Below are 251539 nucleotides of genomic sequence, written 5' to 3' on the forward strand. Positions count from 1 at the left end.
GGGCTGCAGGAAATGAAGAGGGAGAAAGGTCAAGCACCCGACAGGGAAGGGTCTGTTAACTCAACCTGTGACTCCCGTGTCCTCGACGGTGCAGTTAAAAGGGACCGCAGAGAAAGAATGAACTGTATGGAGAACAAGCCTCGGAGTCGTGCAGTAAAATCAGAAATGTTCTAGTGAGCTCCACCTGGCCCTGCTAGGTTGGCTGCACCAGCCTCTAGAAAGGGCCACAGGCCTTGCTTCCGGCTGACCCCCAGCGCTGGCAGGTGGGGGTCGGGGCCTGGGTTCCTATAGGCCCCTGCTGCCAGGAAGGGTCTGTGCGGTTGCTGGGGGGTGACTTTCTTCAAACATACTGTTATCATTGTCAAGCGGTCAGCAAAATACAAATTTCTGAGTTCCATCTGCAAAGTCTGTGAGAAAAGCACCGTGAATTGTGCAGCTGCCTCCAGGCCTTCAGTCCATCCGTGGACGCCTCGCTGTGTGGGAGACCAGGGAGGGTGCCTGCCTCTGAAGCTGTGCCGCTCTTCTGCCAGGCAGGGTCTGGGCAGGAGTGCTCCCGAGGCCCCCCAACACTCAGGCCTCCTGGAATAACCTTCAGACAACACCCAGCATTTCTCTCCACACCCCCAATTTTTGGCTCTCAAAAATAGGCTGCCTTGTGAGAGGGTCCATGAAATTGAGGAAAAATCCCATTATCGTGGGATCTTTCTAGGCCAAGAAGCATCCTGAGCATAAGCCGCTCCATCCTGGGGAGCTCAGGTGTTGCTCGCCGAGGGGAGCAGCTCACCCAGAATTTCTTTCTTCAACAAAGAAATGAAAAGGAGGCGTTTGGATTTGGTGTTTCTTTGCAGTGGGCATTTTTTTTTCAATTGTGGAAAATGTATATAAACATTAACTTCAGCATCTCAATGTTAAGTGGCCACTTCTGTGGCGTCAAGTCTGTTTATACTGTTGTGTGGTTGCTACCACCCTCCCTCCCCCAAGCTCTTTCTATCTTGCAAAATGACCTCATGAAACACCCCCCCGCATTCCTCCTCCCAACAGTATGCTGCTACTCACCACCCCACTTTGTCTCCACGAATTTGACTACCTCATGTGATCATGCTCTGTTTGTCTTTTCGTGACTGTTTCCCTCATCAGGTCTTCAAGGGACATCCGTGTTGCAGCAGGTGTCAGGACTTCGTAAGTCTGAACAACACGCCACTGCCTGGGTGGCACTCTCCCATGCCGCCATCTCGCCCCTCATCTGTTGATGGGCACTTGGGTGGCCTCTGGTTTCTGGTGGTGGTGAGTGACCCAGCAGGTGTATATCACGGCCGTCAGCTCCCCCTGGGGAGGCCAGTGCCTTCTGGAAGAGGAATGGGCAGCCTCGTGGTGGCCAGGGTGATGATGACCAGGAGACCAGGAGTGAGTCAGGCAGCGCACCCCCCTTCCTCCACTTTCCCCAGGTAACCCCGTTAGTCTCCATCAATGCAGTTCAAGTACATCTCAACTCATCACTTTTCTTCCATGTTCCTGGCCTGCATAAGGCTACATAGGGGCTGGAATCTGTGCATGGCCCCCGAGAGACACAGAGTGGACCCCTGGGCCAGCAGAGGACCAGTGTCACAAGAGCAGACAAAGGTATGTCTGAAGGCCACAGACCAAGAGAGGACAGAGGCCCTGGCAGTGTCTGGAACCTGACGTTTGCCTCCACGGGGACGGCTTCTACCCGTCTTGGCAGAGCCCACCCCCCACTTAACTGCAGCCCAGGTGTCCTATTTTCCTCTGCTAAATGCCACTTTCCCTTCCTGAAATAAAAGGCTCCCAAGCTAGATCTGTTGCCCAGCAGACCAGTGTGTCAGCTCTTTACATGACTTCCTGAGTGAATAAGAATGAAATTCAAGGCTGAGACCCCTCAATTCTCCCAGAATAGCTGCATCGAGTGCTGGGAAGGCTGATGCCCAGGACCTGGAGGGGAGAGGGAAAGGCAGGAGTCAAGCAGGGTCTGGAAACGGAGGCAGCCAGGGTTTGAAATTATTGATTGCACCGCTGGTGGACCTGATGGGGGGTGGGAGGAGCTGCCGCAGACTGGGAGAGGGGGCAGTGGGAGGAGGCTGCTGGCGTCTTCACTGTTAGACTCTTGCTCTTCCATCAAATTCACCCACCGTTTTCACGTTTCCCTTCTCAGTTACTTAAGCCGGGAAATTGGGGGTCACCCTCTACACCTGCTACCTGGAAGCATTCCCTGACACCCCAGCTATGCCCGAGCCCACGGGGGACACTCTCCTTATGCAGTTGTTGTTACAACCTCGAATAACGCCGTGTTGTACAACTGTTTGATCGTGGCCGCGGGTCTCCAGAGGCCTGGGGAGCGGTGGGACCCCACGCCAGGCAGTGCCGGGGACTCTGCACTGGGCGTGGCATCGGGGGTACAGACCCCTCGGGGAGAAAGGGCGTGGCCTCCAGCAGGGCCGAGACTTGGGGTGAACGAGTAGTTCTGCTGGTGGGGCCCGGGGCCCGCGTTCACGTTTTGGTGTAGAAGAGTCCAGCCCGGCGTCCCTTGAGCTCTGGCCGGCCTCGGTCATCAGAGTCGGCCTTCCCGGGCCCGCAGGGGCGGCGGGGCGGACAGGGCCCCCCCGGCACCCCTCGTCTCGCCCGGCTCGCTGGGGCCGAAGTCTGCTCCCCGACTGGGACGCTCGAAGCTAGGCCCCGCCGGCGAGCGTGAGCCCGGGCCCGGCAGCCAACCTCCAGCGCCCGCTGCGCGGCCCGTCGCCCTTGACAACGCGACACAAGGTCACGGAGCTCCCCCCGCCCAACGGTCCCCGCGCGCGCCGGTCGCGCCCCGGAGGCCCCGCCCACCTGCCGGCGCCGGCAGCGGGTCGGACAGCCCCGCGCGCGCCGTGACGTCAGCGCGCCGCGCCCGAGGAAGGCCCCCGGGCCGGCCCCGCCCCCGCGCCTCACGCCTGCGCCCCGCGCGGGAGGAGAGACATGGCGCGCGAGCTGCGGGCGCTGCTGCACTGGGGCCGCCGCCTCCGGCTTCCGCCGCGGGCGCCGGCGCTGGCAGCCGCCCCGGCAGGTGAGGGCGGCCGGACTGCGCGCGGGGGGCCCGAGCCCGTTCCCTCCGCGGCGGGGGCGGCGGGCGGGAACGCGGAGCGCCCTGCGCGCCTGGGGCCACCTGGTCAGCCCCGCGCTGGCCGCCCGGCCCGGCCCCTCGCTCGGGCTCCGGAGGCGGCGCCGCGAGCGGGCGGAGGCCGCGGGCGCGCTGGGAACGCGCTCCGGACGCTGGTGCCGGCGGCGCTCCTCCCGCCGAGGGCTGCACGCGCGGCGGGAGCCGCTCGCCTGGGCTCGACCCGGACCCGAGCGCGCCCGCGGCCCGCGGACTCCGGCCGGCCGCCCGCCGTGGCCCCGGGGCCTGGAAGGAGCGGTCGACGCGCAAACAAGCGCCGATGAGAAAGGAGAGGCCGCGACCCGCCCTCGCAGGGCCCGCGGGTGCGGCCTGCGGGTGTCGCCTCCCGCGGGGGGGCCGCACCGAATAACGGGATTTTTGTTGTCTCTGCGTGGCCCGCGCGACTCCTCAGGCCCCGGCGCGCGGGTCCGCGCTTCCCGCCGGCCGCAGAGTGCCCTGTGCGAGGGGCGCAGCGTCGGCTTAGTAATTAGGTGACGAAGATGATTTCCGGATTTTTTTGTCGTTATCAGGCTCTGCCGTTGGCCGTGCGCGGCTTTTCTTGAGAGTTGATGTTTCAGAGCCGTGATTGTTTGGAGTGTTAGCTGCACCGGACGATAAGCTGCCGGGGTGACTCCCGTTGGGCTGGGACCCTGCCCCCCTCCCGCCCTCTCCAGCGCTGGGTGGTGCATATTTTCCAAGTGGATGGTTTTGCACTTTAATTTACATCTGTAGAGATCCTGGTGAGAGTGAGGCTGTTTTCATCTGTCCCGTGGCTGTTTGTGGATGTGCGGACTTACTCTCCGTGTCTTGTACGCTTTGTTTTTATTACCTGGGTTTTGAAATGAACGAGGATTGAACAACATGCATTAGGATAAGACAAGTAGGTTTATTACTGTGGCTTGCAGCTGACATCTGTTTTTTTTCTGGATTTTTATTTCCCGTCTAACCAGAACATACCATCTGTTAGTTTTGCAGAAAATCTGGGTTGTCTAAGCCCCGGGTACTGTCAAAATATTTATACTTTGTATAAAGGTTTGACGGGGGCATTGCATTCCAGGTCAAAATAATTTTCCTTCAGAAAGTGATGATGTTGCTCCGTTGTCTCAGCCCCCTGTTACAGGTGCGCCGTCACATCAGTTTCATTGTTAGTCATTTTTTCCCTCTTCTAATGGTTATTTTTTCTCTCCTTGTTCTTATTCTAAGATGTTTCTACATTAATGCTTTAATTCATTCTCTGTACCCCTTCGCGTCACTTCCATTGTGAAGATATGTCCATTTTCAGCCCAGGGACTTTTTTTGTGCCATTTTCTCTCTCTTCCTCAATAACCTCCTTTTCCCTGCAGCTTCTCTTACAGTGGTTCGAGCATGCTGACTATGAGAGCCTTCTCTGTGGCAGATGCCTCTGTCACCTGTGAGGCTAATGTAATGGTGAAGTTGTTTGTATGGATTGAATGAGGGGTGGATACGATCAGGAGGATATGTGTCTTCTGCAGTGGGGGTGGGGTGGGATGTGATTGTAAAAGTCACCTATACAGAAAATTCAGAATTCTGTGTCTCTTTCTCTTTTCCTGGGAAAGCATTGCTGAGTGTTAGCATGTGCTTGCCTTCACACCTAGGACCATGACCTCGGGTCACCATCATCCCAGTCCTCCTGCCCATGGGGTGTCTCAGAGTGTAGGGTTGAGTCTGTCTGTGGACGTTATTGTTCATTTATTCTCATTACTTCATTTAGTCAACAACTACTGTGAGTGCCCTCTGCAACTTCAGACCTGATGTGACCCTGCCACTGGGTCAGAGGTCAGTGGGAGCATGTGACTGCCTGATGGGAGGCCTCTGGCGTGTCCAGTGGGCAAAATATGTGGTGGACAGCTTATGTAAGTTCCACAGAAGAGAGAGGATTGGGCCAAGTCTTCAGGTGTGGTGTAGGGGGAATGCCTCTGGATAATTTGGTGTGACAAGAATCTAGGGGTATGTAGAATAAGGGTGAGTGGGCCCAAAAATTATGTCCTTTCTTCTCTCTTAGATAAGAGCTTATGGGTGGGGACCACGTCTTTCTGAAATCAGGACGTCAAGTGCCTGGCCTGGCCCATGTTCGGAGAACTCAATTGCGTGTCATTGTGTGATCTGGAACATGTGAGTTGACGATAAAAAAATGTAAACTGCCCTCAGACCTCTTCACCGGAGCTCTAGCAGGTATCAGAGTAACTGCTTCACACGTGGGCGGATGAAAAGGCTGCCTCCCAGAGAAAACCAGACCCAGAAAATCAACACCAGACTCAGTCCCCAGAAGCACATGTGATGTTGAGGCGACTAGGGCAGCGGGCTGAAAGCCCACAGGGCAAAGAAGCCCCTGACCGTGGCGCTCTGAGCCTGCAGGCCTGACAGTCCATGTTCTCGCTCACTTTCATAGATGTCTTGCCAGAAGAGGCCAGGACAGACTGCTGTGGTTGAGTTGCTGTCTACTCATTTTGTAAACCAGAGGCTTTGCTGGAATTTTCTGTCTTGAAAGGAGAGTTGCAGGTGTGGGAGTCCAGGCACAGAAAGGTCAGAAGAGGGGGTTGCTCTGTTGTGGGGCTTAGCACTGCAGCTTGTATCTTTCAAGGGGAAGCACACTTAGTAGAGGAGGAAGCGGGGCCTCCCGCTTAGTACTGGGGTCCATTTGATTTAGTTTGTTGCCCACCTTTTCACTTTATTTGGTGCTCATGGTGTTAATTTCTGCCCTGAGGTCTCACACTGCAGCCTTCACAGAAATTCAGATACCTTTCTGGTTATTCCCGGCTGTTTTTCAGGGTGGAGGGGAGCACTTGCAGTCTGACTGTGTTGTAACGTGGCCATGTAGGTCTCCATCCTGACCGTAGGCCCGGAACTATAGAACACCTTGGGCAGCACCAGTGTAGCACAGAGGCAAAGGACAGACTTGTGCCTGACAACGAGGTTGCTCCCAGGGGGCCTTGGTAGTGGGACGCTTGCTTGGGCCAGGGGGGCCAATTAATCTGAACTGTCTGCAGAAAGTCAACCCAGGCGTCCTGTGTAGCATAGGCCTCGATACCAGCTGAATAGTTAGTTGGTTGAACAAAAGAAAAATCCCCAAGTTTATGTTCTCTCCTGGGCAGAGGAGAGGGTCCCGCTTGAAGGGAGAGGGAGGAAAGTGGGTTGATGAGAAAACAGTGTAGAAAAGTAAATGTTTTCACCCCCAAATGTTAGCCTCTGTGACTCCACGAAGGCGACCTACTGACTTGAGGCCGGCCCTGGGATTTGCTCTCTCCATCACTGAAACTATTCAGTTCATGCTCAAGTGAAATACTTCAGCTTGGAAGCCAGGGAATATTCTCAGATTGTCCTCAGTGCAGCCACCTAGAGCCTGAAACGCTGTCCTGCTGGGTCATGATGGGGAAACTGGCCTTTTACCAGGAGACTGCTGTTTGCTTGGTCCATAGAAATTCTGTACATGTAGTAAGAGAGATGTCAGCTGTGTGTTTCTGGAGTGCTTGGTTATTTCTGCTAAAATCACAAAGAATCACCTTAAAAGTGAAGCTTGCAGAGCCCGTGGCCATACCGGCTTGTCTTTGCTTCCTGCCTGCTAACCAGGTGGAGACCTGTAGAGCAGGACATTAATGTAGGTGTAGCTGCTTTTGGAAGCGAATGACCCAGTTACCTAGCAACCTCATACAGTCAAGAAGTGTGATTAAATATTTTTTAAAAGTTTGATACAGCCGAAATGAACGCCATATTAAAAAAGAGCAGGAGACCAGTAGCGGTGCTGCTAAGAATAAGATAAAAGGGCCCAAACCCTCCTGCTGGAACTGGAAGTGTCAGGCGTTGCGGGAGAAGCAGGGTGGGCTTGCAGTCCACACGCGCTAGTGATTCTGGCACTTTGCAGGGAATGGAGCACTAGGGCGTTTTCCATGAAGTTAAACCTTTCATTTTAGCCAGAGAGGCTCTTGTGAAAGACTGGCTCACTCGATGGGGCACAGCTGGGTCTTAATGTGCCTATCGATGGGCGGTCTGCAGGGCCACTACCGGGTCCACACGCAAACTGCATTTGAGTGTTTCTGGGTTTCAGCTTTCCTGCTCTGCCTTGAGCCTACCAGGCTTTGTGCCCATCTCTTTGTTTGCAAGTTCAAAGTGACCCAGGGGAACTGAAGCTTGCACCCCCGCCCCTTCATTTTTTGTGTGTGTGAAATATATGGCGTCTGAGGAGGAATGCATATTATGTGTGCCATTTTAAAAAGAAACAACATGCATATCCATTATTCAGCTTAAGAAATAGAAATCGGCAGGTCTCCTGCCCTCCTGTGTCTGTGCAGGCGTCTCTTTCTTAGACCTACCACTTCCAAAGGCGGCTCCCCTGCCCGCTTGTGACCGTGCTTGTCCTTCTCTTCACCACCCTTCTCCCTTTGCAGAGCAGCAGGGGCAACTCTCCTCCCGAGCCTGCCCGTCTGGGACTATGCAGGCCTCTCTCTTAAGCAAACCTCTGTCCCGTTCAGGGGCAGCTCTTTCTGCCCTCTTGTGTGTGCAAGTGTCCTTTATTTGCCTTTCCCTTTTTGCAATAAGCTTGCCCTTTTGGATATAAAAAAGAAATAAAAATTACCAGGAGTCCAACAAAGACGGCAGAAGAGTGGGGATATCAGACTCACCTCCACGGCCCAGTGACAGGCAGTGAAGACAGCAGTCCTGGAGGACGCGTGATGACAGTTTGCAGCACAGGGCGGCCCAGCCCAGGGGTGGGGAGCTGCAGCTTCGCTGGTGCGGAGTGTTACCATGCAGTGAGAGCCAAGAGCCTCTGTTGCTGCCTAAGAGCTCAGCCCACACCAGGGACCTTGGGGGTTTCACTGGTGGGGGTGGGCACGGTCTCCTGCAGGACAGGGGTCTGCCTCTGGGGTGCTAGAGAAGCAGGGAACTCCAGGACAGTGGCCATTCTCGGCTAGTGTCTGTTTCAGGGCTGGGTAAGGTGACTGGCAGCCTGAGCTTGGGATTCCCAGACACGAATCCCTGGAGCCCCAACTGGCAGGCGGGCCAGGGTTCTCACGGCGCTTTCTTCCAGGCTGGACTCATCTCTGCACCTGCTGGTCCCATGCCCATCAGAGGCCAAAGCTGAGGTAACAGCTGAAGGTGTATGGCCCTTAACCAGCCTCCAAAGCCCGGGTCCCAGCTATAGCAGACGCCCATGCCAGGCCCTGAGCTCCAGAAGCCCAGGTGACCCTGCCCTGGCCACGGCCCTCTGGCTTTGCATCCACAGCCACGCGTGTGGCGCGCTGCACCGGGTCCCAGACGCTGGGGTTTGAGACCTTGAAAATGTCCTCTGATGGTACAAAATGATGTTTTGGTTTGTGACTTCAGTCTACTACTAGTAAAATTGAGCATCTTTCCCCATAATTCGTAGCCATCGGTTTCCTTTTCCATGACATGCTTTTGCCCGTTTTCTCCTTCCGGCTGGGCTGGCTTTCTCGCGGGCGTCTGCGCGGGCGCTGCGGGCGTGCGCGTCTCTCTTAGGTGTCCCTTGCCCGCGTGTGGCTGTCCTTTCCGTTTCACGCCGGGCTCGGTGTCTGTTTCTGATTTGATGAATATAAATTCTTAATTTTAGTTCCGTAACGTGTACTGAGTGTTACCTGTGTGTTTGCCCCCGGGCTCCCCTAACCAACCGATTTCGTACATGGAGCTGCGCTGGGCCGCAGGCGTCGCCGGTCTGCACTGGACAGCCGCGCCGGCCGCTGCGCCGGGAGAGATGTCAGGTGTCTGCCTGCCCGGGAGATGTCTGCCAAGCTTGGGTTTACCCTGTGTTCTAGAGATCCCCTGCCTGCTCTGTGCCAGATCCAGGGCCCCTCTGCCAAGCAGGAGCATAGCCTCTTGAACCTTCAGCCCTTCTTCGTGGGCTGGCGCGCTTTCTTGTGCATTCCATTTTCCAGACTAGAAAAGAGTTACAAACTGACTCTGACTGTGAACACGTTTTAAAAAATGGTAAACAGGGCCTCCCCGGTGGCGCAGCGGTTGAGTGCTGGGTTGCGAAGCTGCCCGCGGCCTCTGCAGCGCCGGTTCAATCCCCGGCTGCTCCCCGGCCACCGGAGGGGGGTCCCACATGGCGCGCAGACCTCTCCTGCCGCCCGCTGCTCCCCTCAGCAGTGTCCTTCGGTCCTTCTGCCTGCTCTGCTCCCCGCTCTGGCTCTGGTGAATTCTCTCACCCTCCCGCACTTCTGACTGTACCCAGTGCATGTATAAACAAAACAAACAAACAAACAAACAAACAAACAAATAAATAAAACATGCCTCTATAAAAAAAATAAATAAATAAATAAAAAATAAAAAATGGTAAACATCCAACGTCAGATTGCACATAAACATTTTAATTTCTGGTTTCTTTTGAGAACTCAAACTTCTGAGTCATGGCCGCTGTGCCACCGTGGAGACAAGGTCTTGAATGTAGTAGCCCCCACCCGCCACGGTCTGCTCTCGGGGCGCTGGCAGTGCCCACAACCCCACCTGCCCTTCAGCCCAGCCGGCACCATTTCTTTAGCTGTTACTGTGTGTGTAGTAAATTATACTGGCTGACTGGCCAGTGCGTCGCCAACCTGTATCCCAGAGATAAACCTGATCGGTCGTTTTAGAGACCGTGGATTTGATTTGCTGATGTTTTGCGAAGACCTCATGTCTGTGTTCATGAGAGACTTTGGTCTGTTATTCTGTGTGTATATAATGTCTTTCTCAGGTTTTGATATGTTGACCTCAAACAAAAGCAATCAGTTTCTCCAGCAGCAAAATGGGTTTATTTGGAAACAAACGGCAGAAGAGAAGGCAGGTTGTTGAGTTTGTTCGTGGTGGGACCCACTTGCACATCCCATCTCAAGGCTCACCACCCCCCAAATAACCTGGAAGACCCAAGTTTGCTGGAGAGAAATGACGTCATTTCCGGGGGAGACGTGGGCTTGCAGGTCTTGCTGATCTCCCGGCGCCTGCGAGTGCTCCCCGCCTCGCATGTCCACCGGATGCGTCGCTGCTCATGGTGACAGGGCAGTGCTCTCGCTTCTCCCATTTTCTGAAAACATTTGCATCAGATCGGTTACGTCTTCCCCATGCTTGCCAGAATTCACCAGTAAAAAATCTGGGTCTTGAGTTTCTTTTTTTTTTCAAAGATTTATTTATTTATTTTATACAAAACCGGGGTACAGGCCAGATGCGCGAGAGGTGAGGGGATTCACCAGAGGCAGAGTGGGGAACAGAACAGGCAGACGGACGAAATCCACTGCTGAGGGGAGCCCCGGGTGATGCAGAAGAGGTCTGCTGTGCCGCGTGGGACCCTCGCCGGCCGGCCGGGATTGAACCGGCGCTGCAGAGGCTGCGGACAGCTTCACAGTGCAGCGCTCAACCGCCTGCGCCACCAGGGGAGGCCCTGGGTCTTGAGTTTCATTTGTGGCAATAGTTTTGAAAACAAAGTCAATTTCTTTATTACATATAAAGCAATTCAGAATTTCCGTTTCATCTTCTGTCACTTTGGATGAATTTCATTTTTTGAAGGAATTTGTTTATTTCATCTAAGTTGTCCAATTTCCTGGCATACATTTGTATCTATTTCCTGATCCTTTCAACATCTGTAGAATTTATACCAATAGTGGGAGATTGACTGGGGTGTGTAAATCCAGGAAACTCCAGTGTATCTCTCACAGCTTAACTTCCTCAGCACGTCTGTGTGTCCAGCATGTAACTTCAGATGCCACAGTGAAGCCAGGCCACAGTAAGCTGTGCTGGTGCAGCAGAGAGATGGGTGATTGGAGAGCAGGACTCACCAAGTGGGTTGTGACGCACGTGCCTGCCTGCCCCGGCAGCCCTGTGGGCAGTTGCGTTTTTTAATTCCTGCCAACTAGTCAGAAATGGCCTGACGGGACCCGGACGCCATCTGTTGGCCGAATGTGCTTCTGCTCGAGTCTGATGAAGTTTGTGCTGATTAAGGTTCCTGACAGTACAAGGAACTGCTTCCCCACTGGAAGCTTTGGCACACCTGGAATTGTCGGTGTTCTGCCTTCAAGGAGCCTGCTGCTAAGAGATGTAAACTTAGTCCTGACCCAGTGTTAGTGAGATAAATTATACATTAACAAAGAGTTAAGAGAGAGTAGAAGTGCCACTGGCTGGCACTTGCAGCATGTCCAGGTGAGCAGTCCACAAGCAAGGGCGCTGTCCTCTAGCAGGGAAAGACCTTGTGAGCCGAGGGCCAGAGGCCTGAGGGGATAGGAGCACCCCCACACTGGGCCGAAGAAGGCCAGATGGCAAGAAGGCACATGCTGCCAGTAGAGGGAACAGCCTGCTGGCACAGATGGGGCGAGAGAGAGAGAGAGAGAGAGAGAGAGAGTGCTGTGTGTGTGTTGTGTCAGATTCAGGCTATTGGTGCTTCCCATTTTGTGTGACCCCAAACCACCAAACAGGTTAATAGTACGACTTTGTAACTTAACACTGAGGTTTGTGGTTTTTCCTTTAGGGTGTTGGGGGAAGCATGGTGGCGGATACCATGTAGATAGTGTGTTTGTACTGGGTCAGGCAGATTTATTGCACTATTGTTTAAGGTCGTAGCAATTTCTGTTAACCTGAAATCAAATCTGCCTATAACAATGCAATTGATCGGGCTTCCCCTGGTGGCACAGCGGGTTGAGCGCCGCGCTGTGAAGCTGTCCACAGCCTTTGTCCACAGCACGAGTTCAATCCCGGCTGGCCAGAGAGAATCCCACAGGGCGCAGCAGACCTCTCCTGTCGCGCCCGCTGCTCCCTCAGCAGTGGGTTTTACTAGATCTGCCTGTTCTGTTCCCCGCTCTGTCTCTGGTGAATCCTCTCACCCTCCCACGCATCTGGCCTGTGTACCCCAGTTCTTATAGGCATGAATAAATAAATCTTATTTAAAAAAATAGTGCAATTGATCAGTGTAATCTTGGAATTATGATGGGAAGTCTTGAAAGCCCTGGTTTGAAATATGTATATAAGCCCAATTATGAGGACTTAAATATATTTCCATCTTAAACAACTTATTAAATTCTTTCAGAAATATTAAGCAGAGGGGAGTAAAAAGGAGTAAGAAAAATAAAATGGGAAAATTGTGTTTTGTCTTGGAGTGAAGAAGGCCTTTACAACAAATGACTAATTTCTTTATAAATGCTGTAAGACATCAATAACAAAAAAACATGAAAATTAGAAAAATGATCAGAAGGTATCAGCAGTCCATTAACGAACAAGGAAATAGAAAATATTTCAGAATGTGGATACTCAGGCTTGCTCATAATAGACTGGAAATGAAATTGTCTTACATGCTCAAGAGACAAAAATCCAGAAGTTTCATAACAGCAGGTCTGCAGGGGTCTGCGGCATGACTCTGTGGAGGTCACCTGACAGGTGTGCAGGGGTGTGGCATGATTCTGTGTGGAGGTCACCTGATAGGTGTGCAGGGGTGTGGCGTGATTCTGTGTGGAAGTCACCTGACAGGTGTGCAGGGGTGTGGCATGATTCTGTGTGGAGGTCACCTGACAGGTGTGCAGGGGTGTGGCATGACTGGAGAGCAACCTGACAGCTCTCACCATGGTTTAAACTGGTGTCACCTGGAGCTGGTGGCTCCCCTCCTAGCTGGATGTGAAGACGTGAGCTCGTGCATTGATGAAGTGACTTGTGTGCAGGGACAGTCCTCAGAGACATCCTGGAGCTCTTGGAAATGTCTCATTTTGCAGAGATGTTAGAGAAGCAGTCCACAGTTTCCGCCTTCTGCCCCGCGCTTCCCCTAAGGCTAATGTCTTTGGAAAGGGAAATGACTCTGACACAGCAGTGTTATGTGATCCGGCTCTAGAAGCGAGCCAGCGTCCCGCTGCTGCCCGCCCCTGGCCAGGACCCCGCAGTGCACGCAGGCACGGCCTTGGCTCCCCCAGTCTGTGGCTCTCCGCATCTGCCTGTCCTTCGGGGCCTGCTTACCTCCCTCAGTGCTGGCCTGTGACTCGAGGGAGGTTCCTCGGCGGGGGTCTGCCTGGTGTTTTCCTGTGGCCAGATGGGGGTGGAACACAGCTGAAAGGAGGCCGCGCCCTCGCTCCTGAGGCTTGGGGGTGCTGGCGGTGACAGGCCTGGCTCCTGTGCCTGCAGGAGCAGTTGGGGGCTCTGCGCTTCTCCACTGTGAACCACTGTTCTCTTCGGACTCAGTAAGTATCGTGTGGGGGTGACTTGAGAGGGTGCAGATGTTGTTTCCAGTGGGTGCTGATATGGGTTTGCCGCGTGGGTTTGTGTCCACCGCCCCCCCACCCAGTGTCATTCTGCTCTTGGCTGAGCGTGCGCCGACGGGACGCAGTCCACTGCTGTCGTCGTCGTGGGGTCCTCGATTTCCCCGGGGGCCCTTCCCCTCAGAGCCCGCGTCCCCAGGCGCCACATCTCAGCCCTTCTTCACTTCTACCCCCTGCTGTGCATTCCCTGGGGCCCTGGTTCCCTTCCCTGGAGAACGGCACCCCCAGACTGAGAGCTGGGGGCACCCCAATGTGTCCAGGGCTTGGGGCCCGTGGGGGCAGCCCTGGTGGGGCACTCTCCCTGGGCCAGGTGTGCTCGCGGCCTGTGGTGTCACTGTTGTCGCGTCTGACCTGTGGGGGGACGGAGCCGGGAGGTGCCTGTGTGTTCTCCGCACCTCCTTGGTGCTTATTTCCGCCGTGGGCTGTGTTGATCCGGGCCTCACCGCCTCCTGCCGCGCTGCCACTTCCAGGCCGACTCCGCGGGGCAGGGGTCATTCTGGCCCCCTCACCTCATCCATGCGCCCTCCTGACCCCTGCCCATGTGACCCTTCCGCGCTCGTGAGCTCATGCACGTGCAGGGTGGCGTCAGAATCCCCAAGGTGCTGTGCACGGAGCGGGCGTGCCATGTGTGGGGCCCTGCGGAGGGGTCACGTGCACAACATGCCACTTTCTGAAGGGACTTGGGGCTCCTGTCTGCTTTCAGGGGTGCCTTACTCCTGATGCAGTTGGATGGCATGACTGTTACTGTGGAGTTTGGCCCATGCCCCCACCCCAGGGTCTCTTGCTCACCTGGAGAGTGCCCCGTGTGCCAGAAGGTGCCCTCGGAAATGTCGTGTTCCCACAGATACCCCCCCCCACTCCTACCACCGTTCTCATCTGCTCCCATCACCAGCGGTGTGCCCCCGAAATGGTATTGAAACCCTCATGCCCAGCACCTTTGAATGTGACCTTACTCAGAAATGGGGTTTTGCCTCTGATCGGGCTGAGATGTCCTGAGGGAGCGCCTGGAGATGCACGGGCGCGTGAGCCACCGCCTGCGGTGCTTTGCGTCGGGGCCTGGGGGGCTGAGGCACACCCTCGTGGTCACCAGTCTGTCAGGGTTTGGATCGTGTGCCCCGAGAACATGTCCCAGGTCTCACCCGCTCCCTGCGAGCGTGACCTTGTCTGGAAATAGGTTCCTTGGGACTCAGGCAGGGGCTTTACTTCGAGACGGTCACACAGCAGGGAAGACTCTTGTGCGTGTGCGCCGGGGAGGCACCACAGCTCAGCCCGGCCCTGGGACTTTACGGACAGATGTGCCGTGTGTGAGGTCCTGCTGCCAGGCTGCTCGCGACGTGGCTGCGCTGCCGGCCCGCTCACCTCCGCCGGCCCCTGGGGGACGCCGGGTCTTGGGGACTCCGGCTCAGCTCCGCTGGCCCAGACGGGAGCAGATGAGGACTTCGGCCCCTGCTGCCTCCCTAACGCTCCCCTGCTCTGCTGTCTGTCTTCCCAGGAAGCCCGGGCCCACATCCTTGGAGGGCTGCCATGCCAGCAGCGGGGCCCCGGCGAAACCTGGCCTCCGGCCTCTCCACTGGCCGGCACTTCAGCTCCCAGGCGGCCGAGGACCCGAAGGAGGAGCCCCTGCGCCCCCTCATCAGCAGCACAGAGGCCGTGCAAGGTGCTGGGGGGTCGAGGGTGGGCCCCCCCAGTGCGTTGTTGATGGCACCTTCCGGAGGGTGACCCCCGCACGAGCCACTCGCACAGCTGCTGCTGGCGCTGTCCCACCGGCGGCCCTGAGCACGGCCATTCGGGCCTTCTGCGGGGGCGGCCAGGGGCTGGGCGTGGGGAGGACAGTGGGCCCGGCCGCTTTACTCTCTGAAGACCTGACGGGTGACTGCCCACCAGCCCCTGCTGCGGGCCCAGCGGTGGCTGTTCAGAGAGCGCCAGAGCCTGGGTTTCTCTCCTGTGCTGCTCTTTTGAACAGTGTGAAGCATTCTGCCTCAAGCGTCGTTTCGAACGCTCTTGGCGTGTACTTTTTTAAGGGAAAAGCAAGAGATTTAGTGCTAGGGGGGAAGCTCTCAAGTGGAGCGGGGTGCCGGGCGGTGGCCCAGCTTGCGCGTGTCCTCCCACGCCAGTGGGCCGGAGCTTTCTGGACGGCGTCTGCTTCCTTGCAGGGTCCGCTTCCAAGCACGAGTTCCAGGCTGAGACCAAGAAGCTGCTCGACATCGTTGCCCGTTCCTTGTACTCAGAAAAGGAGGTAGGGAGCGGGCCCTGCGTTCGGGCCGGTGGGACCGTGTTGGTGCTGCCCCGGGGAGCCGGGGCAGGTGCACCCTGTGAGCGCACCCTGCTTGGACAGAGCCATGGCCGCCACCGGGATAGGGCTTGGACCACGATTTGTGTCTCACAGACACGTATATCCGGGTGGTCCTTCGCGCCAGGTTGGCGCTGGAGGGAGTGTCGCTGGTGATTTCAAACCCCGCAGCTGCTGGTCTGGGCAGCTGAGGTCCATCGCAGGGGCGCCTTGGCGTGTGCCCAGCGCGTTCATTCAGCGGCACCAGGTGTCGCCACCTTCGTCAAGTGACCACCCTCGGTGCTGGGGGAGGAAGATCCCTGCCCTCGGGGCGCCTCCTGAGGAGAGTGAGGCTCACCTGGGGGAGACAGGACGCAGAAGAGGTAGAGAAGAACAAATGGGCCGTGACTGTCCCCACGCTGGTTGTCACCAGAAGGCAGGCGGGAATTTGAAAGACAATCTCGGCACCTGGGCAGCGCCTGCGGGAGATGCAGCCAGGTCCCATGCTGGACAGTCCCTCTGCTCAGGTTCACGTGCGAGGTCCAGCATCGCTCCTCTTAGGGGTGGTTGCCCCGCTTCCTCCTCTGCCAGGGCAAGGGGCGGGGCTGATGGAGCACAGGGAGCCCACTGTTCTGTGAAGCCAGCGGGTCGCCTCCCTGGAGACTGGGGGAGACGAGTCGGGGGAGTTGCGTCTCACTCGCGCCCCTCAGCAAGCCAGAGCAGGCAGGTGGGTAGAACCTTAGCTGGACCTCGGGAGGAGCAGAGTGCTCCCTCACTGCCAGGCCTCAGGGAGGGGCCGAGTCCTTGGGTCGTTTGCGACCGGCCCTGCAGACCCCTCCCTGGGCTGAGGCAGCAAGTCCATCCTTTAGACATGGGCGGCCCCCGACTCTCAGCCTGCACCGAGAGGCCCCTGGCGGCTCGCTTCTGCAGCAGGGCCTCTGCTCGCGCCCCCGCAGGTGTTCATACGGGAGCTGATCTCCAACGCCAGCGACGCCTTGGAGAAGCTGCGCCACAAGCTGGTGTCTGCGGGCCAGACGCTGCCGGAGCTGGAGATCCACCTGCAGACCGACTCCGAGAAGGGCACCCTCACCGTGCAGGTGGGCGGCCGCGCCGCGGGCTGACCGCCTTTCTGTTCACTCAAATGTAAACCTCACTTCCCGTAGAAGCTGGGGAACACAGATGAGCAGGAGAGACGAAAATTTTAAATCAAGCCATTATTCAGGGATGGTGTTGGTTAGCATTTTAGTTTGTTTATTTGGGTTTTGATGTCTGTGCTTATGTATAAATGCAAACTTTTTTCCATACCCAAAAGGGTGGGTTTATTATATTTAACAAGGGAAAGGAAAGAGAAGGTGCTCCCGTGGGCACACATGGGTGGAGGTGCCTGCGCAGGCACGGCTGGGGTGGCCGAGAGCTGCTGGACGTGTTTTAAACTCTGTTGTTGTTTTTTTGTTTTAAAGATTTGTTTATTTATTTATACAAGCACTGGGCACAGTCAGAAGCGCGGGAGGGTGAGAGGATTCACCAGAGCCAGAGCTGGGAGCAGAACAGGCAGACTGACGAAATACACTGCTGAGGGGAGCAGCGGGCGCAGCAGGAGAGGTCTGCGCGCCATGTGGGACCCTTGCCCGGTGGCCGGGGATCGAACTGGCACTGCAGAGGCTGCGGGCAGCTTTTAAGTGACCTTTTTTTCTTTTATTTTTCTTAAAGATTTATTTATTTGTACATACAAGAGCTGGGGTACAGGCCAGAGATGGGGGGGTGAGAGGATTCACCAGAGACGGAGTGGGGAGCAGAACAGGCAGATCTACTGAAACACACTGCTGAGGGGAGCAGCGGGCAAGACAGGAGAGGTCTGCCATGCCATGTGGGTAGCTCCCTGGCTGGTGGGGAATCGAACTCGTGCTGCAGAGGCTGTGGACAGCTTCATAGGCTGTGTCTTAACCCCTTGAGCCACCAGGGAAGCCCTAAGTGACTTTTCACATCTCAACCGCACTCTCCCCACACCATCATATGCCGGTGGGTCTCTGACTGCAGCCCACCGTGGGGCTCACTAGTCGTGCTGTAGACCAAGGGATCCTTTCGGTTGCTCTTATGTAGCCTTTTGAAGATTTCAAGTTAAAATGTTAAAGGCAGAAGGGGGGTGGTCAGCAGGTGGCGGCCCTGTGGGACTTTGTGCTCTCAGCTGCTTTGGGACCAGCTTTCAGTGTGGCTGGCGGCGTTGGGAGTGTGCCTCTCTGGGGGAGGGGACGTTCTGCACCTGAACGGCAGCCCTGCCAGCACTCTGTGGTGTCCCTCGTGCACTTGCGCTCCCGGGCCTGCGTGTCTCTGTTGCTGCAGCTGTGGTCAGTGGGCTTTATTGAGGTGTGAGCGACATGTGCTAAATTCACCATGCGCAAGGGTGCAGTTGGTGAGTTTAACCAGCGTGCACACCTGTGCAGCCCATACATCACCATGTTACCACCCCAGGCCCTGCCCCTTTCCAGGCCCTGGAAACCACTGGCCTGCTCTGTCGCTCTGTTTCGTGTTCTCTGGGGCCTGGACAGCGTCGCTCTGCCGAGCCCGCCTGCCCTAGCCTCCCATGGTGCTTTTGAGGCTCTTCCTGGGTTTGCATGTGGCAGGACCTTGTGGCTGTTGTTGTTGTTTTCACATTTTAAAGGACAGGTTGATTAGGGAGACGCTTGCACAGACACAGGTGGGCAGGGGACCAGCCGTGGCTGCAGCCAGAGCCAGCTCCTTCGTGGCCGCAGGGCCGCCACGGGGGCCTGGAGTGGCGACTCCCAGCAGGCCTGGGCTTGTCCCGGCCTGGGGGAGAGGAGCAGGGCTGGCGTGAGCATCTGTACGCCCGGTGTCTGGGAGCCTGTGTTTCGCTTCTCTGGGGTAGGTCCCTGGGCGTGCTGACTCCTAAGGTGAATATCCCCTGACCTCACTGGGAAGGGCCAGGCCCTGCCAGTCGAGGACTGCAGTGCCCTGCTGGCTGACATGGCCAGTCCCAGCCGCAGCCGTGCCGGGGCATCCCACTGTGCTTTTGATTTGTATTTCCTTAGGAGTAATGGAATTAAACTACTTTTTGTGCATTTAGTTGCCATTTATATAACTTCTTTGTGAAGTGGCTGTTCCGATTTTTTTTTAAAAAAAGATTTATTTATTTATGCATACAAGAGCTGGGGCACAGGCCAGAGGTGTGGGGGGTGAGAGGATTCACCAGAGACAGCGTGGGGAGTAGGGCAGACAGATGGACTGAAATCCACTGCTGAGGGGAGCAGCCGGTGAGTCAGGAGAGGTCTGCTGTGCCATGTGGGTAGCTCCCTGGCCGGGGATGGAACTCATGCTACAGTGGCTGCGGACAGCTTCATAGGTTGCATCTTAACCCCTTGCGCCACCACGGAGGCCCTGTTCAGATTTTTTGCTCACTTTAATCAGATTATCTTCTTTGCTGAGTTGTAAGTTCCGTGTGATCCTACGTGCGAGTCCTAGTCAGAGTCACACCTTGCGGGTGCTTCCTCCCAGTCTGTGGCCTGCCTTGTTATTTATTTGCTTCAGAAAAGCAGACTTTCATCAAGTCACTTTTTAATGCTTTTAGCGACTTAATCTAAGAAGTCCTGGCCAATGCCAGAGCCCACCGGGTTTTTCTAGACATGTTCATCTCAGCTCTCCTCCTGCGTGCGGGTGCCCCGTGGCCTGCACGTGTGTCCAGCTGTCATGGCACCGCTCCTTTTGCTCCTCCCCCCCCCCGCCCCCCGCCATGACCTGGCTGCTTTGCCAGAATCAGGCGGCTCTGTCTGCGGCTCTGCTTCTGGGCTCTGTTTCCCGACTTGGGAAGGACACGTCTGCCCTCTCGGGGGCTCCTCGTCGGGGCTGGTGGTGCAGCCAGCATGAGGCTTCCTCAGCACTGCCTGGCGACCCTTCCGGGGCCCGCCTGCCCTGGCTCCTCTGGCATCTGTGCGCCTTGCCTTGCTCCCGGGGGCAGGTGTCTGGATGCGAGCGTCCTTCTGTCCTCAGGATACTGGCATCGGGATGACCCAGGAGGAGCTGGTGTCCAACCTGGGAACGATCGCCAGGTCAGGGTCAAAGGTAAGCCCCCTCTGCCCTCTCCTTGGGTTCTGCTGCCCTCTCCCCCAGGCGTGTCCCAGCATGCCACTCGCATAGGGTTGTGCGGGGGCGGGGAAGTGCTGAGCGCATGCTGTGGACGCGACTCCTTGGCATCCTCGTGGGGGCCTGAGTGCTTTGATGTTATGGGTGACAGGGCTGGAATGAGAGCGGTTGTGTGTCCCTTAGCGACGTTCAGGCCAGGGACAGACCCCACAGGCAGCCGTGGTCCCATGGGCTGGGCATGGCCCGGTATGTCGGCGCCACCGTCCAGGTGTGCGTCACACCGTATGACGTTCAGGGACCTCCCCAGCACACCTTCTCAGCACCCGCCCCGTCGCTTGCTGCTTTGCCTTTAGCTGGGGCTCGCCTGGCCCAGGTTCAGAGGCCAGAGGGGAGCCTGGGAGTCTGTCCTCCTGGCGCTGTGCTCACTCTCAGCAATTGTTGGAGCCGCAGACCTGAGGCTGTGGCTGTGGACGGCGGAGTCCGAGGATGAGCTGGCCCTGGTGTGGCAGCTGGTGGTCCCTGAGGCTGCAGCTGCTGGGTGAGGGGCTGAGGTGGAACTCGAAGCTCACGAGGTGGGACCAGTGTTGACGGTGAAGGTGTCTGAGCCACTTTGCTGTCTCCTGTGGCCACCTGCGCGCTCTCCTCAGAGCCAGGGGCTTTTCTGCTCGGCTTGGGAGGGTCTCTGGTGCCGACATGACGCTTTGTGTCAAGTGGTTGAAAATCATCTCATTGTTACTCCAAACTGATTCCCAGAAATCTCTACTTTAAACAGCCGCCTGATTGGAACCGCCCCCGCCCGTCCTGTGGGATGCTAGCGGGGAGGCCTGGCTGCCTCAGCGGCAGCCACTGCCACATGTCGCTATTTGATGAATTAAATTACTTAAAATTAAATGTGATTTAAAGCTGAACTCCTTGGTCACACTAGCTACGTTTCCGTGGCCCATGGCTGCGCTCGCGAGCTGGACCCTGCGTGTTCCCGTCGTCGCAGAGCGCCCGGCTGGCCGCCTGGGGCACGTGTCCCCGTGACGGTGCCTCTCCAGAGGCACAGACTCTTTCCCACCAAGCGCAGAGTCAGGGAGACACAGAAGTCTCCTCCCTTCACCCACCGAGTCCAGGGGCCACCAGCCAGGAGGGCCCCGTGCGTGGGCGACCCGCGCGGCTGGGGGCTCGCTCCGTCGCCACACTGCTCCGAGTGCGGCCCGTGTGAGCAGGGTGCCTTGTGAGAGGGCGTCTCCTAGGGGGGTGCCCTCCCTCCCTCTGACTAGCCTTCGCCCCCGCAGGCCTTTCTGGACGCGCTGCAGAGCCAGGCCGAGGCCAGCAGCAAGATCATCGGTCAGTTCGGAGTGGGCTTCTACTCGGCCTTCATGGTGGCTGACAGGGTCGAGGTCTATTCCCGCTCGGCGGAGCCCGGCAGCCCCGGTTACCAGTGGCTTTCAGACGGGTGAGTGAGGGCAGCCCTGCCATGCGCTGGTACCCCTACAGCCTGTGTGCAGAGTGGGACTCAGTGGAGCCTGCCCATTAGCATGCCAGCGCCCAGCTGCTCGGAATGTGCCCGCAAGCGCTTCTTACACAAAGCCTGAGCCTCACCTGAGACCAGTTGCTCTTCCTGCCTCTGAGGCCCAGGAGCTGGCATTTCTGTCCTCGTGCTCTGGGAGCTGCGCGGCCGGGCAGCTCTTGATGGCCATCCTCTGGCTTCCAAGCCTTGCCCCCTTAGACCTGGCTCTGGCTGGTCCTCCCCGAGAGCCCCGCAGCTGGGCTGTGCAGCTGTGCCTTGCTGGCCGCACTGCCGGGAGTGAGGACAGCTGCCCGGCGGCTTCTTGGGGACCTTCATTTCCGCGTGAGCCCAGCAGCTGTCCCAGCAGCGTGTGGCGCAAGAGGCCCGGCGGGGCTCAGCTCGTGCCCTGGTTGGAGCTGAGGCTTTTGCCGCACTCTGTGACGGCGGTGCTCCCAGCACACCCCGGCTGGCACCCTTCTGTGCCCGTGAAACAGTTTTCCCTGTTCGCATGAGGAGGTTGCAGGTTAAGATGTGCGTGGGGTTATTAGCACAGGTGAGGGGCCGTGCACCCCACCTGCCGCCTCTGGCACCTGGAGCAGCACCCAGGCCGCTTCAGGCAGACAGGCCCGAGAGCTCCTCCAGGGAGGCCCTGTGCCCCACATCCCGGCTGGTCCTCGTGGGGCTTTCTTTGGTCCTGGGGCTCTCGGTGCCAAGTGGCGGCTCTGGCTTCTTTCCTGATGCTGTTTTGGGCTCAGCTTGTGAAAATCCACAGAAGAGAGTCCTGATGGTCATGTGGGACTCGCGTGAGCGGAACCTGCTTTCCTTTCTGTGTCTCAGCTCTGGGGTGTTTGAAATTGCCGAAGCCTCCGGAGTGAGAACCGGCACCAAGATCATCATCCACCTCAAGTCAGACAACAGAGAGTTTGCCAGCGAGGCCCGGGTTCGAGGTGAGGGCCCTGGGGGGCTGGGAGGGCGGGCGCCCTAGGCTGCTCGGCCGGCTCCCTGCTGCCTCCAGTGTGAGCCCAGGGGAGCAGGTTTGCCGGCAGGATCTGGTTCTGTTCTCTCCGCCCGCTGTGAGCAGCACCCCACGGCCCGTCGTCACCCTGCCGTGTGCGCGGATGCCGCCGCTGGTGCCGGGCCCTGGAGAGCAGGGCTCCTCCGCGCCTGCCGGGTGCTCCCCCCACCCCGTGGATGCCCCCGGAGGCCTGGCGGTGCGGATCACGTGGCCTGGGCCGTGAGGCGCCTGGCCCAGCTGAGCCCCTATGTGCCATCAGGAGGGCCCTCCTTGGCCCTGCAGCACTCCTGTCTCCAGGAGTGTTTCTTGTCTTCTCCAGATGTGGTGACCAAGTACAGTAACTTCGTCAGCTTCCCCCTGTACCTGAACGGCAGGCGCGTTAACACCTTGCAGGTGAGCCTCTGCGCTGCCTGGGGGCTGGCGGGCAGAGATCCCAGGACAAGGGGCTGGTGTGGAGAGGCCCAGGACAAGGGGCTGGGTGGCTCCCCACCCCCGTCCTTCCCAGGAGGTAGGTCTGTGTTCATCCCAAGGGCTTAATCACCCACACCCTGGTCCCTGGCCACGACTCGGCCCCGCAGCCTCAGGAGGGCAGCTGGGAGCCTGGTGGGCCTGCTCACCCTCCAGGCTGTGTGGATGCTGGACCCCAAGGACGTGGGTGCCGAGCTGCACGAGGCGTTCTACCGCTACGTGGCCCAGGCCTCCGACCGGCCCCGCTACACCCTGCATTACCAGACTGACGCCCCGCTCAGCATCCGCAGCATCTTCTATGTGCCGGAGATGGTGAGCGGCCAGGCTCTGGCGGGCGGTGGCAGCGCGGGCACCCCACAGGCAGCGTCAGAGTGAGGGAAGCCCGCGCTCGTGTGGTGAGCGGTGTTTTAAAGCTTCCCCCCCGCTCTCAGGGCCGGTGACACAGACATGCTGGGCACCTCCCAGGGCCAGGGAGGGGTCTCCTGGCATCTCCCTCCTTCCCTGGGGGGTCATGCAACAAGGGAGAGCCCTGGTCTACGGACAGGTGCCCCCTGATTGACCTGCGACAGGCCCCTGAAGGCCCTACACCCGTCCGGATCTGCTTGGAAAGCTCGGTTCTCTGTGCTCAGCCACTGCTGTTCCCAAAGAAGCTGCCCGGCCCTGCGGGAGCCACTGTGGGGCCTCCCTGCTGTAGGCCGCGGGATGCCTGCCCCACAGCTCCCGCCCCTGGCGGGGAGGAATTGGTTCTCAGAAATGATCAGCGTTTCCCTTGCAGCTCGCCTTACAGCTGCTGCTTCCTTGAGCCTGACCCTGCGCTTTCCTCCCCCAGAAACCGTCCATGTTTGACGTGAGCCGGGAGCTGGGCTCCAGCGTCTCCCTGTACAGCCGCAAGGTCCTCATCCAAACCAAGGCCGCTGACATCCTGCCCAAGTGGCTGCGGTTCATCCGAGGTGCAATGCGCGGGCTCCGGGCGGGCAGTAGGGCCCAGGCCTAGGCCCAGAGGCTCCTGTGGGGCCTGGTGGGCTGGCTGCCTCCCCTGCAGGCTGTGCACTCGCTCTCTGCTCGCTGCTGTGTAGGCGTTAGGCCAGCACCTGGGGGGCCGGACTTGTGGGGAGCAGCTCAGCTCCCCAGGAGGTGCCCGCGTCCATGTTGATGGGGCAGAAGGGTGCAGTTTGTGTTTTTAATACTTATTTATGCATACAAGGTCTAGGCCCTACGTGCAGGGGTCGGGGGGGGACTCACCAGAGACAGTGGGGAGCAGAACAGGCGGATCCACTGAGACATACTCCTGAGGGGAGCAGCGGGGAGACAGGAGAGGTCTGCTGCGCCCTGTGGGTGGCTCCCTGGCCGGGGATCAAACTTGTGCTGCAGTGGCTACCGACAGCTTGACAGTGCTGAGACTTAACCCCTGTGCCACCCGGGAGACCCCGGAAGGGTGCAGTTTAGATTGAGTTCCATGAATGTTTAAAAAGATTGCAAGTTTGTGTTGATACGTGAGTTGCTTTAATTTGAGTGAGATTCAGAGTTGGCGGAGCTCAGCGCTCCAGCCTCTGCCAGCTCGCACGCAAAGGGCAGGCGTTCCCGATACCTGTGATTTTGAACGTAAGGCCCAGGAGGTGGCTTTCAGGATGGGAGTTGACGCCGGGCTCCTGGGAACTGTTCCGGCCACAGGCCCGCCCGCCGGCCTCGCTCTCACCTCGTCCCGGGCTGTGCCTCAATGCCGGCGCCCATCGGGACTGGGGTTTGGGGGCTCCTTCCAGCTCCCTGGGTCTCTCCCGCTTCCCTCTAACCCACACACGGCCTGACCTCCCACCGGACCTTGGGGAGGACGCGGGCGCTGGCGGGCCATGGCCGGTGCTGATGCGCGTGCCCGCAGGTGTGGTGGACAGCGAGGACGTGCCCCTGAACCTGAGCCGGGAGCTCCTGCAGGAGAGCGCGCTCATCAGGTGAGGCGGGCCGCGCTGGGGCATGACCCCCTGAGCCCTTGCGGGCACGACAGCCCCACTCCCAGGTACCTTAGTGCTCGTTCCCCCAACAAGCACCTTCTGAGCTCAGCACGGCTGCTTGAGTCAGCAAGGTGGTGAGGGTGCCCCACTGCCATGGCCGCGCCCCGAGGCCCGCTCTGTGCCCGAGTCTGAGTCCATCTGGCCGCCCCTCTCGTGGGCCTCCTTCCTGCTCCTTCACCGTCTTCCTGAGCTGGACATCCTGAGGGTCTCGGGTGGGGGTCGTCCGTGCCCACCCAGCGGGCTGCGAGCGTGCTGGACCCCATGGCTGGGCTGCAGCGTCCTCAGGCCGGTGGGCCTCCCTGTGGTACCGGCGCCTCCCCTGTGTGAGTGCCCCGGACGGCGCGCTGCAGCCACCGGGAGTCGCAGGGAACCCCATGCCTTGATTTGGGGCATGGCCTTGATGTGCTGTTGACCTTGGGGCCAGGGCCTGACAGCCATTTATCAACGGACTTGAGCGAGTCCCCGACCCCGCGGGCCATGTGAGTTGCTGTCCCCGTTGAGGTGCCCACGTGCTGCCCAGGGGGCGGCAGAGCCCTCGGGTGACTCACATCGCAGCCGCCTTGCTCCTGGCACAGACCCAGGCGCTCTGTCCTTGGCCCCCGTCTGCTCCTCTCATCCCTGCCCCCCGGCCTCTGCCGCCTCTGGATGGAGGCTGGTGTGTGGAGTCACGAGGGCCCGGTTGCCCTCAGAGGGCACAGGCTTGCCGTGTGCACCTACACTCACCCTGCACAGCCAGCCTCGCTGCCCGCCGGCGCCCTTTCTCCCCACAACATGTAGACCCTGACCAGCCCCCCACCCCAGGTTGCCATCACCACCGCTTCCCCTCATGTTGGTGCCCTCCCCCCCACATGGGCCGCCTGCTTCCCAGCCTGGACACCCTTCTCTGGGGACCCACTTGCTGGCCCCTCCAGCCCCGCGGGGATGCCCCCCTCAGGCGCCACGTCCCACCCGACAGGTGCAGGGCCGCCCCGTCCCTGTCCGCGCTGCGGGTGAAGGAGACGTTCGGGAGGGAGCGAAGAGGGGGCACGCACAGGAACTTGACCGTCACTGCTCCCTTGCCTGGGGTTATTAGGAAGTGCAGGGTGACCTCACTCTTGAACCTCAAGAAGGAGGTGGCGTTACCCCGGGCCCACTGAAGCTGCTCGCGCGTGATGCCCACTCGGCGCCGGGTGGACACCCTGGGCCCCATGGCCGCCGCGTGCTGGTGGCAGCGGAGTTGCTGGCAGGCCCAGCACGCACACCTGCCCTTGTCAGGGTTCCCTCTCACAGACGCCCCCTCCTGCGAAGGCCCTAGGGGATGGGCGCTCATGGGCGTGGCGCCTTCTGGCATTTGAGCTTTCCCTGTGGAGACTAGGCTTGTCCGCGATTGGTTTGGCGCTCCAGGGACACCCTGGTCCACGGGGCTCGGGGGCGGCTCAGGGTCATTCCCTGAGGGGGAGCCTGGTGCTGGGTGGACACTCTTCCTCGGTGTGGCCATGCGCCCGCCCAGGGGCCTGTGGGCCTCCTGACGCATCTGCGGGGTCGCCTTTTCTCCCTGCTTCGTTCTCAGCTTGGCCAAAACATTATCTTTTCTTCTCCTTTATAATCCGTGGGGCTGCAGTTTTCACACCCCCTGACGGTTGCGTAGCAGCCCAGGCGTGTGTGGTGAACGTGCCCCTGTCTGCAGGAAGCTCCGGGACGTTCTGCAGCAGAGGCTCATCAAATTCTTCGTTGACCAGAGTAAGAAAGACCCTGAAAAATATGCCAAGTTTTTTGAAGATTACGGCTTGTTCATGCGGGAGGGCATCGTGACCACAGCAGAGCAGGCGGTCAAGGTAGGGTCTGCGGTCCAGGCCCCTCTCTGGACTGCCTGGGGTCCGGGCCTCTCGGGGGGAAGCTGGTGGAGGCCAGAAACCTGAGCTCGGGCCTCCTGGGCCGGGCACCCCGCCCCTACCCCAGCCAAGTCAGCAAATGCAGCCGCTGGATCTCTCTGTGGGCCCAGCAGGCCCAGCACCCGGGGGGTGGGGTGTCCTCACCCTTCGTTCCAGGGGCCCCACCCTCGTCTGAGGGGCATCCCGGTGGCTGGCCTGCGCAGGGTGGGTAGAGCAGGTTCGTCGTGATGGGCAGTCACGGGCCCGAGCTCGTCTACCAGACGGGACGGTTAACTTCTCACCAACATTTTTGGTCGTTCTTAAATTGACGTACAATCCACATACCGCAAAACTCATCCTTTTGGGGGAACAGCTGCACAGCGCTGAGGACACATTGCGCGGCCATCCCCCCGTCCAGGTCCAGGACGCTGTCACCCAGAAACGTAGCCCTTGTGCGTTGGGTGGTCGCCCCCAGCGCTGGGGCTGCGTCTTTCGTTCCAGAAGAGCAGAAGGAAGGAGGTGACAGGGCCTGGGGCCCAGGGGTCTCCCGGCCGCGGGGGCGGTAGCTACAGGCATCAGGGCTGCTGTGTGGGCTCCCTGCCCCCCTCAACCCCCCTGCCATCAGCAGCCCCGCCCTGAGCAGGCCTCATTCCCACAACCCAGTTCTGGCTCCCGGCACCTCCCGGCCGCCCCGCGTGCTGGGGCGTCTACAGGCTTGGGGGCCCTGGGCTCACTGCACGCGATCGCGTTTGTTAACGAGGCCCGTGACCCGTGCGGTAGGCACAAGCGGAACCTCTACCTGCAGAGGGGGTCTCAGGCCCCCCGCACCCTGTCTCTGCCTCCCTTTGGACCCCGCCCTGCCCATGGCCCTGCTGCCGCGGTGCATGGTCGTCAGAGTGTCTTGGGTCACACGGCCCCCCGCCCCGGCGGCTGCTGTTCCCTTTCCGTTCTTGCGGCTCCCACCCGAGGTGGAGGCGGCTCCTGCAGCCGGGTTTGCAATGTGGACAGCGGGAGGTGGGGCCAGCCTCTCCCTTGGGCCCTTGTCAAGTGTGTGCCCGGCCCTCCTGGCTGGGGAAGGCTGGGAGCATGGATGGCATGCCCATGCCCAGTGCCTGCAGCAGGCAGGGGCTGGGCTCTGTGTGGGGCTTCTGAGACACAGCAGGAGCCCACCCAGCCCCACGCCAGGCCTCCAGGGAGCTGCCTCTGCCGACAGGGGCCACCACCAGTGGAACACGGCCGCTGGAGCCTTCCCTCCCTCCGGCCAGAGCTTCCGCCCTGCTGGCAGGGGCTCCAGAGTGTGACCCGCCCTTTGCCCACAGGAGGACATTGCCAAGCTGCTGCGATACGAGTCCTCAGCGCTGCCTGCTGGGCAGTTGACCAGCCTGCAGGACTACGCCAGCCGCATGCAGCCCGGCACGCGCAACATCTACTACCTGTGCGTCCCCACCCGCCACCTGGCGGAGCACTCGCCCTACTACGAGGCCATGAAGCGGAAGAACATGGAGGTGAGTGAGCAGGCGCAGCCAGAGCACCTGCGGGGACCCTGAGCTCCGCTCGGGGTGAGGCCACAGAGCCCAGGGCCCGTGTGAGTTGGCGGCCAGTCTGCCCTCTGGTTTGTGCATCTGTGGGAGGCGCCAGGGTCCCGGGCCGCGCCCCTGCTTGCTCCACTAGGGCCCGGAGCTCCCTCCGGAACCCGTGCACAGGTGCGTGCCAAGGCGCCTCGGGCCGCGGCCCCGGCCTCAGGCCGCATGCTCGGCCCCCAGGTGCTCTTCTGCTACGAGCAGTTCGACGAGCTGACTTTGCTGCACCTGCGTGAGTTTGACAAGAAGAAGCTGATCTCGGTGGAGACGGACATCGTGGTTGATCACTACAAGGAGGAGAAGCTTGAGGAAGCGACCCCAGGTCGGCTTCCTCTCCTCCCAGCTCGGGCAGGGGGTGGCCTGGGGGTGCAGGTGAGGCATGGGTGGCCCCAGGGCTGGCATTTCTGGCTTCAGGCTCTTGGATCCTGTAATGGGGGTTTCTGTGTGGTTTTCCCATTTGGATCTGTGCTGCCATCTGGACAAAGCTGTTGGGGAGCCCCTTAGTGGCCGGGGAGCACGCGTCCCTGTTTAGATCCCAGATCTCTGGTGCTTGTTGAGCCTCTAAATGGACCCCGGGTCCTCAGAGATTCAGGAGTTGCCCTGAGTCCTAAACATTTCTGCAGGCCTCGGGCAACCAAGTGTCTTTTCTGAGGTCCAGTTTCATCTGCTTAATTGTGCCAGAGCCAGGGTGGGTGTAGGGAGCTTGCTGGCAGCCTGGCACTGGGTGTCACCCCGGTGGAGCCGCAGGGCAGGAGTGCGGAGTGCCTGAGCGCGCCCCTTGTGCTGTCCTGTAGCTGGTGAGAGCCTGTCCGAGAAGGAGGCGGAAGACCTTTTGGCCTGGATGAGAAATGCGCTGGGGTCACGGGTCACCAACGTGAAGGTGAGGCGCTCCGGGACAGGGTCCATGCAGAGCCAGCTGGGGCGCGTCCCCATCTAGGGTGCCCTCCCAGCCGCCCCTGAAGCCGTGGCGTGAGGTGGAGACCAGCGTGTGCGGCGAGCTGCCGGCCGGCGGCCGTGTCCTCCCCTTCGTGGAGCAGGTGGGAGCCAGGCATGCGGGCAGCAGCGGCCGGTGGGCGGCTCAAAGCAGGGAGGGGCCCCAGAGCCCTCCCGGCCCCCGGAACAAGGGGGCTCCACACCTCGCCTCGGGGAGCTACAGTCCAGTTCAACTTGGGTTCTTAGTGTGGGGGTCTGGGTGGGCTCCAGAGAGCTCAGAGCCGCGAGGTCGAGGAGAACAGAGCTCTCGGGGAGGGGCGGGGGGTGGCTCAGGGACGTGCCCGGGAGGCAGGCGTGCAGCACGGGTGGCCACGAGGGGGGCCAGCAGCTCCAGGCCTAAGGAGCTGCGGGGTTGGGTGGAGTCTCCAGGCGGAGCCTGCCATGGGCGTCACCCTGTTGGGTGTGTACCCCGTGGAAGCGCGAGTAGGTGGGATCACTTCCCCTCCTATGAGCTGCCTCCCGTCAGACCAGGAGCGGGGCTGGAGCCGGATTGGACTCGTCCCAGGGCTGCCCGCTGGCACCCGGCGGTGAAGCCCCACGTCCTGTGTCAGGGCGCGTGCGGGGAAGCTTGTCGTCACGGGCCCTGCACCCCTGGGTGGCGGCCCCAGGAAGCTGTGGGGTCTGCCTGTCTGACCTCTGTCCTGTTGTGGTCGTCATTGAGGCCAGAGGGCCCCTGGGGCGTGGGAGAGGCCTGTGCCTTGGACAGCCCCGCCCTGCGGCCTGGGGGTTTTACGGGTGCAGTAGAGTTGGGCAGTCTCGGAGGGGCCAGGCCCACGGGTGGGGGTGGCAGAGGAGGCCTGTCCTGGGGCTGCTGCTTCTTGGCGGCGGGCATGGCCAGGAGGAGGGGCCTCGCTGGGCCCTGGGGCTGCGTCCCTCTGCCCTGAGAAGTGCCATGCCTGGTCAGGGTGCTGCGGCAGGACCCCAGCTCAGGCCCCTCACCTCCTTCCCCGACCTGGCTGTAGGTGACCCTGCGGCTGGACACGCACCCCGCGATGATCACCGTGCTGGAGATGGGGGCGGCGCGGCACTTCCTGCGCATGCAGCAGCTGGCCAAGACCCAGGAGGAGCGCGCGCAGCTGCTGCAGCCCACGCTGGAGGTCAACCCCCGGTGAGCACCTGCTCGTGCCTTAACCCGGGCTGCGCTCCCCTCCCCGCAGGGTCCCTTCCCACCAGGGTGCCCCCTCCCCACCAGGGCGCCCCCCTCCCTGCTGTCTGAAGCCACCGCAGCACACAGGGAGCTACCCCCAGGGCGCAGCAGGCCTCTCCCGTCGCCCCGCTGCTCCCCTCAGCAGTGGGTTTCAGTGGATCCCCCTGTTCTGTTCCCCACTCTGTCTCTGGTGGGTCCTCTCACCCCCCGCATCTCTGGCCTGTACCCCAGCTCTTGCACGTGTTCCTGGAAAGGCCTCATCGAACAGCTGGGGACTGGGCGGCGGCAGCCCGTGGCCTGCTTCAAGCTCGCCTCACCCGTTAGTGACGTTTCCGACGTCAGAACTGACGGGCGCGCGGGTTTTCGGGGCACTTAGCCGCAGTGCCCGTGAGTGGTCTCTCACACGCCCGTCTAGTTGTCTTGTGTTGCCTCTTCACGTTTTCCCGGGACGCGGGAGGCCCGTGCTGACTTCTTTCTGGTGGTTTCTGCCCGGCAGGCACACGCTGATCAGGAAGCTCAGCCAGCTCCGGGAGCGGGAGCCCGAGCTGGCCCAGCTGCTCGCGGACCAGGTGAGCCTCCTGCAGACGCCCCCTCCTTCCCGCCCGCGCTTCTGCGAGCTGGCACCTGCCCGCCCCGCCCCACCCCACCCCAGCTGAGCTCCCGCCCCCCGCCTTTCAGATCTACGAGAACGCCATGATCGCCGCGGGGCTCGTGGACGACCCGAGGCCCATGGTGGGCCGCCTCAACACCCTGCTGGCCAAGGCCCTGGAGCGGCACTGATGTCCGGCCCGGCCGCGCCAGAGTCGGGGGAGGCAGCGGGCACCGCCAGCTCCTCTGCCTTGGGGCTGAGGCGGCCTGAGCCCCCCGGGGGAAGGAAGGACTGGAGGCCACAGGTGCAAACACCATTTTGAGCTTTATTTACTAAAAGGTATTTCTTAATTTAAGTGTCGGGTTCTCTGTGTAGACTGAGGCCGTAGGTGCTCCCCGCAAACCCCATGCTTGCATGGAAGGCCGCCTCCACCTGGACGTGACCCCACGAGCCGCCGCCGGTCCTTTGTGCGGGTCACTTCAAGGTCACCTCCACCGGGTAGTGGTCACTGATGGCCAGGGCCTGCGGGGAGATGCGTGGCAAGCACAGCCCCGGTCTCACGGTTGTCTGGGTCGGGGTTTGCACCCAAACACCCGGCTGTGTCACATCTCCGTGGGGCGAGACCAGGCGGCTCCCGGGGCCGTGGACAGATGTCCAGTTAAAGGAAACGGCGCTCCCAGAGCGCAGGCCTCGCTGTGCTTCTGGCCCCGGCCCCGCCGGCCCCGCCGACACCTACCAGCTGGCTGCTGAGTCTGTACGCGGCCTGGAAGTCAAAGGGGCCGGCCGAGTCGGGGACGACGGCACGTTGCAGCTGAGTTCCGGCCACCACGATCCTGCAGCGCCGGACAGTGAGGAGGGCCCGGGTCCGCCACCCCGCCCAGGCACCCCGCCTTTCCCGGGCAGCTCCGAGTGAGAACCCCACAGGCGCCTGTTTCCATCTGGCTCGCCGCAGCCCCTGGGTGGACGCTGGCCTCATCGCTGGTCTGGGGGACCCAACTGCGCACCCCTCTGGGGGACGTGTCCGGCTGAGCTGCTCAGAGGAGCAGAACTGACCATGTCACCCCGCAAGGGGCTGTCCCCAGAACCTGCTCCCCCACGCCGCTTCCCGCGCGGGCGGGCCGGAGCTCGGGAGCGGGCGTCCTGCGCACCTGTCGTACGGGCAGCGCGTGGTCGTGACCGTGGTGTCAGCGCTGTCGGGGATCAGCCACTGGAAGGCGGGGCTCGCGCGCAGGCGGATGGACGGCCACTGGGCGGGGCTCACGTAGGCGCAGCCGGCGTTGAAGTCGCCCATGAATAGGATGTTCTGCCGAGAGGCGCCAGCCCGTTGGCCCGGGGACAGAACCCGGCGGCCAGAGCCCACCTCCCGCAGGCCTCACCTCCAGGCCCCACTTCTTGCGGATGTCCAGGTAGACGTCATAGAGGGCGTCGATCTCGGGCACCGCGTCCATGGGCGCCGCGTGCAGGGGGGCGATGGCAAAGTCCGTGACCCCTGCAGAGGCACCGGCTGCTGAGCAGGGCCGGACCGGCCACCGCGTGACAGCTGTCCCCAGGGGCTTCGGGGCGGGGCGGGGGTCACGGCAGCACTCGATGGGGGCTTGCGCCGCGCCCCGGGCCCACGGCACTCACGGGTCCGCGGGGAGGAGAACCTGACGACGGCCGGCTCCCGGCTGAAGGTGTCGTTCCCGCAGGGCTCGCAGCCGTCGTCGTACAGGTAGCTGGCGCGCACCGACACGCGCTCGGGCCTGCGGGCGCCGGCTGCGCTTAGGGGCTGCTCCTCTCCCCGCCTGCCCCCGCCCAGGCCGCGGCCCCTCTCAGGCCCTGCTCTGCGGCCTCGCCGCTTGCCCCCCACCTGGGGGAGCGGGCCAGGGTCTCGGCGTGGGCGGCACCCCCACGGGCCGTACCTGAACACGAAGACGTAGCGCTCCTTGTAGGTGCCGCGTCCTAGCGGCTCGCTGGCCACGTAGTGGAAGGAGTCGGGGGCGTCCCTGGACAGAGGAGGAGAAGCCCAGTCAGGGCGCCCCGGCCGCCCGCGGAGGGACTCCTGCCCCCCTCCCCGCCGTGCCGCCCCAGGCTGGCATGTCACGCACTGGTTGAGTCCGTCCAGCAGCTTCCCCACGGCCTGTAGGTGGCTGTCCCTGACCTCCTGGATGACGGCGATGTCGTAGCGACTCAGGATCTGGGGGGCAAGGCCACGGCGGTGCTGGGCGGGGCCCACGGGGACTGGGACCATGCCAGGGTGACACGGCTCTGTCCCGCGACTGACGAGGAGGCTAAGACCAGGGGCTGCACCCCGGACCTGGCAGTCTGTGCCCCTGCCAGGTGTCCAGGCCCGCCGCACACCCCAGGGTTCCTCTGCCCCGTGGACAGGCTGCAGGACTCACCCGCACGATGTAGGTGGCCAGGGTGGCGTTGGACATCTTGGTCTCCCCGAAAGTCCGAATGTTGAAGGCGGCTATTTTCAGGGACAGAGCCACATGCAGCAGGCCAGCCAGGGCGAGCAGAGCCCCCGTCAGCTTGGCACCCCTCATCCTGAGGCAGGGGGGACACCCTCCTGTGAGTCTGGAGTAGCTGGGAGAGTGGCTGCCCTCCCCTGGGGCCCTACTGGGGGAGCCCGAGGCAGACAGTCCTGTCTCTGGGCTCTGCCCCAAGTGCAGGCCCGCGGTGCCCAGGGGAGGCCCTGGGTCTTCTCACCCCACCCACCAGATGCACCCCTGTAAGGGCCTCTTGCAGGAAGGCTGGCTGCCCTCCGCCCCGGTGCCAGGCACCAACCAGGTCAAGACTGGCCGGGGCTCTTCCGAGAGTGTCCAAAGCCACCAAGACAGACCCCCTGCCCCTCCTCGGTGGCCCTTGGGACCAGCACACTCACCTCACACGCGACCCCCACACAGACCCGTTGTCTTCGGTGCCACTTCTCTCCTGTTGTGCTGCGGAGAGTCCCTGAGGGAGATGAACCAGGAAGCCGAAGGGAGAGGCCGCTGCAGCCCGAGCCCGCGCACGGGAATGCCACCCGCCTGGGGTTTTAAAGGTTTGGGCACCTGTGACCCGGGGAGGCACCCGGTGACTCAGCACAGTGGCTCTCCCCGTGGGGCTGCGCCAGGTGGGGCGGGCGCGTCTGCTCCAGCCACGGGTCACTGCTGCTGCGAAGGCGCACCTGACGGCTCTGGCACCCGGTTTTGAAACGCCTGATAAGGCCCGCGGCTCCCGGGCCCCTCGCACGTGCTGCGCTCCCAGGGCTGGGGAGCAGGTGCGCTGGAGGACGGAGAATGACCTTGAGCCAGAGCCAGACGTCCCTTTTGCAGATGGCGCCATTGGTGACCACTGACCAGGCCCAACCTGCCTCCTAGCCCACCCCGTGAGGGCTGCCGGCGACCGGGCTGCAGCAGGGGTTTCCGGGCACACACTCGATGCGGCCCCTGCAGGGCTGGGGTGCCAGGAAGGGGTGGGGGCTGCAGCCACCTCAGTTGCTACCATGGCCCGGTGGGGGCCGTCTTGAGGCAGAGGAGAGGCTGTGCCTTCCCAGAGCGGGTGACCTTGAGTGACCAGGTCCTGAGGGCACAGGTAGCAGCGACACGACGGGGTGGTTTAAAACAAAAAGCCGTTTCTGGGCCTCCCCGGTGGCGCAGCGGTTGAGCGCTGGGTTGCGAAGCTGCCCGCGGCCTCTGCGGCGCCGGTTCGATCCCCGGCTGCTCCCCGGCCACCGGAGGAGGGTCCCGCATGGCGCGCAGACCTCTCCTGCCGCCCGCTGCTCCCCTCAGCAGTGTACTTCGGTCCTTCTGCCTGCTCTGCTCCCCGCTCTGGCTCTGGTGAGTTCTCTCACCCTCCCGCGCTTCTGACTGCCCAGTGCTTGAATAAATAGATAAATAATCTTAAAAAATAAAAGCCGTTTCCCTGGGCCCAACACAGGTGCTGCGGGCTGGTTCCCTCTGGAGGCCCCGGGGGTCCTTTCTGCCTCCACAGCCTCAGGGGGACCCCAGCTCCTCAACCTGCAGCCACATGGCCTAGTCTTCTCTGTCCACTCCCGGGCCCCCTCTCAGAAACACGAGAGACTGGGCTTCAGGTCCGCCCGGATCGCCCAGGCATCTCCCCCTCCCCGGTGGGGGCGGCCAGCAGGGCCCAAGGTCGGGTGCGGAAAGGGCCTCAGACGCTGCCCGCGGTCACGAAGCGGGAGGACGCGGGGGATTAAGACAAGCGAAGCAGCAGCCGCGCCCGCGGGTAATGAGGACGCGCTGACGGACGCACGTTGGCTCCAGGCTCGGCGGCTGCGCCCGGAGGGGGCGTCACGGGCCACGTCCTCACGCTGCCAGGAGCCCCCCGCACCCCCCCACAGGGTTCGGCTAACCCTTCTGTGCTCAACCCTGAGGCCGGGCCAGCGCCGGCCGGCCGGGGCAGACCCAGTCCCCGCACCCCAGGCCGTTTTCTTCCCCGGACACGCCTGACAGGCCCTCCCGGGGCAGCGTGGCCGCGAGCTGAGGAAGGCGGCGGGACCTGGGGCCGCCCACCCCAAGTGGCACGGCCAGCGGTCACAGCCTGGTGCCTGGTCACCGGCTCTCAGCACCAGGCGCGCCCCCTGCCAGCACCCACCTCCCTCGCCAGGCGGCGCTGCCCTGCTCTGGGGAGCCCCCAGCGCAGCCCCAGCTACAGCCCGCTTGTGCAGAGAGCCAGGGAAGAGCGCCCAGGGGTCCGGGATCTGGGGCCCAGGCCTGGTCCTGGCATCCCCTACGCGTCCTCCACCGTTCGAAACCTCGACGTCCTGCTCTGTAAAAGGGATGAAACTAGCGCCGCCTCTTGGGTGTGTCCTCTGGGCCCAGGTCAGGGCACCGTGCGCGTGAACTCGCTCGTGTTCACTATGAGGAACCCCGCACCCCGCGACGGACATTCTCCCGCGCCAGCAGGGGGCGAACGGCAGCTTCGGGGGTAGGTGGGAGGGAGGGGTGCGCTGAGCAGCCGCCCTGGCCTCGGCGGCGCCCGTGGGTGGGAGGCCCAGCGGCGTTTTGCCCGCATGCGCATCACGGGCCAGACTCCCCGGGCCACGCTGCCCGGGGGGCTCCCACGACCCTGGTGAGGCACCTGAGGCCTCCGGCCTCCGGCTCGCCAGCGACTTCTCCGGTCCGTCCTTGGCAGTGAATGTGCTGGGCGCCGGCTTTCCGGGGGCTCCCCCTGCGGCCTTCCCTGGCTGACCTCGCCTGACAGCGCCCGTGTCTCAGCCCCCCTGAACCTGTTTCTGTCCCCCGTGCCCCGCCTCCCCGTGTGCCTCCTGGCTGGGCACAAGGCCCCGGGAGGGCTGCGGTCTGGCCCACCGAGGGGGGACGCCTGGGGGCCGGCCGGCCATGGGCTTGCCCGCGGTCTGCTCATCCGCCCGGGGCTCTCCCCACTCCGGGGCGTCCCCGGTGGCCTCAGCGGACGGCCTGGGATTTCTCAAGGTCATTCCTGCTTCACAAGCCGTGAGCCCTGTCCTGGCACCGGATACCCCAAGTCCTCTGCGTTTCAGCCACTTTCCGTGTCCCTTGCCCTGGGTGGCTCATCAGCCAATGCTGAGTGGCCGCGCCACCCGCGGCCTCCTTCCTCTCGGGGTCTTGGCCATCAGGCCCCGTTCCCTCAGCCCCGGGCCCCGCAAGATTGTCTGGAGCTTCTCTGCCTCTGGGCAGCTGCCCCCGCCCGGCTGCTCTGTCCCCTGCCCGGCCAGCGCGGGAAGTACCGCCCTCCGGGTGGCGGCTCCTGTGTGGTCCCCCCCGGGCCCCAGCAGATCCGGGCCTGCTGCCAGCTCTCCACAGCCAGAAGCAGGCTGTGCCGCTCTCTGGACCGGGGCGCTGGGGGGGCTGGAGGAGGGCGGTGACGAGCCGGGCTGGCCCAACAAGCACGGCCGTGTGGACATCCCCGTCCTGCGCAGCGGGGTGGGCAGAGGACACTCCCCGCCGCCCAGGCAAGAGTCCTGAGTGTAAAGGCCTCCGTCCTGGTCTGAACCCGGGCTCGCCTGATCGGCGCGGCCCGAACGTGCAGGGGCCGGGCGTGGGCATTCTCCGTTCAGCAGCGCGCCCTGCCGCGCCTCAGGGAGCCGGCACCTGTGCCCGGCGCGGGCCTGTCCCGCCCCCCGCGAGAGCGCCTTGGCCCGTGGGCCGCCATGCCGGGGCCGCCTGCTTCCTGGGGCCCTGCCCCTGGCACGGCTGGATGGTGCCGCTTCTGACCGGAACTGCGGGTGACGGCAGCGCTTCCGCCCGCTGCCCCAGGGCTCTCTCTAGGCGCCAAGGTCCCTCCCACGCTGACCCCCACGGGCGCGCCCCACGGGCCTCTGCTGCTCGGCTGGGGAGAGCCAGGCTCTCACCCTGCCTCACCAGCTTAGAAATCGCACCGCCCACCCGGCGGGGCTGGCATCCGGGACTCCCCGCCCCCGCCCGGGAAGCACAGCGGCTCTCGGGGGACGGCACCCCCCTCAGCACGGACGTGCAGTGGGACTCACCTGCTGCCGGTCACCTTCACCAGCTGCAGCCATTGACAGGGTTTCGGGGAGCAGCCGGGCCGCCCTGGGGGCCCCCCTGGCCCCTGACCAAGCCACGGTCACCCGAGCTGGGTGACCTTGTTGGCGCAGCCTCCGGTCCGGCACCTGCTGGGGTCACGGCGGCCACGGAGACGGGGCGAGCGCGTGGGCGATCGGCTGCTGTCCCGGGGGCTCCGGGAGGTGCTGGGCCTCGCAGGCGCGTCTGCCCACCGAGGGCACAGCCGCTGGAAGCTGCTGGGGGCCATCCTGCTGCTCCGTGGATGCCGTGGCTGGCGAGTGAATGAAGAAAAAGGGGGTGTTACCAGCGGAGCCAGAGGTTCCGTTTCGCCCGCTCTGCACTGTCAGGACCCCAGCGGGCTGTTTCCCTTGTTCGCGCACTGGTGTGAGGCAGCATAACGGGGGTCCCCAAACAAGGGGGCCCCGAGATGCGCTGGCCGGCAGCCACAGGACAACAGTGCAGGAAGCGATCCCTGAGGAAAGGGGGGTGAAGAGTCCCGGGACCCCACCGGCCACGGCAGCTTCCAGGATGAGGTGCGGGGCGGGAGACCACAGGCGCCAGCACTTCGAGGCGAGGGCGCGAGGGGGGCAGAGGCCCCGTGGCAGAGCGCGGAGGGGCTGCGCAGAGCCCCGGCCCGCCAAGGGTCCCACGGGCCGGGCAGAGTTGGATGCGCCCGTGGGGGGGACGCGGGGGGAGGCCGGTCAAGGACGCCTGGAAGGGTGCGGGGGGACCACCCCGGGGCCCCCACGGGCCGCCGTGAGACGGCCGAGCTCCCGGGCGCCGGCAGGACCCAGCAGGCGTGGGGCTAAGTCGGCCGCAGGCGCGCACAGCTCCGGCCCGGAAGGCTCTTCGGGAGCAGCCCGCGCCCAGGACCTGCGCCGCCTCCAGGCCGAGGGGGCCGGTGGGGGCCAGCGCGGAACCCAGCGGCCGGCGACGTGCCCCGCGTCCAGTCAGAGGACGGGCAGCTCTGGGAGCGGGTCCAGCCGGGAGTTAACTAAGCGTGAACAAGGGGGACGCTGCGCAGCCCGTCAGGGCCTGCAAGGCAGGTTCGGAGCGGGACGGTCAACAGCCCCGGATGGGGACGCGCCCTGGGCTGTCCCGGGACAGGGGTGGGGCCGAAATGAAAAAAGAAAACAAAACTGCACCTCTCCATCGTGAGGAAACCTCCAGGGGAAAAGATGAAGGGAGCAGGGGAGACAAAGTCAAGGATGACGAAACCGGGGCGCAGACGCGTGTGGCGAGGCCGACACCCCGCCGGAACGTCTCGCCAGGCGAACAGCGCTCGCGCCCAAGAGGCGGCCCGAAGCCTGGCGCCCCGCACGGCCGTGTCTGGGCTGCACGCGCCGCCCGCGCCCGAGGGGCAGACGCTGCAGAGACCCCAGAGAGGGCGGCCCGGGCGGAACCCGCCGCTCACGGCAGCCGCGACTAGCCTGGAAAGAGCCTGCGGGGAGGGGCCGTCAATGCTCTTTAAAAAGTGAAAAAGAAAAGAAGGGACGGTCCGTGCCGGAGAGGTGGAAACAGAAGAATCAAAGCGACACGCTGGAATGAAAAAACAATTGTAACAGAAATTAAAAGTGTTTTTGATGGTCTGCTGCGCCCTGGCGGGGACCAGCCCAGGCCTCAGGGGCCCGATCGCCCTGCGCCGAGTGAGCCGTAACCCCTGCGCCGCCAGGGGCCCCGCCTTGGTTCGTTCTTTCTGTCTAACATTTATTTTCTGTCTTCCCTGGTCTTAACGCTATGATGACTCTTCCCCGGTCTCTCAGCACGGCCACCGGACTCAAAACCAGCTCGCGGCGGGCCTCCCCGGGGGCGCAGCGGTTGAGCGCTGGGTGGCGAAGCTGCCCGCGGCCTCTGCAGCGCCGGTTCGATCCCCGGCTGCTCCCCGGCCCCCGGAGGAGGGTCCCACATGGCGCGCAGACCTCTCCTGCCGCCCGCTGCTCCCCTCAGCAGTGGGTTTCAGTGGATCTGCCTGCTCTGCTCCCCGCTCTGGTGAATCCTCTCACCCCCCACGCTTCTGGCCTGTACCCCAGGTCTTGTATGCATAAATAAATTACTAAAAAAAACAACCCAGCTCTCCACGAAGAACACAGCTGGCTGACAAACACCTGCCCTCTGCCCACCCTCCTGCGGCCCCGCCCCGTTCTCAAGCTCCAAAGGACGCCTGGAGACCGAGGCAGCCAGGGGCCCACGCCACTAACAGGTCAGGGGGGCGCCTCTGGCCTCAGCGCTGCAGTGAGCCCGACACCAACCACCCGAGGAATCCTCTAGAGGGCTCGTTTGTTCTGGCTGCCGTTTACTGGAGCAACGGCCTAGAACGGAGCTTCGGCTGGGGGCAGGGCCCCCCGAAGCCCTCACTGCTGGGCCACGGGACACCCTGGGACTCGCTGCGCGCTCGGGCTCCCTCGCTTCCCCTAATACCCGCAGCAGGGCAGGAGCCCCCTGGCCCTCTCGGCCCCCTGCTGCCGGGCACTGCCGGCGCGGGCCGTCTTACGGGGACGCCTGGCCGACCGTGGCGCCAGCTGCGGGGCGCACCAAGGACGCGGGGAACGCTGCTCCCGGGGCCTCCCGGAGAAACGTACCCGAGAACAAGCCGGAGGGACGGCGACGTGGGACTGACCGGTGAAATGGCCACGTCTCAAACCAAGTCCACAGGAGAGTGGAAAGCAAGCGATGACAGCCTGCAGCAGCCGCGGGACCCGACATGCACACACCAGACACTTAAAAAAAGCAAAAGCTGGGAAATAGCAAATAGTACATTTTAATGTGTCTGTAAACGAGTGTGTAAACACACTCGTTGGTACCAGGCTGGCCACTGTTTCCAGTCTTCGCAATGAGCAGAGCCAGGAAGTATATACATTTAAAGGTAAAATGCCCCGTAAGTCTATACTATTTCTATTTAATTTCAAAGCTGTGGGGTTTTTACTTAGCACCTCTATTTCTTAGTCCATAAACATCCTGATTTTCAGGGACACAAGGAGGATGGAATTAAAATAGTCCAGAATTACTCGTTTGTTTCATCACATCACACACGTTACTGATACATATACGTCATGTATTTCCATATTTACATTTCTGTGTATTTAGGGTTTCATCCCACGGTACAGTCTCCGACATGTGTAATCACTGTGTGGGTGGCTATGCACACGCACAAACTCGTATTAAGGAATTTGTAAGCTTTTCTCCTGTTGATCCACTGTGGACTTCCAGTGAGTCCTGGACCTGGGGCGCGACGGTGAAGGAAATCAGACATGGGGTGCTGCACCTCCCCCTGCAGTGACCGTCAGGGCTAATGGCTGTTGCCATGGTCCCTGAGGTCCGGCGTGGGCCAGGAACCATGCGCGCAGGGGGAGAACAGCAAACTCCCTAAGATGCAGAGAAGCCGAATGCCTGCCAAGAGATGACGACCACCAGAAGCCGCCACAAAGATGATTAAAAGAAATGCTGACCACCTGGAACCTTATCTCGCTTTCTCAAGGCCCACAAACTTTATTTTGCTATAACTGTCTTTCTAAAATCTTTCCTTTTTCTGGTCATTGATTGCTAATTAAAAAACATACGTGATTTAATAATTAGGCTAATACAAATGAAACATTACTAAACACTGTGTTATAATAGTTGGTTTAATAATATTTCTATTATGTGCTTGACTTTAGTACCTTTGATATTAACTGCACTATAATATAAATTCACCCATGACAATTAGTTATGAGTAAACATAAGTAGGTAGTAGTAGTAGTAGTTAGTACAAGAATATAGAAAGAGTTAATAGCCTGTCTCCTTAGGAATGCAGCTAGGTCCAGATGTATTTTGGACATAAATCACTGCCCTGTCAATGATAAGCTAAACCATTGAGCAAACTAATTTCTTTGATGTTCACTAATCCTATGCCTTTAGAAAAAACATATATATACTGACCACTGACCCAAATAAAGGGCACTCAGATTTACACTCTCTCTGGAAGTGTGTCTGTTTGTCATTTCTTCAGCCGAATCCCTGACCACCCTGCGCAGTCTCTCAACCCTGAGACGGCCTCATCGCTCACTGCTGCGCTGGTCCGCGGCATGGGGGACTGTCATGTCGGCATGCAGTGAATCTTTACTTTCTTAGTGCTCTTTTCTACACTACTTTAAGTGCAGCAAGTGTAACATCAAAGCAGGCCATATGTATGACGGATTATTCTGCTTTCTTACTATTATCTCTCTACTGCAGGCAGTAGGGTGCCAGGTGGTTAATTCTCACGCACATCATCTCATCGCCCCCTAGCTACAACATGGGAATTTCGCTCATTATTTCTTATTATTCTAAGACTGTGGCGCTGTAGAGGCCTGACTCCACGCAGGTCACATTCCAGGCACTCAACACCAGGTCCGGTCACTCAGAGGTTTTCCTCCAAGACGCATGTGTTTTCACGCGCCTTTGCGACTCAGGTTAAGGCCCTTCTGCGCTGCGCGGGGTCTCTCCCAACAATCCATCTTATGCCAATTGTCAAGTCCACATAAAAAGAACCCTAGGGGCCTTCCCGGTGGCGCAGCAGGTTGAGCGCAGCGCTGTAAAGCTGTTTGCAGCCTCTGCAGTGCAGGTTCGATCCCAGGCCGGCCAGGAGATTCCCACATGGTGCACAGACCTCTCCTGTTTCCCCACTGCTCCCCTCAGCAGTGTATTTCGTCAGTCTGCCTGTTCTGTTCCCCACTCTGTCTCTGGTGAAGCCTCTCACCCTCCCGCACCTCTGGTGGTGTTTATTAATTCCCCACTCATAGCTTTTTGGGTTGTTTATACTTTCTGGTAATTGTGAGTAGGGGTACAAGCTTTTGTTTGAACAATTTTCTTCTCAATTTGCTTCGGCATTTATCTAGAAGAATGCTGGGCCATATGTTAATTTTATTTGCTTATTTGAACTTAAATGTAATCTATTGTCACATTTTTCTTAAAAATAGTGCCATTACTCCAAATAAACCAAAGTAAAAACAAAGAATTCGAGGTATCCCATTTATCCTTGTGTTGGGTGGCTGAAAAGCAGCAATCAGGATGACAGGTGATGGATCCAAAGTCAATGCTAAATTTGTTAAGATTTCTCCATTTGTAAATCATCCTTAAAGAAAATAATACATGCAGTCACACCCTCCCCGCAGTGGTCCAGCAGAGCAACCGTACTACCTGGATTCATGTTTTCACCAGTAAGAAACTGGGAGTGTTTGGAATGAGCAAGGATGGGCTCTGCTTGCTCTGCAGCCCCCAGCATGAAACGTTTCACTCCTTCAGGTCAAGTTTGTCTTTACTTGATGTTCATGTAACTCTGACGTCCTTCTTGTAAGATGCTTTCGTGAAGCTGATTTCCTGCAAGTGATGGTTCATGACATTATGATCAACACCAGTGATTACTGTGCTTCCGGTATTTTCTCTCTTGGCTGCTCAGCAGAAGCACTTCCACCAACTGGCGTGTCATCAGTGCTGCCCTCTGTCCCACTGACCGTTTTCCTCCCCAGCTTGAGAAAACCCACCCAGAGCAGCCAGATGTCAGAGAACAGCTCATCATGGTTGCTGTCCGGGCAGGTAAATCATGATGGCAGCTGGCGAGGACTGTGGTGGCGGGTGGCAGGAGAGGTCTGCGCGCCATGAGGGACCCTCCTCCAGTGGCCGGGGAGCAGCCGGGGATCCAACCGGCGCCGCAGAGGCCGAGGGCAGCTTCGCAACCCAGCGCTCAACCGCTGCGCCACCGGGGAGGCCCGGAAAAGGTTAATTCTATGTTGAGCCTATTGAGGAACTGCCAAGCTGCTTCCACACCAGCTGCACGAGCATGCACCGTGCTCTCTAGCAAAAGTACGAGGGTTCCAATTTCTCCACATTCTGGCAACACTTGCTGTTTTCTGTTTGTTTTAGGTTATCCTGGTGGGTGTGTCTAGTGGTTTTGATTTTTAGGTCTCTGGTGGCTTCGTAATGTTGAGCCTCTTCGTGTTCCTGGAGTTCACGTCCTTTGCCTACTCTCTAACTGGGCTGTCTTCTTGCCGCTGAGTTTATCCCATGAGACCCCGTCGTAAGTCAAGGAAGGCCTGGAATTTGTTCTCCTTACCTCTGAACTGCTAAAACGGTCAAATTCCAAATGCTTACTTATCTTCGATAGGTATGTTTTCTTTTAAATAGAGAAGAGGGTGATGTTTACGTTTAAGAATAAATGTCTTTAGCACAAACACAAAGTACAGTGACCGTGTGGGCAGCTCCCTGCAAGCTCTGAATGCTGCACGCGCCCTGGGGCGCGGACGTGGCGCCCACCCCCTGCGAGGCGTTCTGGCCCCCGGGACGGCGCTTGGCGGAGGTGCGGCAGAAAGCACAGGCAGTCGGAAGGCGTCGCGAGGCGCTGCCGTGGTCTCCTCCCAGCTCTGGGAGGCCACGCCGGTCCCCTGTGCCTTCCATTCCGCGCAGCCGCTGCTCCCCGGGCGCAGCAGAGGGCGCCGGGCCTGCTCTTCCTCACGGCGGGGCTGAGAGAACCTAAATCGTCCCTAGAGCGTCCCGCCATTGGCTTTTCTCCTCGTGGTACAGTTCTCTGAGGACATTTGGCTCGTGGGTTTTCGGAGTACGAGGCGCCCATGTTTAACGTTGGGATGTGTTCACGTTTAGAGAATGATGCTCTCACGGGTGTGCAGGATTTCTTTCAGCTCCGTGCGTATCACCCAGGACCTGCCTTGGGAATTGCTTTCACTCATAATAAGGGCGTGCTCGGCGTGTGTGGTTGTGTCTAACGAGCACTCATGAGCTGAGGTCTGAGTATCTTTATCAGGAAAGTGAAGCGTGTGGAGTGTGTGATTACCGAGATTTTTTTTACACGTTAGTGTAGTTAAGTGACTGATAAGCGTTCAAGTTGCTTATGTCATAGTGGTATCGACTGTTGCGTTATTACGCATCCTGGTCTGCGCTGGAAAGAAAGGCTTTGGGTGGTCGCCAGCGTCTCCAAGATCATTTTAAACATCCATGCTTCCATCTGCTGTTTTATCATGTGGCCAAAGTTGGGGAACATCAGAAAGCAAGGGAGTCTCGGGGATCAACTGTAGGGCACAGACTTCTGCCACGTGGCAAATGCCCATCAGGTCAAGCTCTTGGAGTGCTTTGGCCAGCAGGAGAGCGCTTGGAGGAGGTCCTGTGGATGGACAGACGGACTGAACTCCAAATGACCCAGGAGAAGCGAGTTTGCGGTCATTTCTCATCTAGGAAGCCATGGGAAACGGGCTTCCAGCGCTCACCGTTGTCGGGCCAGGCGCAGAAGACTCTGGCGTCTGTGGTCCTGGACCCTGTCCCGGAAGGGGCTTCCCCAGCCCCGCTGATGACAGGGCTCTCCTGGGCGGAGGTCGCTCAGGCCACCAGGGGCACACGGCTCTCTAGCACAACCTCGAAACTACACACACACAACAGAGCCACAGAAATAATCAGTTTTCCCGCAAGTTCTGGGTCGTTCCCTCCCACGTTGTGCGCGGGAAGGTCTTCAGCCCCGAGCCACCCCACTTCCTACCGCGCTTTCTGTCGTCACCGATCCGGCTGCCGATCACAGTCTCTCAGACCCCAAGAGCCCTGATGACCGGGGACGTGCACGGACACCCCGAAAGCGAGGTGGGCTGTGGGCGGCGAGTGTGTCGCGGCACCGCCCCCCACCCTGCCCCCACAGAGACTGACCAGGGGCAAACGTGGCCGTGAAGTTTTGACGACTCAGGTTGTAAGGGACGTGAGATTTCTTCTTGGCAGTCTTTCTATTTTGAGAAGCTCCTACCACACTTACATGGTAAACCACGATTGAAAAACCAGACCGAAGCAGCACACACACGCCAGGCTGCCGCGGGAGCCACGCGCTGCGCAGGGAGAGACGGGACGGCGGCGCCGGTGCTCTTCCCACACGCTCGCTGCCGCCAGCAGCAGGCCCGCCCTGCTCTCCTGAACCTCCTCTCCAGGAACCCCCCACCTGGCTGCCGTGGACCTGGGGCGGCAGGTTGTGGGGAGCACACCCCCAACAGACAGTCCCCTGCGGGAACCTCGTGAAACACATGCTAACCCCTTTTCGCCCACGGTGCGCAGAGGCCCAGGAGCATTTGGTTGTCTTGGAATAACTCTTTACAATACCTCAAGTTACTTGATGGCTTGTTCATGTCGCGAGATCAGGGGCTGGCAAACCACGGCCCACGGGCTAACTCTGGCCTGTTTTCGTACAGCCTATGAACTAAGAATGGCTTTTACATTCTCTAATATTTAGGGGAAAAAAAGAAAATAACATTTCATGACACGGGAAAAATGACATGAAATTAAAATGTTAGTCTCTGAAAACAAGCGGGGCCGGGTGGGGGCACAGCCAGACACAGACCCTGCTCTGGGCCCCACTCATGAAGCCAAGAAAAAGGCCTTTTCAACCCTGTGTGAAGCACCACAGAGATGTAATGAGACTCAAATGAACGGAGTCAAAGTGGGAAGCTGTGTGGGGTCGAGCTTTCTGCTGCTGGCCAGGGGGTGCGCCGAGCAAGTCGCTGGCTCCCGTGGCCCAAACACCCACACGCTCAGGCTGGTGCTCGGCCGGCAATACCTCAGGCCAGGCCCACGGACACCTGCGGGCCCCGTGCTGCCTAACGTGGCGGCCGCCCCTCACACGCGGTGCTTACATCGAAGTGAATTAACCTTCACAAAACACAAAACTCCATTTCTCATCACGCTTGTCACATTTCAAGTGCTCAAGAGCCACATGGCACCGGGGGCTACTGTAACGGAGATACACCTTCCATCACTGCAGAAGTTCTAGCACCACCCTGGAAATCACATCTATGTCCTAACGGAGCTGCTTTTCAGGGCAACACCTAGTAGTTCCCGTCTCGTGCCCCACGCTGACGTGTGACAGGTGGGGCCTGGCAACCGCGGGAACATGGAGTACAGGGTGAGGGAGGCCGCCACCGCCTTGCCCCCACAGCCTGTGCCAAGCCAGGAGCCTGCCAGCTGCACCCACGAACACCCTTGAGGAGTGGTGACGACCACCGTTGTCTTCAGGCCTCGGCCCTGGCTCCCGCCGGCTGGTGGACACGCAGGCGGTGGCACAGAGCAGCTTTATGACATAGTCGGGGCGGAGTGCTGAGCTAAGGGGCATGTTGTTTCGTTTCTGTTCCAGAACATATAAACCAGAAAGGACTGATGGACGAGCTAAGGCGCGACTGATCAGAACAGGGGGCAGACATTTCCTCAAAAATCAACAAAGTGCGCCAGTCACTTCAAGGAGAGTTGATTGCGGCAAAGATCAAATACGCACTTTCACAAAAATCAAAATTTCAGGAAACCTCTAGCTACCACACGAGCGTGACAGCTTCTCAAAATTTCTAAGACTGTCTGGAAGGGACATGATGGCGCTGTTAGTCAGTGTGAGTGTAAAACCTCGTACAGTGAAGTCTGCCAGCCTTTGGAAGAGCCGTGCAATTCAGCGAGCCAGACTCCCAGGTGACCAAAGGACGGTGCTACATAGAAATACCACCAGGTCGCTCAGTGCCAGACAGACACACGGATTCTAATTTCGCACCGCAGCTGGACGGGAAGACACTTGCACTTGCTGAGTTTTGGTGCGGTGTCCGGGAAGAGAACACCCATCGTCTGAAAAGGCTCTTCCCTGTAGCAGCTACTGTCCGCGGGAGGCCGCGTCCTGCCCTCCCGTGGCGCGCGGAGGCTGAGGCGGACAGGAGACGCCCGGTGTGCGCATCCACTCACCCATTTGCAAAATTAGTCCCTACCTTTACGAATTACCTTTGCTCTGGACAAGGTCATTTTCATAAAAATGTGTTTTTGATGGGCTCCATGTAAAGGATTTGTTACTTTTCAATGAATTATTTTGAGAATTTCTAACAGAGAAAATCCCAACAGATAAACGACACCCGTGGAAACCTCGGGAGGGTCCATTTTCAGGCGTGTGCAGGGGCCCAGGGGAAGCGAGTAGCGCTCCAGGGCTTCGGGGAGCACCCGGCGGCGAAGCGCCCCACGCCGGCCGCAGCACCCCCCGTCATCTGCCCTGAACGCGTCACCTGCAGCCCGAGCCTCCAGAGCCCCTCACATTTCTAAGGGTGCCTTGACGATTTCCTTACTTTGGACGTAACTCAAACACATCCCGCCCGACTTCCACTGGGAAGCTCACCCCGCATACCTCAACACTCACCCCCGTCCTGCGCACCGGGTCACTGGGGCTCGCCCCCACCCCGGCACTCCGCGTCCTGCTCCGATCAGAGGAACGGGTGCAGGCCGGGGACAGCGCCCGAGCACCCCGCCCAGCTCGTCGCCTGCTCCGGAGGCAGCAGGTGCTCCTGCCCCCCGCCCCGCGGTCGGAGGCGCTTCGGAGGACGCCCCCGTCCCGGGCCGGATCTGGCTTCTCCTTCCCACCACAGACTCCACAGGTTCTCAGGCTGGGGTCTAGCTCGCTGCCGTCATTTCTGACGAGGCACCACTCGGGGAACGGCGGGAGAGGCAGATGAAGGGGGGAGGGACCGTCTGCTTCGGGGCGGCGTCAGCACCTGACAGAGAAGCAGCGCGACGCGGCACGTCCAAGGGGAGACAACTTACTTTTCTTCCGGGGCTGGGAGGGAGACGTGGACTGGGAGGCCGCGCCGCCGGAGCTGCTCTCCTCCTCCTCCTTGGCTTCCGCCTTGACCTCCGGCTTCTTCTCGTCCACCTGCATCGCTTCTGGCTTCGGCTCTGCGGGGTCCGTTTCTTCTTTGGCTGGAGCAGATCCTTGCAAGTCCTCTTCCATCATCTTCAGAAAAGCAAAACCACGGAGAAGGAGGTGTGAACAGCACAGACCTTCACTCCACCGCAGGCGGACCGGGGCCTTCGGGGGCGGCACGGGACCGCGCAGGTCCTTCCTGGCGGGAGCCGCGCGGCTCCCGCCTCGCCCCTCCCGCAGCGGGACGGGGACGCTTGGTGGCACCTGAGTGACACCTGGTGTCACCTGAGTCCCTCGAACACAGACCCGAGGCGAGCGTCGTCCCAATTTAACCTGCTCTTACACCAATGTATGTCGCACTAGACGGGACTCAGACACCAAGCTGCTCAGACTGTCAGGCAGGTGAGGCCGACGCAGTGAGGGGAGTGGGGGGACAAGGAGCAGCGGGGACCGGCCAGCTGCGGAGCCCGGTTCCCATGTGAGGCTTCATGAGGGCGCTCCCACCCAGCTTGCCCCCGTGTGACTTCTTCACGACTGCCCGTCCCCCTAAGCTGCATCCGCCAGCTACCGTCTTGGCGGAGGCGAGGCAATGCCAGGGCGGCCCTCAGGGCGCAGCTCATGGGCAGTGACTTCACGATAGACACTGTCTACAGAAAGCGCTCGCGTAAGAGACAGAGGCTCACCGGCGTGCCAGGAGGCTGGGCGTGCACAGGCGTCGGCTGCTGCTGGGATGACTGAGGGGTGGCGACGGAGGGGGGCGGCACTGGGGTCTGAGGCTGCGGGGTCACCTGGGCCTGAGCTGCTGCCTGGACTGTCGGGGTGCTCTGGGTTTGGCTGGCACTGGGCACTGAGCCGGGAGTCGGGGTGGGAGTCTGCCCGGAAGACGACACGGGAGTCGACGGCTGGGTGGGAGCGGCGGGCTGGGGGGGCGTCATCCCCGGCGCGGCGGGGTGCTGCAGAGACGGCATGCCGGCGGCCGTGGAGGCAGGAGGCGGCGTCGGGTGCAGCGGCGACTGTGTCACGGGAGGGCAAGGCAGCTGGCTGGCCGGGGGCCCCAGCATGTTCAGAGGGTTGGGAAGAGCAGCACCAGGCACCTGCCCCTGACAGAAGAGAAGAGAGTTCGGCAACGTTATTCCCATGTGTGAAAATGTGGCGGCAGATTTGCAGACCTGAAGGTACGAAAATCGAGTCAAGACTTCTCCATGAGACCTGCTGGCTCAGAGAAATGTCCCATGTGTGAAAAATCATGGAATTGGGCACTCAGGGTAAGATGCACTTTCCAGTAAGTCATCACTGCGAATGTTCTCATTCTCTGATTTATAGAACTGTCAAGCCTCAGGCTTGGAAGAGACATGTAAGATCACCGGCCTCGCGCTCCGGGACACACGCCCACAGCTCAGCGCTCTGGAAGGTTCCCTCGTTTACAAAGCACAAGCTGCCGGAGGACCGCGTGGGCCAGCACAGCGTTGTTCCTTGCAGGCGCACCCTTGAGTCTCCTTGTGGGTCTTTTAAAAATCATGGATCAGAGCAGGGTGGTTAACTACAGCTCAGGGCCGGACCCAGCCAGCTGCCTGCACCTATCCTGTGGGCACAGCCACGCCCCTCTGTCATGCACAGGTGACATGTCCACGGCTGCTTGTGCACCTCAACAGAGTCCCAAGTTAGAACAGACTTGATGGGCCAGAGTCCACAATGTTTGCAGGACAAGTCTGCAGATCTCTGTTCCAAAGCAATAAAATACCAATATTAAGACTAAGTAGTTAATGAATAAAAAATAATGTGGCCAATGGCTTCTGTTCACACCACTTCATTCTGAAAGATTAAACACAGAGTATGTCTTTGGGGGAAGAGCTGGCCGCTACAGACACGCACACGGGTGGCAGCAGCATCTCACATCCTGCAGTCTACAAAGGGGGCGGCCCTCAACCCGAGGAGACTTCTCGGCGCTTGATAGGTAATTAAGAACAAGGCAGCGAGAAGAGAGCCCCTTGGATGATTCAGCCAGCCTGACTCTGCCTGGGCAGACAGATGGGCAGCAGCACAAGCTGACCTTCCCTCAGGCCTCTGAAAGACCCACAGTCTCTCAGGGTGGCATGTGAGATTCGGAGTTGAACACGCAGACGTTAATACTGAGAAAGTGACACATAAAACCTGGCAATCAAAACCCCAAAGTACACAAGGCAGAAATCTGCAATCCACTTTCGCATGAAGTTCACGTCAGGGTAAGAGCACGTCCAAGCCAGGTAAACACGACAGGACAAAAGGGGAAAAATTCGAGGACGCCGACACATGGAAATGAGGTGCGAGCTCCTCGGGAGCAGAGGGGCGGCGCCGACACAGGCGGCCACGCCAAGCGCCAACTGTACCTGCGCCACGCTGGTCTGGGTCGTCGGCTGCCCCAGGCCCACGCTGTTCACGCTCATGGCCCCGCCGGGGGAGGGGAACTGGCCCTGCGGCAGGAACTGGCTCTGCGCGGGTGCCGGGGCCAGCATGCTGCCCGTGTGCGCGCCCATCATGTTGGGAGGCTGGGGCATGCGGGGCGGAGAGATGGCCATCTAGAAGGCAAGTGTCATCGAGAGTTCAGAAGACAAGGGTCGGGGTGTCAAGACGCCCTAGGAGACACGGGGCCCAACCATCCCAGAACTCGGGCACTCGGGCAAGTCGACCCTCCCTCGAGGGGTGAGAGCCGCCGCTCCCAGAGCCCCCGGCTCCCGGGCACTCGAAGCGCCTTCTCAGGCAAGTCTCTAATGAGGCGGTTCAAACCGCCATCGGAACAGAAATCACCAGCACACTATCATGCAAAGTTCCCAATGTGTCCTGCAGGAGTTCTTGACGGCGCTGAGGAAGCAGTCTCTAGACTCCAGAGTCAGCTCTAGAAGCCCACAGGAGGGACAAGCCCGCTCAGGCCCACAGTGGAGGCTGCCTCCCCCCTCCGCAGGACGCCCATCTCTCGCCCGGTCACGAGGTCCTGGGACATTACCATGCCAGGAGAAAGAACGGTCAAAAGATTCCCTCTGGGGCAGTGATGACGCGAGAGAAAACAGAAATCCGGCAGAAGCCAAACGCAGAGGAGCCGGCGCTGCAGGATCCCAGGCCGCGGAGAATCCCACCACTTGGGGAACCCCTCTCGCTCGCGCCCGGCTGAGGCGAGTCGAAGCACTTACCCCTGGAACGGAGCCCATGCTGTTCATCTGGACAGAGTGGTTCATGGGGGACGCCGCGCGCGGTCCCATAGGAGCCTGTGGCAGCTGCACGCTCCCCAAGGACATCGGGTTAAATGAATTCATCCCTGTGAAGGAACCCACAATGGGGCGTCAGGAGGACCCGCAGGAAAACGGTATCCCGGCTCACCAAGGACACGCGAAGCAATGCAAGATGGAAGACACGCGACAGGTGAGAAGAAACCACCCGCTGATCGGGACAGACGGGTGACAGGCCTCTGCCACCTGGAAGAGGGTGGTGGGGCAGGGCCGGCAGCGCGAGAGACGCGGTTGCGGAGCCCGGCGGCCACCCACACGGCACAGGTGGGCTGAGCGGGGCAGCTCAGGAGAGCGCGATGACGGGCCAAGGGGCAGTGGGAGGGCTCATGCCTGTCCCGCCACATGCCCTCCTGCCCCGCAGCCCAGGGCGCCTGTCTGTGCCAGCTCCCGAGGCCTCCAGAGCCTGTGCCCTGCAGGGAGCCTGTGGGCTGAGCTTTGCTGCTCAGATCTGGGGTAAGACGCCGACCAGGGTCTTCATTTTCCAAGTCTGTGAAGGGTTTAAAAAGAGCCCACGGGCAGCAGTGTCCCACCTCAGCCGCCTCCCTACAGGCTGGAAGGCCCACACCTTCCCTGGGTGCCCACTGGCCGCCGGAGCGTCACACAGGGGAGAGACTTGCCAGCTGCCGAGCATCTCAGGCCAGTGCCGCCTCCCTCACGACTGCCCACATGCAAACCGAGTTCCTCAGATGCCGGGTGACGCAGGGCTGAGGACTGTCATGGGCTCTGATGGTCTTTGAGGGCATCGCCCTCACGCGAGTGGGACCTAAGAGGGTCTCAAAGACCATCTGCCTCCCCCAGCACTACCTTCCATGACCACCGAGAACCACTACCGTCAACATGCGAGTGCAACAGGCCCAGGAGAACTTTCCGGGAAACCTGCAAATAAAACTTTCCCTGTCCTGAAGAATTCAAGAATTAAACAAAGCCAGATGTGTCGTCAGAGAGGCGCACCTCTTCGCCTCCTGCTCAACAGCTGTCGTGTCAGATTTCAAAGCCACAGAAGCTTCCACGTCACCCCAAACAGAACTCAGCCACGCCCCTCAATTTCTCGGACTCTGACTTCTTCCTCGGCCAAGCCACCCGGACAAGCCCCCGGAGCGTCCTCCAAGGCAGCCACCCCCACGTCGCCTCCAGCGCACAGGAGGACGGCAACGGCACTCACGGCCTCCTCTCCCTCCCGAACCGGCCCCCGCACAGCAGCAAGCCCTATTCCAGAATCTTCCGAATAAGCCATCACATTGTTTCACGACCTGTAGAAATGTCCTCATGTTCAAGCTTCAGTCTGAGAGGAACTGGAAAAGTCCCGAAACACCGTTTACTGCCAAGCTAAAATGTCTGCTTCCACCAGGCAGCCGCACAGACTCCACCGGGGACAACCCTCCACCATGGTCCAGACCAGTGCGGGAAGCCTGGCCTGGCGGGGAGCCCCGCACTGGCCCTCCCCGGCGCCACCGCCTGCTCACCCCGGCCTGAACTTTGGAGCTCACCTGTCCCACAGGCCTTCCCAAACACCTGCCCCACCCAGGGCACCCAGGGAGGCTCTGCCTAAGGGTCCTGTCCCCTCAGGACAGGAAACAAGAGGGCCAGGTCCAACTTCTGATCCTGGGGAGTGCTCCTCTCATGCTCAAGCTTCTGCACGCAACAGACACCCACTCCGCCTCGGAGCTGCAGCCTGCCTGCCAGCGCAGGAAGGGGAGACGCTGTGCACACACGTGGGGAGGGGTGCTGAGCATCAAGCTCAGACGGGAGTCATGGCAGTAAATACCTTGAGACACCTGCATGCGGTTCACCGGCAGGGGCATGGGTCCATCTAAAATGGCAGAAAAAAATGTGGTTATTTAAAGTGACCCCTGACCCAGCAGTGGGAATCTTAGCCTGAAGGCTGGCAGAAGACAAGGAGGCCTTTACTTGGAGGTCTCACGGGCTGTGGCTGTGGCACCCCAGGGGGCTGGGCACCAGGCGCTGGTAGGGCCGGCTGGCTGCCCAAGATGCCCTGCTTGTGTAGACGCGACCTCCGCTTTTCTTCTAGTTCTTTTTGTATCTTGTAGATTTTCTCTGCGAGTAAGTGATAGTACTCATCCTGGAAAAGACAAAATCCATATGAAATTGTGAAAACTATACAAAAAGAAAGTTTACATGTTCTAACAAACTAATAAGCTTTCCTCATGGAGAACACTGACATGGTGAAGTGCTCAACACGTCCGATACATCACAGGCCCAGAATCTTGTGGAACGCCTAGTGGAATCACGGAGTTTCTGAGTTGGCGCCACGCAGCACGTGACATTTCACTGCATATCGGAACCTCTCCCTGTTCACTGACGCTGGCGCTGACCCAGCAGGGGCGGCAGGAACCGCGTCCACTAAGGCATGCCCGTGACTGAGTCATGGTGCCGCCCGCCTGCCTGCAGCAGCATTCTCCATGCGAGCTGGGTCAGCTCTCAGGTCTGCTCTGAGGGTCTCCCTCTAGGGGACACTGCCAACCCGACGGGCAGAGCCCCCTCTGCAGATAAGCTGGATGGACGCAGCTGCGTCCTCTGCAGGTGTGTGTGTGGGGGCTGCAGGCTCGCGGCGACCTACCCTGCTGTTGGCAGACTCGTACATGTCCCCCTCCACCTTCTTGGCGTAGGCTACCAGGTTCTCCATGCGGCGATCCTTCAGGGCTGCGGGGTCAGGCGTGGGGAAGATGGCTTGCACGCTGGAAGGAAAACAACTCCATTAACTGACTTTCAATGCACACCTTGTCATTTCACACGTGACAGAGAAAGAGAAGAAACCAATTGCCTTCTAAGGGGTAACTCAGTGTCGTGAGAAACCCCCGACTCTGCCTGCCTACCGTGCACACAGTGAAGCCGCTCTCCGGAGACAACACTGACCTGCTGGTCTCCCAGAATATTTTGGTGTTAATAAATACATGCCAAGTCAATTCAAGCATGACGTTTTTCAAATTCCTAACTTTTAAACTATACCAAAAGATGAGTGGGAATAATGAAGGGGAAAAAGAAACATCCAGTGGAATCGATTAAATTTACCGTCAGCTCAATGTCAGTGGCTGTGAGCTGAGCGGCTGTACAGGGGCATGGCAGACCCTCTGCGCCTGGGCCCAGACTCCTCCGATTCTCAGGATCTCCCCAACTGTAACCTTGAGTTGTAAGAAAACGCGCGGGGGCCCTGGCCCCTGAGCCATGGGCCATGCAGCTCAGGGCTGAGTCACAAATGCTCTGATGATCCCTGCAAGGCCAAGGAGTCTCTGGCCTGCAGCAGTGGCTACCACCCCCTAAACCACACGGGTCTCCCTTCAGCTGCTACGGCACTACCACCTACAGGACCCCTCAGGAGTGAGTCAGGCAGACCCGTGACAGCACCGCCAGCACAAGTGCCTGCGTCCCGCATGGGTGGCGGCGCTGCACGTACAGTTTGTGCACGAGGTGGCTCCGCAGGTCCTGAGTGACGTGTTCGTGCCAGCCCTTGCGGACGCCAGTGCTGGAAGGAGGTGCCGCTGTGGGTATAGTGCTGAGGGCGCCGATGTTTCCGGAGCTGGAGCCGTCACTCGTCAGCGGGCTATGGGAGAGACCAGGACGCGCCCTCTGTCCACTGAGGGACTCGAGTGCGAATGCACCTGTGTGATCTACGGTCTGCCCCACGTTTACAGGTAAAAACATTTCCCCCACCACCCCGCTCAGACTATTCTCATCTGCCACATGTTAGGCACCACAGGGTTTTGTGGTTACCAGCCCCGGCCCGTGCAGCTGGCATGCAGAAAGGAGCAGGCTGAGAAATGCGCTTACTTTGTAGCCCCGAGGGAAGTTGGAAGAGCTGATTGTGAAATCAAGTTTGGTGGCTGCTGATCGGTTATTATTCCTCCTGCTGGAATGTTCATTGGGTTATTTCCTTTAAGACAGAAAGAAAGAAGTCAACCAACTCCTGAATGAGAAAATATGCTTCAAAGTTTCAGCAGCAGGTAAGCTGCCAGCGCAGGGGCCCCGAGGAGCTACCGCGAGATGGATCACAAGCGCTCCGGAGTCCTGGCTCTGGCAATGGCCACTCGTACAGCCCAGCTGCAGACCCCTGGCCGCTGTCCTTCTAACCCAAAGGAGGCACTTTTAATACAGCTACTGAGTATTTAAGTACACTCTATGACTGTGGGTATAATTAGAAGTAACCCTTCTACAGTTTCAGATTTTTAATGCTGGTTTCATCACCATCATGCCATGAGCCATTGTGTGGCTTTTTATTTTTCCGTATTAGAAAATAAAATCATAGAAATTAAGTGCAGAAAAGATCAAGGTGCCTACGGTATTCATTTTAAAGTAAGAAAAAGCTGAGACTCAGAGAGGTTAACAGTCTCATCCCAAGTCACACCATCAACAGGCATGGGGTCAGGTCAGAGGTCAGGTCGTAGGACTGCAACCCCGGCTCCTGGCCGGTAGACCTTAGGTGTTCATTATGGCAGCTGTTACCCAAGAAAGCAACAAATGAAGTGAGTTTAACAGGTCATTTGAAAAGGTAAAACACTTATCCTATTAGAAAAGGGACGTAATTAGCACAACATCCTTTTCTTGGTTTGATGGACACCACTGCTTGCTTAAGCCTAAGCTTCAAAAGACTGGGTCAATGAAAAAAAATTTTTTTTAAATATTTATTTATTTATGCATTCAAAAACCGGGGTGCAGGCCAGAGGTGGGGGGTGAGAGGATTCACCAGAGACAGAGTGGGGAGCAGAACAGGCAGATGTACTGAGACTCACTGCTGAGGGGAGCGCGGGGAGACAGGAGAGGTCTGCCTTGCCCTGTGGGTCAGCTCCCTGGCCGGGGATAAAGCTCGTGCTGCAGTGGCTATGGACAGCTTGATAGCGCTGTCGTTAACCCCTGCGCCACCAGGGAGGCCCAATTTAAAGAAAAATTTTGAAAAAACAGTATGTGCACACGGCAAGGGAATCGTGGCTCCACATGAACAGATGCGCCAACATTGGCAAATAATGGACTGAAGTGACACCGAGAAGCAGTGGGAAGACTGGCAGACCACCCACAAGTGCTCCTCAAGTAAACAGCCTGGTGAGGGTCTAGACCAGAGGCACAAACAGGGCTCTGAACTGTGAGCTTCAGCTTGAGCCATATGAACTCCCTCAAGACAGCTATCCAGAAGCAGCACAAGGAGCAACAGACATTGATTCATCTCAAATGTCACTCTTCCCCCAGGCCTGGAACTTTTCCCCTGCATCAGACACTCCTGCCTTTTCAACCACTTACAAGGTACCATAACACGTCTGCCATAACACGTGCGACATAGCAACTTGAATGTAGAGTAAAAACAACGGCTGAAAGCAGCCTTGGGTTTCAGGAAGACACGTCATTCCCATGGCTGCATCTGGGGCCATGGAGTTCTCCAGAGTTCCTTCACCTACCCGAGGGGTTGAGAGTCCTCATCTGCTGGTGAGTTTGAGGCTGTGCTGGTTGCTGGCCGGGAACCTGAGGCTGCGGCTGCGTCTGCGGCTGGTTCAGGTAGGGGAGTCCGAGGGCAGTGGAGGCCCGCTGCATGGAGCTGGGGTCTATGGGGTTTGGGTTACTTAAAGAAGTGGCGTTCTGTTGGCCTGTGCCTACAGAACCAATTGTGTTCTGAATTCCACTAGCAGGAGACCCCAGGATAGCTACAACAACAGACAGACAAAAAAGAAAAAAAAAAAAAGGTCAGTAACAGCAAGAAGCCCAGGAGTGACTCACAACCCAGCAAGAAGCAGGTGGAATTGCACCGACAGGGGGAGAGACAGGCGGGCGAGACCCTGGGGCTGGCCAGGAGCTGCGCCCGAGGACCTGACTCCAGCCCGTCCCGTGCAGCCGTGTGGAGAAGCTGGAGACGCTCAAGCTTCCGTCTTAGAAGGCAACAGAGCACACAACAGAAAGGACTGAAACTCTGCAGGGACCCGCGGTCAGAAGTCAGCTCCGGGGGCGGCAGCACACGACCAGGGGAGGGTTTGGCTCTTCGGGGGTCCCCAGCCACCCTGAGGTGACCTGGGGGCATCCTTCCCACCACCGCCTCCCAGGGCCTCGGGCTCCCGGCACAGGCAGAAGGTTCCGAGTGGGTCGCGGTACTCCCGAGTCAACCCTCGACCCCCGCCCCGCCCGCCACACACACAGCCCACCCGGCTCCCGCGTCCCTCCCGGGGCGGCCACCGAGGCGCCCGCTCCGAGGCACGCGCGGCCGCCGCTCCAGCCCTCCCGCCCAGGCCGCGTCGGCTCCACAGCCGCCCCCGAGCCCGCAAACACTCCGTCCGTGGGGGAACCGGGTCAGAACCTACCCTCGGGCCACGGCGGCGGCAGCACTTCTCGCCGCGCCTCGGAGCCGAGCAGACGCCGCCCGCGGCCCCTTCCGGAAACGCCCTGCCCGCGCGGGGCAGGATGGGAAGCCGCGAGTTTCCGGGGCCGCCCTGCGCCTGCGCGAGTTTCCCGGACCGCCCTGCGCTTGCGCGAGCTTCCGGGGCGCAGGCGCAGGCGCGGGGCTCTCCGTTGAGACGCTGCCGCGGCGGCGCCTGAGGTAGGAGGGGCCGGGCCGGGCCGCGCTGTGGGGCGGGAGTCGGCGCCGGGAGGGGCCGTCCGGCCGCCCCCGACCTCCCCGCCCGCCTGCGGGAGCAGCGCCTTCCTCGCGCGCCTCCCGCCCGGCGTCGGCGGCGCCGGGGCCGCCGGGGAGCGAGGCCGAGGTCGGGGAGCCGCGGGGCGCGGCGGGGTCGGCGCTGCCGTCCGGCTCCGCGGGCGTCGGGCCCCGGCGGCCCCCGGCGCGCGGGGCACCCGCCGTTCACGCCTTGTCCGCCGCGCGCCCGCCGGCAGGTAGGGAGCCCGGCCGGACCCGGGGACCCCGTCCCGGAGACCCGCCCCCGGGGTCCGTCCCCGCCGCTGCAGGGCGCGGTCTGGGGCAGGTGCGTGCGCGGCGGCGCGGACCCCGCGTCCCGGAGCTGCCCCGGCCCCCACTGGGGCCCCTTCCGTCGGCTGAGCCTGCCCTGGGGGGCCCTCCCTGACCTCTGCCCTCCCACCACCCACTTCTCGCCCCGAAGGCACCAGGCTCTCCGCAGTCACCAGCTCAGCAGGTCATCGCCCGGTTCACACGCGCGGCCGCACCTTCGGGCCAGAGGAACGCGCCGCGGAGCAGCAGCATCTGGGCCGCCTCGGCGTCGAGCCCCGCGGGGCACAGGTAACCAGCGAGAGAGTCCACGCTCGGGACCACACTGGGGTTGGGCCGCTGGAAAGCCTCGGTCGGGTCCTTCCTCATTCTCGTTCTGGAAAGAAGGGACGATCCTGCCAAACAGCATCGCAGTGAGGGTGAAACGCGTTAGACCCGGGGAGCACTTGGGCCGGCGCCTGAGTGAACTTTGCTGCCATTGAGTCAGCTTTGATGTTTGAACCCCACCAGCTGCCCAAGTAAACCATCGTGCCCCGGGGCAGGTCTCTGGTCACCTGCGTTTGGAGAGCTGGGGTGAGAAGATGGAGAAAAATGATCTTTTTTTGATCTGAATAAACTGGCTGTGGGGACGCAGGACGACCTGTCTCCCCACTGCTTGTCCCTCTTGAGTGCTCAGGCCTATATTCTCTGCATCACCCACTGTCTGCTGAGGGAGCCGCTTGGGCCAGCACAGGCCCAAGGCAGAGTTTTTCTGGATTGACATCTCATGTGTATGGCGACTGCCCTTCATGGGACGCATGCCTCAGATTTCAGTAAAAACAACACTTCCAACACTTCTGCCTAGAGAAGAACGTGCTTTGACAGGTTTCAAGATCCCTCTCCCCTGTTTTGTGATGTCCTGTGGGCCCAGAGTCTGGCTGTGCCTGAGGAATCGACAGGGGTGTTGTCATTCCAGACACCTTTCCACATGCTCTGTAGCTCCCGGGGGAAAAACAGCACGAAAGGACAGCATCTGTCCAGCTGCACTGAGATGCTTTTGGTTCTTCGCAGATGTGACCCCAAAGGACCCAGCGCACTTCTCACCGTGGCGATCTGAAGGGTCACCTAAGCAGCAGCACATGTCCATTGTATCTGAGGCGCCAGTGGACAACAAAACCTTTCGAACTTGAACTTTAACAGAAGAAAGCTTTAAGCGGGCTGTTTCACACAGGCTCCATTTGAGCAAAGGCATTTTAAATCATTAAGGGGAGAAAAACAGCACTTTTTGCTCAGTAGTGCGAACCCTCCAGGCAGTCTCCGTGGGAAGAAAAGGGAACACTAGTGAATCTGCGCGTGTGAGCCTGGTGGGGCTCCTCTGTGCACACCCCCAGCGCCACCCTCCCCCCCAAACACTTCCCAGGATGGATGAGTCTGATGAGGATTTTAAAGAACTCTGTGCCAGCTTTTTCCAAAGGGTGAAAAAGAATGGCCCCAAAGACGGGTCTGGGGAAAGGAAGAGACCGAGGGCCCCAGACAGCACGCAGACACGCAGCAGACCGCAGGGTACCAAACTGACCACCGCCAAGAGCAGCGCCCCCGCAGGCCCCAGAGCCACGAAAGCCCGACCTGGCAGCCGGGCCCCAAGGGCTAGACAGTCAGGGCCCACCAGGTGCCAGGAGCAGGGCCCAGTGCCCCCTGACGACGGAGAGGGAGGGGCGCTCGCTCCTGCTGCACCCCCAGAGAGCACAAGGAGCACGCAGACAGGTAACCGGACCAGGAACACTGCTGGGGCTTTCCAGAGAGGGAACCGGAGAGGAGCGGGGCTTGTTTAAACCGGAGTCGGAAAACTCCGAGAGCCAGCTCACAGATGTTTTTGACGCTGCCGGCCAGTGGCTGCTGTTGCAGCTGCTTGGCTCCCAGGCGACACGCAAACCCATGGGCCGAGTTCCCACGGAACTCCGTTCCCACAGCAGGCGCCGCCGGGGCCAGGGTTTGCCGACTCCTGTTTTAAACGATCGTCAGGAAAGTTTGCCACGTGATCACGCCTGTCCCCTCAGAGTTTCCTGTCAGTGTGGCCGGGACATGGTGCACGTGCCCCTGCATGGGAAGACGGCTGCTGCTGCTCTCCCTTTCTCGCGTTCATTCTGCAGTTTGGGGTCAGCTGCAACCCGGGGGTTCAGTCGAGCTACTGAAGAGGTAGTCCCTGTGGCGGCGGGGCTTAGGCCCCAGGAGAATTTTCAGGTCTCACCTTCCTCCTGCAAAACCACCTTTTACTCTCTTTTTGCTTGTTTGTGTAAAGCCCCACTGCCCGGAGCACTGGAGCATGCGCGGGGTGGGCCTTCTCCACGCAGAACCGAAACCGCTTGCAGGTGCAGCGCCAGGCCGTCTCTCGGCGCACCTGAGCTCGGTTTCTAGTTCTTTCTCTCCTTCACTTCCTGATCTCAAATAACGTTTTTCACTCGCGTGGCCAGCCGGCCCTCTGGCTGGAGCAGTGGCGGCAGCCTGCGCTGAATGGGGGCTGCACGTGATCTCCCCAGAAACCGGCCCCACACTTGCCTGCAAAACTGACAAAAGACTTCAGAAGTTACGGGCTCCCCATGGGAGGCCTTCTGGGGCCACCCAAGTGATAGGAGCACCCTGGATCTAGGATCTAGGAAGACTCGTCATTAGTATTTCTTGAATACCCACTTTGCAGATGCAGTCGCGTCTGTAAACCCATCCCGCTGCGGTGCACGGGTCACTGGTTTCGGTGCATTCATGGTTGTGCAGCTGCCGCCACAAGGTGCCCCAGTTTTAGGACCTTGTCATGACCCCACACATGCTCACCCACTGCCCGCCCCTCCCGGCTGAGGGACTTAGGGCCCACGTTCCCGTTCCCATTCCCGCGGGCAGCGGGGCTCCAGCTAGCGGCCAGGGCCGGTCACACTGGAGAGTTAGCCGAGGCTGGTTGCCAGATGGCCGTGGGAGCCCTGGCCCGGTGGGAGCCAGCCGTCTCTCCCGCCGGAGGAGATGTCTGCAACCGTTCTTCTCCTCGCCAGACGGTGCTCCCGGCAGCGGCCCCCCGGCCCTGCCTTCCTGTCTGGCGGCCACAGAGCCGAGTCCCAGCGAGCGGACAGCGGAGCTGGTCCTGCGGCGGATGCAGCGCTTCAAGAGAGCCGACCCCGACCGGCTGACGCACGCCCCCCCGGAGGCCGTGCTCCAAGAGATGGTTTCAGAGGGGCCTCAAGAGGGAACGCCGGCCGGGCAGGGTACGAGGGTGCCCTATCTTCCCAGCAGAGAGGCGGGGGCAAGCGGGAGCGGTGCTTCGGCCTCCCCGCCGCCCTGGCCCTGCCTGGCAGGACCTTCCCGCCGCCTGAGTCGTGTCAGAGAGCCGGGGCCCCTGGGTCCTCCCTCACTGAGCTTCTCTGCCTGGGCACCTCTTTCTCTTTCTGGATTTTCATTTTATTACGAAGCTGTTCCCAGACAGCAGAGTAAAAATCCCAGCGAGCCCCACCCTTAGCCTCGCTCCGGCAGTGGCCCGCCCTTGACCGTGTTTTCCATCTCACGAAACACGTGTTTCTGCTGCCATCGTGGCCCCTCACCCCTAATCCCGCCACACAAGCCCGAAGCAGTAGGCATCGTCACCTCTGAAAAAACACACTAAAGGAGAAGCAGCGGGGCAGGGGGCACCCCAGCACAGGCATGTGGCCCTGCTTATGCAGCATCGCCCCGGGGGCCGAGGGCTCCAGGCCTGCCCAGGGCCCACCACGCCTGCAGCACTGGAGGGCACTGGGAGCCTTTGGCCATGCCCGAGCCCAGGGCCTGCCTGTATGCGGCCCAGTTGCTTCCATACATGCTCACGCCACGCCAGCAGTGCCCGGGAGAGACAGCTCGCTCCTGTGGTTGAAAAAAGAGGCACCAGAATGAGGTGCGATGCTTTCCTGCCACGGGGAGAGAGTGACAGGCTGTTGGTGACGTTCTCGGGACATTCCTGTGAGGGATCTGCTCCAGCACGACCAGATGGGCCAGGGCGTGGCGGCGGCACAGCACAGCTGCCCAGGGAGCCACCTCGAGACAGGAGTCATCCCTCCCGTGGTCAAGGCCGAGTCCACCGAGGCGGGGGCTGCGTTCTGACCTGGGCCTTCTCGGAAGGCCGTGAGGGGCTGGCCACGGGGAGGTGGGGCTTAGGAGAGAAGCCTGGACCTGGAGGACTGGGGGCCTGTCCCAGGTGCTACAGCAGAGACAGCCATAGTGAGGGCGCTCGGGGCCTTGCCCGGCGGCTTTTACACTGCAGGAAGCCGGCTGCCCTGGCATCCCGAGTCCAGACTTGCACTGAAGTGTGGATGCGTGTCTAGGGTCTGGCCCTGAGGGGGTGCGCCCTCACGGTCTCCCGCCTCTCCATAGGGACTGGGCCCAGGCTCCCTGTCACAGAGAGCGATGTTGCCGTGGCCTGGGCCCTGCAGCAGGAGCTTGGGCAGGAGCATGCGGCTGCGCGGGGCGACAGCCTGGAGGAGAAGGGGCTGTTCTTCTGCCAGATCTGTCACAAGAACCTCTCGGCCATGAACGTGATTCGGAGGGAGCAGCACGTGAACCGGTAGGCACGGGTGGGGGCCCGTGCTCCCGGGGCTGCAGGGCTCATGCTGCAGAGCCGGGCCATGCGACGTGACATACAGCGCGCCCTTTCAGAGCTGTGCTCCGTCGCTGCAGCCCCCGGAGAGGTCGCGCCATGGGCACTCGCTTCCATGCCCCCGTGGCCCCAGCCCCTGGCGGCCTCCGGCCTACCCTGCCTCTGGCTCGCCTGCTCTGGATGTTTCCCGCAGTGGGACCACACCCCGGGCCTGTGGGGCCCTCTTCAGCCTCCTCCTCAGGGCTCATCCATGTTGTTCGGGGTCAGAGCTGCTGTGTGGCTGGTTTCTGCCTCTTTGTATGGATGGACCACATTCTGCTCATCTGTCTTCTGCCAGTGGACACCAGACCGTCTCCCACCTTCGGGTGTCCTCTGTGTCTTCAGTCCTCTGGGCCTGCACCGAGGCCTGGAATTGCTGGGTCGCGAGGTGCTTTGTGTTTTCCAGACCCCTGAACTCAGTGCCTGGAGGCAGCATCTGTGGCACGGGGCTGACACCGGGGCTGTCGGGGCTCTGGACCCACAGCGCTTACCTCTTCTGCCAGGTGCCTGGATGAGGTGGAAAAGGCGACGAGGCCTTCGGCACCACAGATCCCCGAGTGCCCCATCTGTGGCAAACCGTTTCTCACCACCAAGAGCAGAACCAGCCACTTGAAACAGTGTGCAGCGAGGATGGAAGTCGGCCCCCAGCTCCTGCTCCAGGCTGTGCGGCTGCAGATGGCACAGCCTGAGGGGGCCCCCAGCTTGCCCGCTCCAGTGCCCAGGTGAGAGGGAAGCCCCTCAGGGAAGCACTCTGGGGAGTCTATTTCTTTTAATATACCTTTTTTGTGTGTAGAAGAACTGGGGTGTAGGTCAGCGGTGTGGGGGGGCGGTGAGAGGACTCACCAGAGACAGAGTAGGGAGCAGAACAGGCAGAGCTACTGGAATCCACTGCTGACAGGAGAGGTCTGCTGTGCCCTGTGGGTCAGCGCCCTGGCCGGGGAATGAACTCAGGCCTTGGCAGTGATAGCCTGAGACTGAACCCCTAGGCCACCAGAGAGGCCCCGATTTTTCTTTCCTAAGGCCTGCTGTAGTGTTGGGGAGTGACAGCCCTCTGATTCTGGAAGCGAGACGTCTGAGAGGAAATCAGGGGCATCCCGAGGGACGGCAGAGGGGACAGGTTTTGCCTCTTGAAGGCTCTGAAGTGGCCCACGCAGTGTGTCTTCAGAAAGATCAGGGTGGACTCGAGTTCCTGCGTCCACTCTCTGAGCAGCTTGGTGCTTCCAGGCGGGACAGCGCGGTGCCCCCACGTCCAGCCGCTCACGTGCAGTGACTCGCCGGCTCGGTGTTGCTCAGACAGAGCCACGGACTTTCTTTTTGTGTGTGTGAATTGAATGCTTGAGAGTTAGAGCAGGGGCCCTGCTGATGGCTGGAAACGAGTCCTGCGTGTGCGCGTCACAGGTGCGGCAGGCCTGGCGCTCCCCTCCACGCCAGCCTCTTATAGGCCACGCGGGCCCTGGGCTCCTGTAGCTCTGGAACTTCTCTCCTTTGGTGACAGAGCAAGGGCCCTGACCTGCCTGTGGGCCCAGAGATGCGGCCTGCAGCAGCCCCACCCCCACTGCAGCCCCTCGCCCTCCGGGAGGCAGTCGTGATACAGGCCCCAGGAGGCTGGAGCTGACCACCTGCCGGCAAGCCTGGTCTGGCACAAGCCTGGTCTTGGCTTTGGTGAACATCAGGCGCCCTCAGGGAGGCGAGCCCGGGCTGCTGCTCCCTCGCCTCCCCCGTGGTCCCAGGCACTCAGTCCTCTGTGGCCGGAAAGTCCTTGACGTGAATCTCCAAAGCAGAAAGGTTGCTGCCAGCTGGCCTGGGAGCAGCTGCCTGTGTGGGTGGCCTTTCCCTCAGCTGGGCAGGGGCACCTCCTGCCTCAGGAAGACCGGGGCTGCCCGAGGGGCGTAGGAAGCCCCACGTATCTCCCTGCCCTCTCGCCCCCACCAAGGAGGGCCCAGCCTCCCAGGCCCCGCAGGGACCAGCTCAGAGGAGGACGCGCGCCCGCCAGCCCCCACTGATCTCTCCCTTGGGCCGCCTTTAAGCTTCAGCAGTCTCAGCGGAGGCCTGAAGCGGAAGGGGGCCGCCAGCAGGAAGGAGCCTCAGAAGAGGTGGAGGGTCAGCGGGCCCGAGGCGCCGTCCGAGGACCTGCTGGTGGCCATGGCCCTGTCGCGCTCGGAGCTGGAGGCCAGGCCGGTGGCGCTCAGACCAGGCAGTGCTGCTGCTGAGAGGCTGCGACCGGGAGCAGGTGCGTGAGGCTCCCGCAGGGGCAGGCAGCACGGCGGCGGCACATCCCTGACTGGTGCTTTGCTCCCTAGAAAAGAAGAGTCGCAAGAAGAAAGCTGCGTCCCCACCCCGGCTGCTGGTGCAGGACGCGGAGATCACGGGCAGGCAGATCGAGGACCGCGTGGCCCAGCTCCTGGCCGAGGAAGCTGAGTTGGCCAGCACGCCCCCCCTCCCCGCGGGCGGGCGGCTGAAGGAAGAGCTGGAGAGGGCCAGCTGGTGTCTGCGTCCACCTGCAGGAAAGCAGCACTCCCTGTGGGAGGGCAGTGCCCTGACCCAGGCCTGGGCTCTGGACTCCTTCTACACGGCCAGTCTGGTACCGCCCCTGGTGCTCCAGCGGCCCACCAAGGTGCGTCCCCGCTGCACCCGAAGGTGGGCTGGAGAGGGAACTCAGCTCTGGCACCAACAACTGGGGCGGGGGACAGGAGGGCTGAGGAGGGGCTGAGCCCCAGGGTGTCGGCCACAGGTAGGTATTTCTCTGCAGCAACCAGAGGGCTGTCCCGGGAAGGGCAGGGAGGGCCACGTGAGCCCAAACGTATCCTGTTCTCGAGCATCTATTTAGAATGTGGACTCCCAGGCCCAGCCAGGGGTCCGGGAAGCAGACGCACCCCGTGCTGGAGGCCCTGAAGTCGGCACTCATCCGAGTGAGACCGTGGGGAGAGCGGCCTGGGACCTTTCTGTGGCTGGGGTGCCCTGCTCCTCCTGGGGCAGGGGCAGACGCCTGTTGACGGCCCTGGACAGAAGCCCGCAGGGCACCGGGGCTGCTCAGTGGACACACCGCCCCACTCTGACTTCCCCAGGTGCTCACACAGGAACCCGCAGGGCCACCTGAGCAGCCAGGGCTGGGCTCCGGAACATCACCTGCCCCCCACAGCACCTGCCCCGCATGGCCCGGCCCCCCGACGCTGTCACCCTCTGCCAGCCAGAGGGAGCACCAGGCCCTGCAGGACCTCGTGGACCTGGCGGGGGAGGGGCTGAGCGCCAGCCCGCAGCCCTGCAGCGGGGACCCCACTGGCTCGGAGGGGGCCGCAGGTGAGACACTGAAGGGGCCCCTGGGTCAGCCCGCCCCAGACACCCGCTCCTGGGCCGGGACTAGGGCCAGGACAGAACAGTCCTTGCAGTACCCTGATAGCCTCTCAGATCCAGGCCTCTGAGGTTGCAGGGCGCCTCCAGGAGGCGGGGGGAAGGCTCTGGGGCTCTCTTCTCTTAAAGGTGGCGCAGGATGGCAAGTCTGTCAGCTCCCTTCAGCTTGAGCCGCGGCGGAGCAGCTGACCCGGTGCTGGGCACTGTGGGCCAGTTTTGTCTGTTTTACTGCCCATGCCCCTCTTGGAAGGGGGTAAGACAGGCTTATGGGCAGTTGGCTCACGGAGGGCGTCGGGAAAGTGCATCCTCCAGGGGCCTGGGCGCTGACCAGCCGACACTGGCAAGTGCACCTCCCCACAGCCAACCTCGTGGGGGCGTTCCTTTAACCCGCGCACCCTTCTCTCAGGGATGGACTCATTGCCCGGCTGCCTTCCACTGACGGGCTTTGTCCTGCCGGCCGAGGAGACACAGCTGGAGGGCGGCAGCCAGGCGACGGTAAGCACTGCTGACCTTGTACCTTGCCTGGCCCTGCCGCCCCACCTTGTCCTGAGCGCTGTGGTCAGGGTGTCCGCGGGCCCTGGGGGGCCTGAGCCCGTGAGAGCCCCCAGCCGCCTGTCCCGCTTGGGGCTCTGCCGCGAGGCTTTAGTCCAACCTGTTATCACTGAGCGCTGGGCAGCTGGGTAGCCAGGCCCTGGACCCTGGGCTGGACTCTGGGGTCAGCACCGCACACACGTCTGCTGTGGTGCCCATTTCTCCAGTTCTGCTCTCTTGCTGGGACTGACCGTGGCCCCTTGTGCAGGTCCCGGTGGCCCCAGCCGACAGCTCACGAGGGAGGCGGCCACCACCAGGGTTAGAGCTGGTCTTTCTGGGAGGGGGTGTCCTAGCAGAGCATCTGCGACAGCAACCACTGCGCCGGGGTCTACTGGGGCCCAGCCCCCCATGGCAGGCCGGCAACCCCCCTTTGGCCCCCATGTGCGGGCACCGGCTTGGCCACACTGCCTCGTCTTGACCCGGCCCTCGGCCTCGCTGAATCCCGCTCAGGCTGGGGCTTCGGCGAGGCGAGGGCTGAGAAGGAAGCTGGTGTTTGCGTGGTGGCTCCCGTGGCCCCACGTAGGCACCTGGCGGGAGGAGCGCAGCCCCCGACCTGCTCAGCCGCTCCGCACTCTGCTCTCTCCTCAGCGCTCCCTGAGTTTGCTGGTGGCTGACCTGGGCGCCATGGTCAACAACCCACAGCTGAGCGACGTCCAGTTCCAGACGGACAGCGGGGAGCTGCTCCACGCCCACAAGTTTGTGTTGTACGCCCGGTGCCCGCTCCTCACGCAGCATGTACGTGCTCGCAGCCCCCCCGCCCCCCGAACCCCCGCCCCCCGCGCCCAGCCGGCCCCGCACCTCATGCCCTTCACCCGTCAGGGCTCTGCAGAGCCTGTTCTCCTGCCCCTGCCACCCCACTCTGGAACCCCCTCTCTACCCCCACACCCCAGCCTTTCTCCTCTGCTGCCTCAAAGGCGCCGCTCACATGGAGACGGCTGAGGGCAGGCAGCGTGCAGAGCCGGCCTAGGGTTGGGAAGCGCTGGGCTTCTCATTCCTGTGAGTGAACATGCCTTCCCCACAGAACCGCTTCCTCTTCCCCACTTGCATAACCATAAAGGCGCCCCGTCCACCCTTGAGGCTGAGCCACTGGCCTCGGCAGTTCTCCAGCTCGTGTCTGCCCTGGCTGACACGACACGAGTGGCCCCGGGAACGCGGTCCGCCTCCTCGGACAGGCTTGCCATGGGGACGACCTGGGCTGGGGCTCTCTACCCTGCTCTGGCTGTGAAAGCAGAAGCTTCGGCCCAGCCTGTGGACGGCGAGCCCCGCACGGCCTGGCCTACAGCCCGGGCAGGAGGCGCATGGTGCTTGCGCTCACCAGGCCTGGCGTCTGCCCCAGGGCACCACTGTCCTGACCGTCAGCTTGGGTTTCCCTCTACTCTCAGGTGAGCAGCAACAGCTTCTCTGCTGTGGAGGACGGCGACATGCCCACCCAGCGTGTGCTGCTGAGCGACGTGAGCACGGAGGCTGCCCGCGCCTTCCTGCACTACCTCTACACCGCCGACACCCACCTCCCTCCCCAGCTGGCCCCCGACCTGGCTTCCCTGGCCCACAGGTCTGGCTTGTTCTTACCGTTTACTTCACGGCCTTTGACACTGACAGGGATTAGCAGTCGATGGCTCACGGGAGGATCGGGCTCAGGCCCTCCTGCATCTCTTCATCCGGGTTTTGACCGGTGATGACCTGGAACCGGGCCCAGCTGGTCCTGTCCAGAATTGCAGTTGGAGTCTGGCTAGAGCAGCCAGTGCTGCTGAAGTGGCGCTGCAGGCCGGGTCCTAGCTCCCAGAGTCTGGTGGGAGAGTGATCTTTCGTCCCCCAGACACTGCCTGCCTTGATTATTATGCCACGAAAGTTGGACGGCGGCAGCTCTTTTCTAAGTCCCGAAAGCGGAAGTGGACCAAGTGCTTGGTCTGACTCCCTGAGTGTACCTGTGGGCGGGCCCACTCCAGGAGAGGGCCAGGTAGTTCAGCCCGACAGGCTTGAGGGCCTCGGGTGAGACGTGGTGCGTCCAGGCTCGTCACCCACTGGGCTGCAGGCTGTTAGCCTGGGGACCTCGAGCAGGTGGCGGCAGCCCATGTCAGCCTGGACCGACCGACAGCTGTGGGCTCTGGGTGTGCCCATCACAAGGCTTTGAGCATCTTCAAGGCAGCACCCCAATTCCTGTAGCCTCAGCTCCACTGTGCACCCCCGGGTTGGAGTGTAACCTGCCCTGAGGTCGCAGGAACCCCTGGCCCTAGAACCGAGGGGCCCAGGTGTGCGGGGTGAGAGCTCAGCCCGGCATCCCGGGGAGCGGGTGTTCTGCCCTGGGGCTCTGCTCCCCGCCCCCGCTGGGGGGGCCAGTGCCCCGGCAGGCTGGCGGTGACGTGGCGTTTCCCGCTGCAGGTTCGGAGTCGGGGAGCTGGCGCGCCTGTGCGAGCGGGCGGCTGCCGCGCCGGACACGGAGGACGGCCAGCAGGAGGGGCGGGGAGACGAGGCCTGCGAGAGCCGGGCGGAGAACTTCCACGCGCTCCTGAGGGCCATGTGGGTCGGTGAGGAGGAGGAGGAGGCGGCGGCGGCTCTGTTGAAACCCGAGAACTGCGAAGAAGACAGAGAAAAGGTGAATGAAGCAGAAATGGAGGAAATTTATGAATTCGCAGCCACTCAGCGGAAGCGGCTCCCGCGGGGCGGCACCCCCGGGGCCGAGGAGGAGAGCGGGCAGCCGGAGGACGGCCCAGGAGGCGTCCGGGCCACGCATACAGCCCTAACTGCGGGGAGCTGCGTGAGACAGTCCTCGGGCCTGCTGCTCCGGGGCCAGTGTTCCGACGGGGAGGAGGGAGAAGAGACCCCCTCGGGAGCTCCGCACCCGTCCAGCCCCGCTGGTCCCCCTCAGGGCTGCCGGGCGCACAGGGAAGGAGGCGCCTTTCCGGTCTCGGTCGACGCTGATGACGACGAACAGCCCTTTTTGCTGACTCAAGGAGGATGCCCCCAAGCACCCCGAATCTCCAGTGCAGGAGAGGAGGGGAGCGGCACAGGGGAGGACAGGGGCTTGGGGAGTTCCCCTGCCCTGTCCTGCCCCCACCTGTCATCACAGGCCCCTCCTCAAGGCAGGAGCCCCCACCGGGCACAGCCTCACCCTCACCTCGAGGCTGACTCGGCCCCACCGGTACCCCAGTCACCGCGCGGAGCTGCCAGGCTGACCCCCCAGGACTCGCCATCACAGCGGAAGAGGAGCAGGCACAGCCTCTCGTCACCTGGCGACCCAAGCTGCCAGAAGGGCCAGCAGCGGGCTTCCCTGTGGGGGCGCAGAAATAAAGGGGTCCTGATTTCCCCCCAGAAATCTCTGTCCATCGACCTGACCCAGCCCCAACCTGACCACAGCAGCGGCAGCTCCCAGAGCCCCCCGGCCCACGGGAGCAGGGAGGACGAGGTCATCCTCTTGTTAGATTCGGACGAAGAGCTGGAGCTACAGCAAACCCAAGTCAAGTCTGTTTTTCATGAGCCCCCCGAAGAAAGGAAAGTTCTGGAAGTTAGTGCCAAATCCTGTGAGCTGTTTCCCATCATCGACGTGGACACGGACCAGGAAGCTTCCCAGAGCCCGCCCCTGAGAGAGGCCTCGCCGCGGCAGCCGGACCCAGGCTCTGCTGGGGAGCAGGGGCCCCCCCGGCTGCTCTGCCGCCCCGCGAGCAGCCCCGACGAGGACAGCAGCTCAGATGCCTCGTGGCTGGTGCCCGCCACCCCGCTGGCCCTCAGGAACCGCGGCTCTTCCTCGCAGGCCCAGGCCCTGGGCCTCGGGTGCAGGCTGTCGGCCGGTCAGGTGAACCAGCTCAGGCCCACAGGCTCGTCAGAACAGAGTGGCGGCCCCGAGGCCGCGACGTCAGCCTCGTGCCTCTCCCCCTCGACTCCTGGGAGCCCCGACGGCGGGAGGCAAGTCTGCGGGAGCCCTGGCAGCCCCCCGCCCCGGTGCCGCAGGCGCTTCCCTCCACTGGCCCCGCAGCCGGTTGCGGGCGGCCTCCCCGACACCCCCCGCAGCACCAGCCGCGCTCACCACCCGGGCCCAGCCCCGCACGTCGGGCCCCGGCCGGGGAGGTGGTGGAGGTCGAGGACAGCGGAGATGAGCGGGAGGTGGCCTCCCAGCGGGCCGGCGGCAGCCCCCTGCTGCCCGGCGACGCCCCGGCGCCCGAGGAGGCCTGCTGCTGGCACGCCGAGCCCCTCTCCCCGATCCCCATCGACCACCTGAACCTGGAGCGCACGGCGCCCCTGAGCGCCAGCAGCCCCATCCCGGGCGGCGCTGCTCCCGGCCACAGGCGGTCCTGGGTGAAGTCCCCCGGGGCCAGCTCCCCGGGGCGCGGCACGCCGAGCTTTCTGAGCTCCGCCCTGTGGGACGACTGGGACGGAGACGAGGGGCCGCCGGGGCCCCGCGCCCAGAGCCCGCCGACGCGCGCCGAGGGAGCACAACAGCCCGGAGCGCCGGGGACGCCGGGTGAGTAGCGGGCGGGCTCGTCCTCCGCACGGTCACGCCGAGGGGCCCGGGGTGGGGGGGCCGACGCCTTCCCTTCGCGGTGCTGCTCCTCCCCGGCTGTCGGGCGTGTTCCCGCACAAGGGCGGTGGGACTGCTGGGCCGAGGGGTGACTGGTCAGCATTTTGAGGGGCTGCGGGACAGTCTTCCCAAGTGGCTGCGCCCTCTGGCATCCCCGCTGGCGGATGTCCTCATCCTCCCCCGTGACTGACTGGTCTCTGCTTTTTTTTTTTTACTTTTCCCTTTGTCCCGAGTGGACCCCACCGCGCCCGCAGGCTCCGCGGCTCACCCTGTGACTCGCGGTCTCTCTGCATCCATCAGAACACGCTCTTGGCCAGTGTTCCCCAAACCCACACGTAACCAATAATCCTGAGTGCCTCCCGCCTCTGTCACCCCCTCCGCCTGCCGGTCGGGGCCTTGGGTGTGTCGGCGGCCCCGGTGGGCGTGGCGCATCTCCATGGTCCCCAGTGGCGCTGTGGAGAAGTGACCACTCCAACCCCGGCCATTCCCCGCCGAGTCGCAGACCGCACGGATGTCCAAGCCCAAGGGGTGTCCATGTTGCATGTCGGCGGCTGTCACTGTGTCAAACCACTTTTTTTTTTTTCCTGAAGATTTATCTATGCATATAAGAGCTGGGGTACAGGCCAGAGGTGCAGGGGGTGAGAGGATTCACCAGAGACAGAGTGGGGAGCAGAGCAGGCAGATGGACTGAAATACACCGCGGAGGGGAGCAGTGGGCGAGACAGGAGAGGTCTGCTGCGCCATGTGGGTAGCCCCCCAGCTGGGGCTGGGACTCGTGCTGCAGAGGCCGCGGACAGCTTCACAGTGCTGTGCTTAACCCCTTGCGCCGCCTGGGAGGCCGTGTCAAGCCACTTTTAAGCTTATTTGCCAAACATTTGGCTGTGGGACAGCCTGTCCAGTGCACAGTGTCCGTGCTGCACAAGGCTGAGCCCCCGCCATGCACCCCAAGCTGCTTTCTGGTGGCCCACCCCACAGTCAGACGCAGTGGCCGTCACCGCTGCCGGGGACCCGCGTGGTGGCCGGGCTCACTCTGAGCCTCTCCAGGACAGTGACGGGGCCCTGGGTGGCCACTCCGAGTCCCCATGCTCACATGTGTGCTGCTTCTGTTCTGCCCAGGAGGAGCTGGTCAGAAGAACTTGCCCCCCAAAGTACCCATAACCCCGATGCCAAGGTATTCCCTCATGGAGACCCCGGTGCTGAAGAAAGAGCTGGACAGGTTGGTGGTGCCGCGAGCACGGGCCCCTGGGTCGCTCCCTCCTGCACGGACCCCAGCCCAGCAGGCTGGCCGCTTGTGGGTCCACCCTGGGCTGCGGGGGTGGGAGCTGCTGGGGGCATGAGGTGTGGGCTGGTCCTCCCAGGGACCCCGGCAGCCACAGGACCAGACCCCTCAGGTCACCCACCAGGCGGCTTAACCGCCGGCGGGGGAGACCGGCTTTTTAAAGGCCCATGAGACTCTCACGTCCCCGAATGTGGGGCCCTCACCTGGCCCCAGGAAGCTGCCAGCGCCACCATCCTCAGGACGCGGCTCCCGAGTTGCCCAGCTGGCCTGCAGGCCAGACGCGGCCTCTGGGCGCACACCGGAGCCAGTGCTTGGACTTCAGGCGCGCAGAGCCGCAGAGGACACTGGCGGCGGCTGTTGCTCTCTGCTGAGGCCCACCTCTCCCCCATTCAGGTTTGGGGTCCGCCCTCTGCCCAAACGCCAGATGGTTCTGAAGCTGAAGGAGATATTCCAGTACACGCACCAGACGCTGGAGTCCGACTCTGAGGGTGAGAGCCCGGCCCCGCCAGAGGCTGCACCGCGGCGCCGAGAGCAGCAGCCTGGGGGCAGTGCCCCCGCCCCAAGCACCACGCAGGCCGCAGAGGCGCCTCGGGGCCCTGACCGGGACACCGAGCTCCCAGCCTCCCAGGGGTCCACGGCCCCCTCTGCGGACGGCAGCGACAGCTCCTTCAGCTCCCAGAGGTAACGGGGAAGGCGGGCGCGGCCCTAGCCCTCTGCCCGGGCTGCAGGGGTGGGGTAGGCGGCGCCCTGGGCCCCAGCTGCAGGGCACCTGCGCGGTGGGGCTGCCTCTCTGGGCGCCCTCGGGTGGGGGCGGGGCAGGGCCGGGCAGTCCTGGCAGTTTGCCGGCGGGAGGGGAGGGGGTAGGACGGGGTCTCGCTCCCAATGCCGGGGCTCCTGCCTCCCGGGGTCCCCGCCCGGCCTCGGGGCGCCCGGTGGGGCGGGGCGGGCCGGCCCTGATGCCGTCGGTCTGGTGCCTTCCAGCTCCGCCTCCGGCGAGGTCGGCCGGGCCCTGGAGTGCGCGGGAGACGAGGCGGGCGAGGAGGGCGCCGGCGCGGCGCGGGCCTTGGCCACGGAGGCGGCGCTGGGCCGCTACATCCGCGCGCGGCCGGCGCTGTACCGCCGCGTGCTGCGCTACGAGCCGCTCGAGCTGGCGGAGCTGCGCGCCGGGCTGCGGCGCCAGGGCGTGCGCGTGGCGGCCGGGCGGCTGCTGGACCTGCTGGACGCGCAGGGCATCACCTTCACCACGGCCGCCGCCCGCAGGGCGCAGCTGTCCCGGCGGCGGAGAAGGCGGCCGGGGCGCGGGGGGAAGGCGGCCGGCGCCTCCCCGCCCCCGTGAGGAGCCCGCGCGCCCCGCGGACACCACCGCGCCCTCCGCAGCGGCCTCCAGGCTGCGGTGGTCGGCGTCCCCGGGGGCGGGCGGGGCCTCTGGTCATCTCCCGCGCGGACACCCCCCCCACACCCCCCAATAAAGACAGAAGGTGCAAGCCCGGGCTGCCCCAGCGCTCTCGGTCCTGCGCGCCCACCGGCGTCCCTCACCCCTGCCCCCGCCCCCGCCCCCCTGGAGAGCCCTGTGGGCGCCCCTGCCCCGCCCTCAGCGGGGGCCCAGCCGGGCTGCATGGGGGAGGGGGGCTTCCTGCCCCTGCGGGGTGTGAGTCAGAGCTGGGCGCCCCACGGGGGCACCGCTTCCTGTGCACGGTTTGCAGGCCGGGCCTGAGGCAGCAGCCTGGGGAGCCAGGACCTGGCGCCCTAAGGCGCGGAGCGCCCTAGCGCAGAGCCGGGTCAAGCCAGCCCTCCCGGGTGCCGCCTGGGCGGGCTGGTGCACCCCAGGTGGGTCTGCTGCTTAGGGGGTGCCAGTGTCTCCACGAAGGGCAGGGCCCCTCTCCTCGGACACTGCTTTAAGGCAGGTGGAGGCGACTTGGGGTCCTGGCGGGGACTGTGCAGCCCTGCAGGCCCCCACGACTCTAGGGGTCACCTGCGCGCCGATGGGCGTGGGGGAGGGGTGGCAGTAGGTGAACCACCACAGCAGGGGAAGCTCTGGTGGCCGAGGACTTTCGCCGGGTCACGTCCACACAGTACACGCCTCGGGGCCAGCAGTGGTCAGCAGGGAGCCTGGCCAGGGGATGGGCCGGGAGCCTGACCTGCGGGCGAGGCAAGGGAGGGGGTGCAGTCAGAAGCCACCACAACTAGAGAGCTGGTGGCGTCTGAGAGCAGAACCTTGGCCTCCCCACAGCCACCAAGCCAGTCTCGGGGACTAGCCATCGGGTCTAGCGGGTCGCAGAGAAATCGCTCGCTGCCAACTGCATCCCCCTGGAGGGCGCAGCGCGGGGACGTCCTCCCTGCAAAAGGCACGCTCTGGCCCCGCCCTGGCCCCCAGTTGGGGAGGTTGCACACCCCCCAGGCCAGCTTCTGCGAGGCGACCAGACCCCAGGGCCTGTCCCCCTCCCTGTGGCCCGACTACGGCCTGGGCACAGTCACTCAGCGGGAGCAGGGGCAGCGCAGCCCCAGGACGGCCCATCCCAACGGGTGGGGGCCTCAAGCTGTCGCTACGACGAAGCACCAGGGTCCCGGGAAGCCCCCGACTGAATGAGCACGGAAGGCTCCCCGGACACGCCCCTGGGGCCTCCAGGGAAAGGCCTGCCCAGCTCGCGAGGAGCCAGTGGACGGGGCCCCTGGAGCAGCGGTGGCTGGGGCACGTCGGGTGGCTGGCTCTGGGGTGTTCCCAAGACCCCCACCGAGGAGGCTGTGGCGTGCTCCGGCGGCCAGGAGGGAGGAGCAGGCGGCCTCTGGCCTCTGGCAGGACGCACACCCGCCAGGCCCCTGCGGTTTCCAGCATCCTGTGGGTGGCCGGGCTCCAGACGCCTCACTGCACCTCCAGCCAGGCTGCACGCCGCCTCCTGAAGCCTCGGCGGCTTCTCGGGCTGCCACCCGTGTCCCCCAGCGCCCAGCACGCTCTGGGGCCGGGAGGGCGCGGGAGGGGGGGCGGGCTTCTCACCTGCCCTTGCACGGCCGCGCACGCAGCCCCCCACCCGTGCACGGGCGCTGCCCTCTGAGCCCAGGACGCTCCTGCTCCATCGCCGCCGGCTCCCACTTGCTGAGGCGAATCAAGACCCCAAGGCCCTGTCCCGTGTCGCCTGCTTCTCCCAGCGCCCCCGCGTCAGCTGCTGCCTCCCATCACCGGAGCGCGGCTGCTCGTCCCGGCCCCCCACCCTTCCCTCGTGCAGAGTGCCGGGGCCACCTCGGGGCCGTGGGAGCTGCCATCTGCTGTGCGTCCCCTCAGGGCGCAAGTGGCCGCCCCGCGGCCCCGGCTCAGAAGACATTGTGGGGTAGAAGGTGCCAGGCGGGTGCCGGAGAGAAGGCAGGCTGTGCGGGGACTGAAGAGGAGATGGGGCCGCAGCGCCCACGTCCTGCTGCTGGCGGAGGCCAACGCCCCCAAGGTCAGCTTCCGTCCAGCTGTGTCGGGGCAAACAGCTGACCCTCCAGGTGCCCCCAGAAGCAAACAGCTGCTTGGTGGCTGTTCGGCCTGTGGCCGGGCTGGCCCGTTGCCTGAGTGTCGGTCTGCGGGGCGCTGGCCCAGCTGAAACCCCGGCCGCAGCTCTGCCTCTGACTCATGGAGCCGCGGGCCGCTCACTGACTGTCTGCGAGACTGTTGGCTTTTGAAAAGAGACAGGAAGGAGGCTGAGGAGGAGTCTGTACAGGAAGAGGTGAGACGCCCCAGCTGCCGCGAGAGAGGTGGGCTCGGGGCCCCGGAGCGGCAGCTGCAGCCCTCCTGCCCGTGCAGCCTGCGCCTCCGAGTCCAAGCTCCGCTGCCCAGCTGCCCAGGGCGCATCCCGAGGGCGGGGGCCCAGCGAGCCAGCCTCAGGCACCCCCAGACCCTTGAGGCTGTCTCTGCCCGCTGAGCCGGGCTAGTCCAGGAGCACCTGGATGCGGCCCCCGCGGCCCCCAGTGTCGGCACCCCCGGGGCGGTGAGGCCCAGGAGGTAAGTCGAGTCCAGGTGGCTTCAGAGCAGGGCATGGGCGGGAGGGCACACAGCTGGCAGGAAGGACCGTGGCTTTGAGCCGGGGTTGGGGGTGAGGGGCCAGGGTGACTCTAGGATGGTGTTCAGGAGGTGTTGGTTCAGGGCAGGAATAAACCTGCACTGTGGGTGCCCCGATGGCCGTGGGGCAGAGCCAGCCCCGGGGGGGTGGGGAGCGTTGGCTGGAGGAGCAGGAAGTGGCCGGGGGGGGTGGGAGGCAGGCAGTGATGCTAAGCAGCACCGCCAAGGAGATGCCGGTAGCCAGCAGACCTGGGCGCAGCCCTGGCACCCCCTCTGACCCGCCAAGGGCCCAGGAGGCAGCGCAGGAGGTGCGGCCCAGCACCCCCAGTGCCCAGGGCCTTTTCCTGCCCCCTCCGTGGAAAGCAGCGCGTCCTGAGGCCTCCGAAGGTGCCGCTGAGCAGAGCTGGGGCTGCTGGCTGGGGTCCTCATCCCCTCCTGGTTTCCCGAGCTCAGGGCTCTGGGGCGCCAAGGGCACGCGTCCTCCCTCCCGGGGAGGTGGTTGGACTCCAGGGGCCGGGGCCCCTCGCAGGCCAGGTCCCGAGCACAGGGGATGGAAGCCCAGCTGTCCAGCGGGTGCCCACGCCAGGGAGCACAGGCCCTGGGTGCACTCTGCCCACCTGCTAAGCCCCAGAGCTCTCCAGAGACGTGGCCCCGGCCCCCCAACTTCCGACAGGCCTGGCCTGTCCACAACAGCCCAGATCTGCTGCAGACAGGCCAGCCACTGGGCCTTCAGACCCCGGGGCCGCCGAGACCCATGGCTGCGTCTCCCCTCTCTAAGCTGGTGGCCCGCGGCAGCTCTACCCTGCAGGGCTGCAGTCTGCGCGGAGCAGGGCCCCTCGTAAAGCGGGCGGGCAGCCGCCCCCCTGGGGAGACCCTCCCTCAGCCTCAGCCTAGGTGTGGGAAGTCGTGGGGAGTTTCTGGGCCACCTGCAGGGGTCTCCCTGTCCTGTGGGGACCCGGCTCCCAAGACCAGGGCAGGGAGGGGCTCTGCTCCAAGCAGGACCGCAGCAGGGATGGAATTCCAGATACAAGTCGGAGCCCTTGTTCCATCTCAGACAAAAATGAAAACATGTTTCGCTGCAAGTGCATCCGACTCTCACGCAGGACAAGGCTAGCCTGAGTCCTCTGGGGTGTCCCCCCCGCCAGGTCTGAGGTCAGCCAGCAAGGGCGGGTGTCTGGTCAGGAGGGTGGTTGCGCTGAGAGGCTGGTGGGACCAGAGAGCAGGTGGCGCCCCGCAGGGACCCCTACTCCCGCCCCCACTCAGCCCTGCCCCTGCCTCAGGCCTCATCCTCCCCGGCTCTCTCCTGCCGCCTTCCCAGCCCTTCTGCGGCCCAGAGGTTCACAGCTCTGGCCTATTGGAACCTGGGGGGGGTGGGGGGCGGGGGGCAGTGTCACAGCAGATGCTCGCCGGGGCCCCCGGACCTGCTGCCCCCAGAGCAGCTCCCTTGGACTACCCGTGCAGGGGGCCGGGCGACCGGCACCGGCTCCGGGTTAGTACCAGAGGCAGGAGAGCAGGGGCTCAGCAGAAACACCCCGGGGCCGCCGCGGGGCGCGCTCCCTCTGCCCGGAGACCCTGTGGCCCAGGCGTGCCCTGGCAGGTGCGGCCTGGACAGCCGGGGCGGGGCGGGGGCAGTCGTGGTCCCGGGCTCCAGCTCACGGCGAGGGCCGGCGCGGGGCTGCAGGGCGGGGTTACTGAGTGTGCGCAGTGTCCACGTGAAGGGGGGGCAGCCGCACACCCCAGCTCACTCTCAGTCACAGCCATGAGGTCGGCGCACCTCGAGGACGTCGTGTGCGGGGAGAAGCAGCTCCAGACACCGCCCCGCCGGTGTCCCGCACACCCGCGAGGTCGGCGGCGGCCCCAGGCCCCAGGCCCGGCGGCGGGGCTGCGTTTGGTTCCCACGCGGGTGTCGTTAGGACACTAGAGCCGCGAGACCTCGGAGCAAGCACGTGTCGTGCAGCAGCGTGAGCTCGGGGTCTGGACACACACGCACCTGTGTGGCCACACTGGAAGCTTCCAGCTGCCCGGCGCAGCCCACGGCCCGCCCAGGAGAACGGCCAAGGGAGCCGCTCTCTTGACTGCTCCTGTCTCACACTGGTTTCACCTGACGCCAAGCCCCTGGGCAGGATCTGGGAGCTTTCCCCCCACGCACACGGCTGTGGGGCTCGCGGTACGGTGAGGGCGCCAGGGCTGAGCTGTCTGAACGCACCCCCAGGAACACCCTTTCTACTGTCCCTCCAGACCAGGCTGCTGCACTCAGCCCGGGGGGCCCCCGCTTGCGGGCATCGTCCAGAGAAGCACCCCCCACCCCCCCAGCATGCTGGTCTGGTCTTTCACCGCTAGTGCCTGCCGGGTCCCGCTGAGTCTTAACCTAGCCCGAGGTCACGAGGGTGTCTCTATTTTTCCTAAAAAGATGGTCTCTTCCTGCTGAGTTGACCTGCGCTGTCAGGTGACCATGTGTGATGGTGGGCTCGGCCACTGCAGGCCGGCGCCCTGGGCCCACGGTGCGCCTGGCGCGTAAGCCTGCCAGCTGTGCTGCTTGTCAGATTATCCCGGCTCTCCCGGGGTCCTCTGCATTTCCATGTATCTTAGAATGTTTGCCAATTTCTGCCCACACCCCTGGCCCCCCAAGAGACCCACTGAGATTTTGACTGGGATGTCACTCAACATATAGATCAATTTGGGAAGAAGTGACACCGTAATAACATCGAGACTTCCAGTCCCTCCTTAGATCATTACACTCAGTAATCTTTTATTTGTCTGGCTTTATTTTCTCAGTAATCTTTCATACTTTTCAATAGCGAGGTCCCACAAAGGTTTTCCTAGACTTAGTCCTAGATGTTTGATCTTCAGTGATATTTAAATGTTTCAATTTAGATTTGAGTGTTGTTAGCAAGTAGAAATGTAACTGATTTTATTTTGGCGTGGTGTTGACCCTGTGTCCAGAAGGCTTGCTCAGTTCACATGACAGCTCTAAGGGTTTGGTTATTCTCTGGCTTGCCAGTGTACACGATCGCATGGAGTATGCAGAGTGACAGTTTTCCAAACTTTATGCTTTTCTTCCATATGCCTTTGCTACAAGGCATTATCTAAATGCCTTAATGAACATGTGTTACTTTCATAAGCAGTGTATCATCTGGGGTGTGTGTGTGGGAGTGAGGAATATATGTTTGTTAGTAAAATGGAAGAAACTGAAATTCACAAGTAAAAAACAATTAGTCAATCCCACCATCACGCATTTTCAGTTTCCCTATATCCAAACCAAATTGACATCTTATAATTCTTTTCACCTTGATTTTTTTCCCGCATTAAAATACCATGCACGGGGCCTCCCTAGTGGCACAAGGGGTTAAGACACAACCTATGAAGTCCGCAGCCACTGCAGCACGAGTTCAATGCCTGGCCAGGGAGCTACCCACAGGGCGCAGCAGACCTCTCCTGTCTCCCCGCTGCTCCCCTCAGCAGTGGATTTCAGTAGATCCGCCTGTTCTGCTCCCCACTTTGTCACTGGTGAGTCCTCTCACCCCCTGCACCTCTGGTCTGTACCCCAGTTCTTCAATGCACAAGTAAATAAATCTTTTTTAAAAAATACTATGCAAAACCCCCAAGAGATTCAACATAGTGCTGGAAGTTCGAGCCAAAGCAATTAGGTAAAAAATGTCTGACGTCTTGATTGTGGTGATTGCTATATACGTATAATTTGTCCACTCATCTGTATACTGGAAATGGGTGCATTTTATTGCGTATAAGTTATACCTCTAAAAAAGTGATTTAAAAAAAACTCCTATGACATTAAAAGACCAAAAAAAATACATTCTGGGAAATTTTTCTAGTTAGACTTTGTTTATATGGCCAAATAGTTTCCTACTGTTTCAGTGGGCCATGCTTTATTTTACCAACCCCCTTTGGATAGAAATTTAGTTTTTCCTCTTCAGTTTCTCACAGTTACAAATACTGTTTCAGTGACCATCTTACAGTCCCGTCTTTGCGCAATTATTTGTCTAATTATTTCTTTAGGAAAAAGTTCCAGAATTGCAACTTCAGGGCCAAAAGACACTCAATGGTGGGGCCTCCCTGGTGGCGCAAGGGGTTAAGTCTCAGCACTATAGAGCAATCCGTAGCCACTGTAGCACCAGTTCAATCCCCAGCCAGGGAGCTGACCCACACGGCGCAGCAGACCTCTCCTGTCTCCCCGCTGCTCCCCTCAGCAGTGGATTTTGGTAGATCTGTCTGTTCTGTTCCCCACTCTGTCTCTGGTGAATCCTCTCACCCCCCCACCCCAACACCACTGGCCTACACCCCAGCTCTTGTATGCATAAATAAAAATAAACCTTAAAGGGCCTCCCCGGTGGCGCAGCGGTTGAGTGCTGGGCTGTGAAGCTGCCCACAGCCTCTGCAGCGCCAGTTCAATCCCTGGCCACGGGCAAGGGTCCCACATGGCGCGCAGACCCCTTCTGCCGCCTGCGGCTCCCCTCAGCAGTGTACTTCGTCAGTCTGTCCGCTCTGCTCTCCACTCTGGTTCTGGTGAATTCTCTCACCCTCCGCACTTCTGACTGTACCCAGTGCTTGTATAAATAAATCTTTAAAAAGTAAAATAAAATAAACCTTAAAAAAAAAAGGACACTCAACGGCAATAGATATTAGCAACTTATAGTCCAGGATATTTGTGCTAATTTACACTCCCACCAACATACATTAAAACAACAATTAGGGCCTCCCCCGTGGCGCAGCGGTTGAGCGCTGGGTTGCGAAGCTGCCCGCAGCCTCTGCAGCGCCGGTTTGATCCCCGGCTGCTCCCCGGCCACCGGAGGAGGGTCCCGCATGGCGCGCAGACCTCTCCTGCCGCCCGCTGCTCCCCTCAGCAGTGTCCTTCGGTCCTTCTGCCTGTTCTGCTCCCCGCTCTGGCGGATTCTCTCACCCTCCCGCGCCTCTGACTGTGCCCAGTGCTTGCATAAACAAATAAACAAACAAACAAATAAAACATGCCTCTATTAAAAATAAATAAATAAATCTTTAAAAAAGAAAAAAGACGACGATTAGACATTTTCATCAATGCTGCCTGTAATATCTACACTCTGCCAATGAGGCTGCTGAAAATGATAGTCTTTTACTGACCAATAGAGAAATTGAGCATCTTCTCAATATCTTTATACTTTTATAAATTATTGCTGACCCTGTTTCTTTCTGTATCTATCATCAATCTGTGTCTATTATGTTTGGTTATTTGTTTCTCATTGATTTATGAGTGCTTTTTACATTAAGGATATTTATGCTCTTACATGTATGTTGCCAATGTTGGCATTAGACCTAAGCCTTCCTTATTCTTTTATTTCATATATTTCTGGCATTTATTCTTTTTTAGAAATAGTAAATTAAGGCAGATCTGTTAGCCTTCCTGTTTATAACTCCTTGATTTTGTCTTGCTTTAAAAGCCTTTCTTACTCAAAAATAGTTTAAAATAGTCCTTCATATCTTTTCATTGTGCTGTATGGCCTTACACTCGTTTAACTCTTTAATCCATCAGAAATGAAGTTTGTGTTCAATATGAAGCCACGTCAAAATTTTTTCATAGGCTGGCCCCAACCCTGTTCCCAGTGATTTTTTTTTTTAAATAGAGGCATGTTTTTATTTATTTATTTATTTATTTATTTTTGTTTATACAAGCACTGGGTACAGTCAGAAGCGCGGGAGGGTGAGAGGATTCACCAGAGCCAGAGCGGGGAGCAGAGCAGGCAGAAGGACCGAAGGACACTGCTGAGGGGAGCAGCGGGCGGCAGGAGAGGTCTGCGCGCCATGCGGGACCCTTGCCCGTGGCTGGGGAGCGGCCGGGGATCGAACCGGCGCTGCAGAGGCTGCGGGCAGCTTCGCAACCCAGCGCTCAACCGCTGCGCCACCGGGGAGGCCCCTGTTCCCAGTGATTCGAGATGGTATTTTTGTCACATTCCAGACCCCTTCACGTGTGAATAACCTAAACATGCACTTGTTCTAGGACTCAACATTCTGTGCTGTTGACCTGCCTCTCTGCTGCGCCGTCCACCTGTTGTAGATAACTTAGTGTGAATGCGGCCTGCATTCCAGAGTGCAAGGGAGGTGTGACACTAGAAAATCTATTGCTGCAGTCACAGATCAAAGCACCGACGTCGCCCACATCATTCATGCCCCTCCAGTGGGCAAATCCAAACGTGAACAAATCCAAACTCCTGCACAGTGACCAGATCCCCAGGCCCCCCGTCCGTGTCTCCACCCCTATCGGCGAGCCTGCTCACCCACCCTCACCCACCCTGGTCCAGCAGCCCTGCCCTTCGTCTGCTACTCCAGCGTGCAGGGCATTTGCACCTGCTATTCCCTCTGCCTCAAATGCTCTTCCCCCAACTCTGCACACCGAGCTCTTTTGCTCGTTCTCACTTCACAGTCCGCTCCCCTGCAGCTTTATGGATACCAAGCTCCGCCCCCTCCCGCCCCCGCCCCATCACTCAGCTCAGCTCATTCACACTGGGGGGATGTAGCCAGTGACCCCTCCCGAGTGAATAGCACTGAGACCTGAAAACCATGGGCTGGAAGGCCCGGGTCTGACAGCGGCAACAGGAGTGACCTCTGTCCGTCTCCTCTCCTAGGCTGGCGGAGGAGAGCTGGCTGCTCCCTGCCCCCTGAGATCCTGGGGCCCTGCAGGAGGACATGCACCCCGGCAGGTGAGGGGAAGGGCGCTGGGGTCCTCAGCTGCTCACCTTAGCTGAGGGAGGGACATGCGGGGTGGGGCTGGCAGGAGGGGTTGGAGGTGAGGCCTTGGCAATGGAGCCATGAAGTCTGGGATGCAGCGGGTGGGACTCGGTGGGGCTGCGCCTCTGTCGGTGTCGCTGTCCCCGCAGAAAGCGAGGCAGTCTAGGGGACGGGAGCCCTGTGCCTGCTGGAGACCCCAGGGAGCCCCTTGGAATGAGACTGCCTCTCCTGCAGACCCCGCCCTCCCGCCCTCTCTTTCTCTCTCACCTAAACAGGCTTCAGCCCTTAGAGCAGCTTAGATGTACGGAAAACGGCGCGGAAAGTGCAGGCTTCCCCCCCACACGCACATCGCCCGCTGCGGCCTCCCCCTCGCTGGTGACGGCCTCGCCCTTATCCAGAGCCGGGCGCTTCCCCGGGGTGCCCGCGGGTCGGACACACGCGTGCAGATGCGAGGCCACCACTGTCCACACAGACAGGGCCCTGCCCGGACCCTCCACACTCCCTCCCCCCCAAGCCTAGAGCTGCACAGCAGCAGCGGGCGGCGTCCTCTGTCCCCGGGCGCAGGCTGCCCTGCTCGGAACCCACCGCCATTTGCAGGTCACAGAGGAGGCCACCGCGGCGCAGAGAGCTCGGGGGCCTGTCCGGTGTCCCTCGGCCAGCACGTGGCAGGGCTTGGGTTCCAGTGGGGGCCCCGGTTCTGATCCGCTAGATCTCCCCACTTCCTGGGGGGCAGACCGTGGCCCCGAGGCTGGGAAGGAGACGCCAGCCCCAGAGGCTGGCTGATGGCCCGCCCCCCCACAGCTCCCGGCGGCCCCACCGACCCCATGAGGAATGAGGAAGCAGGAGGTGCGGACGGGCGGGGAGGCTGGCCAGGGCCCCGGCGCCGGCTCCCCAGCCGAGCAGGTGAAAGCTCTCGTGGACCGGCTGGCAGGGAAGGGCAGTCAGGGCCCCCGGCCCTGCTGACGCCCCCCAGGACGCCGGACCCCCCGCGGGGAACTCTCGGCAATGGTAGGCAGAGGAGGGTCTGCCTGGGCCCGGCCCCCTCCGGTCCCCTATCTTCCCAGCCCCGCCTCCGGTCTCTGTCCCCACAGACTCCAGGACGCAGAGGCACCGGGAGGTCCTGCTGAGCAGGGTGGGCGGCGGCCAGGAGCTGGGCGGCCCCTCGGCCAGGCTGAGCAGCCTCCTGCTGGTGGAGGGGCTGACGGACCTGCAGCTGAGGGAGCATGACTTCACGCAGGTGGAGGCCGCCCGCGGGGACTGGCCCTCCACCAGGACCATCGCCCTGGACAGGCTCTTCCTGCCCCTGACACGGGTGTCCATCCCGCCCCGCATCTCCATCACCATCGGGGTGGCCGGCGTGGGCAAGACCAGCCTGGTGAGGCACTTCGTGTGCCTCTGGGCCCGGGGGCAGGTCGGCCAGCACTTCTCGCTGGTGCTGCCTTTGACCTTCCGGGACCTCAACACCCATGAGCGGTTGTCGGCTGACAGGCTGGTCCGCTCTGCCTTCCCGCACGTGGGGGAGTCCAGCCTGGCTGCAGCTGCCCCGGCCAGAGTCCTCCTGGTCCTGGACGGCTTGGACGAGTGCAAGACCCCCCTGGACTTCGCCAACACGGTGCCCTGCACCGACCCCAAGAAGGAGATGCAGGTGGACCAGCTGATCACCAACATCATCCGGGGCAACCTCTTCCCGGAGGTGTCCATCTGGGTCACCTCCCGCCCCAGCGCAGCCAGCCAGATCCCGGGGGGCCTCGTGGACCGGCTGACGGAGATCCGGGGCTTCAAAATGGAGGAGGTCAAGGCGTGTCTGGAACAGATGTTCCCTGGGGACCCGGCGCTCTCGGACTGGGCCCTGGGCCAGGTGCAGGCCAACCGGAGCCTGTACCTCATGTGCACCGTCCCGGCCTTCTGCCGGCTGGCGGGGTCAGTGCTGGGCCACTGGCATTGCAAGGGACTCGGGCCCCAGGACGCAGAGCTGTGGCCGCCAAGGACCCTGTGTGAGCTCTACGCCTGGCACTTCAGGATGGCGCTGGGCGCCGAGGGGCAGGACAGGGGCCGGCCCAGCCCTCGCATCGAGCAGGTGGCTCACGGCGGCCGCAAGCTGGTGGGCACGCTGGGCCGGCTGGCCTTCCATGGGCTGGTCAGGAGGAAGTACGTGTTCTACGAGCCAGACCTGAAGGCATTCAGCGTGGACCTCGCGCTGCTGCAGAGCGCGCTGAGCAGCCGGCTCCTGCAGCGGGAGGACACGCTGGGCCCCTCGGCGGCCTACTGCTTCTCCCATCTGTCCCTGCAGGAGTTCACGGCGGCCGCCTACTACTGCAGCGCATCCAGGAGGGCCATCTTCGACCTCTTCCCCGAGGGCGGTGTGTCCTGGCCCCGGCTGGGCTTCCTCACGCACTTCAGGAATGCGGCCCAGCGGGCCATGCAGGCCGAGGATGGGCGGCTGGACGTCTTCCTGCGCTTCCTGTCTGGCCTCCTGTCCCCGCGGGTCAATGCCCTGCTGGCGGGCCCCCTGCTGGCCCCGGGCGAGCACTGGGGCCAGCGGGAACAGGTGGCCGAGCTCCTGCAGGGCTGCCTGCGGTCCGATGTGGCCGTGTGCGCCCGGGCGGTCAACGTGCTGCACTGCCTGCACGAGCTGCAGCACACAGAGCTGGCCCGCAGCGTGGAGGGCGCCCTGGAGAGCGGGGACCTGGCCGGGGTGACCACTGCCCCGCACCGCGCTGCCCTGGCCTACCTGCTACAGGTGTCGGACGCCTGCACCCGTGAGGCAGACCTGTCCCTGCGCCTCAGCCAGGGCGTCCTCCAGAGCCTGCTGCCCCAGCTGCTGTACTGCCGGAGCCTGAGGTGCGTGCATGTGCAAGACGAGTGTGGGTGCATGTGTGTGCAGGGGACAGGTGTGCACGCAGGGCACGTGTGTGTGTGCAGGATGAGTGTGTGTGTGCAGGGCATGGGCGTGTGCAGGTGCAGGGTATGTGTGTACAGGGTGTATGCGCGTGTGCAGGACATGCGTGTGCGGGGGCATGTATTTGTGCACAGAGTATGTGCGTGCGGCATGTGTGTGTGTGCAGGATGACTGTGTGTGTGTGGGGCGTGTGCGTGCGGGGTGTGTGCGTGTGCAGGGCATGTGTTCCTCTCCCCGCGGGTCTCTCCCTGACCAGTGTCTAGGACTCGGCCCAGCCACTCAGCCAGGTGCTGGAGGTACCGGGAGGGCCATCCTCCCTCTGAAACCTATGGGGGAACCCTTCCTAGCCCTCAGTTTGAGGTGCTGCCAGCACCCCCGGATCGAGGGCATTCATCCCAGGGTGTCCATGGCCACTGGGCCGCATGCTCGGGCCCCTCGAAGGACCATCACCCAGGCACAGCCTGCCTACTCCAGTCACAGCTCCTGGTAACTGCTGCCCGATAAGGGAGCGCCTCGGGCAATGGGGTTAGAATTCCAGCCCGTCCTCTTGGGGGTCACGATTCAGCACAGAACTCCCGCGAGCTGGGCTGGTGCTGATGGGAGTGGCACCCACGCCCCCCGGCCCCCACCCCGACCAGCTCTGACCTTGTTGAGGGGGTGGGAGGCAGGATGGCAAACGGGGCCTGGCAGCTGTGCCCACTCGTGGTTGGGCATGAGTGGCCGGAGGACAGACCTGGGGCTCCAGCCTTGCTGGGGCTGGGCTCTGTGTGGACAGCGCATGGGGATGGAGGCGGGGGACCCAGCCTGGGGCCGCTGCCCCCTCGCGGGCCTTCGCCAGGGGCCTCACTCGCTGCCTTCCGAGCAGGCTGGACACCAACCAGTTCCAGGACCCGGTGATGGAGCTGCTGGGCAGCGTGCTGAGCGGGAAGGACTGTCGGATCCAAAGGATCAGGTAGCCCCGACCGGGAGTGCCCTCTGCTGCCCCCCCCCCCCGCCTCCTCTCCACCCAGCTGGCCAGGGCCGCTGGTGAGGGTGGGATGTTGTCAGAGGGAGACGGCCCGTACGCCCTCCGGAGGAAACACGCGGACACCACCACTCGGGGTGGCTGTGGCGTCCCCCCTCGGCATGTGACGACAGTCAACTCTCGTGTATGGGGCAGGAGCCCAGACAGAGCGCAGAGGTCCTTCTGAATGCAGGGCCCCCTTCACGGGAAGAGACATGGGCTCTTCCCATCCCTGTGGTTGGCCCCCAGGGCCACATCCCTGCTGGACAGGCCCAGGGCGTCCTCTGAAATCCCGCGGGACTCAGGGAATCTTACTTACAAGAACAATAAGAGCCCCACAGGGGAAGGTTCTAGAAAGCCAGAGCTTCCCCTAACTTGAAGGTGGTCAAGTTAGTATAGAAGGTGATCAGGTGAGTCTTCGCGCTTTCAGCAGCAGCAGAACCCATTACAGCGACAGACCAGGCGAGCTGCTGGGAGCCACGGGGTTGAAAGCAGAGGAGGTGGGGCTCCAGCGACCCTCTGGTGGCTCCGAGGCCCGTCTGGGGAACCCCAGGGACCCCTGAAATGGGTGGGCCTGGGAAGAACTTCATCAGCCAGCACTTCTGGGGGGGTGCGTGAAGCAGCCGCGTAGCCCTGCGCGCAGCTGGAGCCGGGTCTCAGGGCACCTCCAAGGCTGCCTCGCCTTCCCTCTCTGCGAGAGCAGGGCGCGGGGCTCTGGGGTGCTGAGTCGCCTCCAGCAGGGGAGACCCACCTTCCTGTGCTCAGAACCCGTGCCAGCCAGGAGTGGGGGTGCTCAGGCCCTGGACCTGGGCTGCTGTGTGTGTGCACCCTCCCAGGGCGGGTGCTCCACAGCCTAGCTAGGATGGCGAACCCCCCCCCCCACTGTGGACTCAGGCCCCCACCCCCACCAAGGCCAGACCTGGCCCGGTGCAGAGGTCCTGGGGGCCTGGTGCTGGGCTCAGGGCTCAGCTCCGCCCAGCCCAGGCTGGGTGCTGGGGCCCAGGCGGGTGGGCCTGGCGTTGAGGACGACAGACCATGACTCCCCCCACCCCGCAGCCTGGCTGAGAACCAGATCAGCAACAAAGGCGCCAAAGCTCTGGCCAGATCTCTCCTGGTCAACAGAAGCCTGACCGCTCTGGAGTAAGTGGGAGCAGGGTGCCCCAGACCACCGGGCCCCAGGGTGGGGCAGGCCTGGAGCAGCGGGCGCAGACCAGTGGGGCACCAGGGTTGGGGGGCGGGGGTCATCACCTCCTCGCTGCGCAGCCCAAGCCCCCTCGTGCCTCAGACCCGCTTTCTCCCCGCTTTTGGGCCTTTGGGAAACTCCTTCCTCCTTCCTCCAAGGAAGGCTCTCTGGCCAGCTCCACCAAACGCGAAACCCCGAACCCCCAGAGTCCTGTCCTTTGAGGGGCACAGATTTAAAGGCCCCAGCCTGGCGGGGCCGGTGAGAGGATGGCGCTCTCTTCCAGCCTCCGCAGCAACAGCATCGGGCCGCAGGGGGCCAAGGCGCTGGCGGATGCCCTGAAGATTAACCGCACCCTGACTTCTCTGAGGTAGGAGCCCCAGCCTGTCCCGGGGTCCGCTCAAGACGGCGGCGCCTCCCCGTGTGGAGCCGCCTCGGGGCGTGCTTGTCGCCACTGAGCGGGAGACCCCCGAGTTCTGAACGTGCTGTCCGCGTGTCCCCCGAGGAGCGAGGAGCCTGGGCGCACTGGAAAGTGCACCTTCTGGAAGGTTCCTGCGGGCGGGCCGCGCCCTCCCTGGCCGGCGCCCTTGGACTTGAAAGTTCTCCCGGAGCCCAAAGTCACCTCGAGCACCGGCCAGAACCATTTACATGTGCTTGAAAGTCACGTTTTTAAAGTGCGCGACTCGGCAGCACCGGAGCAGCCCCCGTGGGAGCGGCCACCGCCTCCCTCTGGCTCGGACGCCCTGGCCGGCCCTGACCCGCCCCCGGGCCCACACCGCACCCTGACCCGCACCCTGACCCGCACCCTGACCCGCACCCTGACCCTCACCTTGACCCTCACCCTGACCCGCACCGCACCCTGACCCGCACCCGCACCCGCACCCCGCCCTCCCCGGCGGCCGCGCCTGGACTTACCCCGTCTGGCCCCTGGGTCGGTTGCACCGTCCGGCGGCCCCAGGGCAGCAGGGCTGTGTCCGTGAGGCAGAGGGCGCTGCTTCTGCTTCTTGGGCGGTCCCGCGGCGGGGGCGCCCCGGGGCGACGCGCTCCTTCTCAGCGCAGCCTCCAGAGCGCGCGACGGGGCGGGGGCGCTGACCGGGGCGGGGGCGCTGACCGGGGCGGGGGCGCTGACCAGGGCGGGGGCGCCGACCAGGCCGCGGCCGGGGCTGCAGCGAGCTCGCGTGCGCGGCGGGGCCGGGCTGGGCCGAGTCCGGCGCTCGCGGGCCCAGCGGGCCCTGGACGCCAGAGCAGGCCGCGGGGAGGACGCGGCAGGCCCGGGCCTTGCTGGAGCCGCGGGCACCGGCCGCTCGGGACAACGCTGTCCAGGAGGGACCGGGCGGCAGGTCTCGAGGGTCACCCCGGCCCCCTGGGGGCGCGGCCGCCTGCTCCCTGCCTCTTTCAAGGCAAAGGGAAAATAAAACTTGCCGCCGCTTTACCACAAGCGAGAGGGAGCCGCAGGGCCGGGCCCTCAGCAGCCGCGGTTCTGTCGCGGGGGGCGGACTTGGGCCCCACAGGAGAAGCGCGGCCGCCTGTCCCTCTAGGAGGAGCGCAGCCCCGGGAGCGCCTCCCTCCCTCAGGCCTGGTGTGGAGGACGGCGCTGGGGGGAGCGGAATCTAAGTGGAGGGGCCGTCGGGAGGTTCAGGCTGGTCTGGGTGGAGGCACCCGGCGGAGAGGGGCCCTGGCGAGGGCCTGGCGGGGCTGGCATGTGAGGCCCCGTTTGGAGGCCGCTGGACACTGTGTGCTGGTTACGGTTTCCAGCCCGCAGCGAGGGAGGGCCCGGGAGCCTGACTCCGCTCTCGGCCTCGGGATGTCTGTCCGTTGGCATCGCCTTGGCAACTGTCTCCAGACCTTTCCAGAAGCCACGCCCCCAGGCTGGCCCCTGCAGAAGGCACTGACCCTCACCTTGACCAGGTGTCCTTTACTTGGGGGTGGCCGTGGCCAGCTCTGCTGAGGACCTCTCCCCTCCCACAGCCTGCAGAAGAACAGCATCGGGCCCCCGGGGACCCAGAGGATGGCGGACGCCCTGAAGCAGAACAGGAATCTGAAGGAGCTCATGTGAGAAACGCACGGGCCAGGCCGGCTTGCTCTGTGGGCGGCACAGCGATATCTTAATAAATATATGTGATGGGTGGGTGGGTGGGTGACGGAGGGACAGGTCGATGGGGGTGGCTGCCTGAATGGATAGTTGAAGGTGGGTGCAGGCTTTGGACTTGGAAAGCACTGGCCCAAGAAAATGGAAATCCCAGATTCCCAGGATTGGGTGAACCCCAAATGTCTGGGGTTCATATTACTGCCTCCCAGCATTTCCTGAACCCCTTCTCATAAGGTATAACTACCTTTCACTGAAGAGTTTCCCCAGGCCCTGACCCCACCTTGAGCTCTCACGGGCAGCGGGGTGGGCTCTGGCAGAGGCTACTGTCCAGATAGCCTCGGGCAGGAAGCATGTGAGGAGCGCCCTCACGTCCCTCACGCCCCTGGGACAACAGGGAGAGCACCCTGGACCCCTATGTCCAGGTGCTGCTCGGCTGGCCACAACCCGTGCCCCCCTCCTGCAGGCTCTCCAGCAACAGCATCGGCGATGGAGGTGCCAAGGCCCTGGCTGAAGCCCTGAAGGTGAACCAGGGCCTGGAGAGCCTGGAGTGAGTTCCCCCTTCTGCCTTCGGTGGCTGGGGCAAGGGTGGTCCCCCCAGACGGGGACTCACTGGGTCCGTCCCAGTCAAGGCACTGCTGCAGATGGCGACTCGGGTCTTGCACCACCTCCCCGTTTCCTGGGACAGTAGGGCGGTGTTGGTTCTGGAGTGTTCCGAGCCACAACGGCACGAGCTTCCCTACAGACCTGGCGCAGGCAGCTAAAGAAGGGTGGGCTGCGGGGGCCTGGGCAGGGGCACAGCACCCCCATGCCACGTCCCTGCCGGCACCCAGGTCGGAGCAGGATCTCAACCCTGGGGCTGGGGGCTGGGCCTTGGGGCCCTGACCTGTAGGGTTTGGGAGGTATGGGGTGGCACTCACCCCCGAAGCCCCCATCCCGGGTTGAACCCAGGCCTGCCGTCCTGGCCGGGCCCCGGGCAGCCACACTGGGTTCCTCTCCCCTTGCAGCCTGCAAAGCAACTCCATCAGCGACTCGGGGGTGGCGGCGCTGATGGGGGCCCTCTGTGCCAACCGGACCCTCCTCAGCCTCAAGTGAGTCCCTGCCTCCCTGCCAGGCACAGGGGGCCTGTGGGGTGGGGGAGGAGAGGCGGGCCCTGCAGGCCTGGCGGGGGACATCTGTGGTCAGTCCTGGAGCCCAGCACCCCCGTTCTTCCTGCTGCTGCCTCCCCGCACCGCGGCCTGCCTCCGCTCCCACGCCTCCCAGGCCCAGGCCTCACCCCCTGCCTCCTGACCTGTCCTGTCCCGTGGACTGTCCCGTCTGGCCTCTCCTGCCTGGCCAGCAGCTCGGGTCTTCTCCCCTCAGCCTCCGAGAAAACTCCATCAGCCCCGAGGGAGCCCAGGCTCTGGCTCGCGCGCTCTGCGCCAACAGCACCCTGAGGAACCTGGAGTACGTGCCCGCCCGCCCGGAGCCCGCCCAGGGCCCTGGCCACCCCCTAGGCCGGCTGACCTGGACAGGGGAGGGGTGGCCAGAAGACCCCCCACCTGCCCCGACACAACTGCAGGCCACAGGCGCGGGGTCGGGGTGTGTCCGGGCAGTGCTGCTGGCGGGACCCGTGCGGAGCCTCCCGGAGCCCCCCTCCCGGGCGGTCGGCTCCAGCACAGGGCCCCGTGTGCAGGCCAGACCCAGTGCGACAAGCCTGCGCGAGGCCCCCACGGGCCTGGGGGCAGAGGCTCCCCGCCAGCTCCCGCTCACGCGCCTTCCCCTCCTCGCAGCCTGACAGCCAACCTCCTCCGCGACCAGGGCACCCAGGCCCTGGCGGTGGCGGTGAGAGAGAACCGCGCCCTCACGTCCCTCCAGTGAGTCCACCGCGGGCCGCAGGGCCCGGCCCAGCCGGCTGACCCAGGAGACCCCGTTTGGCTTTGGGGGTTTCCCCGGTTGGCTGTGCACCGCCCGGTGCTCTCCTTCCTGAGGCTGACCCGGGGGGCCATGGTGGGAGGTGGGTGCCGTGTGTCACCTGCTGCAAGCAGGAGCCACTTGGGGTCTGATCGGGAGCCCCCGAACTTGCTGGGCTCGGCTGGGGCCACAGGGTCACGCCGGCCTGTGTCTGCCCGCCCAGCCTGCAGTGGAACTTCATCCAGGCCGGCGCTGCCCAGGCCCTGGGCCAAGCACTACAGCTCAACAGGAGCCTGACCAGCCTTGAGTAAGTGGGGCCCTCAGCGGCCAGGGGCAGGAAGGTCTGACGCCCCAGTGCCACTGCTCCGGGCGGCTGCTCCAGGCCCCGGGCGGCTGCTCCAGGCCCCGGGCAGTGTCTGTCCTTTGCTTCCTCGCTTTATTGCGCTGCAGTTCCCCATTCAAGGCACCCGGTTCACTGGTTTCTAGTTGAGAGCTGTGCAGCCATCTCTGTAAACGTGCAGTGTTTCCGGCACCCCAAAAGAAACCCCTCCCCACTAGCCATTACTCCTCAGTCCCCACCACTGCAGATTTACCTGTTCCAGATGTTTCGTGTCAATGGAATCCCACGACACATGTTGGGGGATGAACATCTCTCAGTTAGTGTGACGTCGGCCAGGTTCACCCAGGCAGCAGGTGTCAGGCCCTGCCTTCCCTTTTCGTGGCTGAATAATATTCCACGGCACACAGGGGCCACATTTTGTTCATCGGGTTTTCTGCCGATGGCTTTTGGGTGGTTCCCACTTCTTGGCTGTTGGGAATAAGCCGCTGTGGACACTTGTGCACGAGCCTCTGGGGACACAGGCTTTTGCTTCTCTCGCGTGTCCAGGCCACTGGGAACGAATCCTGGATCCCGTTGTAGTTCCAGTGACCCTTTTAGCCCTGGCTGCTTCTCCCTCAGCCTCCGGGACCCCACCTCTGGTTGGTGCTTCTGTCTGACTCTGAGATTCTGTGCCCCGGGTTCTGTCAGGACCCCTTTTTCTTGAAGGACGGCTCTCTGCTAGAGGCTCTGCTCGCCTCAGGCTCCAGTTTCCTACAAAGTCTCATGACCCCACCTTGAGACCCCAGACCTCTCCCCCGAGGCTCCTGCCAGAACTACGTCCCCAAGTCAGCTTCTCGGTCCCCATCTCCTGAACAGAAACATCGCCCCGCTCGCTCCGCTCTGCCCTTCGTGCCCAAAGCTATCGGTTCTCCTCCTGATGTCCCTCCACCCCCAACCCCGGGAGCCTGTCCCTGCATCCTGTGGGCCTGTCCAGGCCACAGCTCTGGTGCCCCGCGCAGGAGGGTGCTCACAGGAAGTAAAATGCCGGCGGGCGAGAATGTTCTTCATTTTCTAGTTGGCTTTGAAAAGTGTCCTCTTTTCTGCCCCAGGCCCTTCAGGCTTTCCGCAGGCTGACTGGGAGGCCGAGGGCAGGCTGCGCCCAGGGCGACCCTGGGGGTGTATCCTGCAGGATGGGGGGCGCCGAGTGACATCTGCAAGGCTCCACCTGGGTGGGCCGCGCGGGAGGGCTGCCCCGGGCCGGGCCGGCGCCCAGGCCTCCTGCTGTGTCCAGTTTACAGGAGAACTCCATCGGCGACGAAGGTGCCTCCGCGGTGGCCCGAGCGCTGAAGGTCAACACCGCGCTCACCGCCCTCTAGTAAGTGCCGAGCTGCGGCCATGCGGGAGCCCCCGCGCCCCTGCCCCTCGGGCACCTCCGCCTCCCGCTTGAGGGCGGTGTTTGCACTTCCAAATATCCGCCATCGGGTCGTCAAGCATGTATAGACAGTAAGAGTTAGGGCCCGAGGGGTGCCCGCCCCCAACGCGGCAGGACGCCAGCCCCGCCTCCTGCATCCACGGTGTCCAGTGGCCGCCCCGGGCATCCGACTGGACAGACCGCGGCCCACAGTCCAGGCTGCCGCCCGCGGCCGGGTGGGGGCAGCGAAGGCCTGTGGCGGGGGCCGGGCGGGCAGGCGGCCAGCTGTGCCCACGCGCGTCTCCTCTCAGTCTGCAGGTGGCTTCCATCGGTGCCCCGGGGGCCCAGGCGCTGGGGGAGGCGCTGGCTGTGAACAGAACCCTGCAGGTGCTAGAGTGAGTGCCCGGCCTCTGCCCCGCGGCCGCGCAGCTGCCTCCAGCACCCCCGTCCCGCTGCGCCCCTCCCCTGGGGGTCCTCTGGTCCTTGAGCGCCTGCTCTCCAGCCGGCCGTGCTCGCGCTGCCCCCGGCCCGAGGCGCCATGTAGGGGCCCCCAGGTGGCCCCGGCCACTGATCTCGGTTTGTGAGGAGATGCCGTGGCGCCGCGCAGGCGCCCGGCTGAGGGAGGGCTGCTGCTCCCGGCCCTGACCAGCCTTCCGGGCGGGGGAGGCGGGGGAGGTCGGCTTGGACGGGCCGAGCCCCTCCTTGGGTGTCCTTCCCCGGAGCCGAGTGGCGCGCCTGGGAGTGAGGAGAAGCTGCCCCTCGCGGTGCCAAACCTGGGCGGCCTCTGCCCGATGGCCGCGTCCCCTGGGGACGTGTCCTTGTCACCCGTCGACGGCCCCTGGGCCTCAGGCGTCCTGTCTTCCTGCAGTCTGCGAGGAAACGCCATCGGGGTGGCGGGAGCCAAAGCCCTGGCCGGCGCCCTGAAGGTCAACTCCAGTCTCCGGAGACTCAAGTGAGTGTCCGCCGACCCGCCGCGCAGAGCAGCCCCCCGCGGGCGCCCTGGAGGCCTCTGGAGCCGCTTCCTTCCAGGAGAAAGGCCAGCCCGGCCTCCGCGGGCCCTGCCGCGGCTGGGTTTGCCGGCGCCCCTCAGGCGAGCTCCGCGGTTGGCGCCTGTGTTGGGTCCTTCACGGCGCCCGCAGGGGCAGCCTGGCCGCCTGCAGACACCCCCGGGCCCAGGCGCCCAGGAAACAGGGTGCTGCTGCGGGCCCCGCTGGGCTCACAGGGCGTGTCCCTCTCTGCCCAGCCTCCAGGAGAACGCCCTGGGCATGGACGGCGCCATATGCGTGGCCACCGCACTGTCTGGAAACCACGGGCTCCAGCACATCAAGTGAGTGGGACCCTCAGCCTCCCCCGGCCCCCCCGGCTGAGCCCCCTCGGGCCGCCTGCCACCCTGTTCCCAGAGCCTGTGGCGGCTCTGCAGGGCACCTGGTATAAGAGGGCACCTGCGGGCGCCCTGAGGGAGGGCCCGGGGCCCGGGGGCTCACCCAAGCCTCCAACCAGGCCGTTCCGGCCCTTCCGCGCTCTCGCCAGCCTGTCCTGACGCTTCTCTCCTAGTCTCCAGGGAAATCACATTGGGGAGTCTGGTGCCAGGATGATCTCAGAAGCCATCAAGGCCAACGCCCCCACGTGCACGGTGGAAATGTGAGCGTCCCGGGAAGCTGCTGAACAGAAAGACCGTTTTCCAGGCTGCTTCCTGCGGCCCGGGGCTCCCAGGACAGCAGCTGTGCTGGCCTCCGGCGAGGAGGGTCAAGGTGCTACCGAAGGCGCCAGAAGGCGGCCACCGGCTCCCCTCCGGGCCAGCGTCGGCAGAGGCGGCATGGGTGCTCTGCCACAGGAGCTATTTATACCCCGAGGTCTTCACAGGCACCAACGATTTACTGTCATTGCTGCCTTTTTCCACGCACCCAGCAAGACGCGCCCCCACGCCGTGAAATGGGCCGCTGCGGCCCCGCCCAGGGAGGGGTCGGCTGCGCTCTCCTCTGAGGAGGAGCAGGCCCGAGGATGCTTAGACACGTACAGGGAAATTATGGGATGTGGGGGAAGAAAAACGAAGGCTTTCATTACAGGATATTGGGGATAGAAACAAAAAGATTCTCGACGGGTTCTGCCGCCTTTCACCCGTGACAACGCCTCTCAAAGGCACCGTCGTGTCGGCACGTCACTGGGCGCCCGGCACACGGGTTCTCAGCCGTGCGTCAGCCATGTTTCCTGGACTAGGTCCCTATGAAGGCAGGCGCCCTCAAGGGCCCGCGCTGAAAGAAAAGGATTCCAAATGGATGTTGTGGCTCTCGTCAGCCAGTAACCCAGGAAAGCACTTAGGAGGACAGTGCGAGATCGTCACCTTGAAGTCTGAAGAGGAAGCACTCTTGCAGAAGTTTCTTTGAGAAAAGCAAGCACCTCGGTGGATGCCAGAACCACAGTGAAAGCCGTGGGAAGGCAGGAGGGCCACGCGCCAGCCAGTCTCAAAGCATCTTCCCAAGAGGGAGCGTTCTGTAAGTGCTGCCTTCTTAAAAGTGATTCACGGACGGTAGGGCATCGCAGGCCGCCTCGGGGGTGGCCATGGACCGAGACTGACGTCTGGAAGGGGCCGTCTGAAAAATCCAGCCTGAGGGGAACTGAACAAGCAAAACAGAAGCAACCTCGCCTGTCTGCATGACGACAACGCCGCGAAAATACAAGACTGGGGACTGTTTTTAGTGAAAGGCAAGGTCTTGCGTCGTAGGCCAAGGGAGGGAAAGCGCTAAAGAGAACTTTTTTTTCCAGTCAGGCACATCTGAACACGGGCCTTGTGTAGTATTTATTGGATTGCTGGTTTTCTGAGATTTTTTCTGGGTCTAGAATTCTAAACTGAGAGTGTTTCCTTTTAGTACTTTAATGATCTTGCATGTCTTCTGGTTTGCACTGCTTCTGGCTGGGTGGAGAGCTCGGCAGAACAAGAGCCGTGGTAGCCGAATGCTAGAGAACGCTGTGCCTGCAGGGGCCTAGGGCTGGCGAGACCTCAGGGGCCAAAGACCCGGAGAAACCCAGTGTGCTCCCCGGGCACCCCGAGAGCAAACCGCGCCAGAGTGGGAAGAGCCCCTTCTCCGAAGTCCGCCAGGCTCCCTACTGACAACACCTAACGGGTGTTCTGGGCGGGGGAGGGAGGGATCTTCCCGGCGAGCAGCTGCACTCTCGCCGAGCTCGGCAAAAATGTGAATGTGGAACCGAGGCAATAAACTGATAACCTTCACGGTGGGATTTTTTTTTTTTTTGGTCTTTTTTTCATTTTGGACAGTTTCTATGCAGTATCTTCAGGGTCAGTAGAGTTTTCCTTGTGTGGTGTCTAATCTGCTGAGTTCCACCCAGCGAGTACCCCCCGCCCCACTTTCTTTTAAATCTAAAATCTAAGTTTTGGCTGAGGCTTCTTTATATCTTCTACCTCCTGAATGCTCACACTTCTCTACCATGTGAATATAAGGAATGTCATTGTAACTGTTTGAAGAATGTCCTTTTCTACTAATTCTGTAATTTCTCATCTTGCAGTCATTTCTGGGCCCTTCTTGATTTTTTCTCATTATGCCTGATAATGTTTCACTGGACACCAGACACTGGGAATTTTTTTTTTTTTAAAGATTTATTTATTTATTTATACGAGCACTCGGTACAGTCAGAAGCGTGGGAGGGTGAGAGGATTCACCAGAGCCAGAGTGGGGAGCAGAACAGGCAGACTGACGAAGAAGTGCACTGCTGAGGGGAGCAGCGGGCGGCAGGAGAGGTCTGCGCGCCATGTGGGACCCTCACCCGGCGGCTGGGGATTGAACCGGCGCTGCAGAGGCTGCGGGCAGCTTCGCAGCTCAGCGCTCAACCGCTGCACCACCAGGGGAGGCCCCAGACTCTGGGAATTTTATCTTTTGGGTGCTTTTTTTATACTCCTTAAGATAGTCTTCATCCTTATTCTGGAACACAACTACTTGGTAACACTTTGTTCCTTCACCAAAGGACCAGTCACCCTTGAGCCTCGGTACTGACTGTACCCAAGCCATAAGACCATTTGGGGATTCATCTAACAGATGCTCCAGAAAAACCAGGTGCAAGCAGTCAGGAGCTGAACCTCAGCCTTATTACCCCATTCAGCACCATCAACCCGAACGGTGACCTGGCGTGTGTGTCCACAGCACGAACTTAAGCAGAATGGCTCCTAAGGCGTCTCTGCTTCAAGGTCCCCCGCCCCCACCCAGAAACGCAAACCCTTCTGTGAGCGAGCTCCCTTCAGCTAAAACTTCATGCCCACGTGTTTTGCAACCATCCTAGACTGGGTAGGTTCACTGTTGGTTCTCAGGGATGGAAAGATAATTTCGGAGCCTTTGGTGAATTTTTACAGGCCCTTAATGCTGCCCAGGACAGACCAGCTTTCTCCCTAACATTTCCCTGGAGGTCTCCTCTCTCCCCACCTCCAAGTGATGCTGCCCTTTCAGCCCCGCCCTCCAGGCCCAGGTGTCCACACTTACATACACATACGCTCCGGATTCTTGGGCTCAGGTGTCCGCAATTACAGGTGCGTGCGTGCAAGGCCACAGGTGCCAGTCATAGAGGCTAATGGCTGGAGGGCTGTAAACAGCCTAGTTACTAACTCACGCTACACCAAGTTTTCCTTTAAAAAGAAAAAAAGAAAATCCCGGGCCCCTCCCAAACATCTGCTGGCCACACTTTTCTCCAGGGCTCTGCCCTCTCCCTCGGCCAGGTCCCCATAGAGTTTACTGGTTCGCTTCCAACCCAACCTCTCACCCCACCCCTTGCTACCTGCCTTTTTTTTTTTTTCATTTTTAAAAATTTTATGTATTTTTTACATCATGCTTCATTTTTGCACAATGCCTGCCTTTTCACCTTGGTTCTAGTCTCCACACAATCCCCACCCCCCTTATTCTGATCCTCCCCCCTCCTCCTCCCTGTACTGTGTCTCTGGTTTATAGTTGCCTGTTGATTTTGATTTTTACTTTATTAGTCTTTTTCCTATCTGCACAATGGAATATTACAATCAAAAAAGATAAACGTGTAATTTGCAGCAACAGGGATGGGGCTGGAGGGATCATGCTCAGCGAATTAAGCCAGAAAGAAAAAGAAAAATACCGGAGGGTCTCCCTCATAGCTACCTGACTTCTGGCCGGGTCTCCGGAGGCTCCTCCTCGCGGGGGGCCGGGCCCGCTGCTCGGCTGCTCTGGAGCGCGCCCCGCTGGCCTCCACCACACTCGCCACCCTCTGATGGCCACCCGCGGTACCACTCCTCCGGCCCGCTTTGGAAAAGCAAACGTTTCCTAATTATGAAGCAAAATACGTCCACGTTAGAAAAATCAGAAAATACTTCCCCAGTCCCTGGCGCTTCCTCCCGTGGCCCGGGACCTGTCCGCGCCGTCGGCTCTCAGCCCGCTCGGCCCCACGCCAGGCTCAAACCTACGTCTCCAGGCCTTACCCTTCTCCTGTCTGTTATTCATCTTTTAAAAAATTTGTTTCCATTAAAACTCAGTTTTAAAACTGAAAGAATTACTAGGTTTACAGAAAACAGCGCTCTCCGTCCTGTCCTTCCCCTTCCCCAACACCCCGTTCCCCAAATGACAAGTTCTGCTTCTTGCCTTATCATGTTAGAGGTGATCTACTGTCTGTGTCCCCTAGTCCTTTATTTTGGGAAATCATTCAGCACTTGCAGGTGCATCCAGCTCCAGCTCTCACTTCGGAAAGGCAGTGCCTGCTGGGTCCACGTCCGTGTGATGCTTTTGCTCTCGGACGTCTTCCTGGAGCCTCTTTTTTCCCGGTGCCCCGCAATTCCAGGCTGCCGTGCCGGGTGTGGGTCTTTTTCATATTTTTCATTCTTCATCTGGGCACTTGATGAGACTCCTCAACCTTTCAGTTCTGATGTTGCAGAAATAAATTTTACTTTTTACCCAGGCAGAGGAAGAACAAGCGGTACTTAGGAATGGTGAGGTCAGGAAAAGCTTTATTATTCTTGCATGAGGTCCCAGACCTGGGTAGCCCCCAAAGGTCTGAGCACCTGTTTAAAAACAAAGAGTTTTTTTTTATACATAACTATCCTTCCATTGATAACATCATTTTGCAGCAAGGTTTCTAAACAAGGGGCTGGGAAAAAGCAAAAAGGCGCAGACATCCGGGGATGGCCTAGACGAGATAGACCAACTTGGCTGAATGCTGACCTCGTAACTCTGTCAGCCTTGAGGAAAGATTTGTTAAGTGCGCGAACTTGTTAACTACAATTGCACTGGATTATTAAGTGCTTCAGGCCTGAGACCCTTTAGAAGGGAGCTGGAAAGATTTATTTGCTTAGCGGTTCCCGTTCACTGGGAAATCTTGTATTTTTTTTTTTTTAAGATTTATTTATGCATAGAAGAACTGGGGTGCAGGCCAGAGGTGTGTGTGGGGGGAGAGGATTCACCAGAAAGTGTGGGGCGCAGAACAGGCAGATTGACTGAAATCCACTGCTGAGGGGAGTAGCAGGGAGACAGGAGAGGTCACCTCCCTGGGCAGGGATAGGACTCGTGCTGCAGTAGCTGCAGATTGTCACTGCTGACACTTAACCCCTTCCACCACCAGGGAGGCCCCAAAATCTTGTATTTTGTGTTAGTCTTCCTACTTCTGCTTCCTTTGTTCTTATTCCTCAAAATGTAACTGTTTGACCTGCTGGAATTTTTTTTTTAAGATTTATTTTATTATTTTATTATTTTTATGCATACAAGAGCTGGGGTACAGGCCAGAGGTTTGGGGGGGTGAGAGGCTCACGAGACCGAGTGGAGAGCAGAACAGGCAGACTGACTGAGATCCACTGCTGAGGGGAGCAGCGGGGAGACAGGAGAGGTCTGCTGCGCCATGTGGGTAGCTCCCTGGCTGGGGATCAAACTCGTGCTGCAGAGGCTGCAGACAGCTTCATACGTTGCATCTTAACCCCTTGCACCACCAGGGAGGCCCTAGAAAGAATTTATTTATTTATTTATTTATTTATTTAATAGAGGCATATTTATTTGTTTGTTTGTTTGTTTTGTTTATACAAGCACTGGGTACAGTCAGAAGCGCGGGAGGGTGAGAGAATTCACCAGAGCCAGAGCGGGGAGCAGAGCAGACAGAAGGACCGAAGGACACTGCTGAGGGGAGCAGCGGGCGGCAGGAGAGGTCTGCCCGCCATGCGGGATCCTCCTCCGGTGGCCGGGGAGCAGCCGGGGATCGAACCGGCCCCGCAGAGGCCGCGAGCAGCTTCGCAACCCAGCGCTCAACTGCTGCGCCACCGGGGAGGCCCTAAAGAATTTTTTAATTTTCTATTTTTTAACCTTTTTCATTCCTTCCAAACTTTCCAGATAGCACATTTTCAAAAAATACTACTGGTGCTGTGTCACCGATGTGGTATTTTAATAGCTGCGGACATTAGAACTTGGCCAAAGTTCTCTGAATTTTCTTGTTTCTTCCTATTTCCTTGGTTCTGTTCATTTATTGTGCTTTGCTTTTCCAACGGGACAGCTCACAAATGTGCGGCAACCCTTAGCTGTCCACCCGCGTTAGCTGGGCGGGAGGGAAGCTCTGTGGGACTGGGAGACGTGAACGGTGACGGAGGCCCCCACGCCGAGGAGGCCGCGCGTCAGCGACTTTGTCTTCCCAACCCCTCACTAGGGCCTCCCAGTGTCAGCAGAAAAGAATCTTTCACCTCCCGCCTGGGCTGCTTCCCGCCTGCTGGCGCACGTGTGGAGCTGGGCAGTGAGGCCGGGCTGGGCTTCTCACCGCCCGTCGGTGCCCAGTGCGGCTTCCAGAGCTTCTCCAGTGCTGACTCTCCTGCGCCCTAACCCGCGACCCGCCAGAGCGGAGGGGGCCATCTGCTGCCTGGGAGACAAGGGCCAGCCTCAAGTACTCACCTCAGCACCTGTCTTTGGCCCTAAGTCTCACCCCCACTTCCACAGCACCCCGTTTCTGACTGAGCTCTCCCGCCTTTGGTGAGTTCACTCCCCCTAGACGCTCCGATTTCAGCTTTTCTACCCCTGACTCCTCCACCTGCTTTTAATGTTACAAAAAATTGCTGTTTCCCGCCACCCGCTCTGTCTCTCTCCTGCTCTCTGCCCTGTATCTCCTTTGAATTGTTTTTCCTGCGCTCTCCTGCCCACCTGTGACTACGTAGGTGCCTTTCTCTCTCTCCTTTTCCTAACAAACCAGCCCTTTTCAAAGGTTAAAAAAAAAGCCTCCCCCTCGCTTTGCCGTCAGCGGAGCTCGGAGCAGGCCGCAGCGTCCCGGCCAGGAGGCGCCCAGCTTGAACACGGCTTTGGTTTCCAGCCTAGAGGCCTGGCCACGCTCAGGTGAACCAAAGCTGTAACTTCCAAGACGACGCAGCGACGGCGTTGCACGTCTGAGCAGGCCGTGCGCTGCCGACAGCCCCGCTCCCCGTCCACCTCGGCTGCTAGGGCGGCACATCTCCGACCACTGGTGAATTCGCTGAACGCGAAGTGTTTTTCAGGAGTAGGAACCGCAGACATAACATTCCGGAAAAGACAGGAAAGAAACAAACACGCTAGAACTGCCACATGCTCCCCTAAAATCAACACAGAGCCTGGGAACCTGTGAGCTCTTAAGAGTATTCCATAGGGAGAAACAAAATAACTACTTTCACGTACAACTTATTTAATATGAAAATAGGGTATTAAATACAACTATTAAGGGACAAGTACCTTCAGAAGTCTCTGGACTTTGTCACTGTAAAACGCGTGGAAGCGGCCTACGCTGACACGCATGACAACTCCCCCGACCCGCGACCCCCCCCCCAGCCAGCCCAGCAGGGAGCCCTCTGTCGAGGGGACAGTCCTGTCCATCGGCTCCTGCCCTGCTTCGCCCCCCCCAGGGGGGGTCAGCCTTCTGAAAGGAAACGGGCAGTTGCCACCGGCAGCCCCGCTGCGCTCCCCTGACTTTGCTAACTCGCTTTGTATCTGGAGTTAACAAAGCACAGCAGCTGCCTGGCGTGAGCACGCAGAGGCAAGAAAATAACCCCAGGAAGGGAAACACAGGCCAGAGTGACAGGCCGAGGGCAGGACGCGTTCCGGCTGGGCGAGCGCTCATGGCCACGCGCCGGGCCGGCCTGCGGCCGCCGGGCAGGGAAGGGCCCGCAGCTGCCGCACCTCCTCCTCCCGTGCCCGTCCCGCTGCGGCGAGCCCCTGGGACACACGCACTTCCCAAGTCCTAGAAAATAAATAAGGCAAATAAAAATCCTTGGGGTTTGCTCTGGCCCTTGTTTGAGCCCCGGAGGAGGACGGGCGGGTGGGCGAGGACGTGCAGTGCGCTGCGGGCTCAGCGGCCAGGACGGCGCCCCTGCCTGCTCAGGGCTCAGAAGTCGTTGTCGCTCTCGTCCAGCGGCTCTGGCTCCCGCGCCCTCCGGCCGGGCTTGGGTGTGAGCACGAGGCTCTCGTCTTCCAGGTCGTCCTCGTCATCCTCGTCCTCCATGTCGACCTCACTGTCCTCGGAGTCCTCCTGCGGGAGGAGACAGCGGATACCACCGGGGGCCCCAGGGCCACTGACCCGCCAGCAGAGACCCTCCTGGTTGGTGTCCGAGCAGGTCGAGGAGTCGTGGCACAGCAGGAGGCGCGTGAGGGGCAGAGTGGGCTGGGCCAGGGGCCCGGCGCGGGCAGGAGTCAGGAGCCTGCAGGCGCGGTGTGATGCCTGGGTGGGCGCCCAGGGCGGGCTTCCCCGCCGAGGGCACAGCACCCTGGACCTGCCCCGAGAGCCAGCGGAAGCCGCCCCGCTCCCCAGGACCCAGCACACCGAGGGCAACAATCAGGGCAGGGCCTGGGGAGCAGGAAGGGGGGCTTTAGCCAAGCGGGACGGAAAGCCGCCCAGGAAACGGGGCAAGGAGCACAACGAAAGCAGCAGCCAGTGGCTGGCGCAGGACGCCCATGCGGCTCCGAATCCTTCGAGTCCTGCGTCCCAGGGAAGCCAGAGCGGGGGTCACGCCCTAGATGAGTCCTAGCACACACGCTGCAATTTCCTTCCTAGCAAAGCAACACAAACCACCCCAAAGCGGCCCTCGTGCTCTCCACAGCTCTGCCCGACCCCGTCCCCTCCTGCGGACTCCTGGGGGAGCTCTGAGCGGGGCCGGCTCCCTGCATGGCCTCTGGGAGCTCGCTCAGCTGCTCCCACCCCGCCTCGCCCTCGTGCTCCCGCTGAGACCCAAACATTCAACTGCGTCCAGCCCGAAGGGTCCCGCTCCGTCCTCCTCTGGCCTGCAGGTTGCGCCAGATACAGGCCCGCAGGACACAGCTCCTTTCTAGAAAGCATCTGCAGGTCTCGGGGTGCCCCCACCTCACTTCAGCACCCCTTCACCTCCCTGATGCGGGGCGGGCTCAGCTCAGGGCCCTGGAACTCCTCTTTCTACTCTCCCCTCACAATTGTAGCAACCCCCATCCCTGTGGCTTGAGGGCCACCCACACGTGGATGGCCCCCCAGAGTCGATCTTCAGCCCAAACCTGCCCCTTGACCCCCAGGCTTTAATTTCAAGTGGCCACTCGACACGGGACAGGGGAGTCCTGCCGCAACTCACACTTAAGACCGTCCAAAGGCAAACGCCTGCTCTCCCAGCTCCCTCCTGGGCCCCAGCTCCGGGAGCGGGAACACCGGCCCACTGCGCCTCCAGAGGTGCCCTTCGTGTCTCGGCCTCCAACATCCAGTCGGCAAGACCTGACGGCTCTCACCTGAGAAACACGCCAAGGCCTCCCACCCCCGCGGCGCCACCTGTGGCCGGGCTGTGCCCTGTGAGCTACACCACTGCCCGCACCTCCAGCAGCCGCCCCGCCGGGTCGGCCCGGCGCCAGGGGGGCTCAGGAGTCCGGGGGCCTCAGGAGTCCATGGCAGCACCTTGCACTTGGGAGGAAATGTGGGGCTTCCCACATCACATAAAGCTCTACACGGCCCCTGATGCCACTGTCCACAGTTCCCTCTGCCCAGGAACGCCACTGGCCGGTCCTGCCATGCAAGAGCCACACTCCCCAGGCCTTGGAGGCCCCCCCAGCACCAGAGACCTGCCCTGATCCGCCAGAAGGCAGCGCCCTCTCCCTGCATCGCTGTCGCTCTGCCCTGAGCCTGTGTCTTCTGGCCGCAGCGACCCCTGAGGATCTGCGGGGCTCTGCGCCCTGAGGCGCGGGCGGCTGCTGCGCCCTTCCCAGAGTCCACACCAGCGCCTGGCACTGGACGCTTTGAGCCACCCACCAAGTGCGAGAGCGAGCACAGGGAGGCGGGCCCGGCCCCGGGAAAGGTGCATGTGGCCTCCCTGAAAGAAACCAGAGATGCCAAGCACAGCGTTGCCAGCAGCTCTAAGAAAGCACTTGTTCTGGAAGCAGAAAGCAACACGGGCCAGAACTAGGAGCAGCCAGCGGCGCTCTGCAGGCGGCCGGGCCAGCCGGGCCCAGCCCCGCCCTCTGCCAGCCGCTTGCCCGGCTTCTCCCTCCTGGCACTTTCTGCAGAAGGACTGGGACCAAACGGCCAGCCCCTCTGCACAGGAGCAGGCCGGCTGTCTGCGCAGCTGGCAGGGAGGCTGTGCCCTGCCTCCTCGCAGCGCTGCCAGGGACTGAGTAGCGGAGGGTCCAGAGAGGGGACCCAGCTCCACAAATGGGCCCCAGCCCCGGGCCCTGATTCCCGCTCTGGTTCGTGCAGGGAGCTCCCCACACAGCAAGGCTCACGGCGCTGGCAGCCTGACGCCACAGCCCCTCACCAGCCTTGGAGGCCCCGTCACGGCCCTCCCACGATGCAGCAGGAGAGCGATGGGTGAGCCGCGCCCCTTCCCCTCTGGGCTGCAGCTCAAGGGCCCCACGTCTCCACGGCCACGGCCTTTCTTGCCTCGTGTCTCAGCGCTCGCCCTCCTCCCCGGTGTGGATTCTGGACTATCCCACCACTCCTTGTGGGGCCATTTTTTTTTTTTCAGGATTGTTTTTATTTTTTATTGTGGGGCCATTTTGAGTGACTTCTTGCACGGGAGACATCCGGGACGGGTCTTGGCTAGTGCTGAGAGGCTTGAGACTGTCCTCACCCCACCCCACCCCACCTCACACACACACACAGATGAGGAAAAGGAAAACCAACCTGCTTCTTGGAGCTGGAAGTCTTGCATTTACCTAAGAGAGCTGGTGCTGCTTCCGTCTTTGGAAAGCGAGAATGGAAAGAAGAGTGAGCAGGAAGAAGCAGCAGGAAGCGTGCTCATTCGAAAAGAAAAGAAACGCGGCACCAACAAGCAGACAAGAGAGTCCAACTCCTTGGGAACCAAGCCCAGCCACGCCGCCCGCAGGCCAGCCCGGCAGGGGGGACAGAGCACGGAGGGTGCCGGGCAGGACTCACGTCGTCGTCCGAGTCGCCTCCCTGCATTGTGCCCACGATGCGTTTGCCGGGTCTTCCTGTGGGCAGAGGCAGAAATTATGAAAACCTCGTAAGATAAGGCAGGAAGCAGCATTCAAAATTTGCTCTCCTTCAGGAAGTTCAGAAAGAAGGATCACAGTAAAAAATTTACTTAAGAGGCACCCGACTAGGCAGAACTGTCAACAGACGGCAAAGCGTTTCTGTATCTCCGCTTTGGAAAAAGGAAAAGGACAATAAAGCGTTAGCACAAATTACAGCTGCAAAAATAGATGCACATCCTGTAAGTGTTTTGGGGAAACCCCACTGTGTTCCATGCCAGTGTACCCCAGAACAGACGAGCCAGCAGGCCCCCTTTTATGGGGTGGGGCCGCATGGACTTGAATCCACACCTGAGCTTCAGAAAGAGGAGGGAGGCAGGTCCCGACGGGGCCATCTTTCAACACCCTCATCAGCTAGGCCACTCGCCACTCCACCTTGCAGTGGTACCATCTGGGTGACCCCCGCCAGCGCTCAGCAGGGGCAGAGTGCTGCACCCACAGAAGCCAAGGAGCAGCACCAGGGTTGGGCCTTGGGGAAAGGCAGTGAGGGCAGCTCCAAGAGGAGCTCACTCAGGACCGGCCTGGAGAGGGCCACCAGGAGCCACTCCCGAACCTTCCCAGGTCAGAGAAGAGGCCCTCATGTTGTCTGTGGTCTGCTTACAGTCTTGGGGCGAGGGCCCTCCCACGCCAGTGCCAACCCCTCCTAGGGCCTGGCGTCCCTCTGTGAAGTGGGCATCACCTCTAAACTATGCCAGGAAGCTGTTAAAAAATAAAGCAAGAAAAAAGGCGACCAGAGCATCTAATTTTATGAAAATGAAATGCAGTAAGGGTGGCCGAGCCCAGCACAGGGAAGCAGCTACCGACAGAAGTTCCCGTGACGTGAGGAGATGCCCCACTTAGATCCATGAAGCGGGTAACAGGCCACAGGGTATGAGAGGCGCTCTCGGCGGAGACAGGGCAGTTCAGTGTTGTCTATCAAAACCAAAATCTGGAAGCTCTGGTCTAAGACTTCTGCCTTCAAATCGCCACTCACAGAAACCTAGAGAGACACGCGGCTGCACAGGCGCTGGGCAGGCACGGGCAGGGAGGGGGCGGTGGCCCCGCGGACGCAGCAGAGAACACAACGCTCAAGGGAAAGGGCGGCGTGAGGACACGGACCCGCAGGGCCCAGCTGGGCCGAAACGTGCCTCGGCTGCTCCACGTGTGGGCTTGCCCGTGTGTGAGGGGCACCTCCGCCACTGCCACGACCCCTCTGAGGTGGGCCTGGACAACCCCCGGGGAGCGCCCACACTTTTTGTTGCTTGAAGCTTTCGCAGCGAGAGAACAGGCACTGGAAGAACATCTTCGAACGCACAGGTGCTCCGCGGAGCCCCTTATGCATGAAATCTTGGCTGGAAGGGACATAACTGGACTGAGCAGCTCGGATCCCAAGAGGGCAGGGAGAACAGGGAGGCGGCAGCATTCGGGGCGTGCCAGGCCTCAGGTAAGTTCGGCTGTTCCCAGCCGGCGAGGTGCTCTGGCAGCCAGGACGAGCCGAGGGGTTTCAGAGCTGAATCCTGACAGGCCAGCGGGCAGGATGAGCCCCGGAGCAGGCCGCTCCCAGGGCTGCTGCCCGGGCCCCCCAGGGCGGGGAGGAGCACAGCACCTTGCATGAGCACCTCCATGGCCGTGCGCGGCTTGGCCAACCGTCTCTCCTCCAGCTCGCTGTCAGACTCATCCTCCTGGATGTCGATGTCTGAGTCCTCGGTACCTGGTGGGGACACAGCAGGCGAGTCAAGGGGGTTCCGCCATCGCTTCCCGAACAGCTCTGCCCCCTACCCCCGGGCCTGCACAGGCCAGCCGCCCCCTCAGCCTCTGCTCTGCTGATTCTGAGGCTCCCGGGACGTGCTGAGGTGCTGGGGGCAGGGTCAGCGTGGACGACAGGCTGTGGCTGCTGTTTTTCCAGAAGGTTTCCAGAGCAAGACAAAAGTGGGTCGATACATCCGTGAGAACACACTCCAGTACGTAAAACTGGAAAACGCAAGAGCCATCTATCACTGAGCCACAACTCAGTAATAAAAAGACAAAGAACCTAAAAACGCGTCAAGGACTTGGACCTCGTTCCAAAGAAGACGCACAAAGGGCCGGTGAGCACAGGAGGAGACGCGGCCTCATCAGCTACCAGGAAAATCAACCAAAGCCACAGGAGATGCCACGGACACCTGCTCAGGGATGATCCTTAGACCAGCGCCCAGCAGGAGCACACTGGGCCCGGTGCGGCCCCACCAGCTCCCCCAAGTACACTAGACACAGGTGAGGTCACTTCAATCACGTCTCACCCGACCTTATCTGTCTGAAACGTCATTCCAAAGTCACCAATTTCAAAAACCCTTGAGCACGCCTGCTTCTTTCGCTCACCAAGTCTTCCGAAGCTGCTGGCCGCGTTCCACGAGCAGCACATCCCCCTGGACCAGCCGGGGCTGAGTGCTGACGGGGCCCGCGCCCTCATCACGTGCCCCAGTGCCGGCGCCCCCGGGGGACCGCAGGAGGCAGCGGCTGGCGCTGAGGCATGGTCCCCCGCTCCCCAGCGCCACACCGGGAATCGGGGCTGTCGCTCAAGCGCTCTCTAGGGCTGCCTGCGTCTGCCCGGGCATCAGAGGGCCCGCCAGTTCTAATGCTGCGGCCGAGGCCTGCGGAGGGCACAGTAGCCAGGTCGCCACCAGCAGGCGGAGAGCAGGACCGTGGAAGGTGAACAGCTGCCCCGGACTCTCCCCACGCGCAAGGGAGGAACGCCTCGGCCTGCTCCAGCTCTGGACCCCCGGCGACATCCCATCTCCTCCACTCCCGTGCTCGCCTTCCTCAAGCCCCGTACGCCAAACCCAAAGCCCAACCCCAGCTGACTTTTCCTCCCGCTTAGCAGAGAAACTGGGCTCCACAGATGTGAGCCCCCACGATCCAGCTCATCCAACCTGCCCGCCTCAGTCCTTCCTGCGCGTTCACACCTTTCCGCACTCAGGGAAACGCAGCCCCTGGCTCCCGGCCCCGTCCTGCCTGGACTGGCCTCACCTACTGTGCTCTCCCCCCGGCCCTCCTGATGGGCCTTTCACTAGAGCAGCATCTCCTATACTGACCCCCACTTAAAGCTGCACGTCTTAAACTCCCCTCCCCAGCCCCACCTCTTGCTCTGCTTTCTACCCCGGAGGCCTGGTCCACCTAGTCTGCCTCCTCCCGCAGGCACGAGCGGGAACAGGCCGGAGCCCTGTGCCCTGGGCGCTGAGGGTTCCCTGGCACCCAGCACTGCTCATCCAAGAAACGCCAAGAAACTGCTCATCCAAGAAGGATGTTGCTCTTCTTGGCCTTAACTCATGCCGAAAGGTACGATGAGATTTTCCTGTTCTGGGTGCTTCTCACAGGTGGAGGGTTCCGAACTGCAGAAGGCTTTCTGTACCCCCGACCCCGACGCTCTGGGCAGTGCTCCCCCACATGCAGAAAAGCAAAGAAAGGCAGGGCAGCAGAAGACCCCTAAGATGAAGAGAACTAAAGGTGGTCCTTCCCAGATAGCTTCCTAACCTCTTTGCCCACTCTGTGCAATTAAGTAGTGTCCTTCATTAAACTGGCGTCAGCTAGAAATAATTTTCCTGAAAAAATGCAACCACACATGCTCGGAAGAATCTTTGTCCGGGTGGCACAGGGGTTAAGCACAGCGCTGTGAAGCTGTCCGCCGCCTCGGCCGCACGAGTGCGATCCCCGGCCAGGGAGCTACCCACGGCAGACCTCTCCCGTCTCCCCGCTGCTCCCCTCAGCAGTGGATTTCAGTGGATCTGCCTGTTCTGTTCCCCACTCTGTCTCTGGTGAGTCCTCTCACCCCCCAACACCTCTGGCCTGTACCCTAGCTCTTGTATGCATAAATAAACAAATCTTTAAAACAAACAAAAAAAAGAATCTTTGTCCTTCAGAGGATCCCAAACCTGTGGATCACACAACCCATGCCCGGGCTCAGAATGGAATGGAAAAATAAGGCAAGGCCAGCAAGGGGCCTGACCGGGCTGGCCACTCAGTGCTGCCCTGGGCGGGCCTCCCAAAAAGACAAGCTCCTCGCCTGGGGTCATCGCTCGGGGCTGCTGGTTCTCCTGGCTGACCTGGAGCCACGAAGGGGAGGGGCTGCTTCGGCAGACAGGCCCTTGGGATCTCCCACACTTGCCCCTAGAGGCTCCCAGCAGGCCCTAACCTCCTTGCAGCTTGCTGAGACTCAGGAGAGAGGCCAGAACCAGCACAAAGGCCCTGGATACAGAGAAGGGACAGGCCACGCCTTACCCCCCAGGACACCAGCCTCAAGTGAAGAGGTCGTCAGGAAGACAGAGGGCGGAGAGCGGGATCAAGCCGGCACCTCCCACGCCAACGCCCGGGAGCTGCCGGAGAAGGCGCTGACCCCTCACAGACATGCCTCGGAACCGGGGTTTCAGAGGCTGGTAGCCCCACTTTTCCAGGCTTGCAGAGCAAGTTTGGGTTATTGGGGGGCTATCACTTCATTGCATTCTGAGACTTGCTTTCCTTACATTTGCCCTGAAATAAGGAAGCTGCCCCTGCGGGACCAAGCTTTCCTCACGGTTATCTACATACTTCAGGCCAACGGTAGCGCGTCAGCAGGGACGCGGCTCCAGTCGGTGTGAGAACCAGGCATGCTTTAAATGCCTTGTAACTTAACCAACCTCCAGAGCGCGGGTTGATTAAAATGGCCCGACACAAGGGCGTGAGCGAACCGCCTTCTGAAAATAACTGAAAGACGCGCAGCATCTGCCGAGTGGCTGCTGTGGGGTGCTCACCTCCGCTCTTGAGCAGGCGCTTCTCCTCCTCCTTCAGCTTGTTCTGCATCAGGCGGAGAGTGTTTTCCGCTTCCTGGAACAGCAGAGACAAGATTCAGGCCAGGTGGCTTCTAGGGCGAGCGCTACCATCCTCGGCCAGGAAGGGCAGGCGGAGCCCGGGTTGGGGAAGTGCGGAAGGGCGGGAGCCTGCTCAGAACCAGGGCCACCTGCTCGCACCTCAGGGTGAATCTTTGGTGCCTCTTTGGACCCAGGGATGCCCCCACATGTGGGTATGAAGTGGCCCAAGTTTATTTCCACGGGCCCTTTACTCGTCTTTCCCAGGCTCGCAGTTAAACATCCTGATCTCCAGGCTCTTTTCATCGTCTTCAAAACATGCCTGCCCTGTACCCCGCTCCTCCATGACTGACCCCCATTCCTCCACGGCCTGAACCCTGCTCCTCCACGGTCTGAACCACGCAGCAGCAGCGGCAAATGGGCGAGTGTGCATGTCACTCGCAGCCGGCCCTCCTGGACAGCAAGAGCGCTTCACCAGACTCGCTGCAAGGACAGCGAGTAAGAGGGAGACAGGCCGGGTCTCACCCCAAACACGCTTCAAATGACTGTTCTCACGTTAAACAGAAAAATCCCTAATGACTGTTCTCACGTTAAACAGAAAAATCCCTAAAGAATGCGGACAATTCAAAGTGAGAGGAACTTGGTCCAATTTCCTTTGCTCAGTCCCTTATTCACCAACTCTGCGGGGATCGTTCCCCACGGCCTTGCCCGGGGGCAAGAGGACTCTGTAAGAAGGGTGGGCGGGCCGGGCCACACATATTTCTTACACCAATCGGTATAGCCTCAGTCTTCTTCACAAGCCTCTGATTAGCTACTTTGGGTGATTCAGGTAACCAGGACTTGCAGATATTGAAGTGACTGACCAAGCAGGGCCAGATACATAATTTGTAGGACTCAGCGCAAAAAATACACTGAAAAACTATTAAGAATTTTAAGATGGGGACAGCAGAGCCCGAAGGAAGCAGGGCCCTTCCAACCTCCTGAGCGCCACAGGCCTTGTGTGGCCCCGACATGGTCCCGAGTGTCCAAAACCACCACCTAACAGCAGAGACTGGGCACGGGCTACCGCACCAGCAAAAAAGGATCACATGAGCAACCCTCACACTGACGAGGGAGAAAAGCGATGAAAACATCCACTGACTTCTCCCACGGGTTACTGACACCGACAGGTCGGCAGGCACAGCTGACGTACCAGGGGGGCGGCCTGCACAGCGCGGATGGGCACCCACCTCGAACCGCTCCTGCTCCAGCCGGTGATGGTCTTCCAGCTGCTGTTCCAGGTAAGTCAGATTGCGAAATTTCTCTAAATAAACATCATACTGCTTTTGCAGTTCTTCCTCAATCTTCTCATACTCGTCCATAAATGCCGGCCTAGAACCACCACACAGAATAGAATGTGGAAGACAAATCAATACACAGAATGAGTGTGCCGGGCTAGCTTGGATCCCAAGGAAAGCCTCTCCCAGGCAAAGCGTCTTCACTCTGACAGCTTCTCAGAGCTCACTTCCCTGCTCCTCCCCCCACTCCCAAAATAAACTTAACTTTTTTAAAATCAAAAAGATGTGCTCTTTATAAAAACTTGAAATAATCCTGAAAGTACTAAGAAAGCAGCAAAATGTGCTCATGATCCCATTACTCAGGCACTTCATAGCTGACACACACCTTTCCAGACTTTTCCAGGCATAAATACTTGGAGGAGGGCATTTTCAGACAAGTTTTAATTTTTTATTTAATTTTTTAAAAGATTGATTTATTTATTTATACAAGAACTCAGGTAGGTACAGTCAGAAGCGCGGGAGGGTGAGAGGATTCACCAGAGCCAGAGCGGGGAGCAGAACAGGCAGAAGGACCGAAGTACACTGCTGAGGGGAGCAGCGGGCACAGCAGGAAAGGTCTGCACGCCATGTGGCCCTTGTCGGCGGCCGGGGATCAGGGATCGAACTGGCGCTGCAAAGGCTGCGGGCAACTTCGCAGCCCAGGGCTCAACCGCTGCGCCACCAGGAGAGGCCCAAGACGAGTTTTAAAAACATGACTTTAAAGGTAACTTTGAAGTCTTTTCCTCACTCATGAGCCTCGATCTCAGTGAATTGCTGGAGGCGGCCACCTTGCGTAGTGAGCAAAAGGGCCTTGACCTGAGTCCCTAAGGCATGTGAAAACACATGCGTCTCGGAGGAAAACCTCTGGGTGACAGGACTTGGTGTTGAGAGCCTGGAAGTGAACTGTGTACATCTCCACAGATTGACAACAACAAATAATGAGCGAACTTCCCAGGCTCTGGCTAGGAGGCGATAAGATTATGTGAGTGAGAACTAACCACCTGGTATCCTACTGTCTGAAGTAAATAGATAATAGTAAGAAAATAGACTAATCATTTATACATGTTATCATTATGTGGTATGCTTTGATGTTACACCTGTTACAATTAAAATAGTATATAATGAGCACTAAGACAATAAAGATTTGCTGCATGCTGGACATGACAGTCCCCCATGTCTGATCTTCTTCACCGTCGCGGTTTAGGTTCAGACTCACTAAAAGTCCACAGTGAATCATACCCCAAAAACATCTCTCAGAATCAGCAAGTGCAACACACACTATGTTCCCTGGGCCCAGGCTGCACAGGTGTTCCAGGATTATAGTCAACCCCTCAAAAAAGGGAAGTGTTGGTTGTTAAAAATCAAAGCTAAGTTTTAAACCCATAAAAAATTTAAAAATATGATCATAACTTAAAAACCCTTTTCAACTGGCTTACCGAATTTGCTTTTTTTATTATTCATCTTACAGGGAAAATGCTCTTCTAAAAATATAAACAGGGCCTTCCCAGTGGTGCAGTGGGTTTTACGCAGCGCTGTGAAGCTGTCCACAGCCTCTGCAGTGCCAGTTCAACTCCCGGCTGGGGAGAAACCCACATGGCTTGGCAGACCTCTCCTGCCTCGCCCACTGCTCCCCTCAGCAGTGTCTTCAGTCCATCTGCCTGTTCTGTTTTCCGCTCTGTCTCTGGTGAATCGTCTCACCCGCCCGCACATCTGGCCTGTACCCCGGTTCTTGTATAGATAAATAAATCCTTAAAAATAAATAAATAAAAATATAAACAAACTAAAAGTGAGTTTATGCTCTTTTACCCCAGAGCTAAATACTCTTCTATTAAAAGGACTTGTGGGCCTCCCCTGGTGGCGCAGTGGTTGAGCGCTGGGCTGCGAAGCTGCCCGCAGCCTCTGCAGCGCAGGTTCGATCCCTGGCCGCCGGCGAGGGTCCCACATGGCGCACAGACCTCTCCGGCCGCCCGCTGCTCCCCTCAGCAGTGTATTTCGTCAGTCTGCCTGTTCTGCTCCCCACCCTGGCTCTGGTGAATTCTCTCACCCTCCTGCGCTTCTGACTGTACCCAGCGTTTGTATAAATAAATAAATAAATCTTTAAAAAAAAAAAAAAGGACTTGATGCTCAACAAAAAATGAATTCACAACTCAATTTTGAACGGACAAATCTGTCTGGTGGCCCTGATTTTAGAAGAGAAAGGGGGTGCTCTTGCCTGGCATTCAGCTCAGGGAAGGAGGCTTCGGGGGCTCCCCAGGTCACAAGCTGTAGCTCCCATGCTGCCCATTCGCCTGGCCTGCCTGGCGTCCCCGGCCTGCCCGGCCTCCCTGGCAGCCACACACTCCTCCACGTGCTCACACCTACCTGACGCTCTGCAAGGTCTGCAATCGCTTGCGGTTTCTTTCCAGTTCTAATTTTCTCTTTTCAATTTTGGCTTCCAGATTAGCTTCGTCAGAGGCCACATTGCTGAGCAGGTCTTTAGTCTTCTGAACCTGGGCCTGCGTTTCACAGGACATGACAGTGAGACAGCGCCGCCACTGCGCCGCTCAGAGTGCAGGGTCCTGACCCCCAGGCTCAGCAGCACACAGGGGGCACACCCTCCCAGAGCCATCCCTCATGTAACCAACCAGAAGGAACATCAGTCAGGAGGCCCAATGCAAAGGGTGATTCACTGCCCGGGAAACGAACGAGGGGGGGACGAGCCCTGAGGGCCTGAGAGGCTGCAGCCCACTTGCCAGATGCCAAGGTCAGCCCCGTTTCTGTTCCTCACTCGCTCTGTCTGGTCCAGGCTATTCCCGGATGGAAACTGCAGAGCTGGGGACACACACACGCACGAGCATGGCTCTTATTCAGGAGGGGACAAAAGAAACTGTCGCTGGACTCAGCCCAAATCCACTGCCTGCTGGGACCCAGATGAGGTCCCCTCTTCCTGGCCTCTGCCTCTTGGTGACCAGCCACGCAGAGAAACCACGCGGGGCACAAAGCCGGCGGCAGTGGCTTCCTCAGTCACTGGCTGCGCTGTGAAGCAGCCCCTAGCAGGGAGCCTGGTAACGGCGGACAGTCCAGGCAGGGGTGGAACCGCAGCCCTCCCGCCTTGCCACTGCGCACGCTGGAAGCTGCCTGGGAGGCTGGCCAGGTCGGCCCGTGCCCAGAGCCCCATCTGTGGCTCAGGAAGGCCTGGAGCGTCACCCCTGAGTCGGAACAGGCTCAGTGCCCTATAATGCTGCACTGACCGCTCACCTGCAAGCCTTGGGGACTCACCCACAGGCCCAGACACCCTCCCCCGCGCTCATGCAGCACATGCATGGAAGCCACCACGGCCCTTGATGGCGGCTTTACAGTTTCTTTTTTTTGTCTAAGCTCACGAGCTATTTCCAAGACACTTTCACTAAAACCATTGCAACACTGACGACCACACTGCAGAGGCCTACAGACCCAAAGAGAGGTTGCCCTCACGGGAAGACAAGTGGGTCTCCTTTCTGAGAAACAATTTGAGTTGATGGCAGCTATTTACTATTTCTCTGAATCAAAGTTACATTTAACCTAGTGAAGGGCCTCTCCAGGAGCGCAGCAGGTTGAGCACAGCGCTGTGAAGCTGTCTGCAGCCGCTGCAGCGTGAGTTCAATTCCTGGCAGGCCGGGAGATACCCACATGGCGCAGTAGGCCTCTCCTGTCTCGCCCGCTGCTCCCCTCAGCAGTGTATTTCGGTACCTCTGCCTGTTCTGCTCCCCGCTCCCTCTGGTGAATCTTCTTGCCCCCTGTGACTCTGGCCTATACCCCACTTCTAAAAAAAAAAGGTAAAACAAAAACAAAAACCTAGTGGACTTATCTGACTTCAAGGAATAAAATGATTTTTAAAAGGGTAACAATTCATCAGAGGAGACCAATGTGATAAACACAATTTTCCCTGGATTTCCTGGTGGGGGAGAAGGCCATACTTCATGATCCCTTTGAGGGTCCATGTTACTGCCGTGTGTTCGCCTCGGAATGATCCTGCATCAGACCTTCCGCATGAGGGGGTCCCTGCAGGCGTCCATCAAGGGTTGAGCATGCCCTCTCCTGCTGCTCTGCATAGTGTGCACCCAGGGCACCCAAGGGCACACCCAGGCGTTTGTGACTCGATTCAGCCAGAGCACTGGTCGGCCTGAGACTTGGATGATCTTTTAAAAACGTTTAATTTTGAAATAGTCACAGACTTAGAAACCAGGTGGAGTACGTCACAACACACTTCCTCCTGATCTAGGTGAGGGTAGCTAACCTGATATCTCGTCAACTCTAAACCTCGCAAGAGTAAGATCTTTGCTCTACACAACCACAAACGCTCCTCACAACAGGAAGTTCACATGACTCGCTGCCACCACCGCACCCTCAGCCCCATTCACGGGCCCCACTCGCCCCGGGAGCGCTGAGCAGTGGCCAGGCCACCTGAACATCCCATGACCTGCCTCCTTCCCCTCCACCAGCCTGGGGCGGCTCCCCACAGCCCTTCCCGGACACTCACAGCCTCCTCACAGGTCACTAACCACCCCTCAATTTGCCCCTGTCCACCATGCTTCAGGTCACCACCTTCTCCAGGCCAGCATAGGTAAGCCCGCGTCCTACCAGCTATGTGGGATCGTGGTACCATCGTTACTGGTGGTGTTCACTTTGATCCCTCGGTAAGGCGTGTCTGCCGCGACCCTCCATGTGAAGAAATGTGAAGAAGTACTTTGTGATAAATAAGTACTCTGTGGGGAGCTGCTGTGAAACAACATAAAAGACCTGCCCTTGGGCCTCCCCAGGTGGCACAGGCGGTTGAGCACAGCACTGTGAAGCTGTCCGCAGCCTCTGCAGTGCAGATTCAATCACGGCCAGCTACAGAGATACCCACATGGCGCAGACCGCTCCTGTCTCGCCCGCTGCTCCCCTCAGCAGTGGATTTCATTCAGTCTGCCTGTTCTGTTCCCCACTCTCTCTCTGGTGAATCCTTTCACACACACCCTCCCGCACCTCTGGGCTGTACCCCGGTTCTTGTATGCATGTATAAATAAAATCTTAAAAAAAAAAAAAAAAAAGATCTGCCCTTCATCAGCTTTCCGTGTGTGGTTCAGAATCCATCACTGTGACTTATTTATTTTGGTGCTTAAACTGGCCTTGGTTTGGCCAAGAAAGAGCACTCGAGCCGGCACGTCCTTTGCACGGGCCCCTTTCACTCCACGAGTACTTGCTCACTTCCTGGCGCCACTGCACCCTGCACTCCCCTGCCGCAGCTCTGCAAACAGTTGTCCCTCTCGACCCCCCAAGAGCCCTAGTTCCTCTAGGAACTAGGAACAGTCACGATGGGGGTGCGAGCCTTGCTCAGAGCTAACCACCCATGGACACGCTGTTTGTGTGCAGGGACACATATTGACATACACACAGACATGCACACCCTCACCACACACACGCCTATCAAATGTATTCCTGTGTCGATCTAGACATACTGAAAACCAGGCATTAACCCACACCTCTAATTTCAGGGTTCATTTTAATATTCCCCCTTTTCATAACTCTCTTCTTTCATCAATCTGCTTATATGTAAATAACCGCCCACCCCGGCTGCCCCAGCCACCAACTCTGACTCCCTGGGCTGTGCCATCGAATGATAAGGACAGCATAAAAACCTATCCATCGGAATCCTGTGCAACTCACAGAAAATTCTTGCTTCATAACTGCTCCTAATGTGCACAAGCCGTCCTTGCCTCATGTAATGAATCACCATATGCCAGAGACGATGACACGCGATACAGTTTAGAATCAAGAAAATCGGGTGGCACAGGGGTTACGATGCAGCACAATGAAGCTGTCCGCAGCAACTGCAGCATGAGTTCAATTCCCAGCCAGGGAGCTACCCACAGGGCGCAGCAGACCTCTCCTGTCTCCCCACTGCTCCCCTCAGCAGTGGATTTCAGTCGATCTGCCTGTTCTGCTCCCCACTCTGTCTCTGGTGGATCCTCTCACCCCCTGCATCTCTGGCCTGAACCCCAGCTCTGGTATTTATAAATAAATAAGTCTTTAAAAAAAACAGAATCAAGAAAATCTAGAAGAAATGGTTCAATAAAATGTGAAGAGTCCATAACACAAAGCACTACTTACAAAATTTACCGAAGAACTCAAGAGATCAGTCACAAGAGAAACTGCTCATATTTACCAGCAGCGAGCCACCCGGGCCTCTGGGCCAGCTGTGACGCTTATTTCCCAACCAGCACATCTCTCCCTTGCTGGCCCAGCCTGCTCCACCTTGTAGAGGCGATAAATCAATAGTTGCGAGTTCCAGACACAAAAACATTAAATAAAAGCAAAGTAATCTTGGGCCTCCCCCAGTGGCGCAGCGGTTGAGTGCTGGGCTGGAAGCTGCCCGCAGCCTCTGCAGCAACAGTTCGATCCCCAGGTGAGGGGGTCCCACATGGCGCGCAGACCTCTCCTGCCACGCCCGCTGCTCCCCTCAGCTGTGCACTTCATCAGTCTGCCTGTTCTGTTTCCCACTCTGGCTCTGGTGAATTCTCTCACCCTGCCACGCCCGCTGCTCCCCTCAGCTGTGCACTTCATCAGTCTGCCTGTTCTGTTCCCCACTCTGGCTCTGATGAATTCTCTCACCCTCCTGTGCTTCTGACTGTACCCAGTGCTTGTATAAATAAATAAATCTTAAAAAAAAAAAAAAAGGCAAAGTAATCTTACCAAAATATCTTTTATTGCAATTCTCATCACTTTTTCAGTCTCATTTATTTCCAGAGGTCTGGCAATTGCTTCTGTTCTCAGTTCCTATGGAAAACAATGAAGTCACGTTTTCAAAAGAATAATTCTCAAAACCAACTCCCAGATCTTTATATTGCTGGTGGACAGTTCGCAACAATTTCATGACAGCGTGGATCTCGTTATACACTCTTCTGCCGTCACCTGCTCAAATGCTGATTCTCCACCCCTGCTACCAGCTTGGCCTCTCTCTCAGCTCAAGGCCCTCCTGGTAGCTACAAGGCCCATGTCCCCCTAACACCATGGGCAAAAATGAGCTGACCATCCTTATCTTTTCTCCCACATTAGCTTCTTTCCCTGCATTCTGCTCAAGTGACCCCACACTAAGTGCAATGTAACTTGCTACACTTTCTGCAGCTGATGACAAGCGTCACGGTGCCCTGTCTCTCCCCAAGCATTTCCCATCCATCATCAAGGGGCATTTGTGCCTGTCACAGAAGTACCAGAATCTCCTGTGACATGGGATTTGAACATCAATGCAGTGATGAGGCTCCTGGAGCACTTCTCAAACTCTGTCTTGTGCTTCCTTTATTCCACAATCCACCTCATGTGCCCACTGGCAGAGAACCACCATGGGCAGGATCATGACTTACTCGAGGGCACATGGCTGGTGCCTTGCCGAGGCTGGTGTTGGTCCTCAGTGAATGTTTGCTGAGTGGACAATAGACAAATTTTGGAGAGGGCATCTTCCCTGGATTATGACTGCTCAGAGTTTGAAGTTCTACACTCAGAGGGTCATGGTTTCTGGCAACAGTTCAGCCACTGATGGCTGCACCGACTCATTATGGAATGGTGCTAAAAGTGCCCCCACTGGTGTCATGGTGACACAGCTCCAGTGGCGACGAGCAAGTGAGCAGCTCTCATCCAGGGCCTGCTAGGAATGTGTGTAGACACATGTGTACTACACCTGAGCAGGACTCCCCGAAAGCCTGGAGCTGCCTTGTAAGTCAAGTAGCGAGCAGACACTCATGGTAGTTTTGTCTGGCAAGCATGTTTAACCAAGTGGCAACCACCAGGTCAATATATCAAGAGGAGACGGTGACCAGGCACCCAGCCCCCTTCCCGAGACTCCCATTTCCACTGTGCTCCAGGCACAAAGGCAGGGCAGGAGGGAGACACCATTATACTGCAGCACCAAGGCCAGAGCAGCCACAGCAGACACACCTGATGGCAAGGGAATGAATTAAATGTACTTAAAAACACCAGGCGTGAGCACGTTTGCCTCAGATGTCGTAAATTCTTATAGGGCAGGAAGGGATTAAAGAATAAGAATAATAACTCCACTTCTTAACCTGTGGGCTCCAGACTCTGCTGTACATTAGAATCACTGGATCACTTGAGGAACTTTAAAAACCAGATGGCTGGGCCTCCCTGGTGGCCTAGGGGTTGAGTCTCAGGCTGTCACTGCTTTGGCCTGAGTTCAATCCCCCGCCAGGGAGCTGACCCCCGTGGCGCAGCAGACCTCTCCTGTCTCCCCGCTGCTCCCCTCAACAGTGTATCTCAATAGATCTGCCTGTTCTGCTCCCCACTTTGTTTCTGGTGAATCTGCTCATGCCCCGCACTTCTGGCCTGCGCCCCAGCTCTTCTATGCAAAAATAAATTTAAAAAATCTTAAAGACCATGCCCCCTTACGCCCTCCCAAGGGGATACCACCGGGCAGCAAGATTTGGGAACCATGGGCTTCTGGGAGGCTGCTGAGAACACAGGCTGAGTTCACCCCGCAGGCACCACAACTCCTTTGTGGGCACAAGGAAAGTTTCATCAACACGCCGCCTACTGGCCACTTCTGACCCAGCAGCAGAGGGGTAGCTGCGGACACAGATGCTGCCCAGCTGCCTGGAAGCTGCTTACCCTGAGCTCCACCTCCTTGCCCAGCAGGTCATACAGAGACGCGCCTTTGGAGGTGATTTCAGAAGCGAGCTGCCTGGCTGCTTTCAAATCTGCAATCTGGAAGGGAAATACCAAACCCAGAAACCTCAGTCACAGGTTTTTAATAGGCATCCAGAAACAACCAGTCTGTTCACATGAATTCCCACCTCTGGTCAGGATAGCTGACTACAGAGCACATTTTCCACAAGGCACATCTTTACATCCTGCAGAAGATCCCACGTGCAACTCAAACAAACGCCAGGACTCCTCCGTCTCCCTGAGAAAACCACACTGTCCAGTCAAATATAATATTCCTACAGCCAGGAAGTGTTAGAGGGTGAAAGCAGACACAATGCCCTCGTGGGCCAGGTCCCAACAGGGGAGCTGTTCTATGGGGGGATGGGACCTGGGGAGCTGGATCTGCTTGTACCGTCACTCTCTGTGCTGGTGACTAAAGACTCCACTTTGAACTCTGGGATGTTTACACTCTCCGAGGCTTCAGCCACACCTGGCAGCTCGGTCTTGCTCCTGACATCTGCCCCCCAGAGCAGCTCTCACAGTCACTCTGCTCAGTCACCGACACCTTGTGCTTTCTGACTGGCATCTCTGCCTCCCGCTTCAGTCTGCTCTCAACCCAGCAACCAAAGTAGCCCTTTAACATGAAATTCAAATCGTGCACTTCTCTGCTCACAGATTTCCCCTTTAGAAGAAAAGTCAGGGCCTCCCCTGGTGGCACAGCGGTTGAGCGCTGGGCTGAGAAGCTGCCCACAGCCTCTGTAGTGCCGGTTCGATCCCCGGCCGCCAGCGAGGGTCCCACAGAGCACAGACCTCTCCTGCCGCCCGCTGCTCCCCTCAGCAGTGTATTTCGTCAGTCTGCCTGTTCTGTTCCCAGCTCTGGCTCTGGTGAATCCTCTCACCCTCCCACACTTCTGACTGTACCCAGTGCTTGTATAAATAAATAAACAAATCTTCAAAAAAAAAAAAAGAAGAAAAGTCAGACTTCACCGTGGCTTCCTGGCACCATGTGTTCTCTCTGACCCCTTCCCGTACCACGACCCCCTTCGTCTTCCTCAAACACACAGAACACACCCTTATCAAAAGGCATGTGCCCCATGGGCCTCCCTGGTGGCGCAGTGGGTTGAGCACAGCACTGTGAAGCTGTCCACAGCCTCTGTAGAGCGGTTCAATTCCTGGCCGGCTCGGGAGATTCCCACATGGCGCGGCAGACCTCTCCTGCCTCACTCGCTGCTCCCCTCAGCAGTGTCTTCAGTCCATCTGCCTGTTCTGTTCTCTGCTCTGTCTCTGGTGAATTCTCTCACCCTCCTGTGCCTCTGTGCCCCATTTCTTGTATAAATAAATCTTTTTTTAAAAAAAAAGGCACGTCCCCCTTCAAGGAGAAACCCCTGCAAGGCTTGCTCATTTCCCTCCTTCAGATCTCTGCCGAAAACCCCTCCAATCCCAATGCCAGCCTGTCCCCCTCCTAAAGACACCTCTCGGCCTCCCCAGCCCCTGCTGAGTTGCAGTTCTCCACACGCCTGACCACACCTGACCTGCCATTCCTTCTGCTCATTGTTACTCCCCCAACTGCAGCGTAGGAGCCAGGCCTGCCCACCCTGCGCACGCCTGTGTCCCCAGTGCCTGTGCAGCGCCGGCAGAGTGCGGTTTCAAAAACAGTTGATTTATCGTGACTCCTGCTTTTATCCAAATGCCAATGCATTCAAAACTGACAAACTACCCTCAGTTAACAGAACAAAGAAGGAAACAGTGTTATGACTACCAGACATGTTTCATTCCAAGTTTAAGAAATAAGCTCTAGGGCCTCCCCGGTAGTGCAGCGGTTGAACGCTGGGTTGGTTGAGCGCTGGGTTGCGAAGCTGCCCGCAGCCTCTGCAGCGCCGGTTCAATCCCTGGCCACCAGGCGAGGGTCCCACATGGCGCGCAGACCTCTCCTGCCGCCCGCTGCTCCCCTCAGCAGTGTACTTCGGTCCCTCTGCCTGCTCTGCTCCCCGCTCTGGCTCTGGTGAATTCTCTCACCCTCCCGTGCTTCTGACTGTACCCAGTGCTTGTATAAATAAATAAATAAATCTTTAAAAAAAAAAAAAAAAAAGGAAATACGCTATCACTATGAGGCTCTCACTGGTCCTTACCTTTGAGCCAAGATCAAACTTGAACTTGCTGATGTCTTCCTCTCCTATTTTAGAGCCCTCTAGGCCTTTGGTCTTCATGGCATTATAAAGCACAGAGGTGATCTTCAGTAGTTCTTTCACTGCATATCCATCTGCTTGATAAAGCTTCTTGGTATTGAGTTTTATATGTGCCTTGGTGGCCTATTTTCAGACCAAAAAAAGAGTTTAAAGCCCTTTGCATGTAAAATATAAATGAAATCCCGTGAAGGTAATTTACAAATGTTTCTGCTGACAAGTGGGATATAACCATTAGGTTATATGAAGAATCAAACTCTCATGTGACTCATACATCGTGAGTCAGGGTGCACACTAGTGCAGTGTCAATGGAGAGCAATCTGGGAAGTGATGACAAAATCACAAATGTACCTCTTCTAATCCAGAGAGTCCAATCCTAAGAATTAAAACTATGCATGTACACAACAAAATATGTACAGGTTATTCGTTAGAGCGCTGTTTCAAAGAGCAAGTGACAAACAGCCTAAATGTATACCTGGATAAGTTATACACCTGATGGCATCTGTGCAAGCAACACTACTCAGGCGTAAGAGAGAATGAGGGAATCAACATGTATTTGGTAAATTCTCTAAAATTTACCAATTAAGCGAAAAAAACAATATTCTAAATAGTGGTGTATAACATGCCGCCATTGTGTAAAAGAATATATATCCTATTTGCTTAAAGAAACCCTAGAAGATACTGGAAATAGTGGTTATAGGGAATGGAAGTGAGCAAATGGCAGATACAATAAAAAGTGATTTTACACTGTATCAAGTCATGATTTAAAAAAATCTTTTGACTCACAAAATGTATTTCCTATTTTAAAATAAAATTATTAATAAAGAATTTCAAAAAAAATTTTCTGATAAATGGCTCCACTTCAGTACCAGAAACCTGGTCCGTCTTTCTAACGTAGCTAATTTTATGACTCAAATCACATTTGCCATGAACTAACCATGAACTGGGCAATCGCCTTAATGAAGAAAACTCGGTCCTGTTCACTCTCGACATCAGAAGGGATGTCAGTCTGCGGTTCATACCTGTGCCACAGAGAGAAGACACGTCACTCAAGCGGAAAATCTACCAAAGAGAAAGTGGACTACTGAGAGCTGGAGCTGCGAAAGGAAGCTCTCCCAGCGCCCAGCTAAGGCAGTGACATTAGACACAACCTCAAGCGCAACACAAAACACCAAATGCCTAGTGGAGCTAACCCTCACCCAAGAGTAGGTTTAACTGACTTTGAACATTAAATGTGGGGCTCAGCTTACAAAATTAAATCTATCTCAGACCTTACAGTGTAGTTAAAAGAATCCCAACTACCACTCTGGCCGACAGCCTTTGTCCCAGAGCTGACTAATGAGCTTCGAGAAGTTGCAGTTACTGCTGCCCCATCAGGGATCAGCATTTCGCGTCCTCCGCTTTTCCATACAGCCTGCAATCTAAGAGGGATTTTACATTTAAAAAATATCGTTTAGAGCCTCCCCTCATGGTGCAGGCAGTTGAGCGCAGCGCTGTGAAGCTGTCTGCAGCCTCTACAGCATGGGTTCAATTCCTGGCCGGCTGGCGAGACGCCTACATGGCGTGGCAGATCTCTCCTGTCTCGCCCGCCTTTCTGTTCCCCACTCTGTCTCTGGTGAATCATCTCACCCTCCCGCACATCTGGCCTGTACCTGGGTTCTTGTATGCATGAATAAATAAATCTTTGAAAAAAAATTACAAAAATTAAAAAAATCTTTTTAAAAAGTTGCAGTTACGAAAGATCTCTGCTATGTATTTTTGTGTGTGTTTTAAATGATATTTTAATTAATTTATTTATTTTTAAAGATTTATTTATGCATATAACAGCTGGGGTACAGGCCAGAGGTGTTGGGGGGGGTTGAGAGAATTCACCAGAGACAGAGTGGGGGACAGAACAGGCAGATCAACCAAAGTACACTGCTGAGGAGAGCAGCAGGGAGACAGGAGAGGTCTGCTGCACCATGTGGGTAGCTCCCTGGCCAGGAGATCCAACATGCTGCAGTGGCTGCTGATAGCTTTATAGGTTGTACCTTAACCCCTTGTGCCACCAGGGAGGCCCCATAACTGCAACCTTTAAAACAAAGTTTGTGAATTGGCAAAGCCTGAATCCTAAAAGATTTTACCACAGGGCAATGTAAATTATTTCTCATCAGGGGAGCTCCCTGTCACTCCGGGTGCAGGTGTAGTGGGGAGCCTGCCCCAGTGCCCCAGCTCTGCTGCTTCCCATTGAGAAGCAGGCTTTTATCACTGGCTGGGGTGCTCCCTTCTCCCACTGCTCCTTAAATGCCACCGAGTTTGGAGAGGTGACAGCCGAGTCTGTCAAACTCAAATTTGTTTGAAGTCTTCCTCTTGCGTCACAACAGTATCCTGTTTCTAGGAAGCTAATGAATCAAATCTACTTTTCACCCTCAGGCCTCAATAAAGCACAGCTCTAACCTTTTCACAAGCCAGAGAAGCACTTCAGATACAAGTCCGAAATTCGGTGTGCGGAAATTTTCCATAGAAATGTGTCGAGGGTACCCCAAGGCTCTCATCATCTCGGTAAAATCTGTCCAAGGTAAAAGAGAATTCAGTCAGTTCCTCATTATCAACTTAGTTTTTTTTTTTTTTTTTTTTTTTTTGCTTCTCCTTATTTCCAACCCATGGACGTGGTTTGGGGGACTCCATCAACTCTCTAAGGAGGTTTTCAAAAATTAAAAAAAATAATGATCTGCAACCTAGACAGCATTTAAGTTCATTGGGCATTAGTGGTTGGCCTGGATTCACCAGACAGTAGTTGTCGGTTTTTTGAAATCTGAAGTGATGGAAATAAAGCAGCCGCCGCCCCATCACACGGCACCGGCACCCAACCCTCGTCCTGCTGCAGCGTCACTGTCCAAAGGGGATGAGCTGAGGAAGAGTCTTATCCCAAACCGCACAATTGCTTGACATTTATTAGTGACCAAAATGTTCAGAAATCCACTTCTACATTCTTCCCAAAACAACTCCTCCAGAGGCCCAGCAGAGCGCTGGCCTCACCCAGGGGCGCGTGGGAAGGGAAGCCGTCCGGGGCGCGGAGACGGGGTGCGCCCCGCGCGCGTTCTCACTGGGGAAAAGGAGCACCTCGGAACTGGAAGGAGTGATTTTTAAGGTGAAATTTCAGGGACCAGCACCAGGCTAGAAAACGTGCGTGAAGGGCTTCTTCGGCCCGCGCGGCCTGGGCAGGTGCGCAGGGGCCTCGACAGCCGGATTCGGGACACGAGCGCCCGAAGGCAGGAGCCGCGTCCCGCCACCCCCGCCCGCCCGGCCCGGCCCGCGGGCCCCGCAGCAGGCGGCGCCGCCCCCCCCACCCCCCCCCCGCCCGGGCCTCGCTGCGGCTCTGGAGGACGGGCCTGGAGAGGGCCCGGGGAAGGCGAGGACCCGCGGCAGCAGTGGCGGGCGCTCCCCCCGCCCCCTGACAAGGGTTTTCGGGGTCCCCGCCCGCGGCCTCCTCGGCCTGTGCGCGCGGGCGGCTCCGCGTCCCGGCGGGGGCCTCGGGGGCCGCAGGCGTCGCGAGCCGCGGTCCCCCCGCCCCCCGGCGTCGCGGTCGCCCCCGCGCCCTGGGCCACGCACCCCGCAGGCCGGGCCCGCGACCCCCCCGCCCGCCGGGTCAGGCGGCCCCGCGCCCCCCGCGCGCGAGCGGCCGCCTCGGGGCCCGGGGTGGGGGCGGCGCGGGCCGCCGCGGGCTCGGGCAGGGGAGGGGGCGCCGCGGGCTCGGGGCCGGGCGGCCTTACTGCGGAGGTCGCGGAAAGACATGGCGCTCGGCCCGGGGCCCGCGTCCGCCGCGCTCGCCCCTCGGCGCGCCGGTCTCCACGGCAACCGACGGGCCCGCGAGCCCCGCCCCGACGGCGAGCGGCAGGGGCCAAACAGGCGGCGGCGACGCGGCCGGGCCAGCGCGCATGCGCACCGGGCGGCGGGCGCGGGGGGTGGGGCGCGCGGCCCCGGGGTCACCCCCTGCGCGCGCGGGGCGCGGGCTGACACGGCCGGGGCGCCCACCACGGGCCGGCGCCGCGCCAGGGGCGCCCCTGCTGCTCCTCACGCGCGGCTGGCGCCCCAGGCAGATGCGCAGTGGCGCGCGCCTCCTCCGGGCCCCCGTCCGCCGGCGTCGGGGCGCGAGCGCTCCGCTGGGGCCCGCGGGGCTCCCGCCGCCGCCTCGCCCCGGGCCGGAAACGCTTCCGGGTCCGCGTGCGCCGGCGGTTGTCCTGGCAACCGGGCCGCGTCCGCGGGGGCGACGCGAGCTGAGCCGGGCCGGGCCGGGCCCGGGCGCCGAGGAGGCCGCGAGGCGCCCTGTCGCGCTCTGCCCGTCGCGGATGTCGGCGCAGGCGCTGGCTCCACGGGCGCGGCCCCCCCCGGACCCCGAAATACACCCCGGAGAGGGTGGGCGCCGGGGCAGGGAACGTCCGTGCAGACAGGCTTCCAGGAAATGGCGTTTGGAAATTGGAAATCCTTGCGCCGTAGATGAACCTCCGCCCCCGCTTGACGCGCCGTGGAAAAATTAACCAGAAAACATGCCCCCCACTCCATGGGACGCCCAAGGCCTGCACGTTCTGGGGGAGAAAGCGAGGGACAAGCTCTGTGGCCGGGTGAGCGGGATCTCTTAGCCGTACCACCCCAAGAAGGAGCCTTGCAAAAATGTTTTTTGATAAATTGGACCATCAAAATTTAAAATCGGTGTCTTCGAGACACTTGAGAACATAAGCGCATATACTTAACCCTCAGGCTTCAGAAATAAGAAAACAACCGATAGAAAACTGACAAGGGCCTCCCCTGGGGGCGCAGGCGGCGGAGCGCCGGCTCTGGAGCTGCCTGTAGCCTCTGCAGCGCCGGTTCGATCCCCGCCGCCTGGGCGAGACCCTCTCCTGTCTCCCGCTGCTCCCTCGGCAGTGCTTTCGGTCGGTCTGCCTCTTCTGCTCTGTCTCTGGTGAATCCTCTCACCCTCCCACGCCTCTGGCCTGTACTTGTATAAATGAAATAAAAATCCTAAAAAAAAAAACACACAAAAATGTAAAGATATTTCACAAAAGGCAAATGGCAAAGAATAAGGAAACGGGGCCTCCCTGGTGGCACAAGGGGTCAAGTCTCAGCACTAGCCCCAGCCACGGCCACCTGAGTGCAAGCCCCGGCCAGGGAGCTGCCCACAGGGCGCGGCAGACCTCTGCCGTCTCTCCGCGGCGCCCCTCAGCAGTGGATTTCGGTGGATCTGCCGGGTCTGCTCCCCACTCTGCCTCTGGTGAAGCCGGTCACCTCCTGCACCCCTGACCTACACCCCACTTCCTGTATGCATAAATAAATAAAAATAATTTTTTTAAATAAGGAAATGGAAAGATACTGAAGACATTAGTCATTAGGGAAAAGCAACTGAAACTGCAAACAAGCAGACTCACCTGCTCATGGGCGCTTCCAGTGCAGCTGGTGCAGGTGTTCATGTAGACACCCGTGCGTGGACTTGGGCTTTCTTTTCTCTTCAGTAAATAGCTAGGCATGGCACGTCAGAGCCATAAGCCATATTGAACATTTTTATTATTTTTAAACATTTATTTATTTATGCACACAAGAACTGGGGTGCAGGCCAGAGGTGTGGGGGTGAGAGGACTCACCAGACACAGAGTGGGGAACAGAACAGGCAGATCGACTGAAATCCACTGCTGAGGGGAGCAGCAGGGAGACAGGAGAGGTCTGCTGTGCCATGTGGGTAGCTCCCTGGCTGGCTGGGGATGGAACCCGTGCTGCAGTGGCTGGCGATAGCTTGACGACGCTCTGTCTTTAACCCCTGCGCCACCAGGGAGGCCCCAAACATTTTTTTAAAAAATAAACTTTTAATTTTAGAGTAGTTTTAGATTGGCAAAGAACTTGCAGGTAGTACAGAGTTCCCATGCCCTCACCCCATCTGCTGTTAATATCCTCAACTATGATACATTTGTTGCAATTGATGAACCAACACGGATACATAATTATTAACTAAAAATCAGACTTTATGCAGATTTCCTTAAGTTATACCTAACGTCCTGTTCTGGCCAGGCCCCAGCTAGTCTTTAGCCCCCTCTCCGCGATGCCAGTTCTCAGGATCTCCTTGTGGTGATCTTGACGGCGTTGAATACCGGCCCATTGTGTGTACTAGCTGTTCACTGGGGTCAAATTTACTTTTCAATGTACAACTCAGTAGAATTAAGTACATTCGCAGTGTTGTTCCACACTATAAAACACATTTCAGGGAACATGTTTCCAATGAAGGAGTCACCTCCCATTTCTTCTGTCCCTCAGTCCCTGGCGATCACTAATCTGCTTTCTGTCTCTACAGATTTATTTGTTTTGGACATTGCTTAGAAATGGACTCACATGTGGCCTCTCGTGTCGGGTTTCTTCCACTGAACATAATGTTTTTGAGGTTCGTCCCCACGGCGGCCTGGAGAGCACATCAGTCCTTCTTGTAAATGAGTAGTTCTTCAGATGAACACACCGCAGCTTATCCACTTGTTAGCTGATGGATGCTTGGACATTCCCACTTTTTTACTAAGAATGATGCTCTCGTGAACATTTGTGCACAGGGGCATATTTGAATACCTGTTTTCAATTCCTAGGGGGTGTAGACCCTGAAGAGTGGCATTGCTGGGTGTTAATTCCATGTTTACCTTGCTGAGGAACTGAAAACTGCTTCAAAGTGACTGTACCATTTCACATTCCCACCAGCAGTGTAGGAGAATTCTGATTTCTCCACATCCTAACACCTGTCATTACATACATATATATATATAAATAGGCATACTCGTGGTTGTGAAGTAGCGCCCCTCTGTGGTTTTAGTTTGCATTTCCCTAATGTTAAACTTTTTTTTAATGCTTGTTAATCATTTGTATACCTCTGAATAAATATATGTTCAAGCTCTTCATCCACTTCAGGGGACTCCCTGGTGGCCTAGGCATTAAGTCTCAGCGCTATCACCGCTGCGGCATGCGTTCGATCCCGGGCAGGGAGCTGGCCCACATGGCGCAGCACCGTCTTTTTGTTGTTCAGTTCTTCATACTTGGATACTAACCCTTCTCAGAGATATGACTTGCAAATATTTTCTCCCATTTTTGCAGTCTGTCTTTTCATTTAATAGTGTCTTTTGCAGCACAAAAGTTTTTAATTTTGATGAAGTCAAATGTATCTATTTTTTGCCATTTGTCGTTTGTGGGTTTGATGTCATCGCCAGGAATCCATTGCCAAATTCAAGGTCATGAAGATTTGCTGTCTGCTAAGAGTTTTATAGTTTCGCCTCTTATATTTAGGTCTTTGATGCATTTTTAGTTAATTTTCATACATGGTGTAACATGTTCGGGTCTGATTTCATTCTTTTGTATGCGACTCTCCAGTTGTCCCAGCACCGTTTTGGGGAAAGACTATTTATGAAGAGGAATGCTTAAAGAAAATCAGTTGACCATAGGATATGGGTTAATTTCTGGGCTCACTCTTCTATGTCATTGGCCTAGGTGTCCATCTTATGTCAGCGCCACACCATTTGTTACTGAAGCATTGAATTAAGTTTTGAAATCAGGGAATTTGAGTATTCAAACTCTTTCAAGATGGTTTTCAGCTATCTGGGTTCCCATGTGAACCCAATTCTTCGATCAGTTCTTCAGCCTCTAAGGTCATTGGGATTTCAATGGATTTATAGGTCTTTAGGGAGTATTGCTTTCTCTCTTTTTTTAAGATTTATTTTCACTTATTTATGCATACAAGAACTGGGGCGTAAGCCAGAGGTGTGGGAGGAGAGGATTCATGACAGAGTGGGGAACAGAACAGGCAGATGCATGGAAATCCACTGCTGAGGGGAGCAGCGGGGAGACAGGAGAGGTCTGCTGCGCCATGTGGGTCCATCTCCCTTGGCCAGGGATTGAACTCAGGCCACCGTGGCTGTCAGTAACTTGATAACGCTGAGACTTTAATCCCTGCGCCACCAGGGAGGCCCGGAGTACAGCTTTCTTAACAATCCTTTTCTTCAGTCCATGAACATGGAATATTTTCCACTTACTTTTCTTTCATTTCTCAACAAAGCACTGACCCATGTCTAACCAAGTCTGTACCCCTGAACCCTCATTTCCCACCCCCAGATGAGGACAGAGGGGCATGACCCTCCGGACTGCAAGAGCTGGGTCTGTTTTGTGTGGCATGTCCCAACCCAGAGGGGCCAGGGGCCTCCCTTAGGGTTCCCCCCTGATCCTGCCCTGGGCATCATCCTTCCCCAAACTCAGGGGTCCAAGAAAGCTGGGAGTTTCCCCTGTGACATCATAGAGCCAGTTGCCACGGGAGACCTGCAGACCCATCCCCGAGGCAGGGGAGAGCAGGGTCCTGTGGCACAGGCCTGGCTGCTCTCCCCCACACTGGCCCTCCATGGAAGCCTTGGTCTGTGCATTCTCTCAGCTGCGCATAAGAGAAGGTGCCGGGCTGTGGGGAGGAGGAGCGGCAGGATAGACGCCCTCCTGTCCCGACCTGGCCCGACCTGGGCCCCAAGCCACCGGGGTGGCCTCAGGGAATGCATGCTTGGGGGAGGGGAGTGGCCACTGGTCCAGGCCACGTGCCCCCGACCCCTGTTCAATTTCTATCCTGGCACCGGAATACTTTCTAGGGTAGGGGGCTACAGAGGGTGGCAGGAAGCTCTCCAAGTCCTGAAAGAGAGCTTGGTGCCACGCTCTGGGCTCCTCAGGCCTCCCCGTGGGTTGGGAGAGGGAGGAGGTGTGATGGGGGAGGCGGGACAACCGGACTGAGTCCTTCTGACAGACAGGCGGGCCGGGCAGGCCAGAGTGGGTGGACGGGAGCTGGTGAGCGGTCAGTGTGAGGGCGCTCTCAGGCCTGCCCTGCCCACCCCTCCTGCTCTCCCCTCCGCAGATGCAGTGAGCTGGGCCCGAGGACGCGCCAGCCACCCCGATACGCCACCCAACATCTACGAGGGGGGGCTGGGGGCCCAGCAGCAGCAGTGCCCCAGCGCCCAGGGAAGCAAGCCCAAGAACTTCCGGCTGCGCCACCTCCGGGCCCTGGCCCTCTACCTGCCGGGACACATGCGGCCCGCTGGTCAGTGCGAGAGCCACTGGCTGGGCCGCCTGATGGCCGGGGGCTGCCTCCCCAGTCCTCAGGCCATGGCCTGGCCCCTGGACCTGCCACGGGGGACTCTGGGCCCAGGTAACAGCCACTGCTCCACCCTTCTGGAAGCTCAACTGCCCAGGGGCAGCCTGGGAAATACAGGTGAGGCCGAGGCTGGGGCCAGGAGGAACCCCAGGGTAGGACTGGGACTCGGACGTGCCCAGAGGGTGCTTCTCCTCCCGCAAGACTCCTGGGCCCCGTGCTAGCCCTGCCCTGTTGAGGGACGTCGCCAGCTCTCCCCTTGGCTGACGCTCTTTTCCCATCGGTAAAATGAGGGGTTCGGGTTAGATGAGGGGCCTTCCCATTTGTTCCCCTTTCTCGGGGTTCCCTTTAAGAGCTACCGCTCCTCCCCTCTTTGGAGGACACTGGGTTCTGGGGTCACGGGGGGGGGGGGGGGGGGGCTGTGCTGGCCCTGGCGGGGCCCTCCTGACGCCGCCTCTCTCCTCTCCTCAGCTTCCAGTTCCAGTGTGGACGCAGCCAAGGGTGCCCCTCCCCCGCCCCACACAGCCGAAGGCTTGGGGCTCAGGCCCAAGAGGTCCTGGCGGCCTTCAGAGGAGCCCCCGTGTCCTTTGTGCAAGAGAACCCGCTCGGGGGCCCTGGAGAGGCCATAGGGATCCCCTGCCAGGGCTGTTCTCCCGGCTGGACGGGAGGGGCAGGATGCCAGGGATGCCCTCGAGGGGGGCGGGCCCACAGGAAGGGCTCTGCCAGGCTGTGATCCCAGCTGGAGCCTCCGGCCTGTCGCCGGCACGGAATCTGGGTGGGGGGCGGGAGGCGGTCCCGGGAAGGACAGAGAAACAGCAGCCGGGGTGCCCTTGCAGCCTGCTCCATCCCCAGGCAGCCACTGGAGCCCGGGAGGCCGGGCTGAGCGGAGAGTAGCTCCCGAGAGGCCGAGAGGCCGGGGAGCCGCGGGTCTAACCTCAATAAAAGCCAAGGCCAGCACCTACCTGCCCCGCCTGTGGTCATCGGGCCAACCCCATCAGCCCCTGGGCCTGGGCCGGGCGCTCCCACAATAGTCGAGGCTCCCGGGGGCAGAGGGCAAAGGCAAGGCAGCGGGGCTTGGCAGGCTGCGGGGAGGAGCGCGAGGGTCTGGCCGGGCAGAACCTTAGCAGGGGCCTGTCCTGCACGGAGACTGGGCTGCGCCCACCGCTCCACGGGGACCGAATGGCCTGTCCCAGCAGGGTGGACACAGCCCTCCACCCCGAGCTGGGAGAGACTGCGGGCGCCGGCCGGGCTCGCCTGTGCTCAGGGTGGGGGCTGCTTCTCAGCCCAGCTGGCGCTGGGGGCCTCCCTGTGCTTGGGGGCGCCCTGTGCGCTGTGGCTGTCCAGCAGCACGCCCAGCCCTGCTCACCTGACCGCTGGCATCCTGTCCTGTGAAATTGTCTCCAGTGTCTTCTGGGGGTCAGAAGCATGTGAGACACCCCACACCCCTCAACATCACTGGGCCCAGCCTGCTGGGAATCTGAGGGGAGCCCAGGGTCCACCCCGCCCCCGCTGTCTGGCTGGTGGTGGCAGCCAGGCCAGTCAGGTCTGGTCAGCACCGCAGGGGTGTCAGGGATGCGCTGGACACCCACACAGTGGGTTCCTTTCGGAGGTGGGGGTGCTCCCTCAGGTCCCTCCCCTGCCCCTAGACATTGCATAAGTGCCCAGGCTTCTGCCCCTGGGGGTTTCAGAAGTGTGGGTGGCCTGCGTGCGAACCCCAGGCTCTGCATCTGAGCCCACTACCCTCCAGGAACAGCCCAGGGACAGGCAGGGAGGGATGCGGCCACCGGATGAGCCCCCTAGAGCGAGGGACTGCGGCTCGGGAGGGCTGCCCCAGCACCAGCAGCAGCCCAGGCACTCGGCAGGAGCAGGTCCCAGGGGCCGCAGCTCGGGACATGCAGGCCGTGGTGGCCGCCGCAAGCTGTGTCCTGGTGTCCTGGCCCCTGGCAGCAAACCCTCCTTGACCTGGGGCCAGCTCTGGGTCTTGCTTTATCAATGGCATGTGGTGGGAGTGACACGGGGTCACTTCTGGGCACAAAGGAGGCCTGACAGCTTCCAGCATGCCCAGGAAGAAGGCCCCAACGTCGGGGAAACCAACCCAGCCTGGGGGAGGCCACATGGAGGGAACCAAGGCCCAGGCCAAGCTCCTGGCCACCTGGGAGGCAGGCCCTCCTCGGCGTTGTTGCCACTGCCCTGGCAGATGCGTGGAGAGCAGAGCACAGCCCGGAGGACTAACTGAGCTGACCAGCAACCTTCCTAAGTTCCCGAGCTTTCTGGAAGTGCACCTGGAAGAGGCCAAGAAGCAGAATGGGCCCAAGTGGCTGCACCCCATTTCCAGGTGTCACTCTCAGCCCTGGAAGACTGTCCCAGAAACCTGAGTGGGGGGGCCACTGCTGCCTTCAGGGGTCAACCTTTCTACCCTGGCTGCACAACTGACCAAGGGCCCCAGGAAGTCATCCCCTAAACTCGGCGTTGACCCACTGGCAGGCCAAAGTAGACAAGCGCACCTGGTGGAGTAACCAAGAGCGGAGCTGGGGGGATGGATAGGGGGAGGCTGGGGGGCCAGGCCGGCTCCTGCCAGGCCACAGCCCAGCTCTGCAGCTGCCTCAGGCCCCATGCCCAGAGGCGGCCTGGGTGAGCCCCAGCAGGGGAGCCAGGGCATGGGGCATGCCCCGGGCCCATCACTGACCACCTGCATGCTCCTGGGTAGTTCCTGAGCCCCAGGGTGTCCAGAGACTCCAAGGAGAGGTTGGTGGAAACAACTGGTGCCCTGCCTCTGGCTCCCATGATGGGGTGTCCTGGCTCAGGACCCCCCCAGGCTCCTGTGGGGACGGTGCACTGGCCCTAGGTCCTCACCTGATAATGGCGTCGAGCTGCCCTCTCTAAGCCAGGAGCGCGCCCCAGAGGCCTGTCTGACCCAGGCTGAGCGCTGGCCGGACCCTGGCCCGGCAGCTGCTGAGCCCTTCCTGCCTTCAGGGGCGGCAGCCAGTAGCACCCTCAGCTGCAGGCCCCCTGCCAGGGCCGCACTGGCCACAGAACTCGCGTCACGAGACCACGGGCCCGTTGGCTGGGGGACAGCAGCTCCGGGGCCACCCTCAGCCCAGGGCTGACCCCGCAGGGCAGGGCGCGAGAGCAGGGAGCTGCTGCAAAGACGGAGTGACCAGTTCAGGCTGTTTACTCGTTTGTAATGAGACGCAGCGACCCGGTCAGCGCTGGGCTGACGCCGCCATGGGTGCAGGGGCAAGGTCTGTGAGAGCGGTCGTGAAAGTCCATGGCAGAACTTTCCTGAAGACTCTTCCTTTGCCCGACGGGGCAGAAATAAAAATCACATGATCACCGTTGATTCAGATGAAAAAGGACAGCAGCTGGGCCTCCCGTGAGGCCCCCTGGGGAGCCCTGAGGAGGGGAGGACGGACTCCCCTCCGCTGACGGGTGCGGGGTGATGCTGCAGCGCTGGGCGTGCTGCACCCCTCGGAGGGCAGGGCGGCAACAAGCAGCTCTGGGGGTACGGGGTGGTTGAGAAGCCAGGGGTAGCCACTCACGCTTCTCAGGGCTGCCAGCCTCTGTCTTCACAAGGCACAAGCCTGTTCCCAGGCCCCGCCGCATGCTCGCTTCCTCCTGTCTGCACCCAACCTGGACTCTGGGGGCTGGGTGCACCCCCGGGCCCTGGCCACCCCTGTCCTCAGCCCAGTCCCCTACTGCAGCTCAGCCACATGGAACATTCCACGAGCCCAGGGCAGGACAAGGCTGGCAGCAGGAGACTGCTAAGGATTGGGGGCCACCCATATCGGAGAGGAAGCTCCAGAGCTGTATGCCCCCCAGCCCACCACGTGCCAGCCCCTTCAAAAGGGCCCCCAGGCCTCTGCAGGCTGCTGTCCCCTGCCGATGGCCCTCCCGCTCCAAGGTGCCCGTGCTTCAGGGCCAAGTCTGTCCACAAGGGGGGGGGGCTCCTCCTCCCAGCAGCTCACTCCCACTGTGGAGGAAGGTGCAGGCAGGAACGGGCAGTGGGGGAAGAGCCGGGGCAGGGGGGTGGAGCGGGCGCCCTGTCTTTGATCGGGGGCAGCAGAAGAAACAGCACAGTGGACACCGCCACGCTCCAGCCAGCGGGGACGGGGTGGGACGGCTCGTGCACGGGGAAGCAGGAGCAGGGCTGGGCAGGTGGAGGTTTCCCGAGCGGGGAGGAGGCTGGGAAAGCCTGCAGGAGAGAGCAGAAGGGGGCAAAGGTGAAGACCCCACAGCACACACTGCCCAGCCTAGGAGCCCACCATTGGGCCCAGGGTGCCCTTGAGGCCCTAGCCTGCCACCCCGAGGTCCCAGTGCAAATGAAGGCCACGTGGCAGGTGCCAGCCCAGCCGCCACGCACACCGCTGTCACCTTCGCTGCCGTCACCCACTGCCCGCGGGGTCTATGCACAAGGCGTGGGCCGGGGGCCAAGACCCCATTGTGAAGTCTGAAGCGCCCAGCTCCCTGCCATGATGAGGCCCAGGAGAGGTCTGGACAATGTGTCTGCCAGGAGGTACCAGTGGGGCCCTGTTTAGTGGCGCCACTGCTGGTGCTAGGGTGGGGCCCTGGGCGGCCCGGGGGTCAGGGTAGCAGGGCCTGCCTTTCAGTGTGAGAATGAGTGAAAGGCATTTGGAAGTGGGCAGAACCTCCTGGCCAGGGCGTCCCGCACGCCCTCCGAGCTTCCGTAGCTGGGCCCGGGGGACTCAGCTCTCAGCGCCGCTTTCCCACAGCCCCGCACGGCAGGTGCCTGGCCAGCCTTGCTCCCGCCGCTGGAAGTCCCAGGCCTCCACTTGGCACGTCACCCCCCCACCCCCGGCTCTGTCCCCCCGCCCACCTGCTCCGGCCTACCTGTCGGAGATGGGGCACGCGCAGCCCTGCTCTGCTCTGCTGAGCCCGCGTAGCACCGGGCCTGTGGCTGGGGCAGGCCGATGGGCCGGGCGGGTGGCCGCCAGCTCCTCTGCAGAGGCCAGCTGAGGTCAGAAGGCCAGGAAGGCAGGCCCTGCAGGCCACCAAGGGATGGAGCCTGGTGAAGGCTGCCCCGCTGGCATCACATGGTCCGGCTGTACTCGATGCCACCTTTGGTGGAGATGCTGGACCATGGCAGGAAGCTGCAGAGCAGGCTGTGGGCCTGGCGGTAGAGCCTGTGCGGGATGGAGCAGGGGCTCAGGCTGGCGAGCGTAGAGCCCAGGTGCTGGATGTAGTCTGTGGGCCCCGTTAAGGAAAACGGCCTGGCTGCACTGGCCCCGGTGCCCTGAGACAGTCAGCAGGGCCCACACACGACCCCCGAGGCGGCAGGCTGGTGGGCCTCCGCGGGGACAGAAAGCCTCAACAGCATGTTCACAACCTTCGAGGGCAGCAGCGGAGCGAAGGCACAAGGACACTCGGCCGAGGCCAGCAGGTGGAACCAGTGCTCTGCCCCGAGCCCACGGCCTCCAGGTCCTCCCCACGCCCTGACACGATGGCCTGGCACTTCGGAGCCTGGGCACCCACGGACACCCGTGTTCACACAACACAGAGGCCTGTGGGCTGGGGGCGTCTCCTCCTTCCTGGGTATCTCCTTGTGAAATGCTAGCCCCGCTCATTTAACCACCTCACGCAGACGACGCGCTGTTTGGAAGCCACACGCTCAACCATGAGGACGGCTCCTGGCCTTCCTCCCACAGTCTAGGGCCAGTGGGAGCTAAGGGGGAGGTAACAGGCCCCGGGGTCTCTACAGGAAGGTGCGAACCCAAGTGTTCAAGGACAGCCAGGGGCTCTTTCACCCCCTTGTCTGCGTGGCCCTGCCAGCACGTGCGCCCGAGGGCGGCTGTATCTGCTGAGGGCCCGGCTGGAACAGGAGGTGCACTCAGGGCCTGCAGGGTGGGTGGGTGGTCAGACGATGGGTCCACAGGGTTCAGCCAGGCCCTCAGCCTAGGTGGGGACCCGGCACCAAGCGCAGAGCCTGCTCTCTGGACACGCGCTGCGGCGGCTCTCCACAAACGCCAGCCAGCGCCATCTGGCCAGGACAGACTCGCACCCCGAGGCCGGCTGTGAGAATGACAGGAAGTGGCCCCAGCTCCAGGGGTGCCCGCCGCTGCCGGGAGCCGCGCTGGGGCTCTGCAGCCCGACCTCTGCCCCGAGAAGGGAAGGATATAAGAGGGTCCAGGGGGGGTGGCCCCCGTTGATGTAGAGCACGTAGGTGAAGCCGTCCTTGAGGACGCCGCGGATGGAGTAGTAGTAGGGCAGGTAGTGGTGCTGCCGGAAGTCCCTGTTCTCGTAGAAGCTGATGGCGGAGCTGTTGGTGGTGAGCACGTGCAGGTAGATGGCCTTGCAGTGGTCCTGCGCCGTGCTCGAGATGTGGTCCTTCAGGCTCTCCAGCAAGAGGGAGCCTGCGGGGGGAGGGCGCGGGTCATGCGCAGGCAGCGGGCGCGAGGCGTGCCAGGCAGGTGCCCCGCAGAAATCCCCACGGACCCTCTGCCGCTGCATCCGGCGCCCGTGACACCCGCCCCAAAGCCCCGGAGAGTCCTGCTGCCCACAGGACCGTGCGGCCAGGACCGCGGGCTGCGGGCACCCTCCCGGGCGATGGGCCTGCACAGACTCGCCACCCCTACGACACCGGAGAGTGGACCCCTGAGGCCGGGAAAGCCCGGCAGAGACAGGCCTGGCCACAGGTGAGCTGGGGGTACAAAGAGGGAGGGGGACTTGGAGACACGGCTCCCCAGGGTGGCGGGTGTCCCGTAAATGGTGGAGGGGGTGTTTCTGCAGCTGCGCTCTCTGCAGCTGCTCGAGGACACCGCGTGAGCACGCCTCGGGCCCGATTCTGGAAGGAAAGAACTGAGACATGGAGCGAGAGGATGGGCTGAAGGTCGGCGGGCGGGGCGGGGCCGGCAGGCTTGCTGCAGGAGAAGGGGGGAGCCCGAGCTGGGGCCGCAGGAGGTGCTGGGCGCCCTTCACCTATGCCGTGCTTCCTGAACTCCTTCACCACTCCCAGGCTCAGGATGTAGGCGACCTGGGTGTCCACCGAGAAGCTGGAGGCCAGGATATCTCCATCCTGAAGGGAAGGCGGAAGTGAAGTCAGGCCGACGCCGCGCCCGGTCCCAGCTCGGGCGCCCTCGAGCCTGGATGCCCTGGCCACGGTCCCGGGGCCCCCAGGCAGGAGGGGACCGAGCCAGGAGGGTAACGGAGACTGAGGCTCACCGCTCCCACGGAGACAAGGGGGCCCTTCTGGGGGAAAAAATGACATCGGCCCCCACCAAAAAGTCGCTTTCCTGAGGGGCGCGTGGTGGGCCAGGAAGGCGCAGCGGGCGACCGGGCAGAGAGGACGGCACGCAGCGCGCGGAGCCCGCGGAGTCTGGAGAGGCTCCGCAGAGGGGCCCAGGCCGCCACGGTGTCTCCAGCCAAGGGCCCTCCCCAGCCCTCGCCCGCCCCGTGCGGAGCCTGGCGCAGAGACGGAGGGGGCCCTGCACACGGGCGCACAGGCAACCCGCGGGTGGCGGGCCGCTGCCAGGAGGGCCCGGAAGCGGGGGCTCCCCGACGGCGGCCCCTCGTCGCATGGCACAGCTCACCTCTTTGTGTATCTTGGTCCTACTTTTGATTTCAGCCACTATCATCCCCACGATGGCGCCCCTGTAGGTGGCGGCCAGGGAGAAGAACTTCTTGTTGGAGGTGATGTCCCGATACCATGAGTCTGGGTACCTGAAGAGGAGGACAAGGCAGGTGAAGCAGCCACGGGAAGCGCCATGAAGGTTGCGTCTCAGACAGTGGAGCCACGGTGGGCGCGGGGTTTCTCCCTCCAGGCCCCCACCGCAGCCTTCTTAGAGCAGCGCTCTGTCCAGCGGGGCTGGGGTTTCTGATGAAAAGGTGATTTTACGGCATGGAGATGAGCGGGAAAGCCGAGGGCACTGTCCCTGAGAGGACCTGGCGGCTGAGTCAGGAGGGAGGGCTGTGGGTGGCCCTGGGACACATGGGTGACCCCTCGAATTCTGCAGCTTTGGGATTTGGGAGAAGCAGCGTGGAGAGAGCCGCGTTCTCCAAGTGGCACCTGACTCCACAATGCTGTCCTGGGCAGGGTGGGGACAAGCCCTCGGGTGAGGCTGAGGCCAGAGCCGCCAGCGGCTGCTCACCAAGAACAAGGCCAAGCGCTCTCTGGGGGTTGTGAGGTGAGATCACTCAGCACGAGCCCCAGGGCACAGAGGTGACAGGCCAGTCACCGGGCGGGTGCGGAGGCTCTTGGGTGTGTGGGTTTGCTTCGTAACTCGGGACAGTCAAGCCAGGTTAGCTGGGACGCCTCTCCTGAGACCAAGAGCTAGAGGAGGCGGTGACCCCTCAGTGACGCAGCAGAGGGACTCAGCTCCACTGTGCAGAGGCCAATGATTGCCTCCTGCCAGGTTCCACCAGGCCTGAGCGTGCAAGCCCCCGCCCGGGCCTCCAGGCCTCTAGAAGCCTCGCTGACGCCGGCCAGAGGGACTGCAGCCCAGGCCTGTCTCGGAACCCGAAGCCTCAGGCCCAAGAGGCTGCAAGAAGAGGCAGCACCTGGGGGCTCTCCCCAGCCCAGGGCACTCCATGGGGTCACATGCCTCCTGACTGAGTTCTCTCGCCGCAGGAGCGCCACGTGTGTGTGACAGAGAAGTGGAGGAAACAGACAAAAAAGACACAGGACATCGCTGACGTGAGTGGTCTGGCCCCACGCCGGCCCCTTGCGCTCCCGGGAGCCTGTGCCTCGGGCATGTCGCGGCCGTGGTACACAGCGGGCCCCGGAGGGCTGGTCTCCAGCAGCACGTCCGAAGACGAGGGCTTGCCCAGACACCCCGACGGCCGACTCCAGGCCCACGGTCCTGCCGTCACGGCTCCCCGAGGCCTGCCCGCCCGCACGCCCGCCCCGATCCCCACCACGACGTCACAGCAGCACTGGCTGGACACCCGGGAGGCGATGGCTCCCAGCCACGCCCTTTTGGGGGCTCTTCCAGTCAGGAAGGAGGTGGGTGTGAAGGGCTGGGCAGCCATCGGGGAGCGGGCCGGGCCCGTGGCCCCTGAGGTGCCTGGTGCCCGCCTCCACCCGCGGCCGCGGCCCACTTACTCAATGGGGAACCAGTCTCCACACAGACGCTTCACGGTGTCTATGTCATCGCGGCAGAGGAGGCGCAGGCTGACCTCGCTGAGGGCGCTGGACGGCACCACCTCTGTCATCCACACCTGCAGGGAGAGGTATCAAGGGGGCGGCTGCACCCTCCTGGCCCACTGCCTGCCAGACACGTTCCCCGTGCCCGCTCCTACCTGGGCAGCCGACGAGGCGGGCAAGCCCACCCGCCCCCAGGGGGTCCCGGTCACATGTGGGGGTCGCCGTCCCTCCCACATCCCACAGCAGGCGTCACCACCCCTGCCGCTCAGGGAAGGAAACTGAGGCTCAGGAAGGGCTGGCGGGACCAGTGCTCAGGATGCCCTCAGGGCTCACCGGGGTGTCCCCAGCCCCACGGGGGGCAGCCCCTCTCTGGGGTCTCCTCTCAGCCCCAAGCTCCGTCAGGCTGCAGCCCGTCTCCCTGGCTGCTCTCGTGTCTCCCTCCCGCCCCGGCTCTCCAGGGCATGGGCATGGGCACTGGACCCGGATGGCAGCCCCAGGCCTCACTCCCTCGGGGGCAGCCTCACAGTCCCATGGCCGCAGGGGCCGTTCCTGGGGTCACAGGGCACAGCACTGGCCAGGTGGGTCATTGCTCCCCCCTACCCAGCAGAGGGAGACTCGGGACAGAAAAAAGGAGACTGTGGGAGAGACCAACACACAGTCAGGAGCGGCCCTGTGTTTCAGGGAAGGGCCAGGCTGCAAGTCCGTGCAAGTGGGCGCTGCAGCGGAAGCACCTGGCTCATGCACTCAGCAGAGGCTATCAGACCCCTGGGTCCAGAGTGCTGGGAGTGGGCGCAGGGCCCCCCAAGAAGCTGAGTATCAACAGCAGGGCCAGCTCAGGGCCAAGAAAATGAGGAAAGTCAAGAGGCCCCAGTCCATGGGCCTCCCTGGTGGCACAGCAGGTTGAGCGCAGCGCTGTGAAGCTCTGCCCGTAGCCTCTGCAGCGCGGGTTCGATTCCCGGCCCGCCAGGGAGATACCCACATGGCGCGGCAGACCTCTCCTGTCTCCCCGCTGCTCCCCTCAGCAGTGTGTTTCAGTCATCTGCCTGTTCTGCTCCCCACTCTGTCTCTGGTGAGTCCTTTCACCCTCCCGTGCCGCTGACCTGTACCCCAGTGCTTGTATACAAATAAATCTTGAAAAAAAAAAAAAAAGAAGCCCCTGCCCAAGCCCTGAGCCTGTGGAGCAAGTCAGCGGCGAGCGGGGGCGGTGTCTTCAGGGGGCAAGCAGACGCTTGCATGTGGGGGAGGGCGCCTCCGCGGAGGGTGGCATCTCGGCCATGGGCCATGGTGAAGGCCAGGGCACCTGAGACAGCGCCCCAAGCCTGGGACAGAGCCCCGCGGGCGGGGGAGGCCCCCTGGGCTCACAGCTCTGCACCAGCGTGGTTCTGGCTCAGGGTGACATGATCTTTGTTTCAGATTTTGCTCTTCCGTCTTCCTTTCTCGTCTGACGTCCACGTAAAGCGGGCGGAGGCGGAGGGCCGTTCTCGGGCCGTGCTCCTCCCAAAGGTGCTGGGCTGGCCTCGCTCAGGCACAGCCCCCGGCGGGTCTGGGGGCACATCAGAGCAGGGGTCAGGCCAAGAGTGTGCACACAGGAGGGCAGGGGTGGCAGGTCAAGCAGCAGAACGACAGGCCAGGTTTGGGGGGAGACGAGGAAGACGAGAGCCAAGAGTATGACCGGGGAAGGGGACACGGAACTGGGGCCAGAGATGCCGGGCCAAGGGCAGACCCTCCCGGGCGTGTGGCAGCGCCCTGCTGGCCCGCACAGTCACGCGGGGACCCTGGGCCAGCCGGGTTGGCTGCCCACGGGCTTGGCTGCCCACAGGCTCCTGGCCTGGTGGCTTTGCAGGCAGGGGCGGGGGGGGGGGGGTCCCAGTAGGACACCCAACTGGGGCGCCCTGAAATATGATCCCCGGTTCAGATCCCAGGTTGGTAACCAGAACAAACAACAACAAAAGCCCCTGTAATGAGGGGGGGGCCAAGAGGTAGGAGAGTGTCTGGGGGTGATGTCAACCGAGTTCTTGACCTGCACCCACACCCTGAGCGGGGCTGATGCCTGACCAGGTGCGGGGGCGGGGGGGGGCTCTTCCAGGCAACTGGACGCAGAGTGGGCGAAAGGGAACCCGCTCCTCAGTGCAGAAGGAGAAAGTGCAGGAGGGGCAGCGGCTTCCAGGAACCCCCCCCCTGCCACCAGGGGTTTCGCCTCACTTCTCGGGGTTTGCATTTAAGAGCCTTCAGAATTAAGTCGATGTTAAACATGAAAGTGGGTCAGCTTTGGCACAAATGAGCACTTGATCACAGGCTAGCTTTTACAGCCAAAATGATTTTTAAAAGCTCAACCACCTGCCGGCATTTGCTCCTGGCGCGAGGAGCAGCTGTCTGCCGCGCGCTGCTCATTTCTGTGTGGAAGAGCTGTTTCAAAATGAGCTCAGGAAGAAAGACTTCAGGTGGCGTGTGGAAACGTGAACACATTTCCCTGTGAAAATAACTGAACCGTCTGCTTTTTAATTTGTAACAACCTGGAGATTTTACTGCATCTCTTCAAATTACAGGTAGAATGATGACCCATTTTGCCCCCAAATAAACTCTCCTAGCATCGCCTTGTAAACCTCGTGCCCTGGAATAGCACCGGTGCCCAAAACAAACCCGCCAACAGCGCGCCCAGTGAGGAAGCAGGGGGCACTGCGCCCGGCCGCCAGCACTGGCGAGGTACGTCCAGGGCGCCCGCGAGCCATCACAGGGCGGTCCTGCAGTCACGCGAAATCCAAGCTTTAAAAATATTTGCAAGTATGGCCTCCCCTGGTGGCGCAGCGGTTGCGCGCTGGGCTGCGAGGCTGCCTGCAGCCTCTGCAGTGCCGGTTCGATCCCGGGCCGCCGGCGAGGGTCCCACAAAAAAAATTTTACAAGTTTGGGGCCTCCCCTGGTGGCGCAGGCGGTCGAGCACAGCGCTGCGCAGCTGTCTGCAGCCTCCGCGGTGCCAGTTTGATTCCCGTTCCGCCTGGGAGAGTCCCACATGGCACCACAGACCTCTCCTGTCTCCCCGCTGCTCCCCTCAACAGTGTCCCTCTGCCTGTTCTGTTCCCCGCTCTGTCTCTGGTGGATCCTCTCACCCTCGCACACCTCTGGCCTGTACCCCAGTGCTTGTATAAATAAATAAATCTTAAAAAAAAAAATTTGCAACCTTGAAGACAACCATAAGAAAAAAAAGACTTTAAAGAGACAGTCCCCTTTTCTTGAAGGAGGAAAAGGCGCTTCTAGGCCTTTCTCTTTACTCTGTACACACACTCCTGGTGCAGTCAGAGCCCGCCAGGCCTGTAGTGGGAGACGCGGAGGGCCTGCTGGGCTGCCCTCGAGAATCACTGCTCAGGCCCTCTTGAGTCTCCTACAGAAGAGCTAATCTCTCTAATGGGAATGGGCGAGGGTGCGGGGCACACTCCCGGGTGGGAGCTGAGCTGTGTGTACACCACGACCACCCCAGCCCGGCCCTTTGCACGCATATTTCCCTGAGCAGGTTCCGAGCCAGAGTGCCAAGGGGAGGCGACCTAACTGCGACCTAGAAGCAGAAGCCAGGGCACACCTGGGCACGGGGCCCACAGGGGTGCCGCAGCCCCTGCCTGGGAGAAGCAAGGTCGGCGGGGGCTCCAGCGCTCCCATGGGCACCACGAAACTTTCGAGCACCAACACGGTGCTGCGGGCGCTGCGGTGCTCGCCGTCTTTGGGGATCCGCCCGCTGACTGCGATGAAATCGCTGTCTGTCTGTCTGTCCCGGTGGGTTCCGAGGTGGGTTCAGCGCTTCCACCTTGCGGCGCAGGCCGTTCCTCGGCTGCACAGACAGGCGCCTCAGACTGGGCGTCTGATGGCCACCACGACCCAGAAGCGAACCGCAAGACCGGCCCTGGAACGGCAAAGCGCCGTCCTCTCGTTCTTCCTGCAAAAGCAGAGCCTTCCCTGTCCACGCCGTCCCCTCTGCTGCTTCCTCTCAGCCGGCTCCCTGTCCTGGGCACTTATTTCCCACATCGCTGCCAGGAGGTAAAGTCATTGTGAGGCAACGAGCGCTACTCACCACCAAGGAGTTTAAAAACTCCGCGAGGTCCACACAGGGGGCCCAGGCTGGAGTGTTTGGAGTCTGCAGTTGGGGGATGTGGCTGGGGCTGACCTGTTGCACGCGCTGCCCGACCACCTAAGATCCGCACTGTGGCCACCCAGGGTGACAGTCAGTACCTGCCAACCCCCGCCCTGGGGCAGGAGGGCCATGGAGCACCTGGGCCAACTGCTGGCCTGGACTGCGGAGCACTTCCTCAGCAGGCCCCGCCCCAGCCCGCGGACGCCCTTCCTGCCACGCCTGTCCCTGAGCAAAGGTCTGAGGGTCAGAGGAAGAGAAACCCCCACAGGTGCTCACTGGGCTGTCAGACCTGCAGATCCCGCCGTAGTCAGCAGTGGGGGAGCTGGGTGCCCCAGGAGACACAGAGGGAGAGTCTGGAGGCAGGAGATGCCCCCTTCAGAGAAGACGCTGCCTGGGGGGCAGCTGGCTCTCGGCTGTCCCAGACCAGCGGGGGCTTCGCCCTGGACTCAGCCCCGAAGACTCCCGACTACATCGTGGGGCCTTTGCTCACAATGATGGTCAGCCTCCTTTCAAGTGTCTGTGACCCCCTCAAACCCCCTAACCCGGGCAATGTCCCTCCATCCCGCGTGGGCAAGCGGCGGCGGAGCCAGGTCAAGGCCAGCAGGGGTGTTGTTATGACACACACAAGCGCGCCGCCAAACACACACAGGGACAGTCACTTCCAGCCGCAGCCCAGAGAGGCTGAGAGGACCCGGGACATTTTTAGGAGGGTATTTTCTGTCCGGGCCTGCTGACACTGGCTGCGGCTTCGTTCCTCCGCGGGTTTTACTGTCTTCAGGGATCCCAGGGTCGGGCCAGCTGAGTGGGACCCTCCGCCCTCCCTCCCGCCCTCTGCACCTGAATTCCTGGCAGGTCCCTCCTGGAAGAGGGGCCGGCGCCACATGCCCTGCTGACGTCTGTCCGTCTGCAGAGAGACAGAACTCACATCCCAGCCCCCTCCAGGCGCTTTTAACCTTCAACCCCTTCAACCCCGGCCCCGGGAGCTTAAGGCGAGTCATCCCCGGAGCTTAAAGCGAGTCGCCCCCGAGCTTAAAGCAAGTCGGGACTCTGAGAGCGCAGGACTCTGTTCGGTTCCGGCCTGTGTCAGTCGCGCTGGTGTTCAAGGCTCCCCCACTCCGGCCCGGCTCGCGCCCCGGCACCCCCCGCACCCCAAGCGCTTCCTGGGGCGCCGCGGCGTCGGGGTGCGGGCTCCGGTCAACCGCGAGGCCGGCTGCGACCTCCGGGCTCCGGACGGCCGCGGTGGGGGGGGGGCGCCGCGCCCTCGCCCTTCGGGGCAAAGTGAGTCTCACCGAGCGGGAGCCGGGGCTCCGGCGCCGGGGCCCCGAAGGGCAACGTCCCGCCCCCTGCGGGGTGACTCGGGGCGCTGCTCCCCGCCCGGGCTCCCCGCGGTCCGGGCAGGCCCCCCGCTGCCCCGTCTCCCCGGGGGGCAAGGGCGGGGGCCCGGGAGCTCCCGGCAGCGTCGGGGCGCCCGGCCGGCGCGCGGGCAGGAGGCGGGGCCGGCGCCGGGAGCCCCGCGGGGCTCGGCGCGGGCACCTGCGCGCAACAAGTGCCGGGCGGAGCGCGGGGCCGGGGCGGCGGCAGCGCCCCGGGAGCCGCCGGCCCTCCGCTCGGGGAGCCCCGCCGGGCGGGGCGCCGGACCCCGCGAGCCGACGCGCCCGTCGTCCCGGGCCCGGCCCGGCGAGCCCGGCCGAGGCCGCCCCCCGCCCCCGCGGGCCGGGGTCCCCCGCCGGGCCCGCGCCCGCCCCCCCGCCCCGGCGGGACCTCACCTCGGGCGGGAGCCGGCGGCAGCGGAGGGGGGGGGCGCTCAGCGCATCCTGGGGTCGCCGCGCGCGGGGAGCGGGGCCGCGCGGAGCCCGCAGAGTTATGTAACCCGCAGGGGCCGCAACCGGGACGGAGGCGGCGGCCCGCGGCACTTCCGCCTCCCGCGCCGGGCCGGCGGCGCAGCCGGAAGCCCATTGGCCACGGGCGCCCACGTGGGCGCCGCCTCCCGACGCCGACGGCGCCATCTTCGAAGAGGGCGGGTCTCGCGCGAGGCGGGGACGCCGGTGGGCGGGGCGGGAGCCGGAGCCTCGGTTCGGCCCGCGCCCTGCGCGCGGCTCCGGTTCTGCGCTGACCCTTCCTTTCCTGGTGGGAACGCGGGTCCCGGCCTGGTGTGGGGAGGCAGCACCAGGCCTGTCTCCCCACGAAGCCGTGTCGGGCCGGGGCGGGCGGCCCCCCAGCCGCAGGAGGGGCTCTGGCGCGGGCTCTGGTCAGTGTTGTCGCGAGGGACCCGTGTGCAGCAAAATCTGACGCTCGCCTTAGCGCAGCTGGGTCTTCGCTTTCGAACAGCCCACATCGCCGGAGGGAGGACCAGAACCTGCTCACAGCCAGAGACTAGAATGGTCAGCCCTGGAGGGACTGAATTCGTACCCAGCAGACTCCGCGTTCTCGCAGGATAAAGCACTGTGCACACCCCGTGAAGTAACGCCGTGTCAGAATGTTTTTAAGAAGCACATTCTAGGCCTCCCTGGTGACGCAGGGGTTAAGTCAGCACTAGGAAGCTATCCACAGCCATCCCTGGCCAGGGAGCTGACCCCCAGGCAGGGAGCTACCCACATGGCGCAGCAGGCCTTTCCTGTCTCCCCGCTGCTCCCCTCAGCCGTGGATTTCAGTCAAACTACCTGTTCTGTTCCCCACTCTGTCTCTGGGGAGTCCTGTCACCGCCCCACCCCCATCCCCACCCCACCCTGCACCCCAGACCCCAGCTATTGTATGCATAAATAAATAAACCTCTAAGATAAAATAAAACAGCATATTCTAACATTTTGACAAGATAAAGGTACGTGAAGAGATAGATGCTTTGCAGGTGATGGGTAGAAAGAGATCAAGAGCAGCACAGCCCACAGGCAAGTAGGGCCATCTACTCACTACAGAAGATGAGAGTAGTGGCTGGCGGAACCTTGACATAGGTGAGGCAACCTGCATTTTCTTTTCTACAACAGTTTCTCTAAGTTGCTATTTTTTAAAAGGCTGGAAAATCCTTTGGACAAAAGGAAGATTAGTATAAAACTATTCACCACTCTGTACAGCTACCTGTTTAAGTACCAGTGTTGTGCTACTGCTAGCAAAGATGGGCTTGGTGAACCTCGTTCCTTTGGAACATTGTGAGCACTCCGCACAAATTTATACTTAGTGTCATTATTAAATGATAATTACACTTGTTGCAAAAAATTATATAAGATCGATTAGAAACACCCACACAACACTGCAAGATAAATGAGGGTGGAACAGTGGAGAATGAGGTGGGGGTGTGAAATGCATACTTTGAAGCCCCACATCACTTCCAGGCAGGCTGCAGATTTAACTCTAACCTTTCTGGAATCCACCTTAAAGAGAAGAATTGACAAGATTCAGGGAGGCAATGTGTCAGAAATGGCACACTGGCAAAAGGCCTTTTGTCCTGTACCTTCTTCTCATTTAAATAACCACGGTATGGCCTCCTCAGTGGATCAGCGGGTTGAGTGCCGCAGTGTGAAGCTGTCCGCAGCCTCTGCAATGCGGGTTCAATCCCCGGCCAGGGAGCTGCCCACATGGCGCAGCAGACCTCTCCTGTCTCCCCGCTGCTCCCCTCAGCAGTGTAGATCTGCCTGTTCTGTTCCCCACTGTCTCTGGTGAATCCTCTCACCCCCCACACCTCTGGCCTGTACCCCAGTTCTTGTATGCAAGAACTTTAAAAAAATGAGTCTGGGGGCCTCCCCGGTGGCGCAGTTGTTGAGCGCTGGGTTGCGAAGCTGCCCGCGGCCTCTGAAGCGCCTGTTTGATCCCAGGCTTCTCCCCGGCCACCGGAGGAGGGTCCCACATGGCGCGCAGACCTCTCCTGCCGCCCGCTGCTCCCCTCAGCAGTGTACTTCGGTCCTTCTGCCTGCTCTGCTTCCCTCTCTGGCTCTGGTGAATTCTCTCACCCTCCCGCGCTTCTGACTGTACCCAGTGCTTGTATAAACAAAACAAACAAACAAATAAATAAAATAAATAAAACATGCCTCTATTAAAAAAAATGCTCTATAAAAAAATGAGTCTGATTATTTTTTACATCCCTTTAATAAGAGTATCAAAGATTGCACTCATGACAAGTTTTTCAAGTCATATAAAGCAATCTTCATTTTTAATTCAAATTAAATCCAAGCTGCACTTTTATTCTTTTTTTAATAGTTGGTTTTTAAAAAAGATTTATTATTTTAAAAGATTTATTTATGCATGCAAGAGCAAGGGTACAGGCCAGAGATGCCGGGGGGTGAGGAGATTCACCAGAGACAGAGTGGGGAGCAGAACAGGTGGATCCACTGAAATCCGCTGCTGAGGGGAGCAGCGGGGAGACAGGAGAGGTCTGCTGAGCCCTGTGGGTAGCTCCCTGGCCGCCCTGGGGGAATCAAACTCAAAGCTTCCCAGTGCTGTGCTTAACCCCTTGCACCACCAGGGAGGCCCGAGACTCCTAATTTTCTGTTAAAGCACCAATATACTTCCCCGCCCCCCCCAAACATCTTATAAAGCAACTAAAAAAAATTTTTTTTAATTGAGGTAACACTGGTTTACAACACTGTGCGTGATTTGGGGGAACAGGCTCACGCTCCTCAGATGGATGACCGCACACCAGCCCCACCTGAGCACACTAAGCCACCCGCTCCCTCCCCGCTGGGTCCGCCCCAAACTGGCCGTTTGGACACTATTCCCCAGGGGGCCGGGAGAGGCTTTCTGGGCTCCTCGGAGCTGAGGACAGCGAAGCTGTAAACGGCCGCGCTGACCCGAGCAAGGCGCGGGGGGGGGGGGGGGGGCTCTTCGGTTTTCTACTTTCAACCGCTGCCCCGCGGCGCCCGTGTCGGCAACCGGGAAACGCGCGGCAGCAGGGCGGAGCCAGCAAGCGGCCTCCACCGGCCTGAACGTCGCCCCCCACCCCAAGGTTCGGGGGGTCGCTGAGACTCGGGGGGCTCACTGCTCAAAGCAAGACTGGGCCCCGACCTCCGGGCCTCGGTCCCCGGCGACCCAAATCTCAGGTCCACATCTCGGTTCCGAATTTCTTTCGGGTTCCGGGGTGTCCCCTCTACCACGAAGCACCACGTCCCTGCGGGGGTCACCCTAACGTCCCCCTCCCTCGGGTGGACGCGCACCGAGCTCGCCGGGGAGACCCGGCCAGCAGAACCGGAAACACGTGCCTGGAGAACAGGAAACTACAGCTCCCAGCAAGCTCTGCGGGCCCGCGCCCTCCGTCGGGGGCTCGATTGGTCAACCCACGAGCAGGACGGCCCCCTCGGCGGCCATGGCAGCCAATCACAGGGCAGGGTCGTGCACAGGCACAGAGCGGGCGCGCCCCACCGCCTCGGGGAGCCCCGGCCTGGGCTGCGTGGGGCGTCTCCCGCGGGCGCAAGGTCTCGGCCTCGCTGCTTCCGCCCGGGCGGCGGGGAGTTTCTAAGGTGACGAGTCCCGGCGTGCTAAGAGGGTCCTGGCCGGGGAGTCGGCCTCTCGACGCCGGCCGGGGAGCGCGGCTGCAGGCGCAGATCTTCCCGGTGCTGGGGAGCTGGGGGGGCGGGGGAATAGGGCGCGCGGGGAATGGGCCCCTCCAAGGTCTGTTCGCTTAGCTCCGTCCCGAAGTCCCTGTGGCGACTTGAAGGGGGCAACCCCCCCCCCAGATGGCGTCCCCGCAGGCGACAGCAGGCGCCTGGGTGACACCACCGCCTGCTCCCATTCCCAGTCCTGGTCGCTGCGCCCCGGCCTCCGCCCGGCGCCCCTGAAGAGGAGCTCTCCCTCTGCTCAGATCTCACGTCTGAGCCGAGAACAACCCAGGACTTCTTTAAAATTAGTTTTCATTAAAATGAAGGTTACTACTAGAGTTCTTTTGTTTCTAAGCAGATTTTCGAAGGAGCACTTTTTTTGGTATACTTTTTTTTTCCTGTAACCAAATATAATATTTATATGATTACGTACGTGAATTTCTGGAGCGGTTAGCAAGCATGTGAGAAGCTCCCCAGTGGGGGCTGGCTGCTGTCAGGTGGCCACTAGTGGCCGTGCAGTTCCCACTCTGGGCTCCGACGTGGCTGACCTTCACGCTCAGGCGTGTACAAGGCCTGCGGCCATCTGGCCCTCGCCCTTTCCTGGGGCCTGGACTTGGTGGTGGGAAGGATGCTTTGCTCCTCTCAGACCTCCACATGACCTGCCCTGCCATGAGTAGTAATTACTGTTACGGGAGCATGCTGGATACTTGGTTCATCATCTAACTTAATCTTCAGGAAGAGGAGGATTTATGCCATGAATGTGGAAATTCACCTTTCCAGATGAGATTTCTTTCACAATTAACTTCAGCCTTTACACTCCCTTCTTTCTCTCCCCGCCCCCTCCATTTTGGAAGATTATGCCAAGAGATTACGAAAATACTTTTAAAAAAACAACATAAACATGAATGTAATAAAAGTGCTTTTCTAGGTCTCCCTGGTGGTGCAAGGGGTGAAGTCTCCACACAGAAAGCTATTCGCAGCCACTGCAGCAGCCACTGCAGCATCCCCAGCCAGGGAGCTACCCACATGGCGCAGCAGACCTCGTCTGTCTCCCCGCTGCTCCCCTCAGCAGTGGATTTCAGTCCATCTACCTGTTCTGCTCCCCCTCTGTCTCTGATGAATCCGCTCACCTTCCCACACCTTTGACCTACACACCAGCTCTTGTATGCATAAATAAATCTTCAAAAAAATAAAAGTGCATTAATGTTAGTGATTAGTATACACAAAAATAATTAAAATCTGAATGTCAATTACTGTGAAAGATGCATTTCCAGGTGTTGCGTTATCGTGCACTTGTATTTAAACACATTTGCCAGGGCCTCCCCGGTGGCGCAGAGGTTGAGCGCTGGGTTGCGAAGCTGCCGGCGACCTCTGTGGCGCAGCGGTTCGATCCCCAGCTGCTCCCCGGCCACCGGAGGAGGGTCCCACATGGCGCGCAGACCTCTCCTGCCGCCCGCTGCTCCCCTCAGCAGTGTACTTCGGTCCTTCTGCCTGCTCTGCTCCCCGCTCTGGCTCTGGTGAATTCTCTCACCCTCCCGCGCTTCTGACTGTACCCAGTGCTTGTATAAATGAATAAATAAATCTTAAAAAAAAAAATCTTTGTAGTGAAGAAATCAACTCGAACAAATTTCTGGGATTTCGTTATTGATGCAGTGATGAAAATGCACACTCACCTACCTAACACGATTGCTGGGTTATCAGGGTCACTGTCTTCATTGATGAAAACAGCATTACTCCAGTGGAATTCGGGTGTCAACAGTTTACACTTTGTAATTTAAGAAACTGGAATTTAGGGCCTTCCTGGTGGCTCAAGGGGTTAAGACTCAACCAATGAGGCTATCCGCAGCCTCTGCAGTACCAGTTCAATCCTTGGCCAGGGAGCAACCCACATGGTGCAGCAGACCTCTCCTGTCACCCCGCTGCTCCCCTCAGCAGTGTATTTCAGTGGATCTGCCTGTTCTGCTCCCCACTCTGTCTCTGGTGAATCCTCTCACAGCCTCCACACCTCTGGCCCGTACCCCAGTTTTGTATGCATAAATAAATAAATCTTAAAAAAAAGAAGAAACTGGAATTGTGTTGTTATTCTCAGTGAAGTTGGACTCGATATCTTTTTGTTGCAACAGGTAATAGTCTATTCCTCTCTCCCACTGAAAAGACACAGAAAAGGCCTACCCCTGTAATTCAGGGAGTTAAAAGTAAAGTGACATTTCACAGTAAATGCCTTTTGGAGTCAGACCCCGAGGCTGCGTACTTACAATCGGGCTGCCAGTAAGCTACCAGTTTATGGCAGGTGTGCGCAGCAGGTTAATCTGAAGGGCGTGTTGTTCATTAAACTTCGTATCCCTTTAAGCTTCCAGTAGGAATTGTTTTTGCACCTGTTTACAATGTACTACGTGAGCTTCATGAGAACTGTAAACTGGTCTGTTCTGGTTCTGTAGATTACCAGCCTGTGGGGCGACCATGCCCCCCCCCACCGTCTTCACGGCCCCTCTGGCAGCAGCAGTTTCTGGGAAGCGGGGCCTGAGCTTGAGCCAGCGCAGCACAAGGAAGGAGGGAAACTCCAGGCCAAAACGACAGAGGCCGGTGCCCGGCAGAAAAGGCCGACGGGCGTGCCCTTGGGGCCCGGGCCGGGGCGTGGGGAGCCGCCGCCGCTCGCCAGGGCACCGGCTGCTTCGCCTCCCGCCCGCCGTGGCCCCGGCGGCTCCCGGGCGCGGCTCTCGGCCGCAACCCCCTGACCGCCGCCCGGGCTGCTCCCGCAGGGGGGTCCCGTCCCGGCCGGCGCGGAGAGGCGTGTTTAAACCGGGCTCGGGCGCGGGCCCGTCTAGGGGGAGACGCCACGACATTTCGCTGAACTTCCGACGCCGCGAGGGGCCGCCGCGCCCCCCTCGCCCGCGGGCCTGACGCGCGCGCTCGGCGGCCTCCGTGGGGCGTCTGCGGGCCCGAGGGGAGCTGCCGCTTGGGACGGGCGGGCGGGCCCGGGGAGGGACAGGGTGACTCCGGGCCCGGCGATAAACGGAGGTGAAGCCGCCCGCTCCGGGCGCGGGGAGACGCGGCCGTGCCTCGGGCAGCAGCGCCAGCCGCGGGGCCCCCGTTCCCGCCGCCGCCGCCGCCCCCAGCCCGGCGCGCCCCGGGCCCCGCCCCCAGCGGCGCGGACGCGGAAGTGCCCACGCGAGGCCGCGCCAGAGCGGCCCGTCCGCCGGGAGCCGGAAGCCGCGCGCCCACTTCCGGCGCGGGGCCGGGCGTTCGCCGGGGCCGCTGGAGCCCCTGCCCCCACCGCGACGGGCTGGGGAGCGGCAGCCGGGGCCCCCCGGGCCCCCCGGGCGCGGCTCAGGGGCAGCGAGGGTGTCGGCCGAGCGGGAGCGGGGCGCGGCCGCTGCGGGGGTGATGCCCGCGCTCGCGCGCGGCTGGATTGCGGCGCCGCCGCTCACGCTCCAGGCGCGGGGGCTGGGGCTGGGCTGATGCCCGGAGGCGCTGGGCCAGCAGCCGAGGCCCCGCGCCCCGCGCCGCGCGAGATCCTCACGGCCTGCGCTCAGGTGGCCGCCCGAGGCGAAGGCCGGGCCGGCGTCTCCAGCAGGTCCTGCCCGGGTCCCTGATAGTGTTTCCTTGGCGGTTGCGCGTGCACTTTTGCGTTGGCGATTCGCGAGACGAGCCCTTCTCGACGGGCTTTCCCGGGCACAGAGTCCGGGTTCATCATCCCGGCGGGTGGAGGACGAGCAAACGCATTTCACGAGAGTGACGGACCTTCATGAATAAACCCCCAGCGCAGCCTTCAGCCGCAGGAGAACTGCCCCTACTAAGCAACTGATGCCTCCTGACCCAAGCTGGACACAGAGTTGGCTCGACCCGCATTTCCCTGAGGGCTTCACGGCCGCCTGGCGCTTCGTCACGCTGACAGCTCTGTACGGGCCAGGGAGGCGCTTAACCACCCCTGGGGACTCTGCCATCACAGAGGAGCAGATCTGGAGCAGCTGGAGTGGCCCCTCCTGGCCATCTTGACCAAGAGGCCGCTAGGTTCAGCATCAGGACCAGGGGGTGACAAGAGACAGTGGGCTGGTGCATTTTCAGAGAGCACCCAGGAAACTAGGATGCCGGGTGAGAAGGACCAGAGGGGACCCAGAGAGTGAACACAAGAGAGATGGTAAGCTCATCTCCTTGGGAAAATGTAGCGTGAGCACATTTTACCCCTGGGAAGACGTGTTACCGAGGCTTCCGACAATTCACACCACTGAGCTCAAAGGCTCACCTTTATTTTGACTCAAGGCAGGGCCATATTTTCAAGGTATAGATGGGCAGCTTGGAACTGAAGAGAAAATGCGAGAGCGTGTTGTCTGACCTCATTTTACTGATAAGGACTGGAGTTTAGGCATCACAGAGCTCAGTTACTGGCTGGCTGCAGCCTTAGAAAGGCAACTTGGGTCAGCAGACTCCTAATCTGGCACTTTTTCCACTGTCCCAAGCTGTCTCCCAGGCAAGTCACAGATCTGATAAGGATTTGATTTCATAATATATAAAGGACTCCAAAAGCTCAACCAAAAAAAGACAAATAACCAAAGTTTAAAAGGACAGAGGTTTTGAATGGCCATTTCTCAAAAAAAGACACATAAACAGCCAAGCACAAGAAAGATGCCAGACATCATTAGCCATCACGGAAATGCAAATCGAAACCACAGTAAGACACCACTTCATATCCACTAGATGGCTATGAGCAGACAGATAATAACAGTGTGGACAAGGATGAAGAGAAATTGGAAACTTAACACACTCTAGTGTGGATGTAAAATGGTACAGATGGGCCTCCCCTGGTGGGGCAGGCAGTTGAGCGCAGCACTGTGAAGCTGTCTGCAGCCTCTGCAGTGCTGGTTTGATTCTGGCTGGCTGGCCGGCCAACTGGCCGGCAAAAGTCCCACATGGTGCAGCAGACCTCTCCTATCGCACCCACTGCTCCCCTCAGCAGTGTATTTTGTCAGTCTGCCTGTTCTGTTCCCCGCTCTGTCTCTGGTGAATCCTCTCACCCTCCCGCGCTTCTGGCCTGTACCCCGATTCTTGTATAAATAAATAAATAAAATATTTTTTAAAAATAAAATGATACAGACCCTGTGAAAATAGTCTGGCATTTCCGTAAAAGATTTGACATAGATGGGCCTCCCTGGTGGCACAGGGGGTTGAGCACAGTGCTGTGAAGCTGTCCACAGCCCAATACCCACATGGCACAGCAGATCTCTCTGTCTCGCCCACTGCTCCCCTCAGCAGTGGATTTCAGTCAATCTGCCTATTCTGTTCCCCGCTCTGTCTTTGATGAATCACCCCCACCCCCCGAATCTCTGGCTTGTATCCCAGTTTTTGAATGCATAAATTAAAATCTTTTTATTAAAAATATTTTTTTTAATTTATGCATACAAGAACCAGGGTACAGGTCACACATGCGGGGGTCGGGGGCTGGTGGTGAGAGGATTCACCAGAGACAGAGTGGGGAGCAGAACAGGCAGAAAGACAGAAAACACTGCTGAGGGGAGCAGCGGGCGAGACAGAGGTCTGCGCACCATGTGGGATTCTGGCCAGCCTGCTGGGATTGAACCCCTGCTGCAGAGGCTGCGGACAGCTTCACAGCACTGCGCTCAATTGTCTGCACCACCAAGGGAGACCCATAAATAAATCCTTAAAAAAAAAAAGATGACAGATTAACCATATGATGCAGCAATTCCACCTCTATGTGTACACCCAAGAGAAATGAAAACAAGTTCACACATGAGTTTGTATGCATGTCCACAGCAACATTGTTCACAATTGCCCAAAAGTGGAAACAGCTCAAACACCCATCGATTTACGAATGAATAAATAAAATGTGCTCCATCCATTAGTTAATATTGTCCGGCCCTAAAACGCATATAGCACTCCACAGGCTACAACCTGGATGAATCCTGGTGACTGCTGAGTGACAGGAGGGGAGGTGTGCAGGGACAGGGAAAAACCACGAATGAGAATGGGGCTTGTTTTTAGGCTGCTGACAATGTTCTAGAATTAGGTTGTGGTGATGGTTGCCACAACTCTATGACTAAACTAACGAATCACTGAGCTGTATCCTTTCAGTGGATGAATTTTCTGGTATATCACAACGCACTATAAAAGATGCCATTTTTGTGTTAGAAACAATTGGGGAAATTGCAACACTGTGTTGTGTGTTAATTGCTAGTTTTGTTACTGCTAATTTTGTTGGGGGTGATGATGGTATTATGGGAGGGGGTTCTTATCTCTTGTGGAGAACCCCACCTGTGCGAGGGTGCACCCTTCCCCATTTATCATGGAAACCAGGGACCACAGGAAGATCCCAAGTAGAATCATTCCACCCCTCATGGGTAAGTACAGGGCAAACCCAAGAAATACAGGAACCTTATGGGCAGGCTGCTCCACGGGGACGGGCTGCAGGAGACATTTTCTTCTGTTGGAGGGCTGACTGCAAGTTGACAGGTCTGTTTTTGCTGAGGCCTGCTGGTGGAACAGGCATGGGCAAGGGAGACAGCGTGGGGGTGGGGGCTGGAGCCCTACACCCAAATGTAGCTGGGAGCCCAAGGGCCTTGTTCCAGGCCTTCAGACCCTAACGAGCTCTCCTCCACTCCAACAGAGACTTACCTGCTGAGGAAAACTGGCCTGTTAGGGAAGGTAAGACACATCAATGGTTGAGCTTCGAGAATGACTGATATTTAGAATGCTAGTTTTTTTAAATGATTTTTTTATTTATGCATACAAGAGCTGGGGTGTAGGCCAGATGTGCAGGGGTGAGAGGATTCACGACAGAGTGGGGAGCAGAACAGGCAGATTTACTGAAATCCACGGCTGAGGGGAGCAGCGGGGAGACGGGAGAGGTCTGCTGCGCCATGTGGGTCAGCTCCCTGGCTGGGGATCAAACTCATGCAGCAGTGACTGGCAATAGCTTGGTAGCACTGAGACTTTAATTCCTGTGCCACCAGGGAGACCCTGGTGTGGTAGTTTTATCACGTTTACTCAAGGCCCACAGTTGAACAGGTACCCAAGAACATTAAGATTCAGCAGTTTTTGGTTTTATGATCAGAACAGAGAAAACACACAGGTTCTTCAAAATATACCAAGAAGAAAATAAAGCTCCTATTTAAGGAAGAATCCCCATCCCAACTCTTAGAAATAAGTAGACATCTATGTTTCCTGGATTTTAGGAAAAGTCATCTTTGACTGACAAACTTGATTCAATAGATGGGTATAGGCTTAAATTACAGCCCCCAAGACACCCACTTTTTAATCCCTGCAATCTGAGGATGTTTCTTTATGTGGCAAAAGGGACTTTGCAAGGTGTGATTGAGTTGAAGGCATTGAGATGGGGAGATTATTCTGGATTCTCTGGGTGGGTCCAGCATCATCATGATGGTCCTTTGTATGGAGGACTGGAAAGTCAGTCGGGGGGTTATATGGTGACAGGCTGGAGGGATGCACTCTGAGGATGGAGAGAGGGACCACAAACCAAGGAATACAAGTGGTCGCTAGGAGCTAAAAAAGAAAAAAGAAGGCAAGGCAAGGAAGGAGATTTACCCCTCAGAGTTGCAGAAGGAACCAGCCCTGCTTAATTCTTATTTCAGCCCAGTGAAAGCAATTTTGGACTTCTGGCCTCCAGAGCTAGAAGAGGATGTTTGTGTTAAGCCAATAAGTTTGTGCTCATCTGTTTCAGCACTGATGGGTGTACATATAATTAGGGACGTTATTAAGGGAGAGCAATGACACTGGCCTGGAGCGGAAGGGAGAGCGACGTGGGAACAGAACGAGGAATCAAGAGGCCCTGAGCAGTGAGAAGCAGGTCTAGCATGGAAGACAAACTCTCCCAAGAGCTAACATGGTTGTTGGGAGAGGGACCTGGTTTAGTCTTTAGGGCCACCAAACGACGAAGTCCACTGGGCTGTCATTAAGTATCTGCCCCAAAGACAAGAGGTTGTGCTGCATCCAGCAGGTTGTCACCAGGATCTGATGTAGAGGGATGGCCCTGAGGGATGGCAGGGACTCACATCTATCTGAGTACTGAAGCCTATTTCTCTTGCCTGGGTGTGGGCCCAATCCAAAAGCTAAAATGATGGGGAAAAGTTCTTATTTTGTTTGTTTTTTTTTTAAAGATTTATTTTTATTTATTTATACAAGCACTGGGTACAGTCAGAAGCGCAGGAGGGTGAGAGAATTCACCAGAGCCAGAGCGGGGAGCAGAGCAGGCAGAAGGACCGAAGCACACTGCTGAGGGGAGCAGCGGGCGGCAGGAGAGGTCTGCGCGCCATGTGGGACTCTCCTTCGGTGGCTGGGGAGCAGCCGGGGATCGAACCGGTGCTGCAGAGGCTGCGGGCAGTTTTGCAACCCAGTGCTCAACCGCTGCGCCACCGGGGAGGCCCTAAAAGTTCTTATTTTTTTTTTGTTTGTTTGTTTTTTATTTTTTTTTATTTATAGAGGCATGTTTTATTTATTTATTTGTTTGCTTGTTTGTTCTGTTTACACATGCACTGGGTACAGTCAGAAGCGCGGGAGGGTGAGAGAATTCACCAGAGCCAGAGCAGGGAGCAGAGCAGGCAGAAGGACCGAAGTACACTGCTGAGGGGAGCAGCGGGCGGCAGGAGAGGTCTGCGCACCATGTGGGACCCTCCTCCGGTGGCAGGGGAGCAGCCGGGGATCGAACCGGCGCTGCAGAGGCTGCGGGCAGCTTGGCAACCCAGTGCTCAACCGCTGCGCCACCGGGGAGGCCCGAAAAGTTCTTATTTTGAAAGAGCGTTAGTGTATGGGGTGGTCCCCCGCCTTGGCACTATTCTGGACTAGATAACTGTTGTAGGGCCATCCTTCACACTAAGATGTTAGCTGCAACTTCAAGGCCAAGAGTAACCCTCCTTTCCCCATGTCATAACAACCAGGAACTTTTTCAGACATTGCAGATGGCTTCTGGGGCGTGGGGTGAATTTGCTCTGCATGTGAGTGTCCCTGCTGTGTGGCATGGAACAGGGAGTTGACTCACCAGTGTAGTAAGTCTTCAAGGACTCCCCAGAGAAGTCACTGCACAGTGACCAACCTGTGAATCAGGGATGTGGGGGCAGAAAGCCCTAAGGGCAGTGGGGACTGTGTGCAAAGATGGGGTGAGATGTGATGACGTGTGCTCTGTGTGTGTGTACTTGTCCCTCTGCAGGAAGGAGGACACTGAGATTCTTGGGGGAGGGGTGAGGCCTGCACAGGACCCAGCCCTGAAGTGACTGTCAGCATTAGGAGTATGTTTTAGGACGGGCACTACCTTCATTTTCTTGAGGTAGTGTAGCCATCTACCAGGAGTTCCTCTAAGCCAAGAGATCAGCTGGCTTGCCCAGGGTGACAAAGAACTGCACGCTGGGTTTTCATTTCCACTTTGAGAAAAAGAAGTGGTGGGATTATATAATGTTAGGACTTTTAACATTTATATATATCTGCCACTTTAACAAGCTTCATTGAGGTATGATTTATATATCATAAAATTAATGTTTCAATGATTCTATCAAAAGTGCTTTGATACAAAATGATCTCTCAAATGTGTCTATATGTGCGGTGTGTGTGTGTATGTTAGTAAAAGCATAATCTAATTTACTGGAAATAGTATCCTATACAGACATGTATATTCTTATGTCATGTGTCACAGCCCAGAATTACAGAATATTAGAAGACTATTTGGGGATTTATATTCCAATGAACTTTTGCCTTGAAATTCTGGTGGATCACTCATCTTTATTAAAGAAGTATGCATGTCATGAAGATTGTCTAGCATGATAGCAAATGCATATATAATTATGGATAGAATTTACCCCTTAACATATTTTATAGGCTAAATAAATAAAGCAGCAGAGGGGAGAGAGATTTCATAAGGAGGCACCTGCAGGATCATCCTGCTTCTCCCTCAGCAGTTGCTCGTCACTCTCTAACCAAGACCACAATTCTCTGTGACCCAATGCCCAGACCTGCCATCTTTCCACCCTGTCAGCTTCCGTGACTCCTTGCCTTCTGGGATTCTTTGCCAGTCAAATGTGCAACATCACTCCTCAGAGACCTCTTGCTTTCCTTGTAAGTCACGCAGTCTTTGTGATTTACATGCAAGTAAGGGGGAGGAAAAACACTAACACCTTCCTTCCGAACAGAAAGAATGATACTTGCGCTCAGTCACCATGGTGGAGTCTGTGGTGCTGGTGAAGGTTTGAGCTCTGCCGAAAGCTTTTCCCACACTGGCTGCACTGGTAGGGTTTCTCTCCAGTGTGGATCCTCTGATGCAGTTTCAGGGTTGACTGCCTCCCAAAGCAGTTTCCACATTCTCCACACGTGTAGGGTCTCTCCCCTGTGTGGACTCGTTTGTGTCGTTTCAGCTCTGAATTCCAGGTGAAGCTTTTCCCACAGTCATCACATTTATAGGGTTTCTTTGCTGAGCGGGTGGGCTGGTGACTAAGACGTTGCAAACGGCTGCTCAAGCTTCTTTTACTTCCTTTGCTTTTCTTTAGCTCCCTCAATGGGTGGCTTTTTAGGGAGCTGCTGATGAATTCCATTTCCCTGCAATGTCTCTGGAAGTGAGTAAATGGCTTTTGAGCATTTGGGGGGCTGATATGCCTACGTGACAAGCGGGTTTCATTCCTGTTCACAGCTCTTGGTTCAGGATTCTGCAGACCACTCCCTCTGGATCTGCTGGCTGACAATACACAAGCCTTTGCTCCTTTAGCCCCCTCCTGTTGTGGATTTTCCTTGTTGTCACTTTTCATTCTGGGGGCTTCTATAATTAGAAAGAAATATGTCACTATCTGAACTTTGAAGAAGGAAACTCAGCAAGAGTCATGAAATATATGGCAAAGTTTCTCAAAGTATGGTCTTCCACTGGTTATCTGCATCAGATTCATCTGGGGCACTTGTCAAACAAGGTAGCCTGCCCCCACTGCCCCCCCACTGCTGAGTCAGATTTGGGGGCTGGGTGGGGAATGAGGTCTGGAAATATATACAGCTAACATGTTCCTGGGGTGATTCTGATTTATAGTACAGTTATGAACCAAGTTCTCCAACTCCTCCCTCCTTCCTACTCCAGGGAGAGGTTTGGGAAGGGAAAAACAAGGAAAAGCAAACCCATCAGAGCCTATTATCAACGATGAAGGAAAAGAAGGAAGGGAGCTGAAATTTTAGCATTGCAAATATACCCTTACTTACACAGACACTGAATGACCACCACAGTCTCTTCAAATGATGGTAAATCCAGTGAACGTGGTATTTTCTTTCATTGGCAGCATAAGTGCTTAGAAATTGGAATATGGGCTAGACGTGTGTTCTAATTACAACAAATCTATAATTTCTGACCACCAGGATTAAGAATCAGGATGGAGATGAGCTGGAATGATCTGTGGGTAAGTCAGAGGACCTAATATTGTATTATCCAATAGCAATGTGGAAAATGTGTGTGTGTGTGTGTTTGTGTGTGTGAGATATTCAATAGGGCAGCCACAAGTGATGCTTCAGCACTTGAAATGTAGCTACAGTGACTAAGGAACTGAATATTAAATTTTATTTTATATCAGATTTAAATAAACAGTCCAATCAAAAATGGTTAATTGGGGCCTCCCTGGTGGCACAAGGGGTTAAGACAAAACCTATGAAGCTATCCGCAGCCACTGCAGCACGAGTTTAATCTCCTGCCAGAGAGCTACCCACCTGGTGCAGCAGACCTCTCCTGTCTCCCACTGCTCCCCTCAGCAGTGTATTTCAGTCCGCCTGTTCTGCTCCCCACTCTGTCTCTGGTGAATCCTCTCACACCCCACACTACTGGCCTGTACCCCAGTTCTTATATGCATAAATAAATAAATCTTTTAAAAAATAATGGTTAATTGATTTTCAACATGGTTGTCAGGTAATTCAATGGGGAAAGCATAGTCTTCAATAAATGGTGCTGCAACAACTGGATTTCCACATGCAAAAGACTGTAACAAAAATTATCTCAAACTGGATCAGAGACCTACATGTAAGAGCTAAACTTATCTCTTTGAAAAAAATATAGGTATAAATCTTTTATGACTCAGAATTAGGCTTTTGAGGAAATGGAATTTTAGATCTGTCACCAAGAGTACAAGCAAATAAAGAAAAAAATAAATTGGATTGCATAAGAATTTAAAATGTTTAAAGAGGGCCTCTCTGGTGGCGCAAGGGGTTAAGCACCACACTATGAAGCAATCCACAGCCTCTGCAGCACGAGTTTGATGGCTGGTTGGTCAGAGAGCAACCCACACGGCACACCCACTGCTCCCCTCAGCAGTGTATTTCAGTCAGTCTGCCTGTTCTGCTCCCCGCTTTGTCTCTGGTGAATCCTCTCACCACCCCACATCTCTGGCCTGTACTCCAGGTCTTGAATGCATAAATAAATAAATCTTAAAAAAATGTTTAAAGAATACTATCAAGCAGCAAAGACAACCCACAAGAGAGAAAATATTTGCAAATTTTATATATAGTATCCGAAATATATAAAGAATGCTTAGAACTCAACAATAAAAAAGAGTAACCCAAATTAAAAATGAGTGAAGGAGCTGAACGATACTTCTCCAAGGAAGATACACAATTGACCAATAAGTACATAAAAAGATATTTGACGTCATTAGGATAATAAAAAAAAAGCCTAGGGGTCTCCTTGGTGGCCTTGGGGTTAAATCTCAGCGCTATCACCACTATGACCTGAGTTCAATCCCCAGCCAAAGGGCTAACCCACATTTCTCCTGTCTCGCCCGCTGCTCCCCTCAGCAGTGTATCTCAGTGGATCTGCCTGTTCTGCTCCCCACGCTGTCTCTGGTGAATCCTCTCAGCCCCCCTATCTCTGTCCTACACCCCAGTTCTTCTATGCAAAAATAAATAGAATTTAAAAAACACCTAATAGGATCACTATAATCAAAAAAGACCAACAATAACAAGTATTGACAAGGACGTAAAGAAACTGGAATTCTCATAGACTGATAGTGGGAAAGTAAAACGGTGCAATTAGTTTGGAAAACCAGTTTGGCAGTTACTCAAAAGGTTAAATACAAAGTTACTATATGACCCAGCAATTCTACACTTATATATGTGTACAAATTAAAATATGTGTCCACAGAAAAGCTTGTACACTAATATTCATAACAGCATAATTGACAAGAGCCGAAAAGGGGAAGCAAGCAATACCCATCAACCGATCGATGGATAAACAAAATGTAGTCCATCCACAGAATGCATATTATTCTGCCATAAAAAAATAAAGCACTGACACTACAACATGAGTGAACCCTGAACACATTATGCTAAGTAGAGAAGCCAACCACAGAAAGTGATACATTGTATGATTCCTTTGATAAGAAATAACCAGAAATGGGCAAATCCACAGCAGAAAGCATACAGGAGCTGCAGCAATTGGAGAGGCGAGCCATGGAGAGCACGGCCGGTGGGTACCGGCTCCTTTCTGAGGTCATGAGAATACTCTGCAATTACATGGTGGTGGTGGCGGTTGCACAAATGTGTGACTACATTAAGAACCACTAAACTATACACATAAAAAGGGTAAATTTACAGTATGAATTGTATCTCAAAAAGTAAAATGGAGAATGCAGCTTGGAAGGAAGGCACGGGTGGCTCAGTGATGAGGAACATGGCCGAGCCCTTTCGGGGATCACATAAACAGAAGTGGAGACATGACACACAGCCAGCTGCGTCCGCTGAGGCAGAAGGGAGGGTGCGGCCCACTTCGTGCAGGCCCACGAGGCCACAGGTTCGGGGGCAGGGCCTCAGTTGGAGTCACAAGGCTTTCCTGCAGGACGGACACCCTGGTCTTCTGTTCCTGAGTCCCGAGGATAAGCAAAGTTTCACTAAATGCAGCAAATCTTAAGGAAAGGAGGTTCTTTTACAGCCCTCTCTCTAACCTGCTGACCTACCCTGTCTTCACATCACCAAGACTGACTGAGGTGCCACTGTCATTCAGTCTTACAGCTCGGAAGACTGTAAAGCAGGCCTGCAGCCACGCTGGCATTTTACCAGAGACAGAGAATGCGTGCAAGGGGTCAGCGCACCTGCCGGTCACAAGAGGAGGAAGGGGCGGAAAGCTACACAGCGGGGGCTCTTTCCTCTAATAAGCAGAATGTTCATTAGGGCCCTTTTAAATAGGGGGCCCTTCTGAGTCAGGCAACTCAGTCACAGCTATGCAGGGGGGGTTCAATGATTGCGCTTTGGAGCTGTCTTCGCTATAAGCTCTGACAGGGAGAGGAATAATACTTGACCACTAAAAAAATCCGGGGCACTGGATTATCGAACACAGAAAAAGCAGAAAAAGCAAACATATTTCTTAGGAACAGTGTCACTGAGATCTTTGATCACAAACATTAAAAACATGAACACGCACATGGCCCCCGCCTGTGCAGAACGCGCTCTGAATGGCGGTACAGGGCCGAGGGCAGGTAGAGCAGAGGCAGTGTTTACCTGGCCCAGTCGATTTGGGAGTCGGTTCCTGGAGAAGCGGCGATTTTTCCCAATGATGGGGGCTCAGGGGGTCCTGGGATCTTGCCAGGTAAGGTGCCCCCAGAGCACTCTCCCTGGGCTGTCTCCTAGGCGTCTGCAGTTGAAAGTCTGGCAGCTCCTGTTCGCCGAGCTGAGATCCAGTTTTCTCCAAGAGCACCTTCTGCCCCTGCATGCAGACGGCCACCTGGGAACAGCCCAAGCCCCGGAGCGCACCCTGAGGACCCGCTGCTGACAGCTCGGCCCCGCCACTGCCCTGACCCCCGGGATCCTTGACCGTGGGCCGGGAGGCCGGCTCTGAGAGAGACGCTCCGGGAAGGACGCGAGAGTGGCCAGAACCAGGCCGGCACCTCCCGAGCGGCAGCCCCTAGACCCGGGGCCTTCCTCACGGCCCGGGGTCAGCGGCGGGAGGGCAGCGGGCACGCGGCGCTGCCCGGCGGCCTCCCACGCTGTGCCCACCCCCGCCCTTTCCGCCGCAGGGAACGGCCCGCAGGAAGGGCAGCAGGGGCGGCGCCCCGCGAAGCCGGGCCTGGGCCGGGTGAGGAGGTGGCAGCCGGGCAGCCGCAGGAAGGCTCCGAGAGCCGCGCCCAGCCGGCTCCGACCCGCCTCCATCTCCCAAGGACCCGGTCTGCTCGCGGCCTAGGCCCCCCGCGGCCTCTGCCTGGGGGTGCGGCGGGGCGGGCAATGCGGCCCAAAGGGCCCTCCCTGGACGCGGCCCTCGGAAGTTGCCGCACAGTCAACGTCCTGCCCCGCGGCGCAGGATCCTGAGTGGGGGGAAGCCTGGGGTGCTGGGGGGGGTGACTCCCCCCAGGTTCTCGGGCGCGAGGAGTGGCGAGAACCTGGGTCCTCGCTTCCTCCCCGAGCGCCTGCGGGGGTCTCTGGGCGTCGGCTACACCCCCGAGGGCTGGAGAGCGGCGGGAGGAGGCACCTGCCGCCACCCCGCCCATTTCTGGGCTCTCACGGGGGCGCCAGGGCCCGGCGGCCCGGGTGGGGAGGGGCCCGCCCTTACCCACTGCTTGGGTCTCTTGGGCGCTCTGTGACAGTCCTCCACCAGCGCCACCAGCTCCTGGCTGCTCGCCGGACGCCGCCGCGGGAGGCGCGCCTGGATCTCGGGGGGCAGGATGGCGAGGAACTGCTCCTGCACCAGCAGCTCCAGGATCTGCTCCTTGGTGCGCAGCTCGGGCTGCAGCCACTGGCGGCAGAGCTGGCGGAGCCGGGACAGCGCCTCCTGCGGCCCGGCCACCTCTTGGTAGCAGAACCGCCGGAAGTTCTGGCGGCAGAGCTCGGGGTCCGGGCCGTCTCGGGGCTGGGGGGGCCCCCGCTTCTCCTCGAGCCTGGCTATGATGTGCCTCTCCTGCCGGGAGGAGGCCTGAGGGTCGGCCCGCGAACTCAAAGTTATCTCCATCTTAGCTGCCATGTCGGGGGCCGGGCCGGGTCTCTCTCCCGCAAACTGCTCACGCCGCCGGGACCATGACGCGCGGGGCTCCGGATGCTGGAAACCGGGGCGCTGAGGGGCCGGGGGCGCGGCCGAGCGCGGCCTTCTCACCCGCGACCCGGACCCCGCGCTGGCGAGACGCCGCGGCCCGGGGCGCGGGAGGGGGCGTCGCTCCGCCGCGCTCTCCAAGCGTCCCGCGGGCGGACGAGCCGGCGTCCCCGAGGGAGAGGCCGGGGCCCGACGCACCCGAGCGGCGAGCGCGCGGGGGCAGCGGGGCGCCGGCCCGACGGCGCAGGGCGCCGGGGAAAGTTCGGGCGCCGCTACAGGTAGGCGCGTCCACTCCCCGCGGCGGGGCGACCGCCCTCAGCCCCCCGCCGGGGCCGCGGGGTGGGCCGGGGCGGCCGGGCAGCGGCGGGGGTCGGGGCGCCGACCGGCTCCCTCCCCCGGCTCCGCAGGCCCCGCCGCGGCGGCCTCCGCGGGCGTCCCGCTCGGCCCGGCTCGGCGAAGCTGCGACACTCCTTCGCGCCCCTCAGGCCGGGAGCCGAGGGCGCGCCCCGGCGGGCGCCGGCGACCGCCGCGTCACGACAGCGCGGCGCCCCGCGCCCGCCTGCAGGGGAGTCGCCCCGCTGGGGCCCCCGGACCGGGCATCCAGTGGTCAGGGCGGGGGGCGGGGCGAGGCGCTGGTCGCGGACACGCCCACTGGCTGCGGAGAAATTGCGCTAGGAGGAGGCCCGCCTCCGCCCCGCGACGATTGGCTGGTCGAGGACGTTGTCTCTTGCCTATTGGCTGTTGCGCCTGTCGATGGCCGCGAGCGCGACGCCCAGTCTTTACAATGCACCCTGGGAGTTGTAGTCCAGACAGACTTTGGCGCGTGCGTAGTGAGCAGACTAGCGCTGGGGTTCGCGGCGCCCACTTCCGGCCGGGCGGCTGCGCGAGTGTGGGGCGTCGCGGGCGCGCGGTGAGTGTGGGGCGGGCTCGCGGCTGGGCCCCGCCGGCCCGGGGGCCCCTACGGCTGGGGGCTACTCCGAGCGGAGGGGCCAGTGCGGGGCGCCCCGAGTCCTTCCTGCGCCGGCCCTCCTGAAGGGAGGGGCCGGGTCTGGGGGCCCCCTCCGGGCTCGCCGGGCCCCCGATGTTCTCGCGCGCGCTGCCCGCCCGCGTCCTGCTCTGCGCTTTGGGCCTGAGAACCGCGCGCGGGCTGCGCCTCCTGCGGGAGCCGGGAGCGCGTCGGTCTGTGCTCGGAGAAGGCGGGGGCGCACGCCCTGGACGGCGGGGAGTGGGCGCCGCCTTCCCCCTGGAGGCCCCGCCGCGCACGGGCGCGCACCGAGGGTGCCCCGGGTGGAGGAGGCAGAAGTTCCTGGAGAGAAGGGCGACCTGGATCCAGTTTCTAAAAATGGATGTTTTCACTCCTGTGAACAGATTCACCCCTTTTGTGGAGAAGGGGGCAGCGTGGGACGTCCTGACTCCGGCCCGACAGCCTCCCGAGGTAGCGATGCCCGGGAAAGCGGGAACGTCGCCACCTCTGTGCGGACCGGCCCGGCGCCTTGCCAGCCCCCTCAGCCAGGAGCCAGGTGCCGGGTGCCAGGAGCCAGGTGCCCGGTGCCAGCCCCGCTCAGCCAGGTGCCGGGTGCCAGGTGCCCGGTGCCAGCCCCGCTCAGCCAGGAGCCAGGTGCCAGGAGCCAGGTGCCCGGTGCCGGGTCCGCGGCTCGGAGGGAGGTGCTGCCTGCCGGGAGCAGCCCCACAGCGCCTGTGCGGCACCGGGGGCTCCTCCCGGGGGACACGCCGCTGTCTGAAGGGGGGGGGAAGGAATGGTGGAAAATAAAACAGCACCCAGCGCGTCGTCGCGCAGACCCACGGTGGGGTGCAGGGGGAGGGGAGAGGAGCCCTCGGGAAGGAGGGTCCGGGCTACCCCCCCCCCCAAGGAGCGGGCCGGGCCGACCCCGGCGGGTCTCGTCTCCGCTCGGCTGGGGCCGGAGCTGGGCAGCCCTGGCGGGGTCCGGGGAGTCGTGACCGGACGAGAGGCGGGAGACGGTCGCTGCGTTGTTGATGTTTCAGAGCCTGGGAACGTGCCAGGAGTGAAGGACACGGATCTTCCCGGACGCGCGGCGAGGAGAGACACGCGGCTTGATGCCGGCTTCCTCCCGACCCACCGACCGCACCGCCCTTCGGAGTCGAGCCTCTTCCACCTCCCGAGCCTGCTCGCCGCCCGCTCTCCGGTTCTCTGGCCCCAGGCGGGCACCGCTCCCGCTGGCGCCCGAGGGGATGGAATCAGGCCCCCGGGGCGGCCGTGGCCGTGGCGACCGGAGTGAGCCAGTTTGCTGAAGCGGAGCATGGCGGCGACGAGGAGCCCCCCCGCACGGCCGCCCCCCGGCCGGGGCGCCGCGCAGGGACAGAAGCCGGCCCCCCGCGGCCGCGGCCCCGACTCGGAAGCCTCCCGCCAGCGCTTCCGGCAGTTCTGCTACCGGGAGGTGGGCGGCCCCCACGAGGCGTTCAGCAAGCTCTGGGAGCTCTGCTGCCGGTGGCTGAGACCAAAGACTCACTCGAAAGAGCAAATCCTGGAGCTGCTGGTTTTAGAGCAGTTTCTGACCATCTTGCCAGAGGAGATCCAGGCTTGGGTTAGGGAGCAGCACCCGGAAAATGGCGAGGAAGCCGTGGCGCTGGTTGAAGATGTACAGAGGTCTCCGGGGCGACAGGTGAGGTGTCGGGACCTTGGGGTTTGGGGTGTGAAGTCGGCGAGGAGCGCGGGAGTCCCCGCAGAGGCGCTGGTAGAGACAAGCGGTGTAGCCATCTCGGGTTGGTGCTGTGCCCGGGGCCTGGGAAGACCGTTTGCTGAAGTAACTTACACATCCCTATTTTCAGTGGAGATCTAGGGTCCCTAATTAGAGAAAATACCCAGAAAAGGTCTCCAAAGAAGGCCAGGCAAAGGACAGCTATCCTTCATGCAAGGGGTCCGGAAAGCCGCTCTCTTGCTAGACTGTTCCTTGAAGGGGGGTGGCCATGTGTCCTTGCTGCCTCGTTAACTGGACAGTTTCAGAAATACCCTCCCTGGCGGCGGGACCAGTCTGAAATCTGTCTGTTGTAACCATCTTGTACATTTCCAGTGAAGGGAGGGCGAAAGGCACAGAAGGAAAAATAACCGGAGGCCTCTGGTTGGCGGCTTGGCGCCAGGAGAGCGCCTGAAATTCCCTCCACGCGCCAGGGGAAGCGGGGAGGAGGGATGTGGGTCAGGCAGGCTGTGGTCAGAGCAGGAAGCAGCTGGCCAGCGAGGAGTCTGCATGGCCGGAGCGGAGCCACTTGCATCTCCCGGCGAGGGGCCCACCTGGGCCGTGGCTGCGGAGGAGCGGCGAGGAGAGGAGGTGTCCACAGCGGGTGGAGGTGCTCGGCGCGCTGACAGCGTGGAGAGAGGAGAGCAGTAGGGACACGCTGGGAAGAGAGGAGGTTATAGGGCGCGGCACTGGGACTGCTGAGGGTGCCAGGATGGGCGGGGGGGGGGGGGGGGCGGCGGCCCAAGAATCAAGACCCGTGTGAGGTGAGCTGAATGGGGCGGGGACCCCCGTCTCCTAATATCATCCTGGGCCCCACTCTCCTGGCCAGTGCTGTGGTGGTCTCTTGCTGCTGCCCACTTCGGACCCAAACTCTTAATGCAACAGGCAGGAACATAAGGGCTAGGACGGCGACGAGAAACCTTTCGTGGAAGTGATGGGGAGCCCGAGGGGTGCGGAGGGTCAAGGAGTGTGACCCCATCCCCAGGACCCGTGGCTGGCAGGCACCAGCTTGAGACTTAAAGAGCAAACGCAGTGGATGGAAGTGCCGAGATGCGGGGCCGACAGGGAACAAGACAGGCCTGACCTCCCGCCTGCTGGACCCTCCATCCCTCGGGGACAGGTGGCACAGATCGGTGCTCTGGCAAATGAGCAGGACGAGCTGGCAGGGAGCGGGGGAGACGGGAGGCAGGGCCTCTCAGAGGGGCATTTCTGAGCAGCGCATGGAGGCGGAGCTGGTGCGTCGGGAGCTGAGCGCCCCAAGCTGCGGGTACAGCGCAGCTCCAGAGCCAGTGGTGGGACAGACAGGAGTGTTTAAGAAAGCGGGGTGCTGTGGCTAGAGCTTCGGGGTCAGGGAGAAGGTCTGAGAAAAGGAGGTGGAAGGGAGCCTGTGTTGGGCTGGGGCCTTTCAGGCTGCAGAGAGGAGTGTGGACTCCAGCAGGGCCACAGGGAGTGTCGACGGGGACAGTCGCGATCCTACATTTTAGAGAGGCCTCCTGGGTGCCATGCAGAGAAGCCGGAGGGCCCACAGGGAGGACGCAGGGCAGCCATGAAGAGGCGATGCCAGCAGTCCGGATGGACAGTGCTGGAAGGCGTGGAGGCGGGAGAGGAAGCAGCAAGTGTCTCCGACAGGGAAGGCCAGCGCTGGCGCCCCCAGCTGCAGGCGCGCAGGCCCCGGGAGGCGGTGAGGCCACGTGACTGAAACCACATTCTCTTCATTTGCGTGGTTCCGAGCGTGTCTCTTCTGCCTCCCCATGCCTTGCGCCGTGTTTTAATGCCACTCTCGGGTTGTGATGTCCAGCTTAGGCAGGCGTTTGCAGTGACAGACGGCGGGGTCTGTTCTCAGGTCCCTGACTCTGGAAAGGACTTGAAAGTGCTCATTGAGGAGACAGCCCCTTGGGGAGCAGCCAGAGAATCCACAAGACCCCACCTGAAGCCGGGGCTTCTTCCTGAGGAACTGACTTTGAAGGGGTCACAGAGCTCCCACCGAAGACCCTGGGGACCGCCTGAAGGTAAGCAGAGCCCCCGCCTCAGGGGAGGGTCGGCTGACTCATGAAGTGCAGGCCTGAGCTGGCGCCTTCCCCGTTAGGTGTCTATGAAATATTGCCAAGGAACAAGAGGTCACATTTTCGTTGAGGGTAACAGTGCTTAAAATAGGGTAGAGGGCCTCCCTGGTGGCGCAGTGGTTGAGCGCTGGGTTGCGAAGCTGCCCGCAGCCTCTGCAGCGCCGGTTCGATCCCCGGCTGCTCCCCGGCCGCCGGAGGAGGGTCCCTCATGGCGCGCAGACCTCTCCTGCCGCCCGCTGCTCCCCTCAGCAGTGTACTTCGGTCCTTCTGCCTGCTCTGCTCCCCGCTCTGGCTCTGGTGAATTCTCTCACCCTCCCGCGCTTCTGACTGTACCCAGTGCTTGTATAAACAAAACAAACAAACAAATAAATAAATAATAAAAAACATGCCTCTATTAAATAAATAAAAAAAAAAAAAATAAGGTAGAGACGCTCTGTGCTAGCCCGGTGCTCTTCCACGGCCGTGACCCCTCTCGCTTCGGAGTCAGGTGTGAGCAGAGGTGAGCGTGCTGCCTTCACCTGCACAGCCACTCAGCACGGCCTTGAGGAGTAACCGTCTTGCCCAGCCAGCTGCACCTTTTCCAGAATACTTTTCTCCATTATTGTGATTTTCTTCCGACACTGTTTTAGTTTTTCTCGTCTGACTCATTTTTCAGTGTTAGCCATTTTAGTACCACAGTTACTAATTTCTAGTTTGACAGTCTATTCTTCCTTTCACAGTTTTACACTTTTTCTTTCTCTTTTGAGTTTATCTTTTTTTTTTTTTTAATAGAGGCATGTTTTATTTATTTGTTTGTTTGTTGGTTTTGTTTATACAAGCACTGGGTACAGTCAGAAGCGCGGGAGGGTGAGAGAATTCACCAGAGCCAGAGCGGGGAGCAGAGCAGGCAGAAGGACCGAAGGACACTGCTGAGGGGAGCAGCGGGCGGCAGGAGAGGTCTGCGCGCCATGTGGGACCCTCCTCCGGTGGCCGGGGAGCAGCTGGGGATTGAACCGGCGCCGCCAAGGCCGCTGGCAGCTTCGCAACCCAGCGTTCAACCGCTGCACCACGGGGGAGGCCCAACACTGTGTTCATTTTTATGACTGATACCTCACTGCACAGACAGAGGCTCCATTTCTATGTCTCTCTCCACGAGGCAGTTTGAAGGGATACGTTTCTAGGTGGCCACAAGGCCACTGCAGCCTTTTCTACCTCACTGAAGCCTGCCTTTACAGGTTGCTAAATCATTTTTATTTTTATTTTTTTTTTTTTTAACTTTTTTTTTTTTTATAGAGGCATGTTTTTATTTATTTATTATTTATTTGTTTGTTTGTTTTCGTTTATACATGCACTGGGTACAGTCAGAAGCACGGGAGGGTGAGAGAATTCACCAGAGCCAGAGCGGGGAGCAGAGCAGGCAGAAGGACCGAAGTACACTGCTGAGGGGAGCAGCGGGCGGCAGGAGAGGTCTGCCCGCCATGTGGGACCCTCCTCTGGTGGCCGGGGAGCAGCCGGGGATCAAACCGGCGCCGCAGAGGCCGCGGGCAGCTTCGCAACCCAGCGCTCAACCGCTGCGCCACCGGGGAGGCCCGCTAAATCATTTTTAAAAAGCAGCTCCTCTTTACACACCTCAGACCCTGGAGGAGAACACTGTTTAAGCTGGCAGGCTTCTGCGGGGAGATGGAAAATTGCCGAATAGGTTCATTTGCTTTCATGGTTTATAAGGGAAGTAAATACTCTTATCAATATCTTTGTAGACTTTGCCACTTAGTATTTATTTCCCTGTAATCCTCAGCATCATCTGGGCTGTGATTTCTTCGGCTTCAGGGTCTGTGGACAGAAAGGCAGGACTCACTCTGTCCCGGGCTCCAGGCGCGTCACGGTGCTCCTGTCTCCAGCATCGTACGCTCCCAGGGCTGTACATCCTGAGTGTCCGCTTAGCCTCTCTTATAAGCCATCAAAATGAATCATTTCCTTTATAGAATTCTTGAAGGTGGGGGTCTGGGAAGAAATCATCATCTTGTTCTAAAAAAAAAAAAAAAAGTTACTGTGGAATTTCTAAAGATTTATTTATATATACAAGAACTGGGGTGCAGGTCAGAGGTACGGGGAGGGGGGTGAAAGGACTCACCAGAGACAGAGTGGGGAGTAGAACAGAGGGATCTGTTGAAATCCACTGCTGAGGGGATGTTTGTAATGTACACTTATTTTTTTAGAATGGCAAACAAAACTTTTTTTGTTTTAAAGATTTATTTATCTATGCATACAAGAACTTGGGTACAGGCCAGAGGTGTGGGGGGTGAGAGGATTCACCAGAGACAGAGTGGGGAGCAGAACAGGCAGACTGACTGAAATCCATTGCTGAGGGGAGCAGCAGGCGAGTCAGGAGAGGTCTGCTGCGCCATGTGGGTAGCTTCTTGGCCGAGGATTGAACTTGTACTGTAGTGGCTGTGGATAGCTTCATAAGTTGCATTTTAACCCCCTGCGCCAAGAGGGAGGCTCTCCAAAACTTTTTTTAAGCTATTATGTCAGGAAGAACTCCGTGAAAGGAAGGCCTCACCATTCTGTGTGTGGCCTTCACACCTGAGTGTGTGTCACACCCATCTTGGGGAGTGTTAAAACAGATTCCCAGCCCTCACCAACAGTTTCTGATTCTAGAGGTCTCACAGCCCCCCGGGTGCTGTGACTGGTGGGGCCTCGGAGCCTGCTCTGTGCTGTTGTGTGGAAGCGGCCCTCTAACGGGGCCTGTTTTCTCCCCCAGCCTCGCTGCCTCTGCATGCTCCCAGGAACATTCCCCCGAAGAGGGATCTCCGAGATCAGGAGACAGGGGCTGTGCTCTGGACGGCTGGAGTCCAGGTGAGCCGTGCCCAGGGCCTTCTGACTTGTGAGTTCCCGTTCCACCTTGCACTCTCTCAGCCTCGAGCTCGTTTTTCCCAGAGATGTTAGAAAGATTGTAGGTGTCCGCTGAACTCTCAGGTTGCTTTCTTCTTCTGTCACTCTCATCATCACATGCTCTGCCTGCTCCGGCCTTGGGAGGGCCAACCCCCCACCTTGCTGTCTCCCGATCTGACAACTGTAGCCCCATCTTTGCCCCAACCCCAGGCTGGAGCTGGACAATATTTTCGGTAGCAGCAGGCCCTGGTGTTGTTTCAGGGACCAGCTGTGTGTGAAGACAGAGCCGTATCCCTCTGTCAGGAAGGACAGACGCGCCGTGGTCCTGCACAGAGGGCGCGCCATCGGGGTGTGTCACAGAAGAATAATAGAAGTGCTTCATGGGGTAAGGACCCCCGCTCCCGCTAGGTCTTGAGGGCACGTGTACAGGAGAGAGACTGAAAGAACTCAGGAGAGGCTGTGGGGAGACTGTGAGGCAGAGGGAGCGAAGGAAAGAAACGGGACCATACTGAGAGTAGGCAAGGGAGAAAGGAAACGTATGAGAGGCTCATGACAGAGGATGCACAGCTCGGCGACAGAGCAAGAACGTGGGGACAGGGTGAGGAGGCGGAAGATGAGGCCGGAGGGGAGGCAGAAGAGCCACAGCGTCAGAGGAACAGGGAGAGGGGCGCACATGCTCACATCTGCAGGCGCGACGGGCCCCCAGGCAGAGATGAAAACCGCAGCTGCCCCCCCAGCGGTCTCCTGTCTGGGCTCTTCAGTCAGTGCTGCCCCATCCGGCAGGTAGCTCCTCACTGCAGCCTCCCTGACAGACCAGAGGCTAGGGCCGGGATGTCTGCCTGCTGCCGCTCCACGCGCTGGGTTTCCTTCTCCTAGTCCAGCTGTCGTCTCTGGGCTGTTGCTTGCCAAGTGAGAAGTAGAACTGTGGCAGCAAAACAGGAGAAAGGGCCACTGCAGGCTGCAGAGACAAAGGTGAAAAGGGTGTCAGGAATTTGGCCCGGAGGTTGGGAGTCTTGATCTGTCAGTCCTGTTCCCAAACAGACTTGGTACGACTGTAGACTCTGGTGGTCAAAGGCTGGGAAAGTGCACTTGGAGGCCATTAACCTGGCAATTGATAGGGAGCTGTTCTTGCTCCCGGCTTTGTCAGTCTCTACTGTGTGACCTTCTATGGGTCAAGGAATCTTGGTTTTCAGTATTTAAGGATTATTTCCCTTGCATTTTAATATTTTTTAAAGATTTATTTTATTTATGAATACAAGAGCTGCGGTACAGACCAGAGGTACGGGGGATGAGAGGATTCACCAGAGACAGAGTGGGGAGCAGAACAGGCAGACTGACTGAAATACACTGCTGAGGGGAGCAGCGGGCAAGACAGGAGAGGTCTGCCGCGCCCTGTGGGTATCTCTCTGGGCATTTGAACCCGTGCTGCAGAGGCTGCAGACCACCTGCGCCACCAGGGAGGCCCCTGCATTTTATTTTTAAAGATTTTTTTTTTAATTTATGCATACAAGAACTGGGGTATAGGCAAGAGGTGCGGGTGGGGGGGAGGAGAGGATTCACCAGAAAGACAGAGTGGAATGCAGAACAGCTGGATCTACTGAAATAGATCTAAGGGGAGCAGTGGGGAGACAGGAGAGGTCTGCTGCGCCATATGTAGGTCATCTCCCTGGCCAGGGATCGAACTCAGGCTGCAGTGGCTGGCAATAGCTTGATAGCACCAGACTTTAACCCCTGCACCACCAGGGAGGCCCTCCCTTGCATTTTAAAGCCCAGATTTTTCATTTGCCAACTTCATTCATGGAGTTCTACTTTACTTTGCATTTTTTTTTTTAGTTTTTTTTTTTTAAAGGTTTATTTATTCATACAAGAGCTAGGGCACAGGCCAGAGATGTGGGGCATGAGAGGATTCACCAGAGACAGAGCAGGGGACAGAACAGGCAGATTGACAGAATTAAACTGCTGAGGGGAGCAGCGAGTGAGTGAGGAGAGGTCTGCTGCACTATGTGGGCCACCTCCCTGGCTGGGGATCAAACTTGTGCTGCTGGGAGCACTAGATTGAACCTATTGCTTCATAGGTTGTCTTAACCCCTTGCACCACCAGGAGGCTCCTTACTTTGCATCTTTAGATTGCTAGTTAGGCCTCTGGCGCAGACTGACACCCCACCACCCTCTCCAGTACAGATCTCTTTTTCATTACCCAAGCCTGTGCTGGCCAGATACACATGATGTGCTTTCTTGTTTGAGTTGCCTGGACCCAGGGCAGCGCCTTTGTTGTACTGCTCACAGAGGTCTGGCCATCGAGATCTAAGAATACACCTATAGGCAGATGGATGGATGACAGACCTGGCCTCTGCCTCAGCTTTGTGTCAGAACATCCAAAGAGATTTAAGAGGGGCATGTGGAGTTTAGGGTATAATTTACCAGTGACCAGAGATGTGGAACTCAAGAATATTACAACTGGGAAAAACAGGCTGTTAATTAGCAAAAGATTGAATCTCATGAAGAATTCCAATTAGGCATTTCTTCAGAGTAGTGAAATCTTATCATTTGCCCCTCATTCATTTGTTTTCCTTCTCTGCAGTTCAGTGCACTACTGTGACTTCAGGTTTTGAGATGAAGAATGGGATTAAAAAAGAGAGTCCAAACTGGGATGGTTCAGAAGTAGAAACGAACAAGGCCCTACAGAGGAAGTCTGCTGGAGATGATTTCTGGTGCTCTAAGCCACTGAAAGGCTGGAAGGGCATGCCAGTGTCAAGAGGGCAACGTCAATGTTCTGCAGAGGGGAGTGAGGCAAAGCCCCCATCACAGGAGAGGACAGGTCACCAACAGCTCTGCAGTGGGGAGAAGACCCGCACACATCTTGTGTGTGGGAGAAACTGCTCTCAGCATTCTCCCTCTCCCCACAAGCCAGCTCCTGAACCGGAAAAAGCTTCCAAATGCCATCAATGTGGGAAAAGCTTTAGCCGAGGCTCGTACCTTGTTCGGCATCAGAGAATCCACACAGGAGAGAAGCCTCATGAGTGCAGTGTGTGTGGGAAAGGCTTTAGTGAGCGTTCCAACCTTACTGCCCACCTAAGAACTCACACAGGGGAGAGACCCTACCGGTGTGGGCAGTGTGGGAAAAGCTTCAACCAGAGTTCCAGCCTCATTGTCCACCAGAGGACCCACACAGGGGAAAAGCCTTATCAGTGCACTGTCTGTGGGAAGAGATTCAACAACAGTTCCCAGTTTAGTGCTCACCGGCGAGTCCACACTGGGGAGAGCCCATACAAGTGTGAGCAGTGTGGGAAAAGCTTCAACAACAGCTCCCATTTCAGTGCCCACCAGAAAACCCACACTGGGGAAAAGCCTTACAAGTGCTCTCAGTGTGAAAAAAGCTTCACTAAGAACTCTGCCCTCACCCGCCATCAGGGGGTGCACATAAAAGCAGCACTCACATCACAGGAAGGAGATGTGTAACAAGCATGGAGGAAACTTTACAGATGGATTCCTTAGATCAATACGTGTCTGCTTGTGGGAAGATGTAGTCACTGATTCCAGCTTAGCAGTAGCCTTATTGACAACTGGATCTTAAAAAGCACATCAAAGAATAGCAGTCAGCATAAAAATGCTGAATCCTCTGACTCTTTGTGACTCCAGAGTCCTGTCTCACTGTGAACTTAGTTTTGCTTTGCAAAGGAGGCAGCTATAGGATCCCCAAATACTGCCAGGACACTAGAAAGAAACTAGGAGCCTGAGAACTGTTTTTGAGTCGGGTCAGATCATGGCAACAGTGATCCTCACACAGGGAGAGAGGAAATCTCCATCATGGGTTGTACACCCAGAATCTAGCGACCTGGATCTATTCTAAACCCACAATGACCCCTGGGCACCTCCCTTTGGGAACTGCAGCCTCCAGAGCAGATCACTGCTCTACCCAGTCACCACCAAAAAGGAAACAAAGGAAAGGAAGACTAGATGATGCCAGTAGGTGATGCTAACCCTAAGGACCTTAATCTGAGCGCAAGCACAATGTAGTAGGTTACTCTTTGTAAGATTGCTCACTCTACCTCCCACCGTTTATGGTTTCCTGTTTCTTACAGTAAATGGTTTATAAGTGTTACACTTCTGATGAAAATAAAGGATTCTCCCTTAACTTCCTTGGCCTGTTGTCATTTTCTATTACACACGTTATACTCAATGCAAAAGCCTACAGGGTCTTGAAGAGGATCTACGTGTAGAACCTACTTCAGGTCAGCAGGACATGGCGGGCAGGAAATGGGAAGAGGAAGGACAGAAGTGGGTTGGGAAGGTTTTGGTTTTTTTTTTAAGATTTATTATTTATACAAGAGCTGGGTAGGTATAGGCCAGAGGTGTGGGAGTGTGAGAGAATTTACCAGAGACAATGCAGGGAGCAGAACAGGCAGACGGACCAAAGACACTGCTGAGGGGAGCAGCGGGCGAGGCAGGAGAGTTCTGCCGTGCCATGTGGGTCTCTCCCTGGCTGGCCGGGAATTGAACCAGCAGACAGCCTCACAGTGCAGCGTTCAATCTGTTGCACCACCAGGGAAGCCCAAGGGTTGGGAAGGTTCTGAGCTGTCATTCAGAAAGCAGCTCATGGGGGGAAGGAAAATACAGGGACTAAGGAATGCTTTTATGGAATCTCCATGGACAAAAGGCGGGCACACTGCCCATGGTTCTTGGCCCATGCAGAAAGACATTAGCACTGTCTTAAGTAATGGTGAAAAGCAAATATGCTTCTGCTTGAGCCTACTGGAACAAATTACATTATGAGCAAAGGAGAATGTACATTCTATCTCAAAGCCAAATTTTAAAATTTTAGAGTGGAAGCAAAGGCAAGGTAGCTGTATATTAAATGTCTTCTCAGCTTGAACCTTGCTAAGCCATCCCACATTTCCCTGAAGACATACTCCACGAGCATGGCCTTTAGGATAAGCTATGCAGTCATATTCTTGGTTTTCGCTGCACACAGAGGGGGGTAAATTGCATCTTTGAAGAGCCCTGGCAGAGGCAAAAAGGAGGTGGGCTTGAATATAACCTGTTTGGGAAAGCCCTACCTTCATTAGCGATTCCTGGTGGGTTAAGTAGGAGACAGCCTGGGGGGTGGATCCTGCAGGGCTCTGGATACCAGCTCAGAGAAGTAAGCTCTGTTAAAGGACAGTAGCAAAGGTTAATGGAAGTGCTAAGGAAGTGGAGATGCCCACCGAGGCCCACGAGCAGGCGCCTCAACATTCCTAGGTTGGCTGGGAAGTGGGAGGTAACTATTGAACTCCTTGCATTTTCAGGTTGCCTCTACCCTTTAGCCTGCTAGGCAGAAAAAAGGGATAAAGTACCAGCATTCCCAACCCTTGCCTGTCAGCTACTCCAGAGGATCTGGAATAGACAACTAAGAACTGGAGGAATATTTTATTCATCTAGAAGTATTTGCTTACCAGGGATGGTAGCAGGATCCTGATAGATGCAGAGCAGTGAGCAAGCAGACACCTTCCAGAATCAGCCTCACTGACCCCTTAGAAGTACCAGTGTCAGTCAGGCACCACCATCAATCCTGCCAAATCTGAGTTCCAGTTCTGCAAGGCCTCTTCCAAGTTCTGGTAAACCCAATCTTTCCCTCTGTTTCCCCAGCTCCCAAACAGTAGCTGCTTCCTACAGTTAGGGTCTGTTAGTGGAAAATCTACCTCCCCATTCCCAGTGCAGGCTGACCCCCAACTGCTGGGATGCCCATTAAAAAGCCAGTTTTCCCCACTTTAAGTTAAATACTGAGATTCTCCATACAGTTTATATGCCACCTTCCCTCACTGAAACATTTTAATTAACATAATTGTTCAACTGCCACTATTCCTTTTCCCCAAGGATTCCTAATGACAGGTGGGTCTGACAGGCAGGTCAGACAGCCTCACCACAACCCAGAGACCTGGGCACAGCCTACATTTGCCACCCTTTTCCACCCTGTTGTGGTTCCTCAGCCTGAGATGGCAGTTGGATGGTCACAGCCAAAAATAAGAGTTGGGGCCCTCAAGCCTCTTCACCCCACTTTCCTCTTCCACTTCTGTGCTTCTCCACTGAGGTGACTGCCTTAACAGTTCGGCTTGGGGACAGCCCTCAACTTCTGGGATCCTTCGGCTAGAGTGCCCGTTTCACTACTCACCTCACTGCAGGCCAACCCGCTGCCACTGCTACCAGCTCCAGCCCCTTCCTGCTCATCTGTGGCTTAGTTTTGGGTGGAGATCAAGAGCAGGACTGAGCATGCACACCTTACCTGTGTAGCTCATGGGACTCTAGCAAGGGATCTGGCCACTCCCTGTGGGAGGGTGGCTAGCAAGAAAGATTCTGACTGTGGCACTGCCGTGCTCTGGCGTTGGGAGGAAGGTGTGATCTAGCAGTGGCTCAGTCATTCCCCAGACACCGTGCCTTCAGGTGGCAAGTCTGCCGCTTCTCATACATGTGGAATTTACTGGGAACTGCTGTTAAGTCTTGGTTCCTGGTCCCTTCAATGCATTACAGGGTAAGAGCTGGATTTTGAACGTGGGTCAAACCAACTCCCAAAACCTTTCATTATTTCACACTCACCACTTTCTGGCTAACAATTTCTGTGCATCCTCAGAACAGAGACCTTAGAGCATCAGTCGTGTTAGGGCTTCTTTGGAGGGTGCCAGTACCACTATGATATCACACCCATTACCACCAGGTGTCCCCAGCATGCCATTTTTCCTGGCACTAGATGGCATCATTACACAGTATACCCTAGATAGGGCTTCTAAGCAGCTTTTTATAGCCTAATGGCAGAAAAGACAAAAAGAGACCCATTAAATAGAAAATGAAAGAAAAGGCAACCTCCAGAGATCTTGCTTGTTGCAGAGGAAGGCAACTCCCTATCAAGATACGAACCACCAAGATACCATCCACCAGAATCCCCAGGGGGCTGTCTGACAAGTCAAGACTTTAGACCCCGTTACAGGAGACAATGGCAGGATGCTGCCTGTCCAGCGTAGAATTAGTATACACTGAAGCTCCTTGGCCGAGCACATGGCAGCCTTCATCCATCCATTCACTACCCCTTGCCTCTCAGCTCGGCTTAGCATTACTAGATACCTGGGCTCCAAGTGACTCCACCAGTATTTTCACTCTTTTTCAACAGTCAAGTAAGCTGGTATGTGCAAACTGGATCTCCTATGTGGAGGTTTTCAGCCCCCTGTACTATTTTCTGATTCAGGATTGCCCGGTGACCCTGTCCAGTCTGAACTAGTCCCATAATCCTCAGAAAACTTGTTTTTCAGTATTAACTATGCTCAGACTCTTCCTAGTGGGGCAGTGGCTCACATGAGTGCCCCAAGTCACAGACCTGGCTATCTGTGCGCCTTTACAAGCTACCGTGAAGGGAACACTGGCTGCTATTACAAAAACTAGATCTGGAACTGTGCAGTCTCAGCCCGGCCTCTGCAGCCCAATTCACCAGCTTCCTGCTCCCAATTCAGGTCAAGACAGAAGGGTAAGGTCGTGTTCATGATGTCATAGATTCTAGAAGGTTCTCACTCCTGGATTCTTCCTGCCTTTCCCCTTTCCAGCTGAGATTCTGTATCTCATTTTTTAAATAGATTCCTCTTTAAAGCCCCATGGTCTGAGTATGAGTTCTGGCGCTTGTCTTGGAGAAGACCCTGAAGATCTAGCTCCAACAAAAGACTGCAACTCCTCACGTGACACCAGTGTTGCTGCTTTTCTTGGACAACACCCACTATCGCCTGGAAATAAATTCCATCACAGACACCCTACCACACCTACCACATATCACTATGGGACCAGGGAGAGGAGATACAGGAAAAGAATTCTGGAAACTCAGAGCTAAAAACTTGAATGAGGAGTGTGCCATGTGTGGTTGGAAAGGACAGAGTGAGAACAATGCCACATCAGACAACGGCAGAGAGTACCTCAGAGTCCTGTTTGCCCAGACAATACAGGGAAGTCTCCGACCCCAGGCCCCATAACTGTTAAACCTTGCAGCACTGCTCTTGGCCCCCAGCTGGTGCCACCCTGGCTCTCTCCTGACCAGAAATCCACTTATATTAATCTGTTTTAGGGAGAAGTGTGGTGATTCAGATGCTAAGGGCTCAGCCAAAGTTCCCATAGCTGGCTGGGCTTTGCAATCCCTCCACCTCAGAGTGGTTTCAATATCAAAAGCTTCGCTGACAGAGGACTGGGTGCATACAACCTATAAAGGAGAAAGGTAGCGTTGTATAGAGGACACATGTCTACCTTCCTTCACTCTTGGCCAGTGGTTGGGAAGGGCATTCAACCTTGCTCTCCACCAACCTTCCCTTCTACAAAGGAGAAGGGAAGCCCTCACGGGAAAGCTGGCACACACCAAGCAGATAAACAAGTGCTCCAGCAGCAGCAGCACAATCAAGTTTCTCCCTTGTTCCAGATGCCTGCCCCCAACCCAGGCCATCGACAACCTGATTTCCCTTTCATCACTGCCTTGTTCTCTCCCATTTTTACCCAATTCCTGCTCTGAGGTCACTCACTCCTCAATGCTTTTTTTTGCATGACACTGCCTCACAGAAGCTTGGCTCTCCCTGAGCAGAATGGTCAGGAACTGTTCCAGAATCTTCTTAAATACAACTGGACTAAAACCATCAACTCCAGAGCTAGGCAAAGGCCTGGTGAGGCCCAGCACTTGCTGGTAGCTGGAGCACGAGGAGCTGACAGAAGTCCAACTTGCTAACCTCTGTAATAGGCAGGGTTGTGCCTTCAGTGACCTGAGAGAATGTTAGCAGCGGAAAGGAATTTAGCTCCAACTGAGGCTGATCTGTGGCTCAAAATTCCATTCCTGTAACTGTGAAGAATCACCGCCAACTAGGCCTCTCCAATAACGATTTCACTCTGGGAAGAGGTCAATGTGAGAATTAATTTGTACTTTACTTTTCTCCACCTGGCAAAGAAAGCATACGTATTTTGTCCTCTTCAAATCGCACATGACACCTAATGGAAATGGCACCACCTTTGACTATCAGATGGATCTGGTTTCCAGTCACAACTCAACTCCACATGAATTTGGAGCAAACTATTCAACTTCTGAGTATCTTTTTCTTGTCTGAAGAAAACAATACATATAGAGAAAAAGACTAGGGGGGCCTCCTTGGTGGTGCAGGGGTTAAAGACAGCACTATCAAACTATCAGCAGCCACTGCAGCACGAGTTCGATCCCCGGCCAGGGAGCTGAACCACAGGGCAAGGCAGACCTCTCCTGTCTCCCCGCTGCTCCCCTCAGCAGTGGATCCGCCTATCCTGCTCCCCACTCTGTCTCTCTCTGGTGAATCCTCTCACACACACACCCCCGCACCTCTGTCCTGCACCCCAGTTCTTGTATGCATAAATAAAAAATAAATCTTTAAAAAAAGACAGGGCCTCCCCGGTGGCGCAGAGGTTGAGCATTGGGTTGCGAAGCTGCCCGCAGCCTCTGCAGCACCGGTTTGATCCCTGGCCACTGGCGAGGGTCCCACATGGCGCGCAGACCTCTCCTGCCGCCCGCTTCTCCCCTCAGCAGTGTACTTCATCAGTCTGCCTGTTCTGCTCCCTGCTCTGGCTCTGGTGAATTCTCTCACCCCATGCTTCTAACTGTACCCAGTGCTTGTATAAATAAATAAATAAATCTTTAAAAAAAAAAAAGAAAAAGAAAAGAGACAAGACTAGGAATGCCATTTGCAAAGCATCAAACCTAAGTACATGGCAGCTAGAAGACGGAATGGTCCAAGGTGGAAGTAAGGAAGCCTCCATCTTACAGGGATGTCTGCGTACCCTAGCTCACTGCTTGACATATACTTATAGGCTTAATGTCTGTTAGTCCCTGCGACATAAGGTTCTTGAGGGCAGGGAATTTGTTCTGTTCACTGCTGAATCACTGCATCTTGAATAGTGTCTTGTGCTAAATATTTAGCTGAAAAAACACAAGGACTTTGTTATGGCGGTCATCAGACATGAACAGGTGACAGTACTTAGTCTCCTCTTGTAACCCTTACAATGTCTGAGACTGGAGTGTGGCTGCGCTATCTCCCAAATCTATCTCCCCTTTATTTCTACTACTATGGTCACAGGGCAGGATTTCTGAACCTTAGTATTACTGACTTTGGGGGACATTTATTGGGGGAGGTGGGCTGAGTACCCTGTGCATCTTAGGACATTGAGCTGCATACCTGGCCTCCGTCCATTAGATGTGTGTGGCACCCCCAAGTTGTGACAACAAAATTAACTGGAGACACTGCAAAACATCCTTTGGGGGTGGGGAGAATTGCCCCTGGTTGAAAACCCCTGGTCCAGGGACATAAAGTCTTCCATCTGTCCACCTGGTCCTCCTGCAGAGCAGATCTGGAGTTCTGGACTCTTTCTACAGAACTAACAGGCACTCTGCAAACAGCCTTGAAGACTTCCAATCGCCAAAGAAGCCAGCCAAGATTTCCAAACCGTCACACCGACATTCACGGAGCAGCTTCACCCTCCAGCCAGGTGCCCGCTACCCAGCACACACTCTGCAGTCCCGCGGGGGCAGCAGGTCCCAGTTCGCAAACGGGCTCTGTGCTCGCCACCTTGCTGCCCGTGCCCGCTGAACGTCTCCTTCCTAGGATATGCTCTCCTCAAGGTCTGATTCAGTCTTTCATGCACACTCAACACCAGGGCATGCCCAGCTCCACGGCTCCCAGCCAGGAAGAAAGGGCGCCCGAGAGTGTAGGCGTCGGACATGTAGACACAAAAGCTGCTGTCCTCCAGGAGCACGCTACCAAAGGCCGGAGAGCCTAGAGGCCAAGATGAGTGACAGCACCACTACCACCTTCTTGAAGGTCCTGATGCCTTTAACTTCTCCCGCTACGGAGACAAGAAAGATGCGGGCAAGGTCGACGTCTTCTGTTGGATGTTATTTTTGCATGGAGCAGAACCAGCAGGGTAGCTAAGCTTTACCCCACCTCTTTGGAAAGTACCTCTGGGGAGCTGGGGCTGTCCCGTGTCACGGAGTCAACATTCTTTTGAAGGTGACTAATGTGCTGGAGAGAGGCTTCCCGCCCAGGCGCCTTCTCTTCACAGGACCAGACCTGCTGGGCTGGTGCCCTGACCAAGTCTGGGGCCAGGGAGAGCAGCACTTCAGTTACCAGGAGGCGTAGCAGGCGCCGCGAGCGTCAGGCAGGGCTGAGAAGTTTCACCGACGGTGTGAAAACTCGCGCTGAGCCCGAACCCCGAGCAGCGCTCGCAGGGCTCTGAGGGCCGCACCGGGCTCGAGGCCTCACGCTGATCCTTCAAGGAACTCCCTCAAGTCAACGCATCTCCACACCGCTTAGTGGACACCCCACGGCGGGCGCCGGCAGCGCCGAGCCACCCCCCGGTGTGGGAGCGTGGGGGTCGGAGCGCGCTCGCGGCGGCCCTGGCGCCCTCCCCCGCCGGCACGCGCGCGCGACTGGCCTCAGGGCAAGTCCCCTCGGGGAAGGACCCACGCGGAGCCCGAAGGGCCACGGGGCCGGGACTCCTCGCCCGCTTCCCGAGGCTGCGGCCCTGCGCCCGGCCACGCCAGTCCCCGAGTCCGAGGGAGGAGAGTGGAGCCGCAGCGCTGGGCGCCCGACGCGGCCGCACACGCGCGCGACTGCCCGACTCGCCATCTTCCCCGCCGCGCCCCGCCGCGGGGCACGCCGGGACCGCGGGGCACGCCGGACCGCGAGACGCCAGGCGCATGCGCAGGGGTAAGCCCGCAGGGAGAGGCGCGGCGACCCGCCCTGGAGGACCGCCCCCTCCACCTGGTACCCGCGCTTAATCGACGGCAGCGCTAACCAATGGGGAGTCAGAGTCCTCTGTGCGTCACATCCCGGGGCCCATCACGCTGAGGCCCCGGCCTTGGTCCAAGCGTGCGCGTTGGTCGCTTTTCTCGGGCAAACGCTGTCGGGTGCGTGAGGGCTCCCCGGCGGCGCGCGCGTCTGTGTTACCGCAGCCTCAATGACGGGTAAACGCCGCCCCGACTGTGTGCCGGGCACTGACCTAAAACGTCCGCAGTCACGTCATCACACCAGCCCTATGACGTTATTCTGACGCTTCATCTTCCGATGAGGAGGCCGAGACTGGTCTAGTGAGGGAGCTGTCACCAGACGGGGAGGATGGGGCCTCCGTCCACCCCGCCCTCCCACAAAACGGGGATAAGCTGGACGTGAACCGCCACTGTCCGCTGCCCCCCCCACTGGGAATGGGATAGGGGCCCCCAAATTAGACTGCCCAGGCTCCACAACAGCACCCCCAAGACTGCGCGACTTAAGCAGCAGGATTCAGCTCGCTGTTCCGGAGGCTGAAGGTCCGACGTCACGGCCGCCTGTGGTTTCTGGCGAGCGCCTGGCTTGCAGGTGCCGCCGCCTCCCCGCTGGCCTCCTTTCTGGGTGCTGCGGAGGGCACACTCCCTCTGCCCCTCCGGATGCGCTATATGATGGGGTCCACCGTGGGATGCCCCTTAATCCTAGTACCTCCTAAAGGCCTTGTTCCCAAATACAATCCCACCGGAGGTTAAGGCTGCCACATAGGGATTTGAGGCGAAGGGGGGGGCGTGGGGGGGAGACACAATTCTCTCCAGGGCACCCCTGAAGAATTCGACGTGAAGAATGCAGCGCACGTCTGTGGCGTTCCTGTCAGAGATGTGTGACTGAATCGGACTATGAGGAAACGTGAAACCCAAACTGATGGATGGTCCATAAATTTATGGTCTGACCATCTTTAAAAATGTCGCATCCTGAATGTCAAGAAAAGGCCAAGGAGCCTTTTCAGAGTGACAGAGACTGAACAGACACGAGAACTACACAACTGTGATTCTGAGAGGAGACCTTCTACCAGGGAGACGTTACTGGGGCACCTGGCAAAGGTCGAATGGGGGCTGAGGATTAGATGTTGTCGCGTTCACTGCGTGATTCTAATGACCTTGTCGTGGTCCTCTTTCTTCTAGAACTCTAGAAATAGCGCTTCATAACCTTTATTTTTATTTTTTTAAAGATTTATTTTATACAAGAACTGGAGTACAGGTCAGAGGTACGGAGGGTGAGAGAATTCAGAGACATAGCGGGGAGCAGAACAGGCAGACAGACCAAAGACACTGCTGAGGGGAGTAGCAGGCAAGGCAGGAGAGGTCTGCTGTGACATGTGGGTTTTTCCCTGGCCGGCCAGGAATCGAACCTGCGAGAGGCTGCAGACATCTTCACAGCGTAGCATTCAACCTGCTGTGCCACCAGGGAGGCCTACCTTTTTTTTTTTTTTTTAAGATTTATTTATGCATACAAGCACTGAGGTACAGGCCAGAGATGCGGGGGGTGAGAGGATTCATCAGAGACAGAGCGGGGAGCAGAACAGGCAGGTTGACTGAAATACATTGCTGAGGGGAGCAGCGGGGAGACAGGAGAGGTCTGCTGTGCCCTGTGGGTATCTCCCTGGCCGGGGTTTGAACTCATGCTACAGAGGTTGCGGATAGCTTCACAGTGCTGTGCTTAACCCCTGCGCCACTAGGGAGGCCCACTTCATAACCTTTTATAAGAAGCTCGTCTCATATTGTGTTTTCCCCAAGTTTTGACTCTATTTCATGTCCACATGCAGGATGAAATGAACGTGTTTTGATGGTGTCCTATGTGACCCACATGATGCATCCAGGTGACGATATGGCTGGTTAGCCTTGTTCCCTTCCTAATTCCCTGTGCCTTGCCACTCCGCTAACTCCAAGTTAGACCCCAAATATTCCCATAGCAAGTGTCTGCAGAACTCCAAAGCATTTAAAGAATGACTGTCTATTTTCTTCCAAGTTAATCTGCAACTTAAGTGAATGGGCCAGAGGATGAGATTGTTCACTATCCCGGGTAGTTAAGGTTCTCATGCATTAATCAACTGGTATTTTGGTTTATTTATCGGCTTTAGGAAGCGTGGTGGTTGTGAGTCATCTGCTAAGAATTTCACCTACTCTGAAAATGTGCTAATCAATAAAACAAACTGGGCCTGCAAGACTCTGGATTTTGCCAGATTCACTAAGATAATGGGTCAGTTGGCCAGTCCTGAAGACATGTCAGCACTGCAGTGTAAGGAACTGAGAAAACAGGTTTGGTTCTGATCTGCAGCTGGAAAAACAGATGCTTTTTCGTGCCAGGCCAGTGTAACTAGATGTCTGGGGGCGGGGCGCTATGGAAACATGGAAAGGGGACATTTGTCATTGTCAGCTCAGCATTCACAAGTGACAGGATGATCCCAAAGTGGCAAACGTGAAAATGACTCATTTGACAGATTTAGTTCCTAGTGTGGAAAAGGTGGGCTTGTTAATTAATTTGATTCACTGAGTGTTTATTGAGCATCTACTCTGAGACTTGTGCCTAGGTGCTACGGGAGACACAAAACTGAAGACTCTTGAGAAACTAGCTCTAAAACCTATCAACTTCCTTTGCTCTGGTAATGCAGCTGCCAGTAACTCCCTCATAAGAACCCCGCTCTCCTGTCTGCGGAGAGCACCTGAGCTGTGGCGGGAAGAGCAGAGTCCCTGGGCAGTTCTGATAATGGGTAAAATCATGTATGACATTCTCATTCCAATACCTGAGCTCCTCAAGGGGCAACGTGGTGTGCAGCCAGCAGGCTGCGTTCCAGGAGCTTTAGGACTGAAATTAGGGCTGGAGGCAAAGAACATGCCTCAAGGATGGAAGCTCTTTCTTGGGCTCTTAAACTTGCTTAAGGCATCCCAGAGCATTCCACACTCCACTGACCGACTGTGCCAGCACATCCAAAGGTTGTCAGCAAACCTGCGGCTTTGCTAGCGGCTGTGGGGGTGGGAGTGATGTAAATAAAACTACATCAAAGAAAATGGCTTTTCCTACTTTTTCTCATTAAATATCGGATGAGGCAGAAGGGAAAATGGGAAGCAGACATGCAGGGGAGGGAAAACAGGGCGAGGAGGGATCGATGGGTGGGAAGTGAGGGCAGACAGACTTACACATGGAGAAGGGACAGGGAGGTGGATAAAAGTGATGGACGAGGGGGTTCAAAGATGAGCTGTTTGGGTATTTACTGGGCTTCACGATACCTAATTTTATGGAATTATAGTTTCATTGTACAAGATACTACAAGTGGAGGTGTTTTCTTTAGAACAGCACAGAAATCTCTAGAAATACAAGGTGTAATAAATCACATGTGGACAACAGAGACAGCGAGGCAGGTCTGCACTGCGCCAGCAACCTGAGCCCTCAGCGTCTCCCACCTGCCCTGGGGTCTGCGCGCCACAGCAGACGAAAGGGTGGAGAGCAGCCGAGACAGCGCTAGCCGCGTCCCAGCAGCTTAGGGTTGTGCAGAACACACCTCGTTGTACCGGGTTAGCGCCTCAGGTTTGCCTGGCTGTAGAGAGAAGGAGAAGAAGTGTGTGGAGATGAAGCAGCAATAAATGAAGGGGTTTTTCCTCCTCTCAGCCAACCTCTCTCCCCTTCCCCAGCAGCCTCCTCAGGGCCCCCTTCACCTCCTTATTCCTCAGGGTGTAGATGATGGGGTTCACCATGGGTGTGACCACAGAGTAGAAGAGGGAAATGAATTTGCCCTGGTCCTGGTTGCTGCTCTTGGCCGGCAGCAGGTAGCCGTAGATGGCCGAGCCGTAGAAGAGGAACACCACCAGCAGGTGGGAGAGGCACGTGTTGAAGGCCTTTCTCCGGCCCTCGGCCGAGCCGATCTTCAGCACGGCCCGGGCGATGTAGCAGTAGGAGATGAGAATGACGCTCAGCGGGACGGCGGTGAAGAAGGTGCAGACGCCATTGAGCACCGCCTCGTTGAGGCTGGTGTCTCCGCAGGCCAGCTTGATCATGGCGGGCACCTCGCACAGGAAGTTGTCCACCCTCCGGTGCCCGCACAGCGGGAGCTGCAGAGTGAATGTTGACTGAATCAAAGAGTTGCCCAGCCCCCCCAGCCAGGCGACGGCCGCCAGCAGCCGGCAGAGCCGAGGGTTCATGATGGTGCTGTAGTGCAGGGGCCTGCACACGGCCACGTAGCGGTCGAAGGCCATCACCACGAGCAGGATGCACTCGGTCGCCCCCAGCCAGAGGAAGACATAGAGCTGCGTCACACAGCCGCCGTAGCTGATGGTCTTGTCTGGCCCCCATAAGTTGATGAGCATCTGGGGGACTGAGCTGGTGGTAAAGGCAAGGTCCAGGGAGGACAGGTTGCTGAGGAAGAAGTACATGGGGGTGTGCAGCCGGGCGTCCAGGCGGGAAAGCAGGATGATGGTGGAGTTCCCAACGAGGGTCAGCAAGTATGAGAAGAGAATGACCCCGAAAAAGATCTTCTCCAGCTGGGGGTGGTCAGAGACGCCCATCAGGATGAAGCCCTCCAAGAAGCTGTGGTTGGCCCCTGCCATCGCCGGGTGCCTCTGGTCCCTCGAGGAGTCTGTCCGCGGAAAACTGCTGGAGCAGAGCAAGGGAAGAAGCAGCTGTCGGGTTAGGCCGGTCAGCATCAGGAGGGCCAGTCCTCCGCCCGCAGAGCTGAGCGCCCGTGTCCTTTTTTTTTTTTTTTTGGTGGGACCCTTGCTGGCAGCTGGGGATCGAACTGGCGCTGCAGAGGCTGCGGGCAGCCTCGCAACCCAGGGCTCAACCGCAGAGCCACCAGGGGCGGCCCGCCGGTGTCCTTTTTAGGATCGCAGACTTTCACTGCAACCCCCAGCCCCAGTCACCACGACACTCAGGAGCTTTACGCCACCCCGGGTCACACGCGGGCCAGCTCAGGAAAGAACACGCGACAAGGAGATGAGGTCTCCCCAGGAGATGAGGTCTCCCCAGCTCAGCACAGAGGTCACAAAGGATCCTTAGAACTCGACGTGGAGATTCTCAAAAGACACACGTCCGCAGCCAACAGGCAGACGCACTCAGGGGAGGCAGAAACAGACCCGCTGGATTGGAAAAGCGTCTCAGAAATTCCTATAGAGTTTCCTCCTCGCTCTCCTGGGGGACAACGCCTGAACCAGAAACATGAAGCTTGAAAATAACACAAAGAATCTATTAAAAAAAACCAACTATATTCACTTATAGGAGGAATGTAGGGGAACCAAGTAAGGGACCAGGAGAAAAATATAATAAACAAAAAAGCAAAATTAACAGGCAGGTATAAATCAGAGACCTTCTGCAGGGGAGGGGGAGAGGGGTCAACACGGGGAGGGAGGAGCCCAAGGACTGTGGCGACGGGACGCGGGTAACAGGGGTGGGAATTCCACGGGGACTACGCCTGCGAGGAGAAAGCAGACACTGTACAAAAATGAAGAAAGATGTAAAATATATATATAAATACATTTTAAAACTCTATAAAATCATGAAAAAAAATGGAAAGTGAGTATAGGCTAATTCACCAAAACCAGGAGATACAATTATCTGAGTTAAGAGAAAGTAAATGTTGGGGCCTCCCTGGTGGCGCAGGGGTTGAAGACACAGCGCTGGGAAGCTACCGGCAGCCTCTGCAGCACGAGTTCGATCCCCGGCCAGCCGGGGAGCTACCCACATGGCACAGCAGACCTCTCCTGTCTCCCCGCTGCTCCCCTCAGCAGTGTATTTCAGTCAATCCACCTGTTCTGCTCCCCACTCTGTCTCTGGTGAATCCTCTCACCACCCCACACCTCTGGCCTGTGTGCATCAATAAATAAATCTTGAAAAAAGAAGAGGCAAATGTAGAACAAACAGAACTTTACATAAGCCCCAGTAAACTCAGGCGGAACAGAGTAAAGATAGACATGGGGCTTATCCACCAAGGGGTTAACTCAACCAGTGAGCTTCCATAACCAGCAGGGGAGACCAGGGCAGTTCGAAGAAGGTGATCCCTCATCTTTTGACGCACCACGTCCATCTCCAAACCAAAGAATAATTCTTACGAGCAAGAAAGTAATCCTTGCCAACGTGCCCCTGACTTCCTCCTTCCCGGGAACCAGTCCTAGGAGCTCCTACAGGTCATAAACCAAAGCCCTCCACTTTCCCATTACAATGAAAGAACAAACACAGCGAGAGAGCAGAAATAGCCAGAGGGCCGGCCGTCCTCACCTGGACACTGGGAGTGAGCACTCCGGGCCATGGACCATGCGCACCCCCACAGGCACCCGCTGCCACACCCCAAAACTGGGCCTGGGGTGACACCACTCAGGGGAAGCATACAGGTGTGCTGAGCTGGTGGGGTGCACCAGCAGTGGCCTCTTGGCTGAAGACCCCAAGAGCTGTCCTCCTCATCAGTGAGTAGCAGAGGCCCTGGAGTCTGGCGCTGGCGTCCCCCCCAGGCGGAGGGAACCCCTTCTGATTGCCTGTGTCCTCCCGTCAGCAACTGAGTCCTCCTAACGAGGCAGGGCTGAGGAGGATTTTGGAATTGTTAACTATTTTTGGGGGAGTGCCCACTGCTCAGCCTCTGTGGATAGGTGGGCGGAGGCAGAGGTCCCCGCCCCAGCGGGTGCACTGAGTAGCCCCAGGCAAGGAAGACATGGGACTGGGCCACCCACCCGCCAAGCTGATGGTCTTGTCTGGCCTTAAGAAGAGGCGGTTTCTTGTCCTCTCCCTGCGGACTCGGGGAGCGGAGGGGCTGCCTCTCTGCTCGTGCCCTGAGGTCCCACTGCCCGTCTCCCGCCAGTCTGGTCTCTGCTGACCAGCGTTGGTGGCTGCCTGGGATGCCCGAGTTTCATTCAGCCCCGCCCTCTGCCCAGGAATAACCAGCCAACACAGGAAAGGGGGGGCCGCAGCTGGGGTGCGGAGGCGGAGGCAAGTTGCCCTGCCCTTGGCTGGGCCTGACCCGCTCCCCTGCCAACATGACCGTGACCACAAGTTTAAATCCAGCAACCAAACTCTTCTGCTGGCAGTTTTTCTTCCCTCAGAGGGCGTTTCTCCTGGGTTCCTAGTTCTCTCAGTCTGGGTATGTCAAATTTAAGCACATTTATTTATTTATGCATACAAGAACTGGGGTACAGGCCAGAGGTGTGGGGGTGAGAGGATCCACCAGAGACAGAGTGGGGAGCAGAACAGGCAGATGGACTGAAGACACTGCTGAGGGGAGCAGTGGAGAGACAGGAGAGGTCTGCAGCACCATGTGGGTAGCTCCCTGGCTGGCCGGGATGGAACCCGTGCTGCAGAGGCTGCGAACAGCTTCACAGCGCTGCGCTCAACCGTCTGCGCCACCGAGGAGGCCCCACCACTTGCATTTTAAGAAGATTCTAGGGCTTCCCTGGTGGCACAAGGGGTTAAGATGCAACCTATGAAGCTGTCCACAGCCACCACAGCATGAGTTTGATCCCCGGCCAGGGAGCATCCCACATGGCGCAGCAGACCTCTCCTGTCTCCCGCTGCTCCCCTCAGCAGTGTGTCTCAGTGGATCCGCCTGTTCTGCTCCCCACTCCGTCTCTGGTGAATCCTCTACCACCACCACCACCCTCCCCTCCACACCTCTGGCCTGTACCCCAGCTCTTGTATGCATAAATAAATAATTTTTTAAGCATTTTTAAAAAAGATTTATTTATTTGTACAAGCACTGGTACAGTCAGAAGCGCGGGAGGGTGAGAGAATTCACCAGAGCCAGATCGGGGAGCAGAGCAGGCAGAAGGACCGAAGGACACTGCTGAGGGGAGCAGCGGGCGGCAGGAGAGGTCTGCACGCCATGCGGGACCCTCGCCGGGAACCGGGGATCGAACCGGCGCTGCAGAGGCTGCGGGCAGCTTCGCAACCCAGCGCTCAACCGCTGCGCCCCCGGGGAGGCCCCAATAAATAAATCTTTAAAACAATAAGAGGATCGCAGAGCGAATCCAGGAACGGTGCGAGGCGGGCGGGGGCCCCGGAGACGCGGGGCCCCCTCTGCCCGCCCGCCGAGTGGGTTTGAGAGTTTGGGATACTGAGAAACGCAGCCGGAACGTGGTGTGCCGCCCCACAGGTCAGGTTCGTCGTATTTTCGTGAGAGGAAAGGGGGCGGGGGGGCGGGGGGCGCGGCCCAGCCGCGGGGGGCCGGCGGGCGGCGGGTCGCGCTCCCCGAGAGCCGGCGCGGCCGCGCCCCCCGCCCCGGGTCTGCCCGCTGTCCCCGGGCCTCGGGCTCGCCCGGCCGCTGGGGTTGGGCCAGCGAGCCTGGGGTGGGGGCGACTCTCCTGCTCCCCCCGCTCGGGGTTCGGGCCTCGCGCGGCCGGGCCGGGGAGCCTCGGGACAGGGACCCGCGGCCCGACCTGACGTCCGACCCCGGCGGAGGCGTTTCCCGAAACGTTTTTGTTTTTCAAATCGTCAGGGCTCGGGAGAAGCCCGGCAGGGCCCCGGGGCCGGCTCGCGCCCGGCGCCCCGCGCGACCCCTCAAGGAGCCGCGGGGGACGCGCCCGGCCCGGCCCGGACAGGCCCGGCCCGCGGAAGGCCGGGGAGGGTGGGGGGACGGGGCTCCGCCCCCGCGCTTGGGGTCCCGCTCTCGAGACGGGGCGGGGGGGGTGAGGGGGTGCACTTACAGAGACGCAGCCGAGGCCAGCGAGGCGGGCCCTGCGCCCCCCTGGGGCGTCGCGGGGAACAGAGGGGCCGGGAAGGAGCGCGCGGGCGGCTGGACGGCGGGAGGGGCCCCCGCGAGGCCCGCGCGGACACGCCCCCCCCGCCCGCGCCGGCTGTCCCGGCCGAGCCCCCGCGCCCGAGCTCGTGGGGGGGTCGCGCCCGGCCGGTCTGCGCGCGCCTCTGAGGAGCGGGCGGGACCGGGGCGCAGTGGCGGACCGCGGCGGACACCCCCCCCAGCAGACCCCCCGACGTGCCCCGCGCGGCCGCGGGGGCGGCACGGCGGACCCCGGCCCCGGCGAGCGGAGGGGAGCCCCGGCCCGCCGGTCTGCGCCCAGGGAGCGCCCCCGCCGCAGGCCGCGCCCCGAGGCTCTGGACTCAGGACCCCCGCGGCCGGCCTGACCCCGCGTCCCCGCCGAGCCGCCCCGACAGGCGCGGGCTGGGGCGCAGCCCGGTCGCCGCCAGCCTCCCCCCGGAGGGCACCCCCAATCCGGCTCCCGTGAAAGGCCCCTCGACACCCGCCCTGCGCTGCCCCCGGGCCCCGCGCCCCTCGGCCTCGCCCTGCGCCCGGATCCGCATCCCGAACCCACCTCGGCCGGCGCCGCGGCCCCGCGTCCCCCCGCAGGCTCGGCGGGCGGGCGAGTGCGGACCGCGGGGACGCCGCCTTTAACCTCGGCGGCCCTCGAGGCTCCCCGCGCCCCGGGGCCGCCCGGCCCCCCCCCACGTCCGCCAGGCGGGCCGAGCCCGTCCCCGGGCGCCGCCACGGCCTCCCCGCGGCCCGCGCAGCCCGACCGAGGGGGCCCGACGGCCGCGCCGCCCGCCGCGGGGCCGCCTCCCGGGCCGGGGCGCGAACCCGCGGCCACCAGGGAGGCCCTTCCTGAGAGAGTTTTCTCTTTCACACTGAAGTGTCTGGCTCTCCTTTCACTTCCACGTAGGGAGGTAGAAATAGGGTTACTTTTCATTCACTAGGAGCAGATCCAGGGCCTCCCCGGGGGCGCGGCGGTTGAGCGCTGGGTTGCGAAGCTGCCCGCAGCCTCTGCGGCGCTGGTTCGATCCCCGGCTGCTCCCCGGCCCCCGGAGGAGGGTCCCGCATGGCGCGCAGACCTCTCCTGCCGCCTGCTGCTCCCCTCAGCAGTGTCCTTCGGTCCTTCTGCCTGCTCTGCTCCCCGCTCTGGCTCTGGTGAATTCTCTCACCCTCCCGCGCTTCTCACTGTGCACAGTGCTGGCATAAATAAATAAATCTTAAAAATAAATAAATAAATAAAAGCAGATCCAGAGCTAGACAGGCAGGATCTAGTGTGGCAACTGCTCAGCGCCATTCCTCCGGGTTCCTGGCCCTCCCTGCGCCACCATCCTTCCCAGGTGTCTCACCTGACCGCAGGTGTGGGCTGAGAAAGTGGCAGAGGCTCCGACCGCACGGGAAGTGGAAGACCGTTTGCGTCTCTTGGAAGCTAGTCTAGAAGTGCCACAAAATATCTTCCCCTAACACCTCACTGGCGAGGCCTTGGCCATTTAACTACACCCAGCTGCACAGGAGGCCGGGAGTGCAGCTTTTAGTTGATGACAATTGCTACATCACATCACATCACATCATCTTCTATTAATCAGGCAGCTCTGACAATACATATGTTGTTTTTTACTAAGAAAGAACTGGAGAGTGGATGTCGAGTATCTAAGCAGTAATCCCTGAAAAAAAGATTATTTTTTAACTTTTGTATTACTTGACTAACTGCAATCATAAAATATTCCTTCACAATTAAAAAAATAGTCTAGGAATTTTTTAAAATTTCTTTTACATTTTGATTAAGATAGAATTCACATAACAAATGTTGCAATTTTAATCACTGTACAGTGTACAATCCACTTATTTTTAGTATATTCACAAGATTGTACAAACATCACCAGTGACTATTTCCAGAATATTCTCACCCCCAAAGAAAACCCTGTACCCATTTAAGTAGTTACACGCCATTCTCTTTGCCCCCATCGTCTGGCAACAACTAATCTCCTTTCTGTTTCTCTGCATTTGCCTATTCCAGATACTTCTCATATATGACATCACAGAATCCCAGGCTTTGGGGCCTGACCTCTTTCGTCTAGCATAGTTTTCAGAGTTGCAGTCTGTGTGGGTGCTTCATTCTTTTCCATTGTAGGATATACTACATTTTGTTTCTCCATTCACCAGCTGGTGAACCCTTGGGTTCACACCATTTGGCTATTGCCAAGAGTGCGGCTGCAATATTCATCTACAGATTTCTATTTGAAAACATGATTTCTATTCTTTTAGGCATGTGCTTAAGAGTGGAATTACTGGGGCCTCCCTTATGGCACAAGGGGTTAAGTTTCAGCACTATGAAGCTGTCCACAGCCACTGCAGCATGAGTTCCATCCCCCGCCAGGGAGCTGACCTACCGGACACAGCAGACCCCTCCTGTCTCCCGCTGCTCCCCTCAGCAGTGTATTTCAGTAGATCTGCCTGTTCTGCTCCCCACTCTGTCTGTGGTGAGACGTCTCTCACACACACCCCCCACCCCACACCTCTGGCCTGTACCCCAGTTTTTGGATGCATAAATAAATCTTAAAAAAAAAAACTCATTTTAAAAAAATGAGTGGAATTACTGTCTTATATGGCAAGTCTGTGTTTATTTTTTATTTTTTAAAGATTTTTATTTATTTATTTATACAAGAACCAGGGTATAGGCCAGATTCGTGGGAGGGTGAGAGGATTCACCAGAGACAGAGCAGGGAACAGAACAGGCAGACTGACGAAATACACTGCTGAGGGGAGCAGCGGGTGCGACAGGAGCGGTCTCGCCCTGTGGGACTCTTGCCGGCTGGCCGGGATCGAACCAGCACTGCAGACAGCTTCACAGTGCTGCACTCAACAGCCTGCGCCAGCAGGGAAGCCCTGTGTTTATTTTTTAAAAAGATTTATTTATTGGGCCTCCCCGGGGTGGCGCAGCGGTTGAGCGCTGGGTTGTGAAGCTGCCCACGGCCTCGGCGGCGCCGGTTCGATCCCCGGCTGCTCTCCGGCCACCGGAGGAGGGTCCCACATGGCGCGCAGACCTCTCCTGCCGCCCGCTGCTCCCCTCAGCAGTGTACTTCGGTCCTTCTGCCTGCTCTGCTCCCCGCTCTGGCTCTGGTGAATTCTCTCACCCTCCCGCGCTTCTGACTGTACCCAGTGCATGTATAAACAAAACAAACAAACAAATAAAATAAATAAATAAAACATGTCTCTATTTAAAAAAAAAAAAAAGATTTATTTATTCATGCATCCAAGAACTGGGGTGTAGGCCAGAGGTGAGGGGGGTGAGAGGACTCACCAGAGGCAGAGTGGGGAGCAGAACAGGTGGATCCACTGACACACACTGCTGAGGGGAGCATCCGGGAGACAGGAGAGGTCTCCTGCGCCATGTGGGTCAGCTCCCTGGCCGGGAATGAACTCCTGTTGCAGTGGTGAATTCTCTCACCCGCCCGCACTTCTGAATGTACCCAGTGCTTGTATAAATAAATAAATCTTTAAAAAAAAATTGCTCATTGCTAATATATAGAAAGGCAGATGGTTTTTGTATCTTAATCTTAGATTCTGCAACTTTGGTGAATTTGCTTATTAACTCTAATAATTCATGGATTCTTTAGAATTTTTATATATAAATGATGTCCTATGAGTAATTTTGCAACTTCCTTTCCAATTTACTGTATTTCATTTATTTCTTTTTATTGTCTAACTGCTTTGGCTAGAACTTCCAGAGAAATGTTGAATTCAAGTGATCAAAGTGGGCATGCTCTAATCTTATTCTTTTTTTTTTTTAAATTCAGAGATTTAAAAAAAATTCAAGTAGTGTTGGTTTATAACATTGTATCTCATCTTGTTTTTAATCTTAGAGGGATGGCTTTCGGCATACATCAGTAAGGATGATGTTTACTGTGGGTGTAATAAATGCTTTTTACCATGGTGAGAAAGTTCTTTTATATTACTAGTTTGTTGAGTATTTTTACTTAAAAGGGTGTTGATTTTTGTCAAAGGCATTTCCTATGTCAATTGAGATTATCACGTGCTTTTGGCCTTTCATTCCAATAGTGGTTATATTTTGATTGATTGACCGATTTCCATATGTTGGCCCACGATTGTATTCCTGGGATAAATTTGCTTGGTCATGATACAGAATCCTTTTAATTAGTTGCTAAAATCAGCTTGCTGGTATTTTGTGAGGATTTTTTTGTATCTATATTCCTAAGGCACACTGATCTATAATTTTCTTGTAATGATTTTGTCTGGCTTTGTTAACAGGGTAATGCTGACGCTGTTGACTTTGATTATTATTCTTTAAAAATCTGGTAGAATTCACCAGTGAAACCATTAGATCCTGAGATTTTGCTTCTTGGGAGGTTTTTGATTATTGACTCAATCTTTTTACTTGTTAGAGGTCTGTTTAGGGTTTCTGCCAACTCTTGAGTCAGCCATTATAATTTTGTGTTTCTAAGAACTTCTCCATTCATGTAAGTTACTGATTTGTTGGTATACAGTTGTTTACAGTATTCTCTTATAATCCTTTTTATTTCTGAGAATCAGAAGAAATGTCCTTACTTTAATTTCTGATTTTAGTAATTTGTACCTTTCTCTCTTTCTCAGTTTAGCAAAAGGTTGTCAATATTCTTAGTCTTTTCAAAGAACTGGTTTTGGTCCCACTGAGTCTCTCCACTGTATTTCTATTCTCTATTTCATTTATGTCCATTCTAATGCTTATTATTTCTTTCCTTCTGCTACCACCAGATTTAATTTGCTCTTTTACTCCAGACCCCTAACATGAAAAATAAAATTGTTAATTTGAGATAGGCATTCATAGCTATAAATTTCTGGGTACTGCTTTTTCATTACTCAGAAATTTTTTTCTCCCTTAAGTTTTTTTTTAAACTTAAAAATAATTATTTATTTATTTATTTATGCATACAAGAGCTGGGGTACAGGCCAGAGATGTTGGGGGGGGTGAGAGGATTCACCAGAGACAGAATGGGGAACAGACAGGCAGACTGACCGAAATACACTGCTGAGGGGAGCAGCGGGCGAGACAGGAGAGGTCTGCTGGGTCATGTGGGTTGCTTCCTGGCTGGGGGTCGAACTCATCCTGCAGAGGCTGTGGAAACTGCTTCATTGTGTGGTGCTTAACCCCTTGCGCCACTGGGGAGGCCCTCCTCCCATAAGTTTTGATATATTTTGTTTTTATTTTATTCTCTTTAAAATATTTTGTATTTTCCGGCCTCCCCTGGTGGCGCAGGTGGGTGAGCGCTACACTGTGAAGCTGTCTGCAGCCTCTGCAGTGCGGTTCCATCCTGGCAGGCCAGCAAGAATCCCACATAGTGAGGCAGACCTCTCCTGTTGCACCTGCTGCTCCCCTCAGCAGTGTATTTCGTCAGTCTGCCTGTTCTGTTCCCTGCTCTGTCTCTGGTGAATTTTCTCACCTTCCAGCGCATCTGGTCTTTACCCCAGCTCTTCTATAAATAAATAAATAAATCTTTAAAAAAAATAAAATATTTTGTATTTTTCCCTGTGGTGTCATTGCTCAAGCAGTCAATTAAGATTGTTAGTTCCAGGGCCTCCCCGGTGGCGCAGCGGTTGAGCGCTGGGTTGCGAAGCTGCCCGCAGCCTCTGCAGCGCTGGTTCCATCCCCGGCTGCTCCCCGGCCACCGGAGGAGGGTCCCGCATGGCGTGCAGACCTCTCCTGCCGCCCGCTGCTCCCCTCAGCAGTGTCCTTCGGTCCTTCTGCCTGCTCTGCTCCCCGCTCTGGCTCTGGTGAATTCTCTCACCCTCCCGCGCTTCTGACTGTACCCAGTGCTTGTACGTATAAATCAATCAATCAATCAATCAATCAATCAATAAAAAAAAAAAAAGATTGTTAGTTCCAGGCTTCCCCTGGTGGCACAGCGGTTGAGCGCTGGGCTGCGAGGCTGCTCCCTGGCCGCTGGCAAGGGTCCCACAAAAAAAAAAAAAAAAAAAAAAGAGTGTTAGTTCCTATTTTTTGCTGAATTTTACAGTTTTCCTTGTGTTATTTATTTTCTGTTCATTCCATGTGTTCAGAGAAGATACCTTGTATGATTTCAACCTATTAAAAATTAACTGAGCCTTGTTCTATGGCATACTATATGGTCTATTGGAAAATATTTACATGCATTTAACAGGAATGTATGTTTTACTGGTTTGTTTTCCATCCCTATAGAGGTGACTATCATAAAAATGGAATCATATTATATATAACCTTTTGAACAAGAATTTTGCTTTTTTTTTTAAAGATTTTTTTTTATTTATTTATACAAGAACCAGGGTACAGGCCAGATGCTCAGGAGGAGTCACCAGAGACAGAGCCGGGAGCAAAACAGGCAGACTGCCGAAGTCGGAGAGGTCTGCTGCGCCATGTGGGTTTCTCTGCAGCTGACCAGGATCAAACCTGCGCTGCAGAGGCTGCAGATAGCTTCACAGTGCGGTGCTCAACCGCCTGCGCCATCAGGGAGGCCCAGGATTATAGGTATTTCAATAAGGGTTAGAAGACCTTTCAATGGGGGAAAGAATGGTGCTGGGGCCACTGCACAGGCACATGCGGAAGCACTAGCTGGACAGCTGCCTCATGTCGAACACAGAAATGAATGAAAATGGATTGGTGACCTAAACATAAGACCTAAAACTCTCCATAGAAAACATAGGTCAGATCTTTGTGGAAATGTATTTTTAGATATAACACCAAAAACAAGAGCAAAAGTAAACCGGACATCATCAAAATTTTGAAAAGTGCATATCAAAGGACATTATTAAGGAAGTGAAAAGAAAACCCACAGAAGGGGAGAAAATACTTGCAAGTTACATATAATATTCAGAATCTAGAGAGGACTTCTACAGCTCCAAAACAAAATGACAAACAACTCAATTTTAAAAATAGCCAACGAGGGCCTCCCCTGGTGGCGCAGCGGTTGAGCGCTGGGCTGTGAAGCTGCCCGCAGCCTCTGCAGTGCTGGTTCGATCCCTGGCTGCCGGCAAGGGTCCCACATGGCGCCCCCATGGCGCGCAGACCTCTCCTGCTGTGCCAGCTGCTCCCCTCAGCAGTGTATTTCATCAGTCTGCCTGTTCTGCTCCCCGCTCTGGCTCTGGTGAATTCTCTCACCCTCCCGTGATTCTGACTGTACCCAGAGCTTGTTTAAATAAATAAAATCTTTTTTTTAAAAAAATAGCCAGGGCCTCCCCGGTGGCGCAGTGGTTGAGCGCTGGGTTGCGAAGCTGCCCGCGGCCTCTGTGGCGCCGGTTCGATCCCCAGCTGCTCCCCGGCCCCCGGAGGAGGGTCCCACATGGCGCGCAGACCCCTCCTGCCGCCCGCTGCTCCCCTCAGCAGTGTCCTTCGGTCCTTCTGCCTGCTCTGCTCCCCGCTCTGGCTCTGGTGAATTCTCTCACCCTCCCGCGCTTCCAACTGTACCCAGTGCTTGTATAAACAAAAACAAACAAACAAATAAATACATAAATAAAACATGTCTCTATAAAAAAGAAAAAAATCATTTAAAAAAAATAAAAAAAATTAAAAAATAGCCAAAGAGCTGGAATAGATATTCAAGTGGGCAAAAAGCACATGAAAAGATACTCACCATCATTAGTCACTGGGGAAATGCAGGGCAAACCTGCAATGAGATACCACTTCACACTCATTGCAATGGCTAAGATAATAATGTAAAATAGGAAAATAGAAAATCTTGACTGGGATGTAGAAAGTTGGAACCCCTGTACATTGCTTGTAGAAATGTAAAATGAAAGTCTGACTGTTCCTCCCAAATTAACATAAAGTTATCATTTGAGAGCCTCCCTGGTGGTGCAAGGGGTTAAGCACTGCACTATGAAGCAATCCACAGCCTCTGAAGCACGAGTTCGATCCCCAGCCAGGGAGCTACCCACATGGCACAGCAGATTTTCCTGACTCAACTGCTGCTCCCCTCAGCAGTGTATTTCAGTCAATCTGCCTGTTCTGTTCCTCACTCTGTCTCTGGTGAATCCTCTCACCCCCCTCACCTCTGGCCGGTACCCCAGCTCTTGTATGCATAAATAAATCTTTTTCAAATTGACTCCACAATTCCACTCCTAAAGATACACCCCAAAGAAATGAAGACAGGTACTCAAATAAATACTTATGCATGGATGCTATTCATAGCACCATTCACAACAGCCCCAAAGTGGAAACATCCCAAGTGTTTATCAGCAGCAGAAGTGTCTCAATAGTATGAAATATTATCCAGCTAAAAAAGGAATGGAGTGCTGATATATGCTGCAATGTGGATGAACCTCAAAAACATTATGTTAAGTAAAACAAACCGTGGCCCCGAAATTCACATGTTGCATGATGCCATTTATATTAAATATTCAGAATAGAGAAATCCCTAAGGACGAAAAGCAGACTTGTGGTGCGAGGAGGCGGGGAGGGGAGGACCTTCCTCAGAGATAAGTGGTTTCCTGTGGCTGCTGATGAAAATATTTTGGAGCAAGATAGAGGTGGTAACTGCACGACATTGTGAGTGCCCTGATTATGTTCGCTTTATTTTTTTTCTTTCTGTTTTTGAATTGTTCGCTTTAAAATGATTACTCTTGTCTTATGTTAATGTCATCTCATTAAAATATTACCTAAAATATCAGTTTGCTGTGTTTATGTGGGTCTGTTTCTGCACTCTTGATTCTGTTTCATTGCTCTCTGTTTCCATCCTTTTACCAAGACCACTTGATTAATGTGGTTGTAGAGATATTGATAGGGTTTAGAGGAAGTGATGTGATTACTTTTTTTTCATATTATTCAGAAATGTTTGTGCATTAATCTGCAGTGACCTGACATTTTTGCTGTGTTGAGTTTTTTTTTAAAGATTTATTTTATTTACTTATGCATATAAAAGCTGGAGTGTAAGCCAGAGATGCAGTGGTGGGGGTGTGTGTATGAGAGGATTCACCAGAGACAGAGTGGGGAGCAGAACAGGCAGACTGACCGAAATCCACTGCTGAGGGGAGCAGCGGGGAGACAGGAGAGGTCTGCTGCACCAAGTGGGTCAGCTCCCTGGCCGGGGATCGAATTCGTGCTGAAGCTGTGGACAGCTTCATAGTGCTGAGACTTAACCCCTTGTGCCACCAGGGAGGCGCCTGCATTGAGTCTTTCTTATTTATGAACACAGTATGTTTTTTCATTTTTTAGAACTTTCATTAGTTTTTGTAGTTCTCAGCATACATATCTTCTACATATTTTTAGATTTATACCTAAATATTTCAACATTACAAGCTTTTTTTTTTTTAATAGAGGCATGCTTTATTTATTTATTTGTTTGTTCGTTTGTTTTTTGTTTATACATGCACAGGGTACAGTCAGAAGCGCGGGAGGGTGAGGGGATTCACCAGAGCCAGAGCGGGGAGCAGAGCAGGCAGAAGGACCAAAGGACACTGCTGAGGGGAGCAGCGGGCGGCAGGAGGGGTCTGCGCGCCATGTGGGACCCTCCTCCAGTGGCCGGGAGCAGCCGGGGATCGAACCGGCGCCGCGGAGGCCGCGGGCAGCTTCGCAACCCAGCGCTCAACCGCTGCGCCACCGGGGAGGCCCCATTACAAGCTTTTGTAAATGATATTGCTTCTAGTATACAGAAATAGAATTTATTTTGCTTGTTGACTGGTATATTTGCTTATCCTAGACATTTTTGTAAGCTGTTAAGGATTTTCTACATTAATAATCACGTCATCTCTGAATAGAGACAGTTTTGTTCCCTTCCTTTCCACTCTGGATATTTTATATTTCCTTGTCATGACTCACTGCACTGGCTAAGTCTTCCAGTAGAATGCTGAATAGGAATAGTGAGAGTGGCTAGTCTTGCCATGTGTCTGATATCAGGGGGAAAACATTCAATTAATTGTGACAATACTTCTAGTATTTGTAAAAATAGAAGTTTTTTTACAGGTTGAAGAAATTCCATTTCATTCCTAGTTTGCTGAGAGGTTTTTTTCCCCCCATCATAAATACATGCTGTAATTTTGTCTCCATCTTCACTACAGTCCTCAGTTCCAATTGTATTGAGTTGAGATCAAGGGTTATATAAGGAAAATAAATTATAATCTCACAATTCAGTGGAGCTTTTAATTCTGGTATTCTTCACATCACCTACTACCGTTAACTCTTTGAAATCCTCTAATTTCTGCTCCATGCATTTGACTCAGGTTTTATAATTGTCTTCAATGGAAGAGAAAAGGTGAAACATTATCACTTCACCTTATGCAGAACTGGGACCCCAATACTGACAGTTTCACTTCTATCTGTATTACTGGTTCTCTCCTCTGAAACTTGCATCTACAGAAGTTTTCTTAAATTAACTTATTTATTTTTAAAAACTTCACTTAATCATTTTTCTTATTTATACTTTTCTCCCTTGACCCATCTGCTACCATTAATTACCTGGAAGTATACTTGTCAATCTTTGTGGTTGATTTTTTAAAAATTAAAGTAACTTTGATTTATAACATTATATTGACTTCAGGTATACAGCATTCTAATTCAACCTCTATATATGCTACATTATGATAGACAACAAAAGTCTAGTTTCCGCCCTCCACTATACAAAAAGAAATAGAAGAAAACAAAAAGAAATGGAAAGATATACTGTGTTCATGACTAGGGGAAAGATTAGAGATTAAGATGGTTATGTTATCTAAAGCAATATACTGATTCAATGTAATCCCTATAAAAATTTCAATGGAATTCTTGAACAAAAAAATTCTGAAATTTGGAACCACAACAGACCCTGGATAGTTAAAAGAACAAAATTGGACTCTCTGTCTTCAAACTGTATTACAAAACCATAGTAAAACCACAGTAATCAAAAGAGCATGGTATTGGAATAATAAAATAAGACACATATCAGTGGAACAGAACTGAGATCACAGAATTAAACCCACACAGATATGGACAACTAATTAATGACAAAGGAACCAAGAACATAAAATGAAGAAAGGAATATGTGTTCAATAAATGGTCATCAGAAAACTGGACACTCACATGCTAAAGAATGAAACTAGATCACGATCTTACACCACACACAAAATTTAACTCAAAGTTTATTAAAGATTTAATTATGAATCTGGAAACCATAATCTACATAGAAGTCAAATGACATTGTCCATAGTGATGTTTTTGTGGACTTGTCTCTGATGGTAAGGGAAACAAAAGGAGGAATAAAAAATGAAACTAAAAATCTAAACAGGGGCCTCCCTGGTGGCGCAAGGAGTTAGGCACTGCACTATGAAGCAATCTTCAGCCTCTGCAGCAAGAGTTTGATCCCTGGCTGGCCAGAGAGCAACCCACATGGCGAAGCAGACCTCTCCTGTCTCGCCCGCTGCTCCCTTCAGCAGTGTTTTGGGTCCATCTGCCTGTTCTGCTCCCCGCTCTGTCTCTGGTGAATCCTCTCACACCCCGCATCTCTGGCCTGTACCCCAGCTCTTGTGTGCATAAATAAATAAATATTTTTTAAAAAATCTCTACAGCAAAAGAAACTATCATTAAAATAATGCAACCTGGGCCTCCCTGGTGGCATGGGCAGTTAAGACACAAACTATGAAGCTATCCATAGCCACTGCAGCAAGAGTTTGATCTCCGGCTAGGGAGCTGACCCACACGGTACAGCAGACCTCCCCTGTCTCCCTGCTGCGCCCCTCGCAGTTCAACACTAGGCTGCAAAGCTGCCCGCAGCCTCTGCAGTGCCAGTTCAATCCCCAGCCACCGGCGAGGGTCCCACGTGGCACGCAGACCTCTCCTGCTGTGCCCGCTGCTCCCCTCAGCAGTGTACTTCGTCAGTCTGCCTGTTCTGTTCCCCGCTCTGTCTCTGGTGAATCCTCTCACCCTCCTGCGCATCTGGCCTGTACTCCGGTTCTTGTATAAATAAATAAATCTTAAAAAAAATAGTAGAGAGGGCCTCCCCGGTGGCGCAGTGGTTGAGCGCTGGGTTGCGAAGCTGCCCGCGGCCTCCGCGGTGCCGGTTCGATCCCCGGCTGCTCCCCGGCCACCGGAGGAGGGTCCCACATGGCGCGCAGACCTCTCCTGCCGCCCGCTGCTCCCCTCAGCAGTGGACTTCGGTCCTTCTGCCTGCTCTGCTCCCCGCTCTGGCTCTGGTGAATTCTCTCACCCTCCCGTGCTTCTGACTGTACCCAGTGCATGTATAAACAAAACAAACAAACGAATAAATAAATAAATAAAACATGCCTCTATAAAAAAAATAAAAAAAATAGTAGAGAGTCTAAGTCAATTTTTTTTAATTTATTTTTACAAGCACTGGGTACAGTCAGAAGCGTGGGAGGGTGAGAGAACCCACCAGAGCCAGAGCGGGGAACAGAACAGGCAGACTGACGAAGTACACTGCTGAGGGGAGCAGCGGGCGGCAGGAGAGGTCTGCGCACCATGTGGGACCCTCACCCAGTGGCCGGGGATTGAACCGGCGCTGCAGAGGCTGTGGGCAGCTTTGCAACCCAGCACTCAACCACTGCGCCACCGGAGAGGCCCGAGAGCCTAAGTCAATTAATCACAATTATTTTAAAGAATTAATAGCAAAGCAAGTAAGCTACATAGATGTGCTTATCCTATTCTATTTTTTTTTTTTTTTTTTTTTTTTTTTTATAGAGGCATGCTTTATTCATTTGTCTGCTGGTTTGTTTGCTTGTTTTGTTTATACATGCACTGGGTACAGTCAGAAGCGCGGGAGGGTGAGAGAATTCACCAGAGCCAGAGCAGGGAGCAGACCAGGCAGAAGGACCGAAATACACTGCTGAGGGGAGCAGCGGGCGGCAGGAGAGGTCTGCGCGCCATGTGGGACCCTCCTCCAGTGGCCGGGGAGCAGCCGGGGATCGAACCGGCGCCGCAGAGGCCGCGGGCAGCTTCGCAACCCAGCGCTCAACCGCTGCGCCACCGGGGAGGCCCTATCCTATTCTATTTTGAGGGAGCCAGAATTGGACCTGAAGAGAAAGCAGAGTAGGAAAATGACCATGGAAAACCAACCAGTCAGCCAAGTGAAAATGATACAAATACTATACAAATTAAAATATTACAAAAGGGCCTCCCCGGTGGCGCAGCGGTTGAGCGTTGGGTTGCGAAGCTGCCCGCAGCCTCTGCGGTGCCGGTTCGATCCCCAGCTGCTCCCCGGCCCCGGAGGAGGGTCCCGCATGGCGCGCAGACCTCTCCTGCCGCCCGCTGCTCCCCTCAGCAGTGTCCTTCGGTCCTTCTGCCTGCTCTGCTCCCCGCTCTGGCTCTGGTGAATTCTCCCACCCTCCCGCGCTTCTGACTGTACCCAGTGCATGTATAAACAAAACAAACAAACGAACAAAACAAAATAAATAAAACATGCCTCTATAAAAAAAAAAAAAAAAGAACCGTTTCTTTAAAAAAAAATAAATAAATAAATAAATAAAATATTACAAAGAAGCTGAGGAAATGTTATCTTTAATCCAAATACAGAATTTTTATTTATTTTTTAAAAAGATTTATTTATTTATGCATACAAGAGCTGGGTACAGGCCAGAGATGCGGGATGTGAGAGGATTCACCAGAGACAGAGTGGGGAGCAGAACAGGCAGACGGACCAAAAGCACTGCTGAGGGGAGCAGCGGGTGAGTCAGGAGAGGTCTGCTTTGTCATGTGGGTTGCACCCTGGCTAGCCGGGAATCAAACTCATGCTGCAGAGGCTGAGGATTGCTTCACAGAGTGGTACCTAATCCCTTGAGCCACCAGGGAGGCCCCAAATCCAGAATTTTTAAAGGTAAAAACCAAAACAATATTTGTGATCTAAAACAACACCTGGTGGGGCATCCCTGGTGGCAAAAGGGATTAAGTCTCAGCACTATGAAGCTATCTGTAGCCACTGCAGCACGAGTTCTATCCCTGGCCAGGGAGGTACTCACATGGTGCAGCAGACCTCTCCTGTCTCACCTGCTGCTCCCCTCAGTAGTGGATTTCTGTAGATCTGTTCCCCACTCTGTCTCTGGTGAGTCCTCTCACTCCCTGTACCTCTGGCCTACACCCCAGCTCCTGTATGCATAAATAAATAAATCTTTTAAAATAAAATAAAATAAAGGGGCCCTCCCTGATGGTGCAAGGGGTTAAGACGCAACCTATGCACTAAGGGGGTTGAGGAGGGAGGAAGGGGTGGGGAAAGGAAGGACTAGATTCAAAATAAGGGGGGGGTGCAATTGTATGGGGAATATAACCAAAATGAAAATGCATACATTGTGCAAAGATGAAAAAAGATGTAAGAATTATATAAAATAAAATATTTAATTAAAAAAAAAGACGCAATCTATGAAGCTCACCACAGCCATTACAGCACAAGTTCAATCCCTGGTCAGGGAGGTGACCCACATGGCGCAGCTGACCTCTCCTGACTCGCCCACTGCTCCCCTCAGCAGTGTATTTCAGTCAATCTGCCTGTTCTGTTCCCCACTCTGTCTCTGGTGAATCCTCTCACCCCCCAAAACTCTGGCCTGTACCCCAGTTCTTGTATGTATAAATAAATAAATCTTTTTAAAAAATTTAAAAATAAATAAAATAAAACAATGCCTAGTATATAGAAAATGTTCAATAAATATTTTTCCAACTTTGAATGAATGAATGTATACAGTGTCTAGCTTTCTGAAAGTTTTAGGGAGCAAACATCCTCAGACAGAGATAAGGACAGAACCAGTTTTTGCCAGCAGATTAATATGCATCCATTTGGGAATTACAGGTGATAAACAATAGCTTAAGGAGAGAAAATTCCTCATTAACAGGACGTATGACACTAGCTGGGCAGAAAATAATAATAGGAATATTAAATATTTTCTTCTTAGCAGTTTCTGAAATGTGGTGGTCAAATGTCAATAAAGTAATATAATCAAGGAGGAATGCTTAGAGGGAGGTAAATAAATTATAATGAAATGCTAATGTTTTTAGTTTTCACTTACACTTTTCAAAAAAAATTTCAAAGCCAGTGCAAGTGGTAAATAAGGGCACTTGGGTCTCCTGAGGAAAGGCCCTCCATAGAAATGTTGGAGGGTAATCATCATCATCATTATTCTGTTCTTTAGTGACTTCCAAGAACCCAGCAATTAAGTGTTGCCACTGAACTCTTACTGAAGAAATCACTCTGGGGCTCGTTAAAAGTGCAGGAGTCAATCACGTAATTTCAACTTATTAAAAAGTTGCTCTGGTGATCATTACAGGAATCCAGCGTCCCTCCTGGACCGCCCTCCTTAGGAAGCACTTGAGATGCCTGGTATTCTCCTAAATGAGGACTCCAGAGAGGAGGCCAAGAGGTTCCTCTGACAGCCACGGTGAGAAGTTGTTGGTCAAGTTCTGGTGGCCTCTAGGGAAGTGGAAGAGAGTTGCTGTGTTCTCGGCCCTGCTTCCTCTGAGAGGGGGAGGGTGTGTTCTCTGCTGGGTGGAAATTCATTCTCAAAGATGACTTAGGGTAGAGGTTGTCAAGAATTGTTTTTTGCTTAAAAAACAGAACTGTTTATGGGTGAAATGTTATGATGTCTGAGATGTGCTTTAGAACACCCCCAAAACAAACAACTCTCCACAAACAATCAAGCACACAAACTGAAAAATACCCCAAACTGGAGGGGATCGAGGAAACGAGACTGGCAAAATGTTGACAATTGTGAAGCTTGCTTGCATGGGGAGCCTCTGCTTTTATTAACGCTTGATAACTTCTCTGAGAGCTTTCCAATAGGCATATAAAAGGATCGTTCCTCTCCTACAGATATTATCTTAAAGCAGTTATTGTGCTATGTATGTGGATTATTTCAGCTAAATGAACAGTGACCCCAACTGATACTAGTGTAAACAAAGGAAATGTATAAATTCAAGTAGCTGAGAAGTCCAGGGTGGTGTTATGTGTCAGGTGATGTTTGATCATACAGTTTAACAGTGGCAACAGGGCTGAACATTTTTTCTAATTTCTAATAAGTTTTATTTAATTTTTTCCTTTCAGGAGGCAGCAGTGCTTTCTAACACTGTCCATGAGTCAGGGGAACAGGTTCACACTTCCTCAGCCACCTCCACCATCAGAGCACACATAGTCCTTAACCCTGGGCCACTGGGCACCCCGGTCTCCCTCCACATCTGTCAGCCTTTATTCTGTTATCGTATTTCTAGGGTTTGTTTTGGTTTCGTTTAGTGTCTAGTTTTGTCAGTCCTTTGTTTTTTTCCCCTCAATTCTCCACATCTGAGTGAAATCACCTGGTATTTGTCTTTTTCCTTCTGACTTATTTCACTTAGCCTCACTCCCTCCAGTAAGGACTAAAATTTTATCACCTCCTCTGCCTCCTCTGTTGGCCGTGTCCTAAGGCTCACATCTCTTCTAGTTTCCAGAAGACTGTCAGGAGCTCCCGGGTTACACACATCTCCAGGGAGAGGGGCACTTGTCCCACTATTTCCAATAAACCTGAGGATGGGACCAGCCTCAGGTCATATGCCTAAATCCTGAGTCATCTTCTCACCACAGAGATAAGATCTTCTACTTATCAACTTCGTTTCCATCACATTCTCCACTTCTAGAGAGCAGGATTAGGAACCTCACAGATCTCTAAATGGAGTCAAAGTTGTTGGGAAGAAGAGAGGGAGAATGGATTCTCAGTGGCAGTTGACAAATTTCTTTTTTTTTTTTTTTTTTTTTTTTTTTTTTTTATAGAGGCATGTTTATTTATTTATTTATTTGTTCTGTTTACACATGCACTGGGTACAGTCAGAAGCGCGGGAGGGTGAGAGAATTCACCAGAGCCAGAACAGGGAGCAGAGCAGGCAGAAGAACCGAAGTACACTGCTGAGGGGAGCAGCGGGCGGCAGGAGAGGTCTGCGCGCCATGTGGGACCCTCCTCCGGTGGCCGGGGAGCAGCCGGGGATCGAACCGGCACCGCAGAGGCTGAGGGCAGCTTCGCAACCCAGCACTCAACCGCTGCGCCACCGGGGAGGCCCTGACAAATTTCTACTACATTCCTCACACAGAAAACTTCCAGGGGAGCAGAACAGAGGCATTGGCTAACATCTTCTAAAATTGCAATAGAGGGCCTCCCTGGTGGCTCAGTGGTTGAGTGCTGGCTTGCAAAGCTGCCCGCAGCCTCTGCAGCGCCGGTTTGATCCCCGGCCGCCGGGTGAGTGTCCCACAGGCGCGCAGACCTCTCCTGCCGCCCGCTGCTCCCCTCAGCAGTGTACTTCGTCACTCTGCCTGTTCTACTCTCTGCTCTGGCTCTGGTGAATTCTCTCACCCTCCCACGCTTCTGACTATACCCAGTGCTTGTATAAATAAATAAATAAATCTTTTAAAAAAGTAAATAAAATAAAATTGCAATAGAGATACGAGGCTACAGCCAGAGAGCAGGGATCTGGATGATCTGTAGAGGTGGAAGATCACTTTGAAATCCAAAATTACTTTGAAAGGACGAGTAGTGTTTGGGATGGATGGGAAGAGTGGTAAGAAATTCCATGAGGCCAGCATTATATCATGCTGGCTTAATGACGAAAGTCAGAAAAAGACATAATAGTAGAAGAATATATATATCACTATCTCCCATGAACATAGATTCAAATATCATCAACAAAATATGAGCCTATAAAATTCAACAACATATAGTAGGGCTTAGCTAGTGTGATTTTTTCCCAGGTATGCAAGGCTAGCTTCATATTAAAAAATAAATAAATGTTAAATTTATTTATTATTAAAAAATAATAAATCCATCATGTCAACAAGCTAAGAAAAATCACAAATATATCAACAGTGTAGAAAATGAATTTGGTAAAATCCAACACCCATTCATGAGAAAAATGTTCAGCAAATGAGGCACAGAGGGAAACTCCCTCAACCACATTTTTTAAAAAATGACCAAAATCTCCTACTACCAATACATTCAGCTGTGTGACGCTAGAAGCTCTCCCAGAAAGCCCAAGGGCCAGGCAAGAGTGTCCCCTCTCACCATGCCTCTTCAACATCACCTTGTAAATCCCAGATAACGCAATGAGGCGTGAGAAGGAAATAAAAGGTATACAGTTTCTGAAAGAAGAAACAAAACAGTATTTGTCCCAATGTGACATTATCATCTATGTGTATAAAATTCAGGGAATCACAACAACAAAAACCTATGGAACTAATAGACACAGCAGCATTGGGGAATACAAGGTAAATATACAAAAGCCAATCACTTGCCTATGTACCAGCGATGAGCAATTGGAATTTGAAATTTAAAAAATAATACTAGGCCTCCCTGGTGGCGCAAGAGGCTAAGATGCAGCACTATGAAGCTGTCCGCAGCCACTGCAGCAAGAGTTCGATCCTGGCCAGGGAGCTACCCACACGGCGCAGCAGACCTCTCCTGTCTCCCCGCTGCTCCCCTCAGCAGTAGATTTTAGTGGATCCACCTGTTCTGCTCCCCACTCTGTCTCTGGTGAATCCTCTCACTCCTCACACCTCTCACTCCTCACAGCTCTTGCATGCATAAATAAATCTTTAAAATATATATATAAAATTTTGTTCTGCAAATGATTCTGTCAAAAGAATACAAGTCACAGATTGGAAGAAAACATTACAAAAGACATACCTGATAAAGGACTGCTGTTCAAAGTATACAAAAAACACTTCAAACTCAACAGTAAGAAAATTAGCAAGTTGACTTAAAAGTGGGAAAAAGATCTGAACAGACACCCCACCAAACAAGATAGGCAAATGGTACATAACTTATGAATAAATGTTTCTTATCATATGTCCTTAATGAATCACAAATGAAAACACAAATGAAAACACATACTAAGAACACCAAGTACTGGCAAGGATGTGACTCAATAGGAATTCTGATTCACTGCTGGTGGAAATTCAAAGAGCCACTTCCTGTTATTCTTGTCCACGTTCCAGACCCCTCTGAGCCTGAGAATAATTACAGGAGAGTCTTCTTCTAGTTCCAGAACAGGAATAGGAAATGATTTTGGTGAATATGTCATCCCAGTTAACTCTAAAGGGATATCCAGAGAAAGAACAGAGCTCTTTCTGAGAACAAAGACCATTTCTAAGAAGGGATTCTCACCCTCACCTTCCTAAGATGAGATGAGGATTTAGTTGAGACTGGTGATACTTCTTGAGATATCGGTACCCTGGTCTCTCCTCCTCCTCCTGAGATGACCCAAGCTGGTATCGTTGATCAGGATGGTGGTAGAATGGAGTCATGGGAGGATCTTGGAATGCTGATGGGGAAGAAAGGGTAATAAGTCAGCCAAGAACCCTCGTTTCTCAATACTGTTTCACAACTACATAGATAAGAACTTGCTTTCTTCTGGAGTTCTTAAATTAAAAGAACCGTGTTGCATCTTAACTAGGTATCAGGAAACCCCAATTCTCTTTGAGTCTTCTCCAAAATATCTTAAGATAACCACTTTTTATTTGCCTAATATATCTCTCAAATGGGATGGATGGTCTCTGTTCTTCACCCTTCCTGAGAAGACGGTAGATGAGACACTGTAAAGTGAGTGCCATATTGTAAATCCCTGTTTGCAAAATACTCTTTCCCATGGCAGAGATTTCTGGTGCTAAACACTTGGATCTCCTACCATAAAAAATACCAAACATAATTGTGTTGTCCTTGGAGAAATGAATTCTTCGACCAGACCCTTGAAAGAGAGGCCTCCGGTCATCTCTGAGAAGGATGATGCATCAGCCCCAGTTCTACTCTCCCAGCGATGTCTAGTGATGGGAGCTTGTTCCAGGTCCTGAATGTGTCATTGTGATACCTGTCCTGCCCCTTGGGAGGCTGTGTCCTCTGGAAGAAAGGGCATTTGACTGTGAGTCAGGTGATGTGGGATCTGCTTTTGTTCTACTCCTCAGTTATTCTCTCAGTTCCTATAGTGGCAAGAGGATGAATGAAGTCAGTGTCCCCCAAATTGATCCCCAAAACAGTTGAGATGTTAGGTGTGATTATTAACACACACCACCACCACCACAGGGTCTCCACAGTCAAATAAGGCTGGCGAATACTGCATGTTTATGCTGCGCTTCCTTGACCCCAAATTTCATGTCATACCTTTAAACATAAATGCCCTGAGAAATTCTATAATAAAAACACCAACTTGGGCCTCCCCGGTGGCGCAGCAGTTGAGCGCTGGGTTGCGAAGCTGCCCGCAGCCTCTGCAGTGCCGGTTCGATCCCCGGCTGCTCCCCGGCCACCGGAGGAGGGTCCCACATGGCGCGCAGACCTCTCCTGCCGCCCGCTGCTCCCCTCAGCAGTGTACCTCGGTCCTTCTGCCTGCTCTGCTCCCCACTCTGGCTCTGGTGAATTCTCTCACCCTCCCGCGCTTCTGACTGTACCCAGTGCTTGTATAAATAAAGAAAATAAAATAAAATAAAAATAAACCTTTAAAAAAAAAACCCACCAACTTTATCTAACCAGTTGTTCCCAAATTCACTTGGGTACAGAATACTTTTTTCTTGGCTTGTCTCTGCACCTCTCACAGTGTTCTCTGAGTACCAGCTTGAGATCTACTGACAGAGCTAGATTTTTAAGGCCCCTTCTAGAACCTTCTGTGTCTCACTGTTGAGGGTCTGTGGGAGGCAAGGCATGATGCATTTGTAAGACCCTAAGTCCGTGTAGACATTCAGGTCCATGCTACTGACAAGTACTGGGCAGCAGACATTGTGGGGGTGATACTGCTGCAGAGAACAGCAACCTGAGGGGAGCTGTCCTAGGGGCTCAAATGAAACCCCATCTTCCTATTCTAGGGCAAAGCTCCCTGAGGCCTGGGCCTGGAGTTCACGCAGTTGGGATGACTGCATTAGACATTCATTTCTCTCCAACACGGAAATTCTCAGTGTGCTCCCTCCTAGGGCCCGCGAGCTCCTCTTCTCTCTCTCTCCTGGTTAAGGACAAGACCAGGACTCAAGTACACACAGAGTCAAGTACTCAAAACCTGTAGAAGAAAGTGGGCCTCCCCTGGTGGCGCAGCGGTTGAGCGCTGGGCTGCGGGGCTACCTATGGCCTCTGCAGCGCCGGTTCATTCCATTCCCCAGCCAGCGGGAGGGTCCCACAAAAAAACAAACAAACAAACAAACAAACAAACCCTGAGGAAGAGAGATGAAGGACTCAGGGAATGCCCAGAGTAACTGACCCTGATGTTCAGGGGGCCAGGGCAGTTTTCCCTGTTGACGGCTCTCTTCATTTCTGCGTGTATTGCATTTTCTCTCAGGCTTCTGCTCGACAAGATTTAAGGCTGCACCAGACAGACAGCGCCGCTGCCCTCAGGACACTCACATTCTTACGGGAAAGACAGAACAAAACAAGGTCACAAACCAAATAGCTCTAAGGTCTGATATCTGTCATGAAGGAATTAAACAGGGTGCTCAGAGCGGAGAGCGTAACTGCAGGTGACGGGTACGAGAGACAGTCAAGGGGGGAAGAGTCCTTGTGTAAGTCTGGATTTTGAAATATGGGAGCTTTGGAGAGATTGAAGAGACCACTGCAGAAGCACTTAACTCAAGATTGAGATCAGAAATATGAGCTCCAGGCCTCCCCTGTGGCACAGCGGGTTGAGCGCCGCGCTGTGAAGCTGTCCACAGACTTTGCAGCGTGGGTTCGATTCCCGGCAGGCCTGGGAGAAACTCTCATGGCACGGCAGACCTCTCCTGTCTTGCCCGCTGCTCCCCTCAGCAGTGTCTTTGGTACATCTGCCTGTTCTGCTCCCCGCTCGGTCTCTGGTGAATCCTCTCACCCTCCCAAGCCTCTGACTATATCCCTTGTATAAATAAATAAATAAAAGCTCTTGTATAAATAAATAAATCTTAAAAAAAAAAAGAAAAAGAAATATGAGCTCCTCCGTTAAGGAGAACAGCTTTGGTACTAGGTAAAGCCCGCTTGCCGTGTAAGGGGGAAATTCATTCCCACTAACTCTTCTGTGTAAGGAGGTATTGTTCTTTAAGCTATTAACATTAAAAAAAAAAAAGACTTTTTTTTTTTTTTTTAATAGAGGCATGCTTTATTTATTTGTTTGCTGGTTTGTTTGTTTGTTTGTTTTGTTTATACAAGCACTGGGTACAGTCAGAAGTGCGGGAGGGAGGGTGAGAGAATTCACCAGAGCCAGAGCGGGGAGCAGAGCAGGCAGAAGGACCGAAGTACACTGCTGAGGGGAGCAGCGGGCGGCAGGAGAGGTCTGCGCACCATGTGGGACCCTCCTCCGGTGGCCGGGGAGCAGCCGGGGATCGAACCGGCGCCGCAGAGGCCGCACGCAGTTTCGCAACCCAGCGCTCAACCGCTGCGCCACCGGGGAGGCCCTTTCTATAGTCTTTTAATTTTACTGCCTCCTTATTAACATTAACAATTTTCTTTCAAAGATTTATTTTTATTTATTTATTCATTCATTTATTTATTTATACAAGCACTGGGTACAGTCAGAAGTGCGGGAGGGTGAGAGAATTCACCAGAGCCAGAGCAGGGAGCAGAGCAGGCAGACTGACGAAGTACACTGCTGTACAGAGCAGGGGGCGGCAGGAGGGGTCTGCGTGCCATGTGGGACCCTCCTCCGGTGGCCGGGGTGCAGCCAGGGATAGAACCGGTGCTGCAGAGGCTGCGGGCAGCTTCGCGACCCAGCGCTCTACCGCTGCGCCACTGGGGAGGCCCTAACATTAACAATTCTTTACCTTTTTTTTGGACAAGTCATGACAAATGCTTAGTGTGAAATTTATGGTGTTAGTTTAAAAAATTCAATAGCAAGCTTTCTTACTATTTTTCTTAAAAGGTGCATTGTATCCAAGTACTATAAAGCTTAATTTTTTGTGTAAGTGTTAAGATCAGTGCAACTTGATTTCTCTTCCTACTGTGGTAGAAAGAAGTGATCCTGGCAGTTTTCCTAAATCTAAATCTGAAATTCAATGCAAGACACAAGTTTGCTTAATTCCTCTCCTAAGAGGCAGGTGAGGGGAACTGCTCTAAGTGCAAGCTCCATCAAATTTGGGTAAATCATACAAGACTCGCAGATGCTTGGCCGTGGAAAGTGTAGTCTAATGCCATTGCTTATGGAGAACTCACACATGAATTTCCACACATATCAAATTTTACATATGCTTCAAATGGCGCTCCAGTCTTGCCACTGAACCGACACAAGAAAACTAGAGAACTGACAAGTGTGAAAACATCAGTAACAATATGCCTTTGTATTCTGGAAAGAACCCAAGACAGTGTGGTTTCCACATTTCCTACTTGAGGGCACTTTAGAGACTGTATGGGTGAAAACCCAGCCCACAGGAGAACTTGGGGAGCAAATAGTCCACTGTCAGCACTAGGGGGAAAACTTTTCCAGGAGCAAAAAGGAAGAGCGGCAGCCTGGGTCCACTACTCAAGTGGGAACTGTCCAGGAAAACACAGGTGTTCAGCACACCCGCTGGGGACAGGAGCTGATGAGTATTTCAGAAGTCCTTTATGAGGTCCAAGTCTTTTGTTGTCCCAGCTTTCCAGCTGCCTAGAAAAGGCTGCTTAGCGCCTTCCTCTTAAACTCTCCAGAGGGGTTAGACACTGTTCTGATTACTTCCAAAACCTAAGGAACCCCTAGCAGTTCATTTGATTCTAAGCCAACTCTGCCATGCAGCTGAGGCTCTCAAGAACAGCTTGAGGTTCCAGCCTGCTTATTGGGAGAATTGGGTTGGGGTGGTCCCAGCACTACAGTCATGTTAGACCAGGGCACAGAAGGGGTAAGGGATTTGGGGGACTAAGTTGGATTAATGATACGGTTCTCAGAACCAAGCACTTGGAGCCAAGCACTTTCTGGTTTTTCTTAGAAATCGTTTGATTATGGAGGGTTTATTTGTGAGAACCGCTACTGTTTGAGCTGAACAAACCGAGGATTGTATGTATCTCAGATTTTAAAACCAAGCCTGAAGATTTTGATTTTCTCTTAGCTTAATAATTGCTCACCCCTGAGACAAGGCTGTAAGAAATTCCTTCTTCCAGGGCCTCCCTGGTGGCGCAAGGGGTTAAGACACAGCCTATGAAGCTATCCACAGCCACTGCAGCACAAGTTCGAGCTCTGGCCAGGGAGCTGACCCCCATGGTGCAGCAGACCTTTCCTGTCTCCCCGCTGCACCCCTCAGCAGTGTATTTCAGTCAGTCTGCCTGTTCTGCTCCCCACTCTGTCTCTGGTGAGTCCTCTCACACACACCCCATACCTCTGGCCTGTACCCCAATTCTTGCATGCATAAATAAATCTTCAAAAAAAATTCCTTCTTCCAGCTTCCAGATTCACCCTAATTCCAAGTGTGAGTTCAGACAACGTGCTGCTGGCTATTGGCTGAGCTGGGACTTTCTCATTGGAGTCTTTTCACTTACCATCTTGTCTCTTCCTACTTCCCAGCCCAGCTTCCTCCCAAACATCACCCCTTATCCACAAGAGCAGCCACCTCCTCTCAACATCTGGGCAAGTGTGCATCTTCCCTATGTCCCATGTGTTTCAGGTACAACCTAAAAGGGCCAACAGAGGAAGCAGGGACTGGTGGAGTGGAAGGCTCCCCATCGCCCCGGTCCATCCATCAGGAGAAATGTGACTTGTGCACATGGAGCAGTGGAAACCGGTGACAAAGAACACAGGGAGTGGACGAAAGCCAGGGAGGGAGGTTTGCCTTGTCCACTTGAACAACTTACCTCCCAGGCTTTGTCCCAGGTAAGTAATGGGTATTTCCTATCACCTACATTCTTCTAAGTATTCCCAGCAGTATTACATCAGCCCAGTGGAACAGCTAGATGAAGCCAGATCTCTTCTGCGGGTCAATGGCCAGGGGAGCTCTTTGGCCTCAGCTGCAGAAGCAAGGTGACGGAGAGACCATCAAAGGGAAGGAGTCACAGTGAGGCGCACACTTCATGCTGCTTCTGTGACTCAAAGGCTACCACCTTCACAAGTGGACCTGCAGCAAATGTGGCTACTCTGCCAAGCAGGAGAGAAAGCATAATTTTAGTGCCAAGCTGAAAGACAAAATGCCAGTGGGACTGGTCAAATGAGGCACCTAAAATTGCATATGAGATTCAGGCATGGATTCCCCAAAGGAATTATCACTTAAACCCAAGAGGGCAGCTGTTGCTGCATCCAGTTCATCTTAAGGTTTTCAACAATTAGTTGCACAATAAATGTCCATAAAGAAAAAAAAGTCAGGTGAAAACAGCTCTAGTAGAACAGTGGTCTCTACTAGGACAGGACAGGCTATGCTGCAGAAACACAAAGCACCAACAACACTTGTTTAACACAAAAATTTATTTCTCTTCCTGCAAGGTCCATTGTAAGTCAGGGGAACTCTCTACACAGCTGCCCTCTGGGTATAGAGGGTCAACATTCCAGGCGCTTTCATCTCATTGCTCCTGAGTTTACACGGCTGAAGAAGAGATGATTAGAGTTTTGTACCAGCAAACACAAGTACAGAAGCAAGGCCTCTGCCGATTAGCCACTGCTCGAAACCATCTTAGACCTTCACTGCAGGGGCAGGGAATTGTAACCATCCTTTTTATTGTTCACTAGAATACAAGACCCTTGAGGGTATGCATCTTTGTCTCTCATTCACTGTTGCACCTCAGTCTAGGACAGTGCCTGGGCACACAACAGCCCCTCATCAAATATAACTTAATGAGTGTAGTGCCAGCAAAAAATCCACAAACACGTGGGGAGAAGACAAAGTTCCAGGCAGCTCAGGCTGATGATGTTGCATAACAGCTATGCAGACCAGAGCTTCAGCTCTGGCTAAGCTTCAGAAATATTTGTAGTTTATCTTGGGGAATAAAATAAAATCCATGTTGAGAGCACCACGGACCAAAAGTTCAGATGGCGCTCATGCCAAGGAACAACTTAGCCTAATGCCACCACTAGCACTCGGCTCCTAAAAGGAGCTGCACTAGCTACGAAAGTATCTGCTTTTTTAATGGAATCGGTTAGTCCGACATGCCACTGGGCACGAGAAAGGGAAACACATGCTAATGGAGCGCCTACTACTGGCCAGGCTGTGCTGAGGTACCTTCTTCCATCACCCCATCTAACTTCCAGAACAACCCTGAGTTGTGTGACCTCTAAGAAAATGGAGACCTAAGAGCATCTCAGTGAAACTAATCAAGAAACAGGAATGCTTTATAAGCTAAAAATATACACGTCGTCATCCAGGCTGGTTATATAGGGATAACATGCAAATTCGTCCGAATCCTGCCTTCTGGCCCACCTGATGTGCGTGACAGCTAACAGACCCTCTAGTTACAGAGTCTTGGATACATGATTGCATCTCTGAGTCCTAACTACATTAATAAGAGATCTGGAAGGGATCATTTCTTGAATCCTTTCCCTGATAATGCTTAAAAGCACTAACAGAAAACACCTGAGTCAAAGCTCTAAGAAAGGTAAATTAAAAGAAAAACCTGTAGCAAACAGACATCTTCAGCAGTCTATCCAATGTATTGCTAAGGTTGCCATTAAATGCTGTGCTGGAGAGGACAGAGAGTAGATCCTGTCCCTTTAACAGTGTAAGACAAACAACAGAGAAATGGACTTGCCCGTCCATGCCAACTACTCAGCATCAGTTCCCAAACTTCTCTTTCCAGGACCCCCGTTTCCTGTTGACTAGTCATCACGTTCAGCGAAGGACAGGATTTTGCCTGGAGCACACATTCCAGTGCAAACAGCTCCATCCTTATTCCCAACAAAAGCCAAATTTAAAATCAAACCTGAGTTGATACTGAACTCCCATCACCTTTCTTTTAGGCCTTGAGAAAACGCTAATTCTTATGGCTGCTTATCCCACTGACGCTGTGAGGTAAAGAAACAAGTTAGATTCTTTTACTGCAAAGAAATTCTTTATGCCTTACTATGTAGTCCATGGCTAAAAATTCCAACCCGTTTTCCGTATGATCTCATTAGAGATGTTTTCCTTTACATTGCAAACACCACCAAAGAGCGGCATAAGAATAGTGCATTTAGTTCATCCGGCAGATTTCCTAGCAAATATGATTTCATCACTGTAAAACAATCATCCTAATAGGATTCAAGAGCTGAAATTGCTAAAAAGTTCAAGGAACTCAAACAATGTCCAACTTTGTGAACAGAGTCTAATGACAAGAGGAAGGAAAAAAATCCAACTTTGTTCTTGGGAAAATCTAAATTAGAATTTCATGAGATACTGAACTTGGTTAAGTCTGCTACCTTGAAGACAATGATATGCAAGTAAACGCGCAAGTTATTGCTTTTTGTTTTGGAAGCCCATACCACAAACATTTCTGTATATTTTAAGAGTGACCAGCAAGACAAATGCCAGACCAACAATGTTTACCTCTGTAATCACAGAAAAGTATCAGTGGATTCATGGCTGCATCTGCTACTTGAAGGGGGATTTGCTGTTCTGTCAGATTTTTCCCTTACCCAGAGTATTCTCAGAACACTTCTGCTAAGGAAGTCCCTGAAGGCTAAAGTAAAAACAATAAGTAGTATAGCTGCTAATGAACCTATCACCTGCAGAATCAACCTTCTTGGTTTCTTTCTGTGAAAATCAATGCTTATATACCTAAATTTCCACTGATGAAATATTCTTCATGTTTCATAATTTTGAATCTTTTCATAACTTTAGGGTCATGCTCCACTGGGTAAATTTCTTCAGACTGAGGACACTGGACTCTTCTGTCATTGGTGGAGTTTCTGGTGTCTTAGAAGGCTTGACCGCCTACTGAAGTTTCTCCTGCATATGCTACAGCTATAAGGCTGCTCACCTGTGTGGGTTCTCCGGTGCTTAATAAGGTGGGAGTTCTGACTGAACTTTTTTCCACATTCATGACATGTAAAGGGCTTCTCTCCAGTGTGAGTTCTTTGGTGTGTGTGTAGATTTGTATTTTGACTGAAGCTTTTCCCACACCATGAGCATTTATATGGTTTTATTCCTTGATGTGTTGTTAAGTGCTTATTGAGATCTGAACTCCATCTAAACCCCTTATCACACTGCTGACACTTAAAAGGTTTTTCTTCAGTGTGAATCCTTTGGTGCTTAATAAGGTCAGAGCTAACTCTGAAGCTTTTTCCACATTCCTGGCATTTAAAAGGTTTCTCTCCTGCACGGTGCTTCTTGTGAAGATTCATAAGTTTTAGCAGCTCTTGTTTCCAAGTTGAAAATTTCTTTCTTTTCTTCACTGGCTTATCTCCGTGCCATTTCCCCACTCTGTGCGTATCATCATGATTTTCTTTGTCCATTGTTTTCTGGGAAACTTTTACTCTGTCCTTTTTTGACACTATATCTCCTGGTGCTTGTATTTCTAAGTCAGAAAGACATAGAGGTTGCGGACTTTCAATGTCATTTTTGAGCTTTAACCCTATGGAACAAACATAAGTGTTAGCCACAAGTATGGCAAAGGAAGGGCCACAGGAATAAGAGGGGGGGGGAAATCATGACAACTGATTTAAAAAAATAGAAACGTAGAATCTTAAAATGTTAAGCCTTTGTAAAAGTTACAATCAAGTTAAATGCATCCTCTTCCCCTAGTTTATTTACCTTCGGGCAACTCTCCAAGACTGTCTTTGCTCTCCATCAATCCTTGAACCCACGCATCTTCCCCTTTCTCTAGACTGGAGATCACTTTAGGTTTAGGGAGCACATATAATGCTGTGGGATGGAAAAGATGCGGTCAACGACTGGTAAACAACGACTTGATCCTCTAATTCCAGGCTATTTCAAGAAGAACAAGGACACTTCTACAATTTGTTACCCTAATTAGTAACAAAGTGGATAAACTTTCAAATCCAGTTATCAGGTTATTCTGTATCTCATTCGTGGCTGGATATGCAAAGTGGATAAATCAATCTAAGCTGGATCAATGAAAAGGATATAGGGTGTGGAATACTGCATTTTGAGAAAGGCAAAATCAAGAGGTTGTAGGGAATACAATCTGGACCCAGTGACTCGATATATAAGAGGATCTGTCCTGGCCAAGTCCAGTTCTCCCAGAGCCAATGTGAAGGCCAGTGGGTTGGCTATCATATACCAAGTGATTTCTGTGATAATTACAGTAACTTTTCATTGTGCTCCCAAGCACCATGCACTTAACTGACAAAGGTTCCCACCACTCCAGCAGCTCATTAGTGCACATCCAGGTGGTAGACAGAGACTAAGGTAACTTAGTAGAGTTTTTTCAAACAGACTGCCAATATGGAAAGAATTCATCAGTCATTTAATACATGGTTTGTGTGGCCATGATGTGCCAGGCACTCTCAACTGGCTAAGGATATACTGGTGAATAAAGTCCCAATAGCGCTGAGTTTACATTATAGTAAAGAGTAAGAAAATCAAATATTAATGAACAAAAGAAAGTCAAAATGTGATGTTTTGAAGCAAATGAAATCAGGGTAAGAGATTGCTTCTGTTTAGCTTAATTTTAAATTTTTTTAAGATTTATTTATTTTTGAAGATTTATTTATTTATACAAGATCCAGGCTATAGACCAGATGTGCGGGATGGTGAGAGTATTCACCAGAGACAGGGTGGGTAACGGAACAGCAGACTGACAAAATACACTGCTGAGGGGAGCAACGGGCAAGACAGGAGAGGTCTGCTGCACCATGTGGGATTCTTGCCGGTGGCTGGGATCCAACCCGCACTGCAGAGGCTGCGGACAGCCTCACAGCATGGTGCTCAACCCGCTGCGCCACTGGGAAGGCCCCATTTAGCTTAATTTTAAAGAAAGTTATTTGGAAGGTCGCTTTGGGAAAGTAGTATTTGAGAAAAAAACCTAAAAATGTTTTGCCATGTAGCAGAAATGCATGCCAAGCACAGAAAATGGAAAGCAGAAATAAGGATGACAAATTCAAGAAAGAGTAAAATACAACCAATGTGCCTGAAAAGGACCAAAGGCTCTAGTGGCAGATGATGGCAGGAAGATGAGTAGTGGCCATATCTTAAAAATGCTGAGATACTAGGTAAAGACTGGGTTTTATTCCTGTGTGATGTCACCACAAGATTTTGAAGCAAAGAAATGTCATGGTCTGCTTAGGTTTTTAAAAATATCACTCTCTGGGCCTCCCCTGGTGGCGCAGGTGGTAGAGCGCCGTGCTGTGAAGCTATCCACGGCCTCTGTGGCACAGGTTCTATCCCCACCGGCTATGGAGATACCCACATGGTGCAGCAGACCTTTCCGGTCTCGCCCACTGCTCCCCTCAGCAGTGTATTTCGTCAGTCTGCCTGTTCTGTTCCCTGCTGTCTCTGATGGATCCTCTCACCCTCCCGCACATCTGGCCCGTACCCCAGTTCTTGTATAAATAAAATCTTTTTAAAAAATAAAAATACCACTCTGGGAGGCCTCCCTGGTGGCACAAGGGGTTAAGACGCAACCTGTAAGCTCGCCACAGCCACTGTAGCACGAGTTCAATCCCTGGGCAGGGAGCAACCCACAGGGTGTAGCAGACCTCTCCTGTCTCCCTGCTGCTCCATTCAGCAATGTATTTCAGTCAGTCTGCCTGTTCTGCTCCCCACTCTGTCTCTGGTGAATCCTCTTACCCACTGCACCTCTGGCCTGTGCCCAGTTTTTGTATGCATAAATAAATCTTTAAAAAAATATATCACTCTGGCTGCTATCTGGGAAATACTGTGAGATAACAAGGGTGGTGGCAGGGGTGACAGGATGTTACTGAGGTGACTGGTTAGAGATACCACTGGTTCAGGCCAGGATGTTAATGTGCAAAAGGCTAAGACATGGTTGGAGTCAGTTTATATTGTGAAGATGAAGCTAAGAGGCCTAGTGATGGGCCACAGTGGGGTATTAACAGGTAGATCAGAGCAATGGTTGACTGCTGAGTTTTTTTTGGCATGATATTATAAATAACGGAGCTCCGTTATGGAGGTAGGAAAGAGAAAAGCAAAGCGTATTTGCTGGGGAAAAGCTGGAGACCAAGAATTTAGGATAAGAATGAGCACACACATTTGGAAAAAGCTCCCAGGTGAGGTGGGTGCCTCTTTGCAGTCCCTCACACCATCTAGTTGAAAACCAACCAGCTTTTGAACCAGTGCCTCTCACAGGAGGGCATCCCCAAGAATCCAAGAACACACAGATTACTCAATTTCTACTCAGAGAAGGGATAATCTTTACCTAGAGAGATGATAGTCTCATAGTTTTCCTTTATTACATCATTGTAGAGGGCCTTCTGAGGGGGGTCCAGCAACTCCCATTCTTCCTGGGAGAAATATATGGCCACTTCTTCAAATGTCAACAAGCTCTAAAAAAGAATGTGCTTCAGCTCAGTACTTGTACTATAAAATAGTCCTCCACCCAGCCTATGGAATGGCAGGCCAGGCACGGAAGGGATAACAGTACATGATCTGTCTTAAGTCAGAAAGCAGCAAAGGAGGCAAGTAATCAGCAAACCACCTGGGGAGCACCATTCCTCAGGGAGAACACATCAGGGCTAACATGCCTTGAGCATCTGCTGGGCAGTGTGGGATACAAGCAGCAGAGAAAGTTCAGCTCACCTGGGACTCAGGTAAGATGAGTTCAGGTGCCACTGTCCAGTCTTTGATTTGCGCAGGAAAAGCTAGATTCTGATGTGCAGGCATGGCTGTGGGTGGAAAAGAGCCAGAGGCAATTTCTTTCACTTCTCTCCTAATACCCCTGAGCTCATTTCTAAAAACCAAAACTTCCAATTTCCTCTTGTAGAGTTGGGACACTTCTAAGTGTTACATGGTATCCAGAGTAGCTTGTTCATTATAAATAAGAGGTTTTGTAAATACCTAGAACAGGTTCCCCAGTTTTCAGGAGAGAATTTTCAAAAAGAAAAACCCTTTTATTTTCTTCTCCTGGTATATATTGCTCCATGTAAGACCAAAATTAGTGTATTTGAAAATGAAGTACTCAGGACTCCAGTGTACAGTAAAAAATATAGTTTTTCATTTATTCTTTTTCTTGATACACAGTTGTGTTCACATTCTGACACTGGCAAACAATTTCTGATCCCAGTTACTTCCACATCTGAGGTGGTCCTACCCGTCTCCATTTTCTAAGAGAGTCCATGGTGTAATTACCAAAATTCTGTTGAACATTTCTATACCATTGGCCAATCCCCACCTTGGTTCTTAGCTAGTCTATTCTACCGTCTGTGGTGGCGTGGGATGAGGGGTGCATTGCGATTCCTAATATGACTGCACTTGCAGATCCGCAGAGCTGAGTACCCACAAAATGCTTACCGTGCTCTGGATGAACAAATTACTATGAGAGTTCTGAGAGAAAGGAAATTATCATGAAGCTCCTTACCCCTCTCACATACAGGCTCAGTTTCTGTATCAGTATTTCTGCTCAGCTGTTCTCGTAGACCCTGGTATGTACTCCAAAATTCTTCATCCTGGGACATGGCCCCTGGTTGGGATTCTGTTGGCCTCAGCCTGAAGCCGGGAGGTGCCGTTCTTTCTCCCAAGACTGCCTCCTTTCCCAGATCATGGATCACAACCTAGAAATAATCCCCATCCTTGTCACCAAAGAACTTACTTTAGGCTTGGGGGTTTGTGGTGGGAAGAAGAACAAGTGTACAGGTCAGACTCTGGGAAGTGGGAGGCAAATCATGGAAAGGAAAAAAGCCTTGAGAGATACTGGGTCACTAATTTTCCACAAAGAATTAGTCACAAAATCTGGGAAAAATTAGGAGAGAAAAAAATATGGCTGCCAGCTCTCTAACATAGCAATCCCCACCCCTCTGCATACAGATCATTAATAGTCTGTATAATCCTTGTACAGGCTGCCTAGTTCGTGCTGCTTTTACAGTTCTACTTTATCTTAGCTTATTTACTGGTTTGTCTTCCAGTTTTCTCAAAAAATTAAAGAAATACATTTAAAATGTTACTTTGTGGATCAAATTTTTCCCACAGTCAAGGAAGGTTTTCACAGAAAATGGGATGGAATTAAAAAAAGGGGGGAGAAACACTCTGGTTCCAACCCACCTCCTAAAGATTCTGACATCAACACCTACCCTGCTCTGTATTCTTCACAGTAGGCCTGAGGTCAATGTGCTGCCACCTGCCAAAGGAATCCCCTGATCCCTACTCACCCGCAGAGCCAAAGACCAGCACGAAGGATAGTGGAGTGCCCTGCCTATACATGCAGACCACCACCGCTTAGTGCCTTTCTTCTCTCAGCTATGTCAGGATTTCCGAATTTGTTGCCCCTTTTCTCTTCCTTTGCAGCCCTCTCCCTAGCTGTTTCACCACTCCTTTTTACTATCCTAGATTTTCTTTGGTCTCTAAGTGTTCTTCACCCCTTTTGGACCCCCCGCCCCCCCGCCGGCCCCGCTTTCTTTATTGCCTGTTATTTCTAAAAACTCAATACTTTGGCCAAGTCAGACTTTGGCCAAGTCAGACTTTGTTCCTTATTCCCAAGTCACCCTGGCTGCAGAAGGCAAAAGGAACCTCTTCTCTAAGGTTAGGGAGTCTCTGCCTGCATCTCGGAAACACGTGGACTGACTCTTGCTGCAGGTCTGATTCAGTTCCTGCTGCAGATGTCCTAAAGGAGCAACAGAACAGTGACCTAATTCATCTCATTTCTGTCCCCACCACCGACAGGTCTACCTTCATCCTATTTCACCGTACATATCAGGACTCTTTCTTCTCACCCCATTGCTTGTTTGGCCAGATTCCCTCTGCAAGTGTTCCACCAGAGTCACAGCCTCCTCGACGCTCTGGAGATGGTGCTTCCTTACATGGGACTGCATGTCCCTGGGTAAAACGGTCAGAAACTGCTCCAGCACCAGCAGTTCCAGGATTTGTTCTTTTGAGTGAATCTCTGGTCTCAGCCAACGACGGCATAATTCCTGGAGTTGGCCAACAGCCTCTCGGGGTCCAATCGCTTCATGATAGTGGAAGTTCCGGAAGTGCTGACGAGAGCTCTCAGAACTGATGCTGTCCATCTGTGGGCTATATTTCTTACTTTGTATGGACCTCCCCATCACAGATCCTTTGCTCTCCCACAGAGCCCTGATCTGAGGGCTCAAATACTCAGCCTCCTTCAGATCTACCATCACCATTCTGCTCTACGAACAGCTGTGTTCTGTACTGGACACACCACCAACACAAGTTTTGATAACTGAGACCCAATGGATCTTCTTCCTAAGGCACTGGAAGCAGAAAAAAGTACATGTTATTATGAAAGTCACATGAGCTTTTACTACCTGCTACTCATTTCCACAGGAAAACTCCCGTCTGGCTTTCCCTTTAACAAAAAAATAAAAAATCAACTACCAAGTGCTTTCTCTCCTTTTCTTTCCATTGTTCAATACAGCAGAGCTCACTGAAGAAAAATGCCAACTGATCATGATGTCTTTGGATAAGAAAATTGACACCTACTCTGCAGTTTTGGGATCACCCAAAAATTTAATTGTTGGGCTTCCTAGCCCACCTTTCCTACGTCCCAGGAAGATTAGGAGCACACCCAGAGTTTCTCTTAAATTTTAACGTATTATCCCCCCATCCCACTCCTGTCTTTAGTAAGAGGTAAAACTTCTTTCCCCTTCATCCTCTTTTAGATGAAAGCCTGGATTTCATGGGCCATGTGAGATTTTCCCGTCCATTACACAGATACTGGTAGGAGAGTCGACAGCGAGACCTACCAGAGCAGTACTCGGGGAAAACAGCTTTATTCTTCCCAGAAAGCATCCCCAAATTAAGTAATTAAACGGTCTATATCCGCCTTTGGCACGTCTTTGCAAGACGCATACAGCCAAATGAGTTGGCTTTGCTAAGAAAATACCCAAATCAAACTACAAAAAAAAAGGAGAGAATGGTGGTTGGTGATGACTAAGGTGACCCTTCGGGGCCTTTCCATTTAGATGCGAGAGCCGGGCAGGGGACAGCTCGCGAGCCTCACTTGCCCGGGGGCGCACAGGGGCGGCCTCGCTGCCCACCCGAGGGCCGGTTGCTGCCCCTGCACCCGCAGGCGCTGCTCCCCGAGGCCGAGGGACCGTCCTCCCGCGCGGACAGCAGCGGCAGCCAGGGCGCGCGGGGGCGGGGACGCGCGCAGGCCGGTCCGGGCGGGCGGCTGCCGCGGCCCCTACCGGCGGGCGGGCCCCGCCGCGCAGCCGGGAAGCGCCGCCGCCGGGGAAAATGGCCGCCCGCCCGCTCGCTGCGGCCGGCGTCCCCCGGGGCCCGGGCAGCGTCGCCGAGGCGGAAGGGGCCTCCCGGTTACCTCGGGGAGCTCAGCGTCGGGGAGGGCGCCCCGTCTTCTCCGGTCGCCGAGCTGGGGCGCGCGGCTCCCCCTGCGCCGCGGAGGCGGGCGCGCGAGGCCCGGCGGGCGCCGCTGCGAGCGTTGGGGACGCGGGACTGCGGGGCGCCCGCGGGGCAGCGAAGCCGCTCAGCCGCGCCGGGCCGTGGGGGCGCCTGGGGCCTGCGCGCCAACCGGAAGCGGGCGCGACGCGCTTCCGGGGCGGGGCTTCCTGCCGGCACCGCCCTAACTCTCGCGAGAGGCGGCGGCGTCCTGGCCGGGCTCAGCCCTGGCGGCGCCGCGGGGTCAAAGCCACCGAGTCCCTCGGCCGCCGAGGCCTAGAGCGCCCGGCGCGCGGTGTCGCCGTCTCGGTGCCGCGTGGGCGCCGGGCGCCCCGCCGTAGGGTGGCAGCCCCGGAGCTCGCGGGCCCGGCCCCGCCGCCCGGAGGCCGCGCCGCGCTGTGGTCCGGGGCTCCCGCGGCCCCCGATCCTGTCGCCGCTCGACGGCGGCCCCGAGGGGCTCTGCGCAGTACCTCGGCCGTGTCTTCTCGGAGGCAGTTTCCTCCCGTGCCGGACACCGGAAGGCGGGAGCGGCGCGCGCGGCCCCTCCCCGGAGGCCCGGGCCCCCCCACGCCCCCCACCCCGGCCCGCCCCGCCGCCCGCCCCGGGGAGACGCGCCGGCCCGCCTGCCCCGCCCCCGGCCACGGGCCTTCCGCGCCGCCGGAATCGTTCCCCGGACCCGCAGTCGTCGGGGTCGTCGCTGCTCCGTCTTCACCCCGGCTGGGGTCGCCCCTCGCGGGCGCGGGGCGAGCCGAGGGCAAGTGGCTCGGACCCGCCGAAGGACTGCGGCGTCCCCGGGGTGGTGACGCGGGGAGGGAACGGCGACGGGCCGGAGCCGGGGCGGTGGGGTGAGTTTCCTCTGGGCAGCGTTGACGACCCTGAGGGATTCGCCCGAGGCAGGGAGTGGGCGCCCCGGGCCAGGCCCGGGCCAGGGAAGAGCCCCGGCCTGAAAGCGGGAGAGGTTAGACGCGGGCATCGGTAGCCAGTACTCGCCGAGTGGCGAGTTCGGGTTAGAAATTGACCTGCGGCGCGCTCCCGGGCAGCGGGACACTGCGGCGAGCAGGGAACCCTGACGCAGCCGCTGTGGAGAGAGCTGCTTTCTCAGGCGCTTCATCTGGAGGTAAGTTTGAGGTGAGGCTGAAGATGGGAGCCCATTGCCAGGCGATTAGTCTTTTTATTTTTTTGCTTCTGGGTGGGATGTTGTTAATACTTCTCTGGGCACAGAGCTTGATCCGTTTTGAATGACAGAGAGGCTGAACAGAGGCAGTTGTAACACCATCTGCCTAAGTTACTTGAGTATGTTTCGAAACAGGTTCATTTCCTTAGACTCTCGGCTGGATTGGGATTTAGTTTCTCCAAAAATGGTTATTGTTTCCACTGAGCGCCAGTGGACAGTAATGCTGCGAGCACTGAGGTAGTCCTCACCTGTCCCAGTGCCGAGCATACAGTGGGAACATTGACGGGAAAGAAGGACATTCTGCCTTTGGATGTCTTGGCAGGCCTAACAAATACCGGGAGTGGGGAGCTGGTAGCGGGGGTGAGAGAGAGGAGAAAGGAAAAGACCCTTGAAAGGAAATGGGGGGAAGCAAGACATAAGTGGTGTTGCTGTTGCTTTTCAGTGTTTGAACTTTGGTGCCATGGCTGCTTACCCTAGCTGGGCACCCACAAAAGGTCCCCAAGTCTTACCTTTTGACTTCACCTTCTCCTGCTTGGGCATTGTTTGAAAATAATAAATGCACAACTGGAAAGTGGCAAAAACAAATACATGGTGTTTATCCCTAGATACTACATAACTGCTCTGGTGGGTGAATGTTTTTGCTGGGTGCTGCTGCAGTTCATGGTGCTGTTTGGTAACATGCTTTCTTTTTTTCTTTTTCCGTACAAAGTGGGAACTTTTTAATTGTCACCACTTAGAAACTGTCTTAATCATAGCTGCCTCTTTTAGAAAGTTACCTAATCCTAATCTGGCATTGCTCCACCAGTTACCTGTTAGCTGTCGTGTTCTTTCATGATTCTCTTAGTGCTCTATAACCCAAAGTGGCATTCTTTGCAACAACAAAGCAGGAAACCAACAGTCTGGATTCTTCTGGATTCCTAGATGAGAGGCTTATGACAATTCTTTGTAGCTGAGGAATGACTGGAAAAAGCCAGTTAGGTCTGTCCTAAAGGAGAGGAAAAATAACTGAAAAAGCAATCATTTTCCTCATTTCTCTGACATACTTTTCTTTCTTCATAGCACCTGGAATGGATAAAAGTGGCAGTTTTTGTTTCTTCTTATGAGGTTGTGTATCTGGAATGAGAACCTTGAAATAATCTAGAGTAGTACATTTCTAAGGACCTGGAATGGCACTGGGCAGCACCAGGAGGACCTGAAAGGATATTTGAGGGCACAGAGCTACAGAAGAGTGTGCCAGCATGAGTCATGAAAAATAATTGATCAGAAACATCAATAGAAAAATTTTGTTGATTTCTTCAGGCAGTGGAAAAGTTAAGTCTTGGTTCAAATTAAGCAAAATCTACACAGAAGAGAAATAAAACTCTCAAATATGAAGAGTAACAACAACCTAAAGTAAATCTAGGGAAAAGGCGAAAGGACAGATTTTTTTTCTCATTTTTAAGCTATGATACAATATTTGTAAAACTTTTGGATTCATCTCTAAGAATTGCCATGATTCTGAAACTTGATAATATCCCAAATATGGAACAATTTCAGTGAAAAGTAACCCTTGAGAATAAACCAGAGATACGCCAGGAAGAGGATCTGAGAGTGGGAAAATGCCACTAATACATTATTTATGTGTTGACAGATACCTTGGTAAACATAAACACTCGGTTCAAGCTCAGTGTCTGCGAATGCTATACTGAACAGCATTCAGTCTCCTTCATATTGTGATCAAAGTTAGATTTCATTTATATGGACAACAGAACCTCCTAATTTTCTTCACATCAAGATACTGTACAAGTGTTTCTGAATTTCATCTCTCCAGACATCCCACTGTCAGGGCCCTGGAGCTTGGAGTCTTAATCTGGGTAGATGGACTGCTGGGCAGTGAACACGGTGCAGAGCAATATGAGCGCGGTTTTCTTTTCTGGCAGTGAGGTAGAAGGTCATTCGGAAGGGGAGAAGCCACACTGCATCTCTGCTCTGTCTACTCTGGTTTTGCCTCTAAAGCTTTCCCACTCCCTCAGAAGCCCTCCTTGTCATCGAGACTTAGCTCTCCAGGGTTTCTTACAGCGACGTCTTGCCCCTCTTCCTTTTGTGTCTGTCTGTGGTGGCTTTGGGAGCGGATGCAGGTATCCCGTTATTCCTGACTGATGCTGCTCTGTGGAGGGAGAGGAGGAGCAGGGAGGCTTAGAAAACCAGTCACCCATGTCTTCCAGGAGCACCTCGACAGGACTTCGGTATCTGCAGCTTTCTGAGTTCACCTTGACCTCTAGCACGTCCGGCATGACCCCCTATCCTTTCCAGCCCGGTGCCTTCAATACAGATGCCTGTGCTTTCTGGGCTGTGAACTAGTTTTAGGGGCTTTATTCGGTTATTTTCCAACTTGTTAAGTCTTTTCCCTGTCTTTTCTCCTATTGGTTGTTTGAAACCAAACTCAGTATGACTAAGAGAGGGAAATATACGACATTGAATTTGGAGGAGAAAATGAAGGTCCTAAGTAGGATTGAAGCTGGGCGATCTCTTAAAAATGTAATGGATGAATTTGGAATCAGTAAATCAACATTTTATGACATTAAAAAAAATAAAAAAATTGATTTTGGACTTTGTGCTGAAGCAGGACATGCCATTAATAGGGGCCGAGAAGAGAAAGAGGACCACGGGGGCCAAGTACAGTGACGTGGACGATGCAGTCTACATGTGGTACCAACAGAAACGCTCGGCCGGGGTCCCCGTTAGAGGCGTGGAGCTTCAGGCCGCTGCAGAGAGATTCGCACAGTGTTTTGGGCGAACAGACTTCAAAGCTAGCACCGGTTGGCTTTTCAGGTTTCGGAATAGGCACGCCATTGGGAGCCGAAAAGTGTGTGGCGAACAAGTCCTAAGTTCAGCTCCGGAAAATGTTGAGCCATTTCGACAAAAACTGTCCATGCTGATCCGAGCGGAAAAACTGCATCTAGCTCAGCTGTACAGCGGGGGCGAGACGGACCTCTTTGGGAAGTCAATGCCAGAAAACACTCGGGGAAGCAGGAAAGATACCTGCCTGCCTGGGTGGAAAATGAACAAAGAACAGCTGTCTGCTCTTTTATGTGCAAACGCAGATGGAACTCATAAGTTAAAGTCAGTCATTATTGGAAAATCAGAGCTGCCCGAAAGCGGGAAAGCTGACACAAGCGCGTTACCTGTGATATATAAACCCCGTCAAGATGTTCGCTTCACCCGAGAATTGTTTGCAGAATGGTTCTTTCAAAACTTTGTTCCTGAGGTCAGACATTTTCAAATAAATGTCCTAAGATTGCATGGAGAGGATGTCAGGGCACTGTTACTTCTGGACAGTTCCCCAGCTCACCCGTCCACTGAATCACTAGCCAGTGAGGATGGTCGAATAAAGTGCATGTTCTTTCCCCATAGCACTTCAGCCTTGATTCAGCCAATGAGCCAAGGTGTGATCTTGAGCTGCAAACGACTTTATAGGTGGAAGCAAATTGAAGAGAGTCTTGTAATTTTTGAAGGAAGCGATGATGAGCAAGCTAAAGGGGAAAAGGGAGTTTCCAAGATTAAAATCTGTAACATAAAAAGTGCAATTTTTAATTGGGCAAAGAGTTGGGATGAAGTAAAGCAAGTAACTATAGCAAGTGCGTGGGAAAATCTTCTTTACAAAAAGGAATCTGAATATGACAGTCAAGACTTAGAAGATGGAGATTACAGAGAAATTCTTCAGAAATGTGGAGAGCTGGGAACGAAGCTGGATGATAGGGTGTGGTTAAATGGGGATGAAGAAGAAGGTAGCCCCCAGAAAACAAAAGGTGGGATTACAAAGGAAATTGTTCAGAAAGAAAGGGAAGGTGAAGAGCAGACGACTGAGTTTAAGTTATCTGCTGTCAGAGAGAGTTTGGACTACCTTCTGGATTTCGTTGATGCCACACCTGAGTTTCAAAGGTTCCATTCCACACTGAAAGAGATGCAACAAGAAATAATCAAGAAACAATTCCACAGGAGAATCCATTCTAGAATCGATAGCTTTTTAAAACCCAGACCTCGTAATACTAAGGATTCCTTCAGTATGCCTTCCGCTTCTGGTTCTAGTGATTAGATTTTGTGTTTGAAGAGTTCTACAATAATGCAGGCTGTAAACCTGTTGTTTTTAAATCAGCTGACCTCTTGTATATCAATGCCCATTTGTATCTTGGTTATAAAATATACCGTTTGAAAAGAATAACTTTCTTTTATTGTATATATTTTTTGTATTTTGGACAAAGATCTAAATAGCGAGGAAGTATCAAACTAAGGTGGAGAGGGTGTAAGGAAAGCACTCGGTTCTCTCATAATGTACTCATGACATGTGACAAAGAAGTTGTATATGCTGACTAGTTCTCGTCACCTTTATGAAGTTAGGGGTGGATCCTCCCTGGGGGCGCAGGGGTTAAAAACACAGTGTGATCAACAGATTACCAGCCACTGCAACACCAGATCAATCCCCGGGCAGGGAGCTACCCACATGGCACAGCAGACCTCTCCCTGCTGCTCCGCTCAGCAGTGTATTTCAGTCAGTCTGCCTGTTCTGTTCCCCACTCTGTCTCTGGTGAATCCTCTCACACGCCTCCACCCCGTACCTCTGGCCTGTACCCCAGGTCTTGTATGCATAAGTAAATAAATCTTTTAAAAAAAAGTTAGGATAATTTCATTTTCAATTTAATGGTATGACATGCCCTGCTTTCTTCCAACTCTTTAATATTTGTTTTCCTCTTACTATGGAAGTAACATTTGCTCATTATAGAAGATACATAAAACAAAATAAAATCACCCCAGACTCTGGACCAATGATAGTCTCTCAACACTTTGGTATATTTTATGTATTTTTAAAATAGATTATATTGTAAATACAATTTTGTATCTTACTAACATTTTATGCTTTGGCATTTATTGAGTACCTAGAATTGTATATGTGCATTTAGTTAATCCTATTAATAGTCACTTCCCCTCTTAGCAAATAGGTAAGGAAATTGAAATTTAGAGGTTAAGTAACTTCACCAAAGTCATACAGCTAGTAAGAAGCAGAGACGAGATTTAAGTTCTATTTAATGCCAGAACTCAGGCTTTTAACTATAATGCTCCCTATTTCTCAGAATTTCTTGCATGTCATTAAAGTATGTTCATAAGCCTCAAATTTAATAACATTGTAATTATTCCATTATGGGGTGTACCATATCAGTTGAAAGAACTGTTTTCCTGTTGAACAGGTGTTCACCTCCAGTTTTTCAAAGTAAATATAGTGGACACCTTTTACAACAAAGTTGAAACTATCACCTGAAGGTAAGTTGTAAGAAGTAAACGATTAGATCAAAGAGTATGGACATTTAAAAAAATCTTGATACACAATATTGCTCCCACATTCCTACCAGAAGTCTGAAAGTACTCCCAGTCCAGCAATACCGTTATTAAATGTTCTCATGCTGTTAGCTTTTGCTTACCTTATAACCAAAAGAACTGTATCTTTATGGCTTTTCCCCATGTTAGTCTAAAGTGTCCTAAGCATTTAGGTTGATATTTGCAAATAAAAGCTTTGTTAGAATAATTAATTCTTTATTGGTATTTAATGTTTCATAAAATTCTCGGATCTGTGTCTAGGTGTAGAGTCTGTGCCAGTGATCAGTGCTAAGCCACTATGACATGATTAATGAATAAATGGAGTTCTAGTCAACCCAGTTGCTCTGGTAGTTCACCATTTTAATCACTGTTTTAATAAGACAATTGCCTCTTTATTCTGTATTTTTAAAAATGCTCAAGCTCTTACCTGTTCTCCTAAGTCAACTTCAGCATAAAATTTATTCAAGCCTGACACCATACACATACCAGCTCCCTCTGGGGATTTATTAATAGGATTTGGCAAGAGTTTACATTCACATTTTTCTCCTTTCAAGTTGTAAATAGAGTCCTCAAAGTTATTTGCAGATTGCTTGCGAGTGGGATTCTTTATGATGCTATCGTTCATGTTTTCACCTTTTAAATTTTAGTAATTTGTCTTATTACCTCGCACTTAGCCGCAAAAGTTAAATGTTGCGTCAGACAGTTTTGCGTTCCATTCGGGATTCGTTTACGCTCCTGGGTTTGGTTCCTGCGCCAGCCCCGCGGCCGCTGAAGGCGCGTCTTCCACTCCGGCCTCGCGACTCCCGGGAACCCGGACGCGAGCCGGGCCGGCGTCGGGCGGGGAGGGGGGTGTCCGGCGGGGGGTCGGGGGGCCGCTCTCCGCGCAGGCAGCCCCGCGCCGCGGCGGTCGCTCCCCGCGGGCAGCAGGCGCGGGCGGGTCGCCCCACCGGACCCGCAGGGCCAGCAAGGAACGGGCGGGGGGCCCGCGCCGGCCAGTGTCCCCGAGGGCGACGCCAGGCCCGCGCGGAGGGCGCGCCCCTCGGGGTCCGGCCCGGCCGCCCCAACCCTGCCCGGACAGCGGCGCTGCGGGCGCTGCCCGCCCCCTCCCGCCCCCGGGCGAGGGCGAGGGAGCTAAAAAGGGGCGATGCCGCCCCAACTGCTCGTGAGCAAAGGCCCCGCCCCGCGCGGGTGCGCCGGGGGGCAGCGGCCAGCCCGGGGCTGGGGGGTGAGGGGCCCCCGCGGGCCGGCAGAGTCGCGGGGGCGGGGCGGGGGCAGAGGCGGCCCCGGGCCCGGCGTCGGGCGCTGCTGGCCCGAGATTCCGGCCCCCGGCCCTCGCCGCCCCCAAGCCCCCCGCGCGCGTGGGCCGGGGCCCCGCCGAGTGCTCCCGCGGGCGGGGGCGTCCACACGGCCCCCCGCAGCGTGCGAGAGCGCGAGCCCCGCCGGGGCGCCGGGGGTCTCCCCGCGACGCCCGCAGCCCGCGACGCCCCGGCCGTGTCAGGCCCCCGGCCGGGCCCGGGCCGCGGAGAGTCCGCGCGGGCCGCAGAGCGCGGCCCTCCCCGGCCGCTGCCGCCGGACTTAGCGCGACAGGCGCGCCTCGGCCGCCGCGGGCGAGGGGTGCGCGGGGACCGCCTCTCCCGCGGGCCCGCGGCCAGGTCCGCGCCGGGAGGTGCTGCGGACGGACGAGGCTTCGCGCTCACTGGCCGCACTGGCCGCGCGCGCGGGGGGTTCCAGCGCCGATGGTGAATGTGCTGTGTGGTTTTCTGCAACACACCCTTAGACCTGGCACATCACTTCGTTGCTTCAAATACTGGGAATATTTACAAAAATTACAGGTCTTCAAGTACTGGTGATAATTTTGCACAATCCAAATTCTTATTTGCTGATAATGTTAATGATTGAATAGTAAACATTTACTAGAAGTGTGCAGTCGAAAGCCTCAAATTTCAGATCTGTTGAGAGCCATAAATTCTTTCATTCCTGCAATAAAAATTTTTAGACTTCTCGTGGATTTTTCTGGAAAAAAATGAAAGTTTAGGGGGCTTCCCTGGTGGTGCAAGGGGTTAAGCACCGCACACATGACACAATCTGCAGCCCTGCAGCGCCAGTTTGATCCTGGGCTGGCCAGGGAGCAACCCACATGGCGCAGCAGACCTCTCCTGGCTCGCCCGCTGCTCCCCTCAGCAGTGTACTTAGATCTGCCTGTTCTGCTCCCCGCTCAGTCTCTGGTGAAGCCTCTCACCGGCCCCCACCCCCCCCCCACACACCTCTGGCCTGTATCCCCAGCTCTTCTATGCATAAATAAATCTTTAAAAAAATAAAAATTAGGGCCTCCCCGGTGGCGCAGCGGTTGAGCGCTGGGTTGCAAAGCTGCCCGCGGCCTCTGCAGCACCGGTTCGATCCCCCGGCTGCACCCCCGGCCACCGGAGGGTCCCACATGGCGCGCAGACCCCTCCTGCCGCCCGCTGCTCCCCTCAGCAGTGTACCTCGGTCCTTCTGCCTGCTCTGCTCCCTGCTCTGGCTCTGGTGAATTCTCTCACCCTCCCGCGCTTCTGACTGTACCCGGTGCTTGTATAAATAAATAAATAAAATCTTTAAAAAATAATAATAAATAATAAAATGGTCAAAGTGAAAAATGTTATTAAATAAATAATAAAAATTAAAGTTTAACGATTGTTTTAACACTTCTTCCAGTCTCTTCCAAACCCCTGCTATTGAATTGGTAGCATGTGGACATCTGGCTTCCTCCTTTTGGTCTGACCCAACCAGGCCTCTCCACAAGGACTACATGTGGGACAGATTCTCTACCAGGAGCCTGTCTCATGGTTTCACGTGCGGCCTTTGCTAAAAGGCTGTGGTTAATGCTCAGGACCAGCCCACATCACTTCGGTCCATTTGTACCTAGGGGCCAGGGGTTTTTATTCCCTTCAGCATGTTTCCCCTTAACATAAAAGCCAGTTAGAATCTGTTCTGGTTTCTTTTCCAAGAGTGCTAGTGGATTAAAGTCTGAATGGGGAAAGCATGCTTATGAATAAAAGTAGGACTGTAAGTATGACTGCATACACTTGGCCAGTCCTTGCAGTGATCTCAAGAAAGTTGGCAGTAAGGGCCTCTGCTCTTTGAAACAGGACTACAAGGAAAGTCATCAATCCTGCCTGTCTATAGCAGACGGGTTCCTGGAATGACGCTCTTGCCTGTGTAGTCTTTTTTTTTTTAAAGATTTCGTTCTTTATACATACAGGAACTGGGGTACAGGCCAGAGTTGTTGGGGGGGGTTGGTGAGAGGATTCACCAGAGACAGAGCGGGGAACAGAACAGGCAGACTGACTGAAACACACTGCTGAGGGGAACAGCGGGCAAGACAGGAGAGGTCTGCTGCGCCATGTGGGTTGTTCCCTGGCCAGGGATCGAACTCGTGCTGCAGAGGCTGTAGACAGCCTCATAGATTGCGTCTTAACCCCTTGTGCCACCAGGGAGACCCCTGCCTGTGGAGTCTTATGCTAAGCCCCATGCCAGGGACTGAGAAGGAAGGCAGCCTTCCATCGCTATTGGCCTGCTGATGTTCTGATGCCCTCAAATGTGCCAGGTGCTGAGCAGTGTTTTACATGCACTATTTTGTGACATCATCTCATTGAAAGGAGGCTGAGAACAGCCACGCATATGCAAATTGCCACATGGGGAGCTAGACTGAGGACAGAGTAAAGGCTCACCCTGCAAAGCCTCTTCAGGTCTGCAGTGAACACCTGGAGGTCCCTCTGCTCTAGCTTCAAGCTCCAAGGCTCCAAATGGGAGCAGCACCAATTGGACCCAATCACAGGTCTGCACGGATGATACTATGGGGGTCATGATGGAGGGGGGTGCTTTACATTCTTGTGGGATCCACATAAACTGCCAACTTACCCGAGACAGTAACACCCACTTGACACCACTGGTCCTGTGTGTCCTAACCCTTCCCCCTCTTCCTGCCCCTGAATCCAGCATCACCAGCACCCTTTCTCTGAACAAGTGGGTAAGAGAAAGAAAGAAAAATGAAATAGTAAGACCTTTAAAAATTGGCTCAGAAAAGCATGGAGAAACTCCCACTGAGTGGAGGCAGGGTAGACATAAGGCTTCTAAGGGAAGGTAGGAAGTTGTTTCACTCAAAACTGCTGCCTCTGATAGGTGGTTGGCAATGGAATGTTTCATCTGTTCCTTCCCAAAAATCAGAGATCTGGTTTTTTCCTGACAGGATTTCCTGCTCCTGGAGTAGTTCCTGGCCATCTGACCACTTTCCCAGACATTCTGCTAGAAACGCTAGTCCTGTTCCCCATTCTAAAATATCCTGACTTCCCCTAATGATTTCGCTCTCCTCCCTAAACTTCCCAACGGTCATGATCAATAATTACATTATAGTAGAACCATTTTTCCTAGGAACCATTTGCAAAACCAAAATACCCTGTCTCTGAAGAGCCAGGTCTTCGCTCAACCATTCCACAAAAGTAAAGAATCTGAACGAAGGGCCTCCCTGGTGGTGCAGCGGTTGAGCGCTGGGTTGCGAAGCTGCCCGTGGCCTCTGCGGCGCCGGTTCGATCCCCGGCTGCTCCCCGGCCACCGGAGGAGGGTCCCACATGGCGCGCAGACCTCTCCTGCCGCCCGCTGCTCCCCTCAGCAGTGTCCTTCGGTCCTTCTGCCTGCTCTGCTCCCCGCTCTGGCTCTGGTGAATTCTCTCACCCTCCCGCGCTTCTGACTGTACCCAGTGCATGTATAAACAAACAAACAAATAAAACATGCCTCTATAAAAAATAAATTAAAATAAATTAAAAAAAAAAAAAAAAGAATCTGAACGAAGAACCAAAGACGCGTTTACTGCCGAATCCCGCCGTCAGAGAGGTCTCGTGAACGATCCGCAGCCACGGGCTTGACTCTTACAAAGCAGCAGCCCCAGCCTGACACTGGCCAGGGCCACCAGTCTGCCTGCCAGCTGCCACCTTCATCAGAATCTTCCTAACCAACCCAGGTAGGCCATGGAATAAGCAGGTCTTCGGAACAAAACAGACAAGAGACAGATCGGCAGGGGAGACCAAGACCATCAATGAGGACGCGCACACTTTTTCCTGAAGATATTTATTACCGTCCAGACGTACCTCCACAGGGAAAGGTGTGACCCCTAATTCCCCTAGTTCCACATTTTCAAAGTCTCCCAGGGAATACACCTTTCATGGAACCCCTTCATGGAAGACTCTAACATCCTCCTTATCTTTCTCTGCCGGGGGGGGGGGGGGGTGTTTGGGAGGCTCGGTCTCCGCAAAGGACAGAAGGACAGAATGAGTCACTCTTCCCTCTGCCGAGTCCTGGAAATCTTCACCTTGCTATTCCCAGGTCTCTGGGCCCCTTTTGTCTGAGGTGACACCTACACGCAAGGCCTGCCAATCAGCCCTTGTCAGGCCACTAAGGGGTGCTGGAGGCTTCCCAGCAGTGTTTGGGAAGTGCTGCAACTCACCACCAGCCTTCTGCTGCTCTCCAGCTGGCTCCCCGAGACTCTGCCCTCGTCTTTGGCGTCAAGGGGCTCAGGAGCCCATTTGCTCCTGCTGACCGTCCCAAGTGAGGAAGCAGCAGCGGAGAGGTCACACGAGTCCCAGAGTTGCTGGACAGACCGGACACAGTGAGGCGCCAAATCACAACTGGCTAAATGCACCGAGGGGTGCGCGTGCCCTGATTCAGGAGAGACACCCAAGAACCGTGCCCCAAGCAGGTCACCCCAGAGGCTTGCCATCCGCTTTAGTTCAGCCAGATTCCTCTTTAGCGTGATGGAATCCTCTGCTGCCTCCACACCTCCCTCACAATGACCCCCTTTCCTCTTTACAGCCGTGACCCTAAAGACACAGAGGTCACTTGGTCACGGAATACTTGCTCGTAACACTAGGGCGCTCTGGCTATGCCACCTTCTCCGCAGCAAAGACAGACCCCGTGGTTTACCCGGTGTGAGTTCTCTGATGACTCATAAGGCGTGAACTCCGAGAAAAGCTTTCTCCACACTGGGCACATTTATAGGGCCGCTCTCCTGTGTGGGTTCTTAGGTGACGAATCCGATTGGAGCTGTGCGAGAAACTATCTCCACACTCATGACAGGTATAGGGCTTCTCTCCCGTGTGAATTCTCTGGTGCCTGATTAAGTTGGACCTATGCGAGAAGTTTTCCCCGCAAAGGGTGCATTTGTATGGTTTCTCTCCAGTGTGCGTTCTCTGATGTCTGGTGAGGTGCATTCCCTGCCGGAAGCTTTTCCCACAAGTCAAACATTCAAAGAGTTTCTTCTCTGCCTTGTGAGCGCCATGATGCGAAAGGAAAGGGGAGCTGTCATTCACTGCTTCCCGACACTCAGGGAAGGGGTGAAGTCGCTCTTTCTCATGAGTTCTTTCATGTATGACGAGGTGTGAGCTACGAGAGAAACTCTTTCCACACTCAGCACATTTATAGGGCCTCTCTCCTGTGTGAATTCTCTGGTGCCGAAGGAGGTTGGAACTATGAGCAAATATCTCCCCACACTCTGGGCACTTGTACGGTTTTTCACCTGTGTGTGTCCTCTGGTGCCTGTGGAGGTTGGAGTTGCAAGAAAAGCTTTTTCCACATACATTACACTGATAGGGCTTCTCACCCGTGTGGGTGCGCTGATGGCGAGTCAGGTGTGTGTTCTGACTGAAACTTTTTCCACATTCAAGGCACTTATGGGCCTCCTCTGCCAAGTGTGCTCTGTGCAGTGATAGAAAGTGCGGGTTCCCGCCGAAGATGTCATTGCACTCCACACCCACACACAGTCTTTCTGCTGCATGTATTCTCTGGTGCCTGATAAGGTTTGAGTTATTTGAGAAATTTTTGCCACACAAGGGACATAAATGGAGTTTCTTCGGCTGCAGTTCCTTTGATCGCCCCAGTTCTTTACAACTTGTGGTCCCCGCTAAAGTCTGCTCCATCCGATCCTCTGGAGGAGGCTCCCAATGTCCATCTGCCCTATCCCGAGGCCTTCCCTGCTCAGGACTCCAGGGCACCTCCCCTCTGGCTTGGCCAGGGAGCAGCGCCTGAGGATGGACACTCTCAAGGGGAATGGACTGAGCACTTTCTTCCTGGTTTTCAAATTTCTGTTCCCCTGGTAGAACGAGAGAAACCAAACCCCTGTATCATTTCTACAATGGAGAAAAGGAAACCCCATGTGTCTACCACTGCCTGTGGCTCAGAAGGCCTGCTTCTACCCGTTTCCCATCTGCTCCATGTGGACAGAGTATTCAAGAGAGGCATTTGGATAAGGGTCGGGGTAACTGCTTGAGAATTAGCTCAGACCAGGCTTGAGAGTTCCCTCGTAGGCGCCCTCCCCACCCCCCTCTTCAACCAAGCCTCTGGCTTTTGAGTCTTCAGGAGTGAGTGGATGGAGGAGAGTGGGACGAGGCGGGAAGGTGCTTCCTTACATTTCGCACTGTGGGTGCCTCACCTGTCTCGCTGGGGTCAGAGCAGCAATGAGGACACAGGAAGCAGTGCCCCTCTCTGGCAGCAGTGATGGAGAACCCCATGCCCGAACTATTGTGTTTCACTTCCACACCGGGAGGCTTGCTGGGCAAGCTGCTCCTCTTCCGTCCTTACCTGGAGCAGGGCTTCTGGGGCTCAGGCCCTCCTTGCAAGTCTGAACACTGGGATCCCATGTTTTTCCTCTTTGTTCTACCTGGATACTTGGGGCCTCCTGATCGGGAACCTGAGACTCTGTTCACAACAAAAGAAACAGATTTCTGTACCATCGGTTTCCTCTCCCCGGCAGAGAAAACAAAGATAGTCTTAGTCCCAGCCCAGCCCACGGGTGAGGACAGAATAATTCTGCAATAATTCTGACAAGTGCTTGGCATATATAAGAAACCATTCCCCATGTTTGCTCCTAAAGCAGGAAGCCCGGGAGACCACGCCTTGCTCCTTTCACACTTTTGCAGCTGTCCTTGGGCTGTTCTTTGAAGTGAAAACGTCTACTTCTGTAGTCAAAACTACTCTCCAGCAGACACAGTTCTTGAAGAAATCAGTTTACTATTATAAAGGAACTGTGACTCCAGGAGGAAACAGTGTGACGGACAGTCAGGCCTGTGCTCTTGGCTACAACGCAAGTGTCATTTCTGAGCTACTGTAAAACAAACCAAAAACCTCACTCCAACTCCAGCAAAGATGGATCGTGAACAGAGCCGCTGGAACCTATGGTCTGAACTTCTTTTCCTACTTAGCACTGCTCACAGGCTGTGCTCAGGGCACCAGCAAGGACTCCATGGCAGGAACCAAACCAGACAAAGAGCCCAGTTCAATATTAGTGCAAATGAATCAGCAGCTACGCGTCTCCCTCTCCGCCACCAAAAAAGAACAAAAAATAAAAATGAAACCAAAAAAACCCCCAACGACAGCTGTGCTTCTCTTTCTGAAAGCCTGAGGTATAAGGGGGGGCGGGGGAAGGGGATGTGCAATATGGCTCTTTTGCTATGTGTGTTACCTATAATTGCACCATAGACTCTTGTTGCATGTTGCTGAGGACTTTCCCCAACTTTTTATGAGAACTTTCATATATATATATATATATATATATATATATATATATATATATATAAAGGTTGAAAGAACTGCATAACAGTTGTATACACACAACCTAAATCTAACTACCAGTTTTTTGTCATATTTCATAGATCTCACTTTTAATCTCTGCATAATATTTCAACACACTCCTGCATTTAATTTATTAAGTTTGTTCCGGATATATATGTCATTTTTAAATTCCCCCAATTCTACTTCCTGAATTTTAAAGGAACAGGTTAACTGATAAGCAAGAATGCTGATGCTAGCATTCCTGAATTTTTGTGTCTTTGTGGAAAGGCCTAGAAATACTAATGAAATATAGAAAACATAAATGAAGACAGAATAAGCACCATCAAAATGGCAAGGCATCAAAATGGCAGAGCCCACAGCAATCTGGGACACTGAATGTGTGTGCCTGGAGGTGATGGAGGGGGAGAGCTGGCAGATGGAAGTCATTAAACATGTCAACTATGCCACCACCTGGCAGATCTGTATCTAATGCTGGTCCAGGGGGCCTGAGACAAAGGGAGGTCTTGTGGCAAATGTGGGCAGTGTCTCAGGGGACAGGACCCTGATCAGAAATGGCTTAGTCTTTCATCCTAGAAGAAAAATCCTTACCCATTGTGTCCACACTCTCAAAACTCTCCCGCACTGGGTCCCGGGAGAGGGCCCTCCTACTAGGCTCCCGAAGGCCCCACTCCTCCTGGGAGATGTGCATGGCCACGTCCTCTAAGCTCTCGGGCAACTGAAACAGCACAAGATCTCCTTTAGAGCTTGAGGCACCAAGAACAATTCAAGCAGAATCAAGGATTAAAGGGGCAAAATGTGGGGCTGGGGAGAGGTGGGGTACTGAGGACAGTTTCACGGAGAAGAAGACTGCCAGGGAGGTGTGGAGGCGACAAAGAAGGCAGGGGAGATGCATGCAGTAAGGGAGAAAGGATCTTCTCCAAGTGGAAGAAGGACCCTGCTCCCACAAGCGCAAAGGGGTGGGGGGGCGGTTAAGGTGGGGAGACAATGGGAACGTCCATATCACCTGGGGCCCAGTCATCTCCTTGTCTTCCATGTTCCCTTCAGGAGGAAAAAGAGAAAGCCAGGGAGCAGATAATGCTAAAGGTAACAGAAATCAGGATGAGAATGGCACCCCTAATTCTTGGCAACCCAGAGATTATTCCACTACAGTATCTATTCCTCAACACCCAGCCGCTACTCTGAGGACAGAACACTGAACAGAAGGTGACAAAGGCCTAAAGGATATCCGAAACGACAGGCCACGCAGTGCTGGGCAAAGGCATACCAGCAGTTTCCCCTGCTGCAGCAGCATTCAGGCCCCCTCACTCATCCAGCCCTGAAAGTATCTGTTCTGCACATAAAGGGGTTTACTAGAACCCCGCACCCTCCCCCCACCCCTCAAGAATCCAAACCACCAGGTGCTTCACTCTATACCGGGAACCCTGAGGTCAGAAATTGCCTCTCCTGGGCAGTGGTGCTCCAAAGCCCCTCTTCCCACCCACCTGCCCAAGTAACTGGTCCTCACCCCTCTCCTTTACAGCCTGGGGGTCCCTTTGGGGGCTGGGGCCTAGCAGCTCCTGCAGCCTGGGGCCAGGGCTTCGCTCAGTCTCCATTGGCTCCAGCTTGAAGCTCGGTGACTCTCGTGCTGTTTCCAGAGGCAAAGGCTCCTCCAAAAGCACTTCTGTTCCCCGCCCATGGTTTGTGACCTGGGAACCAACCCACATCACTCATCATCACAACAGGGCCTGGCGGGAAGGGAAGTTAGTACAGGGTTCTGAGGCAAGCCTGCAACAGAGAACCGCTTGTGGGTCCCCGTGATCCAGCAACAGAGGAGGATGTTTTACACAACAGACCTTTCTGATCCCCCCCTACATGTGCGTGCTAGGGCGCTGGGAAGGGAGGCAGGGGAAGGGGTGCTCCTAGTGCCGGTAGTTCCTCTGCTACTCCTCACTCCCCCTTGCTTTCCTCCATCTTTTCTGTTTCTAGATGTTCCACTCCTCACTACTGCGTAAGCTTAAGTGGTCCTGGAGGCAAGTGCCCTCAGAGCCTCAGTGTCAAACTGTTTTTCTAAGTTCAGGATTAATTTGATCCAGCTCTGTGAGGCGAGACTGCTGATCCCAACCTAACAGTAACAGCTCCCTGGCACGAGCTAGACCCCGGGCCTGATTACTAACTACCGCATTCCCTCGGGCTCGCAAAGTAACCGCTTGAAAGGTATTTCTCATTCTTCTTCCACCACTGGCGAATCTGAAGCCCAAAAAGATGAAGTAACTTGGTCAAATCACAAGCCTTGCATGGAACCGGAGGACTTGAGCCCTGTGAACTAAGAGCCTCCGCCTCCATGTGGAAACAAGGGACTCTTCGCTGCTCATTCTGTCCGTCCGCGGACAGTCTGGAGGAGTCCCTGGTAAACCACAAGGCCCACGTGAGGTCAACTCAAGGCAACGAAGTCAGTTCTTACAGGGACCTGGCCTGCAGGATGTCCCAGTCCACGGGGTCAAACAAAACAGATTCAACGGCTTTCCCCTTCTCACCTGCTGCCTCAGTCTCCCCAGCTCTCTCTGCATGTCCTCCACCAGGGACACCGCTTCCTCGCCGCTCTCCGGACGCAGCTCCTGCACCCTGCTCTGGATCTCCTGGGGCAGGATGGTCAGGAACTGCTCCAGCACCAGCAGCTCCAGGATCTGCTCCTTGGTGCGCATCTCAGGCCGCAGCCACCCATGACACAGCTCCTGGAGCCGGCTGAGGGCTTCCCGGGGCCCGGCGGCCTCTTGGAAGCGGAACCGTCTGAAGCGCAGGTGGGAGGCCTCGGGGCTGGGCCCGGGCTCAGGCGGGGGCAGCTCCTGGCTCCAGGCGCAGTCCTCCTCCAGTTTCACTATCAGGAGCCCCTCCCGGTCCTGGGAGGCCGGGCCCGACGCCATCGCCAGGCCCCCGGGGCGCCGCGGCGCCGGAGGCTGCAGCGCCCGCCCGGGAGGCCCGCGCCGGGGGCCGGCGTCGGCGGGAGCGGGGCCCCGAGGCGCCAAGTCCCGGCCGAGGAGCACCGTCCAGCCCGGGCGCAGCGGCTCGGCGCCTGGGCCTCAGCCGGTCCTGGGCGCCACCGTGCCGGCCCCCCGGCCCGCCCTCGCCAGAACCTCCCCGAGGCGGGACTGAGCGCCGCGCTTCGCCCTCTTCACCGACTCACGCAGGACCGGCGCCCCGTCCCACGCCGGAAGCCTCAGCGCGCGGTCCGGCGTCCGCGGCCAACGGCGCCTGCTCGGGACCGACTTCCGGGTCGCGTTCGGCGCTCCCCAGCGCCCATTGGGCCAGGGGCCGTCACAGACTCAACGCCGGCCAACCAGAAGGAAGATTTGCCTGCAGGGGCGGGACGAGAGGCGGGGCTACCGGGGCGGTCCGCGCCCCCAGAGGCCCGCGCGCGGCCGCGGGCGCATTCGTGAAAAGCCGCCCGAGGCGTGCGGCGGCGCGGGTTGGGCCGCCTCCCCGGAAGCTCACGCGCGTGCAGGTCCCCGAGCCACGCGCGGTCCCGTGCGTCAGCGTGCCGGGCGGGCCCGGCACCTGATTGCTACAAGCGCCCCCGAGGAATTCTGTGCCCACGGCCGAGGCTCAGAAGCACAGACCCGGCCACAGCGGGCTCAGAGCGGCGCCAGCCGCCCCGGCGACTCGGAGCCGGCAGGGGAAGGCCTCTGAGACCGCCACGGCCGCCCTCTCGGCTCCCGGGGCAGGCCGGGAGGCTGCCGCGGAGCCTGCCGGGAGGTGTAGTTCGCGGCGCGGCCCGATGTGCGCATGCGCCCTGGGCCGGGCCTGGCGCCCGGCGCGGTTGGGTGCCGGAGCGGCTGGAAGGGGACTTGGGCGCGGGACGTGCTGTTCGTGGCCCGGCCCCGCGAGGACGGGCGCCACGGCCCTTTCCCGCCTGCTCCCTCGTGAGCCTGCGTCGGGAGGGGCGGGTCCTGCCCGCGCAGTGGAGGACTCCGCGCCGGTCCGGAGGAGGCGCCCCCTGGCGGGCGCACGGCCCGGCCAGACGCTGCCCTCCCCCACCCCAGCTTCGTGGGGCGCAGCCCGGGTCATCCCCCCAGGTGCAGGGCGGCCGTGGAGGGCCGTCTCCGGGCCGGGTCCAGCTAGTCTGGACGAAGCTCTGGCTACGAGCTGCTTCGGGGAGTCGGCTGTGGAGGGCCGGTGGACAGTCTCCCTTTGTTTTTCTCCTTGTCCCATTCCAGGGGCAGAGGCCCCCGATCGCCCACGGGCAGGCCGAGGTCCGTCTCCGCAAACCTTGTTGAGGCTTGTGACCTAAGAGTCCTGGGAGACGATTTTGATGTTTTAGACAATTGCCCAGTAGTGGACTCGACACGCGAACTTAAAACCTCTTCTCTGGCACCGCGTCCCCGCAGACAAGTTACCCCGTCTGGCTACCGCCAAACCTCGGTGGCCTTGCCTGTTTTGAGGCCAGGGACGGATACTGGAGTGGATCCTGTACCCGCCTTATAACATTGGGTGGGGACGAAATGAGCTAGCAGGTGCAGGCTACTTAGGTAACAAATGTAGGTACCTAGAATTTAGTATGAACTCAATAAATAGTAGCTGTCACCAATGCCCAGCAAATTCCCGCGAGCTCAGCCCATCTGGTGGAACAGCCACTTGCCTTGTTATTGCAGGATGCATGAGAATGAAGAACCAAATGGGGAGAATCAAGGATGATTCATTTGCTAAGTTCCCCTTGATGTGAGTAATTAGAGTTAGATGGAATTTCAGAGTTATTTAAATTTACTGCCATGTTCCTTCTCCATTTCTCTGAGGCCTGTCGATATTCAAAGAACACTTGATTAGGAGTGAGTCACAGGCCAGAAGATCCACAGGAGTTCAGGTAGGGCAGTTCTTAATGTAGGGTCCATGAAGTTTAAAATGCAGCTTATGTTGCTAAGTGCTATCTAGTGGCTACCACGGATGGATAGTGAAATTTTGTAAAGCTTTTGCTACTGTATGCAAAATTACATTACATGTGTACTACAACATGGGGCCATAGCTTTCATCAAACTATGATGAAAAGCAAAAAAGCTCCAGAGCAAAAAAGCTTAAGAACCACTATTTCAAGGCTTGGTAAAAAGTAAGTTAAGGGAGAGGTTCTAAAAGTAAGTGAGAAGAGGTTCTAACCACTGCTGATTCTTTTATTTTGTCTTCAGTCATAGGTAGATCCCTGACAGGAAATTGAAGTTGAATATTAAATAAACATTCTGTGGCACAGGGTTGAGCTCCGCACTGTGAAGCTGTCCACAGCCTCTGCAGCACAGGTTCGATCCTGCGGGTCAGGAGGGTCCCACATGGTGCCACAGACCCTCTCCTATCACACCAGCTGCTCCCGTCAGCAATGTATTTCGTCAGTCTGCCTGTTCTGTTCCCCACTCTGTCTCTGGTGAATCCTCTCACCCTCCCGCACATCTGTCCTGTACCCTGGTTCTTGTATAAATAAATAAATAAATCTTTAAAAAAAATAAACAACCCTGTATGAATCCTGGTCTTAGTTTCATGGGTGCTAAATTCTGTCTCTAGAGTTACTGTCAGTCCTCGTGAGTCTTATACATTCTCTTGAACTCCAGGATGGCCGCTGTCTCTGCCTGATTTTCAAACTGACATTTGAGGACATCTGCAGTGTTGACTTTCAAGTCTGTGCTTTATAACATAGGAGCAAAGAAATGAGCGGCTCCTGTCATTCTAAAATGCTTTTTCTGTCTCTCACCGAGGATATCCTGGC

General features: G+C 56.8%; 14 protein-coding genes, 2 long non-coding RNA genes and 1 pseudogene across 41 annotated transcripts; 8 read left to right on the forward strand and 9 right to left on the reverse strand.

Moving 5' to 3' along the window:
- Positions 1–3026: 3026 nt before the first annotated feature.
- On the forward strand, positions 3027–31257 carry TRAP1 (TNF receptor associated protein 1). Its single transcript, XM_037507702.2, has 18 exons — positions 3027–3055; positions 14870–15034; positions 15531–15613; positions 16603–16743; positions 19649–19720; positions 21022–21182; positions 22074–22183; positions 22571–22644; positions 22876–23031; positions 23549–23669; positions 24596–24665; positions 26392–26539; positions 27895–28080; positions 28339–28477; positions 28950–29035; positions 30111–30256; positions 30792–30864; positions 30974–31257. The coding sequence occupies exons 2-18, from the start codon at positions 14902–14904 to the stop codon at positions 31073–31075; spliced, it is 2001 nt and encodes a 666-aa protein (XP_037363599.1). The 5' UTR covers positions 3027–3055; positions 14870–14901; the 3' UTR covers positions 31076–31257.
- On the reverse strand, positions 31153–37374 carry DNASE1 (deoxyribonuclease 1). Of its 8 annotated transcripts, none has more exons than XM_037507711.2 (10): positions 37339–37374; positions 33751–33821; positions 33266–33413; positions 32972–33060; positions 32786–32869; positions 32511–32626; positions 32261–32373; positions 32033–32187; positions 31621–31717; positions 31153–31406 (listed from the first exon to the last, which is right to left on the reverse strand). In XM_037507711.2, exons 1-10 carry the CDS (start codon positions 37369–37371, stop codon positions 31359–31361), a joined length of 954 nt encoding a protein of 317 aa, XP_037363608.1. In that variant the 5' UTR covers positions 37372–37374; the 3' UTR covers positions 31153–31358. The 8 variants fall into 8 exon arrangements, with proteins under 8 accessions (XP_037363608.1, XP_037363604.1, XP_037363601.1 ...); XM_037507707.2 differs by having other exon boundaries at positions 33751–34133; XM_037507704.2 differs by lacking the exon at positions 37339–37374 and having other exon boundaries at positions 32511–32599; positions 33751–34622.
- Positions 37375–37474: 100 nt separating this feature from the next.
- On the reverse strand, positions 37475–58550 carry LOC119242372 (histone lysine acetyltransferase CREBBP-like). Its single transcript, XM_037508091.1, has 13 exons — positions 58400–58550; positions 57586–58191; positions 56695–56937; positions 55079–55181; positions 54705–54851; positions 53871–53988; positions 53201–53372; positions 53058–53102; positions 51197–51321; positions 50399–50587; positions 48716–49132; positions 47933–48122; positions 37475–37646 (listed from the first exon to the last, which is right to left on the reverse strand). The coding sequence occupies exons 1-13, from the start codon at positions 58548–58550 to the stop codon at positions 37492–37494; spliced, it is 2661 nt and encodes an 886-aa protein (XP_037363988.1). The 3' UTR covers positions 37475–37491.
- On the reverse strand, positions 41987–42930 carry LOC119240274 (translationally-controlled tumor protein-like; annotated as a pseudogene).
- SLX4 (SLX4 structure-specific endonuclease subunit) lies at positions 58278–73872 on the forward strand. Its single transcript, XM_037508092.2, is given in 16 exon segments — positions 58278–58472; positions 59232–59924; positions 61199–61408; positions 62544–62733; positions 63309–63527; positions 64833–65035; positions 65106–65419; positions 65871–66102; positions 66560–66648; positions 67333–67479; positions 68127–68296; positions 69124–70677; positions 70680–71200; positions 72374–72473; positions 72930–73217; positions 73518–73872. Coding segments are annotated over 15 exon segments (4935 nt in total). The 5' UTR covers positions 58278–58472; positions 59232–59581.
- Positions 73873–84104: 10232 nt separating this feature from the next.
- NLRC3 (NLR family CARD domain containing 3) lies at positions 84105–97304 on the forward strand. The gene is given in 17 exon segments (XM_037507712.2): positions 84105–84229; positions 84232–84291; positions 84375–86124; positions 87048–87134; positions 88242–88325; positions 88652–88735; positions 90334–90417; positions 90918–91001; positions 91459–91542; positions 91814–91897; positions 92224–92307; positions 92568–92651; positions 93955–94038; positions 94386–94469; positions 94943–95026; positions 95318–95401; positions 95629–97304. Coding segments are annotated over 17 exon segments (3111 nt in total). The 5' UTR covers positions 84105–84114; the 3' UTR covers positions 95720–97304.
- A 4054-nt stretch (positions 97305–101358) lies between these two features.
- On the reverse strand, positions 101359–127286 carry CLUAP1 (clusterin associated protein 1). Of its 3 annotated transcripts, XM_037507714.2 has the most exons (14): positions 127226–127283; positions 125910–126021; positions 124411–124495; positions 123420–123599; positions 121255–121350; positions 119329–119412; positions 114997–115130; positions 112549–112690; positions 111266–111338; positions 108109–108213; positions 106408–106463; positions 106156–106212; positions 103400–103554; positions 101359–103266 (listed from the first exon to the last, which is right to left on the reverse strand). In XM_037507714.2, exons 1-13 carry the CDS (start codon positions 127245–127247, stop codon positions 103411–103413), a joined length of 1290 nt encoding a protein of 429 aa, XP_037363611.1. In that variant the 5' UTR covers positions 127248–127283; the 3' UTR covers positions 101359–103266; positions 103400–103410. The 3 variants fall into 3 exon arrangements, with proteins under 3 accessions (XP_037363611.1, XP_037363610.1, XP_037363612.1); XM_037507713.2 differs by having other exon boundaries at positions 101359–103554; positions 127226–127286; XM_037507715.2 differs by lacking the exon at positions 106156–106212 and having other exon boundaries at positions 101359–103554; positions 127226–127286.
- A 525-nt stretch (positions 127287–127811) lies between these two features.
- CUNH16orf90 (chromosome unknown C16orf90 homolog) lies at positions 127812–133537 on the forward strand. Of its 4 annotated transcripts, XM_054693866.1 has the most exons (4): positions 128040–128074; positions 129790–129876; positions 132355–132708; positions 133060–133537. In XM_054693866.1, exons 3-4 carry the CDS (start codon positions 132525–132527, stop codon positions 133215–133217), a joined length of 342 nt encoding a protein of 113 aa, XP_054549841.1. In that variant the 5' UTR covers positions 128040–128074; positions 129790–129876; positions 132355–132524; the 3' UTR covers positions 133218–133537. The 4 variants fall into 4 exon arrangements, with proteins under 4 accessions (XP_037363613.1, XP_054549841.1, XP_037363615.1 ...); XM_037507716.2 differs by lacking the exon at positions 129790–129876 and having other exon boundaries at positions 127812–128074; XM_037507718.2 differs by lacking the exons at positions 128040–128074; positions 129790–129876 and adding an exon at positions 131663–131905.
- A 4064-nt stretch (positions 133538–137601) lies between these two features.
- On the reverse strand, positions 137602–147653 carry NAA60 (N-alpha-acetyltransferase 60, NatF catalytic subunit). Of its 3 annotated transcripts, XM_037507722.2 has the most exons (6): positions 143048–143435; positions 141644–141759; positions 140133–140262; positions 139522–139618; positions 138722–138956; positions 137602–137792 (listed from the first exon to the last, which is right to left on the reverse strand). In XM_037507722.2, exons 2-6 carry the CDS (start codon positions 141751–141753, stop codon positions 137636–137638), a joined length of 729 nt encoding a protein of 242 aa, XP_037363619.1. In that variant the 5' UTR covers positions 141754–141759; positions 143048–143435; the 3' UTR covers positions 137602–137635. The 3 variants fall into 3 exon arrangements, with proteins under 3 accessions (XP_037363619.1, XP_037363618.2, XP_054549842.1); XM_037507721.2 differs by lacking the exons at positions 137602–137792; positions 143048–143435 and adding an exon at positions 147569–147653 and having other exon boundaries at positions 138185–138956; XM_054693867.1 differs by lacking the exon at positions 137602–137792 and having other exon boundaries at positions 138185–138956; positions 143048–143442.
- A 12398-nt stretch (positions 147654–160051) lies between these two features.
- Positions 160052–167354, reverse strand: ZNF174 (zinc finger protein 174). Of its 2 annotated transcripts, none has more exons than XM_037507723.2 (3): positions 166836–167354; positions 165791–166013; positions 160052–162092 (listed from the first exon to the last, which is right to left on the reverse strand). In XM_037507723.2, exons 1-3 carry the CDS (start codon positions 167241–167243, stop codon positions 161491–161493), a joined length of 1233 nt encoding a protein of 410 aa, XP_037363620.1. In that variant the 5' UTR covers positions 167244–167354; the 3' UTR covers positions 160052–161490. The 2 variants fall into 2 exon arrangements, with proteins under 2 accessions (XP_037363620.1, XP_037363621.1); XM_037507724.2 differs by lacking the exon at positions 160052–162092 and adding an exon at positions 162099–165155.
- An 817-nt stretch (positions 167355–168171) lies between these two features.
- Positions 168172–169599, forward strand: LOC119240216 (uncharacterized). The gene is made up of 3 exons (XR_005124113.2): positions 168172–168219; positions 168678–168744; positions 169314–169599. It is a non-coding gene; the product is annotated as an uncharacterized LOC119240216 (long non-coding RNA).
- Positions 169600–169618: 19 nt separating this feature from the next.
- On the forward strand, positions 169619–175212 carry ZSCAN32 (zinc finger and SCAN domain containing 32; the record flags this gene model as incomplete). Its single annotated transcript, XM_037508093.1, has 4 exons — positions 169619–169951; positions 171867–172032; positions 174827–174921; positions 175168–175212. Coding segments are annotated over 4 exons (621 nt in total), but the record flags the coding sequence as incomplete, so codon positions are not given.
- A 12990-nt stretch (positions 175213–188202) lies between these two features.
- LOC119241992 (olfactory receptor 2C1) lies at positions 188203–191584 on the reverse strand. Its single transcript, XM_037507725.2, has 2 exons — positions 190442–191584; positions 188203–190323 (listed from the first exon to the last, which is right to left on the reverse strand). Exons 1-2 carry the CDS (start codon positions 191423–191425, stop codon positions 190267–190269), a joined length of 1041 nt encoding a protein of 346 aa, XP_037363622.1. The 5' UTR covers positions 191426–191584; the 3' UTR covers positions 188203–190266.
- A 19756-nt stretch (positions 191585–211340) lies between these two features.
- ZNF75A (zinc finger protein 75A) lies at positions 211341–231197 on the reverse strand. Of its 11 annotated transcripts, none has more exons than XR_008551278.1 (10): positions 230626–230694; positions 229058–229558; positions 227710–227902; positions 226932–227017; positions 226552–226678; positions 223965–224075; positions 223192–223785; positions 220105–220257; positions 216539–216732; positions 214658–214672 (listed from the first exon to the last, which is right to left on the reverse strand). XR_008551278.1 is itself a non-coding variant. In XM_037507732.2 (9 exons), the coding sequence occupies exons 2-9, from the start codon at positions 229466–229468 to the stop codon at positions 212021–212023; spliced, it is 1683 nt and encodes a 560-aa protein (XP_037363629.2). In that variant the 5' UTR covers positions 229469–229558; positions 231173–231197; the 3' UTR covers positions 211341–212020. The 11 variants fall into 11 exon arrangements, 7 of the variants coding, with proteins under 7 accessions (XP_037363629.2, XP_054549843.1, XP_037363628.2 ...); XR_008551277.1 differs by lacking the exon at positions 214658–214672 and adding an exon at positions 215298–215324; XM_037507732.2 differs by lacking the exons at positions 216539–216732; positions 220105–220257; positions 230626–230694 and adding exons at positions 211341–212030; positions 231173–231197 and having other exon boundaries at positions 214522–214672.
- LOC129145537 (uncharacterized) lies at positions 226608–229678 on the forward strand. Its single transcript, XR_008551281.1, has 3 exons — positions 226608–226942; positions 227610–227773; positions 229008–229678. It is a non-coding gene; the product is annotated as an uncharacterized LOC129145537 (long non-coding RNA).
- A 259-nt stretch (positions 231198–231456) lies between the features above and the next one.
- On the forward strand, positions 231457–238035 carry TIGD7 (tigger transposable element derived 7). Its single transcript, XM_037507728.2, is given in 3 exon segments — positions 231457–231819; positions 232936–234447; positions 234449–238035. Coding segments are annotated over 2 exon segments (1647 nt in total). The 5' UTR covers positions 231457–231819; positions 232936–234303; the 3' UTR covers positions 235952–238035.
- A 3969-nt stretch (positions 238036–242004) lies between these two features.
- On the reverse strand, positions 242005–248980 carry ZNF263 (zinc finger protein 263). The gene is made up of 6 exons (XM_037507727.2): positions 248334–248980; positions 247325–247505; positions 246824–246897; positions 246409–246535; positions 244831–244947; positions 242005–244342 (listed from the first exon to the last, which is right to left on the reverse strand). The coding sequence occupies exons 1-6, from the start codon at positions 248718–248720 to the stop codon at positions 243174–243176; spliced, it is 2055 nt and encodes a 684-aa protein (XP_037363624.1). The 5' UTR covers positions 248721–248980; the 3' UTR covers positions 242005–243173.
- Positions 248981–251539: the final 2559 nt, after the last annotated feature.

Source organism: Talpa occidentalis, unplaced genomic scaffold, assembly GCF_014898055.3.
Source record: "Talpa occidentalis isolate TD23 unplaced genomic scaffold, MPIMG_talOcc4v2.1 talOcc4.12, whole genome shotgun sequence".
Classification (NCBI taxonomy): domain Eukaryota; kingdom Metazoa; phylum Chordata; class Mammalia; order Eulipotyphla; family Talpidae; genus Talpa; species Talpa occidentalis.

Excerpts from the sequence above, each read along its gene's own strand:
- LOC119241992 (XM_037507725.2), bottom strand. The coding sequence starts at position 191,425 with ATGCTGACCGGCCTAACCCGACAGCTGCTTCTTCCCTTGCTCTGCTCC. Across the intron at positions 190,324-190,441 it reads ACACCCTGAGGAATAAGGAG|CCAGGCAAACCTGAGGCGCT; the intron begins GTGAAGGGGGCC and ends TTCTCTCTACAG.
- CLUAP1 (XM_037507713.2), bottom strand. The coding sequence starts at position 127,247 with ATGTCTTTCCGCGACCTCCGCA. Across the intron at positions 121,351-123,419 it reads AGTTTGATCTTGGCTCAAAG|ATTGCAGATTTGAAAGCAGC; the intron begins GTAAGGACCAGT and ends TTTCCCTTCCAG. Across the intron at positions 108,214-111,265 it reads GCGCCTGCTCAAGAGCGGAG|GTACCGAGGACTCAGACATC; the intron begins GTGAGCACCCCA and ends TGTCCCCACCAG.
- NAA60 (XM_037507721.2), bottom strand. The coding sequence starts at position 141,753 with ATGACAGAGGTGGTGCCGTCCAGCGCCCTCAGCGAGGTCAGCCTGCGC. Across the intron at positions 139,619-140,132 it reads GGACCAAGATACACAAAGAG|GATGGAGATATCCTGGCCTC; the intron begins GTGAGCTGTGCC and ends CCTTCCCTTCAG. Across the intron at positions 138,957-139,521 it reads GTTCAGGAAGCACGGCATAG|GCTCCCTCTTGCTGGAGAGC; the intron begins GTGAAGGGCGCC and ends CTCCCCCCGCAG.
- ZNF75A (XM_037507732.2), bottom strand. The coding sequence starts at position 229,468 with ATGGTGATGGTAGATCTGAAGGAGGCTGAGTATTTGAGCCCTCAGATC. Across the intron at positions 227,018-227,709 it reads TGAGCCTGTATGTGAGAGGG|CCATGCCTGCACATCAGAAT; the intron begins GTAAGGAGCTTC and ends TTCCACCCACAG. Across the intron at positions 224,076-226,551 it reads TGAGACTATCATCTCTCTAG|CATTATATGTGCTCCCTAAA; the intron begins GTAAAGATTATC and ends TCCATCCCACAG.
- ZNF174 (XM_037507723.2), bottom strand. The coding sequence starts at position 167,243 with ATGGCAGCTAAGATGGAGATAACTTTGAGTTCGCGGGCCGACCCTCAG. Across the intron at positions 166,014-166,835 it reads CCAAGAGACCCAAGCAGTGG|GTGGCCGTCTGCATGCAGGG; the intron begins GTAAGGGCGGGC and ends GGCTGTTCCCAG. Across the intron at positions 162,093-165,790 it reads TCCCAAATCGACTGGGCCAG|AAGCCCCCAGAATGAAAAGT; the intron begins GTAAACACTGCC and ends TTCTAATTATAG.
- CUNH16orf90 (XM_037507716.2), top strand. The coding sequence starts at position 128,014 with ATGGGACGCCCAAGGCCTGCACGTTCTGGGGGAGAAAGCGAGGGACAA. Across the intron at positions 128,075-132,354 it reads GGGACAAGCTCTGTGGCCGG|ATGCAGTGAGCTGGGCCCGA; the intron begins GTGAGCGGGATC and ends TCCCCTCCGCAG. Across the intron at positions 132,709-133,059 it reads GGGCAGCCTGGGAAATACAG|CTTCCAGTTCCAGTGTGGAC; the intron begins GTGAGGCCGAGG and ends TCCTCTCCTCAG.
- DNASE1 (XM_037507703.2), bottom strand. The coding sequence starts at position 34,355 with ATGGTAGCAACTGAGGTGGCTGCAGCCCCCACCCCTTCCTGGCACCCC. Across the intron at positions 33,414-33,750 it reads GTGTGGGGGTCGCGTGTGAG|GATGAGGGGTGCCAAGCTGA; the intron begins GTGAGTGTGCTG and ends CCCCTGCCTCAG. Across the intron at positions 31,718-32,032 it reads ACGCGCTGCCCGTACGACAG|GATCGTGGTGGCCGGAACTC; the intron begins GTGCGCAGGACG and ends CCGGCGCTGCAG.
- TRAP1 (XM_037507702.2), top strand. The coding sequence starts at position 14,902 with ATGCCAGCAGCGGGGCCCCGGCGAAACCTGGCCTCCGGCCTCTCCACT. Across the intron at positions 16,744-19,648 it reads AGGGCACCCTCACCGTGCAG|GATACTGGCATCGGGATGAC; the intron begins GTGGGCGGCCGC and ends TTCTGTCCTCAG. Across the intron at positions 23,670-24,595 it reads GTGGCTGCGGTTCATCCGAG|GTGTGGTGGACAGCGAGGAC; the intron begins GTGCAATGCGCG and ends GCGTGCCCGCAG.
- ZNF263 (XM_037507727.2), bottom strand. The coding sequence starts at position 248,720 with ATGGCGTCGGGCCCGGCCTCCCAGGACCGGGAGGGGCTCCTGATAGTG. Across the intron at positions 246,898-247,324 it reads CCAGGCTGTAAAGGAGAGGG|CATTATCTGCTCCCTGGCTT; the intron begins GTGAGGACCAGT and ends TGTTACCTTTAG. Across the intron at positions 246,536-246,823 it reads AGGAGATGACTGGGCCCCAG|TTGCCCGAGAGCTTAGAGGA; the intron begins GTGATATGGACG and ends GTGCTGTTTCAG.
- LOC119242372 (XM_037508091.1), bottom strand. The coding sequence starts at position 58,550 with ATGAGGAAGGACCCGACCGAGGCTTTCCAGCGGCCCAACCCCAGTGTG. Across the intron at positions 53,103-53,200 it reads ACAGCCCGTGAGACCTCCAA|ATGGACCCATGCCCCTGCCG; the intron begins GTAAAGGCCTCC and ends CTGCCATTTTAG. Across the intron at positions 37,647-47,932 it reads CTCCCAGCCCCGGAAGAAAA|CCACGGCATCCACGGAGCAG; the intron begins GTAAGTTGTCTC and ends TTCACTCGCCAG.